The sequence below is a fragment of the Heterocephalus glaber genome, unplaced genomic scaffold (assembly GCF_053883595.1).
Source record: "Heterocephalus glaber isolate CG9 unplaced genomic scaffold, H.glaber_assembly_v1.0 deba00000621, whole genome shotgun sequence".
NCBI lineage: Eukaryota > Metazoa > Chordata > Mammalia > Rodentia > Bathyergidae > Heterocephalus > Heterocephalus glaber.
Window position 1 is genome coordinate 32291193 of NW_028258153.1, and position 288358 is coordinate 32579550.

Below are 288358 nucleotides of genomic sequence, written 5' to 3' on the forward strand. Positions count from 1 at the left end.
TCAGGGACAAGGCTTGTTCCACCAGATCCTGTTCAATTTTATTCATCATTAAAGATTTTTTAGCCGGGGATTTAGCTCAGTGGTTCTGTCGCCTGCCTTGCAAGTGCAAAGACCCAAGTTCAATCCCCAGTACCAAAAAAGAAAAAAAAGATTTTTAAAACAAGGTAAAAATATGACTTGAAGCATTCTGAAGGATATCAAGAGTAGAATAACAAAAGCAAAGGTGGCACATGTGAGTGTCATCCACTCATGTCTGTGCATTTACTGTGCTGGTCAAGAAGGCCATGTGGCTCCTTATGTCACTGTGTCACCAACTTCCCTAGGCCCCAGGCCCTGTCTTCTGGGAAGATCAGCTCATAAGGAGTGTTAATTCCTATCTTGGTCCATTTGTGTTGCTGTAACAAAATGCCACAGGAGAGGTGGCTTTAAACAACAGAAATTTATAGTTCACAATCCTGGAAGTTGGAAACCCCAGGTCAAATTTCCAGGGTTTGGTGTCTCATGAGGACCACAGATGGGGCTCTCACTGTGTCCTCACATGCTGGAGAGAGGAGGCAGCTCCTGGGGCTTCTGTTCTGAGGGTGCTACTCTTTTCCTAGGGCTCCACCCGCATGACTCAGTCATCTCCCAATGAGTCTATCTCCGAAGACCATCACCCTGGGGATATGGATTCAATATACAAATTTCAAGGGGCCCAAAACATTCAGCCTATGGCAGTTCCTTTCTTGTGATCAGTGCATAAACCAAACTAATGGGGCCACCAAGCTAATCACCCCACTCCACAACAGAACACTGATGCTCTCCCATAAGGAGGGTTTCTGTGTGTGCGTGTGTGTGTGTGTGTGTGTGTGTGTGTGTGCGCATTGCTGGGAATTGAACCCACAGGCTTACACAAGCTGAGCAAGTGCTCTACCACTGTGCTGCATTCCCAGCTCCAAATATTTTTTTATAAAAGCAAAGACAAAGCACCCAGAAGGAATCTCCCCCGTCACCATCCCAGGCTCCTAGGGCAGAGAAGCTGAGCCAGTCCCAGCACCCGGAAGGAAGCTCCCCCACCGCCATCCCACACTCTTAGGGCAGAGAAGGTGAGCCACGCAGGTGCCAGAAGCACACCCCCACCCCGTGGAAATGAAAAGACATGTAAACAAGCCTCAAAAACAGACTTCTGGATCACCTACACCAACCCCAAAGGGAAATGAGATGGAACACTTTGATACTCAACCACCTGGACTCTCTGAACTGGCAACAAAAGAGGATCTGGAAAAAATGAAATCAGAAATAATTACTCAGATAGCAGCAAAGGTTTTGCTCATGGTGCAAGACATGACTAATAAATCTAGAGAGGACACAGATAAAAAAAATAGAGGATCTGAGGAACATGATGGAAACCCAACATAGGAAACAAATGGAATCCATAAAACAGATACAAACAGATTTCCAGGAGATTAAAAACTCTTATCAAAAGTCTGCACAGCAGAATGAACCAATGTGAGGATAGAATTTCAGATATAGAACATAAGATTGCAATTAGTGACCAGGAAAAGAAAAATTGCTTTAAAATTGTAAGGGAACACGAGAAATCAATCCAGCAGCTGCTAGATGATGCAAAGAAGAATAACATAAGACTGATTGGAGTCAATGAAGAAAGAGGAGAGAGTGTAGATGACATTAAAAAATATTGTTCACAGAAGCGATGGCAGAAAACTTCCCAAGGAGGGGAAAAGATCTTGACATACAGATAAGTGAGGCATATAGGACTCCAGTTAGCCTTGATTAAAAAAAAATCTACACATAGGCATATAATAGTTAAGATTCCAGAAATCCAACAGAAGAACAAAATTCTACAAGCAGTGAGAGAAAAGAAACAAATCACATACAAAGGAAAGCCCATCAGAATCACAGCACATTTCTCAACACAAACCATCAAGGCAAAAAGAGCTTGGAGTGATGTATTTCAAGCCCTAAAGGAAAACAGCCTCCAGCCCAGACTGACATACCCTGTCTTTCAAACTTGATGGAGAAATAAGATACTTTGATGATAAAGAGCACCTCAGGAACTTCATGAATACCAAACCGGCACTCCAAAAACTTTTAGACAATACCCTAGGAAAAGACAATGAGAATCACAACACCAGAAAACACAGCAGAATTAATCCATTGGGTGTGACAAATTAAATGCAAAGGGGGAGAATCCAACAAAAAGAAAAAGTCATGACAAGGCTTTTAAAATTTTTAACTTCATCTCCCTAATGAGGGTATAATTCAATCTTGTTATTGTACTGATTAGTATTTTTCTGATTCTAGAGTTGCACACATTTTCTTGTGCTGTACTGGCTATTTATCATCTTCTTATGTCTACTTTTTAATTGGGTTGTCTATTAATGAGCTATAAGAGTTCTTTATATATTCTGGTCATAAGTTATATGCATTGTAAATATGGTCTGTTTAAGGACTACTTTTCATTTAATGATGTCATTTAAAGTTGTAAATTTTGATGGAATCTCATTTATCAATTTTCTTCTTTTGTACATCATATTTTTTGTATCCTAGGTAGTTCTTGCCTACCCTAATTCATAAACATTTTCCCTTATAATTTCTTCTTAAAGTTTTATAGTTTTAGTCTTTCATATTTAGGTTCATAGATCCCTTCAAGCTATTTTCACGTATGGAAATAAAGGGTTGAGGTTAATTTTTTATATACGGATACCAGGTGTTCTAGTGCCATTTGCTGAAAACACTGTCTCTTCCTCAGCTCTTGACTTGAGTTTATATTCTATAAAATGTTAATGTTAAATAATCTTTCAAAACTCGGTGGACCATATATGTGTGGTTCTATTTCTACATTCTCTGTTTTATTCAAATGATCTATGTCTTTCCTTACACCAACACTGCCTTGATTACTGTAGCTTTAGAAGAAGTCTTAAAATTAGCTACTAAACGTCTTCCAACATTGCTTTTTGTCCTTTTTTTTTTTAACTTCTCTAGGTCCTTTGTACTTCGACATAACTTTTAATTTCAATATCCAATTCTTCATTTATAGCATGTATACACAGACCTGAATTTTTATATATACCTTGTGTTTTCTTTTTTTTTTCACGACTTTTTCTTTTTTTTTTAAATTAAATTCTTTTATTGGTACATTGTAGGTATACAACACAATTACATTTCTCATTGGGAATCGTACCTTTACATAATGCATCTTGGTTCTTATTTTTTCCCCATTCCCTGCCCTCCCTTCACCCCCTCCACCCTTCCCTTTTTACAAAGACTTTATTTCCATTTTATCCATTTCTCATCATTTTTCCTTTCCCTTCTTTCCTTTCCCCTGTCCTCCCCCTACACCTACCCCTTTGGACCTTTTCTTCCTATTTTTCATTATTGATTTTTCATTCTAATCATTGGTACATTTTAGGTATACAATATAATGACATTCATCATTGGAAATTTGCACCTTTACATAGTCTCTCTTGGTTCTTATTTTACACCCCTGCCCAGCCCTCCCTTCAACCCCTCCTGTCCTCCCTATTTACAAAGATTTTGTTCCTATTTTTCCATTTTCTCCTATTAATCCCATTCCCTTCTATCCTTTCCCCTATCCCTCCCACTTCCTTCCCCTTTGGCCCTTTTCTTCCTATTTCACATGACCTATTATACAATTAGTCCTTATTTACACTTTCAGTTTCTCACACCAGAGAAACTATTCAGTATTTACACACGTGTGTTCTATTTATTTCACTTAAGAGTATCGCCTCAATGTGCATCCACTTAGCTGTAAATGTCTCTAATGTCTCATTTTTTATGGCTGAGTAGTACTCCATTTTATAAAATAACCACATTTTCTTTATCCAGTCTCCAGTTGATGGGCAATTGGGCTGCTTCCAAGTTTTAGCTATTACAAATTGTGCTGCTATAAACATGGGTGCATATATATCTCTATGATATGATTCTTTTAATTCTTTTGGAAAGATACCCAGGAGAGGGATAGGTGGGTCAAAGGGGACCTCTAATCCTAGTTTTTTGAGGTATCTTCATACTGATTTCCACAGTGGTTGCACCAGTCTACACTCCCAGCAGCAGTGGAGCAGGGTTCCTCTTTCCCCACAGCCCCACCAGCATTTGTTATTCCTTGATTTCATGATAGCAGCCATTCTTTCTGGAGTGAGGTAGAATCTCAGCATTGTTTTCATTTGCATCTCTCCAATGACCAGTGATGTTGAACATTTTTTCATGTATTTATTTGCTATTTCTACTTCTTTGTCTGAGAAATGTCTCTTCATTTCAGATACCCATTTTTGGATTGGGTCTTTCAATTTGGGAGGTCTGATCTTTTTAAGTTCTTTATAGATTTGAGATAGTAGACCTTTGTCTGAGGAAGAGCAGGTGAAGATTTTTTCCCACATTGTGGGTTGTCTCTTCACACTGCTGGTGGTTTCTCTTGCTGTGCAGAAGCCTTTTAATAAGAAGATATCCCACTTGTTGATTGTTTGTGCTAGTTCATGGGCAACTGAGGTTGTGTTCATAAAATCTTTTCCTACACCGATGTCTTCAAGAGTTCTACCTAACCTCTATTCCAACTGGTTAAGAGTTTGTATTTTAATATTTAGATCTTTAATCCATTTTTATTTTAGTTTAGTGCATAGTGAGAGATATAGGTCTAGTTTTAATCTTTGGCAAGTTGAAACCCAATTTTTCCAGCACCATTTATTAAAGAGGCTATCTTTCTTCCAGTGAGGGTATTTGGCTCCTTTATCAAAGATGAGATGGCTGAGTGTGTCTGGAGTTGTTTCTGCACCTTGTAATCTGTTCCCCTAGTCCTAGGTCTGTTTCTTTGCCGGTACCATGCTGTTTTTATCACAGTAGCTTTGTAGTAGAGTTGCAGGTTGGGGATTGTGATGCCCCCTGCCATGTCTCTGTTACCTAGAATTGCTTTTGCTATTCTGAGTCTCTTCTTGTTCCAAATGAATTTGTGGATTGTTTTCTCAAGGTCCATGAAGTATGCTGCTGGGATCTCAATTGGAATTGCATTAAATCTATATAGCAGTTTTGGAAGTATGGCCATTTTCACTCTATTAATCCTTCCTACCCAGGAGCAGGGGATGTCTGTCCATTTTCTGATATCATCTTCAATCTCTCTTTTCAGAGTGCCATAGTTTTCAGAGAAGAGGTCTTTGATTTCTTTTGTTAGGATGATTCCTAGGTATTTCAGTTTTTTGGATGCTATCGTGAAAGGAATTATTTGCCCTATTTCTCTCTCAGTCAGTCTGTCATTGGTGTAGAGGAAAGCTATTGATTTTTGTGTGTTGACTTTGTAACCAGCTACTTGACTGAATTTGGTTATTAAGTCTAGAAGACTTTTGGTGGAGTTCTTGGGGTCTTCTATATAGAGTGTATCATGTCATCTGTAAATAATAATAATTTGACTTCTTCATTTCCTATCTTTATTCCTTTTATTTCTTTCTCTTGTCTAATTGCCATGGCTAATGTTTCCAGAACTATTGAAGAAGAGTGGTGATAGTGGATATCCCTGTCTTGTTCCTGATTTGAGTGTGAAGAATTTCAGTTTTTGACCATTTAGTATGATATTGGCTGTTGATTTTACATAGATGGCTTCTATCAGTTTGAGGTAGAGACCATCTATTCCAAATTTTGTAGGGTTTTTATGATAAATGCATGTTGGATTTTGTCAAATGCTTTTTCTGCATCTATGGAGATAATCATATGGTTTTTGTCCTTGGCTCTATTGATATAGTGTATTACATTGATTGATTTGCATATATTGAACCATCCCTGCATCGATTAGATGAATCCCACTTGATCAGGGTGTATGATCTTCTTGATGATCTTCTGCATTCTGTTTGCCATTATCTTATTAAGGAGTTTTGCATATATGTTCTTTAGTGAGATTGGCCTATAGTTCTCCTTTTTGGTTGAGTCTTTCTCTGCTTTGGGGAGTGAATTTGGGATTATTGCTTCCCTTTCAATTTCATTGAAGAGTTTAAACAGTAGTGGCAGCAGTTCCTCTCTAAATGTCTTGTAGAATTTAACAGTGAAGCCATCAGGGCCCAGGCTTTTCTTAGTTGATAAGTTTTTATTTACATTTTCAATTTCATTGGTTGATATTGGGTTGTTCAGAATTTTTAGGTCTTCTTCATTCAACTTTCGTAATTCATATGTATGTAGGAATCTGTCCATTTCTTCTGTGTTGTCCATCTTATTGATGTATAGGTTCTGGAAGTAGGTATTGATGATCCTCTGGATTTCTGCTGGGTCTGTTGTAATTTCACCCTTTTCATTCCTAATTACATGGATTTGGGCCTTTTCTTTTCTTTTTCTGACAAGGTTGGCTAAAGGTTTGTCAATTTTGTTCATTCTTTCGAAGAACCAGCTCTTGGCTTCACTGATTTTTTTGTATCATTCTCTTAGTCTCCATTGCATTGATTTCTCCTCTGATCTTTATAATTTCCTCCCTTGTATGAGCTCTGAGGTTGTCCTGCTCTTCTTTTTCTAGAAGGTTGAGGTTCAGCATCACGTTGTTTAATTGGGCTCATTCTGTTTTCCTAATATGAGTGTTCACTGCTATGAATTTCCCTCGTAAGACTGCTTTCATTGTGTCCCATAGATTCCGATATGTTGTATTGTCATTGTCATTTAATTGAAGGAACTGTCTGATTTCTTCTTTAATTTCCTCTGTGACCCATTGGTTATTCAGAAGTGTGTTGTTCAATTTCCACGTGTTTATGAAATTTTTTGAGTTTCTTTTGCTATGGATCTCCAATTTCATTGCACTATGGTCTGATAATATACAGGGGATAACTTCAATTCCCTTGCACTTACTTAAACATGTTCTATGTGTGAGTATGTGGTCTGTTTTGGAGAATGACCCATGTGCAGCTGAGAAGAATGTGTATTCTGATTTTGTGGGGTGGAAGACTCTGTAAACATCTGTTAAGATCATTTGTTTAAGAGTTTGATTTAGTTCTAGTATTTCATTACTTATTTTTTGTCTAGTTGATTGATCTATTTGTGACAGTGGGGTGTTCAGGTCCCAAACCACAATTGTATTAGTGCATATATGACTTTCCATGTCCATTAGTATATGTTTTATATAGTTGGGCACACTAGTGTTTGGTTCATAGATATTTATGATTGTCATCTCTTCCTCTTGGATTCTTACCTTTACAAGGATGTAGTGTCCTTCTTTGTCTCTCTTAATCAGTGTTGGTTTAAAATCTACTTGATCTGCAAAGAGGATAGCTACTCCTGCTTTTTTTCAGGTTCCCATCACATGGAGTATTGTTTTCCACCCTTTAACTTTCACTCTATGAGTTTCCTTTTGAATTAAGTGTGTTTCTTGTATGCAGCATATTGTTGGATTTTGCTTCTTGACCCATTCTGCCAGTCTATTTCTTTTGACTGGTGAATTGAGACCATCAACATTTATGGTTATAACTGAAACGTATTGACTTGTCATTGCCATGACTTTTTCTTTTTGTTGGGTTCTCCCCCTTTACATTTAATTTCTTGTCATGCCAGATGGGTTCATTCTGCTTTGCTTCCTGGGGTTGTGATCCTCAATGTCTGTTCCTAGGCTATTGTGTAAAATTCTTTAGAGTGCTGGTTTGGTATTCACAAAGTTCCTAAGGTGCTCTTTGTCATGAAAGTATCTTATTTCTCCATCAATTTTGAAAGATAATTTTGCAGGGTACATCAATCTGGGTTGGAGGCTGTTTTCTTTTAGGTCTTGGAATATGTCCCTCCAAGATCTTCTTGCCTTGATGGTTTGTGTTGAGAAGTCTGCTGTGATTCTGATGGGATTTCCTTTGTATGTGATTTGTTTCTTTTCTCTGACTGCTTGTAGAACTTTGTTCTTCTGTTGAGTTTCTGGAATCTTAACAATTATATGCCTGTGTGTAGACTTTTTTTAATCAAGGCTATTTGGAGTCCTATATGCCTCACTTATCTGTATGTGAAGCTCTTTTGCCCTGCTTCAGAAGTTTTCTGCCATTATTTCTATGAAGAGATTTTTTATGTCATCTCCACTCTCTCCTGTTTCTTCATTGAGCCCAATCAGTCTTATGTTATTCTTCTTTGCATCATCTTCAGCTGCTTTCTCATGTTCCCATATAATTTTGAAGCAATTTTTCTTTTCCTGGTCACTAATTGAAATCTTATATTCTATATCTGAAATTCTGTCTTCACATTGGCTCATTCTGCTGTGTAGACTTTCAATGGAGTTTTTCATGTCCTGGAAATCTATTTGCATCTGTTTTATGGATTCCATTTGTTTCCTTCGTTGGGATTCCATCATGTTCCTGAGCTCCTCTGTAGATTTATTAATCATGTCTTGCCCTAGGGGCACAATTTCTCCTGTTATCTGAGAAATTATTTCTGATTTCATTTTTTCCAGATCCCCTTTTGTTTCCAGTTCAGTGGATCCAGGTGGTTGAGTATCAGAGTGTTCCATCTCATTTCCCTTTGGGGTTGCTGTAGGTGATCTGGAAGTCTGATTTTGAGACTTATTTATGTGTTTTCTCATTTCAACTTGGGGGGGGGCTGTTGGCACCTTCATGGATCACCTCCTCTGAGCTGGGAGAGGTGGGACAGGGGCCGGGAGCAGAGGTAGGGATCGTGGCCCAAAAGCCCTTTCCTGTGGGCTGGGAGCAGCAGGAGGGATGGTGGCCAGGAAGCCCCTTCCTCTGGACAAGGAGCAGTGGGATGGTGGCTCAGAAGCCCCTTCCTCTGGGCCAGGAGCAGCGGGACAGAAGGTGGCCCAAAAGCCCTATCCTCTGGGCTGGGAGCAGCGGGAGGGATGGTGGCTGGGAAGCCCATTCCTGTGGACCAGGAGCAGTGGGACAGCAGCTCAGAAGCCTCTACCTCTGGGCCGGGAGCAGCGGGACTCAGTACCATGGTCTGGTGGTATGGTGTCCTCTGCGTCTTTGTAGTGTGGAACCAGGTGGCTGCCTGTCTGCAGCGGGCTGATTCAGTGTGTTCCGCGTGACTCGGGCCCTTGGTAGGGCATGCCTACCTTGTGTTTTCTAATCCTGCTAAATTCAAATACAAGTTCTAGGGGATCCTAGAGATTTCTTAGTATTTTCTCTGTGGATGATCATTTCATCTACATATAAAGATTTTACTTCTACCTTGCCAATCCTATCCTAATTGTGTCATTTTAATAGCCAGACTATTTTGGTTTGGGCCTATGTTTCAAAGTTTAATGGACAGGGCCAGGGATTTAGCTCAGTGGTTTCGATGCCTGCTACACATGCGCAAAGACCTGAGTTTGATCCCCGGTTCCAAAAGAAAAAAAAATTTAACTCCTACAAGAATTTAGTTAAAATTAGCTATTTGAGCTGAGCATTGTGACAGATACCTGTAATCCCTGCACTGTGGGAGGCTGAGACAGGAAGACTGAAAGTTTGAGTCCAGCCTGCACAACTTAAGTCACTTAGTGAGACCCTGTTTCAAAATTTAAAAAAAAAAATTTTTTTTGGTACCGGGGGTCGAACTCGGGTCCTTGCGCTTGCATAGCAGGTAGTGAAACCACTGAGCTAAATCCCTGTCCCCTAAAAGAAAAATTTTAAAGACTGGGTATGTAGCTCAATGCTGAGGCCCTGAGTTCAATCTCCAGGACTGAAAAAAATTAAAAATAAAAGTAAACAAAAATAAAATAAGCTATCTGATATACACTCTATGTGCATGGAGGCCGTAGGAGTCATCCCCTCCTCTCCCTTGGTCAGAAAGCTTTTGTTCTGAATGCACAGGTGCCCAGAAAAAGCCCCTGGTGATATTAGTAGAGTGAGTGAATATAAACCCAGGAACAGCACAGTGAACATGGTAGATCCCAATGCCATTAAAACTTGATCACCAGTCAACAAAGCGGGAGGCATTGTGTCAGAGGGTGGGGTCGGGGGTGCTGAGGGATGGGAGTGCCCATTTGCTGGGCCAGCTTCTGCCCCACCCCACCCCACCCCATAGGGACCAGAACCCCCTGCTTTTGTAAAAGAGAATAGGACACAGGCCCCAGGTGGCTGGTATTAGGATCGAAAGCTCCGTGAAGGAGTTCTAATCACTCCTGCACCATCTATTTTCAAACCCCAGCCTGAGTTGTTTCTCTCTAAATCCCAAAGATGTTTGGGGGCCATGATTTTAAGGAAGCCTGGCCTGCAGCCCTGATCTTGCCTAGTGGGATTGCTCTTGCCTGCACTGGGCAGCTTCCCCAGAATGAGCAAGGGAACCTTGACGAATCACAGGTGACAGCTACATCCACTGACCCAGGAACTTGCCATCGAGTTCGATTCCATCCTCACCTGGAAATGCCCACTCTCACCATAGCAACTACAGCATAGCAGAGTTCCCAGGCACCAGCACCACCTCATCATAGTCACCAGCCCCAAACTGTGGGAGAAAAGAGGAAATAAAGCTGGGCGTGTTGCTAAACACCTGCCATCCCCAGCTCTCTGGGAGGGTGAAGCAGGAGATTCACAAGTTCAAGACCACCCTGGGTAATTTGGCAACTTAGTGAGACCCTGTCTCAAAATAAAAATAACTGTAAAAGGGATGGAGATGCAGCTCAGTATGGGTTCATCAATCCCCAGTCCTAAAGGAAAAAACTCTAGTTCTGAATCTGCCGGCTAGCTTTAAGATTTTTGAGGTCTTCAAGATATTGCTCATCTCAAGCCTCAGGTTCCTGCTTATGCAAGGGAGCCTTTCCTGAAGCTGCTCAGCTCTCAGCTCTGATTGTGGGCATCTACATAGTGCTGGGCTCTTCCAGGCAAGCCTGGCATTCTCTGAAGCTGATGAAAGCAGCTGGCATTAATCACAGCAACAGCAAACATTCGAATGATGTTTATTGTGTGTGCAACACTCCCTTAAGTCTACAATCTATATAATCCCCCAACAGTTGGGTGAGACAGAATCAATAACCGTCTCCATTTTACAAATGAGGAAAATGGGGCAGGCAAGGTGACTTTAACACATCCAGAAGGTTACATCTGATACAAGATTCAAGGGCCGGGGATTTAGCTCAGCGGTTCTGCCGACTGCCTCGAAAGCGAAAGGACCCAAGTCCGATCCCCGGTACCAAAAAACAAAAACAAACAAACAAAAAATAAGCCATGGGGCCAGGGATTTAGCTCAGTGGCACCACGTCTGCCTCGAAAGCTCAAGGTCCTGAGTTCAATCCCCGGTACCACACACACACACAAAAAGCCATGGCCAAATAGAATTTATCAGCTATTCTACAGCCATAGAAATGTAAGGGTGATTCAAGTTAGGAAACCTATTAATATAACTCACCATATTAATAAGTCAAAGAAGAAAAGTCACATAATAATAATAATCCACATAGAAGCTAAAAATGGCATTTTAAAAACTCAGCATTCCTGATGAAATTCTAAGAAGTTAAAAAAAAGTGGAGTTCCTTATTATGATAAAAGCACATCTTAAGCCAAATTTGTGTGTTAAACTTGATACTGAAATACTAGATATAGTCTCATTATGTCTCTGCTGTGATTAAATGTTTAAGGCAAAGGAAGAACCCAAGAAGTGGAAAACTATAAAGAAGGGAAAATTGAAAGACAGCAACACCATGTGCTTAGGTAATCCAGATAAAACTTAAAAACTAAGAACTATGGGGTGACTGGCATCAAAGTCATGTGCTACAAAGAGCTACTTTTCTAGATATAAGTACAAACCTGCTCGAAGGAAGAAAAAAAAGAAAGCATAAAAGCAAGAAAAGGAAGGAAGGGAATTCTCTTTATAATGGCCACAGAAACAATATACAGGTATGTGAAAAATAACAAGACAAGCCGGACAGGGTGGTGCACATCTGTAATCCCAGCAGCACTTGGGAGGCTGAGGCAAGAGGAACGTTCTGAGTTCAAGGCCACCCTGGGCTACACAGTAAGTTCAAGTCCAGCCTGAATCACACAGTGAAACCCTGTCTCAAGAAAGAAATAAGAAAAAAGGAAAGGAAGGAAGGGGGGGGCGGGGAGAGAGAAAGAAAGAACTTTCAGACTCTGTCAGGAGCACACACCTGTAATCTCAGCTATTCCAGAAGCTGAGGAAGGAGGATCCCAAGTTTGAGGCCAGCCTAGACAATTCAGCAAGACCCTGCCTCAAAAAAACAAAATAAAAATGAAACTTCTAGCAAGAGCAATAAACAAGAAGCAAGACTTTTGGTTAGAAGCCTCCATAATATAACTAAGTCAGTTCTTGTCAAACCATATGCAAATTTTGTTAATTAAATGTAGATTCATGTAAAAAACAACAAGATTCTTCCGAACTAGATACCGATACTTGGTTTATTGCAGAAAAACTAAACATAGGAGAATACACAAGAAAATAATAAAAATGAAGGCAAAAAAAGATTAGATCTATCAGATGTTAAAGCATATTATAATGATATGGAATTAAAATCATTTGCTATGACAAACCAAGTAATGGAGGATATGGAGAGATCAGAATTAGAGCTCTGTGCACATGGGCATGCACACGTGTAAAGATAACACAAGGTGAAGGGGACCTTCAAGTTCAAGGCTATAGCTCTCACTGCTGACCGCCAACCCTGGGCCCAGGGTTCCCCAGTCTTTTCAGTAGCAGCCCCAGGCCTGCTCCCCTTCCCCCAGTTCAAAACTTAGCACAGGCCGCCCACTAGGGATGATGTCCCTAGGCACTGTCACATTCAGGTGCAACCACGCCTCCAAGTAGAGGGTCTGAGAATGTAACTTCCTGGGCCAGCCCGTACCACACCCAACAGCCACCTGTGTCATTTACCTTTAGATGTAAATTAATTAAAATTAAACATCATTACAAATTCACTTAGTTGCAGCATCCACATTCCAAGTGCTCAGAGTCCTGTGTACCTTGTAGCTAGTGTGGCACATTGCAGAAAAGGGAATTCCATGCACTTGATCATCTCTATCTTTAAGTCACTTCTTCTGAGTGTCCCCTAGCCCAAGGCCTGGCTCCACAAACAGCAGTGACTATCTGTGGCCACAAAGCACAGACACTATCCTAGGACAGGGCTGGGACCAGGTGAGGCAAGCCAAGTGTACAAGGTGTAAAACTTAAGAAAGGTTGGGGCTCAGGTTGACATTAGTGAGTGCCTCCTTGACTTCAGTGTATCTGTCCCTCCTTCTCCTTAGGCTGGCACTATCCCTATGAGAGGGAGTGAGCAACAGCCAGATGGGAGAGAGCCCAGAGCCAGCCAAGCCTTGGGCTGCCCCTCACTAGGTTGTCACACAGAGAAGAAAAGCCCAAGTGTGAGTCACTGTCCAAAGCCCTTGCTATTTCAGTGGGAGATTAGTGTCTTACTGTATTAGTGGGAGAAAGACATATTATTCCCTAAGTAAGGATGCAACAACTGGCACACTGTTAGGGTTGAGATTTAAAATGTCCCCCCAAAATTCCCATGTGTGTGGAAGGTGACTGGATCATGAGATGATAATACTGATTGGTGGATTCATCCATTGATGAATTCAGTAGCTGAATGAGCTGTTAGGAGTTGGGGCCTAGTTGGAGTCACTGGGGATGTGACCTAGAAGGATGTATTTAGACCTGTTCCTCTCTCTCTCTCTCTCTCTCTCTCCCTCTTTCTCTCTACCTCTCTCTCCTCTTTTCTGCTTCCTGACTCCCATAGGTTGAGCACCTTTTCCTCTCCCATGCCCTCTGACATGCTGTTTCTGCCTTGGGACCAGCAGACCATAGACTGAAACTGAGCCAATATAAACAGTTCTTCCTTTAAACTGTGAGTGTCATCCCATTCCTGAACAGGCAGAGCTAATAGAGTCAAAATGGCCATATTTCCAAAACTGACATACACATTTAACACAATCCCAATCAAAATATCAACAGTATTACTCACAGAACTGGAAAAATCAATCCTAAAATTCATATGGAACAAGAAGAAACCCAGAATAGCAAAAGCAATCCTGGGTAAAAAGAGCAAAGTAGGAGGCATCACAATCTCAGCTTTCATGGCTGCAGTGATAAAGACAGCATGGTACTGGCACAAAACAGACAGCTGGATCGATGGAACAGAACAGAGGATACAGAAACAACCCCAAGCACATTCAACTGTTTGATCTTTTACAAAGAAGCCAAAAGCATACACTGGAAGAAAGCCTCTTTAGAAAATGATGCTGGGAGAATTAGCAATCCACATGCAGAAGATTTAATCTAGACCCATATCTCTCAACATGTACTAAACTAAAATCAAAATAGGTCAAATATCTAAATGTTAAAACAGAAATACTTAATCTGCTGAAAGATAAAATAGGTAAAATTCCTGAAGACATAGGCAGAGCCAAGGACTTTCTGAATAGAACCCCAATTGTACGAAAAATAACATTAATAATCAATAAATTAGAACATATAAAATTAGAAAGCTTCTGCACAGCAAAGAAAACAATCAACAGAGTGAAGAGACAACCTACCTACAGAATGGGAAAAAAGTTTACCAGCTATTCCTCAGACAGAAGACTAATCTCTAGAATATATAAAGAACTCAAAAAAATTAGACACCTCCCCAAAATAAAAGACCAACTTTAAAAATGGGCAAGTGAAATGAACACACTTCATTTTTTTTTTTTGGTACCGGGGATTGAACTTGGGTCCTTCCACTTGCAAAGCAGGCGGTGGAACCGCTGAGCTAAATCCCCGACCCAAACACACTTCTGAGAAGAAGTAAATGACTAATAAATATACACAAAAGTATTCAGCATCAAAAAAATGTTCAGCATTGCCTACCACTAAAGAAATGCAAATTAAACCAACCCTGGAATTCTGTCTTACTCCAGAAAGAATGGCCATCATCAAGAAACTAAATAATAACAAATGCTGGCAAGGCTTCAGGGAAAAAGGAATCTTTGTACATTGTTGGTGGGAACAACCATTTTGGAAATCAGTATGGAGATTCCTCCAAAAGGTAAAACTAGAAATTCCGTTCAATCCGGGTATTCCCCGTCTAGATATCTTCCCAAAAGAGTTAGACATCATATTATAGTGATACATTCATACCCATGGTCATAGAAGCACAATTCATAATAGCTAGTTCTTGGGAGCAGCCTGTATGTCCATCGACTAATGAATAAATAAAGAAAATGTGGTATTTATACTCAATGGAGTACTACTCTGCCATAAAGAAGGATAAACAGGTCATTTGCAGAAAAATGAATGCACCTGGAACCATAATGTTAAGTGAAATAAATAGGATACACAAGCTTAAATATCACATGGTTTTTCTTATGTGAGAAACCCAATGTATAAATAAAGATCAAAATAAAAGATGATAGCAAAGTAGGGAGATTGATCTTTCACAAATGGAAGATCAAGATCAAGAGATGGAGTGGGGGGAGGGGGGAAGGGAATGAAAAAAGAACTGAGATGTGTCGTGAACATGCACCAACTCCCCTCAAGAAATGTAATCGTGTGCTCGCTTCGGCAGCACATATGCTAAAAAAGAAATGTAATCGTTACGTACTGCAAACATGTATTAATAAAAAATAAAATCTGAAGAAAAAAAACTCACAGGTAGCAGGTATTTTGTTCCACTGACGAGAAAGTGGCCAAAACATACACCATTCAGAAAAATAAAGATGGGTTACCTTTTTTACTCTCTTGACAATTTCTTTACAAATTAATTGTATTCTAACAAAAACTTCATACATGAAGTTTTCATACAAAACTTCATACATGGAGAAGCATACATAAGCTTCTCGGCATATGTCCAAGGGTGCTCATTATAGTGAGAGTTAGGTCTGGCACCAAGTCCATCAACATAGGACTGAACAGAAGAAAATATAGTGTGCCCACACGTTAACATGTTGAGTAGATGTTAAAAAGTATTCAACAAGTCAACAAAGATTTATAGAGTACCTACTATGTGCCAGTTCCATGAACCAGACAGAATTTCTGCTGTTGGAGGTTACATTCTGGCCAGAGGGAAAGACAATAGATACACAAAGGAATATGAAGATAAATGATATATCATTTGCAATGAATCAGGAAAAGTAAAATACTTAAGAATAACCATAACCAGGACTGGGGATTTAGCTCAGTGGTTCCGCTGCCTGCCTCACAAGCACAAGGACCCGAGTTCAATCCCCGGTACCAAAAAAAAAAAAGAATAACCCTAACCAGGCCCAGGACATAGCTCAGCCTTCTCCCTGCCCTGCCACAGGGAGACAGACACTGTTAGACACTGTTAGACTCTGTTCCTCCTCACCCCCCAGGAAGAGCTTTCTAGGTTCCACCAGTCCTAGCATCAAGACTTGCAACATCTGGAGAACAAGTACAGAAAAGCAAATTCAGCCAGAGATGTGAAACACACCCCATGGCAAGGTGGTCAAAGAGAGAAGAGGATGAGGAGCAGTGCTGCATGGGCTGAGGCTCACAGGGCAGATGGCCAATGGGAAACACTGGAGGGAAAACCGGGGAGAAGTGTGTTAGTGAACATTCTGTCACTGCAACAAAATGTCTAAGATATATCAACTTAAAAGTTTATTTTGGCTCATGGTTAAATCCAGGGTTGGCTGGCTCCACCACTTTTGGGTCTGTGGCAAGGCAGAACTGATGCTCCAGTGGAACATGACTGTTTACCCCATGGGAGCCAAGAATGAAGAGGGTGTGCTCCTGGGTCCTATGACCTAACTTCTTCCACTAGGCCTTACTTTCTATGGCACCACAACCCTTCAACACATTGGAGGGACATTCAAAATCCAAATTATAGCAAACAGCCGGGAAGTTTTTGATGTCTACACTTGAGTTGCAGGGTGTCCTTAGTTATTTTTCAAATGACAAAGGTAACAATTGGAAAGTCTTTTTCGTTATGGTCACTGTGCTGTGGGTCTTTGAAGGCAGGCCTGGGCTCCTGGGACACTGGAGAATAGATGAGTGTCTTGTGGAGTACAGAAGAATGCCACCAAGGATTTCAGACCCAAGATTCATAGCCAGCTGAACCAAGAACAAAGTCACCATAGGTCTCCATCACAGGAGATTTGGCAACCCCTCCCACCTATGGCATGTCAGAGCAATTCTACAGATTTTGGGGAAAAATCATTTCATAATTAAATCAGGATTAGGGCCTAGTTCTTTTAAATTTTATTTTATGGGTACATTTTAGGTATACAATCTGATTAGGGCCTAGTTTTCCAGTCTACAGGCCAGCTAGGGCATGTCAAGACATACCTCCGTTTTCACCTCTGGTCACAGCTAAGACCTCAATGGTCCCATGATGTTGTGATGCTCCAGGGCAGGACACCAGCTGGAGATACCCTGGAAGGAATCAAATCTTCATCTGCATAGTTCCTCCTTGTTCTAGGATCATCACCACCTCCTGAGTCATTTGCTACATTTTTGTTTCTGCTGATGTTCTGAATAAAGGTGTAGCAAGCTCCGGGTCTGGAGTCTTTGTCACCCAGAGCTGCACGGCTCAAGCCAAAGTTCAGCTTCTTCTCTAGTTTCATTTGTCTATATATTAATTCACTTTGTGCCGTCCTGGCTCACAGGAGACTAGGACCTGATCCAGAGGTTCTAGTAACATCCCCTTTCCCTGTTCCCTACAATGGCACACAGTGTTCAGGTTGAACCAGTACAATTGTTTTCATTTTCCTCCTCCCATGAAAAATTTGAACTTGTAACTAGAATTGTGGAGACACTGTAAAGGTTAGGAATTCATGTTCGAAGCAGAAAACTAGATTTGGATAGCATTTTGTCAATTCTCTAAATTACATAAAAATTTAAAGGGACTCTTCCTTGTGGTGCTGCAGACATACAATTAACTTTCCATAACAATCAGGCAAATAGGTAGTTTGAACACATGTATTTACTTTCAGTCCATAATAAAGGTATTAAAATAACAGCCATGGGATATTTAGATGTTGGGGAAAACAAGCAAGTGTGGGACTGCATAACTCTGTAATCATAAAACTCGCCTAGCCCCAACTGTGATTGAATGTGAGTAAATAGATAAAGATGCTTGTTAGTTCCGGGACACTAGATAAGATCTGTATCAGCCATAAGGTCCCAAAGTAAATTACCCAACTCTTTGTTCGAAACTGATGTTCCGGACACTGCTCTCTATAGAACAATCTACAAACATCTGCTGACCATCAGTACGTGTCAGCTGACCACTAACCTTTGTTCCTCTTCTGTAAATTTCACCTGTTAACTTCCCCTGCAACCCCCTATAAAAGAGCCTCAGACTCTGGGCTACTCGCCTCTCTAAGCTACTTTGCTTTGGGAGTGCCGTCTGGCCAGACTAAGGTCTGTTTTACTTTCCAGCTTGTCCGATGTGTTCCTTCCCGGGTGTTCTTCGCTGTAGTCAGCTCTTCGGAGCATTTGGTAAGGCCCTCAGTCTTACACAAGAAAACAACAAAAGCTTGTAAAAGGCAAAAGGAGTGGAGTTGACTCTGTAGACCCATAAACATGACTAGAGCTGACACTGGGACACAGCAAGAACCTACAAGTTTACACTGAGGGACTTGTGCGTGGCACAAGACACCCCTTTAAAGGATAGGTATATTTTAGGATGCATGCAATCTGTTCATGAACAGATTCCCTCTCCCTCCAACCCCCAGGTGACTGACTTTGACCACCCTTGAGTTGGCAAATGGGGTCTGCCTTGGTTGGGAGAGATGCAGCTGCAAGATTATCAAAATGGAACTTAATTTTCATGAAAATGTATGCTCTCAGCCAGCTCCAAAATGTCATCAGACAACCATCCCCCAAAGGAGGATGGGAAGATATTTTCTTTTCTTTTTTTTTTTTTTTTTTTTGGTACCGGGGATCGAACTTGGGTCCTTGCATTTGGGCAGCAGGCAACGAAACCACTGAGCCAAATCCCCGGCCCCCATATTTTCTGATAAATGTGGCCAGCCCAAGAGAAAAACCACCCAATCACTCGCTTCTCAGCCTTTTGACTAAGACCAAGTGAGAAACCCACCCCTCCACCCCCACCCCCACCCCCACCAACAAAGTAACCCATTATGGATCATTCCATAGGAGAGTTCAAAGTTACCAAACACCACTGATGTCCTACTTGGTACCTCTGAAAATAAACAAGATGAAAAATAAATAAACAAATAAATGAAACATTTTTTTAAATAAAAAGTAAAGTCAGGGATGTAGCTCAGCGGTGCAGCACCTGTCTAGCAAGTGTACAGCCCTGAGTTCAAGTCTCAGTACCAAAAAAAAGAAAGAAAATAAACAAGAGAGAGCACCACTTTGGGGCTATCAGAAATGATACTGGAAGACATTTTAGAAATACAATTAGTCAGCCCAGGGATTTAGCTCAGTGGCACCGCCATGCCTGTCTTCCAAGTGCAAGGTCCTGAGTTTGATCCCCAGAACTGGAAAAAAAAAAGAAAAGAGAAAAGGAAATACAGTTAGTCTAGTTGAAAGGATAGGAGAAAATACTGCTTTCGTGGAACTAGTATAGAATGCTCTAAAAGAAAAGAGGAATGGGGGGTGCTCATAAAACAAAGAACCCTTTAGATTAAAATTTCAACAGCAGGGCCAGGGATTTAGTTCAGTGGCACCATGCCTGCCTTGCAAGCGCAAGGTCATGAGTTCGATCCCCGGTACCACCAAAAGAAAATATTGTGACAACACTTAAAAGAGCTAGAAGATAAACCGAGGAAATCTCCCAAAAACTAGAACAAAAATAAAGTGATGGTAAATAGAATAGAAAAATGTAAGGAAGTTTGGAGAGCTAGTGTAAGAAGCCCAACATCTAAGTGCTAGGAATTGCAGAAAGACAAAATCAGGAAAACAGAAGGTGAAAAAATTCACAAAACAATTCCAGAAGTAAATTTGTGTTTCCAAACTGAGTTTCTCAGAAGCACCATGCACAACAGTGCAGATCAAGGCTCAGGAAAGCGCAGATGCGCAAGCAAGGAGAGGATCTGACAGTTCAGAGAGAAGAATCAGCCACTCTCAAAGGGTCAGAGCCACACCATTAAGTCAGACCTCTCAGCCACAACAAAGAAACAAGAAAACTATGGAGTAAGACCTCCAAATTACTGAAGAAACATTACTCCCAACCTAGAATTCTACACTCAAAAAATTATCGATTAAGTATATGTGGAATAAAGGCCAAAAATCATACCTCACACACCTCTTCTCGGGACATTATTTCAGATGTATTCCAACAAAACAAAAGAGTAAGCCAAGAAAGAGAAATTCAAGAAGGAAGAGTCCAATGCAGAAGAGAGGCATGGAGCAGCCTTGGGATAATTCCAAAGTACAATGCCAAGTTAACTGCTGGGCACCAGACAAGTAGTTCACCAGACCCCATAGACAGGCCGGAAGCCTCCAGAAGAGATTCCCTCCAGGAAGTGAAATAGATGCCACCTGATGCTTCTGAATCTCTCAAGAGACGACTGCAATAACCTTCTCTGGAGTGCTCAGGTCAGAATACTTACAGGGGCTGCTTGGTCCATTCAGGCTTTTATAACAAAATGCCACGGACGGCACAATTTGTAACAGAAACCTATTGCTCACAGTTCTGGAGGGTGGAAGGCCAACAAGTTTGGAATCCGGTGAGGGCCCGCCTCCTGGTCCATAAATTGCACTGCCTCTTTGTGTTCTCAGAGTTGAAAAAGCTCCTGAGCTCTCAGGAGCCTCATAGGTAAGAGCAGTTTCCATTCCTGAGGCTCCACCTTCATGATCTAATCACTTCCAGACACCTGCCTCCTAGTGCCATTTCCTTGGGGTTAGGATTCAACATATGGAAATGGGGGAACACAATCATTCAGACATAGCAGGAACACAGAAAAGAGAGGGGTGGGGGGAAAGCAACCAACCAAATAAGATAATTCATAAGCAAAAATACAGGGGAGAAAAGAGTTAACTCCAGACAATGGCCAAAGACCCTGAAGAGTTTACAAAGTGGAGGTGATCTAACACTGAGAATCTTGTAAGACAAACTGTTCCACCACACCCCGTTGGAAGGACAGATGTGGAAGTGGGGCCGGTAGAAGGCAGGGAACACCCGCCATGGCACTGGGTCTGCAGGACCAGCTGGACTCCATCCAGCCCAGCAGAGCTCCATTCTCCCGACTGGCCAGCCCATCTTCCCTCCTCTTCCTTCTTCTGTATGGGGGGGGGGGTTATGATGTGTGTGCAGTATCTATGTATGATGTGTTGCATGTTGTGATGTGGTGTGTACAGTACATGTGCATGGTATATGTGTGTTGTGTGGGCTGTGTTGTGTGTACATATGTGGTATGTATAGGTTGTGTTATACATGGGGATGTGATGTGTGAGGTGTGTATATGTGATGTATGTGTGTGGTATTTGTATATGTGGTATGACAAAGGTGGAAGCATGTGGTGTATAAAGTGTGTTTTGTGCATGTGTGCTATAATTTGTGCATATAGTGGATGCGCTGTGGGGAGGCTGTGTTGTGCATATGGGTGTGATGTTTGTGGTGTTTGTATGTGTGCTATGAGGTGTATGGAAGTGTGCAGTGTGTTGTGCACGTGGGTGTGGGTGTCATGTGTGTGCTTCCAATGGCAATGGCAGCTTCTCACAAGGATATGGTAACCAGCATTTCCTGAGTCTGTGTGCTCCAGCCCTCCTGGGGTTTGCATGTGGAGCAGCTGGGGTTTGGTGACTTGAGGTGCCACAATCATGGGCTCCATGGTCCGATGTCAACAAAGTTCATGGACAAGACACTTGGCACAGCCACACCCCTGGGAAGTTGGCACTGGGCAGGACGCAGTCTCATGTTCACCACTCTATCCCACGATGCTCTTGCCTACTCAGATGGTCTTGCCTACTCACCGCTGGGTCAGGGCTACCCTGAGGGGCAAACCACAATGGTGAAAATCAGCGTGTACGCACAGGAGAAAAGATGAGTGCCTGTAGTGGAACACAGATATACAAGACCCTGTCTAAATTGCCGCAGACCAGCTGCAGTCGATGCAGGGTAGGAAGGGGAGAGGTCTCGGGCCGGCGAGTGAGAAAAGAATCTTCGCAAGCAATGTGCAGGTTCCCTCTGTAAGGACCAGTTTGGTTTTTGGGATCCCCTTAAAGGGCACTCCTTACTAATATGTCCTGGCTGATTGCAATGAAAACAAGTAATCTGTATGTTTCTGCCTCTTCCCCTGGTAGCCTGTTGTCCCATGAATTGAACCAAAGTTTTTCCCTGTAAGGCTGCAGCAATAGTCACCCCCTGCAAATAGGAAGGAGTCACTTCAGCACATACCCTGACAAAATCTGTAAGAGAACCGATTTTCAAAAAAGGCTTAATTAGAGTTTTACAAACCTCAGAAGCATTTTCATATGCCAACTGTTTGCCAATGATTTGAGCTGCCTCTTCATTTGCAACAATCTTATAAACATTAGACATGAGATGAGCAATGAAATCCTCATAGGGTTCTTCAGATTTTTGTCTTATATGGACTAGTCCTCCAGCCTTGACATCCCCTAAGGGGAGTTTTCTCCAGGCACTAAGTGCTAAATCTGTGGTAAGTGCCAAAGTTTCTTTTGACAAATGCATCTGATCTCTGGCTGCTACCCAGTCTCCATTTCCCAGGAGCATATCTAAAGTAATTCCCCTTTTATGTTTACTTGAGTTTCCTATCTCTGTTTTTACTCTATCTTCATATTCCATTTTCCACAACAAATAATCCCCTCCAGGTAGGCAGGCTTTTGCTACCTGTTGCCAATCATATAGAGTCATCCATTTCCCTCCTAAGGTTTCTAGCAAAGTCATAGTATAGGGAGAAGAAGCTCCATAAGAATGTACAGCAGCTTTAATTTCTTTTAGCAGTTTAAAAGGTAAAGGTTCCCATACCGGCTCATAGTCACAGTCTGTGTCAAAGATGACAGGAAAACAGGAGAAAGTGGCATCGCCCGCCGCAGCAGCTTCATGAACAGCTCCTGCAAAGCCAACCTGATTTGGTGGTGGAGGAAAATGTTGCCGGCGAGCCTTACCTTTAGATTTTTTAGGGCTGCACAAAGCTGTGGACTGCAAAGGTGGCCAATCAGGATCGTGATATCGAGCTGCTTGTTCCTCTAAATCCTTCTCCTTAGAAGGAGACAAAAGCTCATCTGAATCATTTTCATTTTCTATTACACCATAAATGGAAGGAGATTTTTTAGTCTTTAACAATGGAGTTTCCTCTGGGGGTGCTGAAGGAAAAGTATCTGAGGGACAAGAATTAATCATAGAAGAGCCCATAGATTGATTAATCACAGACCAATAAGAGAAAGCATTAACAGGAGTTTTTTCTGGCCCATATTCAGTATAATATTTTTGTATGTCTTTTCCCACATGTCCCCAAGTATCCGCGTCCAAAGTTCCTGCATCTGGGAACCAAGGACAACATTCCTGAATAAAGTCCAGGAAGGCTGATAAATCTTTGGTAGCAACCTTGATCTTATGAGATTGCAAACAGTGTTGCAAAATATCAACAAAGAGTCCTCTTTCTTTAGACCCCTTGTGGCCCATTATCTTCTCTATAAGTTCTAACTATTCACCCCTCTCTAACGCCTACTCTTTTTCTCTGAGTGCGGGGCCTGCAGTGCCCTATGGGGTGAAGGCCGCCCAAGACCGAACTATAATTGATTACCCCCCTTACCTGCCCCACGTTGGGCGCCACCTGCTGCAGACCAGCTGCAGTCGATGTAGGGTAGGAAGGGGAGAGGTCTCGGGCCGGCGAGTGAGAAAAGAACCTTCGCAAGCAATGTGCAGGTTCCCTCTGAGAAGTCTCAGGGTCTGATTTATTTTTATATCTTTAAGCAATGGCTAGGAGGCATTGGGCGGAACATATTTACATTTTAGGTTGCCTTAGCAATTTCTATAGAAATAAAGGTTATTTTTTACTAAACAAAGTATATTTTTCCTAAGCTGATTCATTTCATTGAACATCATGAATACATTTAAAAATTACAATTGTCCCCTTATTTACCCACACCTAAACAAAACAGAAAGTAACTTAATCAAAATCTTTATATCAGCGGGGATACAAGCAAGATTTAGTTAATTAAATGTCAAACTTGTGGTCGTCAGCTGGCCCTTGAGAAACTGCACAATGGTTAATATAGTTTGCTATTAGCTCTCTATTTTTTCTATACCTCTATTCATCTTGCTTAAATGTTATTTGGGTTCATGGTCCATGAGCAGGAAATGTTTACAGTACTTTGAGAAAAACTGAGTAACTTGCCTCCTTAGTGTATTTATCTGTCTTAACTTTCTTTCTATTTCCCATTTCCCACTGTGTCTTACATCTAAAATCTGTCCTTTCAATCTCTTTATAAGACCCCTTTAGTAAAAGAAAGTCATCAATAGAAGAAAGGAGTTACAGTAGCAGGAAAACAGAGGGAGTTTTAGGAGGGGTTTCTTTAGAAGTGGGTGTGACAATAGAACTGACAGAAACAGGAATTTGGGACTTTTGAGCCAGATCAGATTTCAATACAACATTGCCAATTTGCCTCATGGAGAATATGTTGTTAGTCACAAATACAATGATTCCTGTGACCAGAGTAACAATTGTAAACATTAGGGCAAGAAAAAATAAAACATGAGGGTACGATGTGTTCCACCCTTTCTTTCCCCCAGCTGGAACTTTGTCAAGCAGCAATGGAGGTCGGTCGGGCTTCGCCACTAAATATTTTTTAAAGAAAAAGGGCTGGGAATGTAGCTCAGGGCAAAGGCCAAAATAAAAGAACCGTAATTAAATTAACATGCCATTTCTCGGTTCTGGGAAAAAAAATTGCATTTCTAGGTGATTTACCTGGGGGAGTACATGTTTCATAAACACTCTTTAGTCCATAGGCTCCAGTGAAGCTGCATCTCAGTTTTCAATAGAGAAAAGGTAACTAGTAAAGGAGGGGCTGGAGGAGGTGGAAGTCAGTGTCTGCTCCCAGAGCACACAGCAGCTACCACACATAACACAGCACAGGCTGCTGAGCAGAGCCCACAGGGCTCCTTACTCAGACGGGCCTTGTTTGGGTGTCCAGATTCCCAGCTGAAGAACCCAGCAAGCCTTTGGGATCCAAACATGAGGACTGGACCAGCAGTGGGATTCCAGCACACTCACAATTCCCAGCCATCAGATCCATCAGATCTGGACAGTAATAAGAGCAGCTGTCCGTGTGACCAGCAGGCAAGAGACGGTGGGGGAGCAGGGAACCTGAGCAGTGGCCAGCTTCCCTCCTACTGTTAGTGAGGACCGTGTGCAAGATTTGTTTACCTGGATGGAGAGAATGCTTTAGGGAATGTTGAGATTTGATCATAAGGATGTAAACACCGTTATGTGTCGAGTAAAGACAGGGGCACATACTGAGAAACATTAGATGACTTCATTGTTGTCCAAACTCCATAGACATCAATGGGTGATAGAAATTTTTTAGCTCTTTTATCATCTTATGGAACCAGTTGTATGTGTTATCATCATTGAATAAATGTTATCCTGGCAGTATATAGCCTTAAAATTTTCATTTTGTTCTAAGTTCTTACAATACTATTAAAAGTAAATATCGCCATCTGACTCGCAAGTGCAAGTCAGATCCCCTGTACCAAAAAAGAGAGAGAGAAGTAAATATGAAGCCAGGTGTGGTGGTGCATGCCTGCAATCCCAGCACTCAGGAGGCTGAGGCAGGGTAATTCCTGCAAGTTCAAGGCCAGTCTGGGCTACATAGTGAGTTCAAGGCCAGCCTGCACTACAAAACAAGATCCTGTCTCAAAAAATAAAACAAAACAAAGTATGTATGAGAAAAGGGGGAAAAAATTCCAAGGCGGCACATAACTAAAAACTACCACTGGGCTGGGGATTTAGCTCAGTGGCATTGTGTCTGGCTCGCAAGCGCAAGGTCCTGAGTTCGATCCCTGGTAGCAATAAAAAATAAATAAATAAAAACAACTACCTCTGACAAACAAAACAGTAAGTGTTGTATTTATGGAGTGACCCATTTTCCTCCTACTGGTATTTGCTTTGGAATTTGAAAGGAAGAAATTACAGCTGTTCAAGATATAAATATTTATTAAACTACAGTCTATAAACTTGGTTAATAAATGTAGTTGTGAATGCACATCATTAAAATGAGATAGTACATAGAAAATCTATCAATAAATAGATCATTTTATCTGAGAGACTCATACAAAAAAGTGATTTGCATAGATTTCCCATAGCTTAGTAGGGACATCTGAGGGTCATTCCCTAAGTGCAGATGGATAAAGCTATGCAAAAATAAAAATATCTATAAATAAGCTATAGGATCAAAATGGGAAACTATCTTTTCCTGAATAATATTTACATTTTGCCACTGCTTAGTGGTTCCGCTTTGAAGTAAAATGCAACGGAGGAAGGCAAGCTCAGGGGCTCCTCTCTTCCTCAGTGTTGGTGCTGCAGGAGGGAGACCTGGCCTGTCCTCCAAGGTCCCTCCCCATTCAACCTGAAAAATTCTGGAAGATGTCAGCCACCTCCACCCAGTTCTGGAAGCAGGCCAGACCCTGCTCTCGGATCTGCTTCCGCCCCTTGCTGGTGATGACCTCCCCACTTTGTTTCACAATCAGTAGCTTGGGGGTGGCTGTGATGCTGTACTTCTTCTTCAGTTCACTGCAGGAGAGAAGAGGGTAACAGCTGATCAGCACTTCTGACATCCATCTGACAGGAAGGGTCCCTGGGCACTGGCTGACAGCACAGCTCACTTACAGAGACCACGGTGGAAGGGCCTAGCACCTTTTCTGCCTGTGGCTGTGGTTTCTAAGCCAGTCCTGACCCAGAGAACTGTCTGCAGCAATGGAGCTGTTCTCTGGCTATGCTGCTAGGTACTGTGGGTAACAGCCACTTGCAGAGAGGTTTTCCAGTGAAAAGATGGCTGATGTGCCCAAGAAACCGAATTGCTTCATGAATTATTCTTTTTTTTTTCTTTTGCAGTACTAGAGATTGAACCCAGGGCCTCCAGCATGCTAGGCAAGCACTGTACCTCTGTGCCACACTCCTAGCCCTGTGAATTTAAACTTAGTAGCCATATGTGGCTATGGGTAGGTACTGAACAGTGCAGTTGAAAATGCACAAATAAACCAAGTAGTTGAGTTGATTTTCTTTTCTCGAGAAGAAAAATAAGATACATATAATGGTATAAGTTAAAATTCAATGAGTTTGGGTCAGGGATTTAGCTCAGCGATTCCGGCACCTCCCTCGCAAACGCAAGGTCCCGATTTCGATTCTCGGTACCAAAAAAAAAAATTCAATGAGTTCTGGGCCAGGGATTTAGCTCAGTGGCACTGCGCCTGCCTTGCAAGCACAAGGTTAAGTTTGATCCTTGGTACAAAAAAAAAAATTGAGTGAGTTCTAAATACATTCAAAGCCTTATGAGACTGTCCACCTTACAGACTGAATGATGTAGCAGTTGACATGATTACAGAGGAAACATTTTTTCTTAGCTCCATTTTATCATCATCTGTAACCAAGTGGTCTTTTCACAAAGCTATTTGTAGTCAGGCCGGGGGATTTAGCTCAGTGGTTCCATGCCTGCCTCACAAGCACAAGGTCAAGAGTTCGATCCCCGGTACCAAAAAAAAAAAAAAGATATAACCTATTTGTATTCATTTAGAGAAAGGAGCACCTGCCTCCTCAACTCTGCTCCCATAAGCTTTATGGGGATTAACCTCTTTAGGACAGGACAGGTGGGTAAATCTCTTTCCTGTTTATCATGGCCAGGTCACAGGGGCTTCATAGTTAACAGTAATCTGATTTCCTTCATCCATAGCCCTCAAGATTGGGACCTGAAAAGAAGGAAAAACACACTTGAGACTCTCCTGTTATTAAACTTCCTCTGCAACATCTCCACCGAGGTCTCTCCACTGCTTCTCAGCACCCAGGTCAGTAAGGAACCTTCACAGAGTCAGGAAGAAAGATGCACATTGCCCACATTCAACAGAGAGAGAAAGAATACACTGTGATTTCAAACAACTGTTAGGCCATGGACAAAGCCAATCATATTCACAGAGGGAGTCTTACTAAATTTCAAATGATCAATAGTATACAGACTACTTAACCAGACTATCATGTATTGGAATTAGAAATCAATAAGAAATCATGTTTAAGAATGGGTTTAAAAACTGGAGGTGTGGGCCGGGGATTTAGCTCAGTGATTCCGCTGCCTGCCTTGCTAGCACAAGGTCCTGAGTTCGATCCCCAGTACCAAAAAAAAAAAAAAAAAAAAAAACTACAGGTGTATGTGAAATAACCAAATAATATACACAATATTTAAAATGCTTGTTTGTTTTGTTTTGTTTTTGGTACTGGGGATTGAACTCTGGTCCTTGCGCTTGCGCAGCAGGTGGTGAAACCACTGAGCTAAATCCCTGGCCCTTAAAATGTAACAATATGAATATACAGTAAGCCCTGCATATCTGAGAGCTCCACATCTATGGATTCAACCAACTGCAGATTGAACTATTCCGAAAAATGAATAATACTTTTACTGAACATGAAAAGACTTTTTTCTTGTCATTATTCCCTAACAATACAGTCTAACAACTATTTACAGAATATTTACCTTGTCTTAGGTGTTACAAATAATCTAGAGATGATTTAAAGTATACGGGAGGGCCAGGGATTTAGCTCAGTGGTTCCGCTGCCTGCCTCGAAAGCACAAGGTCCTGAGTTTGATCCCTGGTACCAAAAAAAAAAAAAAGTAAAGTATACAGGAGGATGTGCATAGGTTATACACAAACACTACACTGTTGTATATCTGAGATTTGGGCACCCTTGGGTGTTGACATCTGCAGGGGTCCTGGAACAATCCCCTGCTGCTATCAAGGGACAATTAACTGTACTATGGGGTGTGATAAAAAACTATCATGAATGTTTACATTTTAAAGTTATTATAGTAAAAATCACACTGCCATTAATCCCCCTCAAAATATTCCCCCTCATTTCAAACACACCTGCCACATTGCTCTTGCTGCTTCCTAAGGCAGTTACAGAGTCCTCTTTCATGTCTTTAGTGGAGCTGTCGTGGCTGCCTTGATGTCCTCACTCAATTAAACATTACTCTTTATGGTCATTTTGACTTTGAGGGAGAGCTAAACGACGCATTGGTGCCAGATGTGGTAGATAAAGTAGATGAGGACACACTATGTTTTCACAAGCCTGCCTTTCCAAGAGATGGCACTTGGCAGAAGCATTCACCATACTTTTTTTTTCATTCATTGTATTTTTGATTTTTTTTTTTTTTGGTACCGGGGCTCAAACTCAGGTCCTTGTGCTTGCGCAGCAGGCAATGAAACCACTGAGCTAAATCCCTGGCCCAGTCACATCTTGTAAAGATGCTCATGAAACAGGAAGAACTGCTTCAGAAAGTGGCAAGAATGATGGGATAAGTGTCTTCGAAGGCAGGGGGAGTGTTTTGAGGGGGATTGATAGCCATGTGTCTTTTACTGTAATAATTTTTTTTAATTTAAACATTTACTACATGTTAATCACACCTTGTACAATCTTAAGCTGTGGATACACTCAGATACTCTTAGGAGGCTATAACCTTACATACACATATCCAAAACTCATACAGCCAGTAAGTAGTCCCAGCTCCTGAAAGGCTAATAAAGCAGGAGATCTTGAGCCCATAAATTCAAGACCAGCTTGGGAAGCAAAGCAAGACCCTGCCTTAAAAACAAAAAAACTGGGGCCAGGGATTTAGCTTAGTGGTCCCATACTTGCCTCGAAAATGCAAGGTCCTGAGTCCGATTCCCCAGTACCAAAAAAAAAAAAAAAAAAAAAAAAAGCAACAATAACAACAAAAAAAATAGATGAGTGATGTATTTAACTCAAGGAGCTAACGATGAAGCAACCACAGGGAAAGTAGAAAAAATGGAAAACAAGATTTATAATTTTGGGCCGGGGATTTAGCTAGTGGTTTCAGCGCCTGCTGTGCAAGCACAGGAATCTGAGTTCGATCCCCCTTACCAAAAAAAAAAAAGATTTACAATTTTAAAAAGAAACTGAAGGGCTGGGAATTTAACTCAGGGTTCTGCTGCCTGCCTCACAAGCACAAGGTCCCGAGTTCAATCCCCTAGTACCAAAAAAACAGTAAATAAATAAATAAATAAAAAGGAGGGGGCTGCAGATTTAGCTCAGTGGTTCCGCCGCCCGCCTCAAAAGCACACGATCCTGAGTTCAGTCCCCCACACCAAAAAAGAAAAAAAAAAAACCTAAAAAACCTAATCTCATTCTCTGTAAATACTATATTACTAAAATATATTCTTTGGAAATACTAAGTAAGTACAAATGTCCGTGAAACAGAGTAACAGAAAAAAGACACCAGGATACAAGGAATCAGGCGGAGCTCACCAAAGCACAAGGACACCAAAAGGAGGGCTGTGGCTTTCCCAGGGACTCATAACTCCCAGCACAGCCTGTTCGCCAAAGAAACCAAGCACAGGGCCTCTGCCCCAGACATTCAGAAGCCATTTCCTGTGGTGTCCAACCACTTAGGCGCACAAAGATGAAAAGTGGAAGAAAGAACTATGTAAATATTGTGTAAAAACCATCATACTGAGTGGGAGTTGTGGCTCAATGCAGAGCACTCGCTTAGTATGCATGGGGCCCTAGGTTCCTTCTCCAGTACCAAAGGAGAAAAAAAAAAAAAAAAACACTATCATATATAATACAAAAGACAGGGGACTGGGGATTTAGCTCAGTGGTTCCAGCACCTGTCTCGAAAGCGCAAGGTCCCGAGTTCAATCCCCAGTACCCAAAAAAAAACCCAAAAAAACAAAAGACAACAGAGGCCACTGTGCTAAAACTACATTTGCAGAGCTAACAAACCAAAGCCACAGGCTGGGAACATAGCTTAGCGGCACCGTGCCTGTCCTGTAAGCTCAAGGTCTTGAGTTTGATCCCCGGTACTGCAAAAAAGAAAATTCCTACAAAGCCACACACACAGAACGGATACAAGTTCATGTCATGTCCCTTCACTAGCACAGCTAATCAAACTGAGGCTGAGAAAGCTCAGCCAGGAGGGGCCAACACAGGTCTGGAAAAGACATGGTGGACATCAAAGGTGTTTCGAAAGAGATGTCATTGCCCAGGTCTTAGAAACCTGTGCAACATTTCCCATGACATTTGAAATGTTTAGGAAACTGACTTTTCTCAAAGGCATAAAACCAAAAAATAAAGAGGAAATAAACTCATAGAGCTCTTTGTATAAAGACTGCGGCCCAAGTGCAGGGCTCGGGTGGTTTCGGCAAATGGGTCACTGAGTACCTGAGCTCAGGCACTGGACAGAGCAGGATGGTGTTTCAGAAAGGGAAGGCAACAGGAGGGTCCTGCTTCGGCCAAACCCACCCAGTGGGGCTCTCTCTCTCATCCCAGTGACTGGGACCTCATCCCCCCAGGCCAGGAGGAGGCCCTGCGGAACAGCTTCTCTGTGCCCAGAGACAACAGGGACCCCCCCTGAGGCTGAGGCAGCATCTGCATTCCTAACAGGTTCCTAGGTGACCCGCACACTATTTGCCATTTCTCAGCACAGTACCCAGGCAGCAGCCTTAGTGTGACCACGGAACCCATAGGGATTGCAGCCTTCCTGACCATTGGAGGGAGGCCGAGATCCAGCCTTTAAAAGCCCTGCATAGCTGGGCACAGTGGCCCACACCTGTAATCCCAGCTCTATGGGAGGCTCAGGCAGGAGGATAGCAAGTTCAAGCCCAGCTAAGGCAACTAAGTGAGAACCTGTTTCAAAATAAAAAAAAATAAAAAGGTCTAGGTATGTAACTTCCTGGGTTCAATCTCGAGAACCACAAACACAAATAAAAGCCCCAGGTGGTCTATGGATGCTCAGGTTTGCCCTCCTGGATGCATCCTCCCAGGGCTATTTGCACCCCTCCACTAATTTGGAGGGAGAAGCAAGCAGGTGGTGAGGAAACTGAGGAGTGCCCTAGACAGCATAGGTAGCAGAGGGCTTGCAGCCCAATATCCATGACCTTCTTCAGAACCCATGGCTCCTATTTGCTGTCCTGAACTGACTGCGTGATGCAGACAAGTACTTCGCATCCCTTGGCCTCAAATTCTTTATCTGCACTATGGTAATAACAGGACTCACTTCCTGGGTGGTTATCAAGATTAAATGATTAGGGCTGGGGATTGAGCTCAGTGGTTGGGCTGCCTACCTCGCAAGCACAAGGTCCTGAGTTGGATCCCCCATACCAAAAAAAAAAAAAAAAGATTAAATGATAAGAGAGCCTTGCGATCCAGGGAGGCACATGCCTGTAATCCCAGCATTTAGGAGACTGGAGCAAGAAGACAGCTGGGAGTTTGAGGCTAGCCTAGAATACACAGTGAGTTCAAGGCCAGGCTGAACCACATTAAAAAAAAAAAAAGATTAAAGGATTAATACGTGAAATTTATCAAAAAATGGGGCTTGCCACATAGTAAGTCACACTGGCTGCTCCTATTGGGTTGGAAGGCCTTACCTCCAATTCCAGCTGGGCTGACTGCTCAGTCAATATATCCCCTGCCCACACTAACTAGTACAGGAATGGGTAACTAGCAGACCCAGAACTAGTGAGACTCTGTAGAAAACTTGCTTGTGTGCTGAGAAAAAGAAAGGTCTGAGGATGTAGTCTGAGACATTACAGCCATTCTGCCACTGTGAGGGACTAGATTTGCCAGGCAGCCACTGCTTGTAAGCTGAGCACAAAGCAGACACAACAGGAGGCAAGTCACAAAACTGCATTCTTGGAGCCTCTAGCCTTCGTTTACACTAGCTAGCCAATAGCCTTTGTTGTGCAAGCTCTTTGGATTGCTGTAACTGTTACTTTAATGACTTGTAACATTAACTGCATTCTGATACAGGAAGAAGGGAGGCAAGGTGGGCTTTGAGGAGTAAGAAGGGACTTGAGATGGTCACTGACCCATCCACACTTATCTTCAGAGATTCTGTGCCGGCCCTCACACCCTCACCCGGGCACCCTGGTCTGGGGATAAAGGCCACCTTGGAACTGTGATACAGGCAGAGAGCCACCTGCTCTGCAGCTGTGGAGGAGAAAATGCTGCTGCCATCCTAATTAGGAAGCATTTTAACCATCTTAGGAACATCCGAGAGCCTCATTCATCCTTGTCCTTGGCACTTCTGCCACATGTCCCTCCCTTCACCTGACCTAGCCACATCTGTGGGACTGCATAACCTTTGTTCCTTTTCTCCAGCCCCACTGTGATTAAATGTGAGTTAATGGATAAAGATGCTTGTTAGTTTTGGGACACTAGATAAAATCTGTAACAGACCTAAAGTCCCAAAGTAAACTACTCAACTCCTTGTTTGCCCGGAACTGATGTTCCGGAAACCACAATCTATAGAACAAGCTGCAAATGTCTGCTGACCATCAATATGTGACAGTCGACCACTAACCTTTGTCCCTTTTCTTTAATTCTACATGTTAACCTCCCCCTCAACCCCCTATAAGAACAGCCTCGGACTCTGAGCCAGTTGCCTCTCTAAGCTACCTTGCTTTGGGAGTGCCGTCTGGCCAGACTAATAAAGGTCTGTTTTACTTTCCAACTTGTCCGGTGTGTTCCTTCCCGGGTGTTCTTCGCTGTAGTCAGCTCCTCGGAGCGTTTGGTAAGGCCCTCAGTCTTACACATCCTGTCCCTAACAGAAAGGGTGTGGGTTTCCATGACAACTTGACTGCAGTTTGTTTCCATCTAAGCCAGCAAAACTCTGTTGCCAAGCAAATCCCTCTAGTGTGCTTTCTTTTACCCACTTGCTCCAACCACCCATTAAGCACACACCCTGTGGATACCAAGTACTAAATCATGCCTGGCATGGCACATGGGCAACAGGAATCAGGAAACCGGGGGGGAGGGGGCATGGCATTGCAGGACCTGAGCTGTCCTAGTACTAAGAACCAACTGGACAGGGACACTGGGACCTGGGAGACCAGCTACGGGAACCTTCTGAACAGTCAGCCCAACATCTGACTGAACTGTTAATGAGCAGAAAGATAAAAAGATTCAGGATCCTTGGAGTCCGTGGATGTGTTGAGTATGGAAGGCCAAGGAGGCAGCTGGGACACAGGGCTGGAAAGAGCCAAGCGGCAGAGACAAAACCAAGAACTGTCCACATAGGCACTAGCTTCTCCCAGCTGATGACTCCCCCAAGCCATTCTGTATCCACAACAGGAAGCGCCAGCTGGTTTGCTTTTCCGTCAGATCCAAATGATCAGCCTAGAACATGAGGCTCCCCAATACCCAGCCCCAATCTGGGAAGCAGAGGTGAGAAGCTGGGCAGGTACAAAGAGGAGAGGGAGGCACCTCCAGGCCTCTCTGGGTCTCCTGATGTTCTTCTAGATCAAAGCTGAGTGAGAACCAGCACTGTTACAAGATAATCATTATAAAAGCACCATATAGGGCCGGGGATTTAGCTCAGTGGTTTCACCCCCTGCCTCACAAGTGCAAGGACCCAAGTTAGATCCCCGGTACCAAAAAAAAAAAGGGGGGGGGCGGGGATTTAGCTCAGTGGTTCCACCGCCTGCCTTGAAAGCGCAAGGTCCTGAGTTCGATCCCTGGTACCAAAAGAAAAAAAAAAAGCACCATAGAGTCTCACGAACAGTAACCTGTAGCAGGAACCACTGCTAGCAAGTTCAGAGACTGTTCCTTCCTTCTTGGACAGATCATATAAGCATGACCCACAATGGGAGGAGGATGGGGAAGATGGCACAGCATCCTGAGACAATGCCTCTGGGGAGCAGTGGCATCTGTTCTTTGTGCAGTCCCCACATTAAGGTGAAAGAAGGCTTAGCACTCCTCTCTGGCAGCTCCACCAAGCCCCATCTAGTTTCAAAGACACTAGTAATAAACAGCTGCCTCTCTGGTGAAGACAGTGTGTGCTGCTGTGCTAGGGCAGGGGACAAGGACTGCACTAGAAAGGCCTTGTAATAACCCTGAGGTGAGGGGTCTGAGCATCTTCTCCCTACAGGTGCATCATAGCCATCACCTGACTCCAGCCACTGTGGAGGTAGCCCATGGGTGCCCATGGTGATTTCTTTGGTAGTGACAGATTTTCTTCTCTCTCCTTCTACTCTGGTGGTTCTCCGGGAACCCAGGAGACAGCAGGTGATGAGCTCATAGCTCTCAGGAAAAGCAGTACAGGAGTCCCTTTCCTACTCATGGTACTCCCATGATATCAGTATCCCAGCTCCTCCTTCCTGTGCCACTAACCACAAAGTACCATGCACCTCACACATTGACAACTTCCTCGAATGCCTCCTGGATGCTTCATGCATTTTTTGTTCTTCTCAGTGGTTGTTCTTCCCATTTGACTCATGATCTGATTTCATAAATCAGGCTTCAGATAAACACAATTTAGGGTGTAGCTTCCAGTGTCACAGAATATCCCACTTTTAGTTCCACGTGCCCCTGGAGTCTGAGGCTCACTGTGCCCTCAGAGAAATGGCCCAGAGCAGAAAGATGGCCCCAGAGTCTGGACTGGGCACCTCAGGGGCACATCTTTAAAATGGGCAAAAGACCAGAATGCCGATCCATGACCATCCCACACTGCTAGGAGCCCTTTTCACCACCAGGCCAACCCCAGGACAAACCACCTGAGACAAGGTGATAAACAATGAAACACCTGACTACCTCCCCCAGGGGATTCTCAGGGCTGGCTCTCCCAGGAACCGAGCTCCCTGCCTAATTACTAAGCCATCACATTTCACCTTCAAAACAAGCCTGTCCTTTGGAAAGCTGAGCATAACTTCAGTGCCCTAGAACTGAATCATATTTTAATACACACTAATCGAAGTGATGCTCTGAGTCCTTATGCAAAGTTAATCAGCACCATTATAGACGTACTGTCAACAAGACTTTGATCTTCATGGTTTGAGGCCTCACACACCTATCAGGCCAGGCAGCATCCCTTCTGAACCTAAACTTCTATTTTCCCTTCACCAAAAAAAAAAAAAAAGTCATCTTATAGTAATTAGTGTTGGAGGTAACACCATAACTGAGTAAGCCTGAAGCTGACTTTTAGCAATACAAAGAAATTCACATCTGCTCCTGGAAATGAGGGGGCTGGGACAATGTGCTTCAGGAGTGTTTTACACCTCACTCTGCACTCGAGTACAGGAGACCCCACACCAGCCCCAAAAATCAACATCCCTGCCATATTCCCCCCCTGAGCCCCCAGCCGTCCCTGGTCCCTGCTCCTCCAAGCTGAGAACCACAGTGAGTCAACCACTAAGCTCAACTTCCTGTTCACTCGCAAACTCAGAGGTCCAGCAGGGAGCTGAGGCTCTACAACAAGGGCCGGAACAACGCCCAGGCCAGCTCCCTTCAGAGAGCAGACGGCTGTCCTCTCTGACCTCTACCTCCACCTGGGTCTGTCCAGATTTGCAGTAATGAGTTTTACACCTTTACAGTTATGAAATTCCATCACTGAAGATAAAAAGCGAAATCGTGAAGGTGGTAAGTGCCTGTGTTTCTCCAGCCCTGGAGCCCCTTATTTCCCCAGCACACCCACAGCACCGTGCTGTGGGCACTGGTCAGAGCTCTGACCTCTCGGGCACCTTCGCCTGCTCCCAGACCCAGAGCAGTGTCCCCAAGCCCTGCAGCAGGGGCTCTTTAGGAATGCAGATCCCGGAGCCCCAGGGTGGGTGTCCAGGGACCCACGCCCAACAAGCCCGGTAGATGCTCGGGGTTGAGAGGGACGATCTGAGGAAAGTTGAAACAGAGGTTGTCATCGACCTGAAGCCGGAGCTGCCAAGGAAGGTGAGGGAAGGAGCTGAGGAGGGCCGACTGAAAGTGAGCCGGGTGCAGGAGGGGAGGCCTGGGGGGCACCGGCCACGCGCGCACTCACTGCCTGTAGGGGTCATGGAAGGGCAGAGCCAGCCAGGCGCCGTGCAGCTCGAGCATGAAGTCCAGCATCTCCTGCGCGCTGCCGTCCACAGACACGAAGACCACCTCAAAGGGAGCCGGCCGCCGCGCCTCGCCCACCAGCGCAGTGTAGAAGTCGCAGAGCAGCGGCGTGAAGTCGCGGCTGGGTGCGCACCGGCCCGCCGCGAAGTACAAAGCCACCACCTTGTTCTGCAGCGCCACCTCGGCCTCCACCGCTGCGCCCTCGCGGGTCACTAGGCTCCGCCCGACCAGCAAGTCCACCATAACGCGGGCGAGTGAGCGGTCACTGCGGGCAGGGACACCTGCGGAGGGACGGTCACCCGTAGGCAGTAAACACCTGAGGAAGGAGGTCACCAGCGGGCAGGGACACCTGCGAAAGGATGGTCACCTGTGGCACGGGACACCTGAGGAAGCACGGTCACCTGGGGCGTGGGGCACCTGCGGGAGGACGGTGCCCCGTGGGCAGGGAACACCTTCGGAAGGCCGGTCACCTGCAGGCAGGAGACCATAAACTCCTGATGCTACTGCCCCCTAGTGGTACTAGACCCGCCCCAGCTGCACACTAACCCGGGAGCCCAGCCGGGTCACGGCCCCGGTCTGCTGGGACCGTCTCACCTTCTTGGCCCTAGGACCCTGGGATGGCAGCCAGGGAGCTTCCTTCCGGGTGCTGGGACCTGCTGAGGTTCACTGCCCTAGGAGCCCGGGATGAAGGCGGGGTGCTTCCTTCTGGGTGCTGGGATGGGCTGAGCCTCACTGCTCTAGGAGCCTGGGATGGGGGCGGGGGAGCTTCCCTCCGGGTGCTGGGACTGGCTCACCTTCTTGGCCCTAGGAGCCTGGGATGGAGGCGTGGAGCTTCCTTCTGGGTGCTGGGACAGGCTGACTGCTCAACTTATTAACCTCTAAAGAGGTCCAGAATCTTGTTAATTGGGAATTTGGTTTTCACATACAAAAATCCACTTGGCTGCCAGGATCTTAATTTGTGAGTTTTGACATATGTGAACAGTTTAAAATAATTGTTTCTCTTAGCTGATGATTACCTGTGAAAGTTTGGTTAATTTTGTGTGTGTGTGTGTGTGTGTGTGTGTGTGTACTACAAACCTTAAGGTAGCCAAAAAGAAAACAAAACACAAGGATGTATAGGAATAAACCAGAGTGGATAAAATAAATTCATAAAGAGATTCAGATTCAAAAGAGCAGAATAAAAAAGGGAACAAGAAACTGAGTTATCATATTCAGGAGAAATAATGGAAGCATCTTAATTTAAAGCACAGAGATTACCAGAGTGGACAAAATAAGCAAGACTCACCTATATACTGTTTATAAGAAAACCATTTTGAGTATAAAAGTCAAATAGGTTCAAAGTAAAAGAATAGGAAAAGATATGTCATATTATCATTAACCAAGAGAAAGCAGCTATCCAAACTTTAGAGAAAGTTGATTTCAAAGCAAAGAGTATTTTTAGGACTGAAGAAAGATATTTCATAATGATAAAGGTATCTATTCATTAAAAGGTAACAACACGAAATACTGACATAACAGAGCTACAAAATATTGACATAGCAGAGCTTATGGTCTCAAAATCCACCTATTTTCCCACAAATGACTCAAATGTATCCTTCTTATGGCTAAGTAGTATTCTATTGTATATATATATACATATATATGTATATATATATGTATATATATATACACACACCACATTTTCTTTATCCATTCGTCTGTTGATGGGCATATACTGTATGTTGATTTCATCATTTAGCTATTGTGAGTTGTGCTGTTATAAACATGAGTGTGCACGTGTTACTGTAGTATAAGGACTTCAGCTCTTTCAGGAAGTTACCCAGTAGAGGTGTATTTGGTGTTTCTTGTTTTTGTTGTTTTTGGTACTAGGAATTGAACTCATGGCCTCACACTTGCCAGGCAGGTGCTACACTATTGAGCTACATCCCTGGTCTAAGGAGAGGTATATTTGGGTCAAACGGACTTTTTGGTTTTCATTTTTTGAGTGATTGCCATACTGATCTCCATAGTAGTTATACTAGTTTACATTCCCACTAACAATGTACTAGTTTTTTCCCAAAACTTGCCTCGTTAAGTCCTCGATACTTACCTACTTAGTGGAGTAAGGTGGAATCTCAGAGTTGTTTTGATGTTGAACATTTTTTTCATGTATTTATTTGCCATTTGTATTTTTTTCTTGTGAGAAGTATCTGTTCATTTCAGTTGCCCATTTTTTGATTGTGGCTTTTATTTTGGGGATCTCATTTTTGGGGAGTTCTTTACATATTCTAGATATTAGGCCTGTGTCTGAGTAGTAGAGGGTAAATTTTTTCACATTCTTTAGGTTGTGTCTTCCCTCTGCTGATTATTTTCTTTGGTGTGCAGATGATATTTAATTTGCTCTAATCCTATTTGTTGATTATTTATATTATTCTTCTATAATTGGGATTCTATTCAGAAAGGCTTTGGGTGTGCCTTTGTCTTCAAGAATTTTACCAATGTTTTCTCCCAGTAGATTAGGTGTTTCTGTTTTTACATACAGGTCTTTGATCCATTTTGATTTTATTTTAGAGCATTGTGAGAGATATGGGTCCAGATTGATGCATGTGAATAACCAGTTTTCCCAATACCACTTGTTAAAGAGGCTGTCTTTTCTCTAGCGTGTATTACTGAACCATTTGTCGAAAATCAGATGGCTGAAAATGCTTGGAGTATTCTCCAACAACTATTCTATTCCATTGGTCAATAAATCTGGTTTTGTGCCAATAACCTGCTCTTTGGGTACTTAGCTCTGTAGTAGAACTTGAAATCTGGAATTGTAATGTTTTTCTTCCCCCTTGTGTTGCTCACAATTTCTTCAGCTATTCTGGGTCTTTTCTGGTTCTATATAAGTTTTAGAGTTATTTTTCCTAGTTCTGTGAAAAAGTTGATGATATTTCTGTGGGGATTGCATTACATCTATGTGTAACATTTTGCAGGTGATGTGGCTGATGTGGTACTATAGTCCTGTCTGTTCTGCAGCCCGCAGCCTTCCCCAGCAGCAGCTCGGAGATGAGGAGGAAGGGAAAGGCTTTCAGGAAGCCTTGGCCACCTGCCAGTCACACCGTGGCTCCAGGGGCAGGGGCAGCAACACGGAAGGGCCTGGTCCTCTACCTCTGCCAGTGGGGGAGGCCGCAGCCTAGGCCCACTGCGCCGCCTGCTGGCCATAGCCGCTGGCTGCCACCTTTTATTCTTTCGTGAACTGATTTCAGAGAAGAATTATTTAATAAAACAACTAAGGAACACAGAAGAAAAAACACAGGCATCCCATCCAGGAACAGCCCACCCCCGAGTGTTCCTCCTTCCCCTCCTCATTTCCGGTGCAAGCAGACACTTCCTGTGTCTCTTCACCACTGGGTGGGGAGAGGGCCAGGCCTCAAGCTCTTCTGTCATCTCACGTAAGACTGGGACATGGCCTGAGCGTGCCTCAATTTCTAGAGCATTCTCAGTGCTTATAATTTTATAATTGACTCAGAAGCCTCTGCTGTTGTATTTCAGTGGTTTCTAACTATTCACACCCATAACAGAGCCAAGGGGGAACATGAGTGTCTGTAGATCTCATTGTTTAAGATGAAGCCCTAAAAGAATTTCCAGGTCAAATGCACGCAGGTTGAAGATCTTGGCCATAGAGTTCACACCTGAGGGCTCCATACAGAGTGGAGCCCTGAGAGGATCACAGCGGCTGCTGGACCCTCTGTGGAAACCTGAGGTGGGAATGAAGGGAATGAAGAGAATGAAGTGGCACAGGGCACCATGGTACCTAGAAGGGAACCAGGACAAGGGAAGGCCGACGAATCCCCTGCTCCGTTCTCAGTAAAGAGCCCATCCTGCACCCTGGACAGGAGAGACCCTACCAGAGGCTCCTGTCACTCGGGGACCTCTGCACTGAGGGTCAGCCTGTGACAGAGCTACTGAATCAGTCCATCCAGGTGCAGTTCTCTGCTGCCTCACAGGGATGCACCACAGTTGGGTGAGCATTACCAGGAATAAGACAAGGTTGCCCATCAGATGTCTTCTATTCCACACAGTACTTGGAGTCCTAGCCACTGAAGTCACTTGAGAGAAGAAATTAGAAACATCCAAATCAGCAAGTAGTAAAAGTTGTCCCTCCTGCCAGAGGATGCATCCTTATATGTAGGAAACCTAGGAATCCACAGAAAGTCTCATAGATCTAATGGGCAAATGCAGTGCAGTTGCAGGATAGGTAATCTGCAAGGAAAAATTAATTCCATTTCTGTACACTTAAATTGCCCCCATCCCCAAGACAAAGAACAAAACTCAATATACAATAGGATCAAAAAGAGTGACTAGATAGGAAACATTTAACCAATTTCACCTGTTCCCTGAAAATTATGGAACATTGAAGAGATGAATGAAAGGCACAAATAGAAGGAAAGACATACTATGACTATGGATTGAAAGAATCAATATTGTTATAATGTCCATGCTGCCCAAATCAACAAGCAGAGTCAATGCCATTCCTATCAAAGTATCAATGACATTTTCCTAGAGATAGAAAAAACAATCTGCAAATTCATATGGAACTATAAAGACTACAAGGAGCCGTCCCATATCTACAGAAAGAAGATCATAGGACAGTGGACCCTCGAGTTGTGACTGGCTTGATAATACGAACAACTTGGGTTACAACTGGAGTTTTAGTTTCAACTTAAGACCAAGGTCTTGAGTTATGACCCAGATGCTGGCCAGTTGTGCTTCCAGATGGTCTCAGGTACAGATTTAACCATTAAAGAGTTCTGGAAGGAACATTACAACATCATCCTTTCCTGTGTGGGTTAATTGAGAAATCCTGGGCCAATGTCTCTCTAAGGACACTGAGAGCTGCCTATGTACAGGAGAGAGACTTTGAAGGCTGTGTAGAAGAGCCTGAGCCTTCAATTAACCAATCTGAGTTACAACCAGCCCTCAGGAACGAATTGAGTTCGTAAGCCAAGGGTCCACTGTAGATGCACCATGATACCTGATTTCAAAGCATATCATCATGTGACAGCAATCAAAACAGTTACACTGCAACAACAATGGACACACAGATTAAAACAGCCCAGAAACAAACCAAAGCGTACTGTCACCAAAGAGTTTTGTTTTGTTTAGCTTTTTTTTTGAGAGAGGGTGTCTTCCTTTGTAGTTCTTACAAACTTGAACTTGACTCAGTATGTATTCTGGGCTAGTCTGGAACTCCCAGTGAACCTACTGCTTTGGCCTCTGGACTGCAAGGATTACAGGCATGTGTCACCTCCCTTGCTCAATCAATGAGTTTTTAACAAGGCTATGAAGAAACCAGGGTGTGGTGCTATTGTCTATAACCCTCTGGGAGGCTGAGACAGGAGGATCACAAGCTCTTAGGCAGTTTGATGTTAAAAAAATAATCTTGGGTGGTGTAATTTCAGTAAAATGTCTCCCCACTAAAGGTAATGTAATGGTGAAGGCGGAGGTCCTGGTTGGCATTTTTTATCCTATGTTTTTCAATTATTTGGTCTAGTAAACCTAATCTAAATTGTGAATGACTTTTTGAACCCCCTTGCTTTCAGTAAATAACAAATGAGTTTCATACTGTTTGGTCCAGAAGGTGCATAAATATTTTATAATTATATTTTTTCCTCGCTTTTTGATTACAGGATAGCTTATTAGCTGTCAGTCGACTGTCAACACCACCCATAGAATTATTATAATCACTGACCACTATTGGGATTTTTTTAGTTTTTTAGTTCTTTTAGCATAAAATTATAGGTTATTTTTCACAAATAAACACAAATTAGTAAAAGATAATAACCTGAATTTATTATTAGATTTCATTAGAAACATCAAAGGGGAATGAAATGTTGTAAATAAAAAAGTAGGCAAAAAATAGTAATATAAAGCAAATAGACATGCAAGTGTGTCTCCTGGAAGAAGAATCCATGGTTCAAAAGACACCTGCCTGAGTGATGCTGGTGGGAACTGCTCAGTGGTCAACCCTGGGAGCCAAATGAACGGCCATCAGCAGAGGATGCGGGACAGCTGTGCTCCACCCCATGACGGTGCCACCACTGAGGAGGAGCAGCACGCAGGGACCCCAGCCTGGTGTTACTGCCTGAAGAAGACCTGCCGGAAACATGTATACCGAATGGTCCCAGCTCCACCCTCTCTACTTAACCAAGGACAAAAAGCACGTGGTCAGCTTGGGATGAGGGGACAGGAGGGGACAGCAGCGCCCCAAGAGACGCTCCCAGGTGATGCGTGAGCGTGCTCTGCACCCCCACTGGGTGGGAGGTTTCACAAAGGCTGCTGTCCCCTCGCACTGTCTCTGCACTGCATACTGCACTTGGTGTTGAGCTCGGTATCTGTGCTTAAGCAGCTATCCACGGGCACTTGAAAGCTACGACCTGCTGTGAATCCTCCACTCCTGGCCACCCAGGGGTTATCAGCTGAAACTTTTGTATCCTTTAAAGAAAATTATATTGGACATTTTGGGATCATCTCCATAGTCCCTATTGGAATTGAAAGGCAACTGAAGTCAACCCAGGAAAGAAAATCATCCTCAAATCCATCCGATCTCTAAGTGCTGACATGAGCACTGCCTTGAGAGAGAATGGACCCTTTGGATGGGAAGCACACTTCCCCCTGTGCCTGCTGCCTCTTAAGCATCTACACATTTGCCGAATTAAAACTTCTGATTCATCAAACTCTAACATCACAGGCAGCTTTTCTGGCTTCTCATTGCTGTTTCTAAGGAGCACACAGATAGATGTGTTCCACCATGCAAGGAAGGGGCCACGGGCTCTTCTCATCAGAGGGGGCGGTTTGGCTCATGACCCTAGCATTGCGACCTCACTTCCTTGGCGACAGGTCCAAACAGAACTTGGAACCCTGGAGTCACTGGGCACCCCAGTCCAGCGACGGCTGCCTGACAGTCACTTGGCTGGAGAGCGTCAGCGGCGATCATGCTGTGCTGCTTTCCCAGGCCTCGAGGCCGCAGCACCAGGACCCCGCGCAGGGAAAGCACTTGGGCGCGAGTGAGAGGTTGGATGGCTAAGTCCCCATGCTTCGGGCCACTCACCAGGAACTGCCTGGCCTTCAGGGGCAGCACAGGGCGGGTCTCCCCAGACCCAGAGACCTGGGAATCTGAGACGAGCAGGAGCCCAGGGCAGATCTCCCTGGACCTGGACTCCAGACTCTCAGGACCACCGAGTCCAGGACAGGTCCAGTCAGGCCCGGCCACCGCTGTGAGTCCCCGGTGTAACTCCCGCCCGGCTTCCTCACTTTGAGGAGGGTGGGGGACGAGGCCGGGAGGGAGGCTCCTCCTGGGCAGGGGCAGGTGTGGGAGGCTGTGAGCCGGGGCCCTGGCCTGTGCCCCCAGGATGGGGCTGAGAGGAGAAGAAGGGCAGTGCCCAGGGATGAGCCGCAGCCCGCAGGGCCTTCTCCTGTCCTCTGGGGTAGAAGCCTGAGACAGAGCTGTTTGTGTTTCAGGAGCACAAGGTTACCCGGGGCAGAAACAGCACAAACTGGGGTCAGGCAGAGCCTTGTGCTTGCTGCTGGCTGCTGGGCACTGTCCCCACAGAGCTGCACACGGGACACTGTGTCACTTCCATCCTGTCACGGCTTTATCTGCCATGTCACCTCAGGGCAACTCCTGGCCAGGGCCCATGTGGTACCCACAGGGGCTACGCGACCTGCAAAGGTGGCAGTGAGCTCAGCAGGGCAGCCTCTCAGGACCAGGAAGTGGGCCTGACACTTTCTGAGCCATTAACAGACACAGGGACAGGCTGGCCTCTCAGGAGGCCTGGAGCCAGGCTGAGCCTCGGTTTCTCTCTCCACCATGGGACCTGAGGGTGGGTGGGCTCTTCATGCCCCAGGCCATGACCTCTCCTTGTTAATGAGCCATGAATCAGTAGCATTTCTGTGTGTCCCTTCTGAAATTACCTTCTAACATGCATCGCTTTTCTGCCGGGCCCACTTGTGCCCCTTCTGGTACGAGCCATGATGGCGACTTGCAGAGTGGTCTGGGCTTCGGCCTCCAGCCCTCCTGATGGCCTGGGTGGGCCCCAGTTCCATGTCTCCCCTCTGTTCCGTCACAGATTGGGGCCCAACGGGAGGAGAGCCGGGTAGAGGACTGCATGGTGAGGACGGTGCTGGCAGGCAGGCAGCGCCCCCCGAGGGAGCTCCTGGAACAGGACTTCCTGGACAGCCGCCCCATCCACCCAGACTCCCTCCTGGACCCCTCTGGGGCCTGCATTCGCACCCTTCAGGAGGGGATGGTGTGAAGGCGAGATCTGTGGTCGGGACCCAGGGGCACTTGGCCACTGTGGCCCCAAGTCTTTGGAAGGTATGAGCCCTGCCTCCGCCTGCTCGCAACTCTGAGCAACAGGGCGCTGAGAAAATCGGGCTCTCGGCATCACTACGGGGCAGAACTGGGGTCTCCAGGGCAGTGCTGACCCTGGCCTGCCGGATTCCTTTCCATCCCTGGCTGGCTATGCTTTGCCCCACTGAGCCCTGCACAGGGGAAGGCTGTCTGTTCCCTGTAAAGGAGACCGCAGAGTGACTCGGCAGGCCTCTGGTCTTCCCAGAGCAGGAGTCTGTGGGGATGTGAAGGGCCCAGGGCCACTGACATCAGGGAAGAGCAGGTGGGGTCCCCATTCCATGGACATATGTGAAGACACACTGTGTGCAGACCTTTCCCAGGGCTCGGCTGTGATCACCAGTAGCCAGAGCAGATGCAACCCCTGCCCTCTGGGGCTTCAGTGCTGTTTGGGGTCCTCAGTCACCCTGGACAGCTGAGCAAGCATTCCTCACACTGCAGTAGCTGGCACTTTCCTGGCCTCCCTAGATGTGGATCCACAGCAGTGCAAGAGGAGCCCAGGAGCGGCACGGACACTGGGCAGCACAGCGCTGCAGAGCTGAAGCCTGAGGAGAGGTGGGCGGGACAGATGCCCACTGTCCCCCCGTCTCAGATCGTTACAGAGCAGTGGCCCTGTGCCCTTGAGTGTAACACGCACAGACACCAGACTCTGTCCTCATGCAGCTGGCAGTGGGGACGGGTGGGCAGACGGTGTGTTGGGCTGCCCTGAACAAGGCAGAGGCGGTCACACCACAGAGCACGGAGCCTCCTGTTAGGTCTCGGGCTGCCTGGGCCAGCACTGCCCCACTGGGCGTGGAGAGGGTGGGGCTGGAGCATGTGCAGCTGGGCCAGGAGGCCTACTTGGTCATCTCCGCATGTTCCCTGGACAGGCAGCATGGGAGGAAAGGCCAGGCCTCTCGCTCTGCCTCCTACCTGCCTTTCCGGTCCTCCTTTTTTGTCCTCCACTTCTTGGTGGAACTGCACTCCCAGGAGAATCCACCAGCTGAACTCCTGGCCCAGCTGGATCAAGCTGAGCCCACTGAGGCATAGCCCACGGGCAAGGAGGATGGGGTGTGGGCCTGTGGGCATGAGGGGAGGGATGGGCCTTTAGACACAGAGACAGCTTCCGGGTGCTGGGGTGACCTGGGATCACTGAGACCTCAGCCATCATGGTCTGGGAAGACTTCCTGGGGAGGCTTTGTGCACAGAGCTGTCTGATGGGCAGTGGGGAGGTTTTGCCCTGGGAGGGAACATGGACAGTTGGTGACTTTTTCTTCTCTTGGAACTGCAGGACCAGCTCCATCCCCAGCTGAAGTTCCACGAGTGGAGTGAGCCAGCTCCACCTGCAGCTTCCTGCCCAGCGCTGGGACCACAGCCAGAGTCCGTGGCAGCCCCTTCACCTGCTGCAGTGCTGGGGCACCCGGTGGTTGCATGGCGGTCGGTGTCACCTCCTGAGCTCTGCCTGGGGCCAGCTCCTGGCCCCCTCCCACTGTTCCCCTCACTTATGCTGGCTCTTGTTTTGGTATTTACAAATGCCCTTATTTCTTGGATTTATATAATAGAACTAGCTTTTAATAAAACTTAAAATTTTAGTGTTTAAAAGGGTCAGCGTGGTGGCCTGAAGTGCCTTCTCCCTGTGTGTGTCCATCCCCAGAGCACCGTGCTTGGTGGCTCCTGCCCATACCCCTGGCCACTGCTCCTTTCGTGTCCCCACGGGCACCTGACCTGCAGGGTTCACACCAGTGCAGTCGGACTTGCCTTTGGCCACACAGTCGTGAGAGGGGCTGATGAATCTTGCGCTATGCAGAAGGGGAAACCCTAGAAAGATCCCGGCCATTTTTCATTGTCTTCTTCAGTAGGTAATCCAGGTTGTGTTGCCAGACAGGATGTATTTATCACAGTAAGATAACGTGTGCAGTGAGTGAAGGACAGGCGAAGGGGACCATCGCAGGAAACCCACTGGGCCTTGGCCTCCCCTAGGCGCCGCCTCCCTGTCTGCATCTCGGGGTTCAGGCTGCGTCTTCCCTGCTGGGAGGGGGTGCGCCACTCCTCAGCTCTCCTACCTTCTCATTACATGCATGGGGACCTGGCCTGTCAAGCTCAACCCCACACATTCAGGGCCTCAGTGACACGGTTGGCTCAGCAGCCTCTGCTCTCCTGATTCCAGGGTCCCCAGTGTCTGTGTCATCAATGCTGCTTTTTAGGGAGGAAGCCTGGCAGTGGAGACTCTGGTCATAGTCACAGGAGCGGGGCCAGTGATGGGCTCCTTCTGCGGAGTCTGCAGGGCAGAGCACACCGTCCTGGCCGAGCTCCAGGTGACCTCCCGGACATCAGCGCCGCAGGTCTTGGGGCTCACCCGGGGACAGTCTGCTCTGGCTGCTGTCTGTCTCCACTCAGAGGGCAGAGGGACAGGACAGCACAACCCCAGCCTGCCTACTTGGAGATGGATGAACAGTCTCTCCATCTCTACTAAATTTTACTTTTTTTTTTTTTTTTGGTACCAGGGATCGAACTCAGGTCCTTGCACTTGCGCAGCAGGCAGCGAAACCACTCAGCTAAATCCCAGGCCCAAATTTTACTTTTAAAATATGAAACCACAGAGCATCCTGGACAGCAGAGGCTGGAGGTTCCTGGGGATGTATGGTCCAACCCTGGCCATGGACTGAGGTCTTTACAAATCAGTAAAATTTATTTTCAGTACTGGGGATTAAATTCAGGACCTTCTCACTGAGCCACATCAGCAGCCCATTTAATGTGTGATTGTGATTGTCAGAGTCTTCTCATTAAGTCGCCGTCACCCAGCCTGGGCCTCCCAGAGTGCTGGGTAGCAGAGCTGCACCACCTCACCTGGCTTCACTGAGCAGCTCTGAAAAACAAATGGATCCCGATGGCTGGGTGTCCACCATTAACGCTTGGGTCAGCTCAGCATCTCTGGCTAGGGCTATGGACTCCACCAGAGGGGGTGCTGCTCCCTGAGAGGCCAGTGAGTCGCTGCCTCATGCCAGGTGAGTGACATCATTCTGGGCGGGTGACCACAGGCTGAGACTTGACCTCCCTCCCACACTGCCCTGGTGTGCGTGGTCCCCGAGTGCTTTCCTCCTCTCCGCACGCTGAGCTGGGCAGAGAGCAGGGTGAATCTGTCCCTGGGTGACCTCACTCCTGGGGCCCCAAATCCTGCACCAGGCTGCAAGCTGCACACAGCCCCACGCCGGAGCTGCGGCTGCAAATCTGCAGGAACCATTGTTTTCTGGTGTCCACGCACAGCTGCGGCTCCTGACTGCACCAGACTGTCCTGGAATCCCTCCCTGACCGCACACACGCACCCCATCCTGGCCAGATGCTGCTGGGCCCTCACACTGTGCCCCACCGCCCATTGCACTGGCCACGAAGAGAGGATCATCCAGACAGAGCCAGACCTTGAGCTGGCAATGCCAGGGGACAAGGACTGTGTGCTCCATAGAAGTGACTTTGAGAGCAATCCACGGTTTACAGATTTCCCCACAAAGCCCCAGGTGGGGCCTGATTTGCATTCCACGCTTTAAATGTACCGACCTCACCATGAATGTAACCATTATGCACTGATGAAATAACACAGTGAATTATAAGCAATAAGAGGAAATGAGGCCCTGATGGCAAAACCAAAACAGAGGGAAGTGAAGTGAAACTCTTCAGGGCCACGCAGCCCTCCAGCTGCCAGCCGGGGTGCGGCAGGCGAGGCGAGCCCGGGAACCAAGCGGCAACCTCGGAAGCCAAGAGTATCTGCTGGGATCTCTGTGGCCAAGCTTGGGACGACAGCGATGCGAAATGTCAGGGCCCTTTGCTCTATGCACAGCCGGGTGCAAACGCATGGGGAGCTTGCTGGGCACTGGCTGCCCAACAACCCCAGAAGCAGCTCACGCAGCCTTGGGGGAGACAGCGAGCCCACACTCCCAATACCCGGCACAGAAAGTGAGCACCGACTCAGGCGAGTCTTCTGAGGCCGCACTCTGCACACACTGCCTTGGTCCACTGCTCAGGGCCCTGACGCCTCAGTCCCAGCAACGTGACCCAAACGCTGTCTCCTCGAGGGTCCAGGCTCGGGGTGGGCCCCAAAATGACAGCAGGAGACCCCTCCATGCCTGCTCTCTCCAAGAGGCAGGGTCCTTCTCCACCCACACCCCGTTCCCAAGGCGCTTTGAAGATGGTGCTGCTGTGAAGAGCCCTGGGCGGCAAACGTTACCCAGGGCTCCAGGAGAGGCTGGTGGGAGCAGAGGTGCACAGGGAAGGTGACAGCGACTTACGGGAGCCCTGCCCTGCGCAGCCCGACCCCGGCGTCTGTGAGGCCCAGGAGGTGCCCCCCCACTCACCCTCACAGCCTCAGGGCCACCCGGGTCCCGGGCACTGGGCACTGTGGCCCTGGCACCAGTGGGTGGCCAGGTGAGGAAACGGGGCGGCCTGGCAGCTGCCACACACATGGCTCACTTGTTTATAGACAGAAAGCGCTGGTGATGATTCCTGGAACGATAAACGTAACTTTTTGGTCTCCTAAGACTGGCACTTGCATAAGCAAAAGAAAAGCATCAATGCAACATGTCACTGCTGCTGGGTCGCAGGAGTCTACCAAAGCTATTTTCCAAGAACATTTCAGTGTACATTGGAATACGTATTTATTTTAAGTGTTGCTTTTTAATTTGTGCCAACCTAACTTTTTCTCTTTACAGATGCTGAGATAAGAAGAAAATGCGAGGGCCGGGGATTTAGCTCAGTGATTTCACCGCCTGCTGCGCAAGCGCAAGGACCCGAGTTCGATCCCTGGGTCCAAAAAAAAGAAGAAAAAACGAAAGGTGGGAGGTGCTCACCTGCCCACTGAGCAAAAGGAAGGGCAGTTTTCCTCAGTTCTTAAGGAAGAAAGAGTGCAGACCACTCACAAGCTGCCTTCAGCCCAGAGCCAGAGGAGTCGCTCTCAGAGCATGTTCCTGTTCAGCCTCGCCCTGGGCCTCCAAACTCCCCTCTGGGCGTGGGTTTGACGCTTCAACAGTTCTTGTGACCAGAAGCTGGAAAATAGGGGTCCAAACATGATGGGAAATGGGGGACACCGGACGGTGCACTTTGAGCAGCAGGGCAATCAAAGAGCTGCTGAGGTGGAGAGAGGAAGCCAGGTCTTGTTGGAGCGGATGTCATCCAGAGAGCTCCAAGCTTAGGTGACAGAATATTCCTCGAACTGGAATGCACTGTTGCAAAATGCCAGCCTGACATTAAGCTGCTCTCAGAGGCACCGTGTCCTCAAATAGCCCGTGATGGCTAGTGTCCCTGCAACATGGCCTTCCTCCCTGATTTTGTAATTCCCTGTGTGTCTTTAATCACTGCATAAAGTGTCACCAACTTAGAGAAATTTTTTAAAGGAAATTAATTTTGATTTCCACTGATAGCCTGAAGCGTTTTCTTTCTCCCCAGGAGGGCCATCCAGCCCTTTTTCCCACAATGACAAGGGGTAGAGAGAGGTTCCTTGTGGGAGAGAATCTTAGCTGGACGACTCTTACAAAACAGAAGGATTTTGTTCATGTCCCATGGTACGTTAAGCATTTAGTGCATTATGGTGCTTAATTCTCATGACATCTAAGAGGTAGCTCTGTTGTTAGACTCGCTGAGGCTGAGGAACAGAGACACCAATAACTTGTCCAAAACCGCATGGGGCTGGTCAGGAGGAATCAAATCTTGTCCCAGGCAGCGGGATGCTAGAGCCTGCGCTGAGGTACAAGTTGGTCCCGCATGCTGCTTTTTGCACGGCTGTGTCCCACTGAGAACTCATTAGGAGGCCAAGCGAATTACTTGACGTATTTATGGAAGGGATCCAGAGGACAAGAAACAAGGGAACACATTCCCTCTTTGTCTTTACAGTGATATGGTGAAGAAGAGAAGACAGTATTCTTGCACTGCAATGGCAACAGGCAGTGGGAATGAGGAGCAGATGTGGACAGCAAAGGTCCTCATGCAGGGAGGTAGCAGCAGCGTTTTCATTCCCATGTTTGCCTTGGCTCCAGTCATCTCTGCCACAATCACCCCTGAATGAATTCCCTTCCTGGCATCTTTAAATCTGTTGCCTTTACTTGGGTCTGGCACTCTGTGGACCACATTAAAGGATAGGCTCATTATTTTGAGAAATTCCCTTGGATAGGTCTATGCAGGAGTTTCTTCTTCTATTACTTAGGCAAAAGAGCTTGAGAAACTTTATATTTACTGTCTCAATAATTCATAAGTATCTGCATCTTTAGAACCTTAATTGAAACCATAAGATGGGAGTAAACAAGCATTTTTGGTGTGTGAATACATGAAGACATTCTTATAAATTGTCATTTCTTGTTTCATATGCTCAGTCGCAGTTTTCCAGTAGAAAGTAAAAGTGATGGTTCATCCCTTCATAATCAAGTTTATTGTAACTGATTTAATTTTCAACAGCTTTTATGAGAATGGAATGATTATGTCTGAGTAGCATGAGCATTTTTATAAGAAAGGACAAGAATTCACTTCCACCCAGTCCATTATGCTGTCTTCCATTTATAAAAACAACTTGACTAGATTCTATTATAACCCTGTGACACAAAGAACAAAATTTCTGGTATGTCCTTGACTCCTCCCTTCTCCAAGACATGCACAAAATCTGTGGGCTCAATTCCCTTCAAAAACATCAAAAGCTTTTAGTTATTTTAGTTATTCTAGTTGCAGGTTTTGTACCTTCACATCAGGGTATAACCCATAGCTTTTCAGTGCATCATCTGGGACTGGACTTATTTGCTTCATTTCATGAATGCTTGGATATGGAGTCCTGTGTGCATTTTGGTAGCCTTTTAAAAAATAATTTCTAAAATTTAGTACCAAATACCAGTAGTGTGAAAAAAGTAAACTTTGCTTTCTATCTTTATGGTAAAAATGAAGATAAAACAAATTTACTCCCGTGTTGATTACTTTTTGTTATTTCTAAAATATGTCCAGACATATTGATTTCTGGATATTGAAGCTGACCTTAAGTTGTTAGACAATTTACTTCCTAAAATACAGTTATATCATGGTATTTTCTTATCTTTTATAATTTAAGTCTTCCCTATACTGGATTTTCCTTAGGAGAGGCACATGGGTATTGTGACCTAGTTTGTCACCATGTAACTACTGTGTCATAAGTTTTGTTGTCTTTAAGTGTACAAAAATCAGGCAACCATAATAGATTGCTTATATTGTACACTCAGTTTGCCCAAATAAAACAAGATAATTTGATTTTAGTATTGCTCTGGATTTTCCTTGTTATCTCTTATCATTCGGGTGACTTTGAGGTTTTATAGTGTGGGAATGTTCTGTAGGCTGGCCTTAGGGAGAACTCTTTACCTCTGTTGTGATTACCTGCAAGGTGTGGGGAACACCTGCTCAGCCATCAGTCTCATGAATGGATCTTGTCTCAAGAACTTGGAAAGCACTGAGCAGAAGGTTTGATGTATGTGCCTGTCAGGCTGTCCTTCATGCTCTGGGTGACTCCCGGCCTCCCTCTCCTTACTTTCCGTCCACCGGGCTCCAGCCTTCCCATTGGGGCAGAGGCAGAGGATGTCTGCTCCGGATTTGGGGACACAGGTGGCCCTGTTTCCACAAGGACTGTTTTCACACCTTGGACACTGGCATGGCTTGCCTGAATACCGCCCCGCACACTCACAGAATGAGCTGTCACCATCACTGGAAAAAAAGAAAAATTGAAAGAAAACAATTGACATTTTATACACACACAGACCCACCCATGTGCCAATAAGACTACAAAGGGAAGTTGTCTAAACAGTGAACTTTTTCTGGCATGTTTTCACTTTTGAGCATTTTTGTCTGTGTGTGTACTTTACATTGAAAGCAGATTAATGGCTTTACAGATTGTCTGAAGCCATGAGTGCTATTTTAAGTGGTCTATTTTTATTTTTGATTTATCTCATCTTTTATTTCACACTAGGTGTCTTTTCAGGGCCTCATTAAGTATGTGTGGTGCTGCTTCAGTGAATGCTTCATAGTCCACTGGGAAAAGCCATCTCTCTCGGGCTCAGAGACTTCTGAGCTGGTGATAAGGCCCGCCCCCACACTGAAGGCAAAACCCTCTGAGAGCTGCACTCATGGTAGTTCCAAAAAAGGCACAGTGGGAACTGTAATGACTGCACAGCTCTGCAACACAAAACAAGTTTGGTGGCCCCAGGCTGCGGGCACCTTGAACACAGAGCCCAGAACACTCCTCTCACCTTTGGGGAACCACTCTTGGGAGGGAGCGAAGAACTTGGAGTCCTTATTTCTACTCCCCTGCACCCTTTTTGTTCCCCCTTTCAAAGTGAGAGTCGCCTCAGTTTCCCCTGTAACGTCACAGCCCACGCTGTGTGCCGGGGCAGATCCAACTCTCCAACAGTGAGGAGAGGAGGACAGCACAGGAGGCACCAGGCAGACTGGCCTGGGAGGACTTGCTCAAGGGCTATGATGTCTTTGCAGGGCTCGGTGAACTGGAAGCTGCAGGTGGTGTCTGCCCATGGAGAGGGAGAGCCTGAGAGAAAAAACAACTAAGGTCCAGCAAGGAGCTAGGAGCAACCGGGAGACAGATTAATGAGGTACTACCTGAGTCCCAGGTGGAGCGATTCTCCCACAGTTGGGACCAAATGCATTCCAGTCCCTTTTGATTTTGGTTTAAGTCAGTTTAAGTCAAGATTTTGCCACCTGCCATTAAACAAATTCCATTCGGTATTGTTCTTTCCTTCCTTCCCTCTCTCTGATTACCTTAGCTCACACACCTTGCCATATAGACTTTTAAATTATTTTTTTCCTGTTTATGTCCTATCTGCTCAGTGTAGTTGTTAGCTCTTAAGGACAGGTGCCAGGACCAAGCCAGATTAGGAAGGGCCGGCCCACTGTGGCCTCATCTGTCCAAGGGACACATCTCTAGCTCTTCTCCTCCACGTGGCCTCTCACTTCCCAAATCTTTCAGCCCCTTTAATCTGAAAGAAGTCTGTTGCAGGAATAGACCTTTTCTTCCTTACCAATGTATACCCGACTTCAAAGTGAGACAGGTTTTCCTTTTCTAAAAATGTCTATATTTTGCTGTCGACTCTTCATGTTAAAGGGGTGAAGTACTATGAGAGTATAGGTGTGGGAGAGCAACAAAAGCTGTCTTGGGGATGTAAGACTGATGCTCTGCATTGGCTGATCATTTTATAAGCTTCAAGCACAGAATTTTACATACAGTTAACATAAAATGTAGGCTTTCAAAGTTGGGAAAAAAAGATGAACCTGAATGGGACCGGCTCACCTTCTTGACCATAGGAGCCTGGGATGGCAGCCAGGGAGCTTCCTTCCGGTGCTGGGACCGGCTGAGCTTCACTGCCCTAGGGAGAAATGGGGTGTGCGCCGGGAAAGGGACACTCACAGACACCGACGACCCCAGGTGCGACAGCGGTGACCGACCTCACCCGCCTTGTGGAGCCGGACCAGCCTGGCAACCCGCGTCTCCCCCCCACCCCCACCCCCGCGAGCATTTCTTGCAGCAGCGCCCCGCCCCCTGCCCACCCCCGAGCCCTCCGGGACCCGAGCCTCCGGTCCCGCCCACCTCCTCCCGGCCTTCCCCACCCCTCCTCCACCCCCGGGTGCACCTGAACCCGCCCTGGAGTTCATGCCCTAAGGGGGAGCGGAGAGGATGGGAGCGTCGGGAAGCGGAAGGGCAGCCTGGCTGCGGCTGGAGTAGCGGGCGGTGGGGATTATGGGTGTCAGTCTCTGCACCTTAAATCTTGGCCAGGAGGTTCCTGGGTTCCAGGGAGAAACTGGAGGGTCTCAAAGAGACCAAGAGTATTAATTATGTGGGGCTGGGGATGCAGCTTATGCGAAGGGCTTGTCTAGCTTGCTCAAGGCCTTGGGTTCAATCTTGGTACCGGCAACAAAGAATTAAAAAAAAAAGATAGGAATTATGTGGCAGAAACTACGTAGGCCCTGTGGTTTCCGCAGTGAGCAAAGGTTTCTGCTCCCTGCCAGGCTGGAGGAGAGGCTCAGGAGGGGGAAACTCAGTACGGTAATCAAGTAATGCTAAAATTGTACAGATTAACAAATAATAATAATAAAATAAAATTGTACAGATTCAGAGTTGGTGCCAAAAAGCTCGCAATGAACAAAATATGAAAAATTAAGGGCAGTGAAGGAAACCAGACCATACCACCCAGATTAACCCTGTGGTATATTGGTTATTTTGACCTGAAAGCACTTGAAAATTGAACAAATGCAGGAAGAGGCCTTCTCCACGCCTCCCTGAGCTGCCTCAAGACAGACTGCCTGTAGGAACTGGAGGCCAGGTGCCGAGGCCCACACCCGTAATCCCAGCATTCTCGGAGGTTGAGGCTTGGGGGATGTGTTCCCCTAGGGATACCTTGTCTCAAAATTTTAAAAGGGCCTAGAGGAAGATGGTTGGGAAGGCCCTTGGTAAAATCCCCACCACAAAAAAGAAAAGAAGAAAAGAAAAAGAAATTGTAGAATCTCCTCCCTAGAGTTCATCAATCAGGGAAGAGGGACTCTACACAGGCCAGGTGAGACAAGATGACACTGTACTCAGCACACATTGTCGTCTCTCATGTGCCAGCTATGTATCCCTCAAAGGACTTGTCTCCTGTAAATGGATTACATCCTCTTTTCCCTTAGTAAGATGGTATACAAAATCTCATTTTTTTGAATATTCACATTTTTCCCCTGTGATGCCCCTGTGCAAGTAATATTAAAAGTTAGTGGGGGCCGGGGATTTAGCTCAGTGGTTCTGTTGCCTGCCTTGCAAGCACAAGGTCCTGAGTTCGATCTCCGGTACCAAAAAAAAAAAAAAAAGTGGCCTGGGGATTCAGCTCAGTGGCACTGCGCCTGCCTCACAAGTGTAAGGTCCCGAGTTCAATTCCCGGTACAAGAAAAATATAAATGAATGCCCTTTTCCTCGGAGTCTGCCAGTTGTCAGCCAATTTCGTAGTACAGTGAGGCTTCAGTGGTCTCTCCCTTACAATGAGATTCACCCTGATCTAGGGCGCCAACTAATCCAAATAAGCAAAATCTAAACAAGGGAAAAAGAACTTCCAACCTGCTAGATATCTAACACTCGGAGTGTGTGTTCTCTAAAATCGAAGAATAAATCCGAGGAATAACAGAGGTTAAGAGTAGGAAGAATTTACTGAGAGAAAGATAGCTTCTGTCTAAGAGGGACAGAAGGGGGCCCAGAAAGTGGGTTGCCTGCCCACTTCTCTTCTCAAAGATGTTTTATGGGGCAAAGCGACTAGGTGAGGTGGTTACAAAGTGGGACAAAACTATAAGATCTGATGGAAAATCATAAGGTGGGCATGAGGTGGGGCAGAACCACGAGCAGCCAGTAAGATTACAAGAACAGTCACCCAGGTGATACTGATTAACTGAGGATCCAGGGGGAAGCTAGTTACCAAGCAAGAGTACATGGATTTTCCAAAAGGAATGTGCTAGCTAGGGATGTTTTGGTCCCCAATTAAGGTGATTGATGTCTGTGTAGAATATCAATCCCTGCTATTCATCCCTAGGGGGAGTATGTGGGTGTAGCAGTTTCTTTTTTCTTTTTTTTTTTTCTTTTTGGTACTGCGATGAAACTCGGGACCTTGCACTTTCCCCGCAGCCTGCGGAACCACCGAGCTAAATCCCCGGACAGTAGTTTCTCACTTTTTAATGTTAACCTCCAGTGAATGTGCCTCAGTTGTTTTCTATGCTGAGGCCCCAGCCTTGCCCAATTTATAATACTTTCTAGCTAATTTAACTGTCTGCAATAATCCCACCCACCCTGTGGAAGGCCATGCTCCCCTGCCCTTGGGGCCCCTTGCGCCCTGCCTCAGTTTACTGTCCAGTACAGACCACAACAAATAGGGAAGTATTTTGTACAGGCCGTGGCGAGCAATGCAGAGCTCGAGGGAGGGTGGCAATTAAAACCTATGGTAGCTTTGAGCTTCCGCAGAGCTGTCTCCCTCCTGTCTTTCCACTAAGAGAAACGGAAAGCAGCGAAGGTGGATCCCTGCTGTCTCCGCCGGTCTGGCCGGTTATGCAAATGTACTTAGCCAGGAAATCGGGGCGGAAACTGGTCGAACAGTGAAGGGTGCTGTTCTGTGAGGCGGCCGCCAGGGCCTCCAAGCTTCGTCCTCGCTCAAGACCGGGGGAATGGGAGCAGTTTAAACCTTGCATGCAGAGTTCCTTACTCTTATTACTGTTATGCCCAGATCGTGAAGTCCCAAAGACCTCCAGGAAGCCGATTCCGATGTAAGCACACGAAGGCCATTTATTCAAGCTCAAGCAGGGGCTCCCAACCGTCACCGACGCAGCGGATCAGAATTGAGAGCCCCGACTCTAAAACACCAGGGGTTTTTATAGAGATTACAGCAAGGTTTGGAGATTTTTCACTTAGCAGTTACATGATTGGTTGACAATTAGCAAGCATGAAGTGTACATTTCTGATTGGCTAGGTTCATCGGGGGTTGAGGGGCGGTTACATGTAGGTTTTACGAGGGAAATGAGGGACAAAGGTTAGTGGTCGACTGTCACGTACTGATGGTCAGCAGACACACTGACTAATAGTCACCACCATTACGTACTGACAGTCAGCACATCTACAGATTGTTCTATGGATAGGGGGCCTGGAACGTTCTTTTCCTAGGCAAACAGATGGTTGAGTAATTAACTTAGGAACTTTGCTTCAGTACAGATTGTGTCTTTTGTCCCAGAGCATGCACATTTTAACCATTAATTTGTGAAAGACTAGGGGAATAGTGGATTTTAACAAAATGGAGTCTCTTTGGTCTCACATTCCCCCCTTCTCATGATGCTATAGAGGACCAATCAAGGGCCTCTGGGGGTTAATTCTATTAAGTCTGTAGAAACTGGCTGGTATTGGGACCTGAGTACCATTAGTTGTATAGTATTTATGCGTTCTCTAATGAATGAAACTAATCTATTGAGTATACAAGGTCCAAGGGTTAACAGTAGTAACAGAATAAGCAAGGGGCCCAGTAGAGTAGAGATCAGAGTAGTCAGCCATGGGGAGGAATTAAACCAGGATTCAAACCAACTTTGAGTTTGTTCTCACTCTCGCTTTCATGTAGCGAGACTTTCTCTAGCCTTTGCCATAGATTCTTTGACCACTCCTGAGTGGTTTATATAGAAACAACATTTTTCCCCCAGGGCGGCACAGAGCCCTCCCTGTTGTAGGACGATTAAATCTAGGCCTCTTTTATTCTGGAGCACCACTTCTGCTAGGGAGGTTAATGACTCTTGAAGGTGTGTGATGGAGTTTTCAAGTCTCTTTATATCAATATCTATGGCAGCCCTCAGATCATTATAATGCTTGTTTTGTAAGACTGAAGAGGAGACCCCAGTTCCTGCTCCCTCCAAGCCCAGGCCTAGGAGTACTGTCAGGGTGATTGCTGTTATGGGCTCCCTTTTTACCGGACTGGGGGCCCCCACTAAATGAGCTAGGTGAGCATAAACTTCCTCCTCTGAATGATACAGCAGTCTAGGTACTAATTGCACCAGCACACAAAAGTCCTTAGTCCGATTGAGTACTCCTCCATGTACACATGGGATGAGCCCAGTAGAACATGCCCACCAACCATCTGAAGGGGGTACGAAATATTTTTCTGAGGACATTGAATGAGTCTGGCTACACAGGTGTTGGTGGGTGGGAGGCACATCACCTAGACATGTGCCTCATCCAACCACCGACTGCAGGGTTAATCTAGCTGAACCCTTCTGCTGCCATCTGCATTGGCTAGGACTATCTGATTCAGTGAAATTCCCCAGAAAGGCTATCCTTTCATAGTAAGGGGGCTTGATATCATAACATAACCAACAAGATTGAGTAAGATCAGGTCAAGAGGCATTTAGGGTTTGGAAAGTTTGGACCATGAGTTTCCAGAGTGGTTCGTCTGGGTTCTGGTCCTGTCCTGGGTCCTTGTGAATCAGTTGAATACCTCTTAAAGAAAATAACAGCTCTTGATCACCAAGCTCAGTGAGCACTTCAGACTGGAGGTTAGGGATAATGGGAGGGGGCACCCCAAACATAATTTTAAAGGGAGTCAGTCCCATCTTATAGGGTGAATTGCGTACCCTATAGAGGGCAAAGGGAAGGAGAGCCACCCAGTCACTGCCAGTCTCTAAGGCTAATTTAGTTAAGGTCTCTTTTAGGGTCCTGTTTATTCTCTCTACCTGTCCTGAACTCTGGGGCCTGTATGCACAATGTAATTTCCAATTTTCCCCAAAGACCTGCACTAAACTCTGACTCACCTTAGAGACAAAAGCAGGTCTATTGTCTGATCCTAACATAACAGGAAAACCATACCTTGGTAGGATGTCTTCTAAAAGCTTTTTGGCCACAGTCTGTGCCGTTTCGTGCTTGGTGGGGAAAGTCTCTGTCCAGCCCAAGTCTTCATGCAAAGCTTCGTCAAAAATGGTGGGGGAGTTTTTAAATCCTTGAGGAAGTCAGGTCCAGGTCAGCTGTCCGTTGATGCCCTGCTCAGGGTCGCTCCATTCAAATGCGAAGATGTGCTGGCTTTTGGGTGCCAGCAGAAGGCTTATGGAGGTCCTGCACTGGTCAATAGTCATCCGAGTGGGGTTTCTGCACTGGCAACAAGGGGGTGTTCCAGGCCAATTGACAGGGCCTTAGAATACCCTGAGCAAGCAGCCTCCTGATGTGTGGAGTTATTCCTTTGCAGGCCTCTAGGGACGTGGGATATTGGCGAACTCATGCAGGGTCTGCTCCTGGCTTTATCTCTATGAGCACAGGTGTCCTGTGTGCGGCCAGCCCCATGCCCCCAGTCTCAGCTCATGGTCCCGGGAACATGGCAAGCCATTGTTCCAGTCAGGATCAGGAGGCGACTGCTTCTGATGTAGCAGATATTCATCCTCAAGGCTCATAGTTAACACTTGGATGGGCTTTCCCTCCTGGTCAAGGACCTCCGCGCCCCCAGGCTGAAAATGGATTTGGGCTCCTAATTTAGTGAGCAAGTCTCTTCCAAGTAAAGGGTAGGAGCAGTCTGGTATAATCATAAATGAGTGGGTTACCCGGCCCACTCCCAAGTCTACCGTACTTCGGGTAGTCCATGAATATTTTTTCATGCCTGTGGCTCCTTGGACCCAGGACATTTTGTCAGATATATGGCCATGTGGTTTGAGCAAGACTGAATGCTGAGTGCTGGTATCTACCAGGAATTCAATGGGCTCCCCCTCCACTCTAAGGGTTACCCTGGGCTCAGGGAGGGGCACCGAGCCCTGTCCCCCCTAGTCACTTAGTTCGTCCATGGCCAGGACGGAGGCCTTTGGGTGGCCCCCCTGTGGCCTTTTGGGGCACTCTTTAGCCCAGTGGCCTTCCTCTTTGCAATAAGCACACTGGTTCTTTCCCAATCAGGGGTGATCCCTATGTTCCCCCTTACCTTATCCTTCTGCCACAATCTTTCTTAAACGATGTTTATGTTCCCTCGGCTCTCCTGCAGTGGTGGCCAGAAGAATTCGAGCCAGGTTTCAGGTCTGGTGGTTATCTGCTTTTATCTGTTTCTCCTCTGTGGTTTCCCTGTTGTTATATACCCTCTCTGCCACTGCCACTAAGTCCTGAATATTCTTCTCTCCTAATCTGTCTACTTTCTGTAACTTTCTCCTAATATCTGGTGCCGCCTGGTTGACAAAATGCATTATTACAGCTGCCTTTGTCTCAGTTGCTTCTGGGTCCATAGGAGTATACCTACGGAAGGCTTCCTGAATTCTCTCTAGGAAGGCTGCAGGGCTTTCGTTCGGCCCCTGCTGTATATCTCCTACCTTGGCCAAAAAGGTGGGCTTGCGAGCTGCCGCTTTGAGACCTCCCAACAGAGCCTGGCAATAGACCCGGAGTCTCTCCTTACCTTCTGCTGTGTTGAAGTCCCAATCGGGCCAAGAAAAAGGAAAAGAAATGTTGATAGTGTCAACATTGGTGGTGGGTTGACCATTGTCTCCAGGAACCAATTTCCTGGCCTTGTCCTGGATTCTTTCACACTCCTCTGTTGTAAACAGGATCTGGAGGAGCTGCTGACAATCATCCCAAGTGGGCTGATGAGTAAACAAAACAGTTTCTAATAGGTTAATCAAATCCCTAGGGTTATCAGAGAAGTTGGCATGTTGAATTTGCCAGTTATAGAGGTCACTAGTGGCAAAGGGCCAATAACGATGAGGCTGGTTGCCATGCTCATCAGGGGGTCCAGCCACCCTTAACGGGAGGACAGTGGAATCTGCTGCCCCGCCAGCGAGGCCGCGTGGCGATTACGGGTGTTTTGGGTGGGGCCATCTCCTCCAGTGGTGCCCGCCGGGGCAGGCGCCTCTGCCTCGGCCTCCACCGGTGCTCTTCCCCCCCCCCCCGCAGCGGTGGGAGTGGAGGAGCGGGGTATGGGCGGTAGGGAGGGGGAAAGAGGAGATCTTCATCAGTTCCTCCTTGAAGAACTGGGTAAAGCGGCGCGGTCGGCTTGGTCTCGGTTTGTCTTTTTCCATCGTATTCTCTGGGAGTCTTTTCACAGGCTGTCAAGATTACCTCCAGCTGCTGTTTCTGTGGAGGCAAAAAGGGCTTGACCCGTGGTGGGGGGTTGCAGATTAAACTCTCCCAAGTGACAATGTAGGGAACCTGATCAGGATGTCCAGTGTAGGGATGGAAAACAGCTCCATGGACCCTGTGTATGATCTGTAAATCAAAAGTTCCCTCGGGGGGCCATCCCTGCTCAAAGGAAGGCCACTCCAAACTACACAGAAGGACAAGTCTGGATTTTTTTTATTTCTAAATTTAGAGTATGAGAGTGCTCTTTAACCTCTCTAAAATGGTCCGTCATGAGGGACAGAAGGGTGGTCGCAGTCTGTCCCATCCTCTCAGTCCAAGTCACCACAACAAACAGACAAACACAACAGAAAAACAAAAAGCAAGACAAAACTGGCCTCTGCCCAATCAGAGGCAATATCAAAAATGGGACGATGGCCTCACGCCATACCGCGGGAGCGACTCGCACCGTCCCTCCAGGAGTCTCACAGAGTCATACTCATGGGGCACTCCGTCCCCACCAGAAGGGTCCGGAACGTCTTCCAGGATCCCGGGTCGGCGGCCCTCGCAGCGTGTCCGCCTAGACCGTCTGCCGACCTACTCAGAATTGGGGCCCCAGTATTGCAGACAAACAAAGAGACACCAGACACTCACCGACCGGTGTCGACTCTCCAGTACAGTGATCCTGGGGTCTTGGGGGATCCTGGACGAGCCCCCAAATGTTATGCCCAGATCGTGAAGTCCCAAAGACCTCCAGGAAGCCGATTCCGATGTAAGCACATGAAGGCCATTTATTCAAGCTCAAGCAGGGGCTCCCAACTGTCACCGACGCAGCAGATCAGAATTGAGAGCCCCGACTCTAAAACACCAGGGGTTTTTATAGAGATTACAGCAAGGTTTGGAGATTTTTCACTTAGCAGTTACATGATTGGTTGACAATTAGCAAGCATGAAGTGTACATTTCTGATTGGCTAGGTTCATCGGGGGTTGAGGGGCGGTTACATGTAGGTTTTACGAGGGAAATGAGGGACAAAGGTTAGTGGTCGACTGTCACGTACTGATGGTCAGCAGACACACTGACTAATAGTCACCACCATTACGTACTGACAGTCAGCACATCTACAGATTGTTCTATGGATAGGGGGCCTGGAACGTTCTTTTCCTAGGCAAACAGATGGTTGAGTAATTAACTTAGGAACTTTGCTTCAGTACAGATTGTGTCTTTTGTCCCAGAGCATGCACATTTTAACCATTAATTTGTGAAAGACTAGGGGAATAGTGGATTTTAACAAAATGGAGTCTCTTTGGTCTCACAATTACAACTCTGAAATATGTGGGAGAGAGGGAAAGAGGATGAACAGGGGTGGATTGGACGAGAGGAATAACCTCTAATGTCCTAATAGCTTATAACCGCACAGGAAGAAATATAGTTGGCAACAATTAATGGTATTTAAAGTACCTCTGGATTTTTAATGTTCCCAGGACAAAGAAATGATGTATATCTGGGTTGGAAGATGTCTCAGTTACCCTGAGATGATCATTATAAGTAATACACATACACTGAGATACTGATACAGGGGAAATAATATAACTCCCAACCTGGTAGATGTCAGATATGTAGAGTTTGTGTTCTGCAAAACAGAGGAATGAATTCTAAGGAAAACAGAGGTTAAAAGCAGGAAAACTTGGGCCAGTGATGTAGTTCAGTGGCACCTCACCTGCCTGGAAAGTGCAAGGTCCTGAGTTCAGTCCCTGGTACCAAAAAAAAGAAAAAAAAGAGTAGGCAAACTTCATTGAGAGAGATAGCTCCTGAGAGACAGGAAGGGACCCGAAAGTGGGTTGCCAACAAACCCACTGCTCAACGGAAATTTTATAGAACAAAAATCACAGGGTAGGAACAACGTGGGTGAAAACTCTGATCAACCAGTAAGATTACAAATATAGCCACTTAGGTAATATTGATCCAATGGGGAAGCAGGTCACGTAATAAGTGTGCATGAAAAGAACAAAGACCTTCTTTAGGAAGGGATGGATCAGGGGATCCTAGTCACCCACCTTGGTGACTCGTGTCTATCTAGACTTTATTGGAACAAGTGATACCAATTATCCCCTAGGGAGGCATGTAGGCCTAGTCATTTTGTCTTTATCTTGAGGCCTGTCCTCCAACAGATGTACCTCTGGACACAGGTGTAATGTGTTCTCATCCTCTGCACTGACTCCCCTAAGTTGCTAGCCCTGTCTGACTGCCTATGCTATTTCTACCTAACTTAGCTATCTATAACAATATCATGGTGTACCCTAGAAAAATGTGCAACTGCTATGTGTGAATTAAAACTAAAAATAGGGGCTGGGGATTTAGCTCAGTGGTTTTGCAGCCTGCTGTGCAAGCGCAAGGACCAGAGTTCGATCCCCGGTACCAAAAAATATATATATATATTGAAGAATGGAATTTGAGGACAAAGGAGGAAAAGTTTACAGAGATGGGATGAATTCTGTTGTAGGGGAGGAGGAAAAGTTTACTAAGACAAAGATTCTGAGGGACAAGACGGTCTGGAGTAGGTGGCCAGTGAAGCTCTTTCTGCAAGGATATTTTATACAGTGAAACCACAACATGGGTCAAACTGCAATCAACCTACAGAATTACTGTTAGGTAATTCAGAGCCCCCACAGAGCAAGCCCCCTCCTCTCCTTTCCCTTTGCCCCACTCCAGCCACAAGGAACAGGGAACTTCCGCATAGCTAAGGCCTGACCTCCCTTTGTCAGTGACTCTCTGCCTAGTTAAGGTCTTTCTGCCCCACCGGTTTCGTGGTCAGATGTTCCAGTGAGACAGGGGCTTCCCGAAAGCGGTGACTCCATCCCCACCCCCAACCTATTGTTACACACCCCAGCCCCAATTACCCACCCCCACCAATGGCCTAGTGCTCTCCCACCTGCAAGATCCCTATATAAACCTCCAGCTCAGCCCATGCAGTTGCTGGTCTCCATTCTGTGAGTCAGCCTGGTAGGCTGCAGACTGCTGCCCCAATAAAGCTTGCTTGAACGTCTGTGTGTGTCCATGTGTGCCCCCCTTCTTCGGGACCTTTCAACTACAAATATAATCACTTAGTTCATACTGATTTTTTTTTTCTGGTATCAGGAATTGAACTCAGGACCTTGTGCTTGCCAGGCAGGCACAGCACCACTGAGCTACATCCTGGGCCCTAGTTCATACTGACTGATAGGGACGCAAGGCATATAGCAAAGGTATATGTTAAACATCATTAACTTTAGCTTATCTATGATTTCTAACATAGAAAGTGTAAGGTCAGCCCAAAGCAGGTAAAGTTCAAGCAACGTCCTATGAGTTTATTGCCATCTGGGTGCAGACTGGCCAGGGACAAACAGGCCGCTGACACTGAGAGGAGGGTGTTCAGGGTTGTTATAGGGTGTAAGACCGAGGGCCTTACCAAACACTTCGAGGAGCTGACTGCAGCAAAGAACACCCGGGGATCCCAGCGGTGCCTTCAAAATGTAAGACCGAGGGCCTTACCAAACGCTCCGAGGAGCTGACTACAGCAAAAAACACCCGGGAAGGAACACATCGGACAAGCTGGAAAGTAAAACAGACCTTAGTCTGGCCAGACAGCACTCCCAAAGCAAAGTAGCTTAGAGAGGCCACTAGCCCAGAGTCCGAGGCTCTTTTATAGGGGGTTGCAGGGGAAGTTAACAGGTGAAATTTACAGAAGAGGAGCAAAGGTTAGTGGTCAGCTGACATGTACTGATGGTCAGCAGATGTTTGTAGATTGTTCTATAGATAGCGGTGTTCGGAACATCAGTTGCGAACAAAGAGTTGAGTAATTTACTTTGGGACCTTATGGCTGATACAGATCTTATCTAGTGTCCCAGAACTAACAAGCATCTTTATCTATTTACTCACATTCACAGTTGGGGCTAGGGGAGTTTTATGATTACAGAGTTATGCAGTCCCACATGTTCAGGGCTGTTATAGGGGAGTGTAGGTATGGGGGCGGGGGGGCACTGATCAAGAGAGTGGAAAATTTTAGAGTCCCATGGGTGATGATAAACAGGTAGGAGCAGCAGAGGAACAGCTGGCTTTCTGGGGGCCTGTTAGAAAGAACAAGGTCATTCCTGGAAAGAGCTGGGAGGATGGGTCTAGATGATCTGGTCACCCACCTAGGCATCTGATGCTTATGTGGGCTCACTCTGAAGCAGGAGAGAAAAAATAAAAAGTAGAAAGTCAAGGAAATCAAGGTTTTAAAATTGCTCTTTTAAGAAAAATTCCAAGACAAGTTTTCTCCCCTTTCCTCTTCCTCTTCTTATTGCCACCCTAGCTTGTGACCCCCCTCCTTCCCTCCTTACAAAAAAAGTGTTAAATTCCTAAAATTCCTTTTACAATAGCCTACAAATTCCCAAGCACCAGACCTGTCCTTTTCACCTACAAATTCCCTTTTCCTCCAACCCTAAAAGGAACTACGTGGCAACTACATATCTCAACTTCAAACAACACATTTGGGGCCTGGGATTTAGCTCAGTGGTTTTGCAGCCTGCTGCTCAAGCGCAAGGACCCAAGTTCGATCCCCAGTGCAAAAAAAAAAAATTAAACAACACATCAACTGCAATCAACACATACAGATGGGTTGCACTACAACCTGACACAGTGAAAATACAGGTCCTAGATCACCTACCTCAAAGACACCCCTTTAAATGTGCCCTACTCCAGCTTATAATGTGTCACTTCTCTGAGGGCCCACACTCCATTCCTGAATTCCTCCTACAATCTCTGTCTAATAAATCCTACTCATGCTTCTTTCTGACTAGTGCTGGAAATTCTTTTTGTGTGATGAGAGTCAACAAACCAGCAAACCTATGTTATGTTTTCTTTTCTTTTTTTGATACTGGGGACTTTGCCCATGCAAGGCAGGTGCCAGAACCGCTGAGCTAAATCCCCGGCCCGAGCAAACGTATTTTAAGAAGGTGGGAGAGGTTCCTTATTTCAACCTCAGGGACCTCACAAAGCCAACCTGGTGACAACTGGACCAGGTGATGCTAATTATGTGAGACCAAAAGTGACTCCATTTTGCTAATGTGAGACCAGAATGACTCCATTTTGTCCAAAATGGAGCAGTCTCCTTTGTTCTCTCAAATTAATGATTAAATGTGCTTAATCTGGGACAAAAGACATGATCTGTAACTCAAGATTCCTAAGCTCATTACTCAGCCATCTGTTTGCCCTAGAAACAAGTGTCCTGGGCCCACTATCTATAGGACAATCTGTTAACATGCTGACTGTCCACACAAGGTGGTCAGGACCATTAGTCAGGATGTCTGCTGACCATCAGTATGTGACAGTAGACCACTAACCTTTGTCCCCATTTTTCTTGTAAAAACCTGTACGTAATCCCCTTCAACCCCCAATGAGCCTAGCCAATCAAAATTCTACACTTCATACTTGCTAAATGTTAACCAATCATATGGCTGCTAATGACCGAAGCTTGCTGTAATCTCAATAAAAACCCTGCTAATTTGGAACTCGGGGCTCTCAATCTTGATCCGCTGTGTCGGTGACAATTGAGAGTCCCTGCTTAAGCTTGAATAAATGACCCTTGTGTGCTTACATCGGAAACGGCCTCCTGGTGGTCTTTGAGACTTTGTAATCTGGGCACAACAGAGCAGCCCCAGAGTATCCTCTCCCTTCACCCTGCCATGACTTTTTAAAATAGTTTATGTTGTATATTCCATCCTGTGATGCCTTCCCCACTAGTCCATTTTCTGTTGTCAATAACACAATACCACAGACTGGGTAAATAGTAAAGGCTGTACATTTGGGCTCACGATTCTTTTTTTTTTGGTACTGGGGATCGAACTCAGGTCCTTTGAGCTTGAGTAGCAGGCATTGAAACCACTGAGCTAAATCCCCAGCATGGGCTCACAATTCTGAAGGTATAACAAGGGAGTTGTACCTGGCAATGGCATTCTCACTGGCAGAGTCCCAAGGCAGTACAGAGCATCAACACAGCAAGAAGAAGGGAGTGTGTGTGTGTATGCACATGTGTGCATGTGTTTAACTCCTCTTTTTACAAAGCCACCAGGATTCAATCACGAGGCTCTACCCCATGATTTTATTTAATCCTAATCACCTCCCAAAGGCCAAACCTCTAAACATCATAGTCAAATTAAGTTCCCACCCTCTTAATACCTCACAGTAGGGATTAAATTTTAACGCATGAAGCCCTGGGGACTTGCAAAACACAACCACACCATAGAGAAGTAGAATCAGCATAGAAGCCAGGGAGAGCATAGACTTAAGTAGTAGACAAGTGGTTGCTAGGAGGTTGCCAGGTGTTGATCAGTTCATAGCCTCAAGGCGTCTGGGGGCAAAGGCAGGTGGTCTCTGCTCCTTGGACCGGGAGGTGGTACAGATGTTTCTTGGAAATGAGGGATGGGCCTGGGACATGATGGCCTTTCTGACAGGCACCAAGTTTCTCTTTAACAGCCTTTCCCTGAGGGAGGTTCCCTGCCCTCACCCCCACCCCAGGCAGCAAAGTTTCCTGCCCAGTGTGCTTCTGACCAAGCTGGAGGTGGGGCGGCAGGCTGTGTCATGTCCTAGGGCATGACACATAACACCCACTCAATTTTTTTTTTTCAGAACAGTTAACTCATTTATTTATTTATTTTTGCATTACTAGGGATTGGCACTCAGGACCTTGCTTGGGGTTTTTATTTTTTTTATTTTTTTGGTACTGGGGATCGAACTTGGGACCTTGCGCTTGTGAGGCAGGCGCTGGAACCACTGAGCTAAATCGCCAGCCCAAGACCTTGTTTGGGTTAGTCAAGCACTCTACAACTGAGCTATATTCTCAGCCCTTAATTTTACTTTTTTTTTTTTTTTGGTACCGGGGATCGAACTCGGGGCCTTGCACTTTTGAGGAAGGTGGCAGAACCACTGAGCTAAATCCCCGGCCCCTTAATTTTACTTTTTTAAAAATAAATTTTATTTTATTTTATCCCATTCCCCCCCCCTCCAAGCCCCCTCCCCTCCCTGTGTACAAAAGCTTTATTTCCATTTTTTCCTTCTATTTTCCCTTTTTCTTTTTTTTTTTTTTTGGTACCAGGGATCGAACTTGGGACCTTGTGCTTGCAAGGCAGGTGGCAGAACCACTGAGCTAAATCCCCAGCCCTGTTTTTATTCTTTATTGTTACATTTTAGTATTTCTTTTTTAATATTTAGATCTTTGATACATTTTTATTTTAGGTGAGTGCATGGTGAAAGATATGGGTCTAGTTTCAATCTTTGGCATGTGGAAATCCAGTTTTTCTAGCACTATTTATTAAAGAGGTCCAGGGCCAGGGATTTTGCTCAGTGGTTCCACTGCCTGTCTTGCAAGCACAAAGTCCAGAGTTCGATCCCTGGTGCCAAAAAAAGAAAAAAAAGAGGCTCCTTTGTCAATGATAAGGTGACTGAGAGGTTCCTTTGTCAATGATAAGGTGTCTGAGTGTGTCTGGAGTTGTTTCTGCATCCTCTCATCTGTTCCATTTATCCTCAGTCTGTTCTTTTGCCAGTACTATGCTATTTTTATCACTGTAGATTTGTAGTATAATTTAAAGTCAGGGATTGTGATACTCCCTGCTTTGCCTTTGTTGCCCAGAAGTGCTTTTGCTATTCTAGGTCTCTTCTGGTTCCAAATGAATTTTAGGATTCTTTTTTCTAATTCTGTGAGACATGCTGTTGGGATTTTGATTGGGATTGCACTGAATCTGTATAACAATTTTGGAAGTATGGCCATTTTGACTATATTACTTCTTCCTATCCAAGAACAAGGGATATCTTCCCATTTTCTCTTCAATCTCCTTTTTCAGAGTGCTGTAGTTTTCAGTGTAGAGGTCTTTTACTTCCTTCATTAGATTAATTCCTAGGTATTTCATTTTTCTGGATGCTATTGTGAAAGTGTGTTATTTGTGTACAGGAAGGCTATTTACTTTTTAGTGTTGAATTTGTATCTAGCAATGCCACTGAATTTGGTTATCAAATCTAGAAGTCTTTTGGTGGAGTTTTTGGGGTCTTCTATGTAGAATATCATGTCATTCACAAATAATGATAATTTAACTTCTTCCTTTTGTAGCCTTATCTCTTTTATTTCTTTCTCTGTCTAATTGCTCTGGGTAATGTTTCCAGAACTGTATTGAACAAGTGTGGTGACAGTGAACATCCTTGTCTTGTTCCTGATTTTAGAATGAATGCTTTCAGTTTTTGTCCATTCAGTATGATGTTGGCTGTTGGTTTGTTGTAGATAGCTTTTATTAGACTGAGATAAAGCCCATCTATCCCAATTTTCTGTAGGGTTTTTATCATGAATTGGTGTTGGATTTTGTCAAATGCTTTCTCTGCATCTATTGAGAGGATCATATAGTTTTTATCCTTGGCTTTGTTAATATAGTGTATTGCATTTATTGATTTGCATACGTTGACCATCCCTGCATCCCTGGGATGAATCCAACATGGCCATGGGGTAGAACCTTCTTGATGATTTGCTGCATTCTGTTTGCCAGTATCTTAATGAGGATTTTTAATCTATGTTCATTAGGGAGATTGGTCTGTAATTCTCCTCTTTGGTTAGATCCTTCTCTGGTTTTGGAATTAGAGTAATACTTGCTTCCAGGAATGAATTTGGGAGTATTGCTTCCCTTCTAATTTCATTAAAGAGTTTGAGGAGTAACAGCATTAGGTCTTCTCTGAATTTCTTGCAGAATTCAGCAGTGCCTCCATCAGGGCCAGGTCTTTTTTTTGTTGGTAGGTTTTTTTGTTGTTTTTTTTTTTGGTACCAGGGATCAAACTCGGGACCTTGCACTTGTGAGGCAGGCAGCGGCACCACTGAGCTAAATCCCCAGCCTGTTGGTAGTTTTTTAGTTACATATACAATTTCATTGGCTGATATTGGTTTGTTTAGAATTTCTATATCTTCTTGATTCAGTTTTGGTAATTCATTACATACCTAGGAATCTGTCCATTTCTTCTGAATTTTCCATCTACCCACTCTAATTTAAAGAGAATCTTTTCTTGTATTTTCTGCTGTCTGATCATAGCTATGACAAAGACTCACTCCTTGACAACCTCAGACAGGCTGCTCTAATCCTTTTATCAACTAGGCCACTTGTCCAGGGCCTGCCTGAACCAGGTCCAATAGAGAATCATGCTAAGTGGCCCCTCCGGAACATGGTATCTGTTCCCTTGGCCTTGCCTTCAGCAAGGATCCTGTTGAGTTTATCAAGAATCTCCTGCCTTAGTCAGGTGTGGTGGCACATACCTGCAGTCCCAGCACATGGGAGGTGGAGGCAGGAGGATTGCTGTGAGTTCAAGGCCACCCTGAGCTACATAGTGAGTTCAACACCAGCCTGAACTACATAGTGAGACAAAAAACAAAAATAAAGGAAGATGGAAGGAAGGAAGGAGAGAAAGAGAGAGAGAGAGAGAGAGAGAGAGAAAGAAAGAAAGAAAGAAAGAAAGAAAGAAAGAAAGAAAGAAAGAGAAAGAGAGAAAGAAAGAAAGAAAGAAAGAAGACCCTCCCCTTGATGTCTCCTCTTAGTTTTCCATCCACTCCCTCCCCATCCCAATTCCGTTCCTTGGCCATAAATCCCCACTGGTTCTTATATTTGGAATTGAGCTCAGCTCCTTCCTCCATTGCAAAAGTATTGAATAAAACCTGTATTCTTTCCATTTGACTAGGCTCTAGCTGTTTCTCTTTAGCCATTATCAAAAGCCAAAAGGTTGGCTTCTGCCTGTGACATAGGCCAGAAGGGACAATGTGGCTGGATAGACAGGTCTTCAAGGCCCTGCAGGGAGAGCTCCCACCCCATCATCGTAGCTGTGGTTGCTTCTGAGCTGGGGCATCTGTCCTAGAGAAAGTCTCCAAGTGCACGTGTCTGGGGAGCTTTGGAGCAGTTCCCCTCTGCTTGGTACCACTCTTTACAGACATACAGCAAAGTGCTTATTCATGACAGATGAGGAACACAAAGGAAATGTGACCCTTGACTGCTAGATGTGGGATCAACTGTCTTTTTACCACCAAGATGTACATATGATGATTATGATGATCCATTTATTTCTAGCACCATTTATGAATATACAAATATAATTATGAAATTTTTTTGCTCTGATCACCATAGCAAACAAATTAAACATCCCAGTGTGCCAATATAATGTTCTGCATTTCCTGGTTTGAAATATTCATGCTTGAGGGCTTTTGTTTTGTTTTGTTTTGTTTTTTTCCTATACAATCAATATTTGTTCCTGGGGATTTATGTCTTGGAGCCTTCATGATTTATTTTCAGAATGATTTCATCTTAACTAGTTACATCAGCAACAACCCTATTTTCAAATCAGGTTACTTTCAGAGAGGGTTAGGGCTTCATTGTATCTTTTGAGAAGTTACTTCAAGAGGTAGGATTGGGGCTGGGGATTTAGCTCAGTGTTCTGCCTCCTGCCTTGCAAGCAGGAAGTCCCGAGTTTGATCCCCAGTACAAAAAAAAACCCCAAAAACAAAAAACAAAACAATTGGAAATTAATCTTTAGGGGCCAGGGATTTAGCTCAGTGGTTTTACCGCCTGCTGCGCAAGTGCAAGGACCTGAGTTCGATCCCAGGTACCAAAAAAAAAAAAAAAAAGAAGAAGAGAATGGATGATTTCTTCCCAAATCTTATGGGGCCGGGGATTTAGCTCAGTCGTTCTGGCGCCTGCCTTGCAAGTGCAAGGTCCCCAGTTCAATCCCTGGTACCAAAAAAAAAAAGAGGTAGGATTGAGAAAGACTTCTTAAGAAGGAGAATCTTTTTTTTTTGGTACCAGGGATCGAACTCGGGACCTTGCACTTGTAAGGCAGGCACTGGAACCACTGAGCTAAATCCCTGTCCCAAGAGGGACAATCTTTAAACAAAGTAGTGGGAGGTGGGCCAGAACAAGCTGGAAAAGGAAGAGCAGGCATCTCAGCCCAGCTGAGGTGGCCCTGTGTTGGGGGAGTGGACAGGTCCCTGGGAGGTTGGGCTGGGCCAGCTGGAGGACAGTCTGGATGCCTGATGGAATAATCATGGTGTGACTGAGGACTATGTGCCACTGACTGGTTTAGGTGCTTTCCTTACTGACCAGCCTCCAGTCAGCAGCCGCCCTGCTGCTCCCACCACTGCCCTGTTTATCAGCCATCACCCGTCGGACTCTAAAATTTTTCACTCTCTTGACCAGTGCTCCCTCCCCTACCTAAAATGCCCCATATTAACCCCGTGAACCCTCCTCTCAGTGCCAATGGCCTTCTCGCCCTTGGCCCATCTGCACCCAGATGGCAATAAACTCATTGCCTGTTGCTTAGACTTTGCTTGCCTCAGTGGTCTCAGTGGTGCCTCAGTCTGACGTTACACTTACTTTATGTTAATTTATTCAACAGTGAAAAACATCCCATGAAGCATCACATTAAAAAAAATTAAAAATCAGATACAGTGGCACATGTAATCCTAGCTACTTGGGAGACTTAGGCAGGAGGATCATAAATCTGAGGCCAGACTGAGCAACTTAGTGAGACCTTGCCTAAAAATAAAAATATAGCTTAGAGCAAGGCCCTGGGGCCAACCCCAAATACTATAAAATAATAACAATAATAATAATAAATAATGAGATGCAGCTCCTCTTTTTGAAAAAGATACTATGAAATCAGAAATGTGGACTTGGGCTTTATTAAAAATGAGCAAAGGGCTGGGGATGTACCTCAGTGACACAGTGCCTGCCTGGCAAGCGTGAGGTCCTGAGTTTGATCCTCAGTACCAAAAAAAAGAGAAAGTTTATCCCAAAAGTTTAGATAATGTGGCTTCCCGTTGCTAATGTTGTCCTCTCTGCCTCACTCTGTAGTGCTAGAAAACACAAACATTCCCTTTCAGACCTTCTCCTAAGCCTGGCCTGTGGAACGTAAGTCTTTTCCAAAATACTTCTTTCCCTGATACAAAGGGAGCCTGACTGGTGCTGCCCTCTCTTCCAGACTTTGAAAGGTTAGGATGATGTGATGGTGGAGCTACTACAACCATCTCAGGTCCATGAGGAAAATGCCAAAGGAATTTGAGAGACTTTTGCCTAAACCTCTGACATTGTTGAGCTTCCAAACCCAAACCAGTGATGACCTATCCCTGGATGGCATATAAGAAAAATAAATCCCAACTATTGTAAGACCGAGGGCCTTACCAAACGTTCCAAGGAGCTGACTGCAGCGACGAACACCCGGGAAGGAACACACTGGACAAGTTGGAAAATAAAACAGACCTTTATTAGTCTGGCCAGACAGCACACCCAAAGCAAAGTAGCTAAGAGAGGCAACTGGCTCAGAGTCCGAGGCTGTTTTTATAGGGGGTTGAGGGGGAGGCCAACATGTAGATTCACGGAAAAAAAGGAACAAAGGTTAGTGGTCATCTGTCACGTACTGATGGTCAGCAGACACACACAGTAGTGGTCACGACCATATGGTCACGACTGTCACGTACTGATGATCAGCAAACACAGTGATGGATTGTTCTACCGATAGTGGGTCCGGGAATTTTCGTTCTCCGGACAAACAAGGGGTTGAATGATTTACTTAGGAACTTTGCTTTGTTACAGATTTTATCTACTATCTCAAGACTAACAAGCACATTCTAACCATTAAATTTTAAACACAACAGAGGCTAGGGGAATAATTGAATTTTGAATCATACAGTCCCACATTCCCCACTGATTTTCTGTAATCTAAGTAATCTTACACATAAATGTAGGCATCCATTGTATACAACAGCATGATAATAATAAGCAAATACATATGATTATAATGGCAATGAATAGTTGTTTTAACCATTGTAGGTTGGGTAACCACGAAGTTAACCATTTAAACAAGTCCCCGCCATCCTCATCATGTACTTTTTGAGCCAGATCTTCCAATTGTTCTATCTCTTCCTGAATCTTTGGACCATTATCAGTTAGATTGAAGCAACACATATTTTTCACTTTTTCACAACCTTGGTGGTGGAAGAGCAACAGGTAATCTATTGCTGCTCTATTGTCTAAGATTGTCTGCCTCTGCTCTTGTAATTCTTGGTTGATTAGCACCAAGGCTGACGAAGTGGCATTTAACCCTTTTACTACCTTACAAGCTAATTTTTGTACTGCCTTTTCAGCATGTACTCCTATAGATGGCAGGGCAACAAAAGATGCTATCATGGTTATTACTTCAGCATCTGTTAACAGACCCATGTCATCATCGCATCCTGGTGCAGTGTAAGGTGACCATCATTTAGTTCTGTTAGGCACAATCAAATCAGTTCTATCTGGTAATACTACAGCTAATCGACTTAAACAGCAATGAGTTTTGGTCAAATTGGCTGGAATGTAGTTGAAAGTTTCTCCTTCACAGGTATAAAACCATCCCATTGGCAGGGAAATATGGCAGTTGCTATATACAATTTTCTGTTCTACACAGCAGGACGTTTCTTTTAACCGTTTGATCTTTAAACATTTAGTTGTACAATTTTCATATACAGCACATTCAGTCTTATTTGACATGATCACTTTAGACATATATAATTTGACAGCATTTTTAGGCTTATGACATGTGACAGGTCCCCAATTATAACTATCTACATAAGTTAAGTTTCTTGTTTGGAATATCTTTAAACAGGGTATAAGGCCGTATTAACTCTAATGGGGTGCATATCGGGATAAGACAACTTCCCAATAATTAATGGAAATTTACATCAACACTTAAACAGAATTCAGATAAATTAAGCGAGTTTGCCAATTGAACCCATATATTTTTTGTGTGATCTAGTTCTCCTGAGGGCAACGCTGTCAATGTCCTAGAAAATATTATCATGAAGGCGAAGCATTTCCAACCCGCTCCAATCTTAGCTTTTGGTCGCCCAGTTGGCTGATAATCTTCCATGTGTCCTTTTTGATATCCGTGGGGGGTCCTGGTTTCAGATGGTTGTGATGTATCCAGGCAGAATGTCCAGCCACCTTCACTGCCAAGGGAGTTGATAGGACAACAGGAACCAGTCCCTTCCAATGGGGTTCCAGGGTTTTGGAATCAAACCTGCGAATAAAACCCAAATCTCCCAGCTTATAGGGTAAAGGTTGTAACGGTTTTTCATTTGGACTAGTCATTCTCTTTTGTAATGTCTCATGTAGCTCTGACTGAAGCTGATGAATTGCTTTTAAGGATTTAAGGAGGCAAAGGTGGGAAAACTTTTCCTTTAATTCTACATCTATTAATGGAATGATTGGGGGAGATTGCCCATAAATAATCTGGAAGAGGGACAAATTGAGGGGAGGCTTGGGAGTACACCTCGTTCGGAGGAGGGCAAAAGGGAGAAGCTCTACCCAACCTAATTCAGTCTCCAAGCATAATTTAGTCAGAATTTCCTTTAAAGTCCTATTTGTTCTTTCTACCTGTCCTGAACTTTGAGGCCTATAGGCACAGTGTAGGTTCCACTTTATTCCAAGGATATTACTAATTAATTTAGATATCTTAGCCATGAAGGCCGGACCATTGTTGGACCCCAGAGCTAAGGGCAAACCAAAACGGGGAACTATTTCTGTCAAAAGCTTTTTGACGGTAACTTCTGCTGTCTCCCTTTTAGTGGGATATGTTTCTACCCATCCTGAAAAGGTGTCCACAAAAACTAGTAAGTATTTGTACCCATACATGCCAGGCTTCATTTCAGTAAAGTCCAACTCCCAATGTTCTCCCGGAGTTAGTCCTCTGTGTCGGACCCCAGGGGGCCCAGTTACCCGATTAGCATTTACCTTGAGGCAGGTGGGGCATCCTCTCACCATGTCCTGGGCCTTTTGAGCTAATCCCTCGCTGACGAAATGAGGTTGCAGGGCAGCCATCATCCTTTTCTCGCCGAGGTGGGTGGACTCGTGTAGTTCTCGCAGCAACGTATCTGCCACAGCGGCTGGGAGCACCACCTTTCCCTCTTTAGTCGTCCACCATCCATGCTCTCCTCAAGTCCAACATTTTCTGTTCATTTCTTTTATTTCCTTATCTGTGTATTCTGGTTTCTCTGGGAGCACCGGTGTGGGAAGCAGAACCATTTGTTTCCCCACTGATTTTGGGGCAGCTTGTTTGGCTGCCTGGTCAGCAGCATTATTACCAATTATTTCGGTGCTAAGCCCCTTTTGGTGCCCACGGCAGTGGATGATGGCGACCTCTCGAGGTAATCAGATTTCTTGTAGCAATGCCAATATCTCAGTCTTATTTTTGATCTCTTTTCTTTCAGAGGTCAACAGTCCTCTATTTTGATAAATTTCCCCGTGTACATGGGTGGTGGCAAAAGCATAACGGCTATCAGTGAATATATTTATCCTTTTTCCTTTTCCCAATTCCAGAGCTTTGGTCAAGGCAATTAGCTCAGCTCTCTGAGCTGAAGGCCCTTGAGGTAGCCCCTGTTCCCATTTTACCTGTTGGTCCTGGTTGACTATTGCCGCTCCAGCAAATCATACACCATCCCGAAAGAAACTGCACCCATCAGTATAGAGAGTTATTTCTGCGTGGGGGAGGGCTTGGTCCGTTAGGTCCGGACGCCCTCCTCTCAAATTTTCAAGAGTCTCGAGACAATCATGGGTGGGCAATTGTTTGTCAGACTCCGGGAGTAGAGTAGCTGGATTGAGGCTAGCGGTGGTGGCAAACTTAATGCGTGGCTGTTCTAATAAGAGTCCTTGATATTGTAACAGTCTGGCATTAGACAGCCATTTGCTAGGTGAGCTATTTAACAAGGGCTCAATGGCATGGGGAGTGATCAAAGTTAAATCCTGTCCAAAGATTAATTTGTCAGCCTCTCGGGTTAAAGCAGCTGCTGCTGCTATTGTCCTCAAACAGCTAGGCCAACCTCGGGCCACTGGGTCGAGCCTTTTGGAGAGGTATGCCACAGGCCGCTTCCATGGCCCCAAAGGCTGAGTAATCACTCCCTTAGCCACCCCATTCTTTTCTGCCACATACAGGGTAAAGGCTTTATTCAAGTCTGGCAATGCCAAGGCTGGTGCCGAGGCAAGTGCAGTCTTAAGCCTTTGAAATGCCTGCTGGCAAGCCTCAGTCCACTGGAGGGGTGTATTTCCTCCCGCCGTGGCCTCATGTAGGGGTTTGGCAATTTCAGCAAAGCCAGGAATCCAAATCCTGCAATAGCCAACCGCCCCTAGGAACTCTCGCACCTGTTTCTTTGAGCCTGGCTTTGGAATCTGGAGAATTGCAGATACTCTCGATTCTGCCAGCCTCCTCTTTCCCTTTTCAAGAATATAGCCCAAATAGGTTACCTTGGTCCGGCAGAGCTGAGCCTTCTTCCAGGACACCCAATATCCCAGTTCCTGGAGGGCTTCCAGGAGGCCCTCGGTGGCTGCAACACATTCTTTATTGGTCGAAGTTGCCACCAGTAGGTCATCAACATACTGAAGAATAGTCGCCTGGGGAAACATTTTTCTTACCTCTTGCAGATCTTTGCTGAGAGCTTCCCCGAACAGAGTGGGGGAGTTTTTGAATCCCTGCAGCAACCGGGTCCATATCAGTTGTCCAGTAGTTCCGGTGTCTGGGTCAGTCCATTCAAAAGCAAAGAGGGGCTGGCTCACAGGTGCTAGAGGCAGACTAAAAAAATGTATCTTTAAGGTCTAATACTGAGTACCACATATGACCGGGAGGGATGAGACTCAATAGAGTATAGGGGTTTGGTATCGTTGGGTGGATGGTTTCCACCCGGCTGTTTACCTCCCGCAAGTCCTGTACCGGTCTGAAGTCTGAGGTGCCAGGCTTTCTCACAGGAAGCAGGGGTGTATTCCAGGCTGACTGGCAGGGGGCCAAGATGCCGGCTTCCTGGAGTCGGTGGATGTGTTTAGATATCCCCACTTTGGCCTCCAGTCGGAGGGGGTACTGACGTACATGGGCGGGGGTGGCAGAGGCCAGCAATTGAACCACCACAGGAGCATGGTGTTTGGCCAGACCGGGTGGATTTGTTTCAGCCCATACTCGGGGAAACTTCTTCTTTAGATAGTCCCATTTTTGTTCAGGAGGTTTTGAGCCCTCTTTTAACAATTTGAATTCATCTTCAAGGGGAACTGTTACCATAATGGTGGAGGGCGGGTTAAATTCAAAAGTCCCTCCCTCAGGCTCAAAGGAAATAACAGCTCCCAATTTTCATAGCAGATCTCTCCTTAGCAGTGGGTATGGGCATTCCAGGATAACTAGAAAAGAATGAGTAACCATGCCTTTTCCCAGATTTACAGTTCTTTTAGTGGTCCAAGAATAGGAGGCCGATTTTCCTGTGGCCCCAGTGATGGAGGATTTTAGGGAAGATAGAGTGCCAAGGGGGGTCTTCAGGACAGAATGGGCCACGCCAGTGTCCACAAGGAATTGGACATCTGTTCCCCCTATTTCCAAAGTTACCAGAGGCTCATTAGGGTCAAGCGGCCATGAGCCCTGGCCCCATCAATCTTCTTCATTTACCAATAGAACTCCATCTCCCTCTTTCTTAGTCACCTTCTCTCTTCTTTTAACTTTTCACAATCTTTCTTGTAATGGCCCTTCTCTTTACAATAGGCACATTGATCCTTCTCTACTGAGGGCCACTCTCTACTTTTACCTTCCCTTCTGTTCTTTCCTTCCTTCTGGACAAAACCTCCATCCATCAAGGCAGCAATATTTGCCTTTCCTATGTTTTTGGCCATTCTATCCTCAAAAGGATCTCTGTTGTTAAATACCTTCATTGCCACACTCATCAACTTTTCCTTATTTTCTCCCTCAAACCCTTCCATTCGCTGCAATTTCTTTCTAATATCTGGGGCCAACTGAGTAACAAAAGCCAAATTAATTGCCTGTCGATTTGCAGGGGCATCTGGGTCAATTGGAGTACATGTACGGTATGCTTCCAACAGACGCTCCAAAAAGGCAGAAGGGGGTTCCTCAGGCCCTTGAAGGACCTCGCTTACCTTGCTCAGATTTGTAGGCTTCCGAGCGGCTCCCCTCAAGCTGGCTAGGGGATGCTGACAGTAGTTGTGGAGAGCTTCTCTCCCGCCCGAGGAATTAGCTTGCCACGGGGGATGGGTGGACGGGAGTTGCACCTCAATTCGGGCCCACTGTTGTTCATTGAGTGGGCCCTCTGATCCTCCTAACACCGATTTTATGGCCTGTCCTCTAATTCTTTCTTTTTCTTCAGAGGTAAAAAGGGCTTGGAAAAGTTGCTGGCAATCATCCCAGGTTGGGTCATGGGTATGAAAAACAGATTCTAGGAGGGAGATCAAAGCCTGGGGTTTTTCTGAAAAAGGGGGATTTTGATGCTTCCAATTATACAGATCACTGGTAAAGAAAGGGATATAGACATAATGACCCTGTTCTACTTCCCTAAGAGGCAGAAGAGGAACTGAATTAGTCCCTTCAGTGGGAGCCCTGCTGGGACCCTAAGTGGCTCCTGTTCGCATGTGAGAAGGGGAGGTTACAGAATCTGGAGATTTTTCTTCTTCAGGAAGAGGAGGATAGAAGGGGTTCCGAGATCTAGGGCAGACTTTATCAGAGGAGGATGATGGCTCCACATAAGGTGGCGGTCTTATTTCAAGATCTAAGGGGTCAAGATCTTGCGAGAGCACCAGCTTGGGAGCTCGGGCTTTTGTCTCTCAAGGTTTACTTGGGGTCATAACCAAAATGTGAGAGCTTGTTTGTAGGGAACAACGCTGCAACCAAGCCGGAGGCTCCTGACAAGCCTGAACCCAGATATTTATATATGGAAACTGATCAGGATGGCTAGGGTGTCCAGTGACCCTTTTCCATACCGCTCAGCAGAGACTTAGATCAAAGGAGCCCTCTGCTGGCCATCCAACTTCAAAGGCCGGCCACTCCAATTGGCACAGGGAGTGAAGTTTTCCACGAGAAAATTTAACCCTATATTCGTCCTCCTGCTCGGGGGAAAAAGCCAATTTAAAATTAGTGAGAAAACAATCCAATGGAGTATTCTTTGAGCCGGATCCACAAATTGACCTTTGGAAAGGATTTGACTTTGATCACTCCCCATGCCATTGAGCCCTTGTTGAATAGCTCACCTAGCAAATGGCTAATGCCAGGCTGTTACAGTATCAAGGACTCCTATTAGAACAGCCACGCATTAAGTTTTGCCACCACCGCTAGCCTCAATCCAGCTACTCTACTCCCGGAATCTGACGAACAAATGCCCATCCATGATTGTCTCGAGACTCTTGAAAATTTGAGGGGAGGGCATCCGGACCTAACGGACCAAGCCCTCCGCCAGGCAGAGATAACTTTCTATACTGATGGGTGCAGTTTCATTTGGGATGGTGTACGATATGCTGGAGTGGCAGTAGTCAACCAGGACCAACAGGTAAAATGGGAACAGGGGCTACCTCAAGGGCCTTCAGCTCAGAGAGCTGAGCTAATTGCCTTGACCAAGGCTCTGGAATTGGAAAAAGAAAAGGAATAAATATATTCACTGATAGACGTTATGCTTTTGCCACCACCCATGTACACGGGGAAATTTATCAAAATAAAGGACTGTTGACCTCTAAAAAAAAAAAAGAAATCAAAAATAAGACTGAGATATTGGCATTACTACAAGCCATCTGAATTCCCAGAGAGGTTGCCATCATCCATTGCCATGGGCACCAGAAGGGGCTTATCCCCGAAACAATTGGTAATAATGCTGCTGACCAGGCAGCCACACAAGCTGCCCAAAAATCAGTGGGGAAACAAATGGTTCTGCTTCCCACACCGGTGCTCCCAGAGAAATCGGAATACACAGATAAAAAAATAAAAGAAATGAACAGGAAACATTGGACTCGAGGAGAACATGGATGGTGGATGACTAAAGAGGGAAAGGTGGTGCTCCCAGCCGCTGTAGCAGATACGTTGCTGCACGAACTATGTGAGTCCACCCACCTCAGCGAGAAAAGGATGATGGCTGCCCTGCAACCTCATTTTGTCAGCAAGGGATTAGCCCAAAAGGCCCAGGACATGGTGAGAGGATGCCCCACCTGCCTCAAGGTAAATGCTAATCGGGTAACCGGGCCCCCTGGGGTCCGACACAGAGGACTAACTCCGGGAGAACATTGGGAATTGGACTTTACTGAAATGAAGCCTAGCATGTATGGGTACAAATACCTGCTAGTTTTTGTGGACACCTTTTCAGGATGGGTAGAAACAAACCCCACTAAGAGGGAAACAGCTGAAGTAACAGTTAAAAAGCTCCTGACAGAAATAGTTCCCTGTTTTGGTTTGCCCTTAGCTCTGGGGTCCGATAATGGTCCGGCCTTCATGGCTAAGATATCTAAATTAATTAGTAATATCCCTGGAATAAAGTGGAACCTACACTGTGCCTATAGGCCTCAAAGTTCAGGACAGATAGAAAGAACAAATAGGACTTTAAAGGAAATTCTGACTAAATTATGCTTGGAGACTGAATTAGGTTGGGTAGAGCTTCTCCCTTTTGCCCTCCTCCGAACGAGGTGTACTCCCAAGCCTCCCCTCAATCTGTCCCCCTTCCAGATTGTTTACGGACGATCTCCCCCAATCATTCCATTAATAGATGTAGAATTAAAGGAAAAGTTTTCCCACCTTTGCCTCCTTAAATCCTTAAAAGCAATTCATCAGCTTCAGTCAGAGCTACATGAGACATTACAAAAGAGAATGACTAGTCCAAATGAAAAACCGTTACAACCTTTACCCTATAAGCCGGGAGATTTGGTTTTTATTCACAGTTTTGATTCCAAGACCCTGGAACCTCACTGAAAAGGACCGGTTCCTGTTGTCCTGTCAACTCCTTTGGCAGTGAAGGTGGCTGGACATTCTGCCTGGATACATCACAACCATCTAAAACCAGGACCCCCTGTGGACATCAAAAAGGACAAATGGAAGATTATCAGCCAACCGGGCAACCAAAAACTAAGATTGGAGCGGGTTGGAAATGCTTCGCCTTCATGATAATATTTTCTAGGACATTGACAGCATTGCCCTCAGGAGGACTAGATCACACAAAAAATATATGGGTTCAATTGACAAACTCGCTTAATCTATCTAAATTCTGTTTAAATGTTGATGTAAATTTCCATTAATTATTGGGAAGTTGTCTTATCCCGATATGCACCCCATTAGAGTTAATATGGCCTTATACCCTGTTTAAAGATATTCCAAACAAGAAACTTACTTATGTAGATAGTTATAATTGGGGACCTGTCACATGTCATAAGCCTAAAAATGCTGTCAAATTATATATGCCTAAAGTGATCATGTCAAATAAGACTGAATGTGCTGTATATAAAGGATGTACAACTAAATGTCTAAAAATGAAACAATTAAAAAAAATGCCCTGCCATGTAAAACAAAAAAATTGTGTATAACAATTGCCATATCTCCCTGCCAGTGGGATGGTTTTATACCTGTGAAGGAATAACCTTCAATTATATTCCGGCCAATTTAATCAAGAGTTACAAGAACAGAGACAGGCAATCTTAGATAATAGGGCAGTGATAGACTATTTGTTGCTCTTCCACCACCAAGGTTGTGAGAAAATAAGAAATATGATAGTTCAAAATCAAAGAAAAGGTAAAACAACTGGAAGACTTGGCTCAAAAAGTACATGATGAGGATGGCGGAGATCTGTTTAAATGGCTAACTGAATGGCTGCCCAATTTACAATGGTTAAAACAACTATTCATTGCCATTATAATCATATGTATATGCTTATTATTCTCATGCTGTTGTATACAATGGATGCCTACATTTATGCATAAGATTACTTAGATTACAGAAAATCAGTGGGGAATGTGGGATTGCATGATTCCAAAATCAATTATTCCCCTAGCCTCTACTGTACTTGTAAATTAATGGTAAAAATGTGCTTGTTAGTTCTGGGATAATAGAATCTGTAACGAAACAAAGTTCCTAAGTAAAATTACTCAACCCCTTGTTTGTCCAGAGAATGAATGTTCCCGGGCCCACTACCTGTAGAACAATCCATCAATGTGTCTGCTGACCATCAGTACGTGACAGTCAACCACTAACCTTTGTTCCTTTTTTCAAAAATCTACATGTTAACCTCCCCCTCAACCCTCTATAAAACAGCCTCGGACTCTGAGCCAGTTGCCTCTCTAAGCTATTTTGCTTTGAGAGTGCCGTCTGGCCAGACTAATAAAGGTCTGTTTTATTTTCCAACTTGTCCGGTGTGTTCCTTCCCGGGTGTTCGTCGCTGCAGTCAGCTCCTCGGAGCGTTTGGTAAGGCCCTCGATCTTATATTACAGATTTAGGACCCACTCAAGAGCAGAGTGCAAGTGCTCAGAGAAATGAGATGCATTGTAGTTTGGAGCTGACAGAGTTCTCTACCAGACAAAATGGCCCCAACAGCCCTATATTCTAAAATGGCTCCGTTCCTAAAATGGTTCCCACTGGGGGGGGGGGGGTTGTGTGTGAAACCTACCCCCTCTGGAGAAGCAAAACTTAACTTGTTGCTCCACCCTGCTATCCACGTGAACCTCCCCGTCCAATCAAATCACCTGGCATCCTGTTGCTCAACTCTCAGGATACTCTCCCTGATGCATGGCCCTGTATAAACCTCAGCCCCAGTTAGTCTCCCCCTCTTTCACCCTTGTTGGAGGCAATCCGGCCCTTTCTTTCCCAATATAGCCTTTCCTTGAGTGCTCCTGTTTCGGCTTGTTTTCTTTCAGGAGCTGGGAACATTTGTACTTCTCTTGAAGAGGTCGAAAGCCCAGGAAGAGGTGCCTCCCCACAAAGGGTACTAGCCCATTCTATAAGTATGGGCTTGGGTTTTTGTTGTTTTGTTTTTTAAATAGGTACAGTGGTGGCGAATAGCTACAAACTCAATTCGCTCCAAGATTCTGATTGCAAACTAAACTGTCTGAGAACTGCATCAAATCTCCCCATAAGGTCAAAATTGAACCTAACCATTCAGTTTGATTCAGTTCTCCAACTCATTCTGCAACCAGAATCATGGAAAGAATCAAGTTTGTGAACCGAGGTGCCACTAATTTAAATATTCTTTGGATTCACGAAATCTGCCCCTTTATCTTAGGATCAGAGTCCTGGTCCTTACTTTATCACATCTGCCAATTTATGGACTTTTGGTATTTCTGAAGAATTTTGAGTGTAATGGGCTGGTAGGGAAGGAGCCTTTTTTTTTTTTGGTACCAGGGATTTAACTCAGGACCTTGCGCTTTCGAGGCATTTAGCAGAACTACTGAGCTAAATCCCCAGCTGGAAGGAGCCTAAATTTAACCAAAAGAACCCTGATATGGATGCCTTGCATAACTTTCACTCATCCTAGAAGTTGCAGTCCTCTTAAAAAACAATATTTAGGGCTAGGGATTTAGCTCAGGGGCACAGCGCCTGCCTTGCGAGTGCAAGGTCCTGAGTTCAATTCCCGGTACAAAAAAAAAGTACAATTTTTAGTGATGATTTCCTTGCCTTTTGTTTTGTTTTGGTGCTTGCCAGGTAGGCACTGTGCTGCTGAGCTGCATCCCTGGTCCTCCTTGTCAATTTTCTACCTTTTATTTTTGCTATCCTACTTCAACCAGACCTCAGGACACATGGGGTATTAGCATTCCAGTAGTCCTGGCTGGATAGTCTTGTCACTTCTGGTCTTCGCATAATTTTTTCTTTTACCATTCATGTGTTTAAGGTGTTACTATAAAATAAAAATTAGATTTTAAAAAACACACAAGCTAGACTGGTAGCACATGCCTGTAATCCCAGCATTTGGAAGGCTGAGGCAGGAGGACTGCCACAAACTCAGACCAGCCTGGGCTACATAGTATAATGCCAGTTTGAAGGATATAGTGAGACTCTGTCTCTAAAAACAAAGGAACCAAAAACAAAACAACCTAAATACACAACTAGATAAGTTATCTTAAAAGGAACAACCTGTACACCTCGCCCTCCTGGGCTCTATCCTCCCCAGGAGGGAGGCCACTTTCCCAACCCATCTCCTTACCTAGAAGCAGGGTCTCCACAAAGTCCTGACACTGCGAGGAACAGGCAACGCACCTCAATTCTTTGTCTTGCACAAAAGATTTCAGGCAAGACACGGAAGCTGTCTTGTAGAGTAGAAGTAGAATTTATTGCAAAATGACCAATTTTTTAGAGCAAGAGAGAATACACCTCCCATCGAGAAGGGGGGACAGCACCGAGAGGGCAGTTGTGTTGGATGAGGCCTCAGATTACATTTACAAGGTTAACTAGCTCTTTTAAGAATATCCTCTCCTTCCTCTCAGGTCATTGTTCTTGTGTTGACCAACTAGGTCCCTGTTTTCTCCCTAGGCAGATGTTTTCCATTTAGTTTGTTTTCAGACTTAGGGCCCTGAACTAACTGGCATGTTCAGAGGATGTCGCACTCCCTTGAACTGAAGTTTGGCATCACAGGCTTGTGTGGATTTTATCTAGAGCAAATGACTAAGAAAGCAAAGGATGAAATGTCAGGTAAAAGACTGAAGACCAAGACCAGACCAGGCCACAACAAGCCTTTATTAGAGGAATAGATCTGCCGAGCTGTCTCTGAACAAAGGAGAGACAAAAGCAATATGGCCAGGGCAGGGAGAGTCTTTTATAGAGACTGGGGTGGGGTCTGTAGGGGCTGAGGCGGGGTTGAGTGAGGTAGTGACTAGGGAATGGAGGAGCCGGTGATGTCACTAGGTGGTAGGAGGTGAGCGAGTATTAGGTTACTTTCTAGGCGGGAACAGGGGCATGCTGGGAAGAAGGGTTTATCCTTTGGTGGGAGCAACCATCTTGGCATGATGTCACACAGGGGATGGGGCAAGGCACGATAGGAAGAGGGCAGCTACCATACATAATAGCTGCTGAGGTGGTGGGGACCTATCAGAAAGAGAGAGAGAAAAATAGTCCTCAATCACTTCTCAGCCTTTTGGCTAAGAGCAAGTGAAAAAAACCTCAAGTCTTCTTTGTTTTTTGAGGAGCCCATAATGCCTACTGATATCTCTGGTTTTTGCCTAACAATCTCCATCCCTCCCTTGCATGTCTTCTGGGCTTCCAACCCAGGGCCTGAGACACTCTACACAACCTCTTCCTCTTTGCTTACAACTTACCCTGCTGCAGCCCAACTGCTCTGCTCTGTCATTGCATTTCTTTTCTCTCAATTTCTTTCTTTTTTTTGGACAGGACCTCACTATGTAGTCCAGGCCAGCCTGGAACTCATGGCAACCCTCCTGCCTCAGTCTCCCAAGTGCTAGGATCACAGGCATGTGTCACCACGCCTAGCCAGGTTGCACTTCTTAAAATGGCCTCAAATGAAAGTTTTGTACCCAAATGTTTGTCTCAGGGACTGCTTGTAGGGGTAGGGGTCATGTCTCACTGGCCCAGTCCAAGGTGGCTCTGTCCTGGACAGGAGGGGACGTCATTCGGTATACTAAGGCCCCTCAGGTGTGACATCTTCCTGGAGTTCGCCCTTGATAGGGCAGCATCCTCCTCTTTCTCCACACTGGCCACCCACATGGGTGATGGGGTCCCGGAACAAGTTTCTAGGTTCTTGTGTTCGAGGAATAAAGAACGGGACTTGGCACCCAGTGCTAAGGAAAAAGCAGCCAGGTTTAATTTAGGTGACAGCACTTTCAGAGTGGGCTCAAGCCAGCATAAAGGAAAATAGCTTGAGTGCTGAAGGCACAGGGTTTAAGAATTTAAAATGTTGTGGAGGGTCTAGAGCACTTCCCATTGGGTCTTCCAGAGCATGACTGACAATGTGATTGACAGGGTGTTGAGTCAGGCAGCTGTGTATACTGTGTCTGTCTTTTCCTGTAACTCACTCTGTTCCAATTGTATGTATGACATGTTGTGATGTGCATGAACCTTCAATGAGTTCCAAGTGAGGAACGGCTGCTATAGGTCATGCTGGAGAATCTGGCATGGCTGCATCTTTGGGACACCATCAGAATTTTTGAGGCAGGCCCAAGGGTCTTTGTCTTTCTTATGTCTGCCTCTGGGTAATAGGCCTTAGGTCAAAGTGGGGGGGATTTAGCTCAGTGGTTTCCCCACCTGCTGCGTAAGTGCAAGGACCTGAGTTCAATCCCTGGTACAAAAAAAAAAAAAGTGGGGGGTGACCCTGGGGCATTGCCCAGATTCAGGTGACTGGAGAGGAACGGTTCTGTAGCCCCAATTGTAACATCTATATTAACCCCAAGGAGGGAGGATGCTATCGCCTGTTGGAGAAGACAGGACTTTGTGATTCAGGGCTCAGTGGAATTGTCACCAATTCCTAGTTATACAGGGTTTATGATATATGGACCTCCAAATAATATAAGGGAAATATAACTCTCAAACTGCTAGGTGTCTGATACACCGAGTTTGTGTTCTCTAAAATCAAAGAATGAATCCTAGGAACAACAAAGGTTAAGAGTAGGAAGAATTTCTTGGAGAAAGATAGCTCCTAAGAGAGACAGAAGGGAGCCTGGAAAGCTCACAGACCTGGATTCTCAAGGGAGTTTTATTTATTTATTTTTTTGGTACCAGGGATCGAACTCTGGTCCTTGCGCTTGTGCAGCAGGTGGCTAAACCACTGAGCTAAATCCCTGGCCCTCAAGGGAGTTTTATAGAGCAAAAGCACGAGATGATGAGGGCTGGATAGGCTGAGACAAAATTACAGTCAACTAATAAGGATCACAAGTCTAGTCCCTCAGGTAATATTGACCCTATGGAAAAATCACAAGGTGGGACAAAGCTATGGTCAGTCAATAAGATTACAAGTATAGTCCCTTCGGTAATTTTTTTTTTTTTTTTGGTACCGGGGATCAATCAAACTCGGGACCTTGCGCTTGGGAGGCAGGCGCCAGAACCACTGAGCTAAATCCCCAGCCCCCTTAGGTAATATAGATTAAACAGGGACCAAATGAGTGAGCAAGTCATGAAACAAGGTACTTGGAGTGAACAAGGACTTTTCTGGGAAGGAATTGGGGTAGGGAGGTTTTGGTTCCCCACCCATGGTGATTGATGCCTTTTTAGAATATCAATCACTGCTATTCATCCCTAGGGGAAGTAGGCAGGTGCAGTCAATTCACTGTTTGGCCTTCAAAGAATGCACTTCCCGTTGCAGTTCAGAGGTATTCTTATCTTCTGCATTCACTTTTGAGGGCCCAGCCCTGTCTGGCTGCTTATATTTCTAACAGAGATGTCTACAATACTAGGAGGTTCCTAAATCCACCCTATCTGCAAGTTATGTTGCAATTTCACTGATTCCCATCGTGGAAAAAAAATATTCAGGATATATCAGTAAGAGAAATAAGAGGATTAGGTAGAAATTTAAAGCACACTCAAAGAAATAGAGTGCGGACTTTGGAGAGGTGCTTTATGACCTGGAGCTGGGTATATTTATGGGGCTTGGGGTGTCTTCAAGATGGTGATCTAGGATGTGGGTTCCTGCTGTCCTGTTACCTATTTGGTGCTATGCCAGAATGCAAATATTTACATGTGTTTGAAATTGAGATTTGCTGTCCACTAATACTGCCGCTTTTCTAAGGATGGAGGGAGGAGGCGCCACTTACAGGTGAAAAGAGATGATTTGTTCACAGGTGAAAAAGCCTAATTTGCAGGTGAAAGGGAACTGCCTGGGCTTATTATGTCTTGGGAGAAGAGAGAAAAAACTGGGCTTAAACTGGGCTTGAGTAACTTTTGTGTCCTGAGGTGGCAGTTTTTATTAAAAGCATAATTTTAAAATTCCAATTTTCCTTGTCTCCTTTCTACCTATCTTTATTTCTTCTGTCTTACCTCAGATCATGTGACCAGAGCCATCCTGGTGTCCAGAAAGCAGCCCTCAGGATCTGCAGAGGTGAAAGAGTGACAGGTAGCCTGGAGGGTGGGAGGGCTTTGGGCTCTACTGAGAAAACCAGGTGTTTGTCAAGTGAGGTCTGGAAACAAAGCCAGGATGCTTCTCCATCTTGCTCTGGCCTTGACCTCGAGTCAGAACCAACAGATCAGACCTGGGGAAGGAACAAGTCCTTGGCACTTCCAAGGTCCCACCCAGTTCTGGACTCTGTGACTCCTCCCTACTACTGCCACTTTCCCTTTTTTCCAGGTCTTGGGACAATGCCTCTGGAAGACATGCAACAGCTGTTTGTTTGTGGTGTAGGAATTGAACCCAGGGCGTGTGTGTTCAGTTCAGTGGCACTGGGCCTGCCTTGCAAGTGTGAGGTCCTGAGTTCAATCTCTGGTACTAAAAGAAATTAAGGCAATGTCCACCCATTGTGGATGTGTAAGACCAAGGGCCTTACCAAACGCTCCAAGGAGCTGACTACAGCGAAGAACACCCGGGAAGGAACACACCGGACAAGTTGGAAAGTAAAACAGACCTTTATTAGTCTGGCCAGACGGCACTCCCAAAGCAAAATAGCTTAGAGAGGCAACTGGCTCAGAGTCCGAGGCTGTTCTTATAGGAGGTTGAGGGGGAAGTTAACATATAGAATTAAAGAAAAGGGGACAAAGGTTAGTGGTCGACTGTCACATATTGATGGTCAGCAGACATTTGCAGCTTGTTCTATAGATTGTGGTGTCCGGAACATCAGTTCCAGGCAATCAAGGAGTTGAGTAGTTTACTTTGGGACTTTAGGTCTGTTACAGATTTTATCTAGTGTCCCAAAACTAACAAGCATCTTTATCCATTAACTCACATTTAATCACAATGGAGCTGGAGAAAAGGAACAAAGGTTATGCAGTCCCACAGATGCTGGATGCTATTTGACACTTCTGTGTCCCCAAATTATAGCTGTTGTGAAGTATTCATGGTTTTAAAAGAAATCCACAGGCCGGGAATTTAGCTCAGTGGCACCACGCCTGATTCCCAGTACCAAAAATAAGTAAATAAATAAATGAAAAGAGAAATCTACATTCATACACCTTCCCACTGGAAGGACACTTGGAATGCTGCAGTGCTGGTCTCAAAGAGTGGGAGTGTCAGGGTGGATGCATCCATAGCCATGGTGAACTGCTGAGCCCTGCTCAGAGTCATAGCCCTGGGGGACCTCTCTCCAACTGAGCCACATTTACACACCGCAGGCTCCAAAGGAGCCTCACAATACAGTCCACAAGGGATCTAGAGAGAAAGCAGCTCAGAGTTGAAATCACCCCTAATTAGCACCTGAGCTAGGATTATATGGCCGCTCTGATAATGGGAACACCCTGAGCCTCCTTATCTCTTCCCTTCAATCAGATATCATTCCAGGAAGTTGCTACCTTTTTCCCTGAGTCCCTATTCTGCCTTTTCAACCTGCAGCCTACACCTGCCCTTATGCCGGAAGTATCTGTTTTTAAAAAACAAACAGGTCATTAGTAGGAGTGTCTCTAAGGGGCAAATGGGTTTCCCTGGTGGAATAAAATCATTAAAACACCAGAATTGCTGTACATGTGCTACCTGCTGAAATGGAGAACTTTTGTTCTTTCTGCCAACTGGAGCAGCTGACTTTTAGTTTTTATTTTATTGGTTGATTTTTCTTGGTGCTAGGAATTGAACTCAGGGCCTTGCTCTTTTTTTTTTTTTCCTTAAATTCTTTTATTGGTACATGTTAGGTATACAATTCATTTACATTTATATTTGGGTGCTTGTACCTGTACATGATGTATCTTGGTTCTTATTTTTTCCCCATTCCCTGTGCACCCTTCACCCCCTCCACCCTTCCCTATTTACATAGACTTCATTTACATTTTTTTTCTTTTCTCATAATTTTTCCTTTCCCTTCTTTCCTTTCTCCTTCCCCTCCCACCACCCCTACACTTTTGGACCTTTTTGTCCTATTTCAAATTGTCAATTATTCATTTTAATCATTTTAACCCTTATTTACACTTTCAGTTTCTCATACTAGAGAAACTATTCGGTATTTACATGTGTCCTATTTATGTCACTTAAGAGTATGGCCTCAATGTGCATCCATTTAGCTATAAATGTCTCTAGTTTCTCATTCTTTATGGCTGAGTAGTACTCCATTTTGTTAAAAAAAACACATCTTCGGCCAGGGATTTAGCTCAGTGGTTTCACCGCCTGCTGTGCAAGGTCAAGGACCTGAGTTCGATCCCCAGTACCAAAAAAAAAAACCCCACATCTTCTTTAACCAGTTTCCAGTTGATGGGCACTTGGGCTGTTTCTAAGCTTTAGCTATTACAAACTGAGCTGCTATAAACATGGGTGCACATATATCGCTGCGGTATGATTCTTTTAATTCTTTCAGGGAAGATACCCAGCAGGGGAATAGCTGGGTTACATGGGACCTCTAGCCCTAGTTCTTTGAGGTATCTCCATACTGATTTCCACAGTGGTGGCACCAGTCTGCACTCCCACCAACAATGGAGAAGTTTTCCTTTCTCCTCACACCCCCACCAGCATTTGTTATTGGTTGATTTCTTGATAGCAGCCATTCTTTGTGGGGTGAGGTGGAATCTCAGGGTTGTTTTCATCTGCATCTCTCAAATGACCAGTGATGTTGAACATTTTTTCATATGTTTATTTTCTGCTTTTACTTCGTCTGAGAAATGTCTGTTCATTTCAGATGCCCATTTTTGAATTGGGTCTTTGAATTTGGGGGTCTAATTTTTTTTCAGTTCTTTATAGATTCTAGATAGTAGTCCTTTGTCTAAGGTACAGCTGTTAAATTTTTTTCCCACATTGTAGGTTGTCTCTTAGCTCTGTTGGTGGTTTCTCTTGCAGTGCAGAAGCTTTTTATTAAGATGAGATCCCAGTTGTTGATTCTTTGTGCTAGTTCCTGTGCTACTGAGGTTTTGTTCATAAAGTCTTTGCCTATGCCAATGTCTTCAAGAGTTCTAACTTATCTTTCAACAAGTTTAGTGTTTCTGTTTTAATATTTAGATCTTTAATCCACTTTGATCTTAGTTTAGTGCATGGTGATAGATATGGGTCTAGTTTTAATCTTTGGCAGGTTGAAATCCAGTTTTTCCAACACCATTTATTAAAGTGGCTATCTTTCCTCCAATGAGGGTGGTTGGGTCCTTTGTCAAAGATGAGGTGTCTGGAGTATGTCTGGAGTTGTTTCTGCATCTTCTAATCTATTCCACTGATTCTCGGGTCTGTTTTTTCTTTTTTGCCAGTACCATGCTGTTTTTATCACAGTAGCTTTGTAATATAGTTTCAAGTTGCGGATTGTGATACCCCCAGCCATGTCTCTGTTGCTTAGAATTGCTTTTGCTATTCTAGGTCTTTTCTAGTTCCAAATGGATTTTTGGATTGTTTTCTCTAGTTCTGTGAAGTATATTGTTGGAATTTCAATTGGCATTAAGGTTTGGAAGTATGGCTATTTTCACTATATTGGTTCTTCCTACCCATGATCAAGGGATCTCTTTCCATTTTCTTATAACTTCTTCTATCTCTCTTTTCAGAATGGTGTAGATCCATTATCAGTTTTGATAGCCCTTGGACAACTGAGCACCTGAGAGACTCCACTATGTTTTCACATATTGTCAGATAATGATTCACACCATCTTTCTTGGTGACTTAGGGGTTCCTTCTTTCTTCATGAATGATCGGGAGCAGTTCATGTCCCTTTTCTGAGCTTCGGCTTTTCCATCAGTGAAATGGGTGATATTGGTTTCTGCCTTACAGGCATCACACAATCAGTTTCCAGCCCTTTACATCTGAGGGCTCTGTATCTGCAGATTCAGTCACCCATGGATGGAACAGACTCTCCTTCACGGTGCACAGCAGCCTCTGCCTTCTCTCCGCCTCTGGGGACGAGTGGGAAAGCCAGTCAGCCGTCTGTTGGCAGCGGCCCGGGCTACCTTCCCGACGCCTAGCTCCCATCTTTGCCTGTGGGGCTGAAGTGCTGGCTGGCAGGGTCCATTCTAGTCAGCAGTGACAGCGGAGCATCCTCGAACTTCAAACCTCCAACTGTCCCCAGGGCCTTGCTCTTAACCCCCAGGGCAACATAATCAGCCCCAAAGTTGCTTTGAGGACCCGTCAGGCTTGATCTGGCCATGACCTAGTTAATAAATATGTTGTTTAATCCCAACTATAGTTTTTTAGCAGATATAAAAACTGCAGCCCTCAGCAAAACACGCCACTCCTTCAGGTGGCTGAAGACCAGATGCAGGCTGTGCTATCTCCACGCATACAGAGCCTGTGCTGTATCTGGACAGACAGAGCACAGAATGGGATGTTATAGAAAAAAATGAGACTGCAAAGTACAGCACAACATCTTTGCAGCACCAAGTTACCTGATAACATCCATTCACCTGCCCTGACTGCTACATGGACCCCCACTCCAAATATTAGCTCTGACCCCTGTATATGACAGATGTGCCAGACCCCTTCCCAATCCTCTATAAAACTCCCTGCCTGTTCTTTGTTCACCACTGAGAGTTTTGTGGTCCTCAGTCGACTTGCACCCAGGTGAATAAAGTCTGTGGCTCATGGCCTTCCACTAGCCTGCTCAGGTGTTCTCATGTCTCTGCCATTTGGGACAGCCCCAACCCTGGGCACACAGACTAACCTTTGGCCTGGCACTGGGGGTACAGAGCGGCCAAACCCAAGCATCATAGCCACGGGCAGAAACCCACCCTCTTCCACACTCAGCCCACAAAAGGTAGTGTGGGACTCAGGCACCCTGTCAAGCTCCCTGGAGAATTCTAGCTAAGAAAGTCATTTACCAAGTGGCAGGGGAAAGACATGCCCAGCCTAAGCCTTCCAAACTACGTGTCAGGGGCCTGAAGCCATTTCTGCTAGGGAAAGGGCTCCCAGATGGACACGGTGGCAGCACCAGCCCCTTCCCTGCTGCATCTCTTGAGGTGCCCCCAAGGCCAGTGGTCAGCCAAGAAGTGGGAACCCTGAGTATGGACATTGCGTCTCCAGAAAGCAAAGGAGTTCCCAAAGAGCCTGTGGCGTTTTTCCTTATTCCCTCTCCAATTCCTAGATCTAGGCAAGGGCTGGCTACCTGCCCCACCAAACATTGATTTTTTTGCTTGCCTGCTGCTTCTTGATTAAGATGAGCCCTCTGGGGAGCTAGGTGTAGTTCAATGGTAGAGCACTTGCCTACCATGCACAAGGCCCAACACACACACACACACACACACACACACACACACACAAGTAACACCAAGAGTAACTATTACACCTACTGCCAATTGAAAGAAAACTAGCCTAGGGCCGGGGATTTAGCTCAGTGGTTTCGCCACCTGCTGCGCAAGTGCAAAGACCCGAGTTCGATCCCTGGTACCAAAAAAAAAAAGAAAGAAAGGAAGAAAACCAGCCGAAACAGGAGCACCGGAGGCGAGCCTTTATTGGGGAAGGAGTTGCCAGGCTACCTCTAACAATGGCGAGAGGGCGCTACTGACTGTGGTGAGGTTTATATAGGTTGGTGCATCGGGGAAGAATATCCTGAGAGTCGAGAAACGGGAAGCTGGTTGATTGGGAGGATCACATGGGTAGCAGGGTGGGGCAACAAGTTAGGTTTTGCTTCTTCAGAGGCGGTAGGTTTCACTTTTCTGAAGTGGCTCATTTTCCTAAGCAGGAACCATTTAGGAACGGAAGCCGTTCTAGAATGTAGTACCGTTGGGGCGATTTTGTCTGGTAGAGAACTCTATCACCAATTAAATAATTCTTTAATGGTGCCTTCTGACAAGTTACGGGACAACCTAATTTCTTTTTTCTTTTCTTTTTTTTTTTTTTCAGGACAGCCTAATTTCTCCCAACAAATTTTCCCCATATTTTCAAACATAAAAAAGTCTTTTTACACTTGGTTCGTTCAAATCAAGGTCCAAGAAGAGCCACCCATAAAATACCATCTATCTCTTAAGTCTCCTCTAATCTATGAAAGTCTCCTCCCCACACTTTCCCCTGCTCTTGACTTACTGAAGGAGCCCAACTATTCAGCAAACAGAACTACCCACAGTCTGGATCTGAGATTATTTAATTTATTCCTCTCTCATTAGCCTCTTGTAAAATGTTGTTTTTTGAGGGTTTTTTATTGTTTGGTAAGGCTACCTCCTAGGGAAATTAATCAATTCCATGTGTTATTGATATAGGGGGAAAATATGTTAACTCCCAACTTGCTAGATGGCAGATACACCGAATTTGGCTTCCCTGAAGTTGAAGAATGAATTCTGAGGAATAACAGAGATTAAGAGTAGGAAAATTTATTGAAATAGGAATAGCTCCTGAGAGACAGATGGGGTCTGGAATGGGTTGCCAATGAGCCCACTTCTCTGAGAACATTTTATATAGTAAAATTATGAGGGGTGGGTATAACATGGGTCAAATTACAATCAACCAATAAGATTACAAGTATAGCTACTTAGCTAGTACTGATCCAATAGTAGCAAGGGCATATGGATGACATCATTAACCTTGGTCGATAATCTATAGTCTTAGTCTTGTCTTTAGCCTTAGTAGTCTTAGTGGGTGGGAGAGGAGGGCCCACCCCTAATGAGATAATAGTTTATTTTTATGGGAAATCTCAAAAGGATGGTACCAATAATCTGACGCTTCTTTGGGGAAGTATGTAAATCTGGCCATTGTGATTTTAATCTTCTTCAGATGTGCCTCCAGCCAGTTTTGATGTGTTCTCATCTCCTGTCCCAACTCGCTCAAGGGCCTGGCCCTGTCTGACTGCCTATAATATTTCCACCTAATTTAGCTGTCTATAATATGTCACCCTGACCTTTATGAAACTTTTCATCAAAATTTCCCCAATGACTTTAGAGTCCATGTATTATTTTGGTCTTGATCACTTTATCTTGTTGCAGTGTGGTCCTCCTTTTAGCTTTACACACTGGAATTTTTCCATAAAATAATCTTTTCCTTCTTTGCTGTGGCTTCCCAGAGGTACAGTTCATGAAAAAGAAAGGAAGGAAGGAAAGAAGGAAGGGAGGGAGGGAGGGAAGGAAGGAAGAAGAAAAGCTGGATAAATGCTTGATTCTTTTTTTGTTTTGTTTTGTTTTGGTACCAGCGATCAAACCTGGGTCCTTGTGCTTTCGAGGCAGGCGGCAAAACCACTGAGCTAAATCCCCACCCCTCAATGCTTGATTCTTTATGTACTAATTTTCAAAACAAGTTAATACCCAGCAGTCTTGGGAATCAGTGTGTTTCATTAAATATTTTTATTGATACCTATACAAATTTATAAATTTTTAGTGTATCAAACCATTTGTAGCAATTTTTCTTTACGATTCTCAAATTGTCACTTCGTGGTCAGGGAGGTCCTTTCCTTTGAAGTAAACTCCTGAGACTCTTTCAAATGATTTCTGTTTTCTGGCACAAAATGTATCCCAGGTTTGTCTTAGGCATTTCCTAAGAAATGTCCAGATAGAAATCAGTCATTTTCTCCAAAGAATCCTGGTTTTTTTGTTGTCTTTCCTTTGTTTGTGACAGGGTCTTGCTATGTAGTCCTGACTGGCCTTGAAGTCACTATGGAGCCCAGGCAATCCTCCTGCCTCAGCCTTGTGAGCACTGGGATTATAGATGTACACCACCATGCACAGCTCATTCTGATATTTCTAATTGCAGTATATAAATTTATTTTAAACTACAGTTTACAAACTCGTTGGCAAGGGCTGGTTGTAACTCAAGTTGGTCAATTGAAGGCTCAGGCTCCTCTACACAGCCTTCAAAGTCTCTCTCCTTCGGGGCCAGGGATTTAGCTCAGTGGTTCTACCACCTGCCTTGCAATCGCAAGGACCCGAGTTCGATCCCCGGTACCAAAAACAAAGAATGGTGACAAAGTCTCTCTCCTGTATAATATTAGACCACACTTTCTTCCAGGCAGATCTCAGCCCAGGATTTCTTAATTAATCCCACACAGGAAAGGATGTAGTAATGTTCCTTCCAGACCTCTTTAAGGGTTACGTCTGTAGTATCTGAGACCATCTGGAAGCACAAGTGGCCAGTATTCAGGTTGTAACTCAAGACTTTGATCATAAGTTAGAACTAAAATTCTGGTCTTAACATAAGTTGTTCATATTGGTTGTAACTTGAAGGTCCACTGTATTTCAGATCTAAAACTACAGGTTTCACTAAACTTTTTTTTTTTTTTTTTTTTTGCTATACCGGGAAGTTCAGGACCTTGAGCTTGTAAGGCAGGCGTGGCACCACTAAGCTAAATCCCCAGCCCAAAACTTTTAAAATTTTATCCAGGGCCAGAGATGTAGCTCAGCAGCACAGCACTACCTGGCAAGTGTGAGGTCCTGAGTTTGATTCTCAGTACCAAAAAAAAAATTTGGGGGGCTGGGGATTTAGCTCAGTGGTTTTGCCACCTGCTGTGCAAGCGCAAGGACCGGAGTTCAATCCCTGGTACCAAAAAAAAAAATTTTATCCATTTGCATTCTGAAGTTCTATTCCCAATAAAGAAAAATTACTAATTAAATTTATTCTACAATGTAAGGTTCCCAAGTAACAATAACAACATTACTGGGCCGGGGATTTAGCTCAGTGGTTCCACCACCTGCTGTGCAAGCGCAAGGACCTGAGTTCGATCCCTGGTACCAAAAAAAAAATAAATAAATAAATAAAAATAACAACATTACTATTAAAATTACTACTAAAAACCTAAAAAACAGTTTAAGATTTCTTTGTGGTTCTTTTGGCTCTAGGATGATCTCACTGGGAATCAAAACATTGTTTTTGAGAGATAAGATTAGAAATCTTGTGGGTGTGGTGGTATAGTCCCAGCACTCAGAAGGCTGAGGAAGGAGGATGGCGTGAGTTCAACGCCAGCCTGTACTACATCACGAGTACCTGTCTAAAGACAAAAATAAGGAAGATTTTAAGGACCTCAAAATGCATTTACTCATTTCTTGTGTCCCCCACAGCATCTCCTTAACTCCTTGCTTTCACCCTCGGTGTCTCTCCACAGAGATGGTCAAAGGCTGTGGAGGCTTTGTTCAGAAGTAATACCAACAGGAGAGGCTGCCCTTAGATGTCACCAAGACCTCACCCTGCTTGTGAGTTGAGGGCCTTCTCTCTTTTATTCTTCTTAGGAACAGTTGTATAAAACAGCAATGGTCCTGGCTTAAGGCTTTGTTTTGTTTTGTGAATAGACTTTTTTTGTTTGTTTGTTTTTGGTACTGGGGATCGAACTCAGGACCTAGCACTTTTGAGGCAGATGGGTGCCACTGAGCTAAATCCCCAGCCCTGTCACATAAATTTTGATGGGGAATTTTGGTTAGTTTTAAGATATGCTATGACTTTTTATTATGCATTCTTCTTTTTCTTTTTTCTTTTTTTTTTTGGTACCGGGGATCGAACTCAGGACCTTGCACTTGTGAGGCAGGCGCCGGAACCACTGAGCTAAATCCCCGGCCCTATGCATTCTTCTTCTACCTGTGTGTCAAAGAACAAAATTTCAACAAATTGAGAACTAAAGATCTATCTGGGGAGCTGGGGATGTAGCTCGGGGGTAGAGCATACACTTAGCCTGCACGAGGCTCTGGGGCCAATCCCTAGCACCACACACACACAAACACACAAACACACACACACACAGCTCTAATTCATTTTTATTATTTTTTGTAAATCAGGCAGATCTTGTCTACAAAGCAGAAGCTCCACCTGGCACTGCAGAACTGTCATGTGTGTAGGGCAGCTTGAACAGGGACAAGACACAGTACAGTGCCAGTCAGATTACTTAGGACTACCTTCCTTGTACAGGTTAAAGCACTATTGTGCCAGCTCAGGTTGACTGGGCCCCACTGGATTATTTGCCATGAGTTTCCTGTTTTTTGGAACACTGGCCCATTTCCTGGTTCCGTTTGATTACATGGTCACCTCCACTGTGGTCTGGTCTGCTGGCCCAGTGCAGAGGGCTAGTCCAAAAACAGCATCCTCCCATGAATCATATTTATTTATTTATTTGGTACTGGGGATCAAACTCGAGTCCTTGCGCTTGCACAGCAGGTGGCTAAACCACTGAGCTAAATCCCCGGCACGAATCATATTTATCATGTGCCGTATTTAGAAAATGGTTTTAATATCCACAGTTGGCTTCAGATACCTTAGTTACTGATTTCTACTTTTGTCATGCTGTGACTGGGGCAGGTGGTCTGTATGAACCCACTCATGTAATATTTATTAAAATTTATGGGGCCGGGGATTTAGCTCAGTGGTTGTGGCACCTGCCTCGTAAGCACAAGGTCACGAGTTCTATCCCCGGTAACAAAAAATAAATAAATTAAAATAAAATTAAATTAAATTAAATTTATCTGATGAGCTGATACCTAGTCACTAGAAGTGTTTAAAGAGTACTTTAAGGGCCAGGGATGTAGCTCAGTAGCACAGTGTCTGCCTGGCAAACGTGAGGGCCTGAGTTTGATTCCTGGTACAAAAAAAAAGGGTACTTTCAAATTAAATACACATTACCTGTTCCTTTGGTGTATGCTTGTCCTTATATCAAGTTCATTCATTTTACTGTTCACACCTTTACTGGTTTCTGTCTGCTGAATCTCAATTCCTCATAGAAGTATGGTCCATTTTCTGAAAATTATAGATGACTTGTCAATCTTATTTTTTTAGATCTATCTTAATTTTGAGAATCTCCCTCCTCTTGTCTCCCAGTTATTTAAGCCATAACCCTGGAAATATCCTTACTGGTGGTGGCCATATGGCTTTGCTAACCCTGAATCTGGCCAATTGCTGCCTCTGAGTGTCCTTTAACTGGTTCCGCTATCCCTGTTTTTGGCTATTTACTAACTCATGAGCCACCTGGCCCTAAGAAAAGCCATGCCTGGGAGGGCTTCAGCAACCTGCTGAACAGGAAGTGTGGTGGGAGAGGCCACAGGGTCTTCACACGAGAGGGAAGGTGAACTTCTTCAATTGTTATGACTGCAAAAGGGGATCTTTAAAAATAGTTAAGATACTCATTTTGGCCATCAATTTAAAGCCTGTTGTCTTTATTTCGTTTTAATTCCTGTTTAAAACATCAGCTACAAGATTTAGACTTTAAAAGGGTGGTTATCTTCTAAGAACATTGGACTACTGTGTTCCAGAACAGCCTAGTGTGGATCAGCTGTCTGAACTGTGTCCATTGCACAATCCCAGGGCCTTGGAGTGTACCTGGGGACTGCCAAATGGCAAAGAGACATGCAATGGATGCATCCTTCAACCCAGAGATAATTCTCTGCTGGCATCATTAAATGCATAGTTAGGACCACTCTGTAAGTCGTAAGCAGGAGGCTGAGTTGGGAGGATCGCCATGAGTTTGAGGCCAGCCTAGGCCACATAGCTGCAATCCTTCACTAAAAAACTGAAAGGAGGGCCGGGGATTTAGCTCAGTGGTTCTGCCACCTGCCCCGAAAGTGGAAGGACCCTAGTTTGATCCCTGGTACCAAAAAAAAAAAAGAAAGAAAAAAAGTGAAGGGAATTTTATAAAATCAGACTTTAAAAAGACTGATGAGGAAAAATATTTTAGAGTAAGAAAGTATTTTTGTTCTTTTCTGGTATTTCCTTGTGAAACTCACATTTTTGTCTATGTGTGATATTAATTAACCTGGCAACAGAGATGATGTTTGTTCTTTTTTTTTTTTTTTTGGTACTGGGGATCAAACTCAGGACCTTGTGCTTGCAAGGCAGGCACCAGAACCACTGAGCTAAATCCCCGCCCAGTGTTTGTTCTTTCTGAGACAGGATCTCCCTATATAGTTCAGGCTGGTTTTGAATTCACTATGTAGCCCAGGCTGGCCTCAACCTCTGGTGATCCTCCTGCCTCAGCCTCCAAGTGCTGGGGTTGTAGGTGTGTGCCACCATCCCTGGCTCCAATAATTTTGTTTTTATAATAAAAATATGAAATTAGATTTAAACATGTATTTTCTTCTGATATATGCATTATGGTTTAATTTTTTAAAATTTTTCATTTTCACAGAAAACAAATTTGAGGTTACTAAGAAAATAGTTGGATTCCTTAAAATTACAGCTATTTTGTGAAAATTGGAAATCATAAGCTATTTTCCACACCACACACCACATACTATACACACACATCACACACCATGTACCGCACTTATATACACACACACTATACCCATATTATACCACTCATATCGACCACAAACAACACAATACCCTATATACACTCAACCCACAAACTACAAACCATATGCATACCATACCACATACTGCATACACACAGCACACAAACTACACACGCCATACATACACCATACCTCATGACACACACACACATACACACACATACGCAACATACACTGAACAAAGCCTGCCCCACACCATCTCAGGACCTGTTCTGCCAGCATAAAGCATCACCCTCACTGGTCCTCTTGCTCACAGAAGTTGGTCATGAACAAGTTCAGAACACTCAAGTCTCCTCCCACAGCAAGGAGACCAACCGGGATTGCCACTTTCAGAGCAAGTGGCTGGGCCTCCAATGTGCAGTCATTGTGTGAAGTCACAGAAGGCACAGAGGGCCCACTGGCTGGTGGGGACTTCACACAATGAGGGTCAAGAAAGCCTTTCTAGACAACACAACACAATGGGTCTGTTTGCTGGATAACTAGAGATACAGGGCGCATGTGCAGCATGCTGAGTGTACCTGTTAGAGAGGGAGGAAGTGACAAGCACATGAGTGGTTGCGGCCTGTCACTTCACTGTCCCTGCCCAATATGTCTACGGTGGCTCTGGCAGCCACTCCTCACCTGAGCCTTGCCAGTGCTCCTTCTGCACCAGTCACACTGCCTTGCAGCACACCACAGACTGTGTCCCCTCAGGGGCTTTGCAGTGCTCCCCCACCCTGCAAGCTAACTCATTCTGCTTCATCCTTGCTTGAATGTCCTCCAGCTGCCTTGTTCCAGATGCTCCATGAAGGAAGCTGGTTAACATAAGCGCACACATGACACATACATGCATCTTTTATATTCTACCTAATGTATAATGTTAGCATGTACCTGGCACAGTTAGAGCCTGGCATCCATCTTCCTTGTGGGTGGGGAGCTTCCTGAGAGGGCTGTGGCTACTGTTCAAGCTGGGCCCCCATGGACGGGAACAGAGTCTCCTAAAGAGTGAAATCCTGCACTGCCGCTCCCTAGACTGAGGACAGAGCAGCAGGGGAGTCGGGAGAAAAAGCATCTCTCTCCCAAGGGCAGCTGATGCTCTTTGAGTGACTGCTGCTCTGAATCACTGAGAAGTTTATTTTCTGGAATTGTTGATTGTGCAACCCCTTTTTCATCTGAAATGGCAGCAGTGAGGAAGGAGCAGCCCATGGTTGTGGTCACAGAAACAGACCCAGGTGTGAGCTCCAGATAAGGGCTTTCTGGTCACCACATTCCTTGACTCTCTCATTTCTGTGGTCTCCAGGGAAACCAGACACAGCCCCCCCCATGGTCCAGACCTGCGGTGGACCCATGCACATGTCCCACTTTACTTCAGCCTCTCAGTACAGTGCTGTGCTGAAAGTTTACCCCAATGTCACCCTTCTCCCCAAATCCTTATGTTCCCTTAAGGTGCCCCAAGGTTGCCTGGGTGAGCAGTTTCCCTCATTCTCCCTGTATTGGTCAGTAAAGTGGAGAACAGTCTTGTCCATCTGAAAATCCAAGGACACCACGGGCACCTGAGATCGTCTGAGTCTCACCTCAAATGTCACCTCCAGAGGGAGGGTTCAGAATGAACCCCACAGCACTCTTGGAGCCCCACCATGCCCACTGCATCTGGCTGTTGAATCCTCGTGTGTTTTGTCTCATCACATCGTGAGCCCATGTCCTGCTGACCCTGTAGCCAGAAGAGAGCAGGGCTTGGTATTGGAATGTCACGATAAACTCACGATATGTGGCCCTTACATCTGGCTTCTGTCACTTCTGATGGGCATTTGGCGTGTTTCTAGTTATTAGCTCTTGCAAACAATGCTGCAATGAACATCTGTGTACATGTTTTTGTGTGGACGTGGCTTTCATTAGTGGGATTGCCAGGTCCGGTTAGAAATGGTGGGAGACCAACCCAGACACAGGCTTTACGTGAGAAAAGGCTGGATATACTGTATGGATGCAGACAGGGCTGAGATTCTGAATGACTGTCAGCAGCTAGCTGGGAAGGAAATTAGGTTTATACAGGGTTTGGGAAGGGGCTGTGATCATAAGGAATGTTTATGACTGAGGGTCCAAGGATGTTCAGCGCAGGTACGCAGATAACATTGGACTCTTTGGTGCTGGGGAGATTGTATACTCTGTCCTAAATTTTCTTTATGGCCATTTGTCCTATTTACTGAGAGTAGCCTGTTGTTTGCAGAGAATGGCATGTTTGCTGTGGAGGTCTCATCCATGTCAGGCGTGACAGACAGGTCCTATGTACTTGCTGGGCCACATGTATTTAATGTTTTGAGAAGCCACCAAACTTTTCTCCACAGTGGCTGCACCATTTTACATTCCTACCAGCTGTGTGAGAAGGTTCCAGGACCTAAACAGCTTCATCAGCATTTGTGATAGTCCTTTATTATTATTTTTATGTGGTACAGGGGATTAAGCTCAGGAACTTGTGCTTGCCAGGCAGTCATGGCGCCACTGAGCTACATTCCTGGCCCTACTTATTATTTTTTTTAAAGAGTCACCCTACAAGGTGTAGAGTGTCTCTCTGTACTGGGGATTGAATCTAGGACCTTCACACTAAGTCACATCTCTAGCTTTTAATTGAATTTTGAGACACGGTCTTACTAAATCACTAAGTTTCCCAGGCTGGGCTTGAACTCTCATCCTCCTACCGTAGCCTTCCAGAATGCTAAAATACAAGTATGTGCCACCAAGCAGTTTTTCTTTTTTTTGAGAGTAAATACTTTTCCTCTATCATACTAAATTAATTTTTAAATCCCAGGCTGGGGATTTAGCTCAGTGGTTTGGCCGCCTGCTGTGTAAGCGCAAGGACCCAGGTTCAATCACTGGTACCAAAAAAAAAAAAAAAAAAAAAATCCCTTCAGTGACATAATCATAAACATAATGCTATGACTTGAGAGGCAAGGACAGTGTGGGTAATTGAAATAGACTCAACCCCTTCTCACCCGCAGGATCATGGGCAAGATTTTTAACAGCTCCTGCCTCCATTTCCACATCTATAAAATGGAGACAGTGATGTGTGAAATGACTTAATGAGATAATAATATATGTAAAGTGTCCAGTAAGCACCTGGCAAGTAGCAAGCTGTTTTTTTCATTATTAAAGCCATGCTACAGAGTTTCTATTAGCAAGACTTAATTTGTTACAGCAAATTAGACCATAGTGGTCCATTTGCCATCCTAAGATCTAATTCAGTGATTGACAACTCAGTGACAATCTCTGAAAAACAGCTGGCCAGGGTGCAGGATCCCCATCTGAGGCCCTCATATATGTGATTGAGAAATCCTGGGCCAATGTCTCTCTAAGGACACTGAGACCTGGCTGTGCACAGGAGAGAGACTGAAGGCTGTGTAGAGGAGCCTGAACCTTCAACTGACCAACTTGACTTAAAACCAGCCCTCAAGAACAAATTGAGTACGTAAGGTCCATGGTAATCATATTGTCTGCAAATCAAGATTCTTTCTTCCTTTCTGATCAGGACACTTTTTCCACTTGACTGCCCTGGTTAGAACTTGCAATACAATGGTTGGAGAGAGGCGGTCTGAGTGACCATCTTTGACTTATCCCTGACCTTATAGGTAAATTATTCTTTCACCACTAAGCATGAAGTTAGCTGTAGATCTTTTACAGATGCACTTTAGCACGTTGAGAAAATTCTCTCCCATCTTTTATCATAAATGGGTATCATAAATGGTTTTGTTAAATGTGCTCTCCCCATCTTTTGAAGCAATGTGTGCCTTCTGTCCCGTTATCTATGGATATGGTGAAATAGATTTTTTATCTCTTTGAGAGTCTCACCATGTTCCAGGTTGGCTTCAAACTCAAAATCTTTCAGCCTCAGCCTCCTATAGATTTTCTGATATTAAAACAAATCTCACTTGGATATACACCTGAACTTTTCTGTTATTGTATTTGTTCATAGTTTTTCTATATATATTCATGGAAATTTTGGCCTGTGGTTTTGTTTGTATGTTCTTTTTGAGATGAGGTGTCACTTGGTGGTGTAGGTTGGCCTTGAATTCACTATGTACTCCAGGCTAGTCTTGAACTCACAGCAATCCTCCTGCCTCAGCCTCCTGAGGGCTAGGATTACAGGCATGTGCCACCACACCCAGCCAACCTATAGTATTCTTTTTTTTTTTTTTTTTGGTACCAGGGATCGAACTCCAGACCTTGCTCTTGGGAGGCAGGTGCCAGAACCACTGAGCTAAATCCCTGGCAACCTATATAGTATTCTTATATTTTGTCCAACTTTGGTATCAAGTAATACCAAACAACAAATTGGTATCAGTTATCTTTGCATTACTGCAATGAAATACTTAAGCTAAATAACTTACAAAAAGGAAAGGATTGTTTTGGTTCACAGCTTTGGAGGTTCCAACCCAAGACTGAATGGCCTCATTTCTTTGAGCTTCTAAGGAGCCAGCACATCAACTTCATATGGTGAAGCAAAACTGCACCTCATGAGCCAGGATGCAAAAGAGGAAGAAGAGACCTTTACTCCCCAGTCCTGCTGCGGTCAGGTCCCCAGTGACCAGCTCTGAGAGGCTCCACACCTCTCATTGGAACCACTATGGACACCATGCCTTTCAGTATAGGATCTTTTTGTTTTGGTACCAGGGATCGAACTCCAGTCCTTCCACTTGCGAGGAAGGTGGCAGAACCACTGAGCTAAATCCCTGGCCCTCAGCATAGGGTCTTTCAGGGCACTCACCCAAACCATACAGCAAGTACTCTCTCCTTTCCTCGGTTTTCCTTAAATGTCTGGAAGCCTTTACCAGTGAGGCTGCCCCTGGATATTAGTTCAAATTCTTAGTACTGTACAGGTCTCTTTTTGTGATCGCAGTACAGTTTTCACGAAAGTCAAACTCTCTTCCAGGAAAGTACCAAGGCCTTTAATATAAAACATACTATTTACCCAAATCAAGTTCTGTATCTCAGACTATGAAAAGTGGCACTGAGCATTTTGAACTCTCTCTGCTACAATTAAAAAATAGAGCCCAAGGCTGGGTGTGGTGGTACACACCTGTAATCCCAGCCCTAGGTGGGGGGGGGCGGCTGAGACAGGAAGATCTCCCCAAGTTTAGGCCAGCCTGGGCTACATAGTGAGTTCAAAGCCAGCCTAAACTACACAGTGAGACCTGATCTAAAAAAAAAAAAAGAAAGAAAAGAAATAGAGCCCAGTAATCAGAGATGTGAACACACACAGTATTATGCCTCAGTATACACATGCCCATCTCATGATTCAGATGGTTTGTAGACTGAATTCCAGCCTCTTTTTTTCTGTTTTGGCACCGGGATCAAACTGGGGTCCTTGTGCTTGCACAGCAGGTGGCGAAACCACTGAGCTAAACCCCCACCCTCCAGCCTCTTAATAACAAACACAAAACATTGAGCTAAAATAAAAGCAGCTAGGCAGCAGAGAAATCCCAACTGTACTGGTCAGAGGAACTGTGGTCAGATGTGCCCAGAACAAATGAACTGCAATGAAATACACTGTTTTGTTTTATAAAAGAAAGGTTGTTTCCTGTCATAGATACCTTCCAAGTTACACGCACTTCGGTACATTTCCCTGTCCTACAAGCATTTTGTTTTGTATCCTTTTAGGAAAAAAATGGAAGTAATCTAAAGGTAACTGAATTTTTTTTTTTTTTTTTGGTACTGGGGATCAAACTTGGGTCCTTGCGCTTGAGAGGCAGGCGGCAGAACCACTGAGCTAAATGCCCGGCCCTGAACTTTTTGACGAAGCTACCAACATCATCTGAATAGGGAAGGGTGAGGCATTTTATTCTATTAGCAATAGTCATAACAACCAAAGGCAGAGAGCCACAAGACCCAGCTGGCTTTAGAGGCAGAACACACAAATGGGTGAAACTCAGTAACACCCCACCAGCTGATAACCGGAAGACACACAGAAATGCAAACTCCACAACTTGAGCCATTTCCACAGTTTTGGTAAAGTTTTTTGGAAGTAAAATTCTTACAGTGATATAAAACAACCTGGAGGTTTGTAAAAGAAAAGATTCAGAAAGTATTTTCTCTGCACCCATTACAGCCTTGCAAATATCAAATACCACTTAAACCAAGGTAGTGAATCTCCACCCATAAGATTACTTACGGATGAAGGGAAGTTTCTCGAATTGCAGTTTCGTGGGCCTCCACTGCACTCTACACAAAGCCCTATACTTATAATGGAGTATCTGAGGGTGGGTGACTTTAAAATGAAACGTTTATTTGGCTCACAGCTCTGGTCCAAGGTCAAGGGACATCACCTGGATGACCTTATTGCTGATGTGGTACAGAGCATCACATGGCAAGAGACAAGGGACTCTGTACCTCTCCTCTGATTTTTGTTTTTTTTACCTTTGAGACAAGGTCTTGATATGCAGCTCAGACTAACCTCGAACTCACAGCAATCCTCCTGCCTCAGGCTCCCTTGTGCTGGGATTACAAGTGTGTGCCACCCCACCCAGCTTTCTCGTTCTGTTTTTTGGTACTGGGGATTGAACTTGGGACCTTGTGCTTTCGAGGCTGGCTGCGGAACTGAGCTAAATCCCGGGCCCCCTCTCTCTTTTTATAAAGCCAACAGGATTCAATCCATGGGGCTCCACTCTGATGACTAACCCTCATCACTGCCCAAACACCCGACCTGTAAACACCACAGTGGGATTAAGTTCCCACCTGTTAACACTTTATAAGGGGGATAACATTTCAACATATGAATGCTGGAGGAGGAGCACATTCAAATCACAGAACAGCACCCAGGAACAGTGTACTTTGGGCAACCCCCATTCAAATATTGTAGCTGGTTGCCCTGCTGTTGTACTCCAAAGTACCCAGCTCAAGATGGGTTAGCTTTAAAAGAATTTTGCATTTTCACTGTCCATTTTAAAGCCTATCCATGCTGATGAGAAAACTAATGTGCAATGAATCCGTCTCTTTGATCTTTAAACACTACCTGCCCTGGAGGAGTAAACAGCTCAATGTAATGAATAGAAAACACACCAACTGCCACCTTTTTAAGGATCTAAGGCCATCAACTGAGTTTTCTTGCAGGGTTTATTCAGGCTCATGACCTTTTAAAAAAAGTGATACTAGCACATTCCCAGCTGTCACGCAAACCCTCCCACCAAAGATGCACGTTCTTCACTGGAGTTCGGACCTAGTTCTTCTGTCAGGAAAACTGTGAGGCCCTTTCTGCGCGGTCCTTCTGGCCGGCCACCCACAGCAGGCACGACAGTGAAGCAGGCAGGGGCTTTGGTCTGTCTTTCCAGGGGCTACTCCCAGCGTGCTGTTCATCCGACCAGATAGTCACCAGGGGTGGCCAAGGCAAGGGCCTTCAAGATAGGTATTGATTTCCTGAGGTTTCGGTGCCACCCCAGCTCTGACAGGACACAATCTGTCAGGATCTGCATTTCTGCACCACAGACTATAATCTTCCTTGGCCCAAGGCCTGGACCACTCCTTGAATGTTACAGAGGCCTTATTAGTGATGATGGCAACATTGAGGTGGCCTGAAACACCAGTCACATTATGGGAAGGGCTGGGCCTAACAACTCGGCCATGGGGGAAATGAGCAAGGGAAGCGGGCTGGGGGTCACTGGGCTGCATAACTGGAGGATTCTCCTGTCTCCAACACAGTGCTTACTTGGAGTCCTGTTTAAAGATGGCCTTTCTGCTGACGGTGACATACATTAGAGAGTGTTTTTTCTAAAGCTTAAAGGTACCTAAGGCCCTGTAAGAATTAACTTACTCCTTTTTTCCATAATGTACTGTCTCACATTTCTCTTTTGTGGGATTTTCTTCTCAAACTCTCTTAAATATAGAATGTTTCAAAAATCATACCAAAATACATCTCAAACAATGAACTAGGACTTAACAGTCTGAAAAACTCCTTTGTTACACAGGAATCTTACATTTTTTACCTTAAAGATTGAAAAAAAATCAAGCACCTAATTATACTAACATGTCCCTCAATAAGGATCCTTAGTAAAGGTATGACAATTTTACTTTAATTTATAGATATTACAGTTTTCACAAAGCACAAAGGCTTTATTATGGTTATAAAAGAATTTCTTTTTGAAAAACAATTTGCCTCAGAATAAGTGAGCTATTATTGAATGCCTCTAATACCAATGGTGAAAAAATTTCTAATTCACTCAGTTCAATGTTGAAGCAACATATAAAAGTCAAACCTAATATTCTTTCCACAATGGAAAGAAAACATCAAGATACCTTGGTTCATTTAAGTTCTATTTTAGTATATCCTTCCTCAAAATATATAAACTTTAAAAATATCTATTAAAGGGGCCAGGGATTTAGCTCAGCGGTTCTGCCGCCTGCCTTGTAAGCGCAAGGACCTGAGCTTGATCCCCAGTACCAAAAAAAAAAAAAAAAAAAGAAAAAAAAATCTATTAAACTCCACAGTATTCCTAGTAGAAAGATCAAGCTAGCATTTCTTAAGTTAGCAGTACAAATAAGAAGGGATTCTGTCTCTAGGAGACTGAGGCAGAAGGGTGGCAGAAGTTCAAGCTCAGCCTGGACAACTTAATAAGACCCTAGTCTCAGTGTGAAATCTCTGGGTTCAATCCCCAGTACAAGGTATGTGTATATGTGTGTGTGTTTGTCTCAGTGTAATTTACCCAGATACCTTCCACAGCATCCAGCCAAATCACACCCTAGCACCTTATTACTCTATTATTGCTTGACATGGTAACTAAGGATAAGAAAATAGGCAGAACAATTTTAGAAATTTTTAAATTATAATGACATGGAAACTAGTGATAAGTAATCTGAAATTTCACCTTGCTATTCATGATAAAACTATAGAACAGTGTACATATCACACCTGGGAAACAGCATATATAATGCTTGGCCAGTCAAGGTCCTGACCACAGTCACCAAGTACATGGTGGTGTCCCTAGGCAGAAACTCTTCTCACCAGTGACAGCCTAGGTAGATTCCGAACTATTAACATTTGATCCGTGGCCAGCTGGGAGAATTAGGATTGTAAACTGAGAATGATGCTATAATTTGACTTTTCATTTCTCTTCCTGAGATCTACACCACTCTATTCTTTAGTTTTGCAAAGAATTTTATTTTATTTTATTTTTGACACTGGGTATCGAACTCGGGACCTTACGCTTGCGAGGCAGGTGGCGGAACCACTAAGCTAAATCCCTGGCCTTTCACAAAGAATTTTAAAAGGCTTTGAGAGCAATCTTTTTTTTTTGGTACCAGGGATCGAACTCAGGACCTTGCGCTTGCGAGGCAGGCACCAGAACCACTGAGCTAAATCCCCGGCCCAAAATTGGAATATATATTTTATTTTATTTTTTATTTTTTTGGTACCGGGGATCGAACTCGGGACCTTGAGCTTGTGAGGCAGATGCCAGAACCATTGAGCTAAATCCCCAGCCCTTATGAGAGCAATCTTTAGACCTAAGCACCTCACATTCACATACTGGTAAAGACACCAGTGACAAATGCCTTGTCAGCTAGGGCAAAGCCAGACCTGTTACTAAAGTACCTGGCTCAATGAGTGAGCAGTGAAAGTTCATGACACCGAACAGATATGAATGGTTTACAGATAAGATCCTGTAAGAGTTCCAAATTATCTTGCTAGCTATACAGGCAATAAAGATATACCAATCCTGACCAATTTTGCAAAAATAAATTAATCTTTCCAAAATATTTTTGAAAAAACAGGAAACTATCACATTCTGGATAAAGAAACTAGACATTTGTAGATGTTTTTTAAAAATTTCTTTTTTTTTCCTTTTTTGAGACAGGGCCTCACTGTAGTTTAGGCTGGCCTCCAACTCACAGTGATCCTCCTGCCTCAGCCTCCTGAGTGCTGAGATCACACACCTGTGCCACCACAGCTGGCTTGTTTTTTTGTTTGGTTGGTTTTTAAAAATTCTGCAAGGAAGGAAAGGAGGGGCAGAGATTTTCAAGATAAAGAACAGAAGCCAGATTCCAAAATCCCTGTCTAAGGCTAGTACTTATCAGATGGTTCTCTTATCTGTAGAGTCCAACTGCTCTCCCAGCACACCACCTCCCAAGTTCCTCAAATCATGACCACCATACAACTTCACTGACTGGCAAATTTCAACAGTGGAACAGTCATCACCAATTTTAGAAGCCATTTCTGCTACTGCCTCTTTGAAAGCAGGTGGTACAATACTGTATTGGTAAACACTTACCTGGAAAGAAAAAGCAATCTTCAACATGACAGATTAAAAACTCACTATGAACTCTGAAGAAGGGCAAAAATAACTATTTATATTCACTTTGTCCCACAAAAGATTTAGGTGGCTCAGGAAATTATTTCCTATACCTACCTTTAGAAAATATTATAAAGCCCCCCACCCCAGGCAGAGGAGGTGAGCCGAGCGGCCACCAGCAGCACACATCCCCACCCTCTTTGACATGAGAAGACACATAAACATAAGACTTCCAGATCACCTACAGCAACCCCAAAGGGAAATGAGATGGAACACTGATACTCAACCATCTGGACTCCTTGAACTGGCAACAAAAGGGGATCTGGAAAAAATGAAATCAGAAATAATTTCTCAGATAACAGCAGAGATTGTCCCCATAGTGTAAGATATGATTAATAGACTGGTGTTTCTTTTTTCTTTGGTACTGGGGATCGAACTCAGGTCCTTGCGCTTACGCAGCAGGCGGTGAAACCACTGAGCTAAATCCCCGGCCCCAAGATATGATTAATAAATCTAGAGGACACAGATAAAAAAGTAGAGGAGCTGAGGAACATGATGGAATCTCAACATAGGAAACAAATGGAATCCATAAAACAGATACAGACAGATTTTCAGGAGATTAAAAACTCCATTGAAAGCTTACACAGCAGAATGAGCCAATGTGAGGACAGAATTTCAGATATAGAAGATAAGATTGCGATTAGTGACCAGGAAAAGAAAAATTGCTTTAAAATTGTAAGGGACCATGAGAAATCAATCCAGCAGCTGCTAGACGATGCAAAGAAGAATAACATAAGACTGATTGGAGTCAATGAAGAAACAGGAGAGAGTGCAGATGACATAAAAAAACTGTTGGGCTGGGGATTTAGCTCAGTGGTTCCGGTGCCTGCCTCGCAAGCACAAGGTCCCGAGTTCGATCCCCGGTACCAAAAAAAAACCCAAAAAACTGTTCACAGAAGTGATGGCAGAAAACTTCCCAAGCAGGGGAAAAGAACTTGACATACAGATAAGTGAGGCATATAGGACTCCAATTAGCCGTGATAAAAAAGAACTACACATAGGTATATAATAGTTAAGATTCCAGAAACCCAACAGAAGAACAAAATTCTATAAGCAGTTAAGAGAAAAGAAACAAATCACATAAAAAGGAAAGCCCATCAGAATCACAGCAGACTTCTCAACACAAACCCTCAAGGCAAGAAAAGCTTGGAGTGACCTATTTCAAGCCCTAAAGGAAAACAGCCTCCAACCCAGATTGATGTACCCTGCAAAACTATCTTTCAAAATTGATGGAGAAATAAGATACTTTCATGACAAAGAGCACCTTAGGAACTTTATGAATACCAAACCAGCACTCCAAAAAATTTTTAGACAAAATCCTAGGAAAAGACAACAAGGATCACACCCCAGGAAGCCCAGCGAATGAATTCACCAGGCATGACAAGAAATTAAAAGCAAAGGGGGAGAATCCAACAAAAAAAGAAAAAGTCATGACAATAATAACTCAATACGTATCAGTTATAACCATCAATGTTAATGGTCTCAACTCACCAATCAGAAGAAATAGACTGGCAGAATGGGTCAAGAAGCAAGATCCAACAATATGCTGCATACAAGAAACACATTTAATTCAAAAAGAAGCTCAGAGACTGAAAGTTAAAGGGTGGAAAACAATACTCCATGTGACAGGAACCTGAAAAAAAAGCAGGAGTAGCTATCCTCTTTGCAGATCAAGTGGAGTTCAAACCAAAATCTGAAACACTTCTGGTCCCAAGAATTTCAGATAAGGGATAGTCAACTTGTATGTACAAATCTATTGTGAACATGTGTTTTCATTCCTCTTAAAGTAAAAACTTCACAGAACTGTTGGTTCTTAACAGTAATACAAGACAGTTCTATATTGTTTTCCAAAATGGTTTTATCATTTTACATTCACATTAGCAGTATTAGAAAGTTCTAACTGGTTCACACCTAAGTTGACATTTGCTCTTTTAAAACTTTTAACTTCATCACCCTGAGTGTATAATACAATCTTGTTATTGTACTGATTAGTATTTTTCTGATTCTAGTGTTGCACACCTTTCCTTGTGCTGTACTGGCTATTTATCATCTTCTTGTGTCTACTTTTTTTTTTGGTATGGGACATTGAACTCGGGTCCTTGCACTTGCGCAGCAGGCGGCAAAACCACTGAGCTACACCTGCTGTGCAAGCGAAAGGACCCGAGGTTGATCCTCGGTACCAAAACAAAAAAACCCAAAACAACCCCCAAAAAACCACTGAGTTAAATCCCCGGCCCTTGTGTCTACTTTTTAATTGGGTTGTCTATTAATGAGCTGTTAAGAGTTCTTTATATATTCTGGTCATAAGTTATTTGTATTATAAATATGGTCGGCTTAAGGGCTACTTCTCATTCTGTTTTTTTGTGGTTTTTTTGGTACTGGGGATCAAACTTGGGACCTTGCGCTTGCGAGGCAGGCGCCGGAACCACTGAGCTAAATCCCCGGCCCTACTTCTCATTTTCTTAATGATGTCATTTAAAGTTCTAAATTTTGATCGAATCTCATTTATCAATTTTTCTCTTTTACACATCATGTTTTTTATATCCTAGGAAATTCCTGCCTACCCTAAATTCATGAACATTTTCCCTTATAATTTTCTTTTTTTTTGTTACTGGGGATTGAACTCAGGTTCTTGTGTTTGTGAGGCAGGTGGCAGAACTACTGAGCTAAATCCCTGGCCCCTCTTTTAATTTTCTTAAAGTTTCAGTCTTTCATATTTAGGTTCAGAGTTCCTTTCAAGTTGGTTTTTTTTTTTTTGGTACCGGGGATCAAACTCGGGACCTTGTGCTTGCAAGACAGGCGCCGGAACCCCTGAGCTAAATCCCCGGCCCCACTTTCAAGTTATTTTTATGTGTGAAATAAAGGGTTGAGGTTAATTTTTTTTACATACGGATACCAGGTGTTCTAGTACCGTTTGCTGAAAACACACTATCTTTTCCTCTGCTCTTGAATTGAGTTTATGTTCTATAAAATGTTAATCTTTCAAAACTCAGTGGACTATATATGTGCAGTTCTATTTCTAGATTGTTTTTTTCTTTTCTTTTGGTACCAGGGATCGAACTCTGATCCTTGCGCTTGCGCAGCAGGCTGCGAATCCACTGAGCTAAATCCCCGGCCCCTCTAGATTGTTTTATTCCAATGATCTGTATGTCTTTCCTTATAACAATACTGCCTTGATTACTGTAGCTTTAGAGGAAGTCCTAAAATTAGGTAATAAATGTCTTCCAACACTGTTTTTTTTTCTTTTTACTTTTCTAGGTCCTTTGTTCTCCTACATAACTTTTAAATTTCAATATCCAATTCTTCATTTATAGCAAGTATACACAGACCTGAATTTTTATATATACCTTGTGTTTTCTAATCCTGCTAAATTCAAATACAAGTTCTAGGGGCTCCTAGAGATTTCTCAGTATTTTCTCTGTAGATGATCATTTCATCTACATATAAAGATTTTACTTCTATCTTATCAATCCTATGCTAATTGAGTCTTTTCATTGCCAGACTATTTTGCTTTTGGCATATGTTTCAAAGTTTAATGGACAGGCTAGGGATTTAGCTCAGTGATTCTGCTGCCTGCTGTGCAAGCGCAAGGACCCAAGTTCGATCCCTAGTACCAAAGTTTAATGGACAGATGAAGAGTAGGCATATCTGGCCTTGTTCCCCACCTTAGGGAGAAAGCATTGTATCTTTTCCATTCATATAAGGCATTTTTGCTGGAAGTATGGAGTACATGGCTTATCTGTTGAGAAGGTTCTGTTCTGCTTCTAGTCTCCTGATAGCTCTTACCATGAACAGCTGTAGAATTTGGGCCCATGCTTTTTCTGCAACTACTGACAGGATCATATGGCCTTTTCCTTTCCTCTGTTAAAGTGACTTACAGGGGTGGACCTTCCAATGCTGAACCAACACTGCCATCCCTATAATAAAATCACTTTCTACATACTGCCAGATCTAACTTCTAATAGTTTTTGTTAAACAAATTTTTATCTATGTTCATACTTTTCTCTTCTATTATCTTTATTCAGTTTTAGGATTAGCACAATGTTGATTTCCTAAAATGAGGGGAGACGGGTTGGTGATTTAGCTCAGTGGTTCTGCTGCCTGCCTTGCAAGCACAAGGTCCCGAGTTCAATCCCCAGTACTAAAAATAAATAAATAAATGAATAAATAAACAAATAAAATAAAATGAGGGAAGACGTGTTCCTTTTTTCTGCTTTAAATGTTTGATATAATTTATCAGTTAAAATGTATACGAGCCTGTTGTCATATAGGTAGGTTTTCAAGCTACAAATATACTTTAATATGTGCTATTCAAATTTTATATTTCCTCCAGGGTTAGTTTCATTAATTTGTCTTCCAAGGTACTTCTTAGACGTTGTCAAATTTATTTCAAAACAGATTTTTGTAATATGCTTTCTATATCCTTTTAAATTCTGTAAAACCTGTGGTAATATCTTCTAAATCTCAATACTGTAATTTAAAAAAATGTATAATTGATATTGTGTAGTAGGAAGAAAAGGTCTAAAGGAGCAGGGGAAGTGGAAGGGGTAGGGGAAAGGAAGTGGGAGGGGTAGGGGAAAGGAAGTGGGAGGGGTAGGGGAAAGGAAAGAAAGGAAAAGAAGATATGAGAAAAGGAAAAAATGGAAACAAAAGTCTTTGCAAACAGGGAAGGGTGGAGGGGGTGAAGGGAGGGCAGGGGAAGGGGAGAAAAATAAGGACCAAGATGCTCATGTAAAGGTACAAGATCCCAATGATGAATGTAACTGTATTTTATACCTAAAACGTACCAATAAACTTAATGGAAAAAATATAATAAGAAAATATTATAAAGGAAAATACATTTTTGCTACTATGTAAACAGTATCAGACCTGAATAAAGTCAGATTCACTTACAGGTTACAATAAAGACTTGGAAGACATCAACACCTAAAATTCCACTCTGAAGTTTAATTGAACCTTCACTTCCAGCTATCTTGTCTGGACTGAAAGTCTAGAGCAGTGCCGGTGAACCTACGACATATGTGCTATTTGTTTTTCATTTAAGACAAAAGATGTTAATGTATGAGTTGTTTTTTCTAAACTAAAACTTAGGTATTCAGGTTTAATTGCAGCGTTGGCACTTTTCAATAAATAGGTGGGTTTTCTCGTTGCATTTTGGGCCCTCGTCTCCAAAAGGTTCAAAATCTCTGACCTACAATGTCCCCTAACCCTAACCCACTAACTACTTTCTCAGAAGGACCAGAACATTCGTTTTCTTCTTCTATCACTATTGGCCACCACCCACACCCTGTACCACTTTACAGCTCCGAAGAAGACAGGGGAGCTTTCCACCAGCCTCACAAATACTCTCCAATTTTTGATGGTTCTTTGCATATGTATTAAAAAGAGTGAGATTTTGTTGCAATGTAGGTAACTGAAGCTGTCTTTACTCAGAAAGAATGTGGGGACCACTGTTACAAATATGTAACAGAAATCAGTGGATGTTAAAAAAACTAAGGTGAGTTTTTGACTCAGAAATTTTTTCTCCTGGAAACAAACTTAAAAACTTCTTCAGGGCTGGGGATTTAGCTCAGTGGTTCTGGCACCTGCCTCACAAGCGCAAGGTCCTGAGTTTGATCCCTGGTACCCCCCCCCCCAAAAAAAACCTTCTTCAAAGATGAGGAAGGGACAAAAAGAAGGGGAAAATAGAAGGAAAAAATGGAAACAATGCTTTTGTATATAGGGAGGGGAGGGGCTTGAGTGGGGAATGGGATAAAATTTATTGGAAAATAAAAAAAATAAAAGGTTAAAAAAAAGCTCTTCAAAGAAAAACCATTTCAGATTGTATAAGGAAAAGAAACAGTTGTAATTAAATACACCATGCATGGAGAGCCCAGAGGTGGAAGCATGGATCATGGTGGCCACTCTGTTGACAAACTCCACCGCACATGGCTGTCCCTTTTAAAAGTACACTGCTTCCTTCTCTCCGGGATTCTATTCTGAAAGTGGACCCAGATTGAAAGCACACACAGCCTTACACTGCAAGCTCCAGCACTGTGTTATACAAAAGCACCAGGGAGGTACTCACATGTACATGAAAACTGTGACAATGTGAAAACAAACACGAAACACGGATGGGTACCTTATTCACTATCAGTGGATTCACAGTAAAAGTAGACAATGCGGGCCGGGGATTTAGCTCATTGGTGCAGTGCCTGCCTGGCAAGCACAAGGTCCTGAGTTCGATCCCTGAGAGTAGACAATGTGAAACAGTGTATTAACCTTTCAATACTGCTTACTTTCAACTTCTACCTAGGCTGGAAGAAGCAAAGGTACAAACAGAAAAAACAGTATAAACCAAACTCCTGTTATACTATAACAGATATGGCAAAATGGAATTTTAAGGTTTTTTTTAGAGACAAGTGACTTAACGAACTTTCTCAGGTCTAGGGCTTAAGCCATACCCCTAGAACCAATGGACAGACTATGCAGGGGCAGGGAGGGAGTAGAAGACAGCTGCGAGAGGTGCAGCCAGCCTGGAGTTGTCCACTACTGAACTGTATTCCCTCTCCCCTCTCTTCATTATTATAAAAGACCAATGTACACCAGGCACAGGGAGATGGTGATTTGTGGCACTGAGGCCCTGCGACCCCCTCAGAGCTAGTGTCAAATAAAGCCTTCTCACCAAACGTGGCCTCCCACGGTTAGTTTGGGAGTGGGGAGCAATCAGACCTGAGAGTTCCAACTTGAGTGGTTGGTAACAATATGACAAAAGGAAAAAAAGACAAATGAAAACTGCATAAAACTAGAAGTGTGGTTTTAAACATATCAACAAAGAATGGGGATGAAACCACACCCTTGTTAGGACTTAAAAAGAACAGCACAACAGAGACCCTGTGTCAGGCCTGGGTTTGAGCTATGCTCATGCCCTGAACTCACTGGAAACTCCGAATTCTTTACCACATGTACTTGTTTATTCAGAGCTGACACTCTCCCCTTTTTTTCTGTGGTAGGGGGAAACCCAGGGTTTCACTCATGTTAGGCACGTGCTCTATCAGCAGCTGCATCCTCAGCCTTCTTCTGAGACAGGTCTTGCTACACTGCCCAGGATGTCATCAAACTCACCACTCTCTTGTCTCAGCCTCCCAAGTAACAGGGCTTACAGGATGAGTATGACCCTTTTTAAAGATGCGATCATCAATAAAGAGAACAGTAACAAGAGGCTAGTGATAAGAGCTGAGACATTTCTGCAATTTTTACAGATGTGTTACAAGCTGTCACTGGGGTAACAGGATGCTTTTCTTACCCATAGTTAGCTTAGCTTTGAGTACACTGATTTGCTATCTCCAGTAATCTCCATCTTCTACAGGCCTATCAAAAATGACCTTTCAGGGCCAGGGATTTAGCTCAGTGGTTTCACTGCCTGTTGTGCAGGAGCAAGGACCCGAGTTCAATACCCGGTACCCAAAAAAAGAAAAGAAAACAAAACAAAAGACCTTTCAGCAAATGAGGAAGGCAGTGAAGCAGCCGCAAGTACTGGCATTATGATTGCTGCCCATTCACTGAATCCCAACGGGGTGACCTTCAAGGGCAAGAGGCCCTTCCATGGTTCTCATAAGGGAAGTTGCTCTCAACACTATTATCTTCGTGGGGAGAGTAGCTAATCCTTGTGTTAACTAAAATATTTTTATTCTTCGCATCTCTTCCTATTTTGCTTAGTGAACAGAAATAAAGATAAATACAACTGTTCCCATCTCAAAAAAACCCAAACATTTTAGTCATGCATGGTGGCTGGCGCACATCTGTAATTCCAGGACTTTGGGAGGCTGAGACAGAAGGACTGCCGTAAGTTCAAGGCCAGCTTGGGCTACACAGTGAGATCCTGTCTCCAAAAAAAAAAACTTTCTTTCAGTCCTAATATAGGTTAATATTATAGACTCTACTGCCTTAGACGTTTTTAAAATCTTTAACATACTACTCTCCTCTGCAGCACTATTGTGAAAATGACATTAGTCCTTCCTAGTACTGACAAATCAGATTTAGACTAAATTAAGGAACAAACTCGTTTGTAAAGCTATTTTATCAAAGACTCACAGAGACAATTCTTTAGACTTCACATGCAGTCTTGAAACACTGTTTTGTTAACAGGTCTCCAGGAAACACCACACACAGTGAAATAAACAGTACAAGTACGGAATGACTTCAGGAGAAAGAGCTACTGTTGATGTCTTCCCTTTAATAGTCTTCGGTGACCACTGCCCTGGTTTTCCTAGCAAACACGAGACTCTCAGGTGTACTGCATACCTACATGTGTGAGTGAAGGAAAGACAGTGGGAAAGGAGCTATCAAATTTCTTACAAGGCAAAGAGCTTTAAGGCTGTTTTCACAATCTATATGTGAGGACAATTCAGAATGCTGCAATTCGATCTTGAGTTGTTCAACGTGATTTAGTTTTAACATCAAGGTTTTGAGTAGGCCTTCTGTCCTTTCCCAACTCCACAATCTGCTTAAACAATCCCCCATAAAAATAGAATTCTGAGTTATATATAATCAGCCTGCCTTGTCAAAGATTTTGGGCAGTTCATACAGTACTTAAGTTGTTAGTTTTCTCTCAGGAAGTATGTATTCAAAGTAATGGGGGAAAGATGCTAATAAAATGTAACCAGTAGTAAGCCTGTTCAGCTATTATAACAGCTACAGGTGGGACAGAGGCAGGGAAAGTCCCTTTATCAGGGCGGACAGACTCATGTCCTGGCCCAATGCACCCACTTAAGAATTAAAAGCAGAGGGCTGGGGATTTAGCTCAGTGGTTTCGCCACCTGCTGCGCAAGCGCAAGGACCCAAGTTCGATCCCCTGTACCAAAAGAAAAAGAATAGCAGGGCTGGGGATTTAGCTTAGTAGGACTGCACCTGCTTTGCAAGTGCAAGGTCCTGAGTTCGATCCTCGGTACCAAAAATAAAGTAAAAGAAAAAAAGAAAAAGAATTAAAAGCAGAGAGTGCCTATAGCAGTTTTAGGCAAACTTAGCTGACATGGGACTATCTGGATCCACCTGCTACTTGGTTTACCAAATCAAACATTGACAAGCCAAGGGCAGACAGACACTAAGAATGGCTTGAGAAATAACTCAAGATTTAGTTCTCTGAAACTCTGCAGTATAAAATCTTTTTTGGGGTACCGGGGATCGAACTGAGGACCTTGTGCTTGCGAGACACGTGTGATGCCACTGAGCTAAATCCCGGGCCCTGCAGTATAAAATCTTGTATGACAGGGGAAATGAATCACTATAAAAATTAGGCATAATTAGGTATGAGAGTGTACACTATGAGCCTGAAAGCTTCAGGTTTTCTCAAGATGTTATATCATGATGTATTTAAAGTGTTTTTTAAAAAGTAACTTTGAGGGCCAAGGATTTAGCTCAGTGGTGTTGCCACCTGCCTTACAAGTGCAAGGTCCTGAATTAAATCCCTGGTACCAAAAAAACCAAAACCAAAACCAAAACCAAAACTTAAAAAAAAAAAAAAGAAACCTTTTACTAGGCTCAATTTGAAAATAAAACATTTTCTCACTATTAAGTCATGAAATAAGGTTACAAAAATTACAGAAGACATTGTACTACAGATTGCTGAAATCACCCAATGACATTATTTAACTCAGAGGCATCAAGAGAGCAGTTCAGGGCCTGGGCATTTACAAAACCAAGGATCTGTGCCCTCCCTGTTCCATATTATGGATGAAAGCCTCTGCCCTGACTCGCCCCCAAGTCTAAAAGAGAGAGAGAGTAGCGTTTTCCACACAGGACTGTTAGGAGCTAAATGAAACAATGTATGGCAAATGCTCGGCAAGGTACTTAAGCATTTACTGATGCTTTGTTAGTTTTAAATGCTTTATCTTCAGTGAACTTAACTGTAGCAAGATTAAAAAAATGATAAAAGTAGGGTCCCAGAGCGCACTGGCTCCCTTATATACGTAGGTGATTTACTGGCACCAGTCATCAAATTCCAACCCGAAGACTAATCTTGTTTTGTAACTTTTTTAGGAAACGATTTCCTTCAGCAGATACCACAGGCAGTGACCATTTACTTCAGCAGATACCACAGGCAGTGACTAATCTGCCTTCCGCATGGAAAGTTATAAAATGCAGACTGAGCTCAGCCTAACCATCCCATCAGCTGCTTCCTTCCCTGTGCTACAAGGTTCCTCCCTGAGAGCTAGACAGACTCTGCCCTCAGCCCCAGCCAATGACCACCATGGTCCTGGTCACAGCTGCTGCACCAACACAGCCTGGATGCCAGGTATCCTGAAGCCCAAGGCTGCACTTCTCTCTTACCAAAGCACCAGCCTCCTCCAAGAAGTAGGAAAAGATAACCTTCCCCATCCTACCCTTTAGCACAAGATTCTTTGGAGTGAACAGGGAGACATTTAAAAAAGAATGAGATTAAAGCATATCAACTTCTAATTTTTATCTTGATTAAAACTACCAAGGACAATAAAACACACACACCTTTTTATGTCACCTTCAGCTCTTTAACTCAGCAATGACAACTGGGGTTTTTCCTCTGTCTAATCTCACTGATTGGTATTTAAGTATGAGCAAAGGTATTACAAGCAGTATTCAAAGGCAGAAAAAATGTGAAAGTATAAATACCCATTATTTTATTTAAGATAATTCCTTTAAAATCTTATGATAAACAATACCTTCTCATTATTGTCAACTTAATAGCTGAGATACCTCAGGTAAGGGTTATTGGTCCCCAGTCCAGTTATTACTGAATGTTATCAATTAAGATTTCTATTTCTAGGGCCAGGGATTTAGCTCAGTGGTTCCGTCGCTTGCCTTGGAAGCGCAAGGACCTGAGTTCGATCCCTGGTACCAAAAAAAAAAAAAAAGATTTCTATTTCTGAGCCAGGCATAGTGGTGCACACTTGTAATCCCAGCGCTCGGGAGGGGAGGCTGAAGCTGAGGCAGGAGGAATGCCACAAGTTCCAGGCCAGCCTGAACTAGCAAAACCCTGTCTCAAAAACCAAAACCAAAATCTCTTCCTTTCTTCCTTCCTTTTTCTATCCATATCTGACACATGTGGTGAAAAAGGTCACTTTACTCAAAAACTTTTGTTTTTTAAGAACCAGGTTAACACATCACATTTTGCTCATGAGCACAAAATTTATAGTCAGTAGTTGCACATAAAGGGTTTATTTTAAATGTTTTAAGGATAGGATAGAGATACATCATAATTATAAAAATTACTTACAGAATTAACAGATTTATATTGTGTATACTTCTAAATGCAAAGAACAGGAAACTCTACACATTGTATAAAATAAAATTAAAATTAAAAATGAATTCAAGCTCAAAAGATGAGGTCATTTACCTAGTTTTAAAATGTGAACACGAAGACCTCTGAACTATACACATTCATCCAAACTGCACTAATGATGGAAAATACAAAGAGCGCAGCATTTCCAAGGAACCACAGATATTTCAACCATAATCAATTTGTTATAATAATTGTTTCTGTTTTTGTCTTTGGAGAACTTTCATTTTTTAAGACAATCATCTTAAGAGTGTTTTCAGGCACTACAATTTGTGACAATCAGAACAGTCTTCTGATGGGTCTACAGTGTTCAGAGATTCAAGCCCAATGCACTTCAAGGATTTGGCACATAAAACAAGAATAGAAATGAAATCTGGTTTAGAAGTAACTGTGATTTTTAAACAGTGCACAGTCCCTTCAAATGCTGCATGACATATACAACGGGAAAAATCACCTTCTGTTGGCACTACATTTGCTTCACCAGTGCATTTTTATCCTACAACCACTAGAACAGCACAGTAAGCAAATATACAGGAAACTGAAAACAAATAAAAATTAAAAAGAAAACAAAAAAAACCTAAATATCTTTAACATGCAATTTTAGTTACACTGAACATTCTACTTAGAATAGAGCATGCAAAAAAGGATGGTCTGCTTTTAAGGTTCTCTCTGAAAGTTTTACGTGGCAGCCTGACATCACACACGCACGCACACACAATACAATACTAGAGCAGGTAAATGAAAGGCCAATAAATTTTATACATAGATTCATGTCTTGTGTTGTCACAAGTCCCATGATAATTTTGGAAATTAATGCTGAATTCCTAGAACAGGAACCAACATTCAGATACCAGAAAAATGCAAGCATTGCATGCAGGTCTGAAACATGAGCCTAAAATGAAGCCCAAGACACATGGGCTCTGGAGCAGAATTAGTCACAGCATTAAATGAGGTGTAAGTCACCAAAAGAAAAAAGAATGGGGAAAAAAAGATGGAAAAATAACAACAACAAAAAACCCTTCCCCTTCCCTCAGCCCAAAAGGCAATAAATGGAACAATGATTAAAATCATCACCATGTTGCATTCCTCTAGAGACTGGGAGATTATGGGTATATTAAAAGTTGCTAAAGTTGCTTGCAGAAAAACCACAATGCAAGTTATTAGGTAATGCTAGAAATGTTTCAATTGACCCAACCCTTGGGATACTTTAAAAGGAGCTTTATTTTCAGCCTGAAGTCACTGCGCCACATTCTGCACAACCTCTGTGCATGCTGGACACACTCACCATCTCTCGTGCCACATGTCAGTATGGGCTCTGGGAGCCAGGCTCAGCTCTGAGATTTACATGCAGGGAAACAGACAGCAGATCTGCAGGACGACACCTGTTCACACACACAAGAAGCATCTATGACTGGGGCATCACACTGCTTTGAGGTCGCCCCTTGGTGAAGCTGCCCATGGTGAAGCACTGGGCACAGGACCACTACAGCTGGGGACAAAGAATTGATGTACTATGATCATATGGTGAGCAGTCATTACCATCCAAAAGCACAAGGCACAAGTCTTCAGGAAGGCAAAAATGGGCATCAAGCAAACCATACATTGTGAGGCCCTAAACTGGAATGATTGCTAACATAAAGGACAGCCCCCAAAGACATCGCAAGGACTTCAAATCCAAACCTCTGATGTTTAATAAGACAGCAAGCCCATGCAGGCTCTGTGCAAACCACAGGTCAGATTTCCCATCTCTACAAGACTGGTTTCCAATGCCACCTTTCTCCTGGTTGTCAAACCAACTTGTGGTTCTATTTCAGTTTTGAACAACCTTACAGGAATAACCCACAAAAGACTCTGGTGAGGGCCTGCTATTACACTGGCAAACCAACATGGATAAGTAGGTCTTCTATGGCAACGTATCATTGACATGCAAACCCCAGGGGCCACTGGAGGAAATGAACCCACATTAACAGTGCCCCCGGGGCAAGAACACACACTTGTACTACCACAAAAGACTGAGCTGTTTGTTATATGTCCAGACCTTTTTTGTGGGGCAAAGCTGGGGGGAAGGGATAGGGAAGGAGAAAAGAGGCCTTCTGACCATAATTATATACTAGCAATAACAGAAAAACAAAACAGAACAAAACCAAAAAACAGTTCCAGAGAACATATTAGAAGGCAACAATGCCATTCTTAAACTTACATTTTAAATACAAAAGCACTGTTCTTCCAGGAACTCACCACATACACACAAGCCATTGATGTGCTGTTGCCTTTTAAATCCATGAACTAAAATCAATTACTAGTTTGTATAAGTAATGGGCCAAATGTGCCATCCAAGACACACCTATGTTATTCTGAGTGAACAAAGGACCTGGACTGAGCTAAAAAGTATTTAAAATTAAATGTAAACAAAACAACTTATAAAGTTTAGAATTAAAGGCAGCCTTTTACCCAGATTTCTCACCAGTCAACCAAATGTGGGTCATGAACTGTTCATAAGTAATTCATATTTGGACTTACAGTTTAAAGCCTCCAGATTAAAATAGGTGTTCTGAACTCCTGATTTTCAAAGTAACTGAACGTGCCTATGTGCTTCCTGTGCCCCAACTTTATTTTATTATTTATTTTTTGGTACCGGGGATTGAACTCGGGTCCTTGAGCTTTCGAGGCAGGGGCCGAAACCACCGAGCTAAGTCCCTGGCCCCCCAATTTAATTTTAAATGAAGAACAGGAATGTCCTAAACATGACCGACTTGTGTCAAGCACTCCGGTTAAACTGGAGAAAATTGAATCACCCCATCCCAATCCATGAGGAAAGGACTGCCAATGGTGTGTGTGTGCATGTGTGCCTCTGTGTGTGTGCGCACATATATACGGATACATATAGGTAGATACAGATACATATATCTCAAAAAAAGGCAGTAACAAAAATACCAAACTATGCTTGCATTGTGGCAGAATAAGACGGTGTTAAAGTGAAGGGGGGAAATGATTAAGATCTATTACAGATTTAAATGACTATGATACTAGCTTAACTTTTACCAAACTTGCCTGTAACTCCCCTCCCAACAGACAGACTTCTTTTAAGATGAAGAAGTTCTCCTTACACAAAATGCTTTGTGTTCACATCAATCTGTACTATTCAGAACAAAACCAGTTCTGCTGGCAGAGATTGTGGGTTCGCAGGGACATTTAAGCTTTCATTAAACTGGAAAGCAATCAAGTCTTTATGTCTACAAATTATACATTTAATAGTTCCACAAATTTGGCAAAGTTCACGATGACATCTAGGATGTTTTCACCAAATCGTAGACATAAATATGGAAATCATCATCAAACTTGATGAAATAGACGGATGGTTTGGCTTCTACTTGATGAATGACCATGCCAGTCCTTTTCGAGCCATCTTCTTTGGCATATTCCACTTGTTTGCCTACCAGGCTGTCCACAACTTCTCCTGGTTCCCTTTCTGCTGGAGGTGAATCATCTGTATTTATAAGAAAAAAAATTTAAATCAATCTTCAGGTATACACCTACTCATATATTTACTTTAATAATATTTACTTAAAAATTTTACGGCCAGGGCTTTAGCTCAGTGGTTCTGCCTGCCTCGCAAGCACAAGGTCCACTGGTACCAAATTTAAAAAAAAATTTTTAAACATCCTGAATCCATTACTGATTAGCTAGAACACCAGCTGGCCAACTTCTTCTTAAAGGGCAGTAACAGTAAATGTTTTGGGTTTGAGGGCCACATGGGTGTGTGATGTTCCAATAAAGTATCATTTACAAAAGTTTGCCAACCTCTGATTTAGGTATATATGTATATGAATAATTTAAAAAAAAATCACAGCCAACAATTCATTTGGGCCAGGTCAAAATATAGCTGTAATTACCGAAAAGTACGTCTGCCTTTCAATTTCAAAACAAACAATTCCTGCAGGGATAAGTGAGAATATGTTACTGATTCAAAATGCCTATGTAGTATCAGTTTTACTCCAAATCCTTAACACTTGTTCCCCTCAACTTCATTCCATCCCACATCATCTTCCTAACCCAGTGTTAAAATAAAAGAAATTTCCCAATCTTTAAAAACAGATGCCACCTGAACTCCAGCCCCAGACCAAGTGCAACAGAATCCCCAAGGGTGCCCAGGCACCAGCACTGTCTATAAGGGCCCCAGGAAAATACACAGGCCCATGACCTCTAAAGAAACATAACGACAGCAAAACACCATCAACACCACCAAAACAAAAGTAAAAGTAAAAGAAAGGGGTCTAGGTGGCTACAATTCTATTTTAATAAACTCTTTATAAGTTTTGAGTAACTTTAGGATTTCTCCTTCATAGTAGCAACAGCCTGTCTTCAGGTTGGGCAACCTGATGCTCCAGCTGCACAAAGTCTGTGCTATCTTGGCACAAGTAGTAGCAAGTAACCCTGTTTATTCTCACAAGTACAGTATCCTAGTGTGGATATACCTCACAGTATTTACATTAACAGCTGCTTGTCTCTTAATTGCAATACATTTTCTCATTAAACAACAACCTAGAAAAACTATTTTAAGGGCCGGGGATTTAGCTCAGTGGTGCTGCTGCCTACCTTGCAAGAACAAGGACCCAAGTTCGATCCCCGGTACCAAAAAAAAAAAAAAAAGAAAAACTATTTTGATATGTGGTACAGTCATACATAATACAAAAGTTAAATATCTGTACACAGTAAGTTCTTTTAAACAGGTTAGTGAGGAAAAAACTAAACTGAACTCTTCTTCAAAAAGTATCTGCCCAGGGCCAGGTGTGGTGGCTCATGCTTATAATCCTAGCACTTGGGAAGCAGGGGTAGGAGGATCGCCACAAGTTCGATGCTAGCCTGGACTACATAGTTAGTACAGAGCCAACCTGAACTACAAAGCGAGACCCTGTCTCAAAAATAAAAACAAAACAACCCCCCCCCCCAATTATCTGCCCTCAACCTGGGTGTGACGGTGCATGCCTATAATCCCAGCACTCTGGGAGGCTGAGGCAGGAGGATTACAAGTTCAAGCCTGGCCTGGACAATTTAATGACTTAGTGATATCCTGCCTCAAAATCATGTTAAATTAAATTTTAAAAGGGCCAGAGATATGGCTTAGTGCGAAGGCCCTGGGTTTAATCCTCAGTATTTGGAAGGGACAGGCAGAGGGACAGAAAGGCAGTCAGAATTAATGTGCAAATGATCTTGTACTTTGTAACAGGCTACAATACTTGTTTTGACAGGATACTTCATTATGAAAATGTTAAAAATGAACGTCACAGCTGGACTGCGGCACAAGCCTATAATTCAGCCTGTCTCTAAAACAACCACCACCACCATCAACAACAAACAAACAGAAAAAAGGGATTGGCTTCTAGCTCAGTGCAAAGGCCCTGGATTCAATCCCGATCCCAAACTTCACACAGGTTAGAGAATTGCTTTGAAGGAATGCTCTTAATTACATTTCTCAGCATAATTTCCATTGTTATCCCCCTTTGAACAAATAAATATACTCAAACTTCAAAAAAATAACAACTAAGAAATAGATATTCAAGGTCTGTTGAGCTTACTGGTAGGTTTGTTTAAAAAAATAAAGCAAAAAAGAATACAGATGGCTGTCATGCTGCTAACATCTGAGCTACGTCCATTAGCCACATTTCTCCAAGGTCAGGCAGAGACCCATGTGTTTGAGAACACTATTTATATTCAGTAGTTTAAAAAATAACAGCCTTGGGCTGGGGATTTAGCTCAGTGGTTCTGCCACCTGCCTCGCAAGAACAAGGACCCAAGTTCGATCCCAGTACAACAACAACAAAAACAACAACAACAACAACAACAACAACAACAAATAATAGCCTTATCCAAAACTGAAATTACAAAAATTATTCCATTCACAATGGCATCAAAGAGACTAAAAATATTTTATCAAAGGAAACGCAATGCTTATACTTATGAATATTACAACGCATTGTTGAAAGAAATCAAAGATCTCAAATGGAAAAATATTCATGGAGTCAAGACTTAGTGGTTCACACCTGTGGCCCTAGCTACTTGAGAGGCTGAGGCAGGAGGATCACTTGAACCCAGGAATTTGAGACTATCCTAGGCAACAAAATCCCGTCTTTAAAAAAAAAGGGTGATTTAAAAATTCATTTGGAATTGTATGGAACCCAGAATATCCAAAGCAATCCTGAAAATGATCAAAGTAAAAGCCTCACATCTCACAATTTAAAAACTTATTGCGAAGTAATATAATCAAGACAATGTGGGATTTGCATAAATGACAGACCTATGGAACAGAATTGAGAATCCAGAAATACACTGAGATATCCATAGTCAACTGATTCTCATCTATGGCTCCAAAACTTCTATGACAAAAGGAAGACTTCAAAAACTGGTGCTCAGACAATTGGACAGCCACAAGTAAAAGAGTGAAGGTGAATCTTTACTTCATATAATAAAAATTAATTCAACATGTATAAAACTCTTAGGAGAAAACACAGGGGTAAATCATCAAGGATCTGGCAAAAGATTCTTAGATGTGACAACAAAAACACAAATGACGAGAAAACAGACAAATTCAAAAGTTAAAAACTTTTGTGACTCAAAGAACATCATCAAGAAAGTGAAGAGACAATCCACAGAATGGAAAAGAAAATTGCAAATCATATTATCTGATAAAGGACTTATATCTAGAATACTGACTCACAATCCAATAATAAAAGACAATCCAATGAAAGAATGAGCAGGAGATCTGAACAGACACCTCATCAAAGATACATAAATAGCCAATAAGCACATGAAAAGATCCTTCTGACATTATTAGTCATCAGGGAAACACAAATCAAAATCAAAATGGGATCACACAACATACTTACTGGTAGGATAGCTAAAAATCAGATAACAGCAAGTGCTGGTGAGAATGTGGAGAAAGCACTTACTTTATCTGTTTTTGTTTTGTACTGGAGATCGAACTCAGGACCTTGCACTTGCAAGGCTGGCAGCCGTACCAATGAGCTAAATCCCCGGCCCAAAAAGCAAAACCCTAATATACTGCTAGTAGGGATATAGAATGGTATAGCCATTTTGAAAATTAGTTACCACAATGACCCAGCGTTTCCACTCCTAGGCATATACTTGGGAAAATTAAAACAACTATCCACAAAATTGTACACATATGTTCATAGCAGCACGGTCATAATAACCAAAAGACAGAAACAAACCAAATGACCATAACTAGATGAATGAATAAGCAATATGTAGTAGTCTATACAATGGAATAGTCATTGAAAGGAAGTACTGTTATTACACAATACAACATGGGTGAACTCTGAAAACATGCTAAGTAACAAGAAAGTAGTCATAAAGGACCTCATATTATATTATGTAATATGACAATAGGAAAATCTATACAGAAAGTAAATTATTAGTTGTTTAGGGCTGTGAGGAAGCAGTAGGGGGTATAAGGGAATGATGGTTAAAAAACGTTCCTTTCGAAGTGATGACAATGTTCTAAAACTGCACATATCTGCAAATACACTTAAAAACCTTGGACTGCACATGTTAAATGGTAACTATATGGTACAAGAATTATATCACAATAAAACTTTTGTTTTTAAAACCAGGCTTGATGAAACCAGGTCATACATACCTTCTTCTACCTTCCCCACATGAATTTAAATCATCTGAGACTACTTGCAGAAACAGCTAAATAGACTATCTCGTTACTACTGAAAGGTTCCCCAATTAACAGTTTTTTCAACTCAGTTAATTTCAAACTATTTACCGATAAAATGACAAACCTGTAGGATGAGCTTCAATATAATTCAGCTGAAGAGTACATAAAGTAAGAATGGCAATGACCTAACAGCTGTTAAGGATGGAATGGATTTATTTTGCTGTTCCCATGCCTTCAAATATTTTTAATAAATAACATAGCAATATTAATAAAATAAATTTAAAAATAACCATTGTATTATAGGAGCCAAGTAATTATCATCAAACTTTTCTCATCTAAAATTTAAGAGGGTAAAAACTGTGGAGTATTTGTGGATGGCTAAAAGAATAATCACACCCCCCCAAATTTAATGCATATGCAAAACAGTTAATTAAATATCTCAGAAGCCAAATTCCTTTTGAATTATTAACACTGAAAGTTACCAATATATACTTACTAGAATCGGCCATGATGCGAAGGTCGCCCTCTTTGTAATCATCTAGGAGCTGGTACATGTACAAGACAGGGTCTTTCTCATACGTGATGTAAAACCATGTGTTCATGACAGGTGCCCGTGCTAAGACCATTCCCCTCCATTCATCTTTAGAGCCATCCTCTGTCTCGAACATATGCTCCACCGCTTTACCAATCATTGTGTCTGCTAAGTGTGCATCACTAATTCGAGATGTTGCTGAGGATTTGAAAGAAAAAAAAGAAGGTTGAAAAGTGTTTCAGTGAATAATTCCTAAGACTGGACTTAATAAAGGAGACTACTTGAAGTTTTGTCCATGGACCGCATTAGTGAACATGAAAATTAAGCAGGAGGGCTTTAAGTACAACCACCAAATGCAAGCTCCTGGGCCACTGCCGAGATGGGCTTTGGCCCAAATCAATGGAACCTGTTTATTTATATTTTTATTTTTCTAGACTCTTCTGCTCTTGGTACAGTACTTAAATATGAATTACACCAAGGTACAGAGTGGATTTTGTTATTGTTTAACAACTAATTTTAAGTGTTGAGATAATTTCAGACAGAGCAGAATAGCAAAAAAAAAGAAGAGTTCCTAGGTAGAGTTCACCTTGCTTTCCTTCATGTTAACTGCTTATCTAAGCACAGAACATTTATTTATTTTGGGTTTTTTTTGAGACAGGGTCTCAGTGTATAGTTCAGGCTGGCCTTGAACTCACTATGTAGCCCAGGCTGGCCTCGAACTCAAGGCAATCCTCCTGCCTCAGCCTCCCGAGTGCTGGGATTACAGGCATGCGCCACCATACCCGGGTACCATAGAACATTTATTGAAAACTAAGAAATTAACCTGTTCAAGGTCTATGTTGTTTCTGTTGTTGCTTTAAAAGAAACTAAAGGTTTATTTCTCATCAACCTTATTTTGTGGTCTATTACAAAGGCATAGTTTTTACCCTATAATCTGTTCTTCATAGCAACCAGATTATTGTGAACTTTCCATGAGATGTGTTATTTAAAATGTCCCCATGCCAGAAAGAGGAACCCTGCTCCACTGCTGGTGGGAGTGTAGACTGGTGCAACCACTGTGGAAATCAGTATGGAGATACCTCAAAGAACTAGGACAGGAAGTCCCATTTGACCCTGCTATTCCCCTGCTGGGGATCTTCCCCAAAGAATTAAAAGAATCATACCACAGTGATATATGTGCACCCATGTTCATAGCAGCACAGTTTGTAATAGCTAAAACCTGGAAACAGCCCAAATGCCCATCAACTGGAGACTGGATAAAGAAAATGTGGTTCTTTTATAAAATGGAGTACTACTCAGCCACAAAAAATGAGAAATTAGAGACATTTATAGCTAAATGGATGCACATTGAGGTGATACTCTTAAGTGAAATAAATAGGACACACATGTATAAATACCGAATAGTTTCTCTGGTGTGAGAAACTGAAAGTGTAAATATGGACTAAATGTATAATAGGCAATGTGAAATAGGAAGAAAAGGGGCAAAGGGGAAGGAAGTGGGAGGGCTAGGGGAAAGGATAGAAGGGAATGGGATTAATAGGAGAAAATGGAAAAATAGGAACAAAATCTTTGTAAATAGGGAGGGCTGGAGGGGTTGAAGGGAGGGCTGGGCAAGGGTGAAAAATAAGAACCAAGAGAGACTATGTAAAGGTGCAAATTTCCAATGATGAATGTCATTATATTGTATACCTAAAATGTACCAATGATCAGAATGAATAATCGGTAATTCAAAATAGGAAGAAAAGGTCCAAAGGGGTAGGGGTAGGGGCAGGGGCAGGGGAAAAGAAAGAAGGGAAAGGAAAAATGCTGAGAAATGGAAAAAATGGAAATAAAGTCTTTGTAAATAGGGAAGGGTGGAGGGCATGAAGGGAGGGCTAGGAATGGGGAAAAAATAAAAACCAAGATGCATTATGTAAAGGTACAATTCCCAATGAGAAATGTAATTGTGTTGTATACCTACAATGTACCAATAAAAGAATTTAATACAAAAAAAGGACATTATGTAAAGGTATAAATTTCCAATGATGAATGTCATTATATTGTATGCCTAAAATGTATCAATAAAATTAATTTTTTAAAATGTCCCCATGCCTTCGTTGAATAATTTTAAAAACAACCAAATGCTCCCCAAGGTGCACCAGCCCTAGGCTGTCCTGCCTCACCCAACCCTAGGTTTTACCCTCTTCTTCCTTATTGCTCATACCTCCACCCTGTTCCTCTACTGCCTTTCTCCTGGATGACCCTGACGCTCCTCCCCATGCAGGCAAACTGTCCTCTGTAACACCAGCAGGAGGATCCTCCTGTAGCATGTTCCTTCCGAGGGCTCTCCAGGAGCACCTGGGCAAAATAGTGCCACCTGTCCTACTTATTGTATCTACACTCCTTAGTAATATTCCCACCATCTAAAGTTAATTTGCTGTATGAGTTTATTTATTTAGTGCCCGCACATCCCCAGGAGAGGCAGAGGCCTTCTGTTTCTGATACTTAGGCACAGTCCAGTATTTGTGGTAGGATTTCATCACGTGGCTGGTGTGATTTGAGAGCAAAGGCCTCCCTAATGGTACAGAGACAGCTCTAGCTTTACTCTTTTATCTTTTTAAAATAGGTAAAAGCCAGACTAGGTGGCACGTGCCTGGAATCCCAACACTAGGGAGGCGGCAGAAGGATCACCAAGTTCAAGGCCAGCCTGGGCAACTCACTGAGACCCTGCCTCAAAAAATAAAAAGGGGGGCCAGGGATTTAGCTCAGTGGTGCCGCCCCCTGCCTCACAAGCACAAAGATAGGAGTTCAATCCCTACTACCAAAAATAAAAAAATAAAAAGGGCTCAGAATAGCTCAGTGGTAGTGTTCCTGGGTTGGATACCCAGGACTGCAAAAAAGAACCTTAAAATACATTAGCATTCCTATTTTACTCATTCATCAGGCTTTTATCTCTATTAAACAAAACAAAAACAAGTTAATTTTTTTGATAAATGTACTGCTACTTGATTTAATCAGGATACCCAAACAGAATTCCCTCTGCGTAACACTAAAAACAAAGGTGGTTTTCCTCATGTTAGCACATCTCAGACTACTGGATCTCACAACTTCTTTATATTGTTAAAAATTACTGAGGACCTAAAATAGCATTCATTTATATGGATTATACCTGTCAATATTTACTATTTTAAAAAATAAAAATGAATTTAAAATACTTTAACCACATAATAATGCATTATAATTAAAAAATAAAGCCAGGCATAGTGGCACCCACCTGTAATCCCCAGCACTTTGGGAGGCTAAAGCAGAAAGATTTCAAGTTTGAGTCCAGCCTGGGCAATGCAGACTTTGCAAAACCCTATCTCAAAATTTAAAACAGGAATGTGGACAGGGAGTACTGGAGATGTAGCTTAGTATAAAAGCCCAGGGTTCAACCCATGGTACCACAAAAAAACCAAACCAAACCAAACCAAACCAAAACAAAACAAAAAAACCCACCCCTATACTTTCTAACTAAAATTTATTAAGAGCGGTATAATTTTTACAGTTTGGCAAATCAATGTCTAGCTTTAAAAGAACAATTGGAGCTGGGGATTTAGCTCAGTGGTTCCACCACTTGCCTTGCAAGTGCAAGTTCCAGAGTTTGAGCCCCAGTACCAAAAAATATGTATATAAATTATATATAAAAAAAATAAAAGAACAATCTGTCTTATCAGCTTCAACATTTAACCTGTTAAGATACTTTTTAATCTGACACACAATCCAGCCTCCCAAGGATATGCTGATAAAGAGTATTCTAATTGTCTTTAGGGTAAGCCTGGATAGTCTTTTTTGAAACTACATCAAAAATCAACAACTGGCAGCTCCCTGAATGTTAAATGCAACACAGAATCTGAAACAACTACCAATAAACTTGACATAACAATTATATTAAAACCTTTGTCTCTTGAAAAAAACTCTAACAGCTCAACAACAAAATAACCCAATTTTAAAAATGATCAAAAGGGCCATGGGCCGGGGATTTAGCTCAGTGGTTTCGTCGCCTGCTGCGCAAGCTCAAGGACCCAAAAAAAAAAGGGCCAGGGATTTAACTCAGTGCTGCCACCACCTGTCTCATAAGTGTAAGGTCCCGAGTTCAATCCCCGGTAACCGCCCCCCCAAAAAGATCAAAAGACTCGAAGAGCTATTTCTCCAAAATGATATACAAGTGGCTAACAAGCATCTGAAGGATGCTCAACATGATTAATTGCAATTCAGAACCCTAAGGTATCACCTCACATCCATTAGGATAAATAATTACCATCAAAAAAGGAAAAGGAAGAAGGAAGGATGAGGAAGAGGAGAAAAGTTGTTTTGCAAAGTGTTGGAGAACTGGAGCCCTGGTGCACTGCTGGTGGGACTATAAAGAACCATGGTGCTGGGAATCAAACCGTAGGCAAGCACGCTATCAACGAGCTAAACCCCTGGCAGGTCTATAAAATGGTGCAATTGTAGAGGAAAACAGCAGGACAGGTCCGTTTATAAAATTCAAATTAGAATTACTATATCCCATTTCCGGATATATATCCAAAAGAATTGAAAAGAGGCTTTCAAGTAAGTACTTGTATACCCATGTTCATACAAGCACGTCTCACAATTTTACATATAACAAGAAGCAAAAACAACTCAAATGTCCATCGGTGGATGAATAGGAAAACAAAATGTAGTGTGATTGGAACACTATTTTCAAGCCTAAAAAGAGAAGGAATCCTGTGCTATTACAGAGATGATCCTTAGGTACATTATGCTCAGTGAAAGAAGCCAGTCACTGAAAGTCAAATCTTTGTTTCTGGTTCTTTGAGACAGATCTCACTATGTAGTTCAGGCTGGCTTTGAACTCACTGTGAAGCCAAGGTTGGCCTCAAATTCACAGCAATCCTCCTGGCTCAGCCTCTTTTTTTTTTGGTACTGGGGATCAAACTAGGGCCCTTGCGCATGCGCAGAAGGCAGCGAAACCACTGCACTAAATCCCCAGCCCCTGAAAGTCAAATCTTGTATGAGGTACCTAGAGTAGCTAAATTCCTAATTGAGACAGAAAATACAGAAAGTGAGCACTGGGAGCTAAGAAAGAAGGAAGCAAAGGGGAGATGCTATTTATTGCCTACAGAGTTTCATACTGCAAGAATAACGAGTTCAGAAAATTTGTTTCACAACAATGTGAACATACCTACCCTTACTGAATTGTACACTTAAAAAATGGTTAAGATACTTTAATTTTTTACCATTATTTTTAAAAAAAGTCAAGTCTTGCCAGACATGGTGGAGCATGCCTGCAATCCCAGTTCTCAGGAAGCTGAGGCAGGAGGATTCCCACAATTCAAGGCCAGCCTAGACTACATATTGAGTTCAAGGCCAGCACGACTTACATAGGGAGACTCTGGCTCAAAAAACAAAAACAAACACAAGAGGCAGAACAAATGTAAGATCAAGGCCACCCTGGGGAATTTAGTGAGATTCTGTATCAAATTTTTTTAAAAAGGGTGAGACAATAGCTCAACAGGAGTGCACTTGCCTAGCATGCATGCTAAAGCCCTTGGATTCAATTCTCAGGTACTGCAAAAACAAGGAAAAAAACCAAACCAAAACAAAAAATACACCAAACAAGCCAAAAAAGTAAAAACTGTTTAAAGTATAAAAAATTTAAATCTAAGGAAAGATTTTTGTGAAAACTAAAGTGTTTATAGAGGAGGAATAAAGATTTAGCATTTGCAGAAAAAAAAAAAAGATTTAGCATTTGCAATCTAAAAGGAAGGTTAACAAAGTAACTTGCTGTATGACAAAGAGTTATTAACTTGTTGGGGAAGAAACTTTTCCCAAGCATACAATGATACAGTGTGAAGGAAAAGAGGGAACTCGCAACTCCTCCTCTGACAATTTGACCCCCAAATTCTTGCCCTCTAATTCTAGATCTGCTCAAACTTTATTTTTTTAATGGCATAGGTTTGACAATTCAAAAAGCATAAACCTGTATTTTCAGCATTACTATAATAAAAATTTCAAAATAAATATCCTTGAGAAAGTAACATTAACTTGGGTGTACCCACCTTATTTAAAACTAAAATTAACTATTTAACTTAGACTTTTATGATTTAAGGAACATTTGCAAGGCTAAATTGATAATATATGACACAAAAGAAAAACCAGCCATTCACTTCCACAACCACTGTTCAAACACACATGATAATAAAGCTCATGTTTTGGGTGCTTACATTTAGCTCAAAGAACAGACAATTATCATTTATGTAATACATACAGATTCAATGCACATCAAGATTCTAACATAAATGCATAAAAGCTTTTTCATAGCCACTGCACCTAATGAAATCAACATAGAGTGTTTTTGACTAATGATTATCTTACCTATCAGTCCAGATAATACTGATCAAAAATGTCAGAAATAACCATATGAGAAATTATTAGTTGTAAACTTCTTGAGGAAACATTTTACATATCTTTATAGCCATCACAATTTCTTGAACTGTGCTTTCAGAACATCTGCTTTGGATAAACTTTTGTGGTTCTAGATGATTGTAAAATAGGTTTATCAGGGGACCCTGAATTCCAATAAAAGTATAAACACCAACAATGTTTTTAAAAAAGCATCTATTTCTCTTATCACTTTTAAAGCAATAATGCACAAAAAGTAAAAAGAACTTACCAACTCTATCGGGGAGGACTTCGAGTGCAGAAACTCTTTCATCTTTATTAAGTTCTAGTCCATAAACACAGTCAAATCCATCATACTTTATAAGATACAAAGAAGGATTTACGGGCACCTGGTCCAGGACAGTTCCCTTCCACTGGGTGACAGGGCCGTTACCCTCTCTCCACCCATGCTGGATCCTGCAGCCTACGATGTTCCGCCGGGGCTGAGACACAGGCTTGCTTGGCCCCACACTGCTCCGATGTTTTCTGTATTCATACACATACAAGGTATTATCTCACAAGTATGCACAACTAGATCCAACAGAAGCACTGGCTAATATAACCTTTACAGACAATCCCAAGGAACATGCAAACTCCTGTTTGCCACACTCCTACTTCAAGGGACTCAATGTTCTCAGCTCCTACCCCCATCCACAGTGTTCTCTGGTGAAGCCATGTCCAGCAACAAATACGTAACATGGTTCATTAGCAACAGGAGCATGCTAGGTACTTGAACTGTGTACAGGCACAAAACACTACTCATCAACAGGAATGAAAGCCATACTCCAAACACCAGTTTTCAGCTTTTTCAGATCTCTTTAATTCAATTAACTAGGAATTCCCTGAGTTAAAGAAAAAGGGTTGATCAACAATAACTATATATGCATATACTTTATATGATACTATGACTGTTAATCCAGATATGTCAACTTCATTAGATTAAGAAACGCCCAGCATGTTAGTAGAGCACACTTCTTGGTACATCCAGATGGGTCACTGAGGTCTGGTCTTTGTACTATAAACCCAAGAATGCCCTGACCATTTCTCTTTGGCACTGATCCTCTGGCTCTGCTTCCTGGCCACCATGAATTAAGTTTGCTCTGCTTGGTCCTTGCACTGTAAGGTTTCTGCTTTGGAGCTTGATGACCACATACTAAATCTCCTGAAACCATGAGCTACATTAAACCTTTCTTCTTTTAAATGGTGGGTGTCGGGTATTGTGTCTCAGCAATAGGAGAGTTAACACAGAACACTGGTACCAGAGAAGTAGGGTCATTGCTATATGGCTGTCCCTGACTACATGGTTTAAAAGCCTCTGGAACTGGTTTTCTGGAGGAGTATGGAAAGGTTTGGAGATGTAAACTAGAGAGGTTTAGACTGCAGTAACCATAGCCTGACAGGTGATTCTGGTCACAGCCCAAAAGATCAGAATGCTGACAGTAAAAGCCAAGTTCAGGAAGTTTCAATTGGGAACTAGGAGTCTACATTTAGATTTAAATCAGGGGCCATGTTGTTACTCTGGAAGAAAACTTGTCTAGGGCCGGGGATTTAGCTCAGTGGTTTTGCTGCCTGCTGCGCAAGTGCAAGGACCTGAGTTCAATCCACGGTACACAAAAAAAAAAAAAGAAAGAAAAGAAAACTTGCCTACATTTTGCCTATGTTCTAAGACTTTGCAAGGAGCATGACTTTAAAGGTGATGTACCAATCTGGTAGAAGAAATTTCAAGACAGGCTGTTGCATGGATACTCCCAGCTGTTTTTAGCCAGATTTATAAGAATTAGAGGCAAAAGGCACAGCAAAGATTTTTGGAAAAACTTAAAATGATGGCTCACAAAGAACCATGTGTAAAGTTGGGGCCAAAGAAGGCATAACAGCTGAAGAGACCAACACCATTAAAAACAAAGCAAGTACTCTGTATAAGGATAAGAGGACAGATGGCTTGAGGGCATCTCAAGAATCAGCAAGACCCCACTTATGTCAGGGTGAAGGATGCAAAAGTACAAAATTTTGTCTTGAAAAGATTGTCCCTGAGATTCCTGCTGGAGAAGGGCTTCCTAGAGAACTGGCTTTCTGGGATTCATTTCACTCTGCTAGTCATCAAGGTACTCAGAGGCTGCTGCAGACATAGGCAAAGGGGGTCCGGTACTGCTTGAGCTAGCAGGTGACTCTCACTTTTGTCCATGGGATGCTGGTTTTATTGGCATGCACAATACAACAGTTGTAGAGTCAAAGAAGTTTCCAACCAAATTTCAAAGAAAGGCCTGGGGGACCAGGCAAGGAATCCCCAGAGGGCAGTGAATGAAGCTATGAGAATGAAGCCAAAGGTGCAGTGGAGACACCAGGAAATCTAAGGTGGCAGGAACATGGAACATCTGTTAGGGAAAGCTTCAAGTCATGAGCAAAGCCAATCCAAAGGGCTGGGGCAGCCCATACTCTCTGGAATTCACATCTCACTTCCATGTACCCCAGATATCAGACATGGGGCAATAGGACTTAATGCTCAGCCTGCTGAGTTTTGGTCTTGCTTTGATCTGATTCTTTTCTCTCTTCCTCTCCTTTAGAATGGGAATGCTTACCCTGTATCATTGTACATTGGGATTATATAACTTGCTTTTTATTTTTACAGAGGTTCACAGCTAAGAATTTGTCCTAAGTTGGACTTGAAAAATCCTGGAAATGTTGAGACTTTAGGGGAGAGATTATTGAGTTTCTGGTTCAAAGTGGGATAGTTGTATTACATCAGGTGAAATTATGAACTTGTTATTTTCTTTACCCATAAAGTATGGTTTAGGGAGATGTGTTTGGATGTGAAGTTGACAAGGGGTAGATGGTGACTATTATTATTCCTGATATGTCAACTTCACTGGATTAAGAAACACCTAGCAGATTAGTAAAGCACACACCTGGGGGTCTCTGGGTGGGTCACAGAAGAGTGGTCTTGAGTACTATACACCCAGATGTATTGCCCACTGCGTGATTTTTCTGGCTCTGCTTCCCCAGCACTATGAATTATGCAGCTTTGCTCTGCCTCGTCCTACCATGAGGTTTCTGCCTTGGAGTAGGATGATCATCTAAATCTTTAGAATCTTCTAAAACCATGAGCTAAATTAATTCTCTCCTCCTTAAAATTGTAGGCATCAGGTATTGTGTCTTAGGGACAGGAAAGCTGACTAACACGGATACTCATCTATTTCAAGCCTAAAAGAAATGTATAACAGGGCTGGGGATCGAGCTCAGTGGTTTCACCACCTGCCTCGCAAGCACAAGGACCTGAGTTCAATCCCTGGTACCAAAAAAAAAGAAAGTAAAAGAAATGTACAACTATTCAATCTCACCTAGTACAACACTCTAAAATTTCTGTTCCTACTGATTTAAACAGCATGAATAAACCAGACACTTAACTTTTTTTTTTGGTACCAGAGATAGAACTCGGGTCCTTGCGCTTGTGCAGCAGGTGGCAAAACCACGGAGCTAAATCCCTGGCCCCTAGACACTTAACTTTTACTAAAATTCGAGTTCAAGTTGGCTTATAACAATGTGTAATACCAGTATTATTCTCTAAACACAATCTTAGTTACATAATTTATGACAAATATTTAATGTAATATTACAAATTATTTAAATGACATCAAATTACATTGTTTCTAGAATATGAGCAACTAAAAAATTTATACATAATGCTTATAAACAATATATCAGCTCCACATCAGGAAAAAAAATCATTTCACCTTCAAATCTGAAGACAAAGGACAAGATTTGGTCTAGATGCGAGCAGAAGGCCCAAACCAATCTAAAAGATGCTGATACATGCCAAGAGTGGAAAATGATGAAAGCAGAAACGAATTCCCTTTCAGTTGTATGGATAAAAAGCTCATCTAGTGAACCATAAACACAAGTACTTAACACCCAACATGTAACACAAATATTTTAAAGAACAATTTATTGCACGTTGTAATATTTAAAGCTGTACTATATACATTCTAAGAATAATTTATTCTGGACCAGTTACATAAATTCAGCCAAGTTAGGTGTCTTGGAGGGATGGCAAAGAGAACTTCTTACAAACATGAGGGGACACTACTGCCATCAAGAAGTATTCACCCAGAAGGGAGACTTAAAAAGGTGCCCCATTAAAAAAAGAAAAAACAAAAACGGTGCCCCATGGTTAAGTGCAGGACTGAGAGGCCAGAAAACCACTGGGCTGCTTCTGCCCTTAGGGCACCTGAGTGAGAATAAAATCCTCAGCACAGTAGGATTAGAGGGCAGAGGAAATGAGGGGAGATACCAAAAGGCAGATCTCAAAAAGGTGACAGAGATGGCTATTGGGAGGGATTTTAAATATGTCCCAGAAAAATAGCAGAGGCAGGCGCAGAGCTCTGAAGATAGAAAAGCCATCCTGGGATCTCACCCCTTCTTACTTACATGAGCAGATTGAGAGGATCAACACATAACAGTGCAAGTTTAAATGCTCATAGGCAGCAGTTTGTAGCACATCTTTGCCTCCAAACCACATGAACCAACTCCATAGAACAAATCTGTTTTGTATTTATCTCCCTCTAGTTTTGTTTACCTGGAGAACCTTAATACAGGAACATATACCAGAAATAGAAAAGCTCAGAAATGACACAGCTAAGATGTAAGAAAAGAAGCAACTAGCAATTTTTTAAATACAAAAACATTAAAGAAGACTAAATAGAGGAACAAGAGGAAATGATAACATGAGAGCTTATAAAGGGAATAGATGATGAAAAGGATACAGCTGGAGTAAAAATGAATTCAGAGATGGTGACAGATACAACATCTATGTAATAGAAGTGCCTACAACCTAAAATGAAAGAAACAGGGAAAAAAGGTGTTAAAAACCGTAATTCAAAAAAATTTCCTAAAGTAAAACTTGAACAAATGTAACCCATGGGAAATCTACCCCAGAATGACTAGTGTTAAGTCTTATCTTAGTAAATGGATTTAAAAGAAAATAACACCCTTTGGGCTTTCAGGCAAAATGATCAAATTATGTATAAAGTAAATAAAATCAGATTCCGGCAGCAACAATTTATGCCAGAAGACAATGGGGTTAACAAGCTTACTGTTCTCAGGGGAAGAACATTTTCAAAGAAAATGTAAGCCAAGGATTTTATAATCAGCTAAGAATTATATGCTGACCTTCAAGTACAAAGGTCCCACAGATAAAACTGTTATCAATGTGTAAGAACATACGGAATACTGTTCTCACGAATGCCTCCTGAAGAAGTTACAGGCTCATGTGCCTCAAATAATCAAGGACTCATACACAGGCTTCAGCACAGGAGAGACAGAAACAATCCATGTATTTAACTGTAAAACAAATGGTGGGGACCAGGCACAGAACAATACAGCTGCCTCTCAAGCAATGCACGAGTGGTTAGGAAGCCAACCCTCCAGCACAGTCAACTCTACACTTAACCACAAGTAACCTGCTGTTGACCAGAAGCCTTACTAATACAGTCAATTAACATATTTTACATTATGTATTCTATATAGTAAAACACACATGAACCTTTTACTAAGATACCTAACTTATTAAATTGCTCAAATGTATAATTAGCATTGTCCAGTGGTTTGAGTGATACAACACTGGAGACATGGCACCGCAAAGGGTGACACTGATACCATGACAGGGCACAGCGTGTGCTGCTGTGAGTTAGTTAGGACTTAGTGCTGCATCTACATTCATCCACACTTCTCACCACTGAGAATGGCAATGTGTACAGTTCCTCGGCATTTGTATAATTTTTGTAACAAATATCTGTGTATTTTATGGTAGCAAATAATAGACTATTATCTATACATATTTTATGTATTTATGATATACCTTTATTCTCATTTTTTAAAATATTTCTAGGCTACAAAGGTCATGCCTCTGCAAATTTTTTTCAAACCATTGCAAATCCCACCCTGCGCAAACCCACATTAAGAAGAACCATGCAGTTCAAACTCATGTTGCTCAAGGGTCAAGTGTAGTGTGCACCTGTCACCTGTTCTTACCCTACCTCTTGACTTAAAAGTATAGAAAAAAATTGTTCACAGTAAGGACAACTATACATCATATAAAAAATGAGTGAAAAACTGCATTTAATCCTAGGCACCAAAAACAAACGTCAGTCTGAAATTTAATGGAGAGATAAAGGCTTAAACAAAGCATGAAGTCTGTAATTCATTACTAACACTCAAATCCCAAAGAAAATTTTCTACACATTTTCATAATTCTAGAAATACGCAGTGACATCCAATTGGCCTTTTCAGAAAATAGTTACTGAAGACTGCATTTCTCTTTTAGAATATAAGAATCCTTCTTGGCAATACTTTATTTTCTCCTTTAAATAAATAATTATATGTTCTGTTGATTTTTTGGGCAAAACCCCAATGACTCTCCTCCATAGACTGGGCTTTCTTCAGACTTAGAGCAAAGGCTAAAGTAGGCTCCCAGACCTCACTGAGGTAAGGATTCAACCACATGTACCATTTCGCAATTTCCAAACAACTATTACTTCCAAAACAATAAGCAAATACAGCACTTCACCAGTGTGTTAATTAATCTTATGTTTCAACTTGGCTATGCCTCATTACTCAAGATATTTGGTAAGCAACAGCGTAGATGTCACCTGTGAAGGTTTCTAAGCTGGAACTGACATCTACACCTGCATACTGTGAGCATGCTGCGTGCAGACAGCCTTTGCCCCTGAGCTGCAGCACCACTCTTTCTGCTGGCCTGGCCTGCAGAGTCCAGCCTTGTCAGCCCCCACGAGCTGAGAGACAGATCGGCAATACAGACCCCCATGCAATGCATGTGCCCGCTCGCGCTCTACCAGTTCCGTCTCTGGATAGCACTACCAGCCAGAGTGGATTCTTTCTTAGATTCAAAGGCATAAAATTTTTAATTACTTTTAATTTCAACAAAACCAATGAGACAGGCAGAAACAGGAGAATTTCTATTCAGCTGCTCATCCTTCCTGTATTTACTAGCAGCATTTTCCTGTAAACAGGGATTATCTGCAGTTCCTTCTGATAATGGTTAACAGATGCCTCCAATCACATTTCAGAATAGCAGTTTCCATGCCAGTCAGCTCCAGGGATAGTAATGCACTATAAGAATTTCAGGTCCCATCAGGAGGAGCCTGCTCAAAGTGGCTCCTGTATCACTATTTGTTTGTGACACTGGGAAGTAACCCCATAGGGTTTGCAGTGAACTGCATCCCCAGTCCTTTTTCATCTTCAAATAGGTCCTCCCTAAGTCACTAGATTGCTCAGGCTGCCTTGAACTTGAGATCCTCCTGCCTCAGCCTCTTAGACTGCTGAAATTACAGGTATGAGCGACCACACAGAGCCATTATCCTTTAATTTTGAAGATACACAATCCTTTTTGGGTGGATTTTATCTTCTCACCTTCTTTTAAGTAAGAAAATTTATCTCCCTTTCTTCCTGTATATAGTTACAATGACTGAGGTTCCTTTTCATCAAATGAAGTTTTTAGTGTAAGGTATCTTAGTTGTAATCTTCCAGTAATTACTTTTAACTTTCTAAGAATACCTACACTTCCATTTTTGTACCAAAATCTACAATTAATCAAAGCCTCTACTTTTTCTTCCTTATACAAGCAAGCAAGCATGATTAAAACCAACTAAAAAAAAAACCCGTGGTAAAAGAAAAAACATTAAAGTCATACCTGGCTACTTCTACTGCACTACTGAAATTTAGGTCTTTGATCCTAATCATTTTTCACTTTGTTACTATCTGAAGAATTTTAGTTGGTGCTGTTTTGGTTTTTTGAGATAGGATCTTGTTATGTAGTAAGGCTGTCCTTAAATTTGCTACATAGGGCCAGGGATTTAGCTCAGTGGTTCCGCCGCCTGCCTCGCAAGCGGAAGGTCCTGAGTTCGAACCCTAGTACCAAAAAACAAAAACAAACAAAAAACTAAGTGTGGTAACAGGATCAGGAGTTTGAAGACAGCTTGGGATATGTAGCAAATTTTTTTTTGGTACTGGGGATCAAACTCAGGACCTTGTGCTTGCGAGGCAGGCGGCGGCACCACTGAGCTAAATTCCTGGCCCCTCCACATTTATTCTTTATTTTTTCCTCCATTCCCTGTTAGGATCTCATTAAACAGATGCTAGCACTTTTAGATCGATCTTCCATAGTTCAGCAGCTGTCACATTCTTTTCATCCTGAAGAAATCCTAAGCTCCATTGTTCCTGAATTAGGTAGAATTCTTACATTCAGCCTATTATATGTCAAACATGACATTTTTAATTTTTTTTTTTTGGTACCGGGGATCGAACTCAGGTCCTTGCGCTTGCGCAGCAGGCAACGAAACCACTGAGCTAAATCCCCGGCAACATTTTTAATTTTTAAAAACTGGTTTTTATCATCTAATAGTGAACGGCTGTAATAACCATGCTTTCTGATATATGAGAATAATTTTCATTCCCCTTGATTTTCCTGAGCTCCTTCAGGCCAGGTTGCCTTTCTGTTTCACATTATCTGGTGACTCCGAGTGCACCTATCTGTTGTGATTACTGACTTTCTTTCAGTCTCAGTGTTCCTCAGTTCCCTGATGATTTCTGGTATATGTACTCACAGATGCAGGTCGAGACCAAGTGCACTCTGTAGCTACGGTGTACGTTCTTAGCCCAAGTCAGAGTCCATGGTCACTGCATACCACACAGGTTCTGGGGACAGAAGCTAAATCCAGGTAGATGCACAGTAGCCAGGAAGCGAGCAGTGACTCCAAATGGAGGGAGCACAGCCTAGTACCTGCATTCCAATGTCAACTCCATCTCACCCTTCAATGACTGGAGACTGTGCCTAAGCCATTACCTGTGTATCCTTTCCTATCTCTGACCCTGGCAGTCTTCTAAGGATCGACTCTGAATGTTCACTCTGTGCAAGTCATCTCTTTCAGCACTTGGGTTCTTCACTTCAGCCACAGTTTTGACATAATTTCTCCCCACCTGCTTCATCTAGAAATCTCTCAGTGCCTTGGTCTGCCAGTAGGATGATCTGTCTCTATTAGTAACAAAAACAGCAAATGTTGATCATTTTTAATGCAAATCATGGTACAGTGCCATTTTCTATTTACTTACAGAAGAGATCCAACCTTCTTAAGTGAACGATCTGGCAGCACACATCCAAAGCCTTACCACTGGAGTACCCATATCCCCGTGAATCCACATCTAGGAATTTACAGAAAGAAACTGATGGACGTGCAAAAAAGATACAGCTAACAGAGGAAACTCAAAAAAAAAAAAAAACCTCAATAAGCCAGGTAGGGTGGCTCACCGCACGCCTGTGATCCCAGCACTCAGGAGGCTGAGGCAGGAAGATTGCTGCCAATTCAAGGTCAGCCTGAACTACAAGTGAGACCCTGTCTCAAAAAACCAAAAAAACCAACCAACAAAAACAAAACCTTAACAGGCACCACCGTTCAATTATAGTATATTGTATATTGCTACAATGAATTAATTATATAGCTATTAAAATCATGGAAAATTTAAAGGCTTTTAAAAACACATAAATGTTAAATATTACATGAAAAAAAATTTTTACACACAATTACTCATAAAGATTTTTTTTGATACCGGGGATCGAACTCAGGACCTTCCGCTTGCGAGGCAGGCGGCAGAATCACTGAACTAAATCTCTGGCCCAAGATTTTTTTTTTTTTTTTTTTTTTTTTGAGACAAGGGTCTCTCTGTAATTCAGGCTGGGCTTGAACTCATTATGTAGCCCAGGCTGGCTGTGAACTCATGGCAATCCTCCTGCCTCAGCCTCCCAAGTGCTGGGATTACAGGCATGTGCCACTATGCCCAGCAAAGATAGATACAGATTTTTCTTTCCTTGCAGTACCAGGGATCAAACTCAGGACCTTGTGCTTGCAAAGCAGGCTCAGAGCCACTGAGCTAAATCCCTGGCTGTGGCAAAGATATTTTTTAAACTTTCAAAATACACACTAAATTATAAAAGCTGTGCTCACTGGATGATGGAATTCAAAACAGTTCAGTTTTCTCCCTCTGTGTTTGCTGGTGTTTTCAAACTTTTCTACAATGACAAGTACTTCACTTTTGCAGTAGTCACAATAGTCTTAATTTACTGCTAAACTGATGCCAGAAGTTATTTAAAACAGCAGATTTATTTAGTCTAATGACATAGATTCCTATATTTAATTTCTGTTGTCTTTTTTTGCCAAGACCAATTCTACTTTTAGAATGTCATTCCATTCGTTCCCAAAAACAAGTATTCTGTTCATAGCAGTTCTGTCCAATTTATTTAATAAACAACTTAGATACAAATTTTTTCCACCAAAAATGCTGAAGATAAAAATAAGTAGTAATTAAAATAGCATACTATTCATTAAACACATTCACAATGGGCCGTAATTCATATGTCTCACTGCTGGGTGGCTCTGATTTGAATTGACTGTTGAATCGGGTGGCTTGTACTGCTTCTCAGCGGGTCTTTGATTACAATAATGCAAAGAAAGGAACTGATCTAGCAGACTAGATGTCATCATATTCCAGTTCCTTAAGGGAAACATTAAAATGGTATAAAAAATTTTAACACAGCTAATTTGTGGTACAGTACAGTAGCTGTAACTGTGTATTATATATATTGGCAGTAGGGTACTTGTAGGATTTCCCTGTTAAAATTTAGGAAATTAATTACTGATGGACTATTAACCTGTGAAGAAATGCTATGGGTGCAAACTACTGGAAAAAAATTCACTCTATGTAAGGTTATTTAGAAATGCATGTAAGCCATGTGGAGAATGTTACAGAAAATTATTTGCCAGGCATGGTGGCATATGCCTGTAATCCCAGCACTTGAAAGGCTGAGGCAGGAAGATCACCTCAAGTTCGAGGCCAGCATGAACTACATAGGGAGACTGTCTTTAAAAAAAAAGCAAAGCTAGAAAAAATGGGTGGCACTGTGGCCACAAAAAAAGCCAAACATAATATGACATTTTGCACACTCTGCACAATTCTGCCAGCACTATGTATAAAATGTTTTGAAGAAATTCACGAATATAAATTTCTTAAAATAAATTTGTTGATAATTGTTAATTTTGGGGGGGGGTACCGGGGATCGAACTTGGGTCCTTGGGCTTGCACAGCAGGTGGTGAAACCACTGAGATAAATCCCCAGCCCAATAATTGTTAATTTTAAATCAGTATGAATAGTATTAATATTTATATTTGGACAGTATTCAAATTCAAGCAACTAGATTCATCAATTTATACTTATTTTATTAGTAAGAAGGCTGATAAAATCAATGAGATCCATTGTACCACCAGTGGTTCAAGCAGTGGGAACGTGTCAAACCAGAACCATGCTCTCTTAATTATTGGGCCCTGAACGCATAAGCTGCTCAGCAGCCAAAGGTGACAAGTTAGTGCAAGGTGACCAAAGTGTTACACGGTCTAAATTAAGACCCTCAACAGTATGGGGGTGGTGGCACATGCCTGCAATAGCAGCACTCTGGGAGGCGCAGGCAGGAAGGTCCCAAGTTGGGGCCCAACTCTGGCAACTCTGCAACTTAGCAAGATCTGTCTCAAAAATGTAGAAGAGGGCTGGGGACTGTCAACACCATGGTGCATTTAGACACCTGCACCAAGTGTTACCCAGTTTACAAGTCTGTGACTGATAAAACCCATTTTTCAGATCACAGAACAAAACATTCGACTCAGGGACTATGATGTGGCAGTTAATAATATGGGCTCTGGAATGAGAATGTCCTGTTTCTGAGTCCTAGATATAATCAAGGATTAGCTGTATGACCATGGACAAGTTACTTAATCTCCCTATGGCATCAGTTTCCTCATCTAAGTAAGGTCTCACAATTTGTACTTGACAGGGTTATCACAAAAACTACATGAAACCATACCAGGGATAACAAGGAAGAAGAGTCAAATGACATTCTCTGTCAGTGATTAGTACCTGTGTCTTATAAAGTGAAAGAAAAAAGAAACTGTTTGGAATATATCTATTTGGCAATTAGTAGACCCTAGTCTACTTTCTAAATGTAATTAGTGAAAAACATACCATAACCCAGGTAACCTTTCTGACAGTACCTTAAAATGGAAATCTATGCCCTATTCAATTGGGAGGGGGTTGAAAATAAAAATGACCACTACAATTAAGTTCGTTCATATATATACACATATATATATTTTTTGGTACCGGAGATTGAACTCGGGACCTTATGCTTAGGGAGGCAAGCGCCGGAACCACTGAGCTAAATCCCCAGCCCAAAGTTCGTTCATATTAAACAGTCTCCCAGCTCTATTTTTCTCTTTAAGGTATACTTTTTTTTTTTTCGTACCAGGGATAGAACTTAGAACCTTGCGCTTGAGAGAGAGGAGGCGGCACCACTGAGCTAAATCCCTAGCCCTCAAGGTATACTTTTTTTTTTTGGTACCGGGTATTGAACTCGGGTTCAAGGTATACTTTTACTGTATCTCCCAAACAGGCTTATCCATCAGGTTGTCCCTAAAACACATCAGAGTGCCCCACTCAAGGAACCATATAAACTTATTTCTAGTGACTTAAAATCAAATACAAGGGCTGGGAGATGTAGCTCAATGGTAAAGCACTTGCCTTTTATGCACCAATCCAAGGTTTGATCCCTGGCGCACGCGACACACACACACACGCACACACACGCACGCACACGCACACACGGAAGGGGAGATGAAGAAGGGAAAGGACAAAGGGAAGGAGACCAAGCTATAAGTCATTTCCTGTATGATGGGTATGTCCTAGGATCTGACAGGGACAGGTGGACTGTTCTAGGCAATGCTCTGTAATTTTCCCTCAGGCAATCACAAGCATTTACCTATGAGGGTTTTCCACTGCCCACTGCCACTACAGTGGGATATGACAGGAGGAGGTATTATGACCATCATCACAGAACCCAATGCCACCCCTAGGGGGAACACAAGATCCCTCTAGTCACAACTGAAAGTAACTAAGAAGAGAGAAGCTACAGCTCTGCTTTTTAAACTATTTGGTTTCTGTAAAAACCTTACCATTTACAGAATGAAATCTATGCTGAAAAGCTGAAAACCTCACTGTTCTAATATCTGGTTTTGGACATGGGTAAGCTGAGCTTCAAACAAGTTAAGGAATTTGTGAAGGCTTCACAACCAGCTCTAAGACCAGCCCCAGGAAACTCGCAGCAGCCATCAGGTAGTCTCTCCAAAGCTCCACGCAACCATCTCTGCTCCCTCGACTCTAATCACATCAGTAACCAGCATTTGGGAAAGTGGGAACTTTTACGTTGGTCTTTCAAATCCATCTATTCATTTCCAGGTTTGCACTGAGAACAGGAAAAGGGAAATGATAACTTCTCCATTTATTTCAATCTCTCCCTTTTGTTACATAGCAAGATGTACTAGCCCGGGATTTAGCTCTGTGGCACTGCCACTTGCCTCCCAAGCACAAGGTCCTGAATTTGATCCCAGTACCAACCAACCAACCAACCAACCAACCAACCAACCAAAGCAAGGTGTTCTAGTCCTTGAGACAAGTTTGCCTGCTAAAACACCAAGTCAAGTTCTCCAAAACAAGGAATATACAAGAGATTCTTTCAGTTGGTATGCATATGAACTTTGAAAAGTTCCTTCTTTATTCATTTATGGTTTTTGTTTTGAGACAAGGTCTCATTATGTAGTTCAGGCTGGCCTTGAACTCACAGCAATCCTCCTGCCTCAGCCTCCCAGATCCTGGGACTACAAGCGTGTGCCATCACACCCAGCAACTTCTTATAATTTAGGGAATCAAGGGGATACATAGTACTGCTCAGAAGAAGTACATGGAAACTCCCTTCCAAGTATAAAAATGGCTAACAGAATGTACATAAACATTCTCAAAGTCTTCTATTTTAAGTGACAAAATCTGTTTTAAATGAACTATTTTGGTCTTGCAAAGCTTATATTTCAGTTGCTTTTTTGCTCTCACTACCTATATTTATGGGGTTTTTTTTGGTACCGGGGATCAAACTCGGGACCTTGCACTTGCGAGGCAGGTGGCGGAACCACTGAGCTAAATCCCTGGCCCTATATTTACGGTTTATAAATATTTTTATTGATATATTTGATATGAAGCAAGAGAGGGCTTACCATTCATGGTAATGACATGATAATGAGTATGCACATATCACATAAACTGTCACTTCACCAAATATAGCAAAAACATGTAAAGTAATAAGCAAAAGAATGAAATCTAAGAAATACTTTATTAAACCTCAGGAAAAAATATGTTTGTAACCTTTAAATTTTTACAAGGTCATTTCTTAACCTGAATATTATGCATTATGAATTATTCATGTGAACAGGAGACATGTTTGTTTCAATCACTTCTAATTTATCCAGACCTTCCATGGCCAAGAGGTCTCTTGTTCTCTCCAGCCACTACAGTGCAGTGACTAAGGTATATAGTGAGTCATCTGCAAATAACTGCTACATTGAGCACCTCTGGCAGTTGTAGGATAAGGGAGGGCTTTCTCCATATTTAGTAACCTGTTACTAAGAAGATTCTCACAGCTCCCAATGGACTGTTGAGTAGTATTTCCAGAAAACAACAGTAGTGCAGGAAAAAAAGATACTTCTGTACAGGGGCACCTACTGACTTGTAGGATTCAGAACACATTTATCACTTTTTGGGGGTACTGGAAATTCACTTTAAATACACAGCTATTTATTATTCATTCATTCATTCAACACAATGTTATGGAGTATGGCAACACTACAGGCAAACTTTCAGCACAAGATAGCACCCTTTTTCTGTAACTGTGGACTGAAACTAGGACAGAAGCCCTATGGTGGGGCTGCACAACCTCGCCAAGGACAGATGCAGGAGAGGTTCACTGTGCACCCACTGTTCTCACCACTACTTCGATTTCCTGTCATCAGATCAGCTCCCAGTAAGCTGGGAGGAGGATTATGACTCAAAGGCTTTCAACAGCTGAAGGGCAGAGCTAGTACATTTCAGCCAAGCCAAGGAGAGGGAAGGGACAGGGAAATGACTAATCAATGTTTCTCATTGGGCACTGGCCATGGAGCTAAGAACCCCCTCATGCAAAAAGTGCTCCCATGTACTAAGCAAGCAGCGAAGGGTCACAACATGCTATCTAAAAACAGGCTTGGAATGGCTTACTTGTGGGATGTCCTCTTCTTCATCATGTTTGCAGACACTCCAGCATGGCCTACAAAATAGGTGAGTTACAGTCAATGAAAAGTGGGTAAAGAAATACTTTAGAACTTCTGAATAACTGCTTACATAAGTCCTAAACGTGTATCATTGACACCCAACATGTAAGAAAACAATTCATTTAACTTCTAACAAGGAGGTATTCTAGGCAGACAACACGGTAAAAGCCAGTTCTCTACTCTCAAATCACCCCTAAAAATACAAAATCTGAGTCACGTGGACAGAACTGAAAGTGTGACAACTGTAGCCAGAAAGTAGTAAATGGTATAGAACTATGTTCTTGGCAGTGAAGGTCTATTGGATCTTAGTCCCTCACTGACCCTGAGTTCACTCCTGAGTGCAATTATTGGATGGTGTACACAGAGGGGGAACCAAAAAGAACATTATGGCTTTGCCAAGTGGCAAGTCAGACTGGAGTCAGGGAGGAATGGTGGCTGGAAACATGGAACCAAGGGCAGGAAAGGAGGGAGCTGGCCATTCTGAAGGGGACCTCCAAAAATTTGCACAGAAGGTAGAGGCTTCTGGTTTTGGCTACACATGAATTTGCACATAATTCTGAGAAGCGACTAAAGGGTAAAGTTGTCTTGAACACCCTGGGCAATGAGTAAAGAACTACAACAAAAAATCTGGTGTTACCTTCCTAGGAAGTTGTAGCAGCCCTGGAATACAGGCTACTACAAAAATCCATCCCCAGTACTTGCTTGCCAAAATAAAATTCAACATTCTTTAAAAGATATGATCTAGGGCTGAGGATTTAGCTCACTGGTTCCACCATCTGCCTTGCAAGCGCACAGTCCCAAGTTGAATCCCAGTACCAAAAAAAAAAAAAAAAAAAAAAATATGATCCAGTACAACACTTCAAATGCCCAACACTCTGCCAAACATTATTAGTCATGTAAGGCCTGGGGTGTAGCTCACTGGTAAAGCACTTTCTAGCACGCACAAAACCCTGCAGTACCACAATAAATAAAGTTTAAAGAAAAATACTCTTGAGCTGGGCATGGTGGCACACATCTAATCCCAGCACTCAGGAGGCTGTGGCAGGAGGCTCACTTAAAAGTTTGAGGCCAGCCTGAACTACAAAGGGAGACCCTAACTCAAAAAGCAAAAGAAAAACAACAACAAAAAAAGAAAAAGGGCCGGGGATTTACCTCCATGGTGCCACTGCCTGCCCCACAAGCACAAGGACCCGAGTTTGATCCCTAGTACCAAAAAAACCAAAAAACAAACAAAAGAACCTTTACTCGCCCCATACCCAGAACCAAACTGAGGACCTTGCACTTGCCAACCAGGTTCAGTGCTACTGAGCTAAATCCCTGGCCCAAGAAAAATACTCTTAAAACAAAAAAATCGGGGCCGGGGATTTAGCTCAGTGGTTTTGCCGCCTGCTGTGCAAGAGCAAGGACCCGAGCTCAATCCCTGGTACCAAAAAAAAAGAAAAGAAACAAACAAACAAAAACAGAAAAATCAAAGTAGTGGAGATGGAGCTCTGTGTCAGAATGCTTGGCTAGCAAGCTTGAGGCTCTGGGTTCGATCCACAGTACTGACCACAAAGAAAATAAAGAAAACCAGAAAAATGTAAAGCATGATTAAAAAAACACCAACCAACAAAAGAAAAAAAATCACTGAATGTGATTTAATAGTACAATAAATGAAGCAGATAAAATGGTCAATGAACTTGAAACAGCAGTTCAAACTAAAATAGTGTGTGCGCACACATACAACAGGGGCACACAGAGATCTTGGAAGTGTGTATGAGAATACCAATGGGGCTAACATTGGAACCCCCACTCTAAGAAAGAGAGGAGAGAGGAACAAAGGGGCAAATGTAGAAAGCCTTCTGGTTGTGACAAAAAGCAGTCATGGGGCTAACAAATTCAATAAATACAAAGCAAGATTAAAGAGATCATGTCAAACCACTCCTGAGAATTGTTCATAAAGCATTTTTTTTGTCTTTTTGCAACAGGGTCTCCTAAGGCTGTACTTGAACTCGCTATGTAGCTGACACTGAACCTTGCAGCAATCCTCCTGCCTCTACTTCCAGAGTACTGGGATTACAAGCATCCACCACTATGCTGGCAATTAAAAAAGTATTTTAAAACAAGCCAAAGAAGGCAACACAGTGGTACATACCTACCTAAATTCCCAGAACTCTGGGAGGATGAGTCAGGATAACTGCAAATTTGAGCTCAGCCCAGTAACTCAGCCTGGGCAACTAGCAACTAGCAACTCAATAAGACCTTGTGTGTGTTGGCACACGTCTGTAATCCCAGCACTCAGGAGGTGGAGGCAGAAGGATCTCTGTGAATTGAGGCCAGCCTGGGCCTCACAGTGAGTTCAAGGCCAGCCTGAACAACACAGCAAGACCCTGTCTCAAAAAACTAAAAGGCTGGAATGTAGCTCAGACTGTAGGCCAGGTGGAACCCCAGGTATGCCATAAAACAAAAACAAACAAAAGAGAGAGAGAAGGGACCCAAAAGAAGAGAAGACACATTAAATGCAGAAAGGCTTCAGCTTTGTTGTTTAAAAACAATGCAAACCAGAAGACAGAAGAATAAATCTTTAAGGTGCTGCAAAATGAGCAAGCCAGTTTACCTATGGACTTAAAACACTAAATCTTAGCAAAAGTGTTTTCTAGTTCCAGCACAATGACAATTAACATAAAATGAAAATAGTCTGACTGTACTAATTAAAGGAAGAACCAATTATTAATAGATAAATTTACCTCAGGACAAACAATATTACCACAGATCAAAATGGACAAATGATAAGAGGCTGGGGATTTAGCTCAGTGGTTCTGGCGCCTGCCTTGCAAGCACAAGGTCCTGAGTTCGATCCCCAGTACCCCCCCCCAAAAGGACAAATGATAAAAAGGTCAATTAATCAAGAAGCACAATAACCTTATATATAAATCTAATTACAGAGTACTAAAAATCATGAAGCAAACTGACAGAAATGAAGACAGTCATATTCATAATTACATTTAATTATACAACTCTCTCAGCAACTGATATAACAAGTGGGAAGAAAATCAAAATATATATAGAAGAGCTGAATATCACCAACAACTGCCTTGAAATGAATGATGCCAAAATACATGTATTACCTAGGTCACATGGGAAACATTCACCCAGATACATACAGTATTCGATGAGTCACAATATTAAGTCTTAATACACCTAAAACAATTTGAAATAAGACAAAATATATTCTCTTACCACATCAGAATTAACCTAGAAATAAACAATAAAAAGCTAGGCTCAACGGTGCCACAGCCAGCCTCACAAGTGCAAGGTACTGAGTTCAATCCCTAGTACCAAAAGAAAGGGTAGTGACTGCTAACTCATGGTTCAAAGACAAAAATTAAAGAAAATTTCAAATACTCTCAACAGAATAAAAATGAAAACATAATGGTATCAAAATTTAACATGGAACAAAAGCAGTACTTAACTATATCAGGAATACACATTTAAATGAACAAAATATGTATAAAGGAGAAAAAATATGTATAAAGAAAAAAGGGCTTTGTGCCAAGAAGTTCCAACAGTAGGTCTTCTGGGTGGAGGGGAGAGTTGAGAAAGGGAAGGACAGAAGTTTCCTATCCTGGGACTTGATTAACAACTGTTCATCTTTAAAACACAAAGTTCTGTCACAAATGTACATTTACAATTTCTCAAAGCAAACTAAATAGAGGTATGTGCAACCACCAATTGGTCTAGAAAGCCAGATCAGAGAGAAAGAAAGAAGGTGGAGGAGATCTGCCAGCCAAGAGAGCCACCCTATCCCACGTCACCAACATATGCCATGCATTGGGAAGAGGTGTGAGGACAGTTAACTGGTGAAGAAGGAAGCACGTCACAGCCCCAAATGGTTATGGCAAGATGCAGCCTGGAAGCAGGAGCAACTCTCCCTAGAATATCTCTGACCTTAGAGCAGAGAGGAAGAATGTAGTGAAGCATTAACTCAAGATCTACCAGACTGTCCCAGACGTCAAACCCTCCCCCTCCCCCTCCCCCAGGGCACCCAGCTCCTCAGCACACAGGACCCCACACTGGCACACTGGGGGCTGGCATACGGGGAAGGTGCCGCAAGTGCTAACCACCCTGGTCATTGTCTCTACATCCTAAAACTCTCCAAGCCTCTGCACATCAACACCATACATCCCACACAGGGAACTTTCTCATTTAGGAGAAGGAATCTTCTGTATGACTGAAGAAAAGGTAAATCATTTCCAAACAAATAAGCTTTTAATCCTAAATATGACCAAAGATCAGCAATCACGAAGTATGACTGGGAGCCAGGCATGGTAGGGCACATGCCTGTAATCCCAGCACTCAGGAGGCTGAGGCAAGATGCCAGCCTGAACTGCATAGTGAGACCCTGTTTAAAAAGAAAAGTATGACCAAGAAAGACAAAAAAGAGCAGCACCGTTACCCACCCCCACATTACACTGATTACAAATTACAGAACAGGTATCCTCCTCAAGGAATCTGAAGATATATACCATCATTACAAAATACAAACAAGAGCCCCTGAAAAGAAAAACAGCTCTTGAAAACTATAAACTAAACAGGGAGAACTGGTGGTTTCTATGTAGCCCAGGCTGGCCCTGAACTAGTAGCAATCCTCCTGCCTCCGCCTCACTGGTGCTGAGACCATAGGTGTGCACCATCACACCCTGGTGGTTTCTGGTTAGCATATAAGGAGCTTGGCTTGGAAGTTGCCAATCTATATTAACAGCAAGCAAAAAGGTGAACAAACTAAAAACAAACAACTCTTCTTGGGTTGATCAAAATATCAAAAATCAAAGGATAGGGCCGGGGATTTAGCTGAGTGGTTTCGCTGCCTGCTGTGCAAACACAAGGACCCGAGTTCAATGCCCGGTACCAAAAAAAACAAAAAACAAAACAATCACAGGATAAAGTGCTGCCCCTCAAATTAGAAAGGCAAATAGAGAGGGTCACAATTTATTTAAGCAGACTCCTAAGCCCTAGAGGTACAACTTGGGAAAGTGGGTGCTACGGTTTGTGTTTAGATGTCCCCAAAGCCTCATGAACATGAGGTGGAACTTTCTCAGTGGTAGTTGAACCTGAAATGTGTGATGCAGGGGTTAAGGGCGTGTGATTGCTAAACCACTACACATGAGTGACTGGTTTAGCACCATCCTAATCCCTGCAGTTTGGATGGGATAAAAGAGGTAGAATGACATGGTGAAGGCCCCCGTTACCTCTGCTACCTTGTGCGTGCCATATTGTTTCTGCTCTGCCATGCCTGTCATCCCTGCCTTGGAGTTGGCCAATTATGGACTGAACCCTCTACAAAGTGTAAGCCAAATAAACCCTTTCCCTTCTAACTTTGGTGTTGGGTATTTTCTCAGCAATAAGAAAAGTAACTAACACAGCTGGGGTCCTTCAAAGACTATTCCCCATACCCAAGGGTCTTTAACCAAGCATGTCCCTACTGACTCCCCAGCAATCCTAATCACAATTTAGGGTTTCCTAACCTGGCACTAGTTCCTGTGCAGAATTAAAATGAAGCCACCCCATGCACCTAAGGGGCAGAGGGACTGAGATGCACAGATGACAAAACAGATTCACCAGAAGGTTGGGTCCTAATCATTGGACTACTGAACTACACTAACAGAAAAATTACCACCCAAAAAACAGATGGGCAGAGAGAGAAAGGTAGAAATTTTAAAAAAAGCGGGGGGGCAACTCTTAAAAAAAAGAAGGGAGGGGAGCAACTCAGTGGTAGAATGCGTACTTACCTAGCATGTGTGGCCGTAGGTTTGATCCCCAGCACCACAAAACAAACAAGCAAACAAATCTAGACTACGATTTTATATGCTGAACAAAAACTATGCCCCCCTCCAAAGTCCCAAAAATGCAAAACTATAAAACATCTACAAGGAAACCTAGATGACTCAGCAGGGTCTAATACCAAGGGCATGATTCATGAAAAAATAACTGATATGCTGGACTTCATCAAAACTGAAAAACTTCCCAGGCATGGTGGCACCCATCTGTAATTCCAGAGCTCAGGAAGCTGAAGCAGAAGGATCATTGCGAGTTTGAGCCCAGCCTGAGTTACACAGTGAGTTCAAGGCCAGTCTAACTGCATAATGAGACCCTGTTTCAAAACAAAACAAAACATGGCTGGAGATTTAGCTCAGTGGTGCCACTGCCTGCCTCACAAGCGCAAGGTCCCGAGTTCGATCCCCAGTAACAAAACAAAAATTGAAAAACTGCAAAAGATATTAAGATAATAAGATAAGGGAGAGCCTGACCAAGTTAACAGGAAATGACATATCTACTAAAGAAAAGATTGTTACAGAAAATACACAAAGCACTTCTAAAAGTCAATAAAAAATCATGAATTAAAATGAGGCAAAAAACCTATACACCTCAAAGATACAGGTAGCAAATATGTTTATAAAAAAGTGCAACAACATATGTTATTAGAGAATTGCAAATTAAAACAATGAAATACAATTACATATATATTTGAATGACTAAAATCCAAAACAGGGGCGGGGATTTAGCTCACCTGCCTCGAAAGCACAAGGACCCAAGTTCGATCCCCAGTACCAAAAAAAAAAAAAAAAATCCAAAACTGCCACCACTAAAGGCTTATAAAGACATGTGAGGAGTGACAGGAACTTGTTGCTTATGAGAAAGCAAAATAGTACACGCACTTTGGAAAACGGTTTCGAGGCTTGTTACAAAGTAAACATACTCTATAAACATATGATATAGCAGTCTTACTCCTTGGTATTTAAGCAAATGAGTTAGAACAGTCAACACAAAAACCTCCACATGGGCACTTATAGCAGTTTTTTCATAAATGAAAAACTTGGAAGAAACCAAGAGACTTCTTTAGTAGGTGAACAGAAACATAAACTGTGCTTCATCCAGACAATGGAATGTTATTCAGCACTAGAAAGAAATAAGCTATCAGGCTATGAAAAGGGAGGACACAAAAGTGCCTATTACTAAATGAAAGATGCCAACCTGAAAGGACTACATACTGTATGATTCCAACTACAGGACAATCCTGGAAAAGGCAAAACTATAGACGTAAAAAGATCAGCAGCTGGCAGAAGTTAATGGGGAGGGGGATGAATAAGGGGGACAGAGGGATTTAGGGCCATGAAACTTTAACGGTGGCTAGATGTCATCACATGCGTCCACATACACAGCAAGTTCACCACCAAGAATGAACCCTGATGTAAGCCTACTGACTTCCCATGATAACGAAGTATCAGTTGTAATAAATGTAATTCTGTGTGCCACTTTGAACCTGGGAAGAAGATAAAGCCATGAGGGAAACAGGGATTCAGGAACTCTCTGCCCTTTATATTCCATTCTGCTAAAATTGCTCTTAAATCTTTTAAATCAGGTGTAGTGGCACAGTATTGTAATCCCAGCACTCTGGGAAGTTGAGTCAGAAGGACTGCAAGCTCATACTCAGCCTGAGCAACTCTGTTGAGACCCCCATCTCAAAATAAAAAAAGGGCCATAAACGAAAAGCTCAAAGGCTTTGGGTTCAATGCCCAGTACCCGCCCACACACAAAAAGTCTATTTTAAAAATCATTAAAGAAAATATAGTAATTCCTTCTATATATGCAAAACCATTTCAAAATAAAAAGTTCTAAAAAACATCAGTCTAGACTTACTCTTCTGTCATCAACACTAGGTTAGAACAAACACTATTTCAAAGTGATGTTTTGAAAGTTGAGGCAAAATGATTTTGAACCCAAAATCCCAAACTCACCTAAATTATCAACTGAAGACACAGACATTTCCATACATATATGGGCAAAAAATTACATCTCTTATACATCTTCTTGTGTTACTGGAGGACACCCTTTAGGAAACATGAGAAACAGCAACATACCACCCAGTATTCCAGAAACCAGATTCAGATTCAACCTATCAGTGCACAAGTTCACATCTGTTATATAGGCTGAGAGACACACACAGATGGCACCAGGAGACCAGAGACTTAGAAAATGCTGTCTTCAAAACACTGACTCCACACAAAAACATGAGAAGATAAATAACACAGATAAAAGAGTAATAAAATAAAACTCACATTAAAAGAGCCTGGAACAGTGAAGAGGAAAAGTGTGATTAGCAACACAAAAAGAGAGGACAAATATACCCTTTCAAGACAAGATATTCACCATCACACATAGAACACCAAAACACTGTTTTGTTACCCACAAGGAAGACAAAAGCTACATATTTTGACATCTGCTAGTGGCAAGACTGTAAGGAGAGAGAACTCTTTCACTGCTGACAGGAATACAAAATAATGGGACAGAATCCCTGGAGGGGAATATGATTAATTCTTACAAAACTATACATACTTTTTCACTGCATTCTACTAGAAATTTATCAGTGACACATCAGCAAGAAACATGGACAAAGCTATTCATTAGAGCTACTATTTCTAACAGCAGAAAGGAGAAACAACCCAAACATCCATAACAATGGATTACTGAATAAACTAACATGGTACCTCCAAACAGCAGTGTTACTAAGGTGTAAAAAAAATACAAGAGCCGGGGATTTAGCTCAGTGGTTCCGCCACCTGCCTCGAAAGCGCAAGGACCAGAGTTCGATCCCCAGTACCAAAAAAAAAAAAAACAACAAAACCCCCCAAAAAAACCAAGAAGAGAAAGATCTCTATCAACTGCTTAAGAGCAATCAACAATACACACCCTATGTGTTTAAAAAGCAAGTAAGAGTACAATGCACATACATACTTACTAGGTACTAGTATCAATTTGTCAATGAAAGTAGGGTTATGCCACTCACCAGAGGATCACTGATTGTCTAGCAAGAAACAGAACAAGATCTTTTTCTAGGTAGCTTTATTATACAGTATCTATTTGTTGAAAGGAGAAAAAAATTGAACAATAATATAGAAAATAAACTATTCTATGACTTGAAAAGAGTTAAGCTGTACCCATGCTGCACAACACAACACCACAGACTAAGAGAGACTCAGTCAGGTCTATGCTCCACTATAAGACCAACTGTTGGACCTGAACTTTTGTGTGGACTCTGATGCTTCAATGAAATCCAGCAACTTATTGGGATTAGAAATTCTAATCAATCCTTTCCATACCACACAGTGACGCCGACCCTGTAATTTACTCCTCCCTTTGAGTACCTTTACCACTTTTGAAATATTCAGGTATTATTTGCTCAGCTTTGTATGATAGGCAATGATCACTAGGGTTTTAGTTTTAACAGAAGACAAGGAGTATGACTGTACAACTTCAAGAAAGAAATCAAAAGTCGGCGAAGCCGACCAGGGCCCAAAGGCCATTCCTTTCATACAGTGTCCCGTCTGTGTGTCATCCTGTCCCCACCCCCTAGGGATGGAACCCAGGGTCTCACACATACTAGGCAAGCACCTTACACTGAACCAATTCCACCAACCTCTTAGCTTTATGAGAGAATGAGCCCAGGATCACCAGGGATTTAACAAAAGCTAAGAGCAAAGAAACTCATAAGCAGCAGAGCTAATTCCAACAAGACTTAAAATTGCAATTTCTATCCTCAGAAATATAAGTTACTTACATCTGTGAAATACACAAATATGAAATAAAAGGCAGAGGCATTTCAAATGCTGAAGTAAAAAAAAAGTTGAAAAATAAAGTTAATAGGGCCGGGGATTTAGCTCAGTGGTTTCGCCACCTGCTACGCAAGTGCAAGGACCCAACTTCGATCCCTGGTACCAAAAAAAATAAATAAATAAAATAAAGTTAATAAACTCCTCTTAGAAAAGATAAGAGGATGAAATGAATCAGAAAAGGGAAAAAAGAAACAAAGAAATCAAGCTAAGGAGCCTCACATCCAAGCAAATATTCCAGAAAAGAGAGAAAACAGATCATCAAACAGTAATGCAAAATTCTGTATCCACAAAGTGTGGCTACAGACTGAAATGCTGAAGCAATAAATGAAAAACACCCACACTAATACACATTATCATAAAGTTCCAGAACACACAATAAGACAATTTTAAAAGTTTTCAGAAGGGCTGTGGATTTAGCTCAGTGGTTTCGGCACCTGCCTTGCAAGCTCAAGGTCCTGAGTTCTATCCCTGTAACCAAAAAAAAAAAAAAAAGCTTTCAGACAAGCAAAGAAACCACTGGGCACCCAAAAACAACAATGGAACCCTAAATAGCAACAATGGTACCTCAAAGTTAAGGAACACAGCAATGCCTTGAAAATCCTGACTGAAAAATACTTCCAAGCTAGACTCTTACCAAGCACAGGTTTGACCATGAAGACAGAACAGACACAAGGTCAATGCAAGTGGGGTTATGCCTCTTGTGCATGTTTCTGAAAAATTGTTATTATGGACTACGTTCAAGCATACACAGAGAGTATGAATGAATCAACATATGCTCCCCTTAACAATCTACTCAACCACTACCTACCTATTCTTCAAACTTCTTAAACATGAACATGCTTCTCGTACAGAAGACTACAAACCACGAAGATAAGGCATCCAGGAAAAAAAGAAAACATAAGTATGAGAGAAAAGGACTCTTAGGATGGCAGTGTTGCATCAGGAGCTCAGAGCAATCAACACAAAATAAAGAACAAAAGCAAGGTTCTAAAAATATGAAATAGATGGATTATCACGTTTGTGCAAGAAATGACGAGTTTTACAGTTACTGGAGTGTTTAAAATTTCAAATTTCTAAGATTTAAGCACATAAAAGAAAAATCAATCAAGCTCCAGGAAAAACCAAACATTGCACCAAAAGCAGTAATTATACTGCATTACTTGACTCAACAATGTTTTATATTATTATAGCCAAAAATATTATTAGGAGGCTAGTGGAGAGGAAGATGTCATGTTAAAGAGCTAAATTCCTCAACAGAAGTCAATACAAAATATCTAACATTGGTGGGTCAAGAGAAATTTGTATACATATTTTTTTCAAATTTTGAAAGTAAAAATCAGAATGAGTTAAAAATATTACTTCTGGAGCACATACTTTTTAAATTTTAAAGTCTTTTAGCACACATGATATCTTCAACTACATATTTTTATTAATATGATAAAAACTGAATCAGTCTAACTCAGGATCTTGTGCTTGCCAGGCAGGCATGGCACCACTGAGCTACATCTCCAGCTTGAATCACGTTTTATCCCTTCCCAGTACTAATCAGGCCCGACCCTGCTTTTGAATCACATTTTCTAAAAGCAAAAAATTTATAATGGCAAGAATTTTTGTTTAGTTTTGTTTTGGGGTACTGGGGATCACACTCAGGTCCTTTCGTTTGCCAGGCAGGCACAGTGCCACTGAGCTAAATCCTCAGCCCAGTGGCAAGAATACTTTTTAAACATGGGTATCAGATACATAAATTATCCATTATTATAATTTCCTATATCTACCAATTTAATAAAAAGGAGAAATAACTGCAATCTTTGGCAAACTAGTAACAGCAAAAGAAAATATGCAAAAAAAGAACAACTTTATCATGTAACAATACTTGCTGGGCTGGGGATGTAGCTCAGTGAGGCAGTGCTTGGTCAAGGACCTGGGTTTAATTCCCAGTACAGCCAAAACAAAAAAACACAATGTCCTTCAGCACACAAAAACTACGACTTTAGGAACCAATTAAATTCCAACTTAAGTATACAGATAAACCCTATTTTCAAAATAGAAATCCCCAGTTGCAAGTAATAAAGAGAATATAAAATTTTACTTTTTGAATTGACTGATTACTCACAGTCATCCCAGTGTCAAGTATGGCGGTTGTGGCAGACACTGGAAGTTGTCTAGCCAATCTATTTCTCTGTACCAGTTTTAACACAAGACCACAAATCCTTTGACAGGCCTCCTCCTTCCAGCAAGCATAGGGTGTGGTCTGTGTTCCCTCCCTTGAACTTTGGTGGCCCTCACATATGGCCTCAGGAAACCAAATGCTGCAGAAGGGAGCCTATGGGAGTTCCCTGTGCTCTGGATGCCTCCATATAATAAGTCAAACTTCTCAAAGGCCACATAAGGAGAAAGATGCTCCAGGGGACCCAGCTGTTAAACACTCCACAGGGCCCATCTAGCACAGGACCTAGGCCTCAAGTGCTTTGAGATGACCCTGCCCATGGGCATAGCTGAACCACCTATACCAACTCAGGAATGCCTACCTGGACTTTTCACTGCAGGAGATCAATTAACCTCCTACTGTGTGTATTTTACTTACGAATGGACATAGAAATGGACAACAGGACATTGGTCCATTAATGGGAAGAATGAAAATAATTGACTAGCAATACTGAAGACACTATCAGCAATGTTCCTAAAACAGGGCATACTACTGTAATTTTGTCAAATACACTTTTGGTATTCCTCCCCACTTCCAGATACACAGCTCCTAGAACCCAGGAAATCTCTAAGGGTGATATGAATGTCTTTTGTACATTAAGGAGATGACTGTGCCCAATAAAACCTTTCTGTGCCTCACAAAACAAAACAAGGACAGCTGGTCACCGGAAAAACCAAGGCAGAATTCAATAGCTCGGAACTTTTAACCTCACTCTAGGGCCTCCAAAGAGGGGAAGGGTCAAAGGTTAGTTTGACCACACATGGCCTATGGTGTAACTAAGCAAGCCTGCAAAAAGAGACGTCCATAAAAACCCAACACAGCTTGGTCTGAATAGTTTCTGGCTTGCCTAATATCTAGAGGGGCCTGCAGGGTAGTATGCATGGAATCTAGGTGCCCCTTCCCAGTGCCTTACCCCATTAAGCCTATCTTTTAGCTGGTTCACGTTTACACCTTATACTATCTCTTATAATAAACAGGTAAATCTAAGTGTTTCCTTGAGCTCTCTGAGCCACTCCAGTAAACAGGGTCATGCAAAACCAAAACAGCCAGTTCTGACATCAGGTCCAGATAGGATCAGAAGTGAACTGAAGTGGAGGGTGTTCGGTTGTTCACTGCAAGCACTGTTTGGCTGCTGGTGGGGAGAGTGTCTCCACCCACACATACATACACACTTTGGCAATCAGGGGTTCTGTGTTGTGTTAACTGTGTAGAAAATACAGAAAAGAGCACTTTTTGGTTGAGCTTACTTCTACCATACTACACATCACTTTGATCAGCCAGCTTTCCTAACAAGAAGGTGACTTCTAAATTCATAAAAAAAAAAAAAAAGAGAGAGAGAAGTTCTCACTTTGGAATGATGTACACACAAGAACTTCGGAAAATGAATTATTCTTATTTTTTTTATTATATATATTTTTTGGTACTGGGGACCGAACGCAGGTCCTTGTGCTTGCGAAGCAAGCGGCAGAATCACTGAGCTAAATCCCCAGCCCTGAATTATTATTTTAAATGACAGGCAGGATCTGGGAGGTTTCATTCACCCGTCAATAAAAATCTGACAGCAATATTTTCAACTAATGAAATAGAAATCCTTTAATGTAAATGGTATGACCAATAATACTATTAAATGTACCAGGCACTTTGACACATTATTTCATTTAGTCCTTAATCCCAATAGGTAAATTTACAGACTTTGTTTTTACATGAGACTAATGCTCAAGAAGACTAAGAAATACATCAATGTTTATACAGCTAAGAGAGCTTAGATTCTGCACTAAAAACTCTTAGATCAGTTACAGTTCAGTCATCACTGTCCTAAATTAATCTTATTGATACTGAATATTTAAATCAGTATCTATTAAAAAAGGAGCTGGGTCCGGGATTTAGCTCAGTGGTGCCGCCACCTGCTCTGCAAGTGCAAGGTTCTGAGTTCTATTACTGGTAGCAAAAAAAAAAAAGAGCTAAAGTAAAAAGATAAGGAGTATTCAGAAACCTGAATCTTTGTGATTCTTGTACAAAGAACCCCAAATACTACAGAAATTGCTCTAAATCACATAAAAGATTTTGAAACATCATAAACGTTGCTAACAGAATTCTCAGATTCATTTATCAAAGAACCTTATATCAGACATTTTTCAAAGCTCAGGTTCACATGTGAAATAGTGGATCCTTGACTGACGAACTCAATTTGTTCACAAGGGCTGGTTGTAATTCAACTTGGTTTTAAAGTTAAGACTATTTTTCCCATAAGAAATAATGGAAATACCCATAATGCATTCTGAACTTCCCAAACTGACCTTTTCACAATAAAAAAGGGTTGCATGATGTGTTTAATTTACCAGAAACACCAATAATTTTCCTAGTGTATCCACCAAAAAATTATAAAATGTGCCTAGTTTACGAGAAACAACAATTTCATACGTACTCACCATTCAAGCTGACATCTTTGGCTTTCAGAAAGGGAGGATGAAATGGAAGGTGGTTATTGTTCTGAAGGAGAGACCCCTTCCATAAGAACATCAGGAATCTGATCTCTGGTGTGCTTCCTGTCCTTGGGAGAGTCTGTAGCCCACTAGGACCTGCTTCTGGCTTTCCAGGTCTCAACCTTTTCAGAAGTAAAAACTGGTCTAAGGCTGTCTGTTTCTGTCTTTTCTTTAACAGTGTTCTGTAGTATAACAAGGCATTGTCATTAAGCAAGTGAATACAATGATTGGCTTTTTCTCTGTCTGGCTGGGTCTTCTCTACAAATGTTTGTAGCTCTGTTCATTTTTTAAGGATTTCCTCTACTGCAGAAGAAGAATTTTGTTGCACTGATTGTTGATATGCTCCCTCCTCTTCAGAAAGCTCCTCAGCTGTCATTCTCTGTTGCTCAGCCAGAAGTTGCTGAAATTTCTCTGTAGACAATTTCCCTGAGTGCTTCTCCCCCAGTTCCTCCACATAACCACTGTCTACCTGCAAGCCTGTGGATTCTGCTATAGTGACGATGTCATCAACCACAGGGTCAAATGAAGGCTCAGGCTCCTCTACACAGCCTTCAAAGCCTCTCTCCTGTATAATTTTAGGCCACATGTTCTTCCAGGCAGATCTCAGTGTCCTTAGAGAGACATTGGCCCAGGATTTCTCAACCCCACACAGGAGAGGACATTGTAATAATCCTTCCAAAACTCTTTAAGGGTTAAATTTGTATCTGAGACATCTAGAAGCACTGCAGGAACAGTTCCTTGGAGTGTGGCTTCTCAAAGTTAGCTATAATATGCTGACCCATAGGCTGCAGGAGAGGAGTTGTATTAGGTGGGAGGAACTCAACTGAGAGCCATGGGAATTCTTCAGCCAATTCGTTTTTCAAATCTCATGGGTGAGCAGGAGGATTATCCATGATGAGAGCCTTTGTCCTCTAGATATTTCTTAACAGTAGGACAGAAAGACTCCCTGATCCACTCAAGAAAATGTAGTCTTGTTACCCAGGCTTTTCTGTTAGATCTCCACATGATCCCTAGCTTATTCTTCATGACTTTATGTTTTCTGAATACTCTGGGAGTCTCAAGAGTGATAAACCAAGAAAGGCTTTGAGATCACCACTCATATTGGCACATTAACAATAAGGTTAGCCTATTCTTCATAGGCTGTGGACTGGCATTTCCTTCTCATCCTGGGTATTTTCTTCTGGGGATTTTCTTTCAGAAAAGGGCAGTTTCATCATAGTTGAAACTGAGCAGAGCAAAAGCCATTTCTCTTTGTCATTGTTTCAAAGTGGTGTATGTAATTTTCAGCAGCCCTTTTATAAGCACTGGTTGCTTCACCATGCCAGTTCTCGCTTTAAAACTGTGAAACCACCCCATACTGGCATGAAATATTTCACTATTATCACTGATGGATTACCCTTTACAAGATCTGCATTTATAGCCCTAGCTTTTCCACAAATTATAGACTCAGGCTATCATCGGCTATCTGCCTTTCGTTTATCCACACTAATAACAGCATTTCTACCTCATCTAACACTGTTGATTGTGACTTACTAATTTGACTAACACCTTTAGCAATACTAGCTTCCATATACAATTTTTTTTTGAGACAGGTTCTCACGATGCAGTTCAGGCTGGCCTTGAACTCACTATGTAGTCCAAAATGGCCTTTGGCTTGCAGCAATCCTCCTGCCTCAGTCTCCCAAGCGCTGGGATTACAGGTGTGTGCCACCATGCTCAGCACAATCTTTTCTCTGTAAGACTGTCGAGGCGGTGGATTTCCGACATGCTGTACGTATTAGCTGTACGTATTAGCAAGATTGGTCACACGAATGCCACTCTCACCTTGCTCCACAATTTCCTTCTTCTTTTCAGTTGTGATTGCTTTACCTTCCCTTCCTTCCTTAGCTTTTCTAGTTTTTGGGGAGCCATTTTATATAAAGCACTGACCAAAATCAAGTCCATAAACACGTGCATCTGGGCTCAGATTGATATGCACGCTTACATATGCTTTTCTGGCATCGAGAGTCTTTGTTTACACCCACCCAAGTCGCCAGCACTCAAGACTTTGGTCATAAGTTAGAACTAAAATTTCACTCATAACCTAAGCTGTTTGTATGTGAGGCTGGTCTTAACTCAAGGGTCTACTGTAACTCTGATTTTACTATAATCTTCTTAGACAGGTATTTACAATTCAGTTCCTAAATCTATCAGATATCTATTATTGTCAGGTTATACTAGAAAAATATTTAGTGTGATCTCTCCATTTCAAGAAACTAAAGCTGTTCTTTTTTTTTTGGTACCGGGGATCAAACTTGGGAACTTCTGCTTGCGAGGCATGTGGTGGAACCACTGAGCTAAATCCCCGACCCTTTCTCTTTTTTTTTAAAGCTGTTCTTTCATATGTGTAGGAGCCTAATATGCTAGAAACCATAAAGCTTCAAGAACGGCATTATCACTAGAAACATGTGAAAATACTTCTAAATTTTATACTTGTTTTAAAGGGTTTATTATAATAGCTGGGTGTGGCTGTACACAACTGTTAATTCCAGCTACTTGGGAGGCTAAGAAGCAGGAGGATTCCAAGTTCAAGGGCAGCCTGGACAACTTAGCAATATCCTGTCTCAAAACATAAAAAGTCCTGGGGATATAACTCAGTGCAAAGGCCCTAACTTTGATCCCAACAAGGGAAAAAGGAAAAATATATTATACTAAAGTGTGTGCTGAGCTGCACTGCTTACCTGCATCAGCTCTGGACCGCTGGCCAGGTGACTTTCCGAATGGGGTCTTCATTCATCTGTATTTACGTGAGCAGCAGAGCTGCTGAACTAGGGTGAAAATTCAGTGTTCTCCAATTTGATACTTTCCATAAAACGTCAGGGTTCTTGTTAATCCACCATCCAAGTGTCTCTTTTACAAGCTCAGCAAAACCATATGGAACCAGAAGCACTCTGTAAAATAGTGAAATAGTTCATTGCTAAAGCATGAAAATAACCAAATGCCTGGTACACCACTGAACAGAGCTTAAACACAAGTCTCAGGTAAAATGCAGAAGAGGAAAAAGAGGTAATGTGACAGACCCTAAAGAAGAATGGGTAGGAGACATCACAATCTCTTATTTGAAATTATACTACAAAAATACCATGATAAAATGCAACAGAACGGAAGATATAGGAACAACCCCCCCAGGCACACTCAGCTACCTTATCTTTAACAAAGGGGTCAAATACCCAAGTGGTGCTGGGAAAACTGGCTTTCCCCATGCAAAAGGTTAAACCTAAACCTATATCTCTCATCATGCACTGAACTAAAATGGAAATGGATCAAAAATTTAAATATAAAAACAAAAACAATCTGCTGGAAGATAGAATGGATTAAACTCTAGAAGACATAGGTGTAGCCAAAGACTTTATGAACAAAACCTTGAGAGCACAGGAAATATTACAAAGAATCAACAACTGAGATGAGATCACATTAAAAATCTTTTACACAGCAAAAGAAACCATAAACAAAAGTGCAAAGATAATCCACAGAATGAGAAAAATTTTTACCACCTACTCCTCAAAGGGCTAACATCTAGAATATATAAAGAACTAAAAAAAAAAAAATCAGACCCCCAAATTTAAAGATCCAATACAAAATGGGCATCTGAAATGAACAGACAGGGCTAGGGATTTAGCTCAGTGGTTCCGCCGCCTGCCTCGCAAGCGCAAGGTTCCGAGTTCGATCCTTGATACCAAAAAAAAAAAAAGAAAGAAAAAAGACGTTTTGTAAAGGAGGGAAGAATCAGTTTAAGGTCAAAATTCTAAACTAGCAGGGCACAGTGGCAAGTGCCTGTGATCTTAGCTACTTGGGAGGCTGAGGTGGGAGAATCATCTGGAGTTGGGAGGCCAGCCAGGGCAACAAATAGCAAAACCCCACCCACCAACATCAAAAACATTAACTACATAAACCTTCTCAGCTGGGCATGGTGCCAAATACCTATAATCCCAGGGAGGCTGAAGATGAAGGACTGCTAGAGTTCGAGGCCAGCCTGGGCTACATATACATAGTAAGATGTTGTCTCAAAAATTTTTTTAAATAAATAAAATTCAATAATTTTTTAATGATCAGTTCATCCAACAAATATTCACTAAGTGCTTACTTTTGGAAGTTCAGATTGGAGGGGAGAAAATAAAACAAGTAAACTATATAGTACGTCTAACAGCAATAAACAGCCTACTGAGAAAAGCATGGGACCCTTTCTGGGGTTAAGGATCCCTGTGCAAGGTTTAAGGGAGGTCCCCAGTATGTCACACGGTCTCACTAAGAGCTACACTCATCCCACTCACCAGTCCAACAGTGAAGACTATCCCCAGCAGCCTATCCTTGTAGAAGCCTCACATCACTCACTGACTTTATTCAGCACCAGAAACCTGTGCTTCTTTCATTCCACTCTCTTCCCACCTTGAGCATATCCCCTTTCCTCCCTCTCAAACCTAAGTAAAGACTATTTTCAGTGAGTGCATCTCACTGCCATCATAGGCCTTTCCCCACACACAGCTCCTTCCAAAGGTGAGCCTTCTGTGCTTGCTTCGGCAGCACATATACCAAAGGTGAACCTTCCATTTCTGACTGCACATCCTTACCCAAGTTCTCTGACTCGGAACCTCCCCTTGGAAACCCAGGCCATATAATAGTACTAACAGTTATCCTTTTCTGACAGTCCTTTAATCTTCCAATTATCTGCACTCATTTATTGACGATGCTAGTTTACTTCCTTTCCCAATATTCCCATCAGCATTCCTGGCAACACCAACATATGGCATGATCTTTTCAACACCTATTCCTGGGCTCTTGGACATTCCTGCTTCAAACTACCTAGCATGGTTGAGCCACATATTTGCCAGTCAAAACCTAGACTTTTTAATCACCAATACGTATCTCCAGAATATATTTCAAGCATCTCCTGCTCAAAACCACCACCTCTATTTCAGATTTTTTTTTTTTCCCCAAGAAAAGTCCTCACCATGTAGTTCAGACTGGCCCTGAACTCACTATGTGGCCAAGGCTGGTCTTGAACTTGTAGTGACCCTCCTACCTCAGCCTCCCGAATGCTGGGATTACAAGCGTGCACCACCATACACAGCTCTCCAGATTTCTTACACTAAACACCTGTACTCCAATAATTCTTCAATGCAGCCAATAGGAGAATTTTGATAATTCACCAATTAAGTTACAGGCCAGTAGAAGGAAAGGACGGATAAGAGATTATGTTACACTGACAGCTTTGGAGTAAACTAACAAAAAGAAAAACCCTGCTCCACATTCCCGTCCTGTATGTTGAAGACTAACCACTAAAGGGAACACTGCAATCTGCTTAACAGAACCAACCAACCCAGAAGCAACAAGCACTTCTCCTTATTGATGACTGCCCTATCCCAGAACTTTGCTCACTTCATGTTGGCCAGCCCCTCAAATACCCTGGATTCTTAGATCTAGCACACATTTTTCCCCAACTGCTATATGGCTGTGATGATGGTGATATTGGAGAGAATCTGCCCTAGAACCAATGCTTTATTTTTCGTCAGCATCTGTAACAGCTTACTAAACATTTTTATTTCAGCAATCTCTTGGTTTCTAAATTTTGATTAACATTACCTACGATTTTACTATTATCTCATTATGTCTCTAATTGTCCTATGCTGGCTAGGGATGGTCCATCACAGTAACTGGTTATTCTCTGCTATGCTCCATTTTGCCCATGCTTCTCAGTCGTGGTCCTGTGTAAAGTCCTGATCCAGCTCCCTTTCTGCAATGCTTACAGCTAAGGCACTCAACATGGATCAGAAATATAGAAAATTTCACTAGAAATTCTTCATCTTGAATTTTAACTCACCACTGCTACCCATACCCTCCTTCATCAGGCTTGCTGAGAAAACAGATCGAGTTACCAACCTACCAAAGTTATCAACTCATCAGTGTTCATTGCTCCTGTAAAACAGATGAACTGGGTCAGGGATTTAACTCAGTGGTGCTGTGCCTGCCTTGCTAGCGCAAGGTCCTGAGTTCGATCCCCAGTACCAATGGAGGGGGGAAGATGAACTGTCTTAAGCCATTAAGTTCTGCTATCACTTGCTCAATCCATCCCATTCTTTGGCTCCTGCACAAATCTCACCACTAGAATATTGTTATCAGCATTGAATGATTAAAGTTACTCCCAAACTTAAAAAAAAAAACCTTACCTCTTTGCTCTTTACAAAACTACTTCAAATATTACGGAAATTTTAAATCTATACAAATATTAATTTATCCTAATAAACACATTCTATGACAAGGAAGTTTTAGTTTACCAATGTTCTAAAATATGCACTATTGGGCCAGGGATTTAGCTCAGTGTCACAGCGCCTGCTTGGCAAGCTCGAGGTTCGATGAAAAAAACAAAGAGGCACGGGGTGAGGGAGGGAGGAAAAAGAGGAAAGAAAAGAGAAAAAAAGAGGGAAGGAGGGAGGGGGAGAGGGAAGGAGGGAGGGAGGGAGAGAAAGAAAGAAAGGAAGGAAGGAACGAAGGAAGGAAGAAAGGAGGGAGGGAGTGCAAGCACACATGCACTATTCTCACTAGCAGATTTAAAGTTTTATTTGCAATATTTTCTATTGCTTTCCACTTCATTAAAAGGATCAAGCTGAACTTGCTAACAAACTTAAAAAAGATAGTAGTTGAAGGAAAAGTTGCCATGGGAGAAGGAAACAAGAGGACTTTTTTTTTTGAGATGGGGTCTTGGTATGCAGTCCAGTCTGGCCTTGAATTTACAGGGATCCTCCTGCATCAGCCCCCCAAGTGCTGGGATTACAGGTGTGCATCACCACACATGGCTAATTTATTCTATTAAGTAGTTAAGTTAGTAAATAAGAATAACAAGTAAAGTTTTTATAAGATTTTAAATGCTAGTAACAAAATCTCATTGTTTTTAGGAGTGATATGAGTTTTTTTCAAGTGTTAGGGGAAATGGTGTCAAGTGGAGCTAATTGTAAGGCTAGGAAAAAGACAGACCTAGGACTAGGGGTGTAGCTCAGTGGCAGAGAGGTACTTGAGCATAACAGGTCCTGGTTTCACCAGAGAAAGAGAAAGGTTAGGGGTGAGAGAGAAGGCTGACTGACTTCTTTTCAGGTGGAAAACCATCAGGTGAGGGGCTGCTGCAGAACTGGTCATTTGCTTACTATACAGGGGAGTGCCTCTTTACAACGGAGAGATTAGCCCTTCATTACAGGGAGATAAACAGCTCAGCATCCTGAACAGTAAGTCATATCTCACTCTGACCACTTCTGATATGACACCATTTACAAAGTATTAGCACACACCTGTAATCCCACCACTCAAGAAGCTGAGGCAGGAGGATGCCACAAGTTCAAGGCCAGCCTGAGCTACATAGTAAGACCCTGTCTCAAAAAACAAAAACAAACAAAAATCTAGACAAGCAAGCACTAAGAAGAGGCTGGGTCTCTTTTTCAAGGGACCTGGAGGGCAATCAGCAGCTCCAAAATCAAGCTGAATGAACATCTCCTAACCAGCCACTGGCTGCCAGAAACCCATCGAAGTGGACAACGAATGCAAACTTTGCACTTTCTATGAGAAGTGTATGGCCACAGAGGCTGACACTGGGTGGATAACAGAAGGATTTTATGGTGTCAAACACTGGTGGGAATGAATGACAAAGTTTCCCCATGAAGCAGGGTGTTTTGACTCATGGCCCAGTGTGCCTGCTACTGAGTAAGAGGCATTCTTGTTACAGACCAAGGAGAACCGGGGAGAGACTGCAAATCTGTTTGGGGTTGCACTGTAGTTGCCAATCTGAGCATTCTCAACTTGGTTATGGATTAAAAAGGAGAAAAAGATATTAATGGATTGGACTGACACCACTGTGCCTCACCACCTGGGGGCCAAAAGAGCTGGCAAAATCCACAAACTTCTCATCTCTCTAGAGAAGATGAAAACCACCAATAAGCTGTCAAAAAGCCCATAAACAAGGAAAGTAACCCAGGACCAAAGCACCTAAGATTCACCACGCTGTTATTCCACACGTCCTTCGCCACAAGCATTACCATACTGCTCCGAAGAAACAAGATACTGAGAAACATATGGAAGAGGCTGCACAATATGCCAAACTTCTGGCCAAGACAATGAAGGAAGTTAAAAAAAAAAAAAAAAAAGTTAGGATCTTTGAACGCTTCTTCTTCCAAGTCTGAGTCCATTCAAAAGAAAGAATGTCAGGCCTGGAATTTAGCTCAGTGGTTCTGCCGCCTGCCCCGCAGGCACAAGGACCTGAGTTTGATCCCCAGTACCAAAAAAAAAGGGAGAAAGAATGTTTAAGTAACAAATAAGATCTGACCATACAGTGCTCACTCTGGCAGCACATATACTAAGATCTGACCACACACACACACACACACACACACACACACGTTTTTTTTGTCAAGCCTTTAGACCTAACTTTATGAACAACACTCTTCAAAAAGTCCATGTCGTGGGCCAGAGATTTAGCTCAGTGGTGCTGCCACCTGCCTGGGAACTGCAAGGTCATGAGTTCAATCCCTGGTACCAAAAAAAGTCCATGTCTTAAGAAATAAGAGATAAACATATGCTCTAGACTACAAGAAAGAGGCTAAAGGGACTTAATTAAACTCAGCAAGTAAACTTTAAAGAGATGTTGTAGGAGATGGGGGAAACACAAAAGACAACTGGGGAAATTTAAATAAGGACTAAATATTATACATTATGGATTACCATTAAACTTTAAAAGCACAAGGACACTGGCTATGCATGAGAATATACTTAATCTCATACTGAAATAAATGTTTGTAGAGGTGGACTCATGATTGCCTACAAGTTATTGTCAAATGATTCAGGGAAAGAAAATGATATATGCACAAGAGATAAAGTGAATTATGGCAAAATATGGTTTCGTCTAGGTGAAGGGCATATTAATGTTCACTAATATTATTCTTTGAACTGGTGCTGCAGTTCAAAAATTTTCATAATAAAAAGTTAGGTAAATCCTAACACTCTGAGAGACTGACACAGGATCTCAAGCCCAGCCTGAACCAACTTTGGGACTTAGCGAGACCCTGTCTCAAAAAAAAAAAGGAAAGTACAACAGATGCAGCTGAGTGCAAAGGTCCTGTGCTCCTCTCTAATGCCTCACCACCAAAAAAAGTGGGGGAGCAGGGCACAATGGTGCACACCTGTAATCCCAGCTACCTGGAAGACTGAGGCAGAAGGATCATAAATTCAAGGCCAGCCTGGGCAATTTAGCAAGGGCTTATCTCAAAATAAAAGTAAAAAGGGGCCAGGGATTTAACTCAGTGGCACTGCACCTGCCTCACAAGTGCAAGGTCCTGAGTTCAATCCCTGGTACCAACAAAAAAAAAAGTAAAAAGGCCTGAGAGTCAAGTGTAGCAGTGCATGACTGCAACGTCAGCACTCTAGGAGGCAGAAGCAGGAGGATCAGAAGCTCAAACCCAGCCTGGGCAATTTAGCAAGACCTTGTCTTAAAATTTAAAAGGCCAAAGGATATACCTCGGTGTGAAGGCCATGAGTTCAATTCTCAATACTGCAATGAATGAATGAGGCTAAAGATGCAGCTCACTGGGACAGCGCCTCTGGGTTCAATTCTCAGGCCATTACCGCCTCCCCCCCCCAATTTAATGTTCTCAAAGGCAATCACCAGAAGCTCAACTACTTACCATAAAAATTTTTACTGGCTTCCTTTCTGGCCGGGGATTTAGCTCAGTGATTTTGTCACCTGCTCATCTAACTGCCCAGTTAGGTCAAACTTAGGTTGCCAAGACTGACTTCACTTCAAACACCAGTCACAGGCTGGGGGAATCTCAGGTTTTATATCAGAAAAGGATAGCGATCAAAAAAAGGATGCACAGGATGAGGTCTGCGCGTGCCCAAATGTGTGTGTGGCACTTGTGCTCTGTCCTGTGGATTCCGGTCAGATCACTCTCCTTGCACATCTGTGTGCCTACAGCATGCAGAAAGAGTACTGTCAGCCAGGAAAGCTCTCTGAGCCTGTGTGTCCACAGTTTTTTTATTGGTGATTCATTACATCCACACGATTGAATTACTGGCTGGAGCTTGGTCTCAGTCTCTAGCTCATCTCCCTAGATGTTGTTGGGCTGGTGTCCTGGGCTCAAAGCCCCAACTTTCCAGGCTGGTCTTTCAGAGTTCCTTATTACTATAAACTATCTGAGGGTTCATCCCGAATCAAAGAAAAGACTTCTCAGAAAGTCTAAAGGATACGTAAATCCCACACCCGACTGAGAGAGGAGCTGAGACAGGGTCACTGTGAGTTCGAGGCCAGCCTGAATTACATAGTGAGACCTTCTCTCAAACACCAAAAAACTTAAAACAAATAAAGGATACAGAGGGTATGTCCTAGGAACTAGAATAAAGGCCAGCCAAGCTCCTTGTTTTACAAGTCATTAACTCTGCTTTCACAGTGGTGGCTATGGACCAAGACACACAATACCTTATTTTTCAATTATATATCAAAAGCTTTTGGTTTGAAACCTTGAAAAGCAAAACTTGAATTAACACTATTGTCTTGTTTATTTATTTATTTGGTTTTTTTGAGACAGGGTCTCACTATGCAGTTTAGGCTGGCCTCAAACTCATGGCACTCTCCCTGCCTCAGCCTCCCAAGACCTGGGATTACAGGCATGCACCACCACACCTGGCTGTCTTGTTTTTATAGTAATAAAGCAGCTATGGTACATTACACAGTATTGTAATAGTTTATAACTATTTAAATATAATTGGTTTCCCTTGTAAACCTATGTATTGCACTCAGAACCACTCAATAGGTATCTATGAATTTCATGGGACTGACAGAAGATCCATGACATAACCAACTCTGCCTAAAACCATGAGCAAGAAACAGTCCTTGGCCCTTACTAGGCTTGTGAGGGCCATCTGCAGGCACCAATGTAAAGAATGGCCAATTCCTGGTTCTAACAGACCGGTAGAGTTTAGAGCATCTCCCTGGTGGCTACAAAAATAAAAATAAAACTTAGACACCCCTAGGAAAAACTATCAGGAATCAAGAGTTTCTTACGGAAATACTGTAGCTAATTCCAAGTCAGGGAATTAAATATACAAGGAGCCTGGAACAGCCTATCATGGCAGAAGGAAGCTATCAAATACTACCAGAGTTGTTTTTTTTTTTTTTATCAAAGAGACAAAAGGGATTCTTTCATGTTACTTTCTCAACTTTCACATATGAATGAAAACTTCCATGATAAAAAGTTGAACATACACCAAATATGTTTGAAGACATAAAAGAACTTGAAAGTACAGCATAACAGAGGCAGGAACTAGGGAGAGAAACCATGTAGTTGGAAACACTTTTATCCTGGAGAGTAACTGCCAAATGTTAATGGGCAGCTGAGAGGCCAACAGCTTAGCAAGGGTACAAGACAAGGACTGGAACCCAGAGACTACCAAGGAAGGGATGGAGGAGGGGGTCTGATTAACCCATCTTACTCTCAGTTGGAATCCTGAACTGCTGCACTTAGGAGCTAGGGGAAGTGGGAAACATCTAGGCTCTAAGATGCACATCACAACCTCAACTCACCTTTATCCCCGCAATTGAACCAAGAAGATCCCAGACTGTCCACTCCTTCAGACGCCTGGCAACATCCTAAGCCCCAAATTATTCGGGCAACATTTAAAATGCAATCAACTAGATGTGCTCATGACATGAGCACACACACAAACTAAGCCCACAAAGAGAAATGAAAAAAACAAACAAACAACTGGGTCGGGGATTTAGCTCAGTGGTTTCGCTGCCTGCTGCGCAAGCGCAAGGACTCGAGTTCGATCCCCGGTACCAAAAAAACAAACAAACCCCCCCAGTGGAAACAATAAATAATAAACAAGAAAATCAAACCCTAGGGCTCTCAGGATTAGAGTTGCAAAAATAATACTTTAAACTGGGAAAATGGTGAATAAATTTTATCTCTATGTGGAGTTTCTTGGGTAGTGATAAGCATTGAACATGCTAGCAAAGTGCTCTACTTCTGAGTTGCATCCTCAGTCCCAATAAATATGATTATTAAATGAAACATGAAATAGCTATAATTACTATGCTCAAAGAGATACAAGATTGAACACTTTGGTAGAAACCTATCAAAGGACTAGACATAGAAGTGACAAAAATAAAACAAATTTAATAAGAATAACAGCAGAATAAGCTTATTAAACATAATGAATAATGAGAGATGAGATCAAATTAACCAGAACAAAGAATGGAGTGGGTAAGAGACTGCCAAGATCCAACTTAATGAACTCACAAAAAGGGGAGGGGGCAGTAGAAATTCTTGAAAAGATGCCTCGAACCCCTTCAAAAGTAATAAAAGACAGTCCCCATGGATTCACTAAGACCTAAGAGTTCCAAGCAGGATTAAAACACATGCATGCTTCCACGCATGTGCGCACACACACGCACACAAAGAAACAGATATAGTAAAACTGGTGAAAGGCAGGAAAAGCCCATAAAATCCTGTAGCAAAGATTCCATTTATGGGAGCACACATTAAACTGATAGTGTACTTCCTATACAACAGAAACTAAAATTACAATTTAACACCTTGGGAAAAATCTCAGTCCAGCATTCTACATGCATCAAAAATACCCTTTATAAAAAGATCAGGGTTGGTGTTGTACCTCAGAGGCACAACGCCTGCCTAGCATGTGTGAGTCCTGGGTTTGGGTGCAGCTGATACCAGCTTCAGGCATTTTTAAACTAACACATATTTGGGAGACTCACACAACAGGCAGGAAACATAAAGGGTGTTTGTCCTTTGGGCAAAAAGAAAATGTTTCAAGAAGGAAACACAAGTTACAACAAAGAATGAAGATTAATAAAAGGGTAAATTTTGTGGGTAAAACTAAATAGTTGTACAAGTTAATGTCTTCTTTTGGTCTAAATTATTTTATTGGTACATTTTAGATATACAATATATTTACATTTATCATCAGGTGCTTGTACCTGTACATGATGTATCTTGGTTCTTATTTTTTCCCCATTCCCTGCCTGCCCTTCCCTATTTACAAAGACTTTGTTTCCATTTTTTTCTTTTCTCATAATTTTTCCTTTCCCTTCTTTCCTTTCTCCTTCCCCTCCCATCACCCCTACCCCTTTGGACCTTTTCTATTTCAAAGTATCATTTATTTATTTTAATCCTTATTTACACTTTCAGTTTCTCACACTAGAGAAACTATTTGGTATTTACACATATGTCCTATTTGTTTCACTTAAGAGTATGGCCTCAATGTGCATCCATTTAGCTATAAATGTCTCTAATTTTTCATTTTTTATGGCTAAGTAGTATTCCATTTTATTAAAAAACACATCTTTTTTATCCAGTTCCCAGTTGATGGGCACTTGGGCTGTTTCCAAGCTTTACCTATTACAAACTGTGCCATTATAAACATGGGTGCACATATATTGCTGTAGTATGATTCTTTTAATTCTTTTTTTTTGGTACCAGGGATCAAACTCAGGTCTTTGCGCTTGTGCAGCAGGCGGCAAAACCACTGAGCTAAATCCCCGGCCCAATTCTTTTCATTCTTTTGGGAAGATATCCAGCAGGGGAATAGCTGGGTCAAATGGGACCTCCAGCCCTAGTTCTTTGAGGTATCTCCATACTGATTTCCACAGTGGTTGCATCAGTCTGCACTCCCAGCAACAATGGAGAAGGGTTCCTTTTTCCCCACACCCCCACCAGCATTTGTTACTGGTTGATTTCTTGATAGCAGCCGTTCTTTCTGGGGTGAGGTGGAATCTCTGTGTTGTTTTCATCAGCATCTCTCAAATGACCAGTGATGTTCAACATTTTTTCATGTTTATTTTCTGCTTTTGCTTCTTTGTCTAAGAAACGTCTGTTCATTTCCAATGCCCATTTCTGAATTAGGTCTTTGAATTTGGGGGGTCTGATTTTTTTCAGTTTATATATTCTAGATAGTAGTCCCTTACCTGAGGTACAGCTGCTAAAAATTTTTTCCCACATTGTAGGTTGTCTCTCAGCTGTGCTGGTGGTTTCTCTTGCGGTGCAGAAGCTTTTTAATAAAATGAGATCCCAGTTGTTGATTCTTTGTGCTAGTTCCCATGCTACTGAGGTTTTGTTCATAAAGTCTTTTCCTCTGCCAGTGTCTTCAAGAGTTCTACCTAACTTATCTTCCAGCAAGTTTAGTGTTTCTGTCTTAATATTTAGATCTTTAATCCACTTTGATCTTAGTTTAGTGCATGGTGATAGATGTGGGTCTAGTTTTAATCTTTGGCAGGTTGAAATCCAGTGTTTCCAACACCATTTATTAAACAGGTTATCTTTCCTCCAATGAGGGTGGTTGGCTCCTTTGTCAAAGATGAGGTGGCTGCCAGGCAGGGATTTGGCTCAATGGTTTTGCCGTCTGCTGCGCAAGCACAAGGACCTGAGTTTGATCCCCGGTACAAAAAAAAAAAAAATTAAGGGCCCGGGATTTAGCTCAGTGGTTCCTCTGCCTGCCTCGCAAGCCAAAGGACCTGAGTTTGATCCCCGGGTACCAAAAAAAAAAAAAAAAAAACACCAAAAACCAAAACCCAAAGATGATTTGGCTAAGTATGTCTGGAGTCGTTCCTGCATCTTCTAACCTATTCCACTGATCCTTGGGTCTGTTTCTTTGCCAGTACCATGCTGTTTTTATCACAGTAGCTTTGTAGTATAGCTTCAAGTTGGAGTCTGTGATACCCCCCAACCATGTCTCTGTTGCTCAGTATTGCTTTTGCTATTCTAGGTCTCTTCTGGTTCCAAATGAATTTTTAGATTGTTTTCTCTAGTTCTGTGAAGTATATTGTTGGAATTTCAATCGCACTGCATTAAATCAATATAGCAAGTTTTGGAAGTATGGCCATTTTCACTATATTGGTTCTTCCTACCCAGGAACAGGGGCTGTCTTTCCATTTTATTATATCCTCTTCGATCTCTTTTTTCAGAGTGCTGTAGTTTTTAGTGTAGAGGTCTTTTGCTTCCTTTGTTAGACTGATTCCTAGATATTTCATTTTTTTGGATGCTACTGTAAAAGGAATTGTTTCTCTTATTTTTCTCTCAGTCTGTTATTTGTGTATAAGAAAGTTATTGTTAAATTTTGGGTGTTGACCTTGTATCCAGCTACTCTATTTAATCTGTCATTTAAGTCTAGAAGTCTTTTGGGAAAGCTTTTTGGGTCTTCTATGAAAAGTATCATATCGTCAGCAAATAATGACAGTTTAACTTCTTCCTTTCCAAGTTAATGACTTAAAGATAAAATATCTACAAAACTAAAACAGCAAAATAATAGCATGTAGTTAAGAATGATGTAAATGAAATTTAGGTGTCTAGGGAGAAAGGGAAAGTACCATTTAATATTAGCTGTTGATAAATCAGGAATAAATTTTTAAGTAACTTTCAAATAAACAGGGAAAATATTAAATGAAAAGCATCCACAAGAAGGCAAGAAAGGACAGGAAAAGGCACATAAGACAGGTATAGTAAGTAGAAAGCATTTATTAACAGATTTAAACTGAACTATGTCAGTTAATTGCCAACAGATCAAATGCGCCAATAAATATGAAATATTGGCAAGCACTGGAAATGGTGACCCACACCTGTAATCCTTGCACTGTGGGATGCTGAGGCAGGAGCTCTGAACATTTGAGCCCACCCTGGGCAACTTGGCAAGATCCTGTCTCAAAATAAAAAATAATAAAAGGAATGGAAATGTAACTCAGAATGAAGGCTCTGGATTCAATTAACTGTCCCCCTACCAAAAAAAAAGACAAAATAAATATCAACAATGTTTTTGATGTCCTATTATCTATTGTTGACAAGACAATCACTCAAGGGGTATATAGACTGAAAATAAAAATTAAAAAAAAATCCTGCACATAATAAATTAATGAAACATAACTATAACTGCATTATGAATTTAGTAAACTTAATCTCCAATAATATTTTGCCTTAAAAGATATTTAATAACAATTTTAAAAGACTGAATGGATGCAGAAGATATATAGCTCTAAATATGTATGCACTTCATAACATATCCTTGAAACACATAAAGCAAGGGGCTGAGGATTTAGCTCAGTGGTGCCGCTGCCTGCCTTGCAAGCACAAGGTCCTGAGTTCGATCCCCACTACCAAAAAAAAAAACCCAAAAAAACACCCCACATAAAGCAAGCAGGGCACGGTGGCACACACTGTAATAAATGATGAAGACGAGTCTCCTGGATCACCTACTACCAGGAAGGTAACTGAATGATTTAGAGTTCTCCATTGAACTCACCAAGGCTTTCCCTATGGCCCACATTTTTCACAGGCTGTTTCACCCAGTGCCTGACATCGGCCCGTTCCTGCAGGACAAGGACCCTCTAAATGGCAAGTGGCTGAAAAACTCCTTACCTCAACTTTTTTGGAACTGCATGGCAATCCAAAGACTTACCCTACCCAAGGTCCTCTCCTTTCCTTCTCCCTCTTCCTCCTTCATCTGCTTGGGACTCATGATTCCCTCAAAAGTATTTCCCCCAATAAATGTATGTCTTACTTCAACCTGCTGTCTTCTTATTCTTGGGGGCCCTGATTAACCTACAGTCTTAAGTTACTTTTCTCATTGCTGAGACAAAATATTCAACATTCAAAGTTAAATGAGGAAAGGTTTATTTCACCTCACAGTTGGCTGGCTCTAAGGCAGGATGGCATGGTAGAGGGGCACGGCAGAGGAGAAACAATTCATGGCAGCCAGAAGGTAGCAAAGTAGTGAAGCAGTGAAGCAGCGAGGCAGCAAGCACCAGCCCTCCTTCTGCCCTTTATATTATATCCAGGCTGCATGCCCTTGGTGGGGGGTAGGAGCCACACCTAGGGTGGGCCTTTCCCTTATCTACACCCAGAATTATGCCAAACCAATCAGTGGACTAATTTAGTAATCACACACCCTGAATCCCAGTATCATACTCTAGACCCAGCCTGTTGGGAAAAAAAGTGATTACCAGATGTTTTACTTTCAGCTGATTACTTTTACTACTTTTTGTATCTGAAGCACCTATCTTTTTTGGGGGGGGGGTTGTTTCTTGTTTGGATGTCTTTATTAGTTTGATGAGATGTTCTGTGTCGTTGATTTTTTTTTTTTTAATTCTGAGCAGCCTCATTGAGCAGGTTGTGGTTCAAGCCCTACATCAGATGCCAATTACTGGAGGCCTTTGTAGTTAAGTTTTAGTATCTTGTCTAGTATATGATGTCGGCCTCAGGAAACAAAAATATTGAAAGACAGAACTAAGAAAGAGAAAGCAGGGTGTCGGGACAACCAATGTCAGTGCAACTGACAAAGTTATTAGCCAGTTTCAGGCACTGATTTTTATTAGTAATTAATTGGGGTAACTGTAAGTTATGTGTAAGGGCAGGACTATGTAGTTTTTATGGAAATTAATGTAAACAAGACTTATAAAGGACAAGATAAAGCACTTTTGAATTAGGAACAGAATAGATAAAATATATGGTTGTAATGAGAACACCGAGTAAGAAGTTTTTAATTGTGGGAAGAGAATCTGGGTGTGAGTTATTTTGACCCTGGCACATAGGCTTTAGCCAGACTTACTTTTATAAACAAGTCCATTGTGAGGTTAACTCTTTACAGCCTGTTTTGGGGCATAATCAATATTGTAGTCTCCCACACCAGCCACCTGTGAAAAAGCTCCACCTGTGGCCGTGAGGCTTTAGGGGAATATCTAGATATAAGCCATAACACCTAACATTCATCAAGATGGGAATTAGTACACTCTCCAGTCATAAATAACCAACTATAAACACACGGGGAACCCCATGGATGAAACTCATGACAGGGCCAGGGATTTAGCTCAGTGGTTCCAGCGCCTGCCAAGCAAGTGCCAAGTCCAGAGTTCAATCCCCGGTACCGAAAAAAAAAAAAAAAGAAAAGAAACTCATGACAAAATGGGGGGCAGCCACACAGTTGATGCCTCCCTGAAAAAGAAATCTATAACTCCTTCTGTACTTACAGTATGCTTCACAACTTTTTTCAAGGAAAGACAGGACTAAGAAGTAAACACTGCTCAAACCAAACCAATTTCTGGTAACACAAACTGTAAGGAGTTGCTGGGAGTCTCATAATGCCACCTCCTCCACTACAGTTAGACTGCTACAGGGCCGGTGATTTAGCTCAGTGGCACCGCGCCTGCCTGGCAAACGCAAGCTCGTGAGTTCAATCCCTGATACCAAAAAAGAAAAAAAGAAACAGAAAAAAAAGACTGCCATGGGGACCAGGGATTTATTTAGCTCAGTGGTTCCGCTGCCTGCCTCGCAAGGGCAAGGTCTGGAGTTCAATCCCCTGTACCACCCCCCACCCCACCCCCACCGCCGCCACAAAAAAAAGACTGCTATGAACTTAGCACAGAAAATATACAATACTACAACTCGCTTCTCCTATCAAATGTTAAGTTTCTCATGTAGTAAGATGCCTAACAACTTTTTTTTTTTGGTACCCGGGATCGAACTCAGGTTCTTGCGCTTGCAAGGCAGGCAGTGGAACCACTGAGCTAAATCCCTGGCCCACAACCTCTTATTTTTAACAGTGACAGAGCATGCTGGTATATGGTTACAATGATCATTTATTTTACCTTACCAGGCCCACATTTTTCATCATCATTTTTCATTATCACAGACAATGCTAGGATGAAAAACTTTACACACACATACTTGTATCACCTGTGCAAATTCATCTATATAATAAATTCAAACTGGTGGGTAAAATCCTGGATGTGCATTTTAAATCCTGTTCAAGTGCAGTGAAGCCACTCTCCAAAAATCTTCTGCCAAATTGTGGTCCCACCAACAATACGAGTTATTTTACCTAAAGGCTATGTAATTTAGGTGAACCTAACTTTATGGACTAATATTCTAAAGGTTGTGTTGAAAAGTATTAGTAGGGCCAGGTGTTGTGGTGCATGCTCTAATCCCAGCACTCGGGAGGGTGAGGCAGGAGGATCACCATGAGTGCGAGGCCAGCCTGGGCTACATAGTGAGTTCAAAGCTAGCTTGCACTACAAAGCAAGACCCTGTCTCAAACCACCTCTCAAAAAAAGAATCATTAGTGGAAAGCACACAGAATTACTTATTTTTTTTGGTACTGGGGATCGAACTTGGGTCCTTGCGACTGCGCAGCCGGTGGCAAAACCACTGAGCTAAATCCCCAGCCCCAAAATTACTTTTATCTTTTGCTGAATCTTTTATCTCTGGCAAATCAATTTAAAGGAAAAAATTTCGCAGGTTTAAACAATATCCGAGTAAACCAAGAAACAACCAACAGCTTTAAACCAGAGATTAATTCTAAATTTTAAAAGAGCATCCAATAGATCTTGACCCTTATTTAACAAGTGGTCTTTGTCACTGTTTAGATGTAAAACGCTCTCCCAAGTCTCATGTGTTCAGAGGTGAGGCTTTTGGAAGGTGACTGGATCACAAGGGCACCAACTTCATCAGTGGATTAATCCAATGATGAGATCATAATTTGATGGCATTAGTGGAAATTAATGAAAACTTAGGAAGTGGGGCCTACTTGAAGGGAGGGGGTTGTAGGGGCATGACATCACTCTCTGGTTCTCTTCCTTCGTTTTGTTTTTGAGAATGGCTCTTGCTCTGTAGTTCACGCTGGCCTTGAACTCACTATGTAACCCAGGCTGGGTTTAAACTTCATGGAGATCCTCCTGCCTCAGTCTCCCAAGTGCTGGGATTGCAAGCACACAACACTACACCCTGCTGGTTCTTTTTTCTCTGCTCCCTTTCCTCAGTGCACCCACCCACTAAGATGTTTCTACCCTGCCACAAGCCTGAAGCAATGGAGGCAGCTGATCGTGGACTGAAACCTCTGAAACCATAAGCTGAAACAAGTATTTCCTCCTCTAAATTGTTTTTCTCAGGTACTTGGTCAGAGTAATGAAAAGCTAAGTCTTCTAACAATGCACTTAGGTGTTTAATGTTCTTAATTCAAAATGTTCAAGTAAGAGAAGATTGTATTGCAAATAATTAGACCTCCATAGAATGCTTTAATTAAGAATTTACTGCATTTATTCATAGATCACTGTTAAATCAAAACTATCTCCTAAAAATTAACCTTCAGGTGGGTGTAGTACACACCTGTAATCCCAGCACACAGGAGGCTGAGGCAAGAGTGCCTCGAGCTGGAGGCCAGTATGGGGTACATAGTGAGTTCAAGGTCAGACTGAACTACATAGCAAGACCCCATCTCAAATTTTAAAAAAACCTTCAAAAAGTGTAATTTACTCAAATAAAACAAAGGACTAAAAACTCAAACTAAGGGCTAGGTATGGGGGTCACATGCCTATAATTGCTGCTACTCTGGAGGCAGACATCTTGTTTCAAAAAAAACAAAAATGCAACCAAAGAGTGGGCGTAAGAAATTTGTACTTGAAGGATGGAAGGAAGGAAGGAAGGAAAAGAGGAAGACAAGGAAGGAGGGAGGAGGGAGGCAGGCAGGCACAGAGGCTCATCAATAAAGAACTGATATACTAGCATTAGTACCCATCTGTTCAGGAGGAACATTAAAGGCACTGGAGTCTAATGATCTTGGTTAATTTAAGTCTATAGTCTGGGGCGGGGGATTTAGCTCAGTGGCACCACACCTGCCTCACAAGTGCAAGGTACTGAGTTCTTATCCCGGGTACAAAAAAAAAAAATTATAGTCTGTATTCTTCGAAAAGTTGATCAAAACATTAGGTATAGGGCCGGGGGTTTAGCTCAGTGGTTTCGCCACCTGCTGCTTAAGCAAAAGGACCCAAGTTTGATCCCCGGTACAAAAAAAAAACCCAAACAAACATTAGGTATAGTAATTACTAATTTATCCCAACTACACTTCAAAACAAGCTTTAAGAAGGAAAAAACAGGTATGTTCAAAATGAAAGAATACTGGGTGTCCTGGTTACTTTCTCATTACTGGAACAAAATATCCAACACCTCAAATTAAAAGAGGAAAGGTTAACTTTAGCTCAGTTTGTAGAGGTTTTAGTCCATAGTTGGCTGGCTCCAAGGCAGGGCAGGCAGAAAGCAGCACTAGCAGCTTCGAGGCTCCCTTTCCTTTTATAGTCCACCCTGGATACAAGCCTATTGGTTGGTGCCACCCAAACCCAGGGTGGAGCTTGACTTCAGTAAACCCACTCAGCCACACCCAGAACTATACTGAAACAATTAGTGGACTAATCCTGTATCATACACACAAGATCTAGACACCTCCCAAAAGCCCCACCTACGAGTGTGTGAGGCTTTGTGGGTGATGTCTAGACACAAGCCATAACACTGGGCTAACAAACATTTACGGAGAATGAGAAAATGAGAGCACATCTCCAGAAGATAAGGCACCTTTCAAAAACAGCACGTTCACAATGGGGAACAAGAGCAAGTGGGCAGGGCCAGCTTCCTCCCCACTTTCTTTGCCTGTCGATTATTCACAATACTTTCTTTCCAACCACAAAGAACATTAATCTTGCTCAGATAGGGAGAGCAAGGTCATTTTTACCATAAATAACAAAGACAGAGGTGAGAGGGAGCAACTAAGTCACTGTTTAAGGAGGGAAGAAGACTGTTACTTAGTCTTTCCTTTTCTACTCCTTCCCTCATGCTAAATCTGTGTTTGAATTTCCATTACCCTTAAACAAACAAAAACAATCCTTCACTTGTGCTACCCCACCTGGCTTACAATGTCATTAGACAACGACTTTCATAATCGTCAAATCCCATGACCTCCTTGGATGTTTTTTCTCATACCATTTATTATACTATGTGTTTGTGAATATATTTCTTGGCTCTCCTAGTCTTTCTTTTCCCCTTTCCCTAATTCCCAATGCTCTATTCTCAAAGCTCTTCTGACTTGCCCCTTGGGTAACTTGAAAGAATAGACTAGTTGGTGGAATATTGGTTTGAGAATGCTGAATCTAAAAGCTGATCTGAGAGATGCAAAACACTGGGGGATTCTGTGAACCATCTGATATCAAAACTATGCATCTCTTTTTGGTTTTCACAAAGAAATATGGTCAGAAACTAGTTAGAAATATAGAGAATAGGGCCGGGGATTTAGCTCAGTGGCACCATGCCTGTCTTGAAAGCACAAGCTCCTGAATTTGATCCCCAGCGGTGGTGGTGGTGGGGTTACAGAGAACAGTATTATCTCGAACTATCAGGTGAAATTCTTATACATTTGTATCATATTGTTATTAATGCCAATATTATTGAAAAAACTTTTGACCCTCTATAAATATGAAATAGGCAAACCCGGGAATATAGGGTACACAAGTGATCAAATAACCCTAGTAAACAACAGTTATTTTTCCCAACCCACACACACTATTAAAGGGAGAAAAAAGGAAAAAAAAAAAGGTCCTTTGTGGGCTTCCTTCCTCATTCAAAGGGTTGTAGGTCTATGAACTAACTCAAGCCTGCAAATTAAGGACAAAAAACTGCTAGGATCGGGCCAGGAATTTAGCTCAGTGGTGCTGCCGCCTGCTTCACAAGCGCAAGGTCCTGAGTTCGATTCCCAGTACCAAAAAAAGTAGCAAAAACTGCTAGGATGGACCACTCATATCAGAATTATGTTCACTAACTGGGTGCACTGATACACACCTGTAATCTCAGATACTTGGGAGACTGAGGCAGGAGAATTCCAAGTCCAGCTTGGGCAACATAACAAGATGCTGTCTCAAAATTGTAAGGGCTGGGGGGTGTAGCTCAGTGGTGTCTAGCACGAGCAAGACCCTGAGTTCAATCCCCAGTACCACAAGTAAGTAAATATATATATATATATATGTACATATATATATGTGTGTGTGTATATATATATACACACATATATATATTTTTTCCCCTATCACTAGACCTAGAGCTTTTCTATTTAACAGACTTGCCCCTTCATTTCAGTTCTAGGGACACCCTGACCAACAAGCCAATGCTACAGGTCAGAGTTACCGCTTTGGCTCCACTGTCCACTACAGTAAGCACAAATATTTTTTTTACAAATTTATTTCTCACAGCTGCAATGTGAAACATGAGCTCTGAATCCTCCAAGGGTGGATGAGCAGGTATGATGTGATAAATCCACTCTAACACGCCAAGTTCTCTAAGCTTTTGAACCCTTTCCTTCTGCAGGACACCAAGGTAATTCTGGCATCTCAGTTTCATTTTTTGCTAGCAATTCTTCTGCCTCAGCTTCCAGAGTGCTGGGATTATATGTATACGCCTCCATGTCTGCTGCTACAGCCCTTTCTGACCTTTGAAGTTACAACCCTGAACTCTGAATCTCTATTTAGTAGGCCTTTATCAATATTCTTTCTGATCCAACTTTATGTTCCATCCACAAATATCTGACACTCTTAGGATCCATTCCCACTAATATTTACTCAGGTTCCTGTCTATATAGTGACAGAATTATAATCTTTTGGAGTGCAGAGTACTTCTTTATGGGTTGCCTCATTATAGAATCAGAAGAGCGATAGTGGGGAGGTTCTGAGAAAAATCCAAGAGGAGGGCCGGGGATTTAGCTCACTGGTACCATCACCTGCCTCTCCAGGGCAAGGTCCTGAATTCCATCCTTGGTACAAAAAAAAAAAAAAAAAAAAAAAAAAAAAGAGGCTTGGGGCCGGGGATTTAGCTCAGTGGTTCTGGCGCAAGGTCCTGAGTTCAATCCCCAGTACCCAAAGGAAAAAAAAAAAAAGAGGCAGAAAGAGCTGCCCAACATAACTTGGAATGGATTATTGTAAAATATTTGTTAATGAACTCTGTGCTAAAACCCTGTCTGAAACTTGTCCGTGTGAAAACTCTGAGTGGGACTTCTCCCTCTTTTGGGGCAGTCTGCTCCCAAAGAGATTAGAAGTTAGCCTGGAAGTGTGTCTAAGTACCCCGTACCTAATGCTGCTGTACCATACCCTTGCTACACTGTAATTGCAACTTAAGCTACCCTTGCCACCTAATGCTGCTTTATCATGCCCTTGCCACATTCTGTGTAATCACTACCCCACAGGCTACGAGCAAGGTATAAAAAGGAAAAACTGTCTTAACTCGTGGTCAGCCTAGGAGGACTTGTTTCCTGAGGCTGTCCATTGCCTGGCAGTAAACTTTTTATTTCACCCAACTCTCCTGTCTCTGAAAGATCATTGCTACTCCCTTTGCCACAACAGAAAAACAAGAGGAAGCCAACCACAAGTGTTTTGGACACAAGAAGATGAAGTTCCTCTGGTAGGGGTGAAAAGACTGCTTATACTGGCAAAGCTGGCACAGCAATACTCAAAAGCCTCCAGCATAACCAGATTGTGACCACAGACCCCACACACAATCCAATATGCAGGATTCCACCCTTACCAATCAATACCATAATCCACAAATGAGGAATTCTATTTGCACTGTTTTAGGGTAGTCAGTAAAAACTTCCAGGTGCCTTATATGGAATCTGAGCTGGGAATCCACAACTCTGAACTCATCATTCTGCTTTGTAATGTTTTAACTTGGCTGAGCCAAATGACACTCTCCAGAATTTCCTTTCCCATGTTTCTGCTTTGGGTGGGCAACGAGAGAGAGTCCTGTACAGAACCTGGAAGGCATGGAAGGAACAGCCACATCATGACGCGCAGGCACTGCTCTGCTGATTTCCTGCCGGTCATGCAGGTGCCCTTGAGCTTCTCTGCCTTTTGGGCTAAATATGTGCATTTAGCTACTTGCCAAGGGCCTTGCTTTCACAGTCCACCCACTCAACCAGGGTCAGAGGCAAACTGGCACAGTGTTCTCAACAGCCTGCCAGGTCATTCTTGTTCTTCCTGCCCACTTTACATTCACCTTCCCTTCCCAAATGTCTGCCCTCTGGACTTTAAACTCTAGCCTCACGTATGGGACAACAAGTGTTTAGAGGCTGCTCAGCCAGCTCCTACACTAACAAATCCCTAGAATGATACATGATAGAGTTCTCTACCAGACAAAATGGCCCCAACAGTTGTACATTCTAAAATGGCTCCATTCCTAAAACAGTTCCCGCTTTGGGGTGGGGGGGGGGGGTGTGAAACTACCCCCTCAGGAGTAGCAAAACCTAACTGATGCTCCACCCTGCTACCCCCGCGGTCCTCCCCTTCCAATCACCCAGCGTCCCTTGCTCAATTCTCATGATACTCTTCCCCAATGCACCGCCATATATAAACCTCACGAGTTAGTCTCGCCCTCTCGCCATTGTTCAAGGCAGCCAGGCAGCTCCTTCCCCAATGAAGCCCTGCCTCGGGTGCTCCTGTTTTGGCTTGTTTTCTTTCAATACACAAGCACACGTCCATGTTTTTAAAAAATTTATCTACTGGTTCTGTTTTCTGATTGACTCCTAACCATGTGATTTTGGCAGTAAAAATTACAGGGCCAGGGGTGCAGCTCAATGGTAAAGCATTGCCTAAGCACATGTGAAGCCAGGCTTCCATCCCCTGAAAGCACAAAACTCACAATTATACAACTTAACTAATGTTTACTTAATAACCACCACCTGATGGACACCAGTGCAGCAACCAAACCTTTAACCACACAGCCTCAATTTCTATATTATTTAATCCTCACTACTGCACAGGGTAGTTTGAGTACTCACAAAGCAGCCACCGAGCTGAACACTAGAAAATTATGCACAAAAATAGCAAGTCTCTGCTCTCACAGAGCTCAACCTTCTTGGGAAAACTAAATTCATTTCATAAACCAATGTAACATTAACTTGGAAAGCTTCGAAAGCATTTGACTTCAGGAAGGTCAAGAAAAACAACCTGAAAAAACTGATGGTTGTTGTTTGGGGTTTTTTTTTTTTTGGTACTGGGAATCGAACTCAGGACCTTGCGATTTGGAGGCAGGCGGTGGCAGAACCACTGAGCTAAATCCCCAGCCCCAAACTGATGGTTGTTGTAACAGGTGATGGCTATCAGTGGAGACTAAGCTCTCCACTTCACACAGAAACTCCATGAAAAAGTAGCACTTGCATGTAATCCCAGCACTCTGGAAGCTAAGGCAGAAGTATCAAAGCAAGTTGAAGGCCAGCCTGGACTATATAGCAGACCTTGTTTCAACACACCCTCCCTCCCCCGCAAAAAAGTGGCACTTGAGCCAAACTCTAAAGGAAGACTAGAAATAATTTTAAAAGCTGAGCATAGTGGCACACTCCTGTAATCCCAGTTCTTGGGAGAGAAGGCATCAGGATACCCACAAGTTCAAGGCCAGATTTAACTACAGACAGACCCTGTCTCAAAAGATCCCCACCCCCCAAAAGCAAAGAAAGACATTCCAGGCAGAGGAAAAGACCAAGTACAAGGATCTCTGGAGGATGAGAGGATGCAAGTACAGGAGACTAAAGAAGGCCCAATGACTGAGGTAATGAAAACAGGAAATGTGAGAAAGAGAATGGGCCCCAAGACTGAGGTGATGAAAACAGGAAATGGGGGATAGAAAGAGAATGGGTCCTAAAAAATGAAGCAGTGACCTCAATCCCAATCCAGTTTCTACAATTTGCTTCAACTATGGTCTGAAAATACTAAGAAAATTCCAGAAATAAAAGTTTAAAGGTTGGATATATACCTCTCAGTTAACAGAGCACTTGCATAGCATGTTCAAGGCCCCTGGGTTCTATATTTTGTTCCAGCTTAATTTTAAATTGTACACAGTTCTTAGTGGTGTAACAGAATCTTGTGCCACCCTGTTGCATCCTGCCCAGAATGTGAATTATCCCTTTTGCTAGCATATCCATAATTATTTCTACGTATACTACAGGTCCACTTTTGTGTATGGACAGTGGTGTGTTCAAATAATACTTAATAATGGCCCCAAAGTCTAAAAATAGTGATAGTGGCAATTCTGTTATATCAAAGAGAAGCCCTAAAATGCTTCCTTTAGTGAAAAGGTGAAGGCTCTACACCTAAGAAAAAACCTTATGTCAAGGCTGTCAAGATCTGTAGTAAGAATTAATTTTCTCTATCAATGAAATTGTGGAGAAGAAAAAAAGAAAGTAAAGCCAGGCATGTGGCAAATGCCTTTAATTTCAGCACTCTGGGAGGCTAAGTCAGGAGGATGGTAAATCTGAGCCCAGGCAACTTAAACCTGCCTGAAAATAAAAAAACGGTGGTGGGTGTAGCTTAGTGTGAATGGCTGGGTACTGGAGAAAAAAATTACGACAGAAAACAGAACTTTGTGCTGCTTTTGTAGTCGCACTTTAAATTGCAAAAGTCACAGCCACACCGCATGTCAAGTGTTTAGTTAAGATGGATAAAGCAACAGATGTGGGTGAAAGACAAAAGGAAAATGTGTTCCAACTGATGTCAATGCATTGTGCCAGAAGCACTGAACCAATGGGAAGACTTTAGTACAGGGTACCCTGCAAGGAGTGACACCAGTCATTTACTCCAAATGAAGAGTGGTTACATACACTGACTTACAAGTTAAACTTTATCACAGGTATGTATAATAGAAAAATAAACAGTGTGTGTAGGTTTGGTACTATCTCCTTTTCTGGCATCTACCTGTGGTCTTAGCATATATCCTTCAGATAAGGGCGAAGACTACCCTTGAGGTAACATTTTAAAACTTTGTTCTTAGCAAGAGCCTGGCGATGCACACTTGTAATACGGGCCTTGGCAGGCTGAGGCAGTTAAAACCTGGCCTAAACTACGCTGAAAAACCCAGTGGTTGTGGGTTGGCAGACACACACACATACACAGCCCTTAAGAGCAATGGAAAGCCCCTGAGTTTTCAATAAAATGGCAACATGATCAAATCTACCTTCTTAAAACCCAATAGGAATTTATTTTTGTGGTACTGGAGATTGAACCCAGCCCTTTATAACGAGTTACATTCCCAGCCCTTTTAATTTTTTTTAGAATGGTCTCACTAAGGCAAGGCTTGAACTTGTGATCCTCTTGCCTCAGCCTCTGTGCTGGAATTACAGGCATGCACCACAACATTCTTATTTTAACTCTTATTTTTTAACACTAACAAAATTAAGAATGTATTTACCTCATTCCAAAACCTCAATGTCTTAAAACTAGCTACACCTGAATAAATATAAAACAATATATGCACAAATTTATTTACTGCAGCAATTATTTATATTAGCAACAACACAAATATTGATCATTAGAGAGTTGAACGCATAAATCCAGGTAGAGCTTCTATGAAGATATCTCCAGAATACAGTAATTCCTTGGTATCCAAAGTAAACTGGTTTCAGGACACACACACATACACCACTTCACAGGTATCAAAATCTTTGGATGCTCAAGACCTTTAAATAAAATGATGCAGTTACTTAGGCCATATAATCTAGGTGAATGATGGTGAACCTTTCAGAGACTGAACGCCCAAACTGCAACCCAAAACCCATTTATTTATTGCAAAGTGCCAACACTGCAATTAAACCTGAATACTGAGGTGTTAGTTTAGAAAAAACTCATACATTAAACACAGTAACAGAGCTTTCAAAGATACAAACAACCTTTCATTGAAAGGTAAAAGCTTGCATTTGGCATGCTTTTGCACAATTAATGTGATCTTTGCTGTTTATGCATGCTAATCATTTGTCAAACCTAGGCTGGGGCAACTTGGCTCACAGGTCAAGAGGGCTCTGTGAACCCACTGCAGAACATGTGCCACAGATTTGCCACCACCAATCTAGGCAAATCCTGCCATACACTTTAGATCACCTCTAGATTACTTATAATACCTAATACATGATGTTATATAAATTTATACTGTATTGTTTACAGAAAAATCACAAGAAAAGTCTATGCATTTCAGTACAGATTTTATTCTCAAATATTTTCAATCTATGGCTGAAATTCCTTGAATGCAGAACCTGCAGATACAGAGGGTCAACTATATTCAGTAAAAAGCAGAACAGTGTACACAGAATATTATCTATGGTGTAAGGAAGAAAAATAAAAACATAGTGTTTCTATTTGAAAAACTGAAACCAGGTATACTGGTGTACTTCTGTAATCCTGGCACTCAGTGGCTGAGGCAGGAAGATCACAAGTTCCAGCACAGCCCAGACTAAAGTGACTTAGATCCTGTCTCAAAATAAAAATAAAAAAGGGGGCCCAGGGACTTAGCTCAGTGGTTCCAGCGTCTGCAGTGCAAGCACAAGGTCCCAAGTTCGATCCCTGCTACCAAAAAATAAATAAAAAAGGGCTGGGATATAGTTTAATGAAAAGGTCCTGAGTTCAGTTCTCAGTACCATAAAGAAAGAAAAAGAGGGGCTGGGATTTAGCTCAGTGGTTTCGCCACCTGCTGTGCAAGCGCAAGGACCCGAGTTCGATCCCCGGTACAAAAAAAGAGAAAGACAGAGAGAGAGAGAGAGAGAGCGAGAGAGAGAGAGAGAGAGCGTGCGCACAAGCAAGCAAGCCCACCCACAGCAATAGAACAGAAACTACAAAACTAGGGCAGAAGAGGACTGATAGATGAACAGAATAAAGGTGAGACTGGGAATAAAACTGTTTAAAAAAATGTCTACATAAATATTTGGTGAAAAAGTGTAATGAAAAATTAAAGCAATCCTTTAAAAGTTAAGTATTTCATGCAAAAAAAGAAAAATACTTTAAGTGGTTTTATAATACAGAACGTCAACTGTACATCCTTTTGGGGATCCATTTTAAGAACTGAACAATCTAACTACAAATACATGTAGGTTAAAAAGAAAAACAACCACTGGGCATACTGGTATGGGTGCATGTAATCCCAGCACTGCAGGAGGCTGAGGCAGAACGATCACAAATTTAAGCCCAGCCTGGGCAATTTACCAAGACCCTGTCTCAGAATTTTAAAAGGCTGAGGATGTAGCTCAGTGCTCAGGGGTGAGACCTTAAATCAAAACAAAGCAAAACAAACCACTATTCTACTCTATGAGATGTTTCTCAAATGGAATCTTTTAAAATGTCCTACTAGTGTCTTCATTTACTCTCTCAACACTTGGATAAAATCCACATCAAACAGATCACAATTTAACCTAATACTGAACATGTCCAGTCCTGACCAACTCCACTCCCTCGCCACAACTGACTCCCTTCTGCTTCTCTGACAGGCTACTATGGAGACTAGATATCTTCACTAGTAGTACCTCTAACTCACCTGACACACTGCTCTGAAACACAACTCCATTTCCAACCCTACTCTCATAGTTGTCTTCAACCTGAAGAATAAACACCAACCTCATTCACATGAAAGGCAATGTTTAAAATCTGGCCTCCCCCTCAAGGGAAAGAACCCGAGTTCGATCCCGGTACCAAAAAAAAAAAAAAAAAAAAAAAAAAAAAATCTGGCCTCAAAGTCATGCTTAGACAAAGCAGGCATAGGAAGCCAGAGGAGGTAAAGTGACATCGTCATCATCATCATTATCAAAGTTCACTGGGCACTTACTATACGCCAGGAGCCTCAATAATCACTTTATAATAGTTAAGCTTAGCCTGATAAAGCAGGTCTCATGCTGCCAGACCCATAAACACACCAGGCAGGAGTAAAAGGTAACAACAGGGCTGTCTTTCAGCTGGGATCTAAATCCTGGATGGTCTGTAAGGCCTCTTTCATTCTCTTCTCAAGCCTCTGCTCCTGCACTCCCTTCACCTAGACTTCCTTCCTCTCCTCTCTACTACTCCTGGCCCTAGTCTTGCACCACTTCCTCTTCCCAGACACTCTACACAACATAAATTCTCTCATTCATTGTATGCAAGTATTTCCCTATCAGGCTGTAAAGATATTATTTCTATTAAGTTACAAGACTTATTCTAGAAAGGACTAATGGCAATTCTAAGGTGGTAAAGTAGCCATCAAGTAAAGATTTAACTAAAACTGGTGTGCGGGGCAGGCTTGTAATTCCAGCTGTCCAGGTGACTGAGGAAGGAGGATGCAAAGTTCAAGGCCAGTCTGGGTAACTTGGCAAGACCTTCTGTTCAAAAGGGGAGGGGGAATGGACCAGGCAAGGTGGTTCGCACCTGTAATCCCAGCACTCGGGAGGCTGAGGCAGGAGGATCGCCTTAAATTGAGGCCAGCAGGGGCTACATGATGAGTTCAAGGCCAGCATCAACTACATAGTGAGACCCTGTCTTAAAAATCCAAGGGTGGGTGAGTGTGCGGTAACTCAGTGCTAAGGCATTTGTCCAGCAAAACAAACTTTTTGTTTTGGTTTTTTTGAGACAGGGTCTTGCTATGTACTTCAGGCTGGCCTTGAAGTCACTATGTAGCCTAGGCTGGCCTTGAACTCAAAGCAATCGTCCTGCCTCAGCCTCCTGAGTGCTGGGACTATGGGAGTGTACCACAATGCCCAGCCTCAGCAAAACAAACTTACACTGGACTCAATTCAACAGTGAAACAAACACAACTAAGCAAACTTTATTTCAATGTGGGGAAAAAAAAACCTATTAGTAATTAGAGCAAAGATAAAAGTGGAAAGGTGAAGGAAGCCCCCATTTACAGCCACCAGCTGTTGTACTTCAGGAACTATACCATGAACTCTAAATCCTTTTCATTTTATTCTCATAATTGGCTTGTATAATAGATTTTATCCCAGTTTGCAACTAAGGAATCAAAGGTTTAAAAGGCTACTATGCCAGGCTATTTTGCATGTGGTAATCCCCAGCACTCTGGGAGGCTCAGCCAGAAGGATCTCCAGCTTGAGCCCAGCCTGGGGAACTTAGCAATTCAGCACCTTGCAAGACTCCGTCTAAAAATAAAAAAAGGCTGGAGGTATAGCTCAGTTCAAAGGCCCTGGGTTCAATCCTGAGTGCAAAACAAAAAACAAAAAAAACAACATGATGAATCACCAGGTATGACTTTCAACCAGGAAGAAGTGGAGCATGGTTTCAACCCAGAGGGTCCTGACTTGAACAACCATGCCAATTCAAGAGCACACACATTCTTTTCATAGGTATGATGTGTTCCAAACAGCAAAATAATTGGGCAAAATAGTTGATTCTCTTCTTGTTATTGCTCATTCAGGAAAAGGAAAAGAAAACATTTAATTAAGAACTACTATTTGTAAGTATTTATATTTAGTTACTCCTCAGCAACTTGACATTCTGCTAGGGGGTACACCAGAGCAAAAGCCTAAAGACATTGTCAACCCCTAAATATAAATAATTACCTCTTCAGAACAAAAGTATTCATGTATTTCTAACATACTATAGAAAACATGCTGACAAGAACTGCAGCCAGTAAAACTGTAACTGTGCAATCAGGTATGTCCCAGGAAAGTGAAAACACTGTTTAATTTCTTCCAGTTAAGACTAGTAGAGTTGGGCCGGGGATGTAGCTCAGCAGCACCATGCCTGCCTACCAAGTGCAAGGTTCTGAGTTCGATCCCGGGTACCAAGAGAGGAAAAAAAAAAGACTAGTTTAGTAACTCATCAGCACAAAAGCCAAATATGATAGGACCCACAAAATATAGCACACACAAGCCACATGTGACCTTTCAGCCCACAAGTAAGGGTGAGGACACAAGTATCCAATATCCAAGATACAGTGTGAGGACACTTAAGAACTTTCAGGTCTGGGCCGGGGATTTAGCTCAGTGGTTCCTGTGCCTGCCTTGCAAGTACAAGGTCCCGAGTTCGATCCCCGGTACCAAAAGAAAACCACAAACTTTTGCACTGAGCTACATGTCTAACCTCCACTCCCTTTACATTTTGATATAGGCTCTCACTAAATAAATTGTTTTTTTGGTTTTTTTTTTTCGGTACTGGGGACTGAACTCGGGTCCTTGCGCTTGCACAGCAGGCGGCAAAACCACTGAGCTAAATCCCCAGCCCAAAACTTTCTCTTTTTTTGGTACCGGGGATCAAACTTGGGACCTTGTACTTGCAAGGCAGGCAGCCAAACCACTGAGCTAAATCCCCGACCCTACTAAATAAATTGTTAATACTGGGGCTCAACCTGAAATCCTGCCTCAGTCTTGAAGAGTGCTGGGAACACAGGAATCATGCAACCAGGCCCAGCGAGAAGGCCGCTGTTTTTCCAGTAGGCGCCTGTATTTGGCCCCAACAGACCAGAATAAAAACCAAAATGGAGTCATTCATAACGAAATTAACCAAAACTAAATTGTTATGGACCTTCTGAGAAATCAGGAGAACCAAATTTCCCTAACAGGCCAGTTTCGATTCACATGATAATCAAGTTCCTACAGCTTTAATCCTTGCAAAACAGTAACCTGAAGTGATCTATTGTTAACCAATCAGTTATTTTCCTATTGTTTCCTGTCTCAGCCTAGTAAGGAAAGTAACTTTGAAAGGAGCAACCCCATCTTTTTTGTTTCTACTTCCTAGGGCCTTTAGTATCTATAAAAGCCAACCTCCAACCCGAGTGCAGCGCACCCGTAGTCAGTCCAAGCTACTCAGGAGGCTGAGGTTGAAGAGTCACTCGGAGCCCAAGGAGTCCAAGATCAGTCTAAACAACATAGCACGACCTCAACTCAAAAAATAAAAATTTAAACTTAAAACCAACCTCTTCCGCTCAACTCACTTTCTACTTTTATAGAATAAAGTGTTGTGTGTTTAAAGGATCACAAAACCAATTAAGATCTCTAAATTTGCAGTTTTGTTCTTTGATAACACCAATAACCCACATTTCCCAAAGGCTGTTCCAGGGACTACTGCATTTTACAGTGTTCAAATACTGCACGGAAAACAAGAGAAAATGGTTCTGGGGTAGAACATGGAAAACACTATCACAATATTTTTCAGCGTTTCCAAAATAGTAATGTTAATCTGACACGAAGAGTAGGAAAGGACACAGCACTGTTTCCCAAAGTTATGTGATCAAGGAACCTTGTCCCCCCTTGTGTCATCACCAAGAATGCCACCTTAAGGGACACTGACTCGCAAAATTAAGTTATCGATATCCTACTGTTATTTTGTTCTGGATCGATAATTAAAAGGCACTATCAAAAAGAGGTCAACTAGCTGGGCACAGTGGCATAACCAGTAATCCCAGCATTCTGGGAGGCTGAGGCAGGAGGACGGCAAATTCCAACCCAGCCTAGGCAACTACGGAGATGCTGCTTCAAAGTGTGAAGGCGGGTTCAATTCTGAGAGAGAGAGAGAGAGAGAGAGAGAGAGAGAGAGAGAGAGGGAGGAGAATCAGCCCTCAGGATCTGCAGTTCCAATCTAACAGAAAATCAGAAAATATCTGGGAAAAAATCTGTCTCTACAGACTTATCATTCCCTTAAGACAGTGATAATAGGCAAAAACACAGTATTTATGTGGTAGTAAATATTACAGTAACAGAAATAAATATGGAAGAATGTGCAATGTGTGAAAATTGTATGTAAATATCACACTATTTTATACAAATGATGAGCAATAGCAAAAATTTTGGCATCGAAGTTAGTCCTGCAACCAAGATCCCTTGGACTAAGGGTCAAATTTACTAGTGAAATTCTGGAAATCAATGAAAAACTTTTTTTAAAATCGCAAATTAAACTGGATGCGGTGGCACACACCTGTAATCCCAGTCAACATTTAGGAACAGAAGCAGGACTGTTAGGCTAGCCCGGGCTATGCAGGGACTTCAAGGCCTAATCTGAGACCTTGTAACAAAACAAAGCCAATAACACTATTTTCTCATGAGAAACCAATACCTACTACCCATAATTTTAATAGAAACGTATTGTGCAATCTTAATATATAATTATCAAATCTGATAATGAACGTTCCGTAAATTACTACCTACGATTTTTTTTTTTTTTTTGGTTTTTGTCTATTAACTAAAGCTAAAGAGGGAGAATGGGAGGTTGGAAGACGCCTCATCATTTCACTGGACCTCTCCAAAATTTCATAACCTCTACACTGCTCACAAGAGTGTCCAGTACCCCCAAGTACAAACCACCAGGTGTAGATTTAGTTTATAGAGCCTAACAAAAGCTATGCAGAAAGCAATTACTGTACTCTACATCATCCTTTCAGACTGCAGAGTTCCTTCCAGAAAATTCGAAGAGATGAAAGTTACTGACATATTCTCATTTCAGTGGGAGCAACATCTTTGGCACAAACCACATTATATAGTGAAATCCTTTTAAACAGCTGAACGTATCTTGTACTGCTTTATGATGTACACGATAAATAACCAAGCCTTTTGACCAAGACTACAAACACTTAGAGATGTACAGAATACCCAGAATCTGACCCTCAAATTATAAAAAGCATATCAATGTACCAACAATTGCGTACGCAAACTTTGAGATGCGCATGGAACGACGTCGTTGACTGAAGCCATAGCTCAAAACGCACCCCCATAAGGCTGCCGAGAACGCAGCACCATTCGTGCAGGAAGCCGAGGACAGACCCCGCGCGCTGCGCAGTCCCGGCCCCGCACACCCATCCGGGCGCGTTCCTGCGCGCACACCCAAGGTCACGCAGGATGGGGTACCGCGCCCCCCGGCAGGGCGTAGGGGGCTGCGGCGTTCCCCGAGCCTGCAATTCTCTCGAGGCGCCGCAGCGATGAGGCCGCGACCCTCGGCCTCCAGGGGCAACGGAGACCCGCGCGCGTCCCCGTCCCCAGGGTGACCTGGCCGCGGGGGTCTCGCCACGCCCCTCCCCCCACGGCCCGAGTTATGCAATGCTCCCCCGCCCCCCTGCCCCCACCCAGCTCCGAACAAAGCGCGCGCGAAGGGGCCGAGGGCCGGGGACCGGTTGGGGGCGGGCGCCATGTTGGCGGGGGCGACGGGGACCGGGTGGGGGCGACGAACAAAGGAGCGCGCGCCCGCCCCAGCCCCGGCCCGCCGCGCCCGGCCGGCAGGGGGCGCTGAGGGGCGCCGCCCGCGGACAATGCGCCCCAGGCCCGCGGGCCGCGCTCACCTGAGTCCCCGGCCGCCGCTGGACCGGCCGCTCGCGCCCCTCACGGCCCACATCCGCCACGTATGCCTCACCTGCTGGCCACCGAGGCCGCCGTCCTGAGGCCCCGCGGGTCCGCCGTGGCTCGCTCACGCTCCCGCCGGCCCAGCCGAGCCAGACGGCGCCTCCCCGCCCCCGCTCCTTGCCGCGGCCGCCGCCCGCCCCCCCGGCCTCCACGGCGCACGCGCACTGCGGCCGCCGAACTGCGACGGCCGCGCCGCCCCGGCGCCCGGCGCCGACGGCCGCACTACGCAGGCGCGGGGGGCGGGCCCGTCGTGGGGGCGGGGCCTGGCGCCGCACACCTGGAAGGCGGGGCGGGGGCTCCAGGCTGCCAGGTGGGTGCCGGGAAGTAGCAACTGTCGGTGCGCAGCTTCCGGAGCCCGCGGGGTGCACCTCTCCTGGAGGGCAGTATGCCCGAGCGGGGTTTCGTTTTCGCCCTGTAGGAAAGCTCTGAAGAACTGACCACCCCTTTCTCTTGGACGTCCTAAGGCGTCAGACCTCAAGATAGATGAAGCTGCATCACATAGTGTGGCTGGTGCGCAGGACAGGTGAGCTCCGAGCAACACAGACCCTGCGGCTCTGCTCCGTCTGGGTTGGATTCGCTCTCGTGGCTTCCTAGATGGGCCTTCCTCCACTGCTGCACTGCGGAGAGGCCGGCAGGCGCCACTCCTCACCCACAGTAGTCTCCTTGCAAAAAGCTAGGCGCGCAGCCTGGCTGAGAGCCCAGAGCGTCACCTACCCACACCTGGCGTGGCCCTTCTGTAGGAGACGGGATTGGCTTCTGCAAGGCCAAAACCTATGTCCGACTTCCTCGAAGAGGATCTCACTCAGCTGTCCTCACAAAGTTTGGAGCCAGAAAGTCCCATGATCGCAAGGAAATTCACTGAACTTCGGTTTCGCTTACGAGGCATTTTGAGATTTTTCTTGCTTTGCCAGAGGAAGAGGAGAGGAACTGTAAAGAATGCTTTTTATTCCTGTGGAGTGGAATAGTCTGTATCCACATTGAAGCTTTCTTCTCTCCTGTATCCTGGAGTTGGTCAGAGTTGGTTCCTCGAATGCGGCAGCACTACCATCTCTCAGGTCAAATTACAAGACTTGTTACTGGAGAGCACTTTGTACACCCTAGACTGCCCCACAGTTGTTAGTTAACAATGCTCTTTGGGGTTTTACTGGCACCTTTTTTTTCCAAATAAGATTGATATGTGCCTGCTCAAATAAATTAGAGTGCTCGTCTCAGATGACAGGCACATTGGCAGGCAGGTCGTGTTCACAGGCCAACTAGAGGACTAATTTCAATTCAGGGATATAACCAGTTCGTGAGTACTAAGTAAGGATTAGCTTTCATTTGAGTGTTTAATGTGTTATAGCAGAGCATGTCAGGAGCTAGCAGCGATGGGAAGAAGGCTGGTGGTGGCACTGAGGCAGCTTGTTGGAACACTTCCATGTCATTGGGGAGACCCCTGAGTTTCACCACATCAGTACTATTGACATTTGGAGCTGGATAACTTTTTTGAAGATTGTCCTGTGCATTTTAGGATGTTTGGAACACCCCTGGCCTCTACCCAGTAGATGCTTTTAGCAAACACCCTCACCAAGGCTGACAAGCAAAACTGTCTCCAAAGTCAAATGTGTTGTTCTTTCTCTTCCCAACCCAAGGTTGAAATTTTGCCATGCCTAGTGATGATCCCAGAGGGCTTGTCAGGAAGGCACAGGCTCCAGCACGCCTGCCTCTCAAGCAAGGTCCTGAGTTTGATCCCCAGTACTGGAAAAAAAAAAAGTGCACAGGCTAAGCCGGGTGTGGTGAATCATGCCTGTTATCCCAACAATCTGAGAAGCTGAGGCAGGAGGATGGCAAGTTCTAGCCCAGCCTGGGCAACTTACTGATTCAACTCTGTCTCAAAATAAATAAAAAGGTTCCGGTATGTAACTCAGTGTGAAGGCCCTGGATTCAGCCATCAGTACTGGGTGGGGGAGCCACATTCCAGAGCTATGAATCACTAAATGTGGTTTTTATGTCTACCTACCAATAAATGTTTTGAATGAATCTTATCAAAGTGAGGGAGGAAATTCAGACAAATCCAGATTGGGAGATATTCTAGAAAACAGCTCCAGTGGACTTTTAAAAAACTCAATAAAAATCCAAAAAAGCCAGGGAATCCATCCTGAAAAAGGGATACCACATCCAGGTCTATCAGCTGACCCCTTGATCCAGCACTGGTTGAAGCAGGAAGTTATGACCTTTGAAGGACAATTGGAGAACTTTGTGTGTGGATGTCCTATACATTGGAGAATGTTACTGAATCATTGTTAGTTTTTGCTTTCCTATAGTTCACAAGAATGTCCTTATTCTTAAGAGATGCTTACTGAATCATTGAAAGTCGAAAGTTCTAGTGACTACTTTCAAATGGCTCAGAAATTAATATGTTGCCAGGCGTGGTTGCACATGCCTGTAATCTCAGCACTTGGGAAGCTGAGGCAGGAGGATCACTACAAGTTGGAGGCCGGCCTGGGCTACAATAGTGACTTCAAGACCAGAACTACATAGCAAGATCCTGTCTGAAAAAACAAAACAGGGCCGGGGATTTAGCTCAGTGGTTCTGCGGCCTGCCTCACAAGCTCAAGGTCCCAAGTTTGATCCCTGGTACCAAAAAAAAAAAGAAAGAAAGAAAGAAATGCATCATATACAGTACATTACATTCCAGGATAGGTTCAAGCCCTGGGCAGATAGGGAGTCTTGAAGGTAGATAGCAAGGTATGTCCTTGGCAGCATTAACAGGTTAGATAGGGAGATATGTTCTTGGCAGAGCTAGCAAGAAAATATGTGCTTATGATAATCATTCATTACAGACTACAGAACTTTGGAGTTCTTAACTCCAATTTCAAACTAATCCGTACCCACTTCCTTTTCACTGGGATTACGGTGGGTGCCACCATGCATATAGTTATTTTCTTTTACAGGTTCTCAACCATACTTCTGAAGATGGAGTCAGAGAGCCTGCATGTTTTTTCTCCAATAGCACTTGGAATATGGGAGTGGGAGAAGGGAAAGCAGATATGGGATGGAGAGGTTAGACCTAAACTGGACCACAATCTGTTCACCTATGGGCATTGATACAGTAATCAGAAACCTACCCTTGGAGTCCTTATCAAGTTAGGTATATTTATTGTAGAATTTCTCAGCACAGTAAACTGTTTTCAGTATCTAGTATATACCTAAGCATATGAATAATAGCAGGGGCTTAACTTCTGGATAGGTGCTATGGTTTGGAAATTTTTTTTTAACTATTATTTTTGTTCTTTGTCTTTTGAGATTTCTGTTTGTTGGTTTTGGCTGTAATGGGGCCTGAACCCAGAGACAGTCTACCATGGAGTTCCACCCTCAGCCCTTTCTGTTTTTTATTTTGACATAGCATCTCGATAAATTGCCCAGGTTGGCCTCGAACTTGAAATCTTCCTTCATCAGCCTCCCGCGTAGTTGGGATGACAGGTGTGCATCTCTGCCCAGCTTTGGTGCTGTCGTGTGAATGTGTCCTTCACAGGTTCATGTATTAGATAGAAGCTTGGTCCCCAGCGTGGTGATATTAAGAGGTGGTGGGACCCTAGATAGGTGGATAGTTAGGTCACTGGGGATACCACCTTCAAAAGGGATTAAGTGGGAAGGATTCTGACAAGTCTCCACTTACTTCTCAAAAGAAGGTTGTAAAAGACCAAGATTGAGCTGGATACAGTGGGTGTGGCTCAGTAGTGGATACTTGGACAGATACCTGGGTCTATCCCCATAACTAGGAAAAAAATGCAAGGGAGAGGGAGGGCGGGAGGGAAGGAGGAAGAAAGGCAGGTGAGCCGACTGGGCCCCCTCTGGTTTTGGCCTCCTGTCTAGCCATGTGACCTCTTCCTTGCACACATGTACCCACCGCCTGCCATGATAGGATGCAGCCAAGGGAGTCCTTACCAGAGCTAGTACCATTCTATTTGGACTTTCAGCCTTCAAGACTATGAGGCAAATATACTTTACATATTACTCAGTGTGGAGGGTTTTGGTTTTTTTTATAACAGGAAATGGACTAACACATTGGCAGGGTCCACCGATCTTTTTTTTTTTTCCCTTAAATTCTTTTATTGATACATGTTAGGTATACAATACGTTTACATTTATCATTGGGTGCTTGTACCTGTACATGATGTATCTTGGGGTTTTTTTCCCCCATTACTTGTGCGCCCTTCACCCCCTCCACCCTTCCCTATTTACATACACTTTGTTTCCATTTTTTTCTTTTCTCATAATTTTTCCTTTCCCTTCTTCCCTTTCCCCTTCCCCTCCCACCATCCCTACCCTTTTGGACCTTCCTATTTGAAATTATCAATTATTTGTTATTAATCCTTTTAATCCTTATTTACACTTTCAGTTTCTCACACTAGAGAAACTATTCGCTATTTACACACATGTGTCCTATTTATTTCACTTAAGAGGATGGCCTCAATATGCATCCATTTAGCTATAAATGTCTCTCATTTCTCGTTCTTTATGGCTAAATAGTACTCCCATTTTGTAAAAAAAACACATCTTTGTCCAGTTTCCAGTTGATGGGCACTTGGACTGTTTCCAAGCTTTAGCTATTACAAACTGTTCCGTTATAAACATGGGTACACATATATCGCTGTGGTATGATTCTTTTAATTCTTTTGGGAAGATATCCAGCAGGGGAATAGCTGGGTCAAATGGGCACCAATCTTGTAAGGATGCTTTTTCCCCAGTAGCTGCCTGGGTCATCCCTGGATGGTTGGGTTACCTGCTCCCATGCAGTGGGGCAAGGGTCATTGAACTGGGGTTCTCACATTTGGTTAATAGTACTGGACATGTTGATCCACAATATGATTGAGGCTTGTGCAGCTTCTCCCATTCCCCCTACAGCTGTAGATATGTTGGTATAATGAATCAGACAGCCCTAACCTGTGCGTCCTGGTAAGGATGTACCCTTTCTGGGACAGACACCTGTTCTGGATTGGACCTGAAGAGGCTGGCGGCTAGAACTCTAAGATGTACTGATGATGCACTCATGTTAAACTGTGTTAACTTTGGCCTCAGCCTGTCTCCATACTTGGGTCATAACTTGGCCCAAAGCAGTCACCAAACACATAAACATGTACATGTAACCTAACCTAAGAGTGCCTTCTTATAACCAAGTCTCAACCAATCATAGCAGTCAGACTTCACCCACTCATAGGCTACCAGCTGCTCACACCATACCCACATAAGGCCAATGCCAGTCTGATTGGCACTTCTGTATGTCACTTCCTTTTCTCAAGCTATAAATATAGCCTGTACATGTGGTCGGGCAGCATTCTAAACTAACTTTGATTCTGAGTGCTGCTTGGTTCTGGAAACTTTTTCATCTTCAAAGACTTAAATTTAATCTCAAATTTTTCTTTAATGTCCATATAAAAGGAGGTCTGGGGTCTATGGTCATTATTCAGGGTGAAGGTGACCAGGGTCTGTATGGACAGCAGTGGGAGCTGCTAAGAGGGGAGCTGTTAAGGAGCCACAGAGAGAGGTCAAGGCCAGGCACCAACTCACCATCCCCAACCCTACCCAACCCGCTGAGGTAGTAAGAGGGTGGAATCAGTGAGAACACCCGGGTCATGCCTCTTGTCATTGTTACATTGACTCTTAAAAGCTTCCAGAGAGCAGGTCCTTTGTTGTGTACTATGTCTCCAATGCCCACTCCAAAGTCTGATAATAGGAAGGGCTCATTAAAAGCTGCTAAAGCCAGGCATGCTGGTGCACACCTATAATTCCAGCATTCTGGTAGGCTGAAGCAGAAGGAATACAAGTTTGAGTCCAACCTGGGTAACTTACCAAAACACTCAAAATAAAAAGGGTTGGGGTTGTAGCTCATTATGTAGGTCCTGAGTTCAATTCCCAGTATTTGAAAAGAAAAAGGGTTGCTGAAGAACCCCTGGGGCCTATACATGGCTTCCCCAGGTTAAGTCCACAACTTCAATACAGAAGTTACTCTGCCAGGGGAAGTCATTGGTTCAACAGTCTCAAGTGTATCCAAGTGGAGCCCCAGCCACTTCACATCTGACTCTTCTCCCCATCCCAACCCCTCTCTAGGGTGTGACCCAAGCAGGGGCAGGGCCCGCCCATGCCTCCCAGGAAACTCACCTCTGCACCCCACACTAAAGCTTCTGTATAAAAGAGTCACTTCAGAAAAAAATAAATTTCACAGTTTATCTCAGTCATGAGTTGGGGAAGCTGAGAGGGAAGGGAGGCTTAGAGAGCTGTGCGCAGCAGTGTGGGCATCAGGTGTGTAGATGGGGAAAGACTGAAGGGAGTAGGAACAAGAGACAAAACCCAGGCTGCTGGCTTCAGAGTTGGTCAGGTTTAACAGGGAGACCACTTGTCATGCTGGCCAACATTGGCCTATCTGGGGATTTGGCTATAATTTTGTTAAATAAAAATTACAAAATCTCCATCACAAATGAAGATTTCTTTTATAGATGTACATTTCTCTTGCCAAAGGGCAGCTTGTTGTTTTTTTTTTTTGGTATCAGGGATCGAACTCAGGTCCTTGCGCTTGTGCAGCAGGCGGCGAAACCCCTGAGCTAAATCCCCAGCCCAAGGCAGCTTGTTTTCAGAGCTTCTGTGGCTCCTATATATTTCTATAAGCTATTAAAGTACCCTTATGACAAAAGGCATAAAATCAGGAGATAATATATCTCCAAACATACCAATTTCAATTGGCATGATAATCAATTCCATCTACTTTCATCCTTTCCAAGAAAAAACTAACCAAGTATTAACTAGTTATTTTCCTATTTTCTCCCTCCCCATCCTTGTCTACCAAGGAAGGCAACTTTGAAATGACCAGTCTTTCTTTATTCTTTGTTTCTGCTTTCTTTTTTATCTATAATACCAACCTCCTAGCCAGGTGAGATAATATGCACCAATAATCCCAGCACCGGAAGGCTGAGGTGAGAGGGTCCTGAGTTTGAGGCCAGCCTGAGCTACATAGTGAGTTGAAGGCTAGCCTGAACTGCATAGTGAGACCCTGTCTTAAAAAACCAAAATCATGAAACTAAAATACAAAATCAACCTCTTTTGCACAGACCATTGGAACACTATTTTATGGAACAAAGTATTGCCCAATTTCAGATTCACTATAAAGCCTATTGAGGTTTTTTTAAAACTAAGTTTGTTACAATTTTGTCCTTTGACATCTTTCCTTACTTCTCCAAGGATCAAACAAACAACTTAGTTTAGGTTTGAGTATTGACATTTGGTATGAGTGACTCCTTTTTAGTTTGGTCTGTTGACATGTACTATAGGAGCTCAGTACAAGCAACCACCTCCGATATGTTTTATTTCACATTCCTATCAAAGAGGGGAGGAAATCAGTAAGGTTGAATATAGGATTGGGGATCATAATGTGCCACCCAAGTAAGGATTACTTTAAACTGATAATTTGGGGTAACATACAGAGAAGCTCTGAAAAGAGCAAATGTTACCCTTTGGGCTGGGGATGGGGCTCAGGGGTATAGTACTATTTGCCGTGTGAGACCGTGGGCTCCATCCCCAGCACTAAAAGAAAGAGAAAAAAATAACTTTTGATAAGAGAAATGTACATCTATGAAGGAAATCTGTTTCCAACAGTGCCTCCTTCTCTGTACCAGCGTGAGGAAGACTAGATCACTAGACACCAGTGGAGAAGGCACTCCCTTAAATCTGTATAACAAACCTTGCTTTTGTTAACCAGGCTTTTCTTGGCCATTGAAGCCTCACAGAGGGCCCAGCAGTCTGACCCACACCCTTCATTCTTCACATCAGGGAATGATAGTCTTTCAGGGTGAAGTCAAAGCCATTTCTTTGAGATCCACTCTTAAGATTTACTCATTTCTCTGGGTTATTGTCCATGTGTTCATGAGATATACATGTTAAACTCCTTGGTGTTCTTCTCTTCTTAACCTCTCTTTTGTTACAGGAGTCCAGCTCAACGAAGAATTCCATGAGGACGGGAGGTGAGAAGTAGCTAGAGTCAGCTGGAAAGAAAGGAAGGAGCCCTACCTTGGAGACCAATTTGTAGGCTAGATCCACCTTCTGTGTTAAACTTTGTCACCAGTGGACACAGGGGCCACTCTTGACACCAAAGGCACTTGAGGCCACTTTGGGGCTCAGAGGAGCTGAAGGGAGTCAGCAAGTCTGCCAAACAAAGATCCCAAGAGTTGAGCAATCTCCTGAATGCAACAATTTATTGAGCATTTACCACATTCATAGAAAGAGAGAAGGGATCTCACCCAGACATAAGCTAGGAGCTGGAGGTGGCACTGACAGTGCAGGACTTTCTTCCACCTGGCCTACACACTGTGTGAACACCGTGGGCCCAACAGGCAGCACTGGAACTCAGCGATCTGCAGGCTGAGCACTGGAACTCATGGCGATCCAGAGACCAGTACAGCCAGGGAGCCAAGTGGGGAATCCGGATGGGCAGAGTGATGGTCACAGACTGTTGCAGAGCTCAAGCAGCAGCTCCTCAAAGAGCAATATGAGGGCAGAGTCCATAAGCATTAAGCCAGAAGACCAAGCCCAAGAGCAGCTCAAGACTTCATCTTTTATGCTGTGGGGAAGTTGGTGCAAACAACATGTGTTAATCTTGACAGTAAAAATATATTTTTTAGAAAACATTTTTATAAGTTTCTCAAAAGGGGTTCACAAAGTAAGATTTTAGCATGCAGGCCATATGGTTATCACACAATAGGGTTGACACTCAAGCACAGTGGTTGTGTGGTTATCACATGGGTCAGAAAGCTCAGACTCAGAAAGTAAGTTTGAAACAAGACAGAAGCAAAGGATGGCTTCTGTCCTGCTCACATTACACTTTAATCTAGGTCCAGGATATCCTGGTCTAAGTGGAGAAGGAGAAGTAACAAAGTAACCCATAGTAAGTCCCCTGACCTATACTCAGAAGTCTTAAGCAACCTTTGTCCACTCTGTCCACACCATAATCATCATGTCATTACCAATGCTGTTTTAACCACTCCCCGCCACCATTCCTGTGGGTTTGGGGCACCATGAAAGTTTCTCCAAGGGCCATAAAAAGTCAAAAACTGCCACTAATTGGGAGGGCAGAATCAAACCTCTCATTGGCAAGAGCAACCTTTAGACCAACCCCTCAGTCCCTGCCCAATCCTTAGTGCTTAAAACCTTCACCACCAAGCCTCTTCAAGGCAGGACCTTTTCTCACGGGTCCACTTCCACCTTGTACTTTCAGTAAATCTTTGATCTTTCTGCTCCTTTTGAGTGCCCTGCTCAATTCTTCATTGAGACACCAAGAACCTAGATAAGATTCTTGACTCAGTAAGAGGGGGACAGAAAATTATTTTTTCTTCCCCTGCTCTAACCTATTTTCTCTTCTGTCTTTGGAAGCTCAGCAGCAACAAAACTTCAGGGAGCAAAAGAGACCCCTCTCCTCCCAGCAGCCTGGACTCTCAAGAGCCACCTTCGCTTGGGGCTGGGAACATGATTCACTGATAGAACATTTGCCTAGAATGCATGAGGCCCTAGGTTCAATCCCCAAAATGGGGTGGGGGAGCCCTGCTCATGGATTGGAAGACAAATCTGTGGAGAGAGTAGATTAGTTGTTGCTTAGAACTGAGGTGATAAGAAGATTTGAAAGGTGATGGCTAAGTGTTACAAAGTTTTTTTGGGGGTAATAAAATGTTCTAAAATAGCTTGTGACAATGGACGCACAACTATGAATATACTAAAAGCCATTGAGTTAGGAACTTCCAATGGGTGAATTGTATAGTACATGAATTATATATCAAAAAAGCTTTTAAAACAACAAAAAAGTCATCATAAATGGTCCATGTGAGTCTATTTATATGTTTGGATTTTTGGTTTATTTTCTTGATTTATAGGAACTCATACTTTAGAGAGTATTAGCCCATTGTCACATGTGTAATTTTTACCCAATTTTTTTTTTTTTTTGTGGTACCAGAGATCAAACTCAGGACCTTGCACTTGCGAGACAGGTGCAGTGTCACTGAGCGAAATCCCCAGCCCTCTACTCAGTTTTTAATTTAAACTTTTTTTTTTTTTGGTATCGGGGACCGAACTCAGGACCTTGCACTTGTGGGGCAGGCACCAGAACCATTGAGCTAAATCCCCGGCCTTTAATTTAAACTTTTATTTGTGGAATTTAAAACAATTTTTTTTTTTGGTAGTGGGGATCAAACTCTGGTCCTTGCACTTGCGCAGCAGGCAGCAAAACCACTGAGCTAAATCCCTGGCCCCATTTGTGGAATTTTTATCCTACAAAGATTTAAAATTTTTATACAGTTAAATTTTTTCTACTCTGGCCAGATTTGCCAATCTTCTTGTATTGCTTCATTTTTTTACTATGTTTAGAAGTCTTCCCTACTTCAGGCATTATGGAGTACACCTGTAATCCCAGCTACTGGAGCGGATAAGGCAGGAGGCTCACAAATTCAAGCCCATTCTGGGCAGCTTAGCAAGACCTTGATGAAAATAAAATTATAAAAAAGGGGCCGGGGATGTGGCTTAGTGGCACACACTTGCCTGGCAAGTGCAAGGTCCTGAGTTCGATCTCTGGTACCAAAAAAAGAAAAAAGGATTGTGGATGGAGCTCAGTGGCAGAGAGCTTGTCTAGCATGTACAAGGCCCTGGGTTCAGTCCCCAGTCCTAGAATGAATAAATAACATTATAAAATATAACTTTAAGTACTGGAGAAAGACTAATTTTGGTGTTTACCTTTAAATATTTTCACTTTTTTGATGTGGCTCACATTATCAAAATCTCTCACTTTCATTATCAAATTGAAGTATTGATCTACATATGGTCTGTGCAGAGATGATTTCCCTGAGATAAAAGATAACCAGTCCAAAGGGTTACAAGCCCTACGTGTGCACCCGTGTTTAAGAATGTCAGTGTGCAATACACTTGTGAGTGCTTAGAATGCTGAGATAAATGGACTAATTCTTTCCTATTCTGGCCACATTTGCCCTAAGAGTGTAAAGCCAAAAGTGCTCACTTCTGCTAGGCATATTTTTGCACACTTATAATCCCAGCATTCTAGAAGCCTGAGGAAGGAAGATCAAAAGTTTAAGCCCAGCCTGAGCAATTTAATGACTTAGTGCAGTGATGGCAAACCTTTTAGAGTTTTTCAATGATAACAAACAGCCTGCTGCAACACTAACACCATAGGTTCGCTGCCACTGACTTAGTAAGATCCTGTTTCAAAATAAAAAATAAAAGAGGGCCAGAGATTTAGCTCAGTGGTTCTCAGGTTGCACCTGTCTTGTAAGTGCAAGGTCCCAAGTTTGATCCCCAGTACCAAAAAAATAAATAAATAAAATAAAATTAAAAAATAAAAGAGGGCCTGGGATTCAGTTCAGTGGTTCTGGTGCCTGCCTTGCAAGCGCAAGGTCTCAAGTTCAATGCCCGATACCCAAAATAAATAAATAAATAAATAAATAAAAGAAATGGCTAGAGATATAGCTCAGTATGAAGTCACTGGGTTTAATCTCTTGCACCACAAAAAAGGGAGAAAAGTATATATTAACATGTTACATTAAAATACATATATATCTGTTAATGTGGGAAAATTGGCAAAGCTTAGCTATCATTTTCTCCCTTAGTATCAAATATGTTAAATGTTAATTAAGTAAATGTGTCACTAATTCCCCTCACTTGACACAATTTAGAAGTCATGTGGTTCTGCTGCCTGCCTCGCAAGCGCAAGGACCTGAGTTCGATCCCCAGTACCACCCCCCCCCAAAAGAAATCACTGCTGTCAATCCATGAGCTGGGGAGTGAACCACTGCAGAAACAAGAAGTTTGAGGCTGGGGATTTATCTTAGTGGTTCTGGTGCCTGCCTTGCAAGTGCAAGGTCCCAAGTTCGATCCCCGGTACCAAAAAAAAAAAAAAGAAGTTTGAGGATGCAGGGTGGAGATAAAGCACTTCACAGTACTGTCTGCATACAGGCAGCCAGGCCTTGCTAGAGTACTGTGCAGCGCTGATAATGCTGTTCAAATAGGAGTCGATCTTAGAGGAAGAATCTGTCACACGTGCAGGAGAAATGATGTGACCACTAATCATGATATGTCATCTTGACCAGATTAAGAAATGCCTAGCAGGGGCTGGGGATTTAGCCCAGTGGTTCCGGCACCTGCCTCAAAAGCACAAGGTCCTGAGTTTGATCCCCAGTACCAAAAAGAAATGCCTAGCAGATTAGTAAAACATTTCTGAGTGTGTCTGTAGAGAGTTTCCCAAGATGATTGGGATGTGTACTAGCCCCCAAAAGGCTCATGCATACCTCTTTATGCAAAATGCATTTAATCCATCTCTAAGAGTTGCCAAAGTCCTAACAGCTTCAGCACTGTTGCAAAGTCCGAGTCTAAAATCTTCTTTGAGAAGATTTGGTTGTGAGCCCTTGTAAAAATTAAAAAGAAAATCAAACACTGCTGATACACAAGGGCACTGGATAAAGATTCCCTTTCAAAAGGGAGGAACAGGGGACTGGAAAGGAACTGGGCAAAGCAAGACCAAATCCTGTAGCTGTGTCCAGCACTGGGACAAGACATGGCAGAGATGTGAATGTAGAAGGGCTTAGGCCGCCCCGCCCCTGCGGCACAGCCGGTGGTCATAACCCTCAGGGCGTCTCTCTTGAGCTCACTTTGCTCTCTCCTTGCAGCTTTCCTCAGATAGTCCACATCGGCTTCTCCACCTTTTGGGGGTCTCCATTGTACTGTGAGCTTTACTTTCACAGCTTCATGAACTGCCCTCTCGGGGCCTGCTGGCCTACCGTCCTGGACACCTACCGTGGAGCCTCCAGGGCACTTCTAGGCCTTTGGTCTCAGACTGGTGCTTGACCTCTCTTGTTTTGCATTTTCTAGCAGGCCACTGTGGACTCTCCAGCCCCTGACCTTGTAAGCTAACTTAATACATCTTTTTTACCAGTGTGTGTGTGCGCGCCTGTGTGTGTGAAAAGTCAGACATACAAGGTTAAAGGCCATCCTTTGGAAGAAAGAAGAAATGACTTTGTTATACATTTTCAATATAGTTTTCTTTTTTTTTTTTGGTATCCGGGATCGAACTCGGGTCTTTGCGCTTGCATAGCAGGAGGAGAAACCACTGAGCTAAATCCTCAGCCCTCAATACATTTTCTTATCACAAATGACAGGGCCGGGGATTTAGCTCAGTGGTTTCTCCTCCTGCTACGCAAGCTCAAAGACCCGAGTTCCATCCCCGGTACCAAAAAAAAAAAAAACCAAAAAAACAAATGACATATATAATTCCTGTAGAAGATAAACTCTGCCCTCCATACCCACAGGTTCTTCATTGATGCATCCAACCAAACACAGACAAAAAAAAATGTTTTTAAGCTACATATGTAGTGAACATATTTTCTTGTTATTTATGTAGTGGCTATTTATACTGTACTAGATATACATCTAATAGTATTTACATTGTATTCGATCACTGGAGATGATTTAAAGTGTGGGTTGGATATGCATAGGTTAAATGTCAATGCATTTTCCAATTTTACATAAAGGACTTGAGTATCATTGGATTGTGATATCTGTGAAGAGTTCTGAAACCAACTCCCCAAGGGTACCAAGGAATGGCTGTAAAACAGTGCCACAAATGTGTAAAATAAACTGCATCTGCCCCCTTCACTGCTCGGGGACTGCCACTGTTGGTCTGCAGAGTACTTATTTTCATGGAAAACTTCATTCTTTTCAAAGGGTCCCCCAGTGCCCCATCCCCACCCCCATCCCAGGGCTCAAACTCATAACCTTGTGTTGTGAGGCAGGCATGGCTCCCCTGAGCAAAATCCCGGCCCTCAAAGTACATTTTTGAACATTGTTGAGAGCAGCTCTCTTTCCACACTCAGGCTACTTTTTGGGGCAAGCTTTTAGGGAGGGGTTGCTGTTTGGTTTGGTTTGGTTTCTATGGTACTGGGGTTGAACCCAGGGCCTTCATAATGAGCTACATCCCCAGCCCTTTTCTGACCTGTTATTTCAAGGTACGGTCTTCTTAAATCACCAAATTGCCCAGGCTGGCTGGAACTTGCAGTCTTCCAACATCAGCTTCCCAGAGGTCTAAGATTACAGGTATGTGCCACCGTACCCGGCAGCAAAGTTTCTTTTTTAAGTCAATATTTGATTTATACAAATTTAAGATTGGTGAATTTAAAAATGTAAAGACCTAGCTCTTCTTTAAGTTAAGCCTGCATTATTCTGTTTATGTATCTAGCAAATCTTTTAAATACATTTTAAGGAGCAGCTTTTTCAACTTAAGTTCCCTCAAACATTTCATGTGTATTTGACTTTCTTCTCAAGAACTTCAGTTGTTTGCTTAGCAAACAAGGTTTTCCCACGGCATAGGTCATCCTCACAAATGAATAAATTGTAAATTCTTTTGAATGGTCTGATACTGTTTTCAAAGAGTGAGATTTCCCTTAAGGTAAAAAAAGGTCAATTCAATTGTTTAGTTGAACATGTAAGCTAAAATCACAAGACAATTGAACCCACAATCTCTCAATTTTTAATTAATTAATTAATTAATTTTGATTTGAGGTAGAGGCTCATTATGTTGCCCAGGCTGGCCTTATATTTGAGATCTTCCTGCTTCACCTTTCCAAGTTGTAGGGTAACAGTTGTGTACCCCACATTTGGCTTTATGTAGTAATTTTTAAATTTCTTTTTTTTTTTTTTTTTTTTGGTACTAGGGATTGAACTCAGGTCCTCCCGCTTGCGAGACAGGCGATGGAACCACTGAGCTAAATCCCTGGCCTAATTTCATTTTTTTTTTTTGGTACCGGGGATCGAACTCAGGTCCTTGCACTTGCGAGGCAAGAGGTGGAACCACTGAGCTAAATTCCCCACCCCATTTTTAGTTTTTAAAGGCAAGCTACCACATACAGTGCCTCATTTGGATGTGCCTAGATTTTCAAAGGCTTGGGTTGTTTTTTTTTTTTTTTGATACCTGGAATCAAACTCAGGACCTTGTGCTTGCCAGGCAGGCGTGGTGCCATTGAGCTAAATCCCTGGCCCAAAGGCTTTTGTTTTGGTACCGGGGATCAAACTCGGGCCCTTGAGCTTTTCGAGGCAGGCTGCTGAACCACTGAGCTAAATCCCCTGGCCCAGGGCTTTTTTTTTTTTTTTGGTGGACTCATATCTCTACCCATAAGACCTAGCTAAATTGACAGATAAAATTAATCACAGCACCTTTTTATGTGATTGTTTGCCATCTCAAAAATACATATCTTGGCCCCAGTCACTGAGCTGCCCCCGAGGACTCAGCTGCTTCCCCCTTGAGCCCCCTGCTTCCCGGCGATCCGTCCCCCTCGCCCGCCTTCTCCCGCAGCCGCCTTCCGCAGGCCATTTCCACCGAGGAAAAGGAATCGTATCGTATGTCCGCTATCCAGAACCTCCACTCTTTCGACCCCTTTGCTGATGCAAGTAAGGGTGATGACCTGCTTCCTGCCGGCACTGAAGATTATATCCATATAAGAATCCAACAGAGAAACGGCAGGAAGACCCTTACCACTGTCCAAGGGATCGCTGATGACTACGATAAAAAGAAAGTGGTGAAGGCGTTTAAGAAGAAATTTGCCTGCAATGGTACTGGTAATCGAGCATCCAGAACATGGAGAAGTAATCCAGCTCCAGGGTGACCAGCGCAAGAACATACGCCAGTTCCCGGTAGAGACTGGACTGGCTAAAGACGATCAGCTGGAGGTTCATGGGTTTTAAGTAATTGTGGCTCATTGAAGCTTAAGTGAGGATTTCCTTGCAATGAGTAGAATATCCCTTCTGTCCCTGGTCACGAGTTTAAAAACCTCACGGCTTGTATAATGTAACCATTTGGGGTCCACTTTCCCTTGGACTAGTGTAACTCCTACATGCAATAAACTGAAAAGAGCCATGCTGTCTAGTCTGGAAGTCCCTCATTTGAACAGAGCTCACGCAGTTGGGGCCGGCAGTGTGCAGCCTGAACCGGCAGCGCCCTTATGTTCCAGCAGGGCCCCGAGAGCACGGGGTGAGACTGTGGCGTGGCGCGCCACTAGAGGGAGCCCTTGGTCTCACCCCACCGGGTGACAAATGGGGACCCTCCCCAGCAAGGCAGAGACACCCAGCTGGCTGCCAGGGGCTTGGGGGCCAGAATCCTAGCTAAGGACACCAAACCCCAGCACGAAGGGCCAGCCCACTGCAGTTAAACTTCTGACGAGGGAACAAACCCGCCTGGCTGGCAGTGTAGCCGGCGACCGCTTGCTCCCCACTCCTAGCAGGCCCCAGCGCCATGTGAAGTAACAACTGGTTTTGGTTTTTCTCCCAGTTTTTGTTATGTAATGTATTTAAGCCCTAATTTAAATAAAACTTGTTTTCAGAAAAAAAAAATACATATCTTTTTTGGTGAAATATCTTTTTTATTTTTTTTTGGTACCGGGGATCAAACTCGGGTCCTTGTGCTTGCACAACAGGCAGCAAAACCATTGAGCTAAATCCCCGGCCCTGGTGAAATATCTCTTAATGACTTTTACTTATTTGCTAATTGAAATGTTTGGATTTTTTTTTTTATTAAATTGTCAGAGTTCTTTATATAATCTAGGTACTTGGCTGTTGTCAAATATGTGCTTTACAAATATCTTCTCCCCCTCTCTAGTTTGTCTTTTCAGCCTTTTATCGGGTATTTATTTACAGATCAAAGTTTTTAATTTTGATGTGGTCTAACCATGTGGATTGCATTGTGTCCTTTAAAAAGGAATGTCGAAGTCCTAACCCCAGGTGCTTGTGAATATGACCTTATTTGGAAAGAGTCTCTGTAGACATAACCAAGGTAAGAGAAGGTCAGAGAGTTAGGATGGGCTCCAAATCCCTTGACTATTGTCCTTTAGGAAGGGAGAGACACAGAGACATCACATGGGAAACAAAAGCAGAGATTGGAACAATGTGTTGACAAACCAAGGAAACCCCAAGGTTAACAGCGATTGCCAACCCTAAGCAAGAAGAGCTTCTTTCCTGAGCCTTCAGTGGGAGCATGACCTGGCAGACACCTCAGTTTCAGATTTCCAGCCTCCAGCGCTGTGAGGGAATAAACATCTGTGTTTAAGCCACCCAGAGTGTGGTAATTTGTTATGGAAGCCCCAAGAAACTAATGGACCAATTAATCATTCTTTGCCTTTCATAGATTGTGTTTTTGGTTCCTAATTTTTAAAAATATATTTTTCTTTTTGAGACAGGGTCTCGTTCTGTAGTTGAGGCTGGCCTTGAACTCACTATGGAGCTCAGGCTGGCCTTGAATTTATGGTAAACTTCCTGTCCCAGACGCCCAAGTGCTAGGATTACAGACCTGCACCACCACACCCAGCTTTGGTACCAAATTTAAAGATTCTTTCACTTGCCCTAGATCCTGAAGATTGTCTCCTATAATCTTTTCTTTTTTGGGGGGAATGAACTCAAGGACCTTGTGCTTTCGAAGCAGGTGTGGTGCCACTGAGCTATATCTCCAGCCCTCCTATAATCTTTTCTAGTAAGTTTTATAGTTTCACATTTTACAATAAAGTTGATGAATTTTTTTTTTTTTTTTGGTTGTTTGAAACGGAGTCTTACTATATAGCATAGCTCAGGCTGGGTTTTAGCCCTCTATATAGCCCAGCCTGGCCTCATGATTCTCCTGCCTCAGCCACTTCACTGTTAGAATTGCACACATGCACCATGATCCATTTTGAATGAATTCCTCTGTAAGATATAAGACATAGACTGAGTTCTATTTTTTTTTTAACCACATATGTCCAAGTGTTCCAGCACCACCATCTCTGCTGAATCGCTTTTACACAATCAGTTGAACATATTTATGTTGGTTTATTTCTGGGTTGTCTGTCATGTTCCATTGATCAAAGAGTCTATCTCTCTATGAATACCAGTATTCCTTAGTGTAGCTATATTCTAAATCTTGCAATCCTATTTTATTCCCTCCCCCCTCCCCCGTGGTTCTAGGATATGAGACTCAGGGCTTCATACATGCTGGGCAAACAGTCTACCACTTAGCCATATCCAAAGCCCAGCTCCTACTTTATTGTTTTTCAAAATTGTTTTAGCTCTACTAGTTTCTTAGCCTTTCCATACACACTTTAGTATGATCTTGTCTACATAAATAATCTGGCTTGGACTTGGATAGAGATTGCCTTACCTTTGGACAAAAATTTGGGGAGTGGGCCAGGGATTTAGCTCAGTGGTTCCGCCACCTGCCTCACAAGTGGAAGAAACCAAGTTCGATCTCTGGTACCAAAAAAAAAAAAAAAAAAAGAATTTGGGGAGAAATACTGTTTTTATAGTGTGAAGTCTTCAAATCCATCAGCATGGCATGGCTCTCCATTGTTAATATTTGTGCTGCCAAAGGGAGCACTGGCTCTCCATTATTCAGATTTCTTTGATTGCATTTCTCAGCATTGTGTAGGTTTTAGCATCCAAATACTATACATGTTTTACTAGATTTACAACTGAGTTTTATTTTATTTTCTAATTTTTTGAGACAGGGTCTCATCATGTAGTTCAGACTACTGGCCTTGAAGTTGCAATCTGTATGCCTCAGCCTATCAAATGTTGGGATTACAGATGTGAGCTTCCATGACCAGGATTTATTTTATTTTTGAGATTGTTGTTGCTATGTTTGTCTGTAACCTAACTGCTGGAGTGCAGTTGCTAATTAGAGGTGTAGTACCAGTGCTGATCACATGTGAGTGTTGACCTGCTCCATTTCTTTTTTCTTTTTTTGGTACCAGGGATCAAACTCAGGAGCTTGTGCTTGAGAGGCAGGTGTGGTACCACTGAGCTAAATCTCCAGCCCAGACCTGCTCCATTTCTGACCTGGCCAGTTCATTCCTTAGGCAGTCTGGTGGTTCCCTGCTCCTAGGAGGTCACCATATTGATGCTGAACTTAGAGTGGACACCAACAGGCAATGCACACTGCAACCTTGAACTCCTAGGCACCATAAATGCCTTAGCCTCTCAAGTAGCTGGGACCACAGCTATACACTAAGCTACACCTAAGTATTTATTGAGTGATTTTAAGTGGCATTATATTTTGATATCTACATGTTCATGGTTAATATGTAGAAATACAACTGACATTTATATTAACTCTAAAAAAATTTTTTTAAATACTTTAGAATTTTCTACATAGAAAATCATGCCATCTATTAATAGGGAGTGTTCTGTCTTCCTTGCTGATCTATATCATTGATATGCCTTTCAGTTTCTTTTCTTGCATTATGCAATGCAAAGGGCCTTCAGCAACACAAGACTAGTGTGAGCTGACATCCTTTCCTTCTTTCTGATCTTAAAAAGAAAACTTTAAATCTTTCATGAGTAGGTATAATGTTAATTGTAGTAGATGTTATCAACTTGAAGAAGTTTCTATTTCCTTATTTCTGAGAGTTTTTAATTATAAATGAGGATTGAATTTTGTCAAAAGCTTTATCTACATTAAATGCTTTCATCATGATTTCTTCCTCTGTAAACTGTTAATGTGGTGGATTACACTGGTTGATTTTCAAATGTGAATCCATCTTATATCCTTGGTCTCAACCCTACTTGGTAATAGTACATTAAAAAATTAAGCTGTTGAGAATTCTATTAGTTAAAATTTTGTTGAGAATATTCGTATTTCTACTCACAAGGGAGTCTGTAGCTATTTGGGTTTTTGTTGTGATATTTTTATACTTCTGTCTTGACATTGCACACACTGAGGTAAAACTTAAACCCTCTAGCTTCACTTGGTCTTAATTGACTTAAAAATTACTAATTTTGTTTGTTGTTTATTTACTGTTTATTTATATACTAGAGACTGAATCCAGAGCCTTTACATGAGCTATGTCCCCAGTCCTCTTTTTCTATTTTTGTTTGGAGACAAGGTGCTACTAAATTACTAAGTTGCCCAGGCTGGACTGGAATTTGTGATCCTCCTGGCTCAGCCTCCCAAAGTTCTAGGATTATAGGCATATGTTACCACATCCAGCTACTTAAAATTTACTAATTTTGGAGTTACATGGCTGGGCAATATATTATTAGTTTCCCACTAGCTTCACTGTAGGTAATACTCCCCCTATGTGGGTTAAGACGATAACAGTTGCCTTTTGGGGACTTGAGAGCCTCTTTTGCTGAAAAGACTGATTGTTCACTTGTGTCTGCAGATGTCCAGTGAGTGACTACAACAGGGTGAAAGGTTTGGCGTCTCTGTTTCTATATTGTCTGTCTCCTTTGCTTCTTGACCTTTGGGTCAGATTCTATGCAGCACTCCATGCAGACAACTGAGCATTTCAGAAGTGCTTTGTCCAGAACTATAATATGAGGATAATTTGACCTAGACTTGCATCTCTCTCCTCCCCCTTCAAGGCTAAAGACACCTCTAGCTGCTGTAAATGGGAGACTTGGAAAGAAGTGAAAGAGGTGGCACCAAAGTTCTTGGATGATCTCTGTCAATTCCAAGAGAAGATATGAACATTCTTCCCCTTTATTAGCTTGTCTCTTGTCCACATTATTTCTTTCCTCTACCTGTAATCCATCAACCATTAGGGGCTGATTTTCAAGAATGGGATCCCACTTCTTCATTCTCTGACCAGTGAACACAGCCTTTCTTTCTCCCCAACACTCATCTCTCCAACATTGGATTTTTAGGGGATTCACTTTCAAATGTGGTTTTGGTGACAATTAGGTAACACTAACTTCATCAAGGGAGCTGGAAGCCAGATGTCTTAGTTACTTTCTCATTGTTGGAACAAAATACGTGACAGTCACAAGTTAAAGGAGGAAAGATTTGTAGAGGTTTCAGTCCACAGTCAGCTGGCTCCAAGGCAGGGCAGCATGGCACAGGGGTATGAGAGGAAAAACAGTCCATGGAAGGGTAGGCAGGAGGCAGCACGTCGGAAGCCTCCCTCTCCCTTTTATCTTGTCCAAGCTACAAGCCTTTTGGGTGGTGCCACCCACACCTAAATTGAGGCTTCTGTCTTCAGTAAATCCATTTAGCCACACCAAGAACTATGGTGTTTCCAATCAGTGGACTATTTAGTACTACACACCCTTAATCCCAGTATCACATACCCTAGATTCAGCCACCTCCAAAAAGCCCCACCTGTTAGCACACTGGGGAGGACATCTAGAGGCAGATCGAAACTTTGAGGCCACCTTGGGCAATTTAGCAAGACCCTACCTCAAAATAAAATAAAAATAGCTGGGATTTCACTCAGTGGTAGAGTACCCCTGGGTTCAATTCCCAGCACTTAACCTTTTTTGGAAAAAAAAAAAAAGTTGGCAAATCTTCCTGCCTCTTCTATTTTCTGGAAGAGATTATGTGTAATTGGTGTTAACTCTTTAAACACTTGGTAGAATTCTCCAAAGAAACCATCTGACCTTGAATTTTTCCATCTTGAGTATTTTTATATTAGGAATTCATATTGAAGAGACTGAGGCAGGAATGTAAGACCGAGGGCCTTACCAAATGCTCCGAGGAGCTGACTGCAGCGAAGAACACCCGGGAAGGAACACACCAGACAAGTTGGAAAGTGAAACAGACCTTTATTAGTCTGGCCAGACGGCACTCCCAAAGCAAAGTAGTTTAGAGAGGCAACTGGCTCAGAGTCTGAGGCTGTTCTTATAGGGGGTTGCAGGGGAAGTTAGCAAGCAGAACTTACAGAAAAGAGAAAAAAATGTTGATGGTCAAAAGATGTTTGCAGATTGTCTTATAGATAGCTGTGTCCGGAACATCGGTTTCAGACAAACAAGGAGTTGGGTAATTCACTTAAGAACCCTACGTTTGTTACAGATTTTATCTAGTGTCCCAGAGCTAACAAGCACATTTTAACCATTAACTCACAATCAGTCACTATGTTGGGGCTGGGGGAGCTTTTATGATTACGGAGTTATGCGGTCCCACAGGAAGATCACACACGTTTAAGCCAGCCTAGGCAACCAAGTGAGACCCTGTCTCAAAAAATAAAAAAAGAGTTGGTTATGTAGCTTAGTGCATTGCCCTGGGTGTACTCTCCAATACTACATACCAAAAAACCCCAAAAATCTTTAATAGTTATCCACCTATTCAAATGATCTGCTTCATAATGGGTAAGTTGTGTTAGTTTCCTTACTCTTCCCATTAAAGCACAACTGAAATTTTTGTACCTGTGAAGCAAACATCACAGGAGTATAAGATTCTCAAAAAGAAAAAAAAAACAACAACAAAACCAAACAAAAACCCAAAAAAACAAAAACAAAAAGCCCACAAAGAAAGGGTTGGGGAATTAGCTCAGTGGTTCTGCCACCTGCCTTGCAAGTGCAAGGTCCCAAGTTCGATCCCTGCTACCAAAAAAAAGAAAAAAGAAAGGTTCTCAGAAGAAGTTGTCCTACCTGATGAAGAACCAAGGTATGGGCTGGGGATTTAGCTTAGTGGTTTCACCGCCTGCTGCTCAAGTGCAAGGAACTGAGTTCTATCCCCAGTACTGAATGCCTGAAAGCAAATTTGTGTGCCTGATGCTTAGCCCCCCACCAGCTATAAACCATCAGCTGTACACCAACACCTGCAATGTAGAGCATTAATAAGAAGGAACTGATGGAGATGGTAGGGGCCGATAAAACTCAAGGCTACCTCCCTGACAGGATTTAGGGCGAGCCTGTCCCACCCTCAGCCTGTGGGCTGCTATGAAACCTGAATAGCTGGCAATAGGGCCCTACAAGATCGTGAATATTCAGCATTATGTTAGAGAGTATAAAAGGACACAGGCACCAGGAAGAGCTTGCTATCACGGTTGTTACAGTTTCTGGCTAGAGGTCCCCTGAAGCCTCGTGGGGTCATATTTGGTGCTTTTTGGGAGTGGCTGGATCTAGAGTGTATGATGCTAGGATCAAGGATGTGATGCTGGGAACCAGGGTGTGTGATTGCTAGATTAGACCACTGATTGGTTTGGCATAGTTCTGGGTAGGATTGGGGTGCCCCACCTTGGGTATGAGTGCTACCTGCCCTTAGGGTGGGTAGCCTGGATAAAATATAAGGGACAGAAAGAGGGCTAGTGTGATCACTTGTCAGTTGCTTTCTGCTTACTGCTTCTGCCTGCCCTGCTGTGCCATGGACTCTATCCTCTGGGACACCCCTCTGTCATACCACCCTGCCTTGGAGCAAGCCGACTATGGACTGAAGCCTCTACAAACTCTAAACCAAATAAACCTTTCCCCTTTTAACTTTGAGTGTTGAGTGTTTTATCTCAGCAAGGAGAAAAATAACTAAGACAGTGGTTTTCCTCACAATAGAGCACCCCGTGTCCTCCAGGGTGTACTTTTACCTCTTTTACTCAGCTCAAGCTGGCTATGCAGCACCAGTTTCTCCCTCAATTTTACTTTTTCAAATAAACTTTGTCATTGCTTTTGGCTCATTTTGTTCAGTTCTTTTTTTGAGATGAGAAAAACCTGGAATCCAACTCCAGAAGGAGAGGTGAGCAACCTAAAACCTGGTAATGATTATTTGGCAAGCCACTTTTAGAAGGAGCCACCTGATAATACTACCTCTGCCTCCATGCCTGCCATATACACTGTCTTTTTTTTTTTTTTGTACCAGGGATCCAACTTGGGACCTTTCACTTTTGAGGCAGGTGGTGGAACCACTGAGCTAAATCCCTGGCCCCCACACACAGCGTCTTTAAGAGGTGTAATTAAAAATACAGTGAATACAAGTACCATCCAATGGAAACAGGCTGTAAAAACTTAATGCTGTGTCCTCATCTTTTTATTCACCAGATCAGGCACTATGTGACTTCTGGCTCTTCCCTAAAGTCAAAATGACCTTGAAAGGTCAACATTTTGAATGGATTCTAGATATTGAGGCAGCCAGGACAGCACAACTAAAGACACTCATGAAAGAGTATTACGGACAGCGAGGTTAGTTAGAAATTATTATAAGGCAGTTGGACAAGGCTGGTCCCTCAGCATAAAAAACAACTGAGGCACATTCACTGAAGTTTAACTTTAAAAAGAGAGAAACTGCTACACCCACATACTTCCCCTAGGGGTGAATAGCAGTGATTGGTATTTTAAAGAGACATCAGTCACCTTAATTGAGGACCAAACTATCCCTAGCTGGCCCCTTCCTCCTGGGAAATCCATGTACACTTGCTATGTAACCAGGTTCCCCATTTGATCTCCATTTAATCAATTTTACCTGGGCAACTATATTTGTAATCTTATTGGTTGATGATGGTTTTGTCCCACCTCATCCCCACTTTATACCCACCTCACCTGGTGGCTTTGCCCCATAAAACACCTTTGTGAAGTAGGGTGGGCAGACAACCCACTTTCCAGCCCCCCTTCTGTCTCTCTTACACAGAAGCTATCTTTCTCTCCATAAATTTTTCTTATTCTTAATCTCCATTGTTCCTAGAATATATTCTTTGATTTAGAGAACATGAACTCATGTTTTGAATATCTAGCAGCTTGGGAGTTATATTTTCCTTGTTTGGATTATTTTGCTTATTTGGATTACTTGGTGTCCTATATCAAGAGGACTTCCTGAACTGCTTCAGAAAGTGGCAAGAACAGTGGGATAAATGTATTCAATGTGAGAGGGAGTATTTTGAGGAGGAGATTAATGGAAATGTATCTTTTACTGTAATAATTTTTTAAAATTTAAATATTAATTGCATTTTAAAAGATTACACCATTTATATGTGGTCCAGGACAGATCCTTCATTCTGTGCAGCCTAGGCAAGTCAAAAGGTTGGACACCCAGGGCTTAGGGGTAGTTATGGGTTAAACAAACAGATTGTCTTAGGCCTAAAGCAAGATGGAAAGAAAGGAGGCAGGGAAAGTCGGCCTATGTATTGTCAAACTTCATGGCTTTTTGTAGGATGAATGTTCAAGCCAGCTAGAATGAATCCCTGCTTTAGAAGAAGTGGAAATTAAAACTAAAACACAAATGTATAGGAAAAAAAGAAACTCCTTCATTTGAATGATGGGAAGATAGAAAGACTCCAGCTTGAGCTAGGAGGTGCACTCTGACACAGGGGTTCAGAATGGCCAACCTGCAGATCAGGAGGCCAGCTTTTAAGGATTAGCTGGTGAACAGGGTCTGGTTGATCATTATCTCAGTCCTGGTTTCATGGCTCTCTGATAGTTTCAGTCTTGTGGGACTCTGCTTTTCCTGGAATGCAGGTGATCACAGGTTTAGAACAACATCTGGATACTTCTGGGTGTGGCAGAAAGTTTCTATAAATCCCTTATCTTGGTATCTTCAATTTTGAAGGGGGATGATATTATGTAAATTCAGAGCTAATCAACCTTGTGTTGCCAATTTTTAGGTAGACATTCCCTAAATTATTAACATACCTGTCTGTAGAAGTGAGAAGGAATTTGACACAAAGTTTTAAGGCAACAAAGGGTACAAAATGGAAGTCAAGCTTTCTTCTGCTTTTAGCTACCTTTTGGGCATCTGTAGGCCCAAGTGAAAGGTTATAATTTTTAGCAAACTGCTTTAAAGTTCTTGACTGGGGCCGGGTATTTAGCTCAGTGGTTCCACCACCTGCCTTGCAAGCACGAGGACCAGAGTTCGATCCCCAGTACCAAAAAAAAGAAAAAAAAGTTCTTGACTGACTCAGAATAAAACATAAATCACACTGCTAATGAGCAACAAGCCAAGGCCCAGGAGTCTGCGCGTCCCATCTCTATTGTGTTCTCTGACTACGTCAATCCTATTGGACAACTGTGTAGGCCCAAGGGAAATGTCGGGGGTTTAAAATAGAAGAAAAGCAGCCACTAACTTCCTGAAATGCTGCTTAAATAACTGGCCCCAGAGTGACCACACAACAGAGGAGTTGAGGTAGAATAGAAGAAATAAAGTTAGGGAGGTAGGAGACAAGGAAATCAAAATCTTAAAACTTGTACTTTAAAGAAGTGCAGCCTCAGAACACAAGCCCCATTTATTTACTTTTCTTTCTCTTCTCCCAAAACAGCAAACCGGGACCACTCTCTTTCAGCTGCAAACAGGACTGTGCATTCCTTTTTACTTGTAAATGGTTCTCTTTCACCCATAAAGGGACCACCCTTTTGGCTTTTTCCAGGAATGGCTCACTAAGGTTGGGCCATCCTCCCCCACCCTCTAAAGCCCAGATTGAGACTGACTATAGATTATTGAATTCCACAGATTTTCACCTCCCAAACGTATAAACGATCCTTTCCAAGTGTAGTGTGCCTTGTTTAAGTAACCACACTCTGCTATTATCTTCCTCTAATAAATTCTTGTCCTACCTCTTTTGCTATCTCGTCCTGAAACTTTTTTCCGGGTGGGAGTCAGTGAACCTGCATACTTAAAGGGGTGGGTTAAATCCTTATTTCAGGGGCCGGCGATTTAGCTCAGTGGTTCTTCCACCTGCCTGGCAAGCGCAAGGATCCGAGTTTGATCCCGGTACCAAAAAAAATAAATAAATAAATTCTTATTTCAGCCTGGGGACCCTAAGACCCAGCCCATGGCAGAGTTACTGATAGTGGAGCTAATGGCAGTGGTAGGCTGCTTAGCTACATGGCCTCCAAAATTGGTGAAAAAAGCCAATAAACAAAAACAGATGAAAGCCGAGAGTTTGTTCATGTTTTCTTTTTTTCTTTTTTGGTACCAAGGATCGAACTCAGGACCTTGCACTTTCGAGGCAGGCCACAGCACCATTGAGCTAAATTATCCCGTCCCGTCCCTTGGTTTTGATGTGAGGGAAAAATGTAACTCCCAACCTGCTAGATATCAGATACACTGAGTTTGTTTTCCTTGAAGTTGAAGAATGAATTCTAAGGAACAAGGGAGGTTAAGAGTAGGAAAATTTATTGGAGAATAAGAATGGGGAATAAGAACAGTTCCTGAAAGACAGGAGGGGTCCTGAATGGGTTGACGATGAGCCCACTTCTCTGAGAAAGTTTTATAGAGCAAAAATCATGAGGTAGGTACAATGTGGGTCAAAACTATAACCAACTAGTAAGATTACAAGTACAGCAGGAGTTTGGCTAATATTTGTCAGGCCTGATTTAAATGAATCCTTCACAAACAAATGGGACAAAGCAAACAGGCTGTTTTTAACAAACAACAGCAGCTTCCCAGTAAATAGGGCAAATGGACTCAAAATATACAACCCCCTGGCATCAAGAAGGCCAGTAATTGTGTACAACCTGAGCAAACTACCCTTGGGCATGCAAGGCATAAATATTTCACCCCAGATTCCTTAGCCGCTTCAATACCTATATAAGCCTAATTCCTTTCCCAGTTGGTTGCTAATATCTATCCCTCTCCCCTGTATTAGCCCATCCATTCAAGGATGAAATCTCTCCCAGCTAGCTGCCACTGTCTCTTCCAGTGTCACCCCATTCATGCACAGATGTGATAAACTCAGCTTTTCCCAGCTAGCTGCTAGAATCTCCTGATTTTAGTCTGATTTTAATTTTAACTTTCCTTTCAAAAGCCTATTTTTGACAAGTGGATTCTTTATAACAATATTGACCCCATAGTAGTAGGGCAGATAGATAAGTTAATTAGATATCTTTTAGGCAGTTAGACAGGGCCAGCCCAGGAGGAGCCAACATAGAGGACAGTCAAGGAGCCAATATGGAGGACAATCAAGACACATTCACTGAAGGCCAGAATTGTAAAAGGAGAGAAACTACCACACACAAGGGGGATGAATAGCAGTGATTGATATTCTAAGTAGGTATCATTCACCAGGATGGGGGACAAAGATCTTCCAAGAAAGATCCCTGACCCGCCCCTTTCCACCGAAAATCTCTAGCAGGTGTGGGAGTTACATCTCTTCCCCCTATATCACTACTAGATATCCAAAATATGAGTTCATGAGTTCAGTTGGAGGCACACTCTGGAAGGCCAGGCTTCCAGACAGAGAACTGACTACACCCAAATACTTCCCCTCAGGATGAACAGCAGAGATTGATATTCTAAATAGGCATCAATCATTCTGGGTGGGGAACCTAAACCTCCTTAGCCTATTCCTTTCAGGAAAGGTCCTTGTTTGTTTCATGCACAATTGCTACATGATTTACTTCCCCATTTGATTTGCCATTTAGTCAATATTACCTAAGTGACTATGTTTGTACTCTCATTGGTTGACCATAGTCTCCCCCCGCTTTTTTTGTGTTGTTGTTTTGTTGGGGGGTTTTTTTTGGTACTGGGGATTGAATTTGGGTCCTTGCTCTTGCACAACAGGTGGCGAAACCACTGAGCTAAATCCCCAGCCCTGGTTGACCATAGTTTTGTCCCACCTCATACCCACCTTGTGATTTTCCACTGGATCAATGTTACCAAAGCAACTATACTTGTAATCTTATTAGTTGACCATAGTTTTGTCCCACTTTACACCCGCCTCACCTCGTGAGTTTGCTCTATAAAACTCCCTTGAAAAGCAGGGTCTGTGAGTAACCCACTTTCTGGATCCCCTTCTGTCTCTCTTAGGCAGAAACTATCCTTCTCTCAATAAATTGTTCCTAATCTTAGCCTCCGTTGTTTGTAGAATTCATTCTTTGATTTTAGAGAACACAAACTTGGTATATTGCCCCTCTAGCAGGTTGGGTGTTATAATATTTCCCTTGTTTTTTTTGGAGGTCCGTATGTCATCTCTATATCATATGCCCTACATCAGTTTCACTAGGAATGACCTGGTGGTAAGGTAAGGCCAATGAGTTTTCTTTTTGTCTCAGAATCAACCAACTATGGTGTAATAGCTGAATATATCCAAATTTATTTAATTTTTTTGTTATTGGGTTTTTTCCAAGAAATGTATGTCTTTGTGTTTAGTTTAACTACATTTGAGGAACTTCCAGGATCAAGTCAACTGTTAACAGTTTTTGATCCCAAACTGAAGTCAAAATTTTTCCTTCTCAGAATTGTGGAACAATAAGAAGACTTTGTGCTGACTGGGAAGGGGGAGTCTTATTCTTGGCCAAGAACAGGCAAAGTAAGAGAGAACCTTGAGGTAAGATAGAAAAAATATAGACAGAAAGGAGACAAGAAAAATAATAATTTTAAAATTGCACTTTTTTTTTTTGTACTGGGGATCGAACTCAGGACCTTGCACTTGTGAGGCAGGCATTGGAACCACTGAGCTAAATCCCCGGCCCAATCTCCCTCTATTTTTTTGGTACTGGGGCTCAAACTCGGGACCTTGCGCTTGCAAGACAGGCATCGGAACCACTGAGCTAAATCCCTGGCCCCCCCAATCTCTTTTAATTTTTTTCCCTTGAGGGTTAAAATCATCATATTGAGGGCCTATTTACTGTATACAATTTTCTGGTTCATTTTAGATTTTGTTATATAACCACAAATGTAGTTCATACAGTTAAAGACGGCAAATTAGTAGTTACCACAGTTTGCTGTTTATGAGGCTATGTTTGATGCTATTGTTATTGTTGATTGTACTACTTTAGCCAAGGTGACATAATTGTTCTAATCAGTTGTTCTTTATGGTATACCAAGACTGAGATTGCCTAGGAGTCATAAACAATTCTATAGGCCAATGCCAAAGAACCAGGGGCTAGGCTAAATAGAGAGCAACTTTTCATCCCCCAAAAGTTGATGAGGTAGGATCTTGAAACATACTCAAAACTCAAAAGCTAGCTACACCTGGAAGACATCTCTGAGAAGTAGTCACTCCCTACAGGTTCTAAATATTAGCAATAAAGCTACTTGTCATACACAATTTACATGCATAAAACCAGGAATTACACTTAAAAAAATACAAAATGAAAAGACACTTAAGGAAGATGCAACCCCACACTTCCAGCTCACCAAAGGCAAATCCAGGGGTAAAGAGATGGACCAATTTAAAACCCACCCACCTGGACTCTCTGAAGTGGTAACAGTGGAAGTAACAAAGCAGATGAATGAGGCTCTAGAAAAAAATCAAATCAGAAATAGTTTTCCAGAGCCAGGCGTGGTGGCATACACCTGTTATCCCAGCACTAGGGAGCCTGAGGCAGGAGGATCACTGTGAGTTCGAAGCCAGCCTAAACTACAAAGGGAGACCCTGCTTCAAAAAAATAAATAAATAAATAAAATAAATAGTTTCCCAGATAACTACAGAGATAATGACAATAATGGAAAACATGGTTAGTGACTCTAGAGCAGATAGAGATAAAAATTGGAGGAGTTTAGGAAAATGATGGAAACCATGAATGCCCAACATAGGAAAGAAATGGAATCCATGGAACAGACTCAGATATCCAGGAGATAAAAAATTTCATTGAAAGTATGTATACACAGCAGAATGAGCCAATGTGAAGACCGAATATCAGATATAGAAGACAGGATTGCAGTTTGCTATTGTTTTGTTTTGGTACCGGGCATCGAACTTGGGTCCTTGTGCTTGTGCAGCAGGTGGCAAAACCACTGAGCTAAATCCCCAGCCCTGCAGTTAGCTATTGTGAAAAGAGATATTTCTTAAAATAGCAAGGAACCACAAGAAATCAATCCAGCAGCTACTAGTGATGCAAAGAAGAATAACATAAGATTGATGAGAGTCAATAAAAAAGCAGGGGGGGGCCCAGGGATTTAGCTCAGTGGTGTCAAGTGCAAGGTCTTGGGTTTGATCCCCAGTACAAAAACAACAACAACTAACTACACCAAGGAATATAATAGTCAAGATTCCAGAAATTCAATACAAGAACAGCTGTTAAAGAAAAGAAACAAATCACATGTAATGGGAAAGTGCATTGGAATCACAACAGACTTCTCAACACAAACCCTCAAGTCAAGGAGAGCTTGGACTGAAGTATTTCAAGCTCTAAAAGAATACAACCTCCAACCAAGATTGATTACCCTGTAAAACTATCTTTCAAAATTGATGGAGAAATAAGATGCTTCTATAACAAAGAACACTTGAAGAAATTGGTAACTACCAAACTAGCTCTACAAAATGTTTTGAATGACATTCTAGAAAGAGATGGCAAGGACTACAACTCCATGAACCCCAACAGAATGAATCCATCAGGCAAGGAAAGTAATTAAACAGAGGGGGAAAAAAGGGAACTAACATCAGGGAAATAACATGACTTCAAGGATAAGTCAATATATATCAGTTATAACCATCAATGTAAATGGTCTTAATTTACCAGTCAAAAGAAACAGCCTGGCTTTTCCGCGAGAGCTCTAAGCGTGAGTGTCCCTGTGGGTGTGTGTGGCAGGGGTGTAGTTACCCTGGCAGCAGGACCCCTTCCCTTCTGCCTGGGGTTCTTCTTAGGGTCGCCCCTGGTGGGCAGCTCTAGAATCTTGAAGAAGAGTTCAGGAACTCAGAGCAAACCCAGTCAGTGGAGGCCCGCACTGTGAGACCATAAAGATGGCAACATTGGTGTCTGTGGCTTCTGATTCTCAGTTCTCAAATATCTTAGCTGAACCATCAATGTCTAATGGAAATATGGTTTATCGTTCTTCATCTCCATATATATTATATCCACCTGATAAACCTTTCCTTAAGAGTGAACTATGACGCTCCCCAAATAAGCCTTTACTGCCTACTCAGAAAGCAATAGCCATAATTTTCTGCTCTGAAGAATCTTCAAGATAAGATTTGACACTTGGAACTTGAGAGGATTCAGGCAGAAGAAAGTATGAAAACTTTGTCTGGAGAAACAGTTGAATATAAAAAAGTACTAGGTGGGGCTGGGGATTTAGCTCAGTGGTTCTGCCACCTGCCTTGCAAGCGCCAGGTCCCAAGTTTGATCCCTGGTACCAAAAAAAAAAAAACCAAGTACTAGATGAACAGATAGATACAAGAAAGAGAGAATTCAAAGAATGAAGAATCAAAGCACAATCAAGAAGTGACAAAAAAAAAGAAGTGACATTTCAGTTGCTAGCTGCAGAAAATAAATGTAATCTTTTAGAAAAACAATTGGAACATGATAAAGTATGCAGAAATGGAGAGCACATCTGTCTTAGAGAAACAGGTGACCCTGGAAAGAGAACGACAACGTGATCAAACACATGTTCAGAGCCAACTTGTAAAACTGGATCTTCTGGAACAAGAATATAACAAACTTACCACAATGCAAGCCCTTGCAGAAAAACATGTAAGAATTGGAAGCAAAATTCTAAGAAGAACAGGAAAGGAAGTGTATGCAAGCTAAGGCAGCTGAGTTGCAGACTGATCTAGAAACAGAGAGACTTACCATTGAAGATGAAAAAAATTTCATATGCTCCCAGTGCAAGAAAAATAATAAAAAAAAGAAGTGAAAACCACCAGAAAAGAAGGGACCTAGGAATTATTTTGATTCAAAACCTCATTATAGATTATGCTTATGTGATATGCCATTTCTGGCTGGAAAGTCCACTAGTCCTAGCCATGCTGTGGTAGCTAACGTTCAGCATGTCTTGCACCTAATGAAACAGCACAGTAAAGTTTTGTGCAATGATCAAGTAGTGAACAACATTCCTTTGGCACAACAAGTACCTTCATGAGGTAGTAGAAGTAAGAAGTCAGCAACACCTCCCTCTTCCAGCAGCATCAATGAAGAATTGTCAGAAGTCTTACAGACTTTACAGGATGAGTTTGGCCAGATGAGCTTTGATCACCAGCAGCTTGCAAAACTTATACAGGAGTCACCAAACACTGAACTGAAAGACAGCTTCGAGTATGAACTGGAGGCATTAGAGGAAAAGATGGAAGCAAAAATACCAAGCACAGCTAGAGAAACAGAAGCTAGAGAAACAGAAAAAGGAAGTTAGAGCTAAGAAAAGAAACAGTCTAGCAGAATGGATCAAGAAGCAAGATCCAACAATATGCTGTATACAGGAAATACATTCAATTCAAAAGAAATTCATATGAGCTTCAGAAATTTATAGCTAAATAGATGGACCTTGAGACCATACTCTTAAGTGAAATAAATTAGACATATGTTGAAATTTCTCTGATATGAGAAACTGAAAGTGGAAATAAGGACTCAAATATATTATGGATATTGGGAAATGGGAAGAAAATGTTCAAATGGGAAGGGAAAAAAAGGGAGGAGGAAGCAAGGAAGGAAGGGACAAGAAAAAAAAGAAAATAGAAGAAAAAAATGGAAACAAAGCTTTTTTACACAGGGAGGGGAGGGTGGTTAAGGGGAGGGGGTAAAGGGAAAGAAGAGGCAGGATCCATCAGGTACAGGTGCAAATTCCCTATGATGAGTGTTATCATTACGTATGCCTAAAATGTGCCAATAAATGTTTTGCTACAAAAAAAAGAAATTCATAGACTGAAAGTCAAAGGATGGACAACAATACTCCATGTGACAGGAGTCCAGAAAAAAGCAGGGGTAGGGGCCTGGGATTTAGCTCAGTGGTTTCACTGCCTGCTGCGCAAGCTCAAGGACCGGAGTTCGATCCCCGGTACCAAAAAAAAAGCAGGGGTAGCTACTCTATTTGCAGACAAAGTGAATTTCAAATCAAGACTGATTAAGAGAGACAAAAAATGTCACTACATCCTTGTAAAGGAGTAATTCAAGAGGAAGAGATAACAATCATAAATATATATGTACCAAATAGCAGTATACACCCAACTACATAAAACAAGTATTAATGAATGAAAAATATAATAAGCACTAATAGAATTGTAATGGGGACCTCGATACCCCACTGTCAAAAGTAAACAGATCAACTTGACAAAAAAACAACAATGAAATATCAGAACTGAACCAAACTTTTGAACAGTGGATTGAGTAGATGTCTACAGAGTGTTCCACCCCACAACATCAGAATACACATTCTTCTCAGCTCCACATAGGATGTTCTTCAAAATAGACCACATACTAGCTCATAGAAGATGCTTATGTAAATGCAAAGGAATTGAAATTATCCCATGCATATTATCAGACCATAGGGCAGTGAAACTGGAAATCAATGCAAAAGTAACCACAAGAACTTCATAATCAGATGGAAATTAAATAACACCCTCCTGAACAACCAATGTGACCCCTCAATGGGTCACAGATGAAATAAAGAAGACTTAGTTTCTATAATTAAACCATAATGCCAATACAACAAATAAAAGAAGAAAATAAGAACAAAAAGTCACTTCGAGGCGTGTCTCTGTTGTCACTGGTAGACAAGTTGGGTACGTAGAGCCCTGATCCGTGTTGATTAATTCCAATAAGCCAATCATAGATTTAGAGTGGGGTAGTGGATAATCCTAGCAAGCCTGTGCCTTTAGTTTGGAAGCTCAGGCTATATCTGGCTGTGAGGCTAGAACTCAATTTGTTCAGCCTGCACCACTCTGTGCCTCCTGCCAGCTTAAACTTGGCTGTCAGCTTGAACTTTGGTCCTTGACCTCCTGCCAATTTGAATTTGGTCTGCCTCATCCTAATGGAGCCAGCCTGCAACTGCTCTGAGTTCTGAGCTCAGCCCCTCTCCAAGATGGCGATCTGACAATTGCCCTCTCTTGGGGGATGTCTGAACCCAAATAGCTCATCAGCTACTGCAATCCACTGTGTCCCCTGCTCTGTTCCACTGGTGTATCCCTTTGTGGAGGCCTCTTGAGTCCCAGTAATCACAGTGTGTTATGAGGCTGGATATGTTATAAAGAAAAGTTTTGGGCTGGGGATTTAGCTCAGTGGTTCCAGCACCTGCCTTGAAAGCACAAGGTCCTGAGTTCGATCCCTCTTACCAAAAAAAAGAGAAAAGAAATAAAGCAGTTGTGTGTCTCTCTGCCTGTTACTACCAAAAAAAAAAAAAAAAGGAACAGAAGTTTGGGGTCTGATGGTGCACACCTGTAATTCTAGCACTCTGGGTGGCTGAGATAGGAGAATCACAAGTTTTAGGCCATCCTGGAGAACTTACCAACTCCGCGAAACCCTGTCTCAAACTAAAAAATGAAAAAGTGATGGGGATGTAACTCAGTGCAAAAGCTCCGTGTTAATCCCCAGGACCACAAAAACATTTTCCTTAGCATATAGTCCTGGAGGATCACAGTTATGACAGCAACGAAGGCTAAGCTCTTATGAAAACCTTGTGGCTGATGGCATCAAATTAGGGGGCATGTCTGTGAGAGGAAGGGTTCACATGGTAAGACAAGAATCAGGGAGGGGCCTGTCAAGCTCTTTTATAACAACCCTCTCTCCAGAGGGAACCATGATCCCAGCAAGGCGTGGTGACACGTGCTTGTAATCTCGGTGCTCTGGGAGACTGAGGCAGGAGGATCACAAGTTTGAGCTCAACTTGGGCAAATTGACAATTTAGTGAACCTTTGTCTCAAAATAAAAAAATTAAAAGTAAGGGACTGGAAGGGCTGGGGATTTAGCTCAGTGGTGCAGCCGCCTGCCTCGCAAGCGCAAGGTCCTGAGTTCGATGCCTAGTACCCCACCCCCCCAAAAAAGTAAGGAACTGGGAATGTAGCTTAGCGCATAGGACCTGGGTTCAGTCCTCAATTCTGAAAAGAGAGAAAAAGAGATCAAGAGAAGAAAGAAAGAAAGAACTGCCAGGCCTGGGAGTACATACGTGTAATCCCAGCACTCAGAAGGCTGATACAGGAGGATCACCATAAGTTTAAGGCCAACATGGGGCTACATTGCAAGACCTTATCTCAACAAACAAACAATCAAAACAAACAAACAAACAAACAAGAAAGAACCAAGGTCCTGTGAGAACAGCCTGAGCTCCTGAGGACATGCCCTCAATCCTCAGTGACCTAACTACCTCTCCCCGGACCCTACTTCTGGAAGGTTCAATACCACTTAACACTTCCACACTAAGTACCAAGCTCCCAGCACATGACCACATCCAAACCAAAGCAGTGCCTTTATAAATGAGTTTGGGGGGGCATGATAGTGGCATGTGTCTGTAGTTCCAGTTACTCAGGAGGCTGAGACAGGAGGATAACTTGAGCCCAGGAGTTTAAGACCAGCCTGGACAATATACTGAAAAATCCTATTTCAAAAGAGATGGGGGTGGGGAGAGCCTAGGGAATCAATTTAGCTATAATTGCTGCACTCTTGATATCTAATCATCCTTGACATCTGCTCAAGTTCCTCATCTTCTACCTTTGCTGAAGCAGTCACTTCTAAGCTCTTGGCCTGCCGTTTGCAAGAATCCTCATTGGGCCAATGTGTTGATTTTCTGTCACTGTAAAAAAATACCTGAGATAACCAGTTTATAGGGAGGAAAAGTCTATTTTGGCTCATGGTTCAGAGTTTTCACTCTATGGTCTCCTGGCTCTTGCCTTTAGGCAGGTGGAGAGCCCAGTGTGGCAGAGGAAGCTCCTTACCTCATGGCATCTTGGGAGTGGGGTGGTGGTGGTGGTGGACTGGGGCGCCCAAATCCCTTTCAAAAGTACCTAACCCCCACGACCTAACCCCACACAGGTTCCATCACCTCCTAGTAGCACCACAGGCAGAGGCCAAGCCTATGCAAACCATAGTCTCCAATTTATCAAGAATCCCTCTACACTGACTTCTCCTCTTAGTAATTTTGCATCCATTGTCCCCTACCCTGATCTTGGCTATAAAGCTCCAGAAGTCTGTGCTATGTTGGAAGTTGAGCTCATTCTTTCTTTCCTACTGCAGTAGCTATGAATACAGAATGCCTTATTGTGTTTTTTTGTGTGTGTGATTTAAAATTCATAAAAATTGTTTATTTCTGGAATTTTCTATTTCAAATTTTCAGAACAAGTTTACTTTGAATAACTGAAACTACAGAAAGTGAAACCAACGACAAGGGAGGATGACTGAATATTTATCTATCTAAGACTTCTGAGTCATCAACAAAAGTTAAATTTTGGCCATGCTATTGTATTAATAAGATGGGGAAAATGATAAGAAATTGGAGAAATTTATATTCAAAGCAGTGTATTTAGGACATTCTCCTCCCATCACCATTCTGTGCCCTGTAATATAGTCTCAGATAATAGTCTCTGAACTTGTCTGTGGGCTGCTAGAACTAAACAAACAACTGAATGTCTTGACTCAGGTGTCACTCTTTGGATTATAGCTGCTGTTTCCTTCTCCATAGGGAAATAGAATTAATCCCCTCTCAATGGCCCTATTTAGGCTCCAATTATTACAGCCCTGGAAACAAGTGGGCATCTCTATGTGTTCCATTCTGTTTTCTCTGCGTCATAATTTCTTGTTTTGTTTTTTTGGTACTGGGGATCAAACTCTGGATGTTGCGCTTGTGAGGCAGGCGACAGAACCACTGAATTAAATCCCTGGATGTTTTGTTTTCGTTCTTTAAAAAATATTTTTTTGTTTTTCAAGAGTCAGAATAGGTTTTCTTTAATGTGACCAAGAAGGAAGTAGAGAAGTTGCCTGGTTGTCAGTTCTGGTTTTGTTCCTGTCAGTGACTAGACCACTCCTAACGTGACCCTGGGGAGAGAGCTACCAGTTTCTTTATTCAGTAAGTGACAGTGGGCAGTGTTCACAAATTCCTATCATGCTTAACTTCCTGGGCATGGAAAGAGTGTGCTTAGAAGTAGATGTGGGCAGCCCCTGGGGGGGGGGGGGGGGCAGGAAGTACAAAAGTGAGTATTGTTGTGCCTGAAGGGACTCGAAGCAGGGGAAGGCCTAGGGCCTGCCAGCATAACTTGTCCCCAAGTTTATGTAGCATGCACATGGATGCCCTGAGGTCATGCCCTCAGTCTCAGCTAATTTCACCTTTAGCACTTAATGCTCATAAAAAAGTTTTCCATATGCTTCCCCCCTTGAACTTTTTTTAAACACCTCATTCACAAAAAGAAAGGAAGAGGACATAAAAAGCTATATTGATTCAGGAACAAACACAAGCCAGGTATGAGTACGTCATATTACTTGTATAAGCCACCATCCAAAATGTTGCCCAGTCATGGGAATAACTCATTCAGGCAAGGCAGGTATACTTGTGTGGCTGGTGCAGATATTGACACACTGTTTTCACCCTCCGCAAAGCACAGAGACTCAATGCTTGTCCTGAAAGGAAATCGATCAGCTGTACAAGCAAATGGAGTTGTTAAATGCTCAGGAGCATTCTGCCCTGGGAGGTTTCTGGCCCTTGGGTTTGACTAGCAGAATCTCTATCATTAGCAAAGAGTGGATAGAGTCACTTTAAAAAACGAAGGAATTTTTGATGCTGGAGATATCATTGATGCTGTTTCAAAGGGAAGCAGCTGATGAAGGCTTAGAGGGGCCATATGGAGGCCATTGATGATCTCTATAGCTAAAAAAGTAAATAGAGATCTGGGAGAAAATACCTTCTAAATATCAAATACAATTTCTGAGAAAAATTAATCAGAGTGCTTATCTATCCCAACAGAATTTCCATTAGTGCTTTAAAAATTCTATATGAAATCCAGAATAAGGTCGTCACAGGCCTTACCCAGCATGTGCAAGGCCCTGGGTTCAACTTTTAGCCTTGCAAAATAATGAATAAAGGCCAGGCTTTGGTGCATGTCTTCTGATGCTGAAGCAGGAGGACATTGAATTTAAGGCCAATCTGGACTATACAGTGAGACTCTGCCCCCCAAAAAAGATGTTGTGTAGAATTTTATATTAACTCTGGGGGACAGGGCTGGGGATAGGACCCACAGCCTGGTGCATGCTGGGCAAGTGCTGGACCTGTGAGCTATGCCTGCAGCCCACACTGACATTTTAGATCATCTCACCACTGTGCAATTTCTTCTTGACCTGGAGACTGGAGAAGAGAGCCTAATTGTCAAAGAGAAAGAAGAGGAAAGGAAATGGTGGCAGCCAGGGGAGGGGCATGGTCTTCACTTTAAAACCACAGTGTTCATTAGGCAAAGGCAGAACTATAAATACCACATCAGGTAAAGCAGAACAAGATACAGTCACACATCAAGATTTTTTTATTCTGCATGATATGTGTGCAGGTGGTTGGTTATTTGGGAAAAATACCAAGTTTATCCATTGTTTCTTCCTAAAGTTTGCCAAGCGTGGATTTGAGATCCCAAATTATTGATAAATATTTAGCTTTTCTAGTCCCAAGTGTTTCTTTTTGTTTCATTTTTGTGGTTGTGGGGATGGAACCCAGGGCCTTGCACCTGCAGGCAATGATCCACCCATGAGTGCCACCCCAGCCTTCCAGGTTCTGACCGCAGAAGCACCAGATGACCATCTGCTTGAGTGTCTGTGCCACGCTTTCACAGCCTGTGTGGTTTTCTGCTTAACAGTCTTTGTAACAAGATTGGCTAAGAATGATTTTATCCCCGTGTCCGTGGTAAAAGGAATCTTTATTGACTGCCCAGAATAAAAGGAAACATTTGTCCTGCAGTCTTTGTGAAGTGCTCCATGGTATGTGTGACAGCGAGGGATTAATGTTTGTCTCCCTGAGAGCTGAGAAGTCCTGGCTTCCTCTGGAATGCACAGCAGCTGCCCAATCACTTGCTTCTGGCCCTGAAGCCCACATACTGGTTGGCATCGAGTGCTTGACTTCCAGTGGGCTGAGGACCATCAATCCAGGGACTTTGCTCTGTTAACTCATCTGCTAGGTGCCGTCTTATCCTTTCCTCCTCAGACAGGTGCCCACTTGTTAATCCTTAGCACTCCTCCCTGAAGGACTTCCTTCCATCTTCCAGGCAGCAATGGCCTTGGAGGTGCTGTTCTTACTTGGATGTAAATTATAACAGTCCCTAGTCGAGTTCCAGCATTCAACAAGTACCTGTTAGGAGGCTGCTCAATGAAGATGTCTGTGAGATGCTGCCTAGAACCCCAAGGAGGAATGTGGGGACGGTGAGTCTGCATCCGTGGGACTGCATTTAGCTGCATGGGGCAGCAAACTCAAAACAATAGTGGCTTGTGCTCAAAAAGGGGTTTATGAGAAGGGCACTTGGGGACTGGTGGCAGCTGGTGGAGATCTTCAGTTTGATAATATTGTTATAGGGGGAATAGATGTAACTCCCAAACCTGCTAGATATCTGAAATCTGAGTTTGTGTTCTCTAAAATTGAAGAATGAATTCTAGGAACAAAAGAAGGTAAGAGTAGGAAAAATTTATTGAGAGAAACATAGCTTCTGTCTCAGAGAGAGATAGAAAAGGGACCAGAAAGTGGGGTTGCCTAGACCCTGTTTTTCAGGGGAGTTTTTATGGAGCAAAGCCACAAGGTGAGACAAAACAATAGTCAACTAGTAAGATTTCAAGTACAGGTGCTTAGGTAGTATTGGTCCAATGGGAAATTACAAGGTGAATATGAGATGGAACAAAATTATGATCAACCAATAAGATTCCAACAAATATAGTCACTTAGGTAATATTGATTAAATGGAGATCAAATGGGGAAACAAGTCATGTAGCAAGTGTACAAGGAACAAATAAGGATTTTCCGGTAAGGGATGGGTTAGGGACCTTTCCTGGAAGGGATGGGTTAAGGTCTTGGTCCCCCACCCAGGTGACTGATACCTATTTAGAATATCAGTCACTGCTATTTATCCCTAAGAGAAGCATGTAGGTGTAGTAGTTTCTCCCTTTTCATAATGCTAATCAGTGAATGTGCCTCAATTGTTTTTCTATGCTGAGGGCCCAGCTTTGTCTAATTGCCTTATAATAATTTCTAATTATCTTAGCTACTTGCAATACTATGATTGGATCTCTACTTCCCACCTGCCTGCCCTGTGGTCCCAAGGTAGTTAAGGAAGCTGCAACCACTCTGCCACAGATAGAAGGAGGAGGAGGGATGCAGAGGAGGGTGTAGGTTTACTAGAGGAACAGAATATGGACATCTGTACACTGGAGAGCCGGAGGATCCAGTCAAAACTTGAAGGCCTAGAGCTCACTGCAGAGTCCTGAGTGAATTGGGACTAATGGAAGATGAATGTTGTTTCCATGAGGTTAATGCTCCACATTCCTCTCAGATCCTGTGTTTGAGCTGAGTTGTTTCAGGATTTTACAAATCTAAGCCCGCTTTTAGGCCAATAAAGAGGACAGCAAAGAATTTTGTTTTGTTTTATTTGTTTGTTTTTCTAACTACTGTTTGTCAGTTGTCTTCACCTCAAAATAATAATTATGCAGCTAGGCATGGTGGCACATTCCTGTGATCCTAGCACTCTAGGGGGCTGAGGTAGGAGGATAGCAAGTTCAAGCCCAGTCTGGGTGATTTAGTGACTTAAGGAGACTTTGTCTCAAAATTTAAAAATTAAGAAAGGGCTGGGGATGTAGCTCAGGGTGAAAGCCTTGGGTTCAACCCACAGTACCACATAATCAAAAAAATTGTGCTAAAGAGGCATATTTGGAGGTGGCATATTTTGATCCCTGACCCATAAAACTCTGTTCCCATTGAACAATAATTCCCCATTTAATCTCATTTTATTTTATGAATAAAATCTTCCAAGTATATTAGAGATTTTTAAGCCTGTTTTTTTCTCCAGTTTATTACTTTTTCTCCCCCTGTTGTGGATTTTGCTGGGAGTAACTGAAAGACTCACAGGAGACAGAGGAGCAGGGGTAAAACAACAAAATTTATTTGCTAGCAGGCCAGCCCCACAGGAACGTGCCTTCAGGGACTGATCTGGAGTTACATTGGTGGCTTACATGTATACTATTCTGGTCATGTGGTTTACAGAAAGCTTAGGATCTATGAGTACTTTTGCTTGTGAGGCATGGTTGCAGACATCTGACCTCATTTGGGTAGGGGTTGCGGTTAGGCGATGTTGCAGGTATTTGCTTATCTCATGCCCACAAACTTGTGGTTAACGGCAAAGCATCTGGTATTGCTATTCTGAGAAGTGAAACAAGCAAGCGAAGCAAGTTACAGAAGCAGAATGAGGCAGGCAGTTATTCTATATTATTTTATATTTTCCTTAACACCCCCTCCCCACATACATGTAAACTGCCCTTACTTCCATGTTCTTTATTTCCTTTCTGTGCTTGATTATCTTTGGCTGTCTGTTAAAGGGGGATCAGTAGCTGAGGAGAATGTGCATAGTTGTTTTGGGAGAAGGTCAGGTTCCCCAGGGATCTTTCTAGCATGGGGTTTGGCTAGAACCTCAGGAGACCCCACAATAAGAGCAGATTTTGCTTTTGGATGTGTCTCCAGGGACCCACAAATGAAGATAACTTTGCTCTGAGGCAGCAACACCCATGTTTATAGCTCAGCTTACCCTTGACAGTTCACTCAATGTCCATAGAGAAAAACTGCATCTGTATATCTATTTTTATTTCTCATTGTTATGGCTTGTGTCCAGATGCCTCCCCAAAGCCTCATGTGCTCATAGATGGGGCTTTTCAGAGGGCTGGATCTAGGAACTAAAGATGTGTGATACTTGATTACTCTCTTAATTGGTTTAGTGTAGTTCTGAGTATGGATGATGGAATTACTGAAGAGGGAAACCTTGAACTGGGTGTAGGTAACACAAACCAATAGGCCTGTAACCTGGATGGAATATAAAGGGGCAGAAAGAAGGCAGGCTGAAGGCTTCCTCCCTATCATGCCATGGACTGTTTCTCCTCTGTGATGCCCCTCTGCGATGCTACCCTGTCTTGGAGCCAGCCAACTATGAATTGAAACCTCTACAAACTATGAGCTAAAATAAACCTTTCCTCCTTTAAGTTTGGGTGTCAGCAATGAGAAAAGCAAGTAAGGCACTCAGGTTGGGACAATGCCATTATGTTTTTGGAAGGGGGAAGCAAGAAAATTAACCCAGAAAATTAATCCTCACCATTTAACCCCAACCCTCACTCCTGGCCAAACCTAGTCACTCGAAGGTTACCTCACTTGAAACTATATTCATGACCCTTGTAGGAATGCTTCTATCGACCCCCAACCCTATTTACAATGGTGGTCTCGTGAGAGTAGAACAGAGCTGAAACTTCCCATCACACAGTGATACCATCTTAGTTTGTACTGACACTCTACATTGGGAAATGAACCAAGGACACATTTCTCAGAATGTATTCCAGCTATCAGATGATGAAAGACTGATTTATAATATATGAACAAATTAGATGAACAAACTTCCCAATGGTATGACTACTGGGATGCTCTGAAATTTCTTGTCTGTTACTCACCACTCTTTCCTGTCCCACCACTTCAATTTTGCTTTAATCTTTTGGTTTTTTTTACTCTTATGGCTCTGAATTGTGTATCTCAAGGCCTCAAAGAGAAGGCAGGTAAGTATGTATCTTAACCACAACATTGTCTTCCAGGGTATTAAGACAGCATAGGTTGTTTTAACCTTTCTTCTGATAGACATTTAGGCTGCTTGCTTTTTGTCTGTGTGCTGGTCTTGAACCCAGGACTTTGTGAATGCTAAGTATGTACTCTACTGCTGAGCCACACCCCAATCCTGCTTTCACTATTTACTGCAGTGAACAATACTTCTATAAACACCTGTGTACACACGTGTAAGTGTTTTTATAAGGTGACTTCTTTTGGTACCGGGGATCGAACTCAGGACCTCTTGCCTGTGAGGCAGGTGCGATGCCACTGTGATAAATCCCCAGCCCATTATAAGATGACTTATAAATGTATCTACTATCACCAGGCATGGTGGTGCTTGAGGCCAAGACAGGAGGATCACTGCAAGCTCAAGGCCAACCTGGGCTACATAGTAAATTCAAGGCCGGCCTGCACTATGTAACAAAACCCTATCCCAAAAACAAAAACAAAAAAATGTGATCACTATTAGGAAGTATAAGCACCATATCCTTTTTTTGGTACTGGGAATCGAACTTGGGACCTTGCACTTGCAAAGCAGGCGGTGGAACCACTGAGCTAAATCCCCGGCTCCATAATATACTTTTTGATAGATGCTTCCAAATATCTCTAAAAAAATCGATACCAATTTCCCACCCAAATCATACGTGTGCATAGTCTTCTCCCCATTCCAGATATGTTCATATGTATTTGCCTACAATGGATGTTATTGATCTTTAACATTCATGCCCATCAATGTACATTTCCCTGATAACCATTATGGTAGAGGATCTTTTATTGTCCACTGGTATTTTGCATTATCTAAACTGTCATATGCATTATGCATTTCCTTGGGTTCTTTCTCTCTCTCTCTCTTTCTTTCTTTCTTTCTTTCCAATAATAAACTTTTTTAATGGTAGCAAAGTTTTATTAAAAGTAGGAAAAGAAACAGGCTCTGCAGAGTGAGCCTGGGCCAAATAAAAGCAGGAAAAGTGTACACCCTACAGCAAGAAAAGTGAGCCATCATGCAAGAGAGAACACAGTGGCCTAATAATAAAAAATTTTAAGGGGATGAAGAGTGTAACCCTGTGATAGAGATCATGCTTAGCATGCACTGGGCCCTGATTTAATTCCCAGCATCCAAACAAGCAAACAACAAAGACAACACAGAAAAAAAAATATCTAAGAATGTGTAATATGAAGAGTTTTCCACATGAACAGATAATTATCTCAACACCATTTTAAAAGGTGTTTCATTTTTTTGTCTACCTTTTTTTATTTTTAGATTTTTGAGACAGGGTCTTACTATGTAGTTCAGGCTGGCCTCAAACTCATGATGATCCTCCTGTCTCAGCCTCCCAAGGGCTGGGATTATAGGTGTGCATCACCACACACAGCTGACTTTCTTGAAAGGTGGCCTTTGTCACGTACCAAATTCCCATTGGTTGAGTTGCTTTTCTCAACTCCAAAGCCACAGTTTTCATCACGAAGTGTTGCCATCCAAACCAGGCTGCTGTCTTACAGTGTTGAAGACTGAAATTATGGACAAAGGAAGAAGTTAGGGAGAGGGTTTATTGGAAGTGTAAGAGGATAGGAAGCTCCCAATAGTTGGGAGGGGCTCTGAGCAGGGCACCGGAGTAGGCTCTTCTGTCTAGAGTCTTATGAATAAGCAGAGTACAGGAATTTGCTCAGTGTTTAGTGCTCACCTAGCATAGGTTACTCTGTGGGCTTAAAATAACCAATCGAGACTCAGGCCTTCTAATGCAGAGTTTAAAAGAAAAATCAGTTGCTCAGTGTCTTAGTGTAAGAAAAATAAACTTAAAATGGTCCATTTTCAAGATGAAATAGTTAACTCTGAGTGAAAAATTATTGGCAGTTGGAATTGCCTAACAGCCTGACAAAATTCATGCATCTGGAGGGTCTTTGGGCAGGTGAAACCTTGAGAGAGAGATAAAAATAGTAAGAGAGGTGTAATCTTGTCCTGGAGAATCACAGCATCACCGGATCATTGAGGTCTCAGCTGTGACCGGAGGCCAAAATGGAATTATGTCTCGGAATTCCATAGCTGGGCTGTAGGCAGGAGAACTAGGCTAACCAAATGATTTTTCCCTAAAATTATGTAGCATTGCTCCTGACAAAGACAGCCTTGAGAGACTGGTAGGGGAACAATGTGGAAGCCCTTCTTGGAGAAGTCATGACTTGCAAGTGCATTCCAGTAAGAGAACTGAGACAGATAAAGAGAAGTTTTGAAGATCAGGGGACAGTGTAGCTGAGGCCATTTCTTCTGAGTGGAAACATTCTAACTGACTGAAGACAAATTGGTACCATTCTTCTGGAAAGAGGGATCTCATCTCTTTCATTTTGGAGTTGGATATACAACTAGACCTCCATTCTTCAGGTGCCATGAGCTGTTTCTCCTCTGGGATGTCCCTGTGCCATGTGCCACTCTGCCTTGGAGCCAGCGATTATGGAGTGAAACCTCTACAAACCGTGAACTAAATAAACCCTTTCCCCTTTAAAAAAAAATAGTAAGAGAGCCTATGTGGAATGGAGATGAGAGTAAGGGAATTGAGAAGAAAAGCATATTTTTCTAGATAAGGCTAAGTAGAAGCATAGTAATCACAAGGTCACACGAAATCTCTCCACAGGAATGTCTGCTTCTCAGAAAGTCCCAAAGTAAAAATAAAAAAGACAATATAGAGGTTCACAAACTTAATTTGTTCTACAGTTTGGAAGAAAAGGCCCTGGTCTTGTTTGTCACCTGATGCAGAGTTTGCAAACAAAAACAAAATTTTGCCAAACACTCCTGTTTCTGTACCAAATTGTTTTCAAACAAAGGTGTTCGTGAAATGAGGTACCACTGTATTATAAAAAAAATCCACAGTCAAATTGAGAGGGCGACTGGGGAAATACTTTATAAAGAAGTAAGAAAATATAGATGATATCCAGGGAAGATTGTACCTCTGATCGTACTCTCAGCCAAAAAGGAAATGGGGGAAAGAACCTGCATGCTATGGGTTACATTGATCACTGTGACCATTCTGGGTTTGCTTGCTAATTTAGTGGACAACCAGGTTTGCAAGACTGATTAAAAGCCTTACTTTTGTTGCTCTTTTGCTGCCTCTGAGTCTATTCTTTGGGTCTGGGCAAGTGAACATATTTCTCACAGTTAGTTACATTCTTCTTGCTGGGACAAAATACCCAACATGCACAAGTTAAAGGAGGAAAGGTATATTTTAGCTCACAGTTTGTAGAGGTTTCAGTTGACTGACTCCAAGGTATGGCAGCACAACAGAGGGGCATAGAAGAGGAGAAATAGTACATGGCATGGGAGGCAAGAAGCAGTGAGATTTCTTCCTTCTTTCCCTTTTTATTCCATTCAGGCTCCAAGCCTATTTGTTGGTGCCAGCCATACCTAGGGTGGGTCTTCCCTCTTCAGTAAGTTTATCATCCACACCCAGAACTATGCTAAACCAATCAGTGGACTAACCCAGTATCACACACTCATGATCCAGTCCAGTGACACACCCCTATGATCCATTATCCTGTCACTCCCCCAAACCCCACATAGGAGCACAAGAGGCTTGGGGAGGGAGGAGTCTATACATAAGCCATAACACTCAGCATCTTTGAATTCCTCAAAACCCAGTGTCCAACCTGGATGTAGGAATGGGTTGTTAACTTGATGCATTCCATTTTGCCTATGTGCCTATCTTAATTCATCATTTTCCCCATTTGCTTTCACATCTCTGAGCTTAGCTTTCTATACGGCTTGGACTAGCTTTTAACCTGGTGTACTAGGTAACTGTTTTAGGCTCTGTTCAACTCTCTATTTGTAAGCTAAATAGCTAAATTGCCTCTTATAATTTTCTCCTCTGAAGAGGTATCCCTAAATAAGGTTAGGGAAGGTGAGTGATGGCTGTGCTGAGGAGAGTCAGGGATGTTCTCCATTGGGTTGTGCCAAGGGCCCACAATAGGTGTCATGCTGGTAGAGGTCATGGGGGAGTTGCAGTTTTGGGCTCTCTGCAGAGGGTTGGTCTGGTGGACCCCAGTGAAAGGGGATTGGCACAGTCATTGTTGCCTCCATGTGCGCGACCATTTGGAGTTTGCCAGCCATTAGGTAAGAAAAAAATTCTGCAAAGAAATTAAGAATGCATGGCCCAAACATGAGAACTAGAATGAAAAGACAAATTGGAGTGGCTAAGGCAAGGAGCCAAGTCCAAACATAGCTCTTAAGGGATTGGATTAAGAACTGTAACCAGCTGAGTCCTAAACCTGCCTGCTCATGGAGGTCATCTATGAGTTTGATTATTTCCTTTTATTGTCTTCAAGTTTTCTTTCACCTCATGTGAATTGTTTATCCAGATGCAATGAGTTTTCTTTATAAGTGCACAACCTCCTCTGATTTCCACCATAAGAAAATCGAGGGCTCTGCAGTTTTATGTGTGTGGGGTTTTTTTGGTACCAGGGATCGAACTCAGGACCTTGCACTTGCGAGGTAGGCGCCGGAACCACTGAGCTAAATCGCCAGCCTGGCTCTGCAGTTTTTAAGGACTATCTCAGCTAAGGAATTTAAAGAGCATTTTTATTTTATTTTATTTTTGGTTTTTTTAAAATTCAATATTTATTAGTAATTTTTAAAATACAGACTTTTGCAAGCTATAAAGAGATACCACTTTTGAGTGAAGCTCAGCCAGTCCCAGCACCTGGAAGGGAGCTCCTCGCCTCCATCCCAGGCTCCTAGGGCAGAGAAGGTGAGCCGCGTGGGCACCAGAAGCACCTCCCTCCCCGTGGAAATGAGAAAACACATAAACAAGCCTCAAAAACAGACTTCTGGATCACCAACAGCAACCCCAAAGGGAAATGAGAGGGAACACTCTGATACTCAACCACCTGGACTCTCTGAACTGGCAACAAAAGAGGATCTGGGAAAAATGAAATCAGAAGTAATTAATCAGATAACAGCAAAGATTTTGCTCATGGTGCAAGACATGATTAATAAATCTAGAGGGGACACAGATAAAAAATAGAGGATCTGAGGAACATGATGGAATCCCAACATAGGAAACAAATGGAATCCATAAAACAGATACAAAACAGATTTCCAAGAGATTAAAAACTCCATCGAAAGTCTGTGCAGCAGAATGAACCAATATGAGGATAGAATTTTACGTATAGAAGATAAGATTGCAATTAGTGAGGAGGAAAAGAAAAATTGCTTTAAAATTGTGAGGGAACATGAGAAATCAATCCAGCAGCTGCTAGACGATGCAAAGAAGAATAACATAAGACTGATTGGAGTCAATGAAGAAAGAGGAGAGAGTGCAGATGACATAAAAAAACTCTTCACAGAAGTGATGGCAGAAAGCTTCCCAAGGAGGGGAAAAGAACTTGACATACAGATAAGTGAGCCATATAGGACTCCAGCTAGCCTTAATCCAAAAAAATCTACACATAGGCATATAATAGTTAGGATTCCAGAAATCCAACAGAAGAACAAAATTCTACAAGCAGTGAGAGAAAAGAAACAAATCACATACAAAGAAAAGCCCATCAAAATCACAGCAGACTTCTCAATGCAAACCCTCAAGGCAAGAAGAGCTTGGAGTGATGTATTTCAAGCCCTAAAGGGATACAGCCTCCAACCCAGATTGATGTACCCTGCAAAACTATCTTTCAAAATTGATGGAGAAATAAGATACTTTCACGATAAAGAGCACCTCAGGAACTTCATGAATACCAAACTGGCACTCCAAAAAATTTTAGACAATACCCTAGGAAAAGACAATGAGGATCACAACCCCAGGAAACCCAGCAGAATGAATCCATTGGGCGTGACAAATTAAACACAAAGGGGCAGAATCCAACAAAAAGAAAAAGTCATGACAAGGCTTTTAAAACTTTTGACTTCATCTCCCTAATGAGCGTACAATTCAATCTTATTATTGAACTGATTAGCATTTTTCTGATTCTAGAGTTGCACACCATTCCTTGTGCTATACTGGTTATTTATCATCTTCTTATGACTACATTTTAATTGGGCTATTAATGAGCTCTAAGAATTCTTCATATATTCTGGTCATAGGTTATATGCATTGTAAATATGGTCTGTTTAAGGACTACTTTTCATTTAAATGATGTCATTTAAAGTTCTAAATTTTGATGGAATCTCATCTATCAATTTTTTTCTTTTATACATCATGTTTTTTGTGTCCTGGGTAGTTCTTGTCTACCCTGAATTCATAAATATTTTCCCTTATAATTTCTTCTTAAAGTTTTATACTTTTAGGCTTTCTTATTTAGGTTCATAGATCCCTTCAAGTTATTTTCATGTATGGAAAAAAAGGGTTGAGGTTAATATTTTATATATGGATACCAGGTGTTCTAGTGCCATTTGCTGAAGACACTGTCTCTTCCTCAGCCCTTGAATCGAGTTTATATTCTATAAAATGCTAATGTTAAATAATCTTTCAAAACTCAGTGGACCATATAGGTGTGGTTCTATTTCTAAATTCTCTGTTTTATTCCAACGATCTATATGTCTTTCCTTACACCAACACTGCCTTGATTACTGTAGCTTTAGAAGAAGTCTTAAAATTGGGTGCTAAACGTCTTCCAACACTGTTTTTGTTTTTGCTTTTGTTTTCGTTTTTGTCTTTTCTGGGTCCTTTGTACTCCTATATAACTTTTAAATTTCAATATCCAGTTCTTCATTTATAGCAAGTATACACAGACCTGAATTTTTTTATATACCTTGTGTTTTCTAATCCTGCTAAATTCAAATACAAGTTCTAGGGGCTACTAGAGATTTCTTAGTATTTTCTCTGTAGATGATCATTTCATCTACATAGAAAGATTTTGCTTCTGCACTGCCAATCCTATCCTAGTGTGTCATTTTATTGCCAGACTATTTTGGTGGGGACTAGGTTTCAAAGTTTAATGGACAGATAAAGAGTAAGCATATCTGCCTTTGTTCCCCACCTTAAGGAGAAAGCATTGTATCTTCTCCATTCATAGAAGGCGTTCTCGCTGAAAGTATGGAGTACATATCTTTAATTTGTTGAGAAGTTTCTCTTCTACTTCCAGTATCCTGATAGCTTTTACCATGAACAGCTGTAGAATTTGGTCCAATACTTTTTCTCCAACTAGTGACAGGATCATATGGCTTTTTCTTTCCTCGGTTTAAATGATGACTTTTGGGGGTGGATCTTCCAATGCTGAACCAACACTGCCATCCCTATAACAAAACCACTTTCTACATCTTGCCAGATCTGACTTCTAATAGTTTGTTTTGTGAAACAAATTCCTATCTATGTTCATACTTTTATCTTCTATTATCTTTATCCAGTTTTAGGATTAGCACAATGTTGAGTTCCTAAAATGAGGGGAGAAGTGTTCCTGCTTTTTTCTGCTTTAATTGTTTGATATAATTTATCAGTTAAAATGTTTATGAGCCTGCTGTTGTCATATAGGTAGGTTTTCAAGCTAAGAATATACTTTCTTTAATAGGTGCTATTCAAATTTTATATTTCCTCCAGAGTTAGTTTCATTAATTTGTCTTCTAAGTTACTTCTTAGAAGTTGTCAAAGTTACTTCCAAAAAGATTTTTGTAATATGCTTTCTATATCCTTTTAAATTCTGTAAAATCTGTGGTGATGTCTCCTAGATCTTACTATTGTAATTTAAAAAATGTATAACTGATATTGTGTAACAGGAAGAAAAGGTCTAAAAGAACAGGGGAATTGGGAGGGGTAGGGGAAGGGAAAATGGGAAAGGAAAAAATATGAGAAGAGGAAAAAAATGGAAACAAGGTCTTTGCAAATAGGGAAGGGTGGAGGGGGTGAAGGGAGGGCAAGGGAAGGGGAAAAATATAAGAACCAAGAGACTCATGTAATGGTACAAGATCCCAATGATGAATGTAACTGTATTTTATACCTAAAATATACCAGTAAAGTTAATGGGGAGGGCAGAGATACCATTTTTAACAAAATTTTCAGCAAGGATACTAAAAGGTGTTTACATCAAAAATTCAGAAGTAAGATGGAGATGCATACTATTATAAGTACTATTTAACATTTTTCTGGAAGTTCTGGTCAACAAAATAAAATAAGAAAAAGGAATAATAGGTTGAAACACTGAAAAGAAAGAAAAAAATTTCATAGATTATATGAATGTCAATATAACTAAACCAAGTGAATTAAGTGATAAATAATAACAGCATTCACCAAGATACATAGATATATAGTGGATATATTGAATACGTAAACAAAAAAGTTTTCTTTAACCTCAGGTATCAGAGGGCGATCAATCCTCTGACTGCCTAGAAGAGAGGACTGTGAGGGCTAAAGAAAAAAGACAATAGAAAATTGTGTAATTTCCAAGTATATGGAGGACTGGGAGGTCAGTGCCTCAGAGCGGGCAAAGGACAAAGGCACTCCAAGCCAGCCATTATTTATTGGGTACACACAATAATTGGAGGGAGTATCAGGTAACTCAGGGGGTATAGATCTTACGCTGATGAGGGTGGAAAGGAGAGCATTCCTACAGCAGTGGGTGGGATGACTTAAGCTGATAAGGAATTTGTCTTTTCTCTTTTTCTGTATTACTACTCACTTCTCAAAGAACCAGGATGTCTTCAGCTGATGTAATATTGTCCTTGAGCATCACTATTGAGGCCTCAACTTGTGACTAGAGGCAAAACAGAGTTATGTTTCTGGATGCCATAGCTGGCTGTTGGACAAGCCAACATTGGACCTTAGACAGCTATAGTCATACTTTAATTATGAAATGATTTTTTCCTAAAATTTATGTAGAATGGCTCTCAACACAAGTTTTTTTCTTATTTCCAAATAGACCACACTTGGAGTAACAATCCAAAGAAATGAAAATTCTGCAAAGTGAGCTCTTATACCACATTGGACTGAACCCAGGGGTCAACAGCAGAACACATTTAGAATACAATAACTACCCCCCTTTTCTCGTATTAATTTTGTTCATACAAGGGAAACCATATGATGTTCAAGCTTGTATGTCTGATTTACTTCACTTAAATTTATGGTCTCAAGGTGTGTCTATTTTTCTACAAATGCCTCAAGTCTGTCTCCCTTTTCTTCCTTTCTTTCTTTCTTTCTTTCTTCCTTCCTTCCTTCTTTCTTTTTCTTTCCTTCTTTCCTTCTTTCTTTCTTTCTTTCTTTCTTTCTTTCTTTCTTTCTTTCTTTCTTTCTTTCTTTCTTTCTTTCTTTCTTAAAAACAGGGTCTCACTATGTAGTCCAGGCTGGCCTTGAACTCATGGTGATCCTCTTGCCTCAGCCCACCAAGTGCTAGGATTATAGGTGTGTGCTCCCCCACCTGGCCAAGTTTGTTTCTTAATGGCAGAGTGGTACTTCATTGTATATAAATACCACGTTTAAAAAATACCACATTTTCTTTATCTTTTCATTTGCTGATGGGCATTTAGGCTGTTTCCAAGATTTGGAGATTGTGAATTGTGCTGCTATGAACATGAGTACACATACATCACTGTGGTGTGATGTTTTTAACTCTTTGGGGAAGTTAACAAAAAGGGGGAATAACTGGGTCAAATGGGCTTCCTATTTTTATTTTTTGAGGACTCCTCATACTGATTTCCATAGTGGTTGTATCATTTTACCCTCTGTCCAACAATGAAGGGTTCCTTTCTTACAGCCTCACGGCATTTATCAGTTGATTTCTTAATGATAGCCATTCTTTCTGGGGTAAGATGGAATCTTTTTTTTTTTTCTTGTTTCAATTGTACTTTATTGCAAGATCATAGAACTAATTACAAATTTGACCTATAACTTGGTAATATTTAGTCAGGTAATAAGTTTTATTAAAAACAAATTGCTTATTCAAAAGTGATCACAGAACAACTCAAGATGCAGAGTAATGATGAGAAACATCTGACTGGCCAATAGATTTAGTTCTCACTAAATGAAACCCCAAACTTTTCTTTTTTAGGAAAAGTAAACTGTAATTTCAGTAGACAGCAGTATGGGAAGTTCTTGTCACATAGACTAGTTTCCATTCAGTCAACTGTTTCTGGCCGTCTCAGTTGGGATAGATACATTTACATAATGGGCTGTGCTTGAGCCTTCTTTGCAAGCAGCTTTAGATCTGCAATGCACTTGGCAATTGTCTCCTTTTCCTGCTGTGCAGAGATGCTCTGCACCACTTGCTTCTCCACCCAGTTTATCATGTGCTCTTGTTCCTTTCAATGCATCATATTCTGCACAGAGATATGATAGTCCAGGCGATTCTTTACCTCCTTGTATACTCTATGTACCCGTTCCCGGTAAGTAACCTCCAAGGCCATAGCAATATTATTCCTCTGGACATCAAAAAGGTAGTGGCGCTTCTGAGCAAGTGCCGGCTGTGACTTTTCTAAATCAATCGCATCCTGGATTTGTTTCATGGAAGCTTGCTTTGACTCTTCTAGTTGGGCAATTTTTTCCTCATTGAGTTTATCAACAAATTCTGCAAAAGAGGCACCATATTTTTTAATTGCATAGACCATCAGTCCTATTACAGATATGGAAGAGATGGTCTCTGGGGTAATCATATAGATTTCTTTGGACAGAAAATACAAGATAAGCCCAGTTCCGAGCATGTAGGGTCCTGTTACACCAGTTTTAGGATAAAGGAACTGGAAGAATTCCTCAGGAATCAACCCAAGACAAACTTTTCCACCACATTCAGGAAGAGGTGGTAGAGGGACAAGTCTTGGCTGCCCTGTGTGAAAGATCCTTGTTGCCTGCAAGACCCCTGGTCCTAGGAGGGCTACGTTCTTCAGAGAAAGGGCCACTGTAGCGGCAGCAGAAAATACCACCCGGGACAGCATAGTCAACAAAGGTCCAGGAGGCAGTTCTAGCGTCCCTGTGACCCCAACTGGTGACTCTGGTCAGGGGCAAGAGCAAGATGGCCAGATAGAATCTCAATATTGTTTTAATTTGTATTTCTTGAATGGCCAGTGATGTTGAACATTTTCTCATGTTTTTGGTCAGTTGTATTTCTTTATCTGAGATGGGTCAGTTGTATTTCTTGGTCAGTTGTAGTTCTTTATCTGAGATGGGTCAACTTACTTCAGATGCCCATTTTTTGATTTGAGTCTTTAAATTTTGGGGGGGGGTCTAAGTTTTTTGAGTTTTTTATATATTCTAGATGTTTGTCCTTGGTCTGATGAGTAACTGGCAAAATTATTTTCCTATTCTGTAGGTTGTCTTTTCACTCTGTTGGTGGTTTCCTTTGCTGTGCAAAAGCTTTTTAATTAAAAGAGATCCCATTTGTTGATTCTTAGTACTATTTCTTATGCAACTGAGGCTTTATTCAGAAGTTCTTTGCCTACACCTATATTTCAAGAGTTTTACCTATTTTGTCTTCTAGCATATTGTTTCTGTTCTAATGTTGAGATATGAGATCCATTTTGATTTTAGTTTAGAGTATGGTGAGAGATATGGGTCTAAGTTCAACCTTTAATGCGTGGAAAGCCAGCTTTTTCAGTACCTTTTGTTAAAAATGCTCTTTCTTCTAGTGAAGGGATTTGGATCCTTTGTCAAAAATTACGTAAGAGGGCCAGGGATTTAGCTTAGTGGTTCCACTGCCTGCTGTGAAAGGTCCTGAGTTTGATCCCTGGTACCAAAAAAAAAAATTACATAAGTGTACCTGGAATTGTTTCTTTTTTTTTTTTGTACCAGGGATTGAACTTGGGACCTTGAGCTTGCGAGGCAGGTGCTGGAACCACTGAGCTAAATCCCCAGCCCTTGGAATTGTTTCTTTATCTTCTATTCTGTTCCATTGATCCACAAGTCTCTTTTTTTTGCAAATATCATGCTGTTTTTTGACTAGTTTTGTAGTAGAACCTAAGTCCAGGATTGTGATGCCTCCTGCCTTGCACTTGTTATCCAGAATTGCTTTTGCTATTCTAGGTCTCTTCTGGTTCAATATGAGTTTTAGGATTGCTTTCCCCTGTTCTCTTAGAAATGTTATTGGTATTTTAACTGGGATTGCATTAAATCTACATAATAGTTTTAAAAATATGGTCATTTTAACTATATTGATTCTGCCTCTCCAGGAACAGGATATGTCTTTCCACTTTCTGATACCCTCTCCCATCTCCTTTTCCGGAATAGTATACTTTTCAAATAGAGGTCTTTCACTTCCTTGGGGTTAGGTTAATTCCTAAGTATTTAATTTTTTTGATGCTGTTGTGAAAGGTATTATTTTCCTAATTTCTCTCTCAGTGAGCTTGTTATTGATATACAGGAATCCTGTTAATTTTTGAGTGTTGACTTTTTTTTTTTGGTATCAGGGATCAAACTCAGAACCTTGTGCTTGTGAGGCAGGCATGGTGCCCCTTAGCTAAATCCCCGGCCCTTGAGTGTTGACTTTATATCTTGCTACACTACTGAATTTGGTTATTAGTTCTAGGAGTTATTTGGTGGAATTTTTGGGGTCTTCTATGTAAAGAATCATCTTATCTGAAAATAATATAATTTAACTTCTTTCCCTATCCATACCCATTTCATTTCTTTCTCTTGTCTAATTACTCTAGCTAGTATTTCTAGAACTATATTGAACAAGAGTGATGATGGCAGACATCCTTGTCTTGTTCCTGATTTAAGAAGGAAAGCTCACAGCTTCTCTCTGTCAAGTTTGATGTTGGCCAATGGTTTGTCATAGATGCCCTTTATCAGATCAAGATAAGGATCCTCTATTACTATTTTCTTGAGGTTTTTTTTAAATCATGAATGGAGGCTGAATTTTGTCAAATGCTTTTTCTACATTTATTGAGAAGGTCATATGGTTTTTGTCCTTGCTTTTATTTATGTAGTGAATTACGTTTACTGATTTGAGTATTTTAAACCATCCCTCCATCACTGGAATGAATTCTAGTTAGTCATGATGTATGATATTTTTGATGATTTGCTATGTTCTGTTTGTCAGTATCTTGAGGATATTTGTGCCTGTGTATATTAAACAGACTGGTCTATAGTTGTCTTTTTTGGTTGGGTCTTTTTCTGGTTTTGGAATCAGGGTAATGCTTGCTTCCAGAAATGGCTTTGGGACTACTGCTTTCCTTTGGATTTCATTAAAGAGTTTAAAGAGTATTGGTGTTAGAGCTTCTCTAAAGTTCTTGGGCCGGAGATTTAGCTCAGTGGTTCCAGAGCCTGCCTTGCAAGCTCAAGGTCCTGAGTTTGATCCCTGGTACCAAAAAATAAATAAATAAATGAAAATAAAAAATAAAGTTCTTGTAGAATTCAGCAGTGAATCTGTTGGGATCTAGGCTTTTCTTAATAGTTTTAAGAATTAATTCTTCAAGGGCTGGGGATTTAGCTCAGTGGTTCTGCCACCTGCCTTGCAAGCACAAGGACCTGAGTTCAACCCCCAGTACCAAAAAAAACAAAAACAAAAAATTAATTCTTCAATTTCTCTGACTGATATTGGCTTATCCAGGATTTTTATATCTTCTTGGCTCAGTTTTGGTAGTTCATATGTATCTAGGAATTTATCCATTTCTACTGACTTTTCCATTTTATTAGAGTACAGGTTCACAAAGTAGTCACCAATGATCTTTTGGATTTCAGCAGAATCCATTGTGATTTTGCCTTTTTCATTTCTAATTGTGGGGTTTTTTTCTTTTTAAAATAAGATTGGTGAAGAGTTTGTCTATTTTGTTCAGTCTTTCAAAAAACCAACTGATTCATTGATTCTTTGTATTTTTTTTTGTCTCTATTTCATTAGTTTCTGCCCTGATCTTTACAATTTTCTTCCCTGTACTAGCTTTCAGTTTGAATGGTTCTTGTTTTTCTAAGACTTGAGGGCATCATTGGGTTATATATTTGAGCATATTCTGTTTTTCTAAAGTGGGAATTAACTACTATAAACTACCTCTTAGGACTGCCTTCATTGTGTTTCATAAGTTCCAAGTATGTCATACTGGCATTATCATTGGATTGTAGAAACTGTCTAATTTTCTCTTTCATTTCATCTGTGTCACATTGATCATTCAAGAGGGCATTAGTTAATTTTCATGTATTTGCATAGTTTCTGTGGTGTCTTTGCCATTAATTTCTAGTCTCACTGTACTATGGCCTGATGGTATGCATGGGATAATTTTAGTTCTTTTGCATTTACTTATATGGTTTATTTTGGAGAAAATCCCATGTGCTGCTGAGAATAATTTGTACTCTGTTTTTTGGGGTGGAACACTCTTTGAATATTTATTAAGTCCATGTTTTTGAGGCTTTAGTTAGCTCTGATATTTCCTTGTTGATTTTTTACCTAGTTGATCTGTCCCAGTAAAACAATGGGGTATTGAGATCCCTCACTACAATTTTGTTGGTGTTCATCTGATTTTTCGTGTCCATTAGCATTTGTTTTTTGAAATTAGGTGCACCGGTATTTGGTACATATATGTTTATAATTGTTAACTCTGCCTGTTGAACCAATGTGTAGTAACCCTTAACCAATGTGTAGTAACCTTCTTTATCTCTTCTGATCAGTCTTAGCTTGAAATTTACTTTATCTGAAAATAGGATAGCAACTCCTGCTTTTTTCCAGTTTCCTATTGCATGAAATATTGTTTTCCATCCTTTGATTTTTAATCTGTAAGTATTTCTTGTATACTGTATATTGTCGGGTTTTGTCTGTTGATCCATTTTGCTAGTCTGTGTCTTTTGATTGGGAAATTGAAATCATTCACAATGAGAGTTATTATTGAGAAATACTGACTCATTCCTGTTATTGCATTATTTTTCTGTTGCTGATTTCCTCATTTTTTTCCAGTTTTGCTTAGCTTTTCATTCTACCAAGTGTATTCATCTTTTTATTATATTGGCATTGTTGGCTTCGTTGTCTCTTTCTAGGAGATCCTTAAAATTTTTTTGTAATGCTAGTTTAGTGGTCATGAATTCTTTGAGGTGCTCTTTGTGATGAAAATATCTTATTTGTCCATCAACTTTGTTTTTTTTTTTGGTACTGGGGATTGAACTCAGGTCCTTATGCCTGTGAGGCAGATGGTGGAACCATTGAGCTAAATCTCCGGCCCTATCCTCTCTGGGTTTTTTGTTGTTGTTGTTGTTGTTGTTGTTGTTTTGTTTTTTTGGTACCGGGAATGAACTCAGGTCCTTGCACTTGCACAGCAGGCGATGAAACCACTGAGCCAAATCCCCAGCCCTTGTCCATCAACTTTGAAGGAAAGCTTTGTGAGATAAATAAGCCAGTGTTGGAAGTTGTTATCTTTTAGGGCTTAGAACACTTCACTCCAAGCCCTTCTTGCCTTTATTTTGTATTTTTTTATTTTTTGGTACTGGGGATAGAACTTGAGACCCTGTATTTTTGAGGCAGTCAGCGGAACCACTGAGCTAAACCCTTGGCCCCTCTTGCCTTTAAATTTTGTGTGAGGTCTGCCATGATCCTCATTGATTTGTCTCTATATATAATTCATTGCCTCTCTCTAGCAAATTTTAATTTTTTTCCCTGTGATGAACATCTGGAATTTTAAGAATAATGTGGCTTGGAGAGGTTTTCTTTTGAGGTTGTATGTGTCTCACTTATCTGTATGTTTATTTCTTTCTCTATATTTGGGAAGTTTTCTGCCATTATTTCTGTGAATAGATTTTTTATGCCATTTGTGTTCTGATTTTTCACTTATTCTAATTATTCTTAGATTAGATTTCTTTCCATCATCTAGCAGTTTTTGAAGGCATCATTGTCTTCCAGATCTGAGATTCTGTCCTTACATAGGTCAATTCTACTTCCGCTACTTTCAATATGATTTTTAATCTCTTGAATTTCAATTGAAACCTTTTCATGGACTCTAATTCTTTGGTAAACTGGTCATTCATGTTTTGTATTATTTTGTTTAGCTCATCTAGCTTTTTTTTTTTTTAATTTGTAAATCTTTTTATTGTCAAAACATTAAGTAGTACTTTTCACTAATATAAGTGTTCTATTTTAGAGACCATGAGAGAATATTCTGGAGAAATAAGACAAAGGCCCCCAGAAAGACAATGTCATGTACATCTCAGTTTCCTCTGTACTGTTACATGTAGTAAAGCCACTTAAGGATGAAGCGGACACAGTTCTGCTTAGACACTACTACTGATAGGGATAGTATATGTGAAAATTATACATATAAAGTTCAAAGACCTATGTCTATACTTTGTTTCAAATGTCATGCCTAACTTTGGGAAGTAAAACTAACTTTAACCTTGCTACATCTGACTACCAATTGCTACTATAACTTTATTTCTAGTACTTATTCATTGGAAAACTGGTAAGACAAAAACGTTTTAAATCTTATCAACTGCTAAAAACAACAAGGAAGACTTTAAAGAAAGAATATATTTGAACCACATAAACAGAAAGATAATACATAAGAAAAAATAATGTAACAATTTATGTAAGTACCTAACATGAGCATGCTCTTACATCTAAAACAAAAAAATAGTAACATTGGTACTACATATATATGACAAGTGTGCATTAAAGAAATCTCTAATATAAAACATTTAAAATGTGGAAAATATTTTTCAAGATACAAGAAATAACTGTTAAGGAAGGCACATCCACAATTCTTATAAAAACATGCAAAGATAAAAATTCATCTGACTACTCATTTCTCAGATGTACAAAAGCTATGAAATTGTTAATCACTGGATACTGCCTTTTGTTTTTGCACTGTTTTGAGTTTCAACACTGATCAGTATGAATTCTGGCTAATATAATTACTGCTATTTTTCAGTCTGTTATGCTCCAAGAGAATGGATATATTTAATGTGAATACTTAGAACAGGAACATTATTTGTATCACAGTCACTTTCTTACTGTTTTTTTTTTTAAGGCAGTATGTTTAGAAAATAGTTATTTCAAAATAGTGCTTTGGAAGATCTGAAATTTCAAATCAATGTGCTCCATTAATCATAACTAGATCTAAGAAGCCTTAAATAGAAAGAACACAAATGTAAAAAGCTGATGAATTTAAAGATTATAAAATTGGTTTATTGTAAAAGCAATTCAAGAATAACCAGTTAAAATCTTATCCCCATGCTAACCAATATAAACAAGAAGCATTAAAACACTTTTGCATTAGGAAAAAGGACATAAAGCAAGAAAGACTACATTAAGGCTGTGATTCAAACTCAAAAGGAGAAAGGACTCTTAAGATCTCCTTCAGGTCAGTACAAAGGGTATGAAAAGATCAAAGCACTGTGTCAGGTACACAATGCTGCTACAACACTGAGATATAATTGAGCAAATTAAAGTCCAGGAGAAATGGAGACTATATATTTTTGTTTTGTGGGTATATTTAAGTGATTGAAATTTTAGGATCAACTGCCTTTAATGACAGCAAGATGCAAGACAAATCTTTACTGAAGTGAAAAAAGTTTATAAAGTTTTCTATCAAGGTCCCACTAACTCTGCACAACCCACATCCACCTTCCCACCCTCCCGCTAAGCTAAAGCTACTCTGCTGATATATATATATATATATATATATATATATATATATATATAGCCTCCTTGTAAGTAGCTTTGATCTTCTGCACATTAACAACCATCACAACATTCTGCATCATTCATATGCTCAAAGTTGCATTCTAGGTAGAATTTCATTATTGTTCTAAAACTCAATGCATCTGCACAGTGGCCAAATCCCCCCAGACTTAATTCAAGATTGAATCTTTTTGCCTTTTTTTATATAAATTCTGTAGTCAATTATGATGAATAACCAACCTATGAATCATTATATACAATACAATGATTGCATTATTTTTGAGCACTGAAAGTATTTAAAATTAAAACTTTACTTCCACTTTTGCACTCTTCCAAATTGAAGGGTCAAAATACTTAGATTTTGTAACTGGAAAAAAACCCTCTATCTTCCCAAGCTGAGGCTTTTCATAGAAGCTTTAGCCAGGAAAAGAGAATCTGTCTGTTATAAACCCTTGAAAATAAGGGCTTATTTTAGAAGCACTGAAAGACCCTTAAATCATAGAGGGGCTAGCTGGTGCCACTATAATTCACAACCAACTACTACTTCATAGCTTATATTGAAGAGTTAATTCATACTCATTTTGTTCCTTTTAAAAAACATTCTGTGGAAGCCATTATTACTTCTGTAGACACATACTCTAGTTATATCTCTTCCTGTAAAAATAAAGATATAATCATGATTATCTCTATTTCTTTGCTAAATTCAGCTACCAATATACATTTATTAATCTGATCACTTTACCAGCTAACTTATGACCTTACAGTATTCTACATACTACCCAGGTCAATTTTCAGCATACAAAAGTAGGAGCAAGTCTTATAAAGTCTTATTTCAACCTACTAGTATTTATTGTGTTTATTATAAATGAGACCTAAGGTATTAGAATTTACTTCCAAAACTATGGTGAAGGTAAACTTCCAAAGTTAATGGAAGGTAAACCACTAAGCTTACTTCTGCCATGTACATTACAAACCTACTCAGTAATTTCCCATCAAGACTCAAATTAGTACAAGGGGGAGATTAAGCCATTTCTTGTTTGCCCCTTTTCAATTCATCAGATAATATTTATCATGTGTCCAGAGGGCAGAGAGTACTCCTCTAGGCACTATCCATAGTAGTACCCTTTCTAGAATACTAAACTACCTCAAATATCTGTAGATTTCTCCAACAGAATTAAACTATTTGTGAAATATAAACTATTAGCTGTGTATTCTAAATGCACACATTTAAAGCTACCACTTAAAAAATAAACTGGAAAGTAGGGAAGCCTAAAAAAAGATACATTCTGCTATCACACTATTATAAACACAGTAACTGGGTGTGTGAATATATAGAAAAAGGAGATAATCAAGATTTAAATAAGATGGCAAAAACCAGGAAATACAGATTTTACCGAAGAACTACAATAACTTTCCCAAGCTACAATTATAAATAGATTCACTAATATGGTAATTTGCCTAGGTTCTGGGGAAAAAAACAAAAACAAAAACAAAAAACTACCACCAACAAAAAACCCAAACAAAAAATAAAACACCCACAAAAATATCCACCCAAATCTATACTAGAGTATGTGGCAATAATTAATGTATTTCTATGGAAATTGACTCATGCCTTATAAACTCCTAAAGTAAAATCAAGGTCACTACATGATTAATGATAGCACTAGGGGGAAAAAAACCCCACTAAAAGTAAAAAACAGTCTTCAGCCTTGGTTTCAGCAATCTCTTCAAATCAGCATTAAGTACTTAAATCAGGTACATAATTTTTGGCTTGTCAGGCCAGTAAGACATGTTTTGCCACTGGCCAAAGGCAGCTGAAGAAACAACTACTTGAACAAACTAAAATGCCGTGACAATGAAGCATTTGACTTCCAAGTCTAAATAGTTAAAATGATCAGTGAACATCTAACTGGGCAAAAGGAATGACATCCATCATCCAAACAGGCTCATTTCCCCAGCCCCCACAACGAACAGTAGTTATAGTAGCAAAAGAAACAAAAAAACTTTTTTTTGATTCTTTAGGGCCAACTGTGAAAGAGGTCAGCAATATATTAACAGCAGCAATGAACAAGGAAGAGCAAAATAATGGATGAAAGCATCTTGCTGGACGTTTGTTCATCTTTTTCTGTATTAGCCAGGAAAATTTAACGGGCTTATTTGAAATTTCGGGTATACATGTCTCATCTCCTTAAATCCTTCATAGATTTAGAATTCAGTCTACCTGAGGGCTCTATAACCACGTAAGAAAGCTTTCTTTATCTAGCTTGGTGGCAGCCAAAACAGACTCCATGTCATTAAGGATGTCAGAACTCAAAGCTTCCTGCAGACTGGGCATTAGCTCCTCTCCATGTTCATTCCATCTCCTTCCAGTGTTCCAAGGTCCACATTTGTCCCAGGAATGGCTTCAAGGTAGTCTGGGAAACGGTTCTGCTGTGAGAGCAGGGTGCTTTGGTTGATAGTATCACCTGTATCCATTTCATCAACTCTATTTAGGAAGTCATCTGGAGTCCGAGGGACACTGTAGCTGCTCATGCTTAGCCCACATCTGTACTCTCATCTTGAGAGTGATAGGTGCCACTGTTAAGAAAGGGATCTGAGCTGTTGGTCGTCATTGTTCTTAATTCCTGAGACATGCCGGGAGAAGACACTGGATTTTGACTTCCACCACCCTGCTCCAGTGTTGGCAATTGGCTACGAAGAGCTAATTCCTGCCGAAGCAGCTCTTGCTGTTTCAACCGAAGTCTTTCCTTCTCCATCTGCAGTTGTTGGAGACGCATCTGCTGCTGTTGGCTGGAGTTGCTACCACCCATAACACCTCCCTGTGGGCTCTGGGGAGCCAAGGGTGGTGGCTGTTTTACTGGAGCACTTTGACTGATTCTCTGGCTCATGGCAAAACGAGGGTCAAGCCTTGGGTCTAGCCAAGAGGTGGTCTTGTTCTTATGATTTATATAGTAAATTTCTCCATCCTGAGTTATGGCTTGTTCCCATCCATCAGGAAGAGAACCTGAGGCCGAGTTCATCAAATTCTGCTGCACTGGTGGATTGGTGGGGGCTGTAACATTCATCTGAGAGAGCATGGCCTTCCTGGGGTCCTGCCATGTTGTTGTCTGGTCAATGTGATTTAAGAAGTATCTCTGACCAGAAGATGTCTTGGCCATCTCCCAGCCTGCTGGCAGAGGTACGTCATCAGGTATCTCAAAAGAAGCCTGGTGAAGATGTTGGGCAGCGGGTGTAGCTGCTGGGCCAGAGACTACTCCAGTGGGGGTCAACATCCCAGGAGAAATGGCTCCCAGCTGCAAGGACGCTGGAGAGGAATGAGCTCGAACAGGTTGTGGAGTCAGGGCTCCTGCAGTGCCTGCATCCATACTGGCCTGTCGGGAGTGGGATTTGGGCTCCGGCGGCTTAAAGAAGGAGTCTCCGGAGCCTCATGGGCACGGTCTGGGGCACGTTGGCCGTCTTGGGGTTCATGACGGCGTTGAAGAGCGCCTCCAGGTCGGTCTCCAAGTCCCCCCGGACGTGCACAATCTGGTGGCCGGCCGGGGGCCCCTGCGGCGCCGCCTGGGACACTGGAGGAACCGGCTGCCCCGGCGCGGACAGTGGGCCCTGGCCCGGAGCGGGCTGCGCGGGCGGCTGCCCCGGGCCCTGGGTCGCCGGCTGAGGCGGCGGCTGCTGCCCGGGATCCTTGGCGCGAGCCTCCCCGACGCGCGCCCCTGGCCAGGCGGGCGAGGGCTCCGCCCGGACGCCGCGCTCCACCGGCGAGACGAGTAGCGGGCATGGCGCTGTGCTCATCTAGTTGTTTATTAATGTCTTCTGAAAGTTCCAGCATATTTTTGCTTCCGTTATCTGTTTAGTTATGTCTAAGTACTAAGTACTTCTTTGAGCTGCTTTATAACCTCCTCTACTATCCATTCAATTAATTCAGGTTTATAGCTTATGTTATTCTGTCCTTCAGTACCCCCTGGATTGGTTTTTGGGGCATTGGGGGTTGTGGGAGGCATTTTGTTGCTTTTCCTTCTAATGTGTCTATTTGTTTTTGTTTGATTCACAATTTTATGTGGATTTTTTAAAAAAATCATGAATGGGTGTTGGACTTTATCAAATGCTTTTTCTGCACTTACTGAGATGATCAGGTGACTTTTGTCCTTGGCTTTGTTAATATGGTATATTATATTTATTGATTTGTGTGTGTTGAACCATCCCATTCATCCCTGGGATGAATCCCATTTGGTCATGGTGTATAATCTTCCCTATGATTTGCCACATTCTATTTGCCAGTATCTTTTTTTTTTTTTTTTGGTACCTGGGATCAAACTCTGGTCCTTGCGCTTGCATAGCAGGTGGCACAACCACTGAGCTAAATGCCCGGCCCTAATTTGCCAGTATCTTATTGAGGATTTTTGTGTCTATGTTCATTAGGGAGATTGGCCTATAGTTCTTTTTTGGTTGGATCCTTCTCTGGTTTTAGAATCAGGGTAATGCTTGTTTCCAGGAATGAATATGGAAGTATTGCTTCATTTTCAATTTCATTAAAGAGTTTGAAAAGTAGCAGCATTAGGTCTTCTCTAAAGTTCTTGTAGAATTCATCAGGACCTGAACTTTTCTTTGTTGGAAGGTTTTTAATTACATCTTCAATTTCATTGGCTGATATTGGGGGCTTTTTTAAGTTATTTTATTGGTACATTTTAGGTATACAATTCATTTACATTTATCATTGGGTGTTTGTACCTGTACATGATATATCTTGGTTCTTTTTTTTTTTGATATTGGTTTATTTAGAATTTTTATATCTTCTTTATTCAGTTTTGGTAATTCGTACGTATCTAGGAATCTGCCCATTTTGTCTGTATTTTCCATCTTATTAGAATACAGGTTCTTGAAGTAGGTATTGATAATCTTCTGCATTTCTGCTGGATCTGTCATGATTTCACCCTTTTAATTCCTACTTGCATGAATTTGAGTCTTTCCCTTTTTGGATAAAGTTGGCTAAGGATTTCACAATTTTATTTAATCTTTCAAAGAACCAACTCTTCAATTCATTGATTATATTTTTTTTAGTCTCCATTGCATTGATTTCTGCTCTGATTTTTATAATTTTCTCCCTTGAGCCAGCTTTGGGCTTGATTTGCTCTTCTTTTTCTATCTATATATCTATATCTATATCTATCTATCTATCTATCTATCTATCTATCTATCTATCTATCTATCTAAGCTTGAGGTTCACCATTAGGTTACTTATTTGATCCTGCTCTCTTTTCCTGATATGAGTATTCACTGCTATAAATTTCTCTCTTAGGACAGGACTGCTTTCATCATATCTCATAAGTTCCAGTATGTTGTATTGTCATTACCACTTAATTGTAGACACGGTCTGAGTTCTTTAATTTCATCTGTGATCCATTGATTGTTCAGGAGAGTGTTATTTAATTTCCATATGTTTATGAAGCTCTTGTCATTCCTTTTGACGTTGATTTCCAATTTCATTGCACTATGGTCTGATAATATGCCTCAGATAATTTCACTTCCTTTGCAATTAGTTAAGCATGTTCTATGAGCTATTATGTGGCCTATTGTGGAGGATGTCCCACACAGACCTCAGAAGAAAGTATATCGTGATGTTGTACAGTGGAACACTCTGTGGACATCTACTAAGTCCATTTGTTTAAGAGTTTGGTTCAGTTCTAATATTTCATTGTTGATTTTTTTGTCTAGTTGATCTATTTCTAACAGTGGAGTATTTAGTTCCCTCATTACAACTGTATTGGTGCTTATATGATTTTTCATGTCCATTAATATTTGTTTTATATAGTTGGGTGCACTGCTATTTGGTGCATATATATTTATGATTGTTACCTCTTCCTCTTGGATTGTTCTCTTTACCAGGATGTAGTGACCTTGTTTGTCTCAATTTATCTGTCTTGGCCTAAAATTCACTTTGTCTGCAAATAGAATAGCTACCACTGCTTTTTTCTGGTTTCCTGTCACATGGAATATTGTTTTCCATCCTTTGACTTTCAGTTTATGAGTTTGTTTTTGAATTAAATGTGTTTATTGCATGCAGCATATTGTTGGATCTTGCTTCTTTATCCATTCTGCCAGTCTTTTTCTTTTGATTAGTGAATTAAGACAGTTAACATTGATGGTTATAACTGATATGTATTGTCTTATCTCTGTCACGTTATTTTCCTGTTGTTGGCTTCCTTCTTTCCTTTTCTGTTTAATTTTTTGCCTTTCCTGGTAGTTTCATTCTATTGAGGTTCATGGAGTTGTAATTCTTGTTGTGTCTTTTTAGAATATCCTTCAGAACACTTTGGAGTGCTGGTTTGGTGTTCATGAATTTCTTCAGGTTTTCTTTGTCCTGAAAGTATCTTATTTCTACATCAATTTTGAAAGATAGTTTTGCAGTGGAGTTTGTTTTCCTTCAGGGCTTGAAATACTTCACTCCAAGCTCTCCTTTACTTGAGAGTTTGTGTTGAGAAGTCTGTTGTGATTCTGATGGGCTTTTCTCTTTCTTTTTTTTTTTTTGGTACCTGGGATTGAACTTGGGTCCTTGCGCTTGCGCAGCAGGTGGTGAAACCACTGAGCTGAATCCCCAGCCCAAGACGGGCTTTTCTTTATATGTGATTTATTTATTTTCTCTAACAGCTTTTATTATTCTACTCTTGTGTTGTATTTGTGGAATCTTCACTATTATATGCCTTCTGGAAGATTTTTTTTGATAATGACTAATTTGAGTCTTATATGCCTTACTTATCTGTATGTCAAATTCTTTCTCCTGTTTGAGAAGTTTTCTGCCATTACTTCTGTGAACAGGTTTTGTATGTCATTTGTGCTATCTCCTGGTTTTTTTATTGACTCCAATCAATCATTTGTTATTCTTCTTTGCATCATCTAGCAGCTGCTGGACTGATTTTTTTCATGATCCCTTGCTATTTTTAAGAAATCTCTCTCTTCATGATCACTAACTGCAATCCTATCTTCTATATCTGATATTCTGTCCTCATACTGGCTCATTCTGCTGCACATACTTTCAATGGAATTTTTCATCTCTTGGATATCTGTTTGAATCTGATTCATGGTTTCCATTTCTTTCCTGTGCTGGGGCTTCATAGTTTCCAACATGCTTCTGAGCTCTTCTATTTTTTTTTTTAATCTATGTCTGCTCTAGAGTCACTAAAGATGTCTTTCATTCTGGTCACTATGTCGGTAGTTGAATGAGAAATTATTTTTGCTTTGATATTTTCTAGAACTTCATTCATCTATGTTACATCCACTATTGCTACTTCAGAGTTCAGAGTTACTTTCAGATTGTTCCACCTCATTGCACCTTGGGTTTGCACTTGGTGAGCTGAAAGTCTCGGGGGGGGGGGTGCATCTTGTTTAAATGTCTTCTCATTTTCTGTTTTTTAAAAGTTTAGGGCCAGGGATCTTGCTCAGTGATTTCACCACCTGCTGCACAAGCAACAGGGACCCGAGTTCAATCCCTGGTACCAAAAAAAAAGGTTTAATTCCTTGGTTGATGCTTGTAAATTGCTCATGGTGAATAGCTTTCTTGCTAGCATTCAGAGCCATTAGGAAATGACTACTTCTCAGAAGGGTCTTCCAGGTGTTGCTGGTTTTTGAGTTTTGAATCTGTTGCACAGTCATATCTCTTGAATTTATTGGGGATGAGAAGTTTCTTTCTATGTGGCCCAGCTGTCAGTTCTTTGGCACTAGTGTATAGTTTTTTAATTCTGTTGGGTTTTTTTGGTACTGGGGATCGAACTTGGGACCTTGCGCTTGCAAGGCAGATAGCAGAACCACTGAGCTAAATCCTCGGCCCAAGCATATAGTTTTTTTAAAGATCCTTAGGCAATCTCAGTCTTGGTACCAGGAGGAACAAATGATTAGCACAATTATGTCATCTTGGCTAAAGTAGTAAAATCAGCAATAACAATAGCATCAAAAACAGCCTAGAAAAATGACAAACTATTGTAACTATTAATTTGCTATCTTTAACTGTATGAACTAGATTTGTGGTTATATAACAAAATCTAGAATGAATCTGAAAAGTGAATCCAATAAATAAGCCCTTAATACAGCAATTTTACCCTTTTAAAGGAGTTTAAAAGGGATTGGAGGGAAAAACAGAAATAGAAGAAGAGGAAGAGATCAGAAGCAAAGTTGGAGGATAAACTTTATGTAACTGGCCAGGAAAGAGAAAAGAAAGGAATAAAAACAAGAACAGAACAACAACAAGAAAAACTAGAAACTGTGTTCAAACAATAAAAAAAAAAGCTAAACAAAGCAAGAACCAGAAAGGAGCAAAAAAAAAAAAAAAAGGGAAGAAAGAAAAAAAGTTCAATTCAAGATATGTCTCTATTGTTACTGGTAGGCAACCTGGGCAAAGAGAGTACAGAGCCAAAATGATTAATCCCAGCATGCCAGCCACAGCTTCATGGTGGGGTAGTGATAATCCCAACTTGCCTCCCTCTTTAGTTCCACTGAAGTTCAAGCCAGTTTCTGAGGCTAGAATCAGATTCCTTGAGCCTACAACTGTCCATATGCCTCTTGCCAATTTGAAGTCTGCTCCCTGACATCCTGCTGACTTCAACCCAGAATCCACACTGAGACACCAGGTGGTACTAGTTGGAGTTGTCCTGTAGCTGTCCTGAGTTCCAAGCTCAGTTGTCCCCACTTCAAGGTGGCTACCAGCCAATCACCCTCTCCTGGGTGATGTCTGAACCTGGATAACTCACCAACCACTGCAGTCCACTGCACCCACTGCTCCATTCCACTGGTGTTTTTCTCTGTGGAGGTCACTGGGATCACCAGTAGTCACCTTGCATCTGCAGGTTTGACCTGCTGTTCCTACACCATGAGTCCAGGCTCTGGGAGACAGCACTGTTGGTTATCTCCCTCCTCATTGTTGAGGTCTTTCTCTTCACTCTCCCCATGGACTTTGATTCTCAATTCAGATCCTTCCTGTGTCCTGGGGACCAACTTCCCTCCCTCTTTTCCTCCTTGTGCCACTATATTCCAGTGTCAGGACACCAAATCTTCAAGAGGCTCTTTCTCTGCTGCTCATCACTCTGCCATCTTCCCAGAAGTCTGCTATGTTTTATTTTATTTTATTTTTTTTGAACCGGGGATTGAACTCAGGTCCTTGTGCTTGCGCAGCAGGCGGCAAAACCACTGAGCTAAATCCCTGGCTATTTTCTATTTTTGTAATGCTGGGGATTGAACTTGGGGCCTCATGCATGCTAGGCAAGTGTTACCCACTGTGCTACAACCCCAGCCCCTATGCAGATCATTTTAAAGCAAATATTGTTGGAGAGTGGTAGATACTGGAAGATACTTCACTCTGATAGCACCCTCATCTATCCAAAGACTGGAACTAGGCAAGAAAAAACAATCACCTTTTGTCACTTCCCTGCATTTTCATTAACTCTAGTCTGCAGGAAAGAAGATTAAAGAATGTAATCACACCTGGAATTTGTCACAGGCCATAGTCCATTTCCTAGGCCCATTCAATTCCCAAAGAGTACTATTTACTAATTATGTTCTGAGCGCTGGGCCCCTTCATTCACCTAAAAATCATTTAGTATCCCTCAAATTGTCACATTCTCATCTTCCCCTTCACATTTTGGACCTCACTGAGTTACTAGGTGCTCGCACTCCTGTGCTTCTTATCCAGGTACATTCTTACATTTGTATTTTTTCTTCCTTTAGTCTGCATATGTCAGTTCATTCCAGCAAACCTGTCCTTTGTCCTTACACTTGACATTACTAATTGTAATCACAGATGTCCCATTTTAGTCAATAACTTCTCACCTGGCTCCACATCTGAGACCTGTCAGTCCTTTTGGTTTTTACCTGTTAGTGCCTTTAGTCCTTTGGACTCCAGCATGGCTACTACTTTATCATAGCAGATCTTCCTGTCTTGGGTTGGGTGAGACCTTGTTGGTAGTGCCCGAAATTCTCTTGATCTCACATTCTCATCATTCATGGTGTCATGACCCTCTGCTAGAATGGAAACTTCATGGGTCATGGGCCATGTTTATCCCCTGCCCTAGCCAAGTGATTCTGTCCACGTTCATTCCTACTTGTGGAGAGAATTAGTGGATATGCTTCATTCTTGAGTTTCCTAAAAGTTCTTGGTTTGACTGCATCCACTTGGAATTCTTTATTTATATTGAATTCATTATCTCATTTACTCTCGATTGGATAAATCTCCCTTACTCCTTTTCCTAATTCACCCATACTTTGGGTATGAAGTCAAATCTCAAAGTCATAAAATTATAGGGACTCACATGCCCTGGTGACAGGGCAGGGTATCATAGACAATAATAAAGATACTATCTTGGGTCTTACTGGTAGTTAAAAAAAATAGTAAAGTGAAATCCAGAAAGTTTATTTTTCTACATTGTCCTTAATTTAAAACATTGTATTGGGGCCAGGGATTTAGCTCAGTGGTTCTGCCACCTGCCTCACAAGCACAAAGACCCAAGTTCGATCCCTGGTACCAAAAAAAATAAAAACTAAAACATTGTATGTGAGGATGGTGTCCCTCCCACACACAAGGAAACAGATAGTGAGCCCTTGTCCTTCACAAGCGAGCAGGCCCACTCTCAATGTATCATGACCTTCTCCCAACATGAGCAAGTAGATCCATGCAGGACAGTGCTCCCCACCAGTATGAGCAAACAGGTTGGTGTCAGACACAATGTGTCCCTCCCACCATGGGCAAGCAGGCCCACACAGAGCAACCCCCTGCGGGTAAGCAGGCTGGCACCAGACGTGGGACACACTGATCCTCCTACACAAACAAGGGCAAGACCATCAACCATCTCCCACCTAGCTGTACATTTTGCTTCACTTGGCACAAGGCAGCAAAGGTAAGGACTAACCAACTGACCTTGTCGTGGATGAGGACAATAACTGGGAAGAGAAGGGAGCAACTAGGCCCCCGTGACTTTCAATATTAAGTCCAATAGTTCACTTGAATCCCCACCCTGTAGCTTACATTCAACAGAGACCAGAGGCCTGATTGCATTTCTCATCTACCAGTAGGAGTGAGGATATGTCTTGGCTTGGATGATAATCACAATTTGGGGTGAATTGACTGGGGGGCCTCTGGTGCACTGAGGACACCACAAAAATTCATAGTTCCAGGTATGGGAGAAAGCTAGGTGGAGAAAATCTTGACTGTCTGAACCCCAGGACTGCAGGTCTTGGAAAAAAAACACTCATTCAAAAACACAGGAATGTTTTTCTTTTACTCAATTTTCTTTGACTTTTTGGTTTTTTAATTATTTTTATCTGTCCTTTATTAGGCTTTTGGAAATTTCTTTTTTTCCTCTTTCAATTTCTTTTCTTTCCTTTTTTCTTTTCCATTTTCAACTTTTTTCTCTCCCTTCTTATCTTTTGTTATTTTTTGTTTTTTCTTCTGTTTATCTTTTCTTTTTCTTGTCCATCTTTTCCTGTGACTGTTTTCTAATACTATTATTTTTATTTTACTCCTCAGTAGCACCCCCTAACTAACTTTCTCTCTTCTTTCTTATATCCCATTTATTAATTTCTCAAATTTTGCTTTCTCATTCTCTGGTCCCCCTCCCACCTCTACTAGCATAACTACTAAGCTTTATGAATCTCTAGATAGAAAGATAACATTATGCTATTTCTATTGAATACTGTTCTATTGTTAGTATAGGTACAGGTTTTCCATTTAGTAGATACTGTAGGTACATATTAGGTCAATATTTGGTTTATCTTAGTGTTCATACTATAATTATAGATCTCTTTTCTGTGGCTAAAGGTGATACATTATTGGTCTTTAGGGTTTGGCAATATTTTGTTTGTATGTGACACTATAATTGATGCTGATTTTATTACTATAGTCAAGTTAATACCACCATTGCTATTAATTGGTTTTCATGGGAGACAAAATATCTAGATTGCCCTGGAGTCATTAACAATACTGTACCCCAATTCTGGAGAACTGGGTACTGGGCCAAATATGCTGTAGTCTCTCATCCCAAGTAAATGGAGGCGGTTAAATCCTAGGATAGAGGCAAAGGGCAATAATTAGCCATGCCCAGAGGACACCACTGAAAAGTAGCCATTAACTAAAAAGGTCTCCATACTAGAAAAAAATTTACAATACAATTTACATGCATGCCTCAACATAAAACAAAACATAATAAAGGATGAAGAAAATAGATGAGTTCAAATAAGAAATGAATCAAAAGTTTACAACACAGCTGGGGATTTAGCTCAGTGGTTCTGCTGCCTGCCTTGCAAGCACAAGGACCAGAGTTCAATCCTCAATACCAAAAAAACAAAACAAACAAACAAACAAAAGTTTACAAAAAATACTCTCAATATGCCTATGATGAATTTCAGGAAAATAGGTAAAAAACTAGATGAGCTAAACAAAATAGTTCAAAATTGAAAGATTGAACAAGGATATGAAATCTTCAAAAAGATATCAGACAGAAATATCTGGGAAAAAAAACCAGTATAGAATTCATACATTGCAGAAATTACCAATGTGAGGACAGAGTATCTGATATTGAGGACAAAATAGTGATTTATGATAAAGAAGCCAAAAAAAAAAAAAAAAAAAAAGAACACTATCCAGCAGCTACTAGATGATAACAAGAAGACCAATCTAAGGCTAATAGGAATTAGAGAAAATCTGGAAGACTGCATGAATTGATTCACTAACATGCTTACAGAAATTATGGGAGAAAATTTCCCAAATATAAGAAAAGATTTTAAAATTCAAGTAAGCAATGCTTATAGAACACCAAACAATTACGATGAAGGGAAAAGTTCACCAACATATATCCCCATTAAATTCACAGATATCCAGCAAAAACAAACAGATAAACAAACGAACAAAACCCAGAAACAAAAACAGAATTTTAAAGGCATCCAGAGAAAAACAAAAAAAATCACATATAAAGGTAAACCAATTAGAATCACAGCAGACTTCTCTGGACAAACCCTGAAGGCCAGCAAAGCTTCAAGTGAAGTATTTCAAGCTCTAAGTGCCAATAACTTCTAAACCAGATTCACTTACCTATCAAAGCTATCCCTCAAAATAGATGGATAAATAAGGTATTTCCATGAAAAAGCCTAGTTCAGAAGACATATGAGTCATAAACCAGCTCTAGAGAAAATACTCAAGAACATTCTTGACAGAAACAATTGATTCAACACATCTAAAAATACAGAGGAAACTAGTGAGATCAATCAATAAACAGCAACAAAAAAATCAGGAAAAGAAAAACAAACAATACACCAACAGATAAAGATGGCAAGGCAATGATAGTAGCTAACACATCTCAATAATATCTTTCAATGGTAATGGCCTCAACTCTCCAATCAAAAGACACATACTGCCAGACTGAATCAAAAAGTAGAATCCAACAATGTGTTGCATTCAAGAAACTCATCCAGTCCAAAAAGATTTATAGACTAGAAATTGAAGGATGGAAAACAACATTTCATACACCAAGACCTTGAAAACAACCAGGGGAAGCAATTTTAATATCAGACATTTTAAATTTCAAGTTAAAACTGATTTGAAGAGACAAAAATGGTCACTACATCCTAGTTAAAGGAACAATCTAACAAGAAGATATAACATTGATAAATATATATGTACCAAATACAAGAGCACCCATCTTCATCAAACAGAAACTGCTGAAATTAAAAGATCAAATAGACATTAATAAAATCATAGTAGGGAATTTTAACACCTCACTTTCACAAAGAGACAGATCAATTAAACAAAAAACAAGGAAATTTCAGAGCTGAACCAAACCCTTGAACAAATGGACTTAATGGATATATACTGAGTATTCTACCCCTGTACAAAAGAGTATACATTATTTTCAGCAGCATATAGCACTTTTTCTAAAATAGATTGTATACTAGTCCACAAAGCTTGGTTAAGTAAATATAAAATAATTGAAATTATCCCATGTACACTATCCAGCAACTGTGCAATTAAAATAGAAATCAATGACAAAAGAAATTTTGGAAAATGCAAAAGCTCCTGGAAAATTAACAGCATACTCCTAAACAATGAATGGGTCACAGAAGAAATTTTAAAATTTCAGAAAGTTGATAACAATGACTATACAACTCAAGGAAACCTCTAGGACATGATGAAAGCTGTTCTAAGAGGAAAATTCATTGCCAGCAGAGCTCATATTAGGAAAACAGAGCAAGCCCAAATAAATAACCTTATGAAAAATCTTAAAGTATTTGAGAAACAACAGCAAACCATCCCAAACTGAAATTAAGGAGGGAAATTATAAAGATGGAAGTGGAAATGAATGAAATTGAGACTCAAAAAATTGTAAAAAAAAAAAAAAAAAAAAAAAAATCAATGAATCAAAGAACTGGTTCTTTGAAAGAAAAAATAAAGGAGGCTCTTAGCAAGACTCATCAAGAGAAAGAGAGAAAAGACATCAATGCAATTAGAAATGAAAAAGATGAAATTACAGTGGACATTGTTGAAATCCAGAAGATAGCACCTACTTCAAAAAATTATATTCCAACAAATAAGCAAATTTTGAAGAAATGGACAGATTCTGAGACACATGCAAACTACCAAAACTAACCCAAAATGATACAAATATGCCTAATCACCCAATAACAAACAATGAAATTCACTCGGTAATAAGGAATTTACCAACTGAAAAAGCCCAGGACCTGATGGATTCATTGCCAAATTCTACAAAACCTCTAAGAATGTTATATCACCAATACTCCTCAAGCTCTTCAAAGAAATTGAAAAGGATAGAGTGCTCCCAAATACATTCATGGAAGCCAATATCACCCTGATTCCAAAATTGGATAATGACCCAACTGAAAAAGAGAACTGTAGGCCAATCTCTTTAATGAATATAGATGCAAAAATACTCAATAAGATATTAGCAAATAGAATGCAGCATATTATCAAAAAGAAGAGGAGATCAGAAAATGGAAAGATGTCCTTTGCTGCTGGAGAGGTAGAACCAATATTGTCAAAATGGCTATACTTCCAAAACTGTTATACAGATCTAATTCGGTCCCAATCAAAATACCAACAGCATACTTTAGAGATCTAGAGAAAACAATTCTAAAATTCATATGGAGCCAAAAGAGACTCAGAATAGCAAAAGTAATTTGGGGCAATAAAAGCAAAAGAGGCATATATGGAAATATCTGACTTCAAGCTATATTACAAAACAATAATGATAAAAATGGCATGGTACTGGAACAAAAACAGACACATGGATCAATGGAACAAAACAGGATACAGAAATCTCCTAAGACATATTCAAATACATGATCTTTGACAAAGGGCCCAAAAGCATATGTTGGAGGAAATATATCCTGTTCAACAAGTGGTGTTGGGAAAACTGGCTCTCTGTTTGTAGAAGAATGAAACTGGACCCTTATCTCTCACCATCTACTAAATTAAAATCAAAATGGGTCAAAGATCTAAACATGAAAACAGAAACATTAAACCTTCTGGAAGATAAAATAGGTAAAACACTTGAAGACAGGTGTAGGAAAGGATTTCCTAAACAGAATCTTAATCACAATAGAAATAGCATCAAGAATCAACAAGTGAGACTGTATCAGACTCAAAAGCTAGTATACAGCAAAAGAATCAGTCAATAGAGTGGAGAGATAATGTACAGAATGGGAAAATTTTTTTTGCCAGCTGCTCCTAAGTAGTGGACAAATATCTAGAATATTGAGAAAAAAAACACACAACTAAACCATCTAAAACTAAAGACCCAGTCAAAAAATGTGGTTAAAAAGTGAACAGATACTTCACAGAATAAGAAATACAAATGGTCAAATATATGAAAATGTGTTCGAGGCTGGGGATATAGCTCAGTGGGTCCAGCGCCTGCCTCACAAGTGCAAATTAAAATAATTTTAAGATTCAACCTTACTCCAGAAAGAATGGCAACCATTGGGAAATCAAACAATAACAAATGCTGGCACACCTGTGGTGAAAAGGAACCCTCCTGCACTGTTAGTGGGAATGCAAATTACTACAACCACTCTGGAAATCAGTATAGAGATTTCTTAAATAATTGAAATTAGAAATCCCATACAACCCAGCTATGACCCTGCTAAGTATTTTCCCCAAGGAGCTTAAGTCATCATACTACAAGGTTACATGCATACCCATGTTTATAGCAGCACAATTTGTAATAGCTAAATCCTAGAAGCAGCTTGTATACGCATCAACAGATGATTGGATAAAGAAAATGTGATATTTATATATAATGGAATAATGTTCCGCTATAAAGAATGACACATTTGAGACATTCATAGGAAAATGGATGCACCTGGAAAATAAAATGTTGAGTGAAATAAACCAGACACACAAGTTAGATACTGTATGATATCTCTCATTTGAATGAGACAAAGTACAAACAAAGAAAGTGATAAAGGATGGCTAGAAAGGGACAAGGGGAGAGATCTCTTACAATAGGGAAGTGGTCCAAGAAAACAAGGATGAAGTGTGAAGAGGAGAGGAAGGAGAAATGAGAGGAATAAAGACGTGTCATGTATAGGAACCTAATAACCCCAATTAATGTAAATGCTACATGCCATAACATGAGCTAAGACAAATAATATCAACAAGTATAAAAAAGGGCATAGGGCAACCTGTGGAAGAGGGGAGAGGGGGAGTGAAGGGGAAGGGGATTTAAAAGAAAACAAGATTTAATGTGCACATGTAATCACGCCCCAAAATGTTTGTAAACTGCATGAATTCCAAACATGTACTAACAACATTTTTTTTAAATTAAAAAGAATGAAAAAAATTAAAAAGAATGCATTGAATCATCAAAAAGATCATACATCATGACCAAGAAGGCTTCATTTGAGAGATGTAAGAATGGCTCAACATACACAAGTCAATAAATGTAATGCATCACATAAACAGAAGCAAGGACAAAAATCTCATGATCATTTCAATGTATCTACAGAAAGCTTTGGACAAAATCCAATATCCTTTTATAATAAACACTGAAGAAAATAGGTATAGAAAGACCTTATTTCAATCTGATAAATGCCATTTATGACAAACTTACTGCCAACATCAGATTAAATGAAGAAAGGCTCAATACTTTCTTTCTAAAGTCAGGAACAACAAAGAAGGTCCACTATTACAACTCCTATTTAACATGGTAGGCAAAACATTAGCAAGAATAATTAGAGAAGAGAAAGAAATAAAAAGGTTATGTATAGGAAAGGAAGAAGTCAAATTATAATATTTGTAGATAGCATGATTCTCTACTTAGAAGACCTAAAATGATCCACCAAGTGACTTAGAATTCATAACCAAATTTAGTAATGTAACAGGATACAAAATCAACACAAAAAAATCAATAATGTTTCTGTACACTGATAATAAACCAACTGAGAAAGAAATTAGGAAACAATACCTTTTACTCTAGAAAATCCTCAAAATTGTACACTTAGTAATTAACTTACCTAAAGAAGTAAAGACCTCTAAAATGAAAACTAACAGTATTTTGTTTTAGCAACATTTTTTTTTTTTTTTTTGGTACTGGGGATCAAACTCAGGACCTTGCACTTGCAAAGCGGGAAGTGGAACTGCTGAGCTAAATCCCCAGCCCCTGCAGCAACATTTTATTTTAGGAAAACTACAGTATTTTGAAAAATGAAATCAAAGAGGACATCAGAAGATGGAAAGATATTCCCTGTTCCTGGATAGGCATAATCAATATAGTCAAAATGGCCATACTTCCAAAACTGATATGCAAATTTAACACAATTCTAATCAAAATACAAAAGCTTTCTTCACTGAACTGGTGAAAACCATGCTAAAATTCGTATGGATCTAGGAAAGACCCAGAATAGCAAAAGCAATCCCAAGTAACAAAAGCAAAGCAAGAAGCATAACAATCCCAGACTAGAAAGTTGTATTATAAAGTTACTGTGATAAAAACAGCATGGTACCTGAACAAAAAGAGACATGAGGATCAACTGAACATAACAGGATGAAGAAACTAACCCAAGGACCTTCAACTATTTGATCTTTGACAAAGAGGCCAGAAATACATGCTGGAAGAAAGATAGCCTCTCTAATAAGTAGTGTTTTGGAAACTGGCTATCCACACATAGCAGATTGAATGTAGATCCATATCTCTCACCTTGCACTAAGCTAACATCAAAATACATCCAAAGGGCCGGGGATTTAGCTCAGTGGTTTTGCCGCCTGCTGCGCAAGCGCAAGGACCCGAGATCGATCCCCGGTACCAAAACCAAAAAAAACCAAAAAACCGAAATACATCCAAAGATCTAAATATAAAAAGAGAAACACAACCTACTGGAAGATAAAATAGGTTAAACTCTTGAAGGCATAGGCGGCATAAGTTAAAACTTTCTGAACATTTTTTTCTTTTCTCAGAATTTTTCCTTTCCCTTCTTTCCTTTCCCCTTCCCCTACCACTTCCCCTACCCCTTGGGAGCTTTTCTTCCTATTTCAAATTATGAGTTATTCATTATGATCGTTAAACAAAGTCTATGTAAATAGGGAAGGGTGGAGGGGGTGAAGGGCACACAGGTAATGGGCAAAAATTAAGAACCAAGATACATCATGTACAGGTACAAACACCCAATGATAAATGTAAATGTATTGTATACCTAAAATGTACCAATAAAAGAATTTAAGCAAAAATCCCCCCCAAAACTTTCTAAACAGAACACTGGTGGCGCAGGAAATAGAACCAAGATTCAACAAATGACATTATATTCAATTAAAAGGCTTCTACAAACCAAAATAAACAACCAACACAGTGAAAAGAAAACCTACAGCAATTTTACCAACTATTTCTCAGACTGAGCACTATATATCTGGAATATATAAAGGTCTGAAAAATTAGACCCCCAACAAATAGAAGACTATATATCTGAAATACATAAAAGACTAATACAGGAATATATAAAGGACAAATAAAAGACTATATATCTGGAATATATAGAAATCTGAAAAATTAGACCCCCAACAAATAAAAGACAATCAAAAAATGGGCTAATGAAAGGAATAGACACTGAACAGATCAAGAAGTATAAATGCCAATAAATATATGAAAGAATGCTCAAAAAAAAAAAAAAGAAAAAGAAAAAGAAAAAGAAAGAATGCTCAACATCACTGGCCATAAGAGAAATGCAAATTTAAACTACACTGAGATTTCATCTCACACCAGAAAAATGGCTATATTCAAGAAATCAAATATTAACAAACGCTAGTGAGGTTGTGGGGAGAAAATGAACCCTTCTACATTGTTGGTGGGAATGTAAACTAGTACAACCACTGTGGAAATCAGTATGGAGATTCCTCAAAAAACTCAAACTAGAAATTTCATTGACCCAGATATTCCCCTTCTAGATATCTTCCTGAAAGAGTTAGAGATATCATGTTACAGAGATACATGCATACCCATGTTAACAACAACACAATTCATAATAGCTAAATCTTGCAAGCAGCCTATATGTTTATCAACTCATGAATGGATAAAGAAAATGTATTTACACACAATGGAGTACTACTCTGCCTAAGGAAAGATAAACTTGAGCCCTTGAGACCACAATGTTAAGTGAAATAAATAAGACATGCAAGCTTAAATATCTTATGATTTCTCCTATATGAGAACTCTAAGTTATAGATAAATAGTAAAATAAGAGATAGATAATATGAAGTAGGAAGATAGATCTTTCTCAAAGGAAATGTGAATCAAGAGATGGGGGAAGTGGAGGAAGGAGGGAAAGGGGATGAAAAACAATTAAGATCCGTTTTGTACATGTGCCAACTCCACACAAGGAATGTAAACATTATGCACTGAAAACATGTATTGCTAAAAAAAGAAAAAGTTTTAGTGATAAAGCTGAATCTAAATAAAGAAGACAGTAAACTTTTATCATAATAGTACCTAGTACTAGAAGATAGGACCAACAATAAGTTTACGGATTAAATGTATCTAATCAAACTTTCACTGATTCTTCAGCTTGTTTTGTTGCAGGAAACATCACTAGACCACTGTGTTGTTGTTCTTTTTAATTTATTTTTGTGTGTGTGTGTTGTTTTAATTTGCATTTCTCAAATGGCCAGCAATATATTTTTTCATGTATTTATTGGCCATTTGTACTTCATCTGTGAAGGGTCTAATGATTTCAGTAGCCCATATTTTTTTTTTTTTTTTTGGTACCGGGTATCGAACTCGGGTCCTTGCACTTGTGAGGCAGGTGGTGGAACCACTGAGCTAAATCCCCGGCCCCATAGCCCATCTTTTGATTGGGTCTTTAAATTTAGGGGTTCTAATATGTTTGAAATCTTTATATAGTCTAGATATTACTCCTTTATCTGAGGAGTAACAGGACTTTTTCCCCCATTTTGTAGGTTGTCTCTTCAAACTTTTGGTGGTTTCCTTTGCAGAAGATTCTTAGCTTTATATGAACCCATTTGCTAATTTTTAGTATTATATATTGTGCAACCAGGGTTCTGTTCTGAAAGTCTTTGCCTACTCCTATGTATTCAAGAGTATCACTTATTTTGTTTTCCAGCAGATTGTTTCTGTTTTAATATTTAGATCTTTGACTCATTTTGATTTTAGCTTAGTTCAAGGTGAGAGATATGGGTCTAGGTTCAATCATCTACATGTAAGTAGCCAGTTTCCCCAACACCATTTGTTAGAAAGGCTATCTTTTATCTGTTGAAAGTACTCGGCCCTTCTGTCAAAGATAAGTTAGTCGAGTGTGCCTGGGGATGTTTCTGCATCCTCTGTTCTGTTCCACTGATCCACAAGTCTGTTTCGTTTTTTCCAATATCATGCTTTTCTTTTTTCCACTGTAGCTTTCTAGTAAAACTTGAAGTTCAGGATTGTGATGCCTCTTGCCTTGCCCTTGCTGCTAAGAATTACTTTTGCTATTCTTGGTCTCTCCTGGTCCTATATGAATTTTATGATTATGTTCTCTAGCTCTGTGAGTAATGCCATTGTTATTTTGATTGGAATTGCCTTAGTTCTGTATAACTGTTTTGGAAGTATGGCCATTTTAAATATATGTTTTTTATCTATCCAGGAATAGGGGATATCTTTCCATTTTCTGATATCCTCTTCAATCTCCTTTTTCAGAGTACTATCATTTTCATTGTAGAGGTCTTTCACTTATTTGGTTAGGTTGAATACTAGATGTTCATTATTCTTGATGCTATTGTTTTTTGGTTTTGCTTTGGGTTTTTTTGGTACCAGGGATTGAACTCAGGACTTGTACTTGCACAGCAGACAGCGAAACCACTGAGCTAAATCCCCGGCCTCCCCAGACCATTCTTGATGCTATTGTAAAAGGTATTGTTTCCCTAATTTCTCTCTCCATGAGTTTATTATTATTTACAGACATGCTATTGATTTTTTAGCACAAATTTTTATCCTACTATGCTACTGAATTTGGTTATAAATTCTAGGAGTCTTTTTGTGAAGATTTTAGGGTCTTCTATGTAGAAGATGGTGCCATCTGCAAATAATTAAAATTTGACTTCTTCCTTTTTTATACATATCCCATCTATTTATTTATTTATTTATTTATTTATTTATTTTTTGTACCAGGGATCAAACTCAGGACCTTCTGCTTGCCAGGCAGGCGCAGTGACACTGAGCTACATCCCCAGCCCTTATTTGTTTTTTTTGCCTAATTGCTCTGGCTAACGTTTCAAGAACTACTGGAGCCCAGGATGTAGCTCAATGACACCGTGCCTGCCTCACAAGCTCAAGGTCCTAAGTTTAATCCCCAATACCGAAAAAAAAGAGAAAAGAACTATATTGAACAAAAGTGGTGATAACAAACATCCTTGTCTTGTTCCTGATTTTAGAAAGAAAGCTTTAAAGTTGTCTCCATTTAGTATGCAACTGGGCATTGGTTTGTCACAGATGGCTTTTATTGGGTTGAGATTAAAAACCTTCTATACCTATTTTTTTAAGTTTGTTTTAAAAATCATGACTGAATGTTTTGTCCAATGCTTTTTCTGTGTCTATTAAGTTGATTTTTGTCCTTACTTTGGTTTATGTGGTGTATTCTTTCTTTTGTTGTGCATATGTTGAACCATCCCTGTGTCCCTGGAATGAATCCCAGTTGGTCATGATGTATGACATTTTTGATGATTTTCTGTATTCTGTTTGCCAGTATCTTATTAAAGATTTTTGAATTTATGGTCATTAAAGAAATTGACCTACAGTTTTCTTTTTTTAGTTGGATCATTTTCTGCTTTGGAGATCAGGGTTATGCTAGTTTCCAGGAATCACTTTGGGAGTACTTCTTCCCTTTCAATTTCATTAAAGATTATGAGGAATATTGGCACTATAGCTTCTTTAAAGTTCTTGTAGAGTTAGGCAGCAATTTGTTGGGACCTGAGATTTTCTTAGTTGGTAGTTTTTTTATTACTTCTTCAGTTTTATTAATATTGGATTATTTTGTATTTTTATATCTTGTTTTAGCTTTGGCTGTTTGTGTATCTAGAAATCTATCCATTTCTCCTCAGTGTTCCATTTTCATAGTGTACAGGATCTCATTGTGGTTACCAAGGATCTGGACTTCAGCAGTGTTCCTTGTTATTTTGCCTTTTTCATTTCTAATTGCATGGATTTAGTCTTTTCTTTCCCTATTCTGGTAGGATTGGCCAAGAGTTTGTCTATTTTATTTATTCTTTCAAAGAACTTACTCTTTGACTCATTGATTTTTTTAAGTCTCTATTTCATTAATTTATGCTCTGACATTTATAATTTTCCTTCTTATACTAGCTTTGGATTTGGATTGCTTTTTCTTTTCTAGGACCTTGAGGTGCATCATTAGATTATTTATTGGAGCTCACTTTGTTTTTCTGATGTGGGAATTCACTGCTATAAATTTCCCCTTTAAGACTGCTTTCATTGTGTCCCATAGGCTCTGATACATTGTACTGGCATCATCATTAGGCTGTAGGAACTAATTTCTCCTTTAATTTAATCTGTGACCATTAACTATTCAATAGGTTATTATTTAATTTCCATGTGTTTGCATAGTTTCTGTGGTTTATTTTGCCACTGATTTCTTTTTCTGGTACTGGGGATCGAACTCAGGACCTTGTGCATGCAAGGCAGGTGCTGCACCATGGAGCTAAATCCCCGGTCCTTGCCATTGGTTTCGATATTCTGAAAATATGCATGGGATAATTTCAGTTCTTTTGCATTTACTTGAACGTGGTTTATGGGCTAGTATGTGGTCTGAGAAAAATGTGCTGCTGAAAAAAATGTGCCTTCTTTCGTTGTTGGATGGAATGCTCTGTAAATATGTATTAAATCCATTTTTTAAAAAAGTTAGGTACAGTGCTGACATGTCTTTGTTGATTTTTTTTTGTCTAGTTGATCTGCCCATTTGTAACAGTGGTGCATATCAAGATTGCCTATTATAACTGTATTAGTGTTTATCTCGATTTTGTGTCCATTAGTATTTATTTTATGAAGTTCAGTGCACCACTATTTGGTACATATATGTTTATAATCGTTATCTCTTCCTGTTGAATTGTTCCCTTAACCATTGTGTAATGATCATTTTTGTCTCTTCTGTTCAGTTTTGGCTTGAAATCCACTTTATCTGAAATTAGGATAGCTATTTCTGCATTTTTCTCAGTTCCCATCACAGGGAATACTGTTTTCCATCCTTTGATTTTTAATCTAAGAATTTCTTTTTTTTTTCTTTCACTTCTTTGAATTTATTATTTTATCTATCTTTTTGATAGGGACAATTGGTTCCCAATTGTTAAAGAACACAGCATGAACTAAGAGGAAACTTGGAGTCTAGTTTGTGATATCACCACCTATAAGAAATTGCCCAAATTATTGCCAGCTTGGGCCCTGACCACTTTTTATATACATACTCTAAATAACATGATTATTTTTTGGTACCAGGGATCAAACTTGGGACCTTGGGCTTGTGAGACAGGTGCCAGAAACACTGAGCTAAATCTCCGACCCAGAGATGATTTTTAATTAAATATCTTTCCTGATTCCATTTCTACAAAGACATTTCAGTCAATTCTTCAGTCTATTTATAGGAAAGTAGTACATTCCTTTAGCATGCTAATAAGTTTCAAAAAAAAGTGTCACAACTATAAGACTGCAT

The 288358-nt window shown here is 42.0% G+C and overlaps 4 protein-coding genes, 1 long non-coding RNA gene and 5 pseudogenes across 11 annotated transcripts; 5 read left to right on the forward strand and 5 right to left on the reverse strand.

Moving 5' to 3' along the window:
- Nucleotides 1-10335: 10335 nt before the first annotated feature.
- On the reverse strand, nucleotides 10336-23458 carry LOC147829425 (endogenous retrovirus group K member 5 Gag polyprotein-like). Its single transcript, XM_087205970.1, has 2 exons — nucleotides 22211-23458; nucleotides 10336-10395 (listed from the first exon to the last, which is right to left on the reverse strand). Exons 1-2 carry the CDS (start codon nucleotides 23456-23458, stop codon nucleotides 10336-10338), a joined length of 1308 nt encoding a protein of 435 aa, XP_087062096.1.
- Nucleotides 23459-23696: 238 nt separating this feature from the next.
- On the reverse strand, nucleotides 23697-37352 carry Nxnl2 (nucleoredoxin like 2). The gene is made up of 2 exons (XM_004851325.3): nucleotides 36808-37352; nucleotides 23697-26567 (listed from the first exon to the last, which is right to left on the reverse strand). Exons 1-2 carry the CDS (start codon nucleotides 37107-37109, stop codon nucleotides 26399-26401), a joined length of 471 nt encoding a protein of 156 aa, XP_004851382.1. The 5' UTR covers nucleotides 37110-37352; the 3' UTR covers nucleotides 23697-26398.
- Nucleotides 37353-42681: 5329 nt separating this feature from the next.
- On the forward strand, nucleotides 42682-46892 carry LOC147829426 (uncharacterized). 2 transcript variants are annotated; one of them, XR_015449225.1, is made up of 3 exons: nucleotides 42682-43904; nucleotides 44960-45207; nucleotides 46511-46885. XR_015449225.1 is itself a non-coding variant. In XM_087206339.1 (3 exons), the coding sequence occupies exons 1-2, from the start codon at nucleotides 43826-43828 to the stop codon at nucleotides 45143-45145; spliced, it is 468 nt and encodes a 155-aa protein (XP_087062465.1). In that variant the 5' UTR covers nucleotides 42682-43825; the 3' UTR covers nucleotides 45146-45207; nucleotides 46511-46892. The 2 variants fall into 2 exon arrangements, 1 of the variants encoding a protein (XP_087062465.1); XM_087206339.1 differs by having other exon boundaries at nucleotides 42682-44107; nucleotides 46511-46892.
- A 58761-nt stretch (nucleotides 46893-105653) lies between these two features.
- Spin1 (spindlin 1) lies at nucleotides 105654-203725 on the reverse strand. 6 transcript variants are annotated; one of them, XM_087206342.1, is made up of 7 exons: nucleotides 203576-203725; nucleotides 170343-170552; nucleotides 167569-167589; nucleotides 153231-153279; nucleotides 138273-138526; nucleotides 131561-131794; nucleotides 105654-126867 (listed from the first exon to the last, which is right to left on the reverse strand). In XM_087206342.1, the coding sequence occupies exons 2-7, from the start codon at nucleotides 170392-170394 to the stop codon at nucleotides 126668-126670; spliced, it is 810 nt and encodes a 269-aa protein (XP_087062468.1). In that variant the 5' UTR covers nucleotides 170395-170552; nucleotides 203576-203725; the 3' UTR covers nucleotides 105654-126667. The 6 variants fall into 6 exon arrangements, with proteins under 6 accessions (XP_087062468.1, XP_087062469.1, XP_087062470.1 ...); XM_087206343.1 differs by having other exon boundaries at nucleotides 203505-203695; XM_087206344.1 differs by lacking the exon at nucleotides 167569-167589.
- On the forward strand, nucleotides 175130-176002 carry LOC101715814 (small ribosomal subunit protein eS6 pseudogene; annotated as a pseudogene).
- Nucleotides 203726-203812: 87 nt separating the features above from the next.
- LOC110350522 (uncharacterized) lies at nucleotides 203813-212222 on the forward strand. Its single transcript, XR_002397134.2, has 2 exons — nucleotides 203813-207027; nucleotides 211523-212222. It is a non-coding gene; the product is annotated as an uncharacterized LOC110350522 (long non-coding RNA).
- Nucleotides 212223-218824: 6602 nt separating this feature from the next.
- LOC147829427 (eukaryotic translation initiation factor 1 pseudogene) lies at nucleotides 218825-219966 on the forward strand (annotated as a pseudogene).
- Nucleotides 219967-234920: 14954 nt separating this feature from the next.
- LOC101716158 (centrosomal protein of 57 kDa-like) lies at nucleotides 234921-236405 on the forward strand (annotated as a pseudogene).
- Nucleotides 236406-256694: 20289 nt separating this feature from the next.
- On the reverse strand, nucleotides 256695-257599 carry LOC101716971 (ATP synthase peripheral stalk subunit b, mitochondrial pseudogene; annotated as a pseudogene).
- An 8794-nt stretch (nucleotides 257600-266393) lies between these two features.
- On the reverse strand, nucleotides 266394-267622 carry LOC147829428 (transcriptional coactivator YAP1 pseudogene; annotated as a pseudogene).
- Nucleotides 267623-288358: the final 20736 nt, after the last annotated feature.

What these genes read in the sequence shown, in the direction of transcription:
- LOC147829426 (XM_087206339.1), top strand. Translation starts at nt 43,826, where the DNA reads ATGCTGTGCTGCTTTCCCAGGCCTCGAGGCCGCAGCACCAGGACCCCG. An exon ending in AGTCAGGCCCGGCCACCGCT is followed by an intron (nt 44,108 to 44,959) that starts GTGAGTCCCCGG and finishes GTTCCGTCACAG; the next exon opens with ATTGGGGCCCAACGGGAGGA.
- Nxnl2 (XM_004851325.3), bottom strand. Translation starts at nt 37,109, where the DNA reads ATGGTGGACTTGCTGGTCGGGCGGAGCCTAGTGACCCGCGAGGGCGCA. An exon ending in TTCCATGACCCCTACAGGCA is followed by an intron (nt 26,568 to 36,807) that starts GTGAGTGCGCGC and finishes TCTCTCCTGCAG; the next exon opens with TGAACTGAAGAAGAAGTACA.
- LOC147829425 (XM_087205970.1), bottom strand. Translation starts at nt 23,458, where the DNA reads ATGGGCCACAAGGGGTCTAAAGAAAGAGGACTCTTTGTTGATATTTTG. An exon ending in CTCTTACAGATTTTGTCAGG is followed by an intron (nt 10,396 to 22,210) that starts GTATGTGCTGAA and finishes TTTCTCCCACAG; the next exon opens with TTTGGGGCTGGTGACTATGA.
- Spin1 (XM_021263728.2), bottom strand. Translation starts at nt 167,659, where the DNA reads ATGTTCTTATGGAAGGGGTCTCTCCTTCAGAACAATAACCACCTTCCA. An exon ending in AAGAAGAGGACATCCCACAA is followed by an intron (nt 138,527 to 153,230) that starts GTAAGCCATTCC and finishes GTATGAATACAG; the next exon opens with AAAACATCGGAGCAGTGTGG. An exon ending in TCGCATCATGGCCGATTCTA is followed by an intron (nt 126,868 to 131,560) that starts GTAAGTATATAT and finishes TTATAAATACAG; the next exon opens with ATGATTCACCTCCAGCAGAA.